This window comes from Phacochoerus africanus, chromosome 2 (assembly GCF_016906955.1).
Source record: "Phacochoerus africanus isolate WHEZ1 chromosome 2, ROS_Pafr_v1, whole genome shotgun sequence".
Taxonomy (NCBI): Eukaryota; Metazoa; Chordata; class Mammalia; order Artiodactyla; family Suidae; genus Phacochoerus; species Phacochoerus africanus.
Window position 1 is genome coordinate 182,983,422 of NC_062545.1, and position 288,358 is coordinate 183,271,779.

The following is a 288,358-nucleotide window of genomic DNA, read 5'->3' on the forward strand; positions in this document are numbered from 1 at the left end:
GGAGCCGATAATAAGTCCAAAGGAGCAGGCTGTTTGTGTATTTAATTAGGTGTTTCTGGTGTTCATGTTTGTCAAACCTTCAGAAGCTGGTCCTTCAGGTAAAGACATGGTTTAGGTTGCCTCAGTTATATATGATGTATTATGTCAGACCCAAGGTTCCCTAAACACCAATCTCAGTGAAAGAATCTGGCCCACATATTTGAAGAATTTATGAAGGTGTCTTTAGCATGTTCATATAAATTATAAGGTAGTATGACCTGAGAACTTCTTTAATGACTACAGTTCCTTTGATCCATAATAAGAAATTCCAATTCACTGGCAAGCCCTCCTTTCTTATTAGTGAGCTGAATAGATGGGCAAAAGATGAGTGCACACATTAGAGGCAGAAAAAAAGGATCTGATTTTCAGAAAATAGGGCATCTCTTGCAAATCGCTTAATCACGCCTATGAGGAAATATGGAGGATCAGAAGTTCCATTAACCTTAGCACCATGGGAGGAATAAAACATGGCTAAAGTGTTCCACTAGGTAGCAAACAGAAGAGAAGCAAATCGGGAGGGAGGTGAGCCCAATAGGGGAAGAAAAAGCATCAGGATAGGGGGCCAGCAAAGAACAGCACAGAAACGCAGAACCTGGAGGGACACGGAGCAGCAGCTCCTACCAGCTGCCTGAGGTTCTGCTCAGAGATCATAACCTGGTACATATTGTGACCCAACCAGGTTTGTTTTGCCCAGTGCAGAGCAAGGAAAATACTGAGATGCCAACGTTTCCAGCACGGCGCACAGACTACAGTGATAAATCTCAAACCCACCTCCCTACCCAAGGTAAGGGGCTGGGGGTATTTCTGGGATAATGAATAAGGATGAGGTTGGCTGAGGTGTGGGGCCTGTGGGGCATGTGGGGGGCGTGGGGAGGGGTGATTAGAAAAAGGTGTGGTAACTGCCGCTCTGCGCAGGTGTAACTAATTGAGGCCTGTGCACATTCAAAAGGTCACCTGGCGGACACTCGCGCATGCCCACTTGGAAGGAGGGGGAGGCCTATCCAGTCTTAACCAGCTCAGCTGCAGCTAGACACCCAGCTGACTCCAAATTCCTGAAAAACAACTCAGGGAAACATCTTATTAGAGTTTAGGCTATGAGCTGCTGGGAGGACAGGAAACGTCCTAAAACGACCTTGCTTTGAAGGCAGGTGAAAAGGATTTAACCCATGCTTTCAATAGGCTCTTAAGAAGTGTTTATTCTTTTAGTAAAAAAAAAAGCAAAGGCAGTTCATTTGAAAGGCTAGTAACAAGGGAGACTAAATAATGTTGTAATCATTTAAAACAATCAAATTTCTTAGCCCATCCAAGAAATGGTGAAGGAACCTGGTTAGAAAAAGTCAGTGACACTATACCTTGCAGGACACGTTTGTGGCTTTTCCAGGAGCAGGTTTGTTAAAGTAAATCTCCGATGTTTGCAGGCAGATCTTCAGGGGCAACTAACTATTAATGTTTCATACTAAGTTAAGACCCAGGGGTTCAATACAACTAGGAGACAGTGCCAGGTTCCAGAGGTGAAGCGCAGGTGCTTTTCCGAGCCCTGGGGACCTTCCAGGACACTTTGCTGATGAAATATTGCTCTGACAAAGGCGCACTATTGTCCAAAACAGGCAAAAACTACAAAATTCTAAAGAGACATAGGATGCTCTCTCATAAAAATCATTTATTGGCACACCAGAAATACCCATTTTTTTCTAGTACAGCAGCTGTATGCATCTATAATTGCAATTCTGTGTAAACTACGTGTTACCAGTCACTAGAAATCTAATTAGCAAGATGAATTTGATAAAGAACAAGAGTAACTATGAGTCTACAGCGGCCCAGCCATCGAGTCTCATTGGAGAGTAAATCAAATATGAAAATTAGTGTTGGCCTGCAACAGAGTGTTTCTGTAGCCAAGAAAAACCACGGTGGACACAAACAGGATAGCACCCATTCAATAAATTAGGTACACTGAGCTAGAAAAACACCACAGCTGATAGAAATAATCTGATTAAAGGAAGCACAAAAGTAAATTATTAGCTATTTACATATATTACTTTTTGCCAAAACTTTAGTTTGTTAGCTTTCCCATCTTAACCCTTCCCTTTTGTAACTCTTGTTTTTGTTTTTTTGTTTTTTTCATGGTGAACTTCTTGGCTCCCTGGCAAATATTTAGACAACTAACCAGAACCTCTTTCTAGGGCCTACATTTCCTAAAACTTCATGTCAAACTAAAGAACCGGAAGGGTAGCTTATGTAAATCTATCTCTGCATGGAAGTAATAAGTTTATCCTTCCGCTATCAGTGCAGCAATGACCTACAATTTCATTTTCTTCCAAACGTTATTTGAAATATTCCAGAAAGTTAGGTTGTGAATGGCAGCAGAGTAGATGGACTGTTCATTTGTAACAGGCACAGAGAGAGTCTACACCCAGACAAGCATGTTAATCCTGAGGATGTGAATGCCATGAACTACAACTTAAGATTCCCCACTGTGGAGAATGGGTCCTCCTCCTTCTGGTCACTAATTTTTTTTTTCACATTTATTTTTAAGGCTTAGTATCATTGCAGCATTAACAAATAAGAATGCTGACATATCTCCCAAAGAAATGCTCTATGATGAATGGCAGCAGCAGGTACCATAATTAAAATAGCACGGTTGAAAAGGCATTGAGTTGGTATGTTTCCGGTCCTATGGTCAAAATGTATGGATTTTTAGCATCATTCTAGAGGATCTGAAAGATCTTGCCAATGAGCTTCTCTGGCCCTTCTTCATTTCCTTTCTGGTGCTAATCACCGTTTGTAATAATTTTATTTTTGGTTTGTTCTCCTAGGACAATATAAGCTCCAGGAGGGCAGAGACAACACTTGTGTAGTCACCATTGTCTCCAGTATCTAGAACAGTGCCTGGTCCATAGCAGATTCTCAATTAAAAATTTGTATTTATTAAATGAACTGAAACATGAAGTCCCCTGGCCTGCCTCTGCTTAGAGACTTTCCAATTTCATTCAGTGACCAGGGTTTCTGGCCTGTCCTAATGACCCAGCTGTCCTATGATCCTACCCCACTGTGAACTTTTGTGTAGCCATGTAGCTGCTATTTTTGTGATTCAATAGATACCAAAAACTTTGCTTTGCTCTATTCCCTCTGCTCACCTCCCAAAGATGAGCTGTGCAGAGCTAACAATGTATGAGAGGTCACAGGGCAAGAACATTCAAGAACATTCTAAACTGCAAGCTCCCAATTCAGCTCATTCTTCCCTACCTCTCCCCACCACCTACCTTTGACAGGAAGTTTAAGAAAAAAGTTATCAGGAGAGTTTTCTCTTGGCACTGACAGTTCAGCAGGTCACCCATGATGTGATCAGAAAAGAAACAAAAGATGACTCACCTACATACAAAGTTAATGTAAATAAAAGCAAAATCTGGGCTTGGAAACGAAGTGACGCGGTGGGCTGTCTAGGTCCTCTGTTGGCTAGAATTGCTGAACATGGAGGAGAAAGCAGGTTTTACAGCAGCAGAGAGGCTGGAGGGAAAGGGGTGGGGTGTGGGGTGTGAGGATCAGTGTTTCTCTCCTCTTCCTTCCTCTCTCTCCAGCTCTGACGGAGCTCCTTGCTGTCACCCTCCAGGCAGAGGGAAGAATAGGCTGCTGGCGCCTCCACCGCACATACTTAGGCAATTGATGCTCTGCTGGAGTAGAAGTCGGGGACTGGGAGCCCGGTGTGAAGCGTGACCTGGGGGAAGAGACTGTGAGTCCTGGAAGCACTGCAGGATTTCCCCTGCCCCCCTTCCCAGGGCACAGTGGGTATGTTCCCAATTCAAAGGGACCTCTGTTCACTTTTCTGTAATATCTATTCTAGTAGACGATAAAGAGAAATCTAGTAGAATTCAGCCTGTGCTAAGAACCTGGCCACCACGCTGGGCTCCCCAATCCTGGAGACACTTGATAACATGTTTCACATCCATCTGCCTCTTCCGAGGATTCTGGGGATATTGGGTCCCTTTTGCCTGAAAATGCAGGCATTGATTGCAGGTAGCAGTACCTGTTGGCCACAATGCAGTGATCACTGCCAAATCCGTGGATAGAGAACAGATGAGCAGACAACCCTCCTTCCTATTATTTGTTCACTGGTTATTCAGTTAGGATAAACCTTTCATTTTGAAATGGCATAAATGATTGCCAGGTATGAGGAAACATGGGCACTTATACTATTTCACTGATTTCTCTTCAACCTTGTACCTCCATGAATGGCTGCACAGACCAGGCTAGAACCATTTCCTTCAGTGTTGTCATCTCTCCCTGTCTTGTCCCTGTCTTCCCCAGCCCAAGAGTCTTTCTCTAAAGACACCCAGAAAATCCTGGAAACCCTTGAAGGGCATTGAATATAATGTTCTTTGCAAAGGTAATAGCTGAAAATGTGGCACACTTTGAACGAGGGTTTTCTAAGGCACATTTCTGAGGAAATTTATGATTTTCTTTTTTCCAGAGTAAAGGCTCAACTCTGACAGATTAGATTTCAGCCTCCTAGAAAAACCCATCTAGTGCTGGAAGGGAGAAGGGCAGAGGTCACTGGGTTGCAATCACTTTACTGCACATACTGATAAACAAAACAATGGATTTCAAAAATAGGTCCCAATGGTTCTGTATAGAGCAAAAATCACTGGTAGCTTGTTGATTCTCAAGCCCTATCTATTCAGCTGTTTGTTGAATGAGGTTCACAGTGGGATAAGGAGAGTTCCAGCTCCAGGGAAAGCACATCTTCCTGAATGGGCTCTGATCTTCTCTCCCATGGCCCCCCATCAGCCATAGTCATGGTCTTCTGGTCGTTTCTTGCCTACATGAGACCCCTCCCACCTTAGAAACTTTGTTCTGGCTGCCCTCTGCCTGGAAAGCTTCACACAGCTCACTTCCTCACCCTCTTCGAGGCTCAGCCCACCTACACTGACCACCCTGCCTAAGAGGGCCACTACCCTTCCAAACCCAGCACTGTTGGTCTCTTACCCTACCCTTGGTCTTCTGTCTATTGCATGTGGCCTTCCAACATGCTACATAATTAACAGAGCCATTGTGCTTATTTCTGACTTTTGTCTCCTGTAACTAGAAGGTGAACTCTAAGAGGCCAAGATTTTTCTTTTGTTTTCACTGATAGCATTTATCATACTTCAACAGTGCCTGACACATTGAAGGCACTCAATAGATAATTACTGAACGAACGAATGAGAAGAACCTCTTATTTTTGTTTATACTAAATCATAACTAACTCACAGGCATGAACTATGTTTTCTGTCCTTGTAGCACCTAACAGAACCTGTAAGGGTGCAGAGAAGACGCCCCAAAGGTGTGCGCATCATGCCAGCATTTCAGGCTCACACCTTCACTTCTCAGGTGCTCATGGCCTTTGCGTCAGGCATTCCACGTGTTTTCAGGCCAGCCCATTCAAGAGTTTCCTTTCTATTAGCCAGGAATCTGGGGCTCAGGGGGACAATCATTAGCCAGCCATGCATAGGATCCCAGCTTCTCACCTGCTGTTCATAGACCGTATGACGCAGGGCCTGATGCAGGCTTGTCATAGTCTCACTTGCCACGTGGACCCGCCCCACGCCCCCAGTTCCCCCAGGTCTCGGTCTGGGCCTTCCACGGTCAGGGCTGAGAGAACCTGCCACGGCAGCCTCAGAAGCAGGGCCAGCAGCTCACCTGCACGTTCCTGTTCAGGCTGACTGCCGGGAAGAACAGCCCCTCCACGTTGTCAAACGCTACGGGACCTTGCTGCTCATCGTTGATAAAAAATGTCAGGGTTTTTCTATTTAAATCGAGGAGGACCCCGATTGTGGCCCCCTTTGTGATCCCTCCCTCAGTTCTGTGGGGAAAGAAAACAGTTGAGTTTCACTTGCCTGTCCTCGTTCTAGGAGCTTCCTGTTTTGTATGGTTATATACAGTATTTCTCAAACTGTATAAAAGTAAGATTCCCCACCCACTGCCACCCCAGCCTCACCTCGGGAGCCTTTTAAAACATTTTCTCCCAATCACTCCTCCACCTAACAATTTTAATACCACGGATATACTGTGTATCTGTTTACGTGCTGTATGTGTATCTGTGATTTATATTTATAAAAAAGTACAATTTTTTTTTTGCTTGCTCCCAGAAAACCAATTTTCACCCCCCTGTTGAGAATGTATAGGTCCAATGCGCTGATCTGCTGTTGCTGAAACTGAAGTCCTTCAGACTGGGTCTCTACCACTAAGTCAGGCAGAAAACAAAACATCAAAGACTAAGAGCAAAATGTAACCTCTGGGCCATCAGAGCTTTGCCTAGAGTTGTGTCAAGCACTTTGCACAAATGGTGTGAATTAAACATGATGAAATCCAAAATAATTAAATTTGAAAGCTGAACTAAAGAAGCACTTAAGCTGAACCTAAAACACACGCAAGAAAAATTGGATTTGGGTGAGGCCTTATGCTATCCATTAAATTGAAAAACTCATTCCAGAAAGATGATAATTTGGGGCATGTTGAATTTGAACTGAGAATTTGGAGGCTTTCCATAAAATGGCAACAGCAAAGAAGAGGAACCTCCTCTCTGTAAGGTGAAATCATTAATTATACTGTAAGAGTTGGAGCGACTATCATTTGACAATGAATTGTGTCATGCGTTCAATTGATGGTTTCACAAAAGCCATTAAATATGGATGATCAGACTTGTCTTTTTCCTCCTCTTGGAGCAATCACCCTTGTCTCAGCAGAGCACAGGAATCTAAGAGTGTTGTCTTCACCCGGGCATGCATGACACAGACTGCACACAGTCAGTAAAACACATAGGTATCACGTCTTGGAAATTCAGAGTTTCAGCAGTGACAGCTGGTTACATGCAGTTCACATGCAAGCAGGTGTGTTCTGCTTTAGTGTTTCTCTGCCTAGTATGACGGTTGTGTTATTACCCACTCCTTCACTCCAAAGAAGCTAAAAAGGAAAAGTAAGCGTGGTATATGGGCGATGGCATCAGGGATCCAGTAACAGACGGCTCCCCCAAATGTGAATCGCTGAAGATAATGGCTTATCTACATCTAGTAGGATTTGATATCAGGCTGAAATGGCATATGTGCTCACTTCAAGTGGTAGTTTATAATACCTACCTGAATGCAGATGTATAGAAACTATCCAAGGGTACAGGAAGTAGAGGCTCTAGGAGTCCTACTGGTTAAAAAAGGGGCGGTAATGTGCACACAGAAAAAGCTGAGACAGTGGAGTCCGCTGCCTAGCACTGCCCAACTCACTTTCCTTGTGATCTGAGTACAACTGTATTTTTGCTTTTTGTTCCCAGAGACCCCAATGAAAATGCATCCTGGGGAAATCTTTGAAAATAAAGTGTATCCACAAAAGACACTTCTCTACCTAGGAAACTGGTGAAAAATACATCTGAGGAAGAAGACACAAGCCAAATGGAAAAATGAGGTCTAGAGAAAATATCACAGAATGTGTTAAATTACAATGCTTATATTTTAGCAGTAACGAAAACCTCTGGAGGTTCCTCTGTTCTTTTTCCCCAGAAAATTGGGTGCTGAATTCATACACTAACAGGAGAGTTCTTCAAGTGTAAAACTATCCGAATTGGTATCCATAAGATTTGGCTCAATGAATGACTACTATTCTGAGCTGTGGTATTAATAATTATATTAAGAAGAACAATGGCTTCTATTTTCCGGTGCCTCTGATGGGAGGCATTTTTGCATGTCTCCATTGTGGGAACATTTCTGCAAGGAAAAATATGATTCTCCTAATTTAGTGGATTTGGAAAGTGAGGGTCAGAAAAACTAAGTATCTTTATCCCAAAATGCTTTTCTGGTAAGTTGCAAGTCTATGTTTTAGAATCCTGGAATGTTTTTCTATAACAGAGATTCACAGGGATTCTTAGTTTCCAGCCCCGGGTAGAATATAGCCATGAGGGGCCTAGGAAAGTACTCATGTCTCTGTTATTACGCAAAAAATATAAAACACCAGGTTGGACTCAGCTGAGTAGTTGAACTTAATAAAGTCGCCTGCCCGACTTCCTTCACGTTGTCTATTTAACAGGTCTCTGAATTTGGGTTCTCGTTCTCGACCAGAAGCCAACGTGAAGAAGGCTTGGTTGGGGGGCTGCAGGGTACCTGTTGGTGTGCGAGTTGTTGTGCATGAACCAGCTCCGGTTATTGTCCACATACATTGCCCATGCTTTGTCGTCCTTTCCTAACATCACATCCTTCATCACGTCGATGCGAGCCACGCCAAAGGCAGGGTCGGGGTGGTTGTCGTAGCGATCCACAGTGAGCTCCCAGTAGTGGACGCCCTTGGAGAAGCCGGTCTTCCCCAGCACCACTCGGTCATCATAGCTACTGCAGGTCACAGTCAGGTTGTCATTGGAGAAGATGATGTCAGAGTGCGCCGAGCCAGGGTCGAAAGCAAACCAGGCCACTGGGAACAACAGAAGGGAGGGCGGTTACTAAGACGGACCCAATGAGCTCAACACCATAGCTCAGTCCTGGGCAGGTGAGGAGCATCTTGTCCCATTTTCATGCTTCCATGCAGAAAGGAGGCGTCCAGGGTCAGAAAGGGCCGTGAGTGAGCAGACAGGGGCGCATCCTGGGAGCTGGTGCTCTCTGCGCCCAGAAGCAGACAGAAGGAGGACACACAACCGATTCAGCAGGGGTTACCTGGCTCAGACTGCACTCCCAACCAGGTGATCCGGGAGTGAAGTGGCATCAGTTTTGGAAGGTGCAAGTCCCTTCACCTGGTGACTGGCAGAACAGTACACCAGAGACAAAAGGGGAGAGGGATGCGCTAAGATGCCTGTGTAACCCTGAGACGGGGAGGCTAGGATCTAGAGTCCTAGATGGAGGAGGGATAAAACACACTGAGTGAAACAAGGAAATGTCCCTTTGGCAGAAGTGCTCAAATCTAGTCGTTTAACAAATTTCCTCAGTGTTAGCAAAAACTCAAAAGCTTCAAAATGATCTATCACAACAGAAACTAATTTTCATGAGTGATTGTGACTTGGATGTAAGACAGGCTGCTTCCTTCATCACTTACAAATACAGTTTGCATGTTACTCCTAAACTAACATAAAACACTTTGGATATTAGGTGCAAACTTCTTGGTATACAGTACTATGCCTGAGTTCTAAATGCCACCCACCAAGAACACACTCTGGACAGATGATACTGCTGATTTATCCAACCTGTGCACCACCTCACATGCACTTTGGTCTTTGGTATTTGTAACAGAATAAGGTTATTCCGTACCTGCCAACAGCTTTTTAATGTCAACTGTTGTCATTCCAAGTGAAAGGCATGAGAGAGAAATAGGAAGCAAAATTGACATTGATAAGAAAACATGTGATAGACTAATACCAATCTAGGGCTCAGTTTAAAACTGCATACACTACAACTGTTGGTCTGACTAGTACCTTTGCCCACAAGTGCTCTGCTTATAAAGAGTGTTTTGCATTGATGTACAAGAAAACTGGGGAAGTGGGGGGAGAATTAATCTTCTTTGAGGTATGAAATTTTAAAATACAAGGATCTTTTTCATTTTTCTAAGTATGTGAGAAGCTGCTATAATGGGATTTGAATGACAGACAATTTTTTTGACATAGAATAAGCCGTTGACATTTATTTTGTGAAGGGAATGGACATACCAAGCATATAAGTAAAAGATAACAATTACAGTAGGTATACTTGCCTAATTGAGAGTAAGGTGCAGATTGTGTCTCAAAATTGCTTCCTATAAAGAGATACTACACATCAACGCTATGAAACAACAACCAGGTTGATAAAAATTATTTGTATACATGTAAAAAGCACCAGCTGAGTGGAGTCACCAGAGGCCTGATTCATGAAAAACCAAAGCCCTTTTTATGTTAGTTCACTTGGCTGGGTAAAAAATGCTTCTCTGCTCTTTCAAAATGAATCTGATAATTATGAATAATGACATGAGTTAAATGTAGGAAAAACAAAAATGACCTTGTCTTGTCCTTAGAATGTTTTACTACATCAGTCCTTTTCACCTAATTGAGGGGAGGGAGGATGGTAGCTGATGGGGGTGGGTGCGGCATCAGAGATTTATTGGAATCACCTGTGGGGCTTTTGTAACCTCCCCCCCCAAGCCACCCCACTTCCCAAACATTCAGATACCCTTACCTACCCGATGAGAAATTTCATCAGGGTGGCTGAAGCAGTCTAGTCTTAAAATGTTCAAAGGTGTGAACAACAATATCAAGTGGTGTCAGTGACTGATGTAGGAACTGTGTTTTTGATGAGCATGAGGGTATCCTCCAGAAGGGATTGTTAATTTTTTTTCCAACTCAATAAGGATCTTATGTGCTAAATGAAGGCTAATAACACTGAATTAAAAGAATTTTAGAAGAATTAAGAAAGCAACTTAGAAAGGACTAATGATTGAATTAAAACCAAAATGACTTTACTTTTGGTTACTTCATTTGTCTCTGAGATGAATTCATATGTAAAAGAATTGTTTTCTCCAACGCATGGCTGATATTTGTTTAGTTTCTATCAATTACCACTTCAGTTCCTACTCAGAGGTTAGAACTTAGTAAGGAACACAGGGATTTTAAAAACTGAATTTCATATCCAGCTTTGGAAATAAATTTGTAGAATCTGAACAGGGCTTTTAAAATTTTTATATGAATCATGCCTTGTGCAAATCTTTTTCAAAACAAGTTTTCTGAAACGTTTTCATACTACTTTAAACACACCATCCTACATTTAAGATTCAACGATACAGCAAGAACAATGGTGTCAAACACAGCCATCAAATATCCCAAACCCCCATTTCATTTTATTCTCGAGACAATATACATTACAAAGACTATAACAATATTTTACATTCGACACAACTGAAAAGAGTTCCATAACAAAGCATGTTTAAAAGCCGGTAGTGCACAGAAAAACAGTTAAGAAACATAAAAGCACAAAGGAAAATGTCATTTTAAAGAGAGCTTGAAGTCCTTGCATCCTTTTTGCACTGTCATGCTGTGGCCTTCTTCATTCCAGGATGTGGGATGAGCAAAAAGAATAAAATAACAAATGAAAGAAACCTTTGGAAATGTGAAATGTGCATCATGTGTATCCCTGATTATAATATAGTCCTGAAGAGATCAAGTAAGTCTGCATCTTAGATATTTTAAGATTCTATTGGCTAGACAGAGTTCACTGCACAATAACACTAGTCTAGCTTCCCTGAAATCAGCCTGAAGCCCTGTCACAACCCTCTTGGCTGTGGGAAACTTCGGGGAAGCCAGATTTTCAGTGACTCCCATCTTTGGGCTTTAGGCTAGTTAAGGGTTTCTGATTCAGCTGGTGGTGGTTCCTCCCCTTTGCTTAGAAAAGAATCAGCCATGAGCCCGACTGTCAGACCAGTGAACACAGGCTTTTGCAGAAAATACTTTCATTTTCTGCTCTCTGATTTGCCCACTTTATATGATGCGTTCTCCTGTTGGCATGTTTTTTTTTATTTTTTAATGCAGATCTCTTGAGTCTATGTTTAATCAGACCACTCCAGGCTGGATGCACTGATCCAGTCTCCCAGACACAGCTGGTTTCCTGGATACAGCAGGGTTGCAAACCTCCAAACTAAGGCCACAGCCTCCACTCAGCCAGCACCTGTGCTTGCTATGCCATTGCATGTGATGACAGAGCAGGTTTCCCATGGTGGTACCAGCTTGTGCAAAAAGAACAACTTCGCTCATCACTTTCCAATGCCATTATATACATTGACCACAGCTCAAGGGTTGGTCCTCACACCACACAAACAGGAATGCCACAAAGCTCCATCATCCAAATGCTCCTCATACTGGCAGCAGGCCACAGACAGGGACTAGCTCATCGCCCTCTGCACGCACATGAACGGCAAGAACAAAACAGGTACTTCAGAGAGGCCTTCAAGGCACAGAGATCAAGAGGAAAGATCAGAGGAGCTCAGCTCACCCGGTGCATTGAGAGACTGTAAAGAGGAATGCAAGCTCAGCTGGTGGGGTGAGGATCGGAAATCAAAGTAGGATCTCCCTGGAAAGCTGGGTTGTAGATTAAGGGTAGAGGAGAAAGGACTCATTCTACGGAGCGGCAATCTTTCCGAAGGCACTGGAAAAGGGAGGGTCTGTTCTTCTGAATCTGTGTCTAAATGTAAGATCAATGCAAACTAGAGATCAGAAATCTTCCACCCGCCCATGCACAGTTCCCCAAGACCTGACTTATGAATGCATTTTCACAAAGCCTCATCCACCCCATAGGTGCTACAGACACTACTATACCAAAGCGGTCTGTGACTGGGGGTGGAATTCTCATCAGGTCAGAACCCAAGACCAGAGAACACTTCAAATACCACAGACAATTGTTTTCATTTCCCTTCAATTTTTCGTGGTAGAGAAAGTATTAGGAATTTTCTATTAATTAAAAATTTTTAGAGTTGAATTTAGAAACCTTAAAGGAAAATTTTACCCAGTGATGACCAAGAGGAGATTAATACTGTATCCTCTTCAGCTTCCTTGGATGTTACCACTTGTATAATAGCCTCTTAAAGAATTTCTATTTAGGAGATGACGATTTTGACCATTTTTTGCTGTTCCATATTTTCCCTTTTTTCTCTTAATATAGATTTTCCATTTCTAAATGGACGAGATGGTTTTTCTATACCAGCACACTTAAGACTTGCTCTTTGAATTGGAGGGATAAGATAGGGAGGAAGAAGTCATCAGGGAAGGAGACTTACCTTTGTTTCTGAATTAAGATCAGACCCTAGGATGCCCTTGAACATCTCTAGTTCTCTAATAATAATAGACCCTGGGCAGTGGTGAGGTGCATTGGTGGCAAAAATGTCTTTATATTCTGGTAGTTGGGTCTGGCATGAAGATAGCTATTATACCAGAGTAAGGACATATATGTTACTTGATATGGCTTTAGAATTTACATTAATTTAGAGGTAGTTTCTCTAAATTACTAAAATCATTTCTTTCTCTTTTGTCAAACAATAGCTGGTTGTATACAGTAGGGTGATCTGGTCAGAGACAGGTGTTCTAGCAGTTGGGGCCTTTTCAGAACTCAGTCTGATGGTAATAATTTAGGAAATACAGATGGCATGATGGTAGTATTCTATGTCTAAAACTACCAAGGAACTTTCTTCTCATTGAAAAGATGATTTTGTTTTGGTGGCCAGAGGGTGTACCTGGGAATATTTTTTTGAGTTGAGTCCATTAGCATGTTCCTCTGTGTTGAACCCACCCTCATCCTATTAAAATGCTATTCTGTGTATATTCAGTGGAGTGCGTGTGTGCGGAACAGGATCCTACCTGAAGAGCTCAGAGCAAGGGCGTTGGTGGGTTTCAATTTAATACTACCAACCCTACCTAATTCTCATTTCTGAACTTATAACATTAAAATTAAAATTAGATTTTTAGGCTTTAGGCTTATCCTTGGGAGAATTTTTTTTTCTTTCTTTTCTTTTGTACAAAAAAGCATAAACCAGATTTTCTGAGAAAGGGTATTGCTGTTTAAAGAGTTAAGGCATTGGTTTCCAATAATAATGCTTTCCAATATTCTTCTACCTAAACTTCATATGGTTTGGGTAACTTGACATGTGTGACTACTTCCTTGTTTAAAAAGGTAAATCAGAGATTTTATATATATATATATAATTATTTCAAGTGGAATCAGTCTTTTAGTTTAATGGAAAAATTTGAAAGACAATTGCACAGCACCCTGAACTGACATGAACTTCTTTTAGGGAGAGAATTTATAGTCATATTTATGTTAGTAAAATATTTTTTAACATGAATTTGCTTGGAAATGTATTTTTTACCAGGTGATAACAACTTATTCATTATACTTAAAATACTTGTTGCCCTAAAAATTAAGGGAAAGGACCTATATAGTAAAATGGATTTCAGAGTATATTGACCCCTTGAGTAATCATCTGAAAACCAGTGAAGAGCCATGTACTGAATCCAGACTCCGGGAGCATATCCAATCCCATCATACTCACCTTTTCTATTCTCAGCACCAGGAAGAAGCACTTAGAGTTGGTGATGTCACCACTCTGCAGGATGGGGCTAAGGGCAGCTATGATTATTCATGGGATTAATAACTTGACACTAAAATGGTTAGTTTTTCTGTCCTTTTATGTAGATCTGTTATTTATTGACAACCCAGTTTTCCTCGGCTCTTCTCACTCGTGAACGGTGCTCTCTATTCCGGCAAGCTTATGTAATATCCATATTATCCAATCATCCCATCTCTGTCTCTGAATGTCCCACCTATGGCCTCCCATACCCTACCAGCTGGGCTCTTTCTTCATTTTCTCTAAGAAGCTCATTAAAAGTCTCCCACCTCAGTGTCATGAGAACTGTGTAAATGAAGTACAAGAGAGAACACTTTCCACCTGACCCCAGCCAGACCCCATAGGCACATGGTGCAAATGTTGGGTCAATTGTCTAGAGGTCACCTATGCCACTTGGCATTATCTTAGGTTATAGAACTCTCAGAGGGAAGACACTTATCTCCATACCATCTGAGCAGTAATCACAACCTTTCTCTCTCTCTCTCTTTTTTTTTGTCTCTTTGAGGGCTGCACCCATAGCATATGGAGGTTCCCAGGCTAGGGGTCCAATTGGAGCTGCAGCCACCGGCCTATGCCACAGCCACAGCAACACCAGATCCGAGCCACATCTGCAACCTACACCACAGGTCATGGCGATGCTGGATCCTTAACCCACTGAGCAAGGCCAGGGATCGAACCTGCAACCCCATGGTTCCTAGCTGGGTTTGTTTCCACTGTGCCATGAAGGGAACTACAACCTTCCTCTTGAAATCCCCCTGGGTTGAGGATCTCATGGCCTCTGGACAGCTCCCTCCAGAGTGTAGTTATTGCTTCTATTGGTCTGGATACACCTCTTAGGGAGTCCTAATCCTTAGTCATAGTGTTGCTCTCTGGGTCCATGCGGAATAGATCACTAGTTCTTCAAGTATTCATGGGCCGTCCCTGGTCCCCTTTAAATCACCCCTTTTTGAGGCTAAACAGAAGCTATTTCCATCATTTCTTCTAGGGTATGGATTTCAAATCTTTACTCTCCTCATCATGCTCCTCTGGACATATTCAAAGACATGAACAAAAGTCAATAAGACGGTTTGGGAACAGTAGTGTCACACCCATGTTTAGCCAAAGCACACAACTAACACTGAGCTACCCGTGTGTGTATTCTATTATACCCATGGGGTGCAGGAAGGACATGTACCCCACTTCCTCATCTCTCCTTCAAAGCACAATACTGAGATCTGGAGAAGGCTTCTCAGCTGTTAATATTCCATTAGCTACAACAAAGAGGAATTAAGTTAATTTTTTTTTCTTTTCAGAATACATGATACAAAGCTATATTTCAGGTCATAGCTAATATCCAGGATGATTATTATTGAGTTTTAATGGATAGTTCACTAGAGAAAGACAAATAGCTCCTTAAAGGATTTTAAATTTCTTTTCATGTTTTGTCATATGCACTGATCCTGTCTGCTGAAGAGCTTTGCTGAGTTTAACAGCTTAGCAGGAAAGGGCAGTGGAAAACAGAATGCCAACTGAATACTGGTATGGCAATGCCAGGGATATCAGTAACTCTGGGATGGGGACTATGTTTATAATGGGAATGTGTCAAGACACACTTTCCCTCAACCCTGTCATTGACCAATCATTCTCTTGCCTTTGTCTGGACTGCTTTCCCTCCCACCCTGGAATTGGCTGTGTTCTAGAGTTTGGGCCTCTGCCTGAAAGAAGCAGTCGAGAGCTATCTAAGCAAAGATTGGCTGGGGACCACACTTATTATTTACTGACTTTTGGGTTTGAGGCAAAAAAAGAAAATTAAAATTAACTGGTGTACTCCTTTTTAGTTTACCATATATTCATTTTATTTGTTCATCAGCAGACACTGAATTAGAATTGAGCAATGAAGTTGGGAGGAGAGCTGATGTAAGAAAAAGAACATTTTAGAGAAAATCTGCATCTCATACTATTGATTGATTTTTACACTTCTGAGGATAGAATTCTTGACTGATTCCAACATGTACAGTGCACTAAAGATTTCTACAGATGTTGTAGAATATTCTGGAAATGTAAAGTACATTTCTTTTTAAAGTATAATCTTTGAGGGTTTTTTTTTTTTTCCCCGAAGAGGAAAAGCAAACTGACAGGGGTTCCTTATGACAATGTATGCTAACCAAGCTTCCTTTGGGCTCTGGTAGGATTCTTGATTATCTTCCTATCTGGTAGTGAAGAGCTTTGTAACTTAAGCAGCCTGTGGACACTGGTGCAAAATGATGTTTGTATTTCAGAGCACAGTAAGGCAAGATATGTCACTAAGAGCTGCTTAAGCAACATTAAAGATGAGTGCGGTTCAATTATAAACCAGCTGTAAAAGAATTTGCTTTTGTTGGGAAGACTATAAAAGAGACAAAGAAATGAATGACGGAGGCTGAATTTCCTTACATGATCTAATAAGCATCCAAAGTCACAATTATGTTCCAGTGGTACATAATTTACAACAAAAGGTGGTATTTTAATCTTCCTTCAGTGTGGCATTAATTGCAGTTGAGAAGTGAGAAACATCTGTTTTGAAAAGCTCCTTTTGAAGGAAGAAATGAAACAGCCTCTTTCCACCCTTGGGACACTTGCACGCTCTCTCACCAAGTCCTTCACTCCAATTTAGAACATCAAGGCATTATTTATAAGGAACTATCATCAGAAGAACCAAACATTCCTATATTTCAAATAGATACAAAAGATCCCAAAGGGCTAAACTGCTCCCTAGAGCGTCAACTGCAAAGTACATTCTCCAGAAGCAAAAATAGGGTCTAGGTACAATTCAGTCCTACAGAAATTCAGGAAATTCCCTGGGATATCATGCATGTTGTCAAAATGAAAAGGAATAAACTATCTCTTTTCTGGGCTCCAAAACCTATCATTATGCCTCTCACCTTGGATTTTGTAAAATCTACATGAATTTGTTCAGGTATGATTTATCTACCTTGAGGAATTTGTCCTGGAAACATATTCTTCTAACAAAATACTTTTTTGCGGGGGGTGGGGGGTGGGGAGGGGCTCTGATGCTCTGAGTCAGGAAAAGTAAAGTAGAGAAAGGGGAAAATACCTCCAGAGGACAATATACTTTTCCTTATATGATCCTTTATCAACTATTTTCTATTAGTGCTGAATTTTCAGTATCACAGGCAAACTTTAAGACCCACTAAAACCCCTGGAGGAAGCAGGAAGCAGCTATACCTGTTCATAGCATTTTATGAAATAGTTAACAGCTTTCAGCAGCAATTTTTGAAGAGCGAAGCCACAGGAGAAAACCAGTGCGTATTAGTTGTAAAGAACTCAGAGCTCATCTGCTTTAAGTCTTAGAGACAAACCGCTCCCCACCCCAAAACAAAAACAAAACCCTGAAGGCCAGAGAAATTAAGGGGCACATCTAAGTCACACTGCCAGCTGTGACGGGACAAGACAGGGGCCCAGGCAGGATCAATTACTAGTGATTAGAATTTGGGAGGCTGACAAGCCCATTGCTGCTCTTTTGTACCTTGGTATATAAAATGTAAGGTTTATGCTGCAGGCCACAGGGCACATTCCAGTGGTCTCAGGGGTGACCAAGGTTTGTGTAGATGACCTAATATCATTCTCCAAGCCTTGCATATATTTCTGATGACTCTTTCATGTCTGTGATGAGTAGCTCTGTGGGCTGTGGTGGTTAGGGATTGAAAGGGGATGTGTTACTCTCCCCTTTGGGACTCTGGCCACACAGGTGGGTGGGCTGAGATCAGATGAGGTTCCTTTTCCCCCACAAGGTTACATTTTCTCTGGGTGAGAGTTGGGGGGGGAGGATGGACACATGTCTCTGTAAGTTAAGGTTTAAGAGTACAACACATATCCTGATATAAGATCACTATAAAATATCTGCAAGGAGATTTTGAACAGATGCATCTGGGGTCATTCTGGGCCTATATTCTGCCTGCACCACTGAATATTCATTCTCTGGGTTCCTTCCTGTGATGTGTGGGAGGAGCTATCACACTGGAAAGGGCACTATGATGCTAAGAGTCTAATGGGGGAAGAAGCATTTTAATCTTTACGAATAACGCCTTCTACATCCCTTTTTAGAAAGCAGTTTCTAAGATGTAATTTCAAGAATACCAACCCTTTTGTTGTCATCAGATAAAACAATCCTAGAAAGCGTTGGGGAGACAGCTCCTGTGGAGTTCAAATAAGAGGATGCCGGAGAGCACACTTTCTCAGTGCTCTGAGCACCTGTGTGTGGGGAGTGCTGGAACTTACAGCCTTATCTGCAGCCCAACTCTCTCACCATCACTGACTATTCTCCCTGCTTTTCCTCAGAGTTGAGATCTGGAGGGGTGAGAGCTTTTGTGAATAAATAGCTCTGTGGTTTCAACCTGAGCAGGGCTCCCAGTGCCAGACCTCACTTGGTGGGGTCTTTTTCAAGGACCATGAAAATGTGGCTCTGACATTCCCTTTTCTTCCCAGGCAGTGACCCTCACTGCCAGCCAAGAGCACCTACTGGTACCAACTGGAGAAAGGTGGGGGGCTCTCCCTGGGGGGAAGGGCTCACCCTGGGTGAGGGGTGGGGAGCAGCTAGAGGAAATGCAGAGAAAAGGACAGGCCCCAAGGAGGTGCTTGGATATTATACTGGAAATGACAGCCTTTCCCAAATTGTCTTCTTAAAACAGGAGTATTATTCTTTTGAAAACATAGTAAAACAAAACAAAACTCTAACATGACTCTTTGAAAGAGTTAAAGTCCTATTTCTGCCTGGGGTTTCTTGATGAACACATGAGGCAGCTACACAGCACTGCTTCCACAAGTTATTTTCTGATATCCAGCAAACAGACTTAGGATAGTTTTCCCTCTTTTCTTCCTCCTGGTTGAGGCAAATAGCACTGTTTTAATACCAGCATCAAAGTGTACTGCTGGGCATTGGAGCTGAAAGGCCCAGGCCTGACATGTCATTCATTTAACCTCTCTGAGGCTCTGTTTTTCCATGTGTAGAGTGAGATAACGATGATGATGACGGTGATACTTTCTTCATAGAGTATAGTAATCAGAGTAATGGTCCACCAAAAAACATGCATGTCGCAATTCTCAGCATCTGTGACTATGTCACCTTAGATGCCAAAGGAACTTTGCAGATATGATTAGGTTAGGGACTTTGAGATGGGAGATTATCCTGGACTAGCAGGTGGCCTACAGTAATCAATCACAAGAATGTTTATAAAGGGAAACAGGAGAGTCAGAGTCAGGAAGAGATTGGAAGATGCTATACTACTGGCTTTGACAATGCAGGAAGGGGCCATGAACCAAGGAATGCAGATGATTTCTAGAAGATGGAAAGGAAACAGAACAGATTCTCCCCTGGAGCCACCTCCAAGGAACACAGTCCTGCTGACACCTCACTTTTAGCCCAGTGAAACCCATTTAGGATTCTGACCTCTAGAACTATAAGGTCGTACATTTGTGCATTTTAAGTGGCTAAGCCTGTAGTAATTTGATAAAGCAGCAACAGGAAACTGATACATAGCATAAATCTGGAATGTTGCAGCAACACAACAGAAGAGAGGCTTAGACACTAGCAATAGGTACAGAGGTCTTAGGGTGAACAGAAAAGAATCTTTATTTTTCCCTTAAGAACTTTAGTAAGTGGATAGCTTTTCTTTAGTTCCTCTAACTGGATTTCAGCATCCTAAAACTATTCACTGGCTTTCATGTTGCTGTCATTTTTCATGGAATCTTTTAATGGACAATGAAGGAAGTTCTTAGAAGCTCTACACAAAATGAAGTAGGGTTTATTATCATAGCATTTTTTTGGGGGGGAAATACTTATTTCATATTTTGATTCCATAAAGCCTTCTGAGACGCACTTAATACCCTGATACCAAGAGTTCCAGAATACAGATGACTTTTAAATGTATGAGGTGGAAATATTTCTAAAATGTGTGCCAATCAGAGGTCACTGTTGCCTACTTCTTGATTGTAAGATAACCATCTACATTATAGGATGGATATCTTAGCTCTGGAGAGGTGAGGAGGTATTATAGTTTTTAAGGTACTCTGTGCCAGGCGCTATGAAGTTCAGGAAAGAGGAAGATAATAAAGCCCATAAGCTCTAGGGCAGGGCCATGCTGTAGGCATCTCTGTGATCACAAAATCCATGTGCTCAATTAATGTTTTTGAATGACTGAGGCTTCCTTTTCAAGTCAGCTCAAGATATATTTTGAAGTTTTTGCCTTGCATACAGTTATTTCTTCTGTTTGGATTTCTCTCGCTTTTCTCTGAGCAGTCTTTCCTTTAGATCACCTTTCATTTTTTCTGCAGTGTGTTGTAAGTTATTTCATGTAACTATTAGGTAGAGGACAATCAGAATATTATTCTATGAAAATATAAATTAAGAAATCCGCTGTTAAAAACACTTTTACTTTTAGAAGAGGTTGCCTGCTAGTTAAAATTAAACTCTAAATAACAGAATTAGGGTGATAATAAAAAAGAAAACGGAATGGCTCATACATTTCTGGTGTAAAATCTCTATTTGGAAAGTAATTTGCCAACATAGATTAAGGGCCTTAAAAATGTGCATACTCTTTAGTCTAGTAATTCTATGTCTAAGAATATGTCCAAGGAAAGTAATCATTTCACACAAAGATTCCTATTAAAGGGTACTTTTTGCACAGAAGGTGCAAACTTCTGTGTTCTAATTCCCCTGAAAGATTGGTGAGCTGCAGCTCCACCCCTGCTGAGAAGACTCAGAGAGCTGAGGGAAGTCAGAGAAAGACCTTTTTTTTCAGTCAGATAATAGTCTGAATTATTTGAGTGCCATGAATATTATCTTTGGTTTATCTTATTTTCTCTCCAGATTTGAAAAGAAGAAAATGTGCAATCTGTTTAGATAGGTAGAAGGAACACTGGGAAAAATAAACATAAAAATTTCCTGTCCTATTCTTACTCATGTGTAAATACTTTTTTTCCTCAGGAGAATAGTCTCCCAGACACAATGAGCCCCAGAACACTATGTCTTAAGAAGCCTTTGTTACATAATGAATTTATTTATTTATTTTTTTACAAATACTCTTTTACAGATGGTTTCAGAGACTGTGACAAAGCTATCACGACAACTAAATTACTTTAAAGATATATACAATCAGGTTGTGGGCCTTATTTTAAAATTTCATTAAAATTCTTTTCTCTCTCTCTCTCTTTTTTTTTTTTTTTTTGTCTTTTTAGGGCCGTACCTGCGACATATGAAGATTTCCAGGCTAGGAGTCGAATTGGAGCTGTAACCACTGGGTTACACCACAGCCTAGCAACTCAGGATCTGAGCTGCGTCTGCAACCTACACCTCAGTTCACAGCAACCCCAGATCCTTAACCCACTGAATGAGGCCAGGGATCGAACCTGCTTCTTCATGGATGCAAATCAAATTCATTTCTGCTGAGCCATGACGGGAACTCCTCTCCCCAAATTCTTACAGTTTTTGCTTCCTCTTAAGCCAGGGTAACTTGGTTTAGATCTGCAATTGGCTTTATTCACATGGCTGTCTTAGGTATATCCCCAGGAACTTTGCTTTCAGGGAACTAACCAAACCTAAACTCATATAATAATGTGTTTCCCTTTTCTTTCTTTCTTTCTTTCTTTCTTTCTTTCTTTCTTTCTTTCTTTCTTTCTTTCTTTCTTTCTTTCTTTCTTTCTTTCTTTCTTTCTCTCCTTCCTTTTCTTTTCTTTCTTTCTTTCTTTCTTTCTTTCCTTCCTTCCTTCTTTTTGCTTTTTAGGGCCACACCTGCAGCATATGGAGGTTCCCAGGCTAGGGGTCTAATTGGATCTGCTGCTGCCAGTCTACACCACAGCCACAGCAACACCAGATCTGAGCCTTTTCTGTGACCTACACTACAGCTCACTAGCAACGCCAGATCCTTAACCCACTGAGCAAGGCCAGGGATTGAACCCGCAACCTCATGGTTCCTAGTTGGATTTGTTTCCCCTGCACCACGATGGGAACTTCTCCTTTTTTCTTTTGATAACACATTCCTCATGGTCCCCTTTCCCTCTCTCACAGTGTTTATTATAATTTGTAAACATGTAATATTTGTGTATCTGTTCCTTTAAGGCCTCTCTGCCTAGACTGTAAGCGCCCTGACAACTGGGTCAGCTCTACTCAACACTCTATCCAAGTATAGCAGATGGCGGGCACTTATCAAATATTGCCCAATAAATAGATAAACGAATCTGCTCTTCATAGAACAGTCAGAATTCACAACAATGTGGACATTTGATCTCCCCTTCATAATGTTACTTTTAGTCAGCAGAAGGTTTGGTGATAGTTCAAAGAGAATACCTGATGTGATTAAAACCTTGGACTAAATGCATATAAATACAAGTTACACTGGCTATCATATACGGAATTGTACCCTTCTGTGATACAAACTTTTTAATTTGAACCTTGGAAAGGGGTTAACCCTTGCTAAGAACACAAAAGATTTTGTTAAACTAAAAAGTCAAACCGACCATCCCATCACCTGCAATATCATCAAAGGAAAACATTTACAGAGCAAATCCTTCCAGGAATGGTGGGAAATAAGATTAATAAAATGGAAGTTCAGTTAACATATCAAAACTCTGTTAATGGCGTTTTTCTCACTGATTTCTAAAAAACAAAAAAAAAGAGGTATAATTCTTTAGTTCTATAAGCTTTCTCAATTATTACAAATTGATCAAATCTTTTTTAAAATAGGCTATTCATTATACTTTTTTCCTGCTTTCTAAAATCTTGTCTCACTGTTGGAATGAATTAGAATGAGGGAGAAACAAATAGAACAAACCAAAGTTATGGAGAAAGTATGTGTGTGAACTTTATTTTCATCATGAGAAAATCACTTCTGTGCAGTAACAGAGAATACTAGTATCTACACGATGATAGAGTTTTCTTTGTATTTAGATACATACCTTATATTTGTACACAATATATAAAATTCATGGAAGAAATTAATTTCTACAGTACAGTTTCTTTGTTGGAAGAGAACTTGTTCCGTTAGTTTCTTTTAGAAAATGACCCCCAGTTCTGTGACTGTGGTACCAAGGATCGCAGTTCCAATCCTGTAATTTATTAGACACCATAATCTTATGAACATTAATCGAAACTTAGAAACTACATCCTCCTGCAGGATGAAAAGAGAGACGTAAGTGCTCAGGCTGCTATGCTAATAACTGATTTTAGCAGAATAGTGTGATTTCCGTGATGCATTACGAACAGAAATAGTTTTCCCGTAGGTCTGGTGACACAGATTAACAGCATCTCTGCAAAGTGTCTCCCTGCTCTGATGGCATGCACTTCACTCTTCAATCAAACCGCCTTGTACGCACATGGGAAACAGGGCCATTCCCATCGAGGGTCACGTAGGAAGACTCCTGGAGGGCTTTAGCATCTAGCCTGGTGCTTTGGGAAAAGAGGTAACTGCTTTCAAGTTGATAGGTCTCTTCCCAGAGAGAGGCTGCTAAATGACTGATGCAGGGGAGGTTCAGCTACCACATCCCTATAACCCAAGGGGGGAATAGGTCATGTAGGCATTTTCCCACTACCAAATCCTTCTCTTTGAAGGGCGTCACTCACAGACTTACAAGTTCTCCCCAAGTGTGGTTTTTCACAGCTAGGGGCCTTTCAACCTTGCTGTGGGATTTGAAGTTGTGCTTGTTTTTAACCATGTGAACCATTTTAGGGGTGACTGGCACGTGCTGAGGTTTGTGGGAAGTGGGAAAAAAATACCACCACAGTTCTTTTAGCTAACATTTTGAGTTTGAACAAAACCAACATAATTAGTTCTGCAGAGGGAGGTTACGGAGAATACTGGTGGAGTGGGGGTGGCTGCTATGATTAAAATGACACCCAGAAGGTCTGAAAATGCTTTGGCACCGACCACAAATACCTCTTCATGGGTTTAATTTCATGTGTTGCAATTGTTCTTAGAGTGAAAATGTTAAGAGCCTCAGAGGTTTTAATACCTGGCCATTAAGTCCAAGCCCCTCTTCTTGCCTCTGATGACCAAAATATTTACAGTATAGCCAAGAAGCGAGCATGGTCTCAAGATGGACCTTGTGCGCAGGGCCCAGACAGCCTAACCAAGCCTGGAGGGACGGGCCAAGGTGAAAATGGCCAGGGAATGCCGACATGCTGGTCTCTTCCTGTCTGGGGCCCACAGGGAGCCTCTGTCCCGGCGTGTGCAATGGAACTGGCTGGTTAAAAGCCAGGAGTGGCCCACAGACCCTCTCAGAACAGCTCCTGCACCCCACACCTCTCAGAAACATGTTCAGTCAGATAAATCCACAGCTGGAAAGGACCTCGGCCCCACCCTCAGACACAAGCAAGCACTACAAAGCCATTTTAGAATTGTCTGGGCAAAACTGGCCAGTGATGTGTATCGTGGAGAATGGGAGCCTGCCCTAGAGCCTAGATACATTCGTCTCACACATGGCGGCACATTCAGGCCTTCACTTTTCAGCTTCTTCTGCTGCAGCTTATTTAGAGCGTTATCAAAGGAAGCCGCCGGCCCAAGCCATGGGAACTGCCGCTGTGGACTCTTTGGTTTGATCCCATCCACACACCATGGGCTCTCTAAAGGCAGGAGAGAAATCGTGGCTCTGTGCCAGAATGCAGAGCAAGTCATGGAAACACTTTCGAATGTGGGCAGTGGTGGGGTTACCTCCGGGCTTGCCAGCCATTCTAGATGCCTCGCAGTTCTCGCTCTGAGGGATACTGCTGAAGGGCCTTACCCTCGGACGTCTGGAGGACCAGGGTCTTGCTGTACTGGCTGACTCCTGTTTTGTTGAAGGCCTTGATGCGAGCATTGTATGTGCTGTTGAAGTGAAGACCATCCACGGTGCACATGGTCTCCTTCCCAACATACACTTCCTGAGGGGCAGAAAAGAACAGGCCACCTTTAAGTCCACACCCGTCTGGGGTTGTTCAGGAGGCAGTGTTGCAGGGTGGATAGGAGCAAGTGCTTTGGTGTCCACCTGATCCGGCTCTTCCCGGGAGATGCTGGGCACCAAACTGACCTCTTTCAGCCTCAGTTTCCTTCTCCGTAAAATGCAGACAAAAATGCTTACCTTAGGAAGTGGGTGTGAGGATTATATAAGGTCCTGTGTGCAAACTGACTAGCATAGTGCCTTGTATTTAGCATGGGTCTGCACGCTAAATACAGTAGGCATAGCTTACTTAACGCTAGTTATTAGCAGATGCGGCTTAAGAGATTAAAACTGGGTGCTTATAGTTAGTATTATGCTTACTATTCTTAAGTCCGAATTTATTCAGTATATTATACCCACTGAGATCTTTATTCATCAGTATGATTTGTAAAAATCAGGTTTGAAAACATGGGGGTGGTCTCCACTGATAATTGCAGGAACTGTCACAAAGATGACATTCAAAGCAATAGGAGTTTGAAAGTTTAGGAAGGGAACTCATGAGGCTTCAGATTTTCATCACAGTACAGAGGGAAGATGAAGGAAACAGGGAAGGGAGGAAGAATGACATTTCAAAAGCTTAAAATAAATCCTAGCATAATGCATCTTTAGTATAGGTTAGGCATTTGCCTCCTTCTTTAGCTGTACACGTTGCAACATTATGCTGATGTAATGAGTAAAAATAATTTGCATCCCAAGCACAGACTTAAAATGACAACTCTGCAGTGGGATACTAAGAAGCCTGGGGTCTGGGATTGCAGCAAGCCAAGAATTTTATATGAGTTACCTAAGAGGGTCTTAACAGCAAGAGTTACTATCATCCCCTTTATACAAATGAGGACCTGACAGCTCAGAGGAGAGAAATGGGCACAGTTCCCGGGCTCAGTGGTGGAGGTGGGATTTGAAAGCAGGCAGTCTGACTTCAGAGCCTGCAGCACCTTCTATATTTCCTCTGCAGAAGGGTGGGGCAGTTTCCGATTCAGGGGCTCCTCTGTCCCTCTTTGATGGGAGAGGGAGAAAGCAGGCCTCCCATGAAGGACAGGCAGACCCTGCCTGGATGGGTATGAGACTCCACGGTGGGTGCTCTGAGGGTCACTGGTTTTGGTAAGCACCTAGCAGGTGCTCCACTCACCCGGAACTGACCACCATTGCCATCATCCAGCTCCAGAATGTATCCCTCCGCGGGCACCGTAGACAGAGGCGGCTGTTTCCAAGACAGGGTGGCGCTGTTGTTGTGGGTGCAACACTCCTCCAGCTGTAGGATGGGGGTCGCTGGGACTGGAGAGGAAGCTAAACAGAAATTAGTGTAACCGTGGCTTCTGTCGAGTCGCCAACATTTCAGTATCTAGGAATGATAAACACTCCCTTATAAACAAGTGTCTACACTAAGTAGCTAGCCGAGGAGCACGGGGGTGGGGAAGGGGGAAGGGGAAGGGGGATGGTGGGAAAGAGCAGGGGGGAGGTGGGGTGGGGTAGGGGGGGGGAGCTGAACGGAATCCGGCCCAGAGTCTCCAGGAATGGGACTGGTTCCTGCCTTTTTCAAGCTCCTGGTGGCGCTTCCTACCTTAGTTGGAGAGGAGACAACTGCTCTGTTCTCACACCCTTGAGCACTTGAAGGCGTAGCCCTTAAAGGGAAATGTTTAACGTGGAGTATGGGTTTCCCAACCCGCCCTCTAAAGCCTATTTCACTCATAACATGGCTGATAAATTTATCATAGTTTATTCTGAGTCTTAAACCTCATTTAATAAAATGGGGGCTGCCTATGCCGAAATAGCTGTGAAACCACTATGTTTCTAAGGTTCTATGTTTTTTTAATTAGTGATTCTACTCAAGGTTTTGAGTACATAAGAAGCTATAACTGGATTTTTGAAAATTTGTTACCAAGTGACACAAACAGTGATTTTTCAGTTTTGAAACTTTTGAGAAATTTGACATCATTCTCCCAAGGTAGCTATGCTTTGAAAATGGCACTAGTTCAAGTTTATTCTTTCTGTAGGGGTACAGCAGTCTGCAGCACATGTATTTTCTCTTTGGTAAGGTGTGGGAACAGATGGGGTCTGGCAGGGAGGGTCAGAGTATCCTCGTGACCTTGTGAGAATCTGTCACAGCGTTACTAATCACAACACTCCCATTTTCTGGTGAGTCTTGAGTCTTGTATTACTTAAAACTGTGGATTATTTGAAGCTTGAGACATACAGACATCGAAATGTTAGGGAATGAATAATCCTAGTTCCTAACATATGAACTCAATTTATGTACCTGGGAGCAGTGTTTTTACTAACTGCTTAATATTTTTTTTTTTCAGCACCAAAACATGAATTTATTTTTATAGCACTTTAACAATGGGAGAGGACAGTTTAGACCACATCCAGGGACCTAGAGATGAACAAATGTTAACTGCTGAACACCTGGTATGCTGTACCAAAGTTGGACTTTGAGTGTCATGCACTGAATTAAATCTGCTCCTTGTCAGTCACCCCAACTAAGAAGATGGTTAATATAACAGCAGTTTAGGAAACAGGTTCTATAACCTAGAAAACAAAAGCAGGGACTATCACATGAGAGATATGAAGGTGAAGCAGGTCCATTATCTTACACTTAAGAAGGCTGATACAGTGTGGGAAAACCACACCTGAGTTATCAGATCAAATGTAATTAAATCAAAATCACAACCAGTTAAGTGGAGGTCATCAGTTTAGGAAGGGAAATCATATTTCAAGTTTCAATGTCACAGAGTCAGAGGACAATGTCTCTGAAGCCCAGAGGTCCTAAGACATCTGGATTTGGAGGAAAGGAAATCAATGCATTGCCTTGTTCAATAAGTAGGCTACAGGACTGGATGGAAAGAAGAGACAGAAAACAGAACTCTCTTGAATGAGGGAGTAACAGGTATCACCTAGGAGCTGTAATTGGGAGTTAACTTAAGGTCATTGTTCCAGTTAGGAACTTTTGTCATTTAAAGTTTTTACCATATAAGAATACATCTTAACATATTAACTGTGGACTAAAATCTGACAAGTTTAAGCCATTCCTCAAAGGGGTTCTAGAGACAGGGAATGATTCTCTCTGGGGGTATTTGATCTTAACTGTCCTTGGTGGCTACAGCCTTCAAGAAAACAATTCCTTTGACTCTGTTTCATTATCTCCTCTATCAGTCTTCATTTTCCTTTTGCTCATGTTTCAGTCAAGTCTACATTTCATCAATTTTAATATCAAAGAAAAAGATCACAAGATGGTTTCAACTTGAATTATACAAATGCTTACGATGTCTCTGATAAACTCAAATTTCCCATATAGACATAGGTATAATTAAAAGTTTAATTGAAATACATGGTGTCATGTGTAATTAAAACATGTGAACTTCATTATAAGTCCTCAGTGGATAGTCTTTAAAGCTTAAGAAGTTATAAAGTAGCCTGAACCAGTCACTAGTCTTTATATCTTGAAACTGTTCCAAATTTAAGCTTAAGCAAACAAACAAAAAAGCAAAGTAACAGAGTAAGGGGTGGGGGGAGAGATTGAGAGAGAGGTATTGAGAGAGAAAAGGAAGGAACAAGGAACCTAGAAACATTTGCATGAGTCTAAATCTATTTCTCAATGTGTCGAGAATTATTTTTACTTTTTCCTTATTTACTCCCAAAGTGATGTTGCATATAAAAGGAAAAATGTGACAAAATTACACCCTCATTAGCAAAGGCTGAGGCTGGCATTTCAGAAAAACAGATTTTCTCCTGAGTGTTACATCATTACCTTTTTAAAAAAACTTTATTAGAAATAAAATAAATGGTCTACAAGAATTCAAAGTATTTTCAAGTTGATTTGTCTCTTGTGTTTTGGAAATGGATAGTGTTACAGTTCTTGGGCTGAATTCTGAGAGAGAATTTTTTTATCTTATTAAAACTCCTGGCATGGGCTACAATAGCTATCTTAATCTTAACACCTACATGATCATTCCTGGACATCTTTATTTTTCCTAAAGATCTAGTTTCCCTTGACCTGACCAGAATTTTAGTACTCAGCATCCTTTTAGCCTGTAAAATCAAACTTCAGGCTAAAAATGCTCCTCTTATTTTTTTTTTTGTTTGTTTGTTTTTTTGTCTTTTTGCTATTTCTTTGGGCCGCTCCCGCGGCATATGGAGGTTCCCAGGCTAGGGGTCCAATCGGAGCTGTAGCCGCTGGCCTACACCAGAGCCACAGCAGTGCGGGATCCGAGCCGCGTCTGCAACCTACACCACAGCTCACAGCAACGCCGGATCCTTAACCCACTGAGCAAGGGCAGGGACCGAACCCGCAACCTCATGGTTCCTAGTCGGATTCGTTAACCACTGCGCCACGATGGGAACTCCTAAAAATGCTCCTCTTAGATACAGGAGAGTAGCTGTATTTTATTGACTTCCTTAGTGTCTGGTGGAGCGTCCTCTCAAAGTTAATTCTGCCACAGTAGCTTGTTACACCAGTTTTCAAATGTCTTACCTCTTTAAGGTCATTCTAGTTCAAATAATCTCTCATGGTTTTCATCTTTGTTTACTTTTTTCTCTGATCCTTCAGATTGTGAACACTCCCAACCATCCAGACTTCCTCCGAGAGAGTTCCCAGGGGTGTGGTGAGAACGTGTGAGAAAAGGGAGCTGGCCTCCCATCGTGTTGTGCAAACACTGCTGAGGGCCAGACTGTGGGGAGAGCCTTCCATTTGTTCCCTCACTTACTTTTCAACACAACCCCGAAAAGATATTATCTCTATTTGTAGAAAAGGAAACTGAAACACAGAAAGGGTTCACAGCTAGTCAGTGGCAGACCCGGGTTGTGATGCCCAGCAGGCTGGCTCCAGGAGCTGGACTACCTCTCCAATCTGGGGTTCAGTAATAGTGAATGAGAGGGAAGGTGCAGGCCTCATTCCAAGAGGAATGTTTCTTTTTGGTTCCTACGATGTGAACCATAAAGCCTCTCGAGAATCATTGATATAGATTAATATATTTCACCTTAAATATTTCACCTTAAGAGCTACAGTGCTGGGGAATGCAATTTTACCTGTCATCTTCTCTGAAGGCCCCTTTGTGGACTGTCATTCCTTTTTATGGTGGTTGAACAATGCAAATGGCAACTGAGGAAAGTTTAGACTTTAGAGAAATGACAGGCTGTTTCTGGAAAGTTATCACTAGTACTTTGCTAAGGATAAACTTGAACCCAGGCTTTGAGAACATGAACACCAGGCCCCCAGATCATGAACAGATTCCCTGCAAGTCCACATGTGGGATCATCTCCATCACTGCCAAACCTCTGGCAAAACTTTCTCCATGATTTATAGGAGAGTCTGTTCAGATCACACTGTCCTTGCCCATGACCTTGGTGCATACTCAGGGCTTTTAACATTCAACATGAGCTAGTGAAGATAAATGTGTCCCTATATGAGTAGAGGCATTCAAGGGATTAACAGCCATGGGTCTATGTGCTAAAAAGTCTTAATGGACTGTTAGGTCACTGTTTCATGCTGGGTCAGAATGAGCACACTGGCATTTCATTTCAGCATTGACTCATGAACTTTGGGATACCTTGTATACTTAGACAATTCTGGGCTAATATTTTTCTGAGAGAGGGTAGATATCTGAAATCTATTCTGAGCCAAACAGGAGAGCCCTTGATGGACTGGAAAAAAATATTAAAATTTCCTTCTCATGACCTGGTAAGATTTGAAAATAGCAATTTAGAATGGAGAAAAAATGTTTTTTATTACTTAGTAATAAAAAAAGAAAACAAAGTTTAATCCATTGTTTTCTACAAAAGGAAAGGCCTGATAAATCAAGCACCAGTCTTACTAGTTTGGAAAGAGGATAAGATGATTTTCTAATCAAAATGCACCTGGAAAACATGTTATTACAATTTAGGGCTGTTGATCAAAGAGGTTTCCAGCATTCTCCATTCAGATCTCAATTGCTTGAGAGTGATGTGGAATCAGAAAGGGCAGATCAGTTAAATCCTTAGAAAATAAGATAATAATTTTAGGCAATGCATTTTAGCTGAGTAGTAGCTGGCCTAAGTGGGAATATTTAAAAACCAACTATAGACTTTCTTCTTCGATGTTAAGAAAAAAGGCATTTGAGATAGAATTTCAAAACCAGGGAGATGCTTAAATTTTGAGTTTTGAAGTAAATAGATATTTTAGTTGTGAATTTGAGTCATAGCTTTAAATACACATTTCAAGTAACTCTGAAAATATTTTAACCTTTCAGTTAATCCACTTAGCGCAATTAGAAATCATATATTGAAGCTACTGTATTGTTATTCTCACAATGGTCAAAGTAAAACCATTTCAAATACTAAAATTTTGGCCAGTATATATGGATATGGGGGATACAATTTCTTGAGATATTTTTACTGACAAGCTGTGAAAGCGCAGTTTATTAAACTGACTTTGAATATCCTAAGAAAATACCCTAATGAAAAGACCAACAATATAGCAGGCATAGTTGTGTATATGCTAACAGATATCAAAAGGACCAGTAGGGAACCTAACTACCGCCAATCAAGTTCTACTGTGTCATGACCTTTTGCCTTTTTCTTTCCATCGAAAGCTTGACAAATAAAAACTATTCAGATTCTAAGGAGGACTGGGTTCTCACTGAATTAATTAAACTTAATGAGCACAAAGTAAAGCATATAAAGTAACTCTGCAGAGGGATAGTTGGCATGTGTGGTGTTCTCTGCTGTGTGTACATTTGTGTCCACACTCACTTCTGTGTGCAGCTCTAAATGGCCAAGTGAGAATGCTTTAGGAATCCGGTCTGTGATGCAACAACACATGAACCTACAGATGGCACAAGAGATAAAGGGCCAGTTCACTTCAATGCAAGAGTTACCATTGTGCCAACTGGACTGGACACTACTGTGGCAGATGGACATGACTCAGATGAATGGGGGAGGAGAGGGTGCTCCAGCTGATTAAAGAATCTGCAAGCCCTGAGGCTTCTATCCTCTACCCACCCCTCCTCCTGTCCCATCACCAAGGCTAATGGGATTGGCTCATTTTTCTTTTCTCTTCTACCCAAAGCCCTTACATTGCCCTTTTGTGACACATTTCCTCCTGTGATCTACTTGTGACATAACCTTTCAATGATACTAACCTCATTGAAGGAACTGGGTACAGAGAGAGGTGGATCAGGGGGATTTACCTCAGTCTCTATATACTACCTGGATGGTGACACTTCACAGGCTATCATGTAGGTTTTTTTTTTTTTTTTTTTTAAAGCCAGAACGCATTGCCACAACAACAACAAAAATTAAGTGTCTTAAGTTTAAGAGAAGAATTCAGTTATTCCTTGAAGAGGCCATTTAGTAAGGCACTAACTTAACAGCACAAACTAGAAGTTGTAGGTATGGGTTCTGGAATCACACTCCCTGGGTTTGAATCCCAGCCCTACCACTCAACTAGCTGGGTGAGCTCAGACAAGTAACCCAGTCTTCCTGTGCCTCAGTTGTGAGACTAAAACAAGTTAATTCACGGAAAGCACTTAGGGGTTTCTCTGGTTCAGGAGGCAGCCAGTAAATGCTAAGTATTTTTGTTACTCCAGTGAGGCATTTTTATTTACAATCTATACACTACTTACTTCAAAAATTAATTAAGGCATCCTCCCAAAGCAATACATATTAAAACAAAAAATGAGAAAACTGAAAATAAAAGAGGGCAAAAATCCATTAAAAGGATGAGAGAAGTACATGTTCCAGGGACAAGGATGAGTGTAACTGGATGATGCAAGTATAGAGCCCTAACACTCGTTGGGTTATGTGGTTCTGTCTGATAAAAGGACACATGGGGATTTTTCTTAAGAAATGAAAATTGTAAAGCACTGAATTCTAAGTTATTTATTATGTGGATGCTTCAATTGGGAGAAGCAAAGAACAAATCATTATCTTCTGTTTTAAAAAAAGATCAGAAAAGGACAAAGTTATAGAGATAGAGGACAGATCAGTTGTTGCCAGGGCCTGGGGATGGCAGAGGGGAAGATGTGGGTGTGACTAAAAGGGGCAACATGAGGGAAATCTTTGTGGTGATGGGATAGTTCTGTATCTTGACTGCAGAGGTGGTTACACATGTGACGTGATGCCAGAGACCCCCCCCCCCCCACTGTACCAATGTTAATTTCCTGCTTAGATATGATGTGACAGTTATGCCAGATGTAACTACTGATGGAAACTAGATCAAAGGTACAGGGGACCTCTCCTTACTATTGTTGCAACCTCCTGTGAATGTATAATTGTTTGAAAAGAAAAAAGTTTTAGAAAATCAGAAATATTTTTTTCAAATGGGATATACTTACACTGTCATAAAAATAGCATTTCATTGCAATGGTTGACTTGAGATTTTACTTTTCTTTGCAAGAGTTATTTTCCTTAAGACAATTTTAAGTACTTGAACTTCCCCTCAGCCACCTCAAAATCTTGCCATATCCCTTAATCACATAGACCAAAAAGTTTAAAAAGTTAAAATTCTTTATATTTTCATTTTCCTTCTGTATCCAGGCTCTCATTTTTCTTGACCAGTAGTAGGCAGGCCGACTCTGATCCCCTCAAATTCCCACTAATCCATGCTCAACTGTTTGCTACCCCCTCTATCCCTGTGGAAGCAGTTTCAATTCTGAGCTTTCTTGATTTATAACAATATATCTGGGTTCCTGTCTTTAACAAGATTTTATTTCTCTACAGTGATGCTCTCTCTTTCTTGCTCCTTTTCTATCAGCTCTTCTCTGGTGTTGAGCATGAAATCTCTAAGACTCTCAAAGTGGTGAGCATTGATTTGATCTGGATTTATCTGGCTTTCAGGTCACACGGCTATCAGGGTACATTACCATGAGATCCTAAGATAGGAGCCACTCCAGATTTTTGTAACACTAACCAGAGGGGTGTGTGTGTGTGTGTGTGTGTGTGTGTCGACTTTCCTACCTCTCAGGTGATTTATAAACCTGGAGGCTCCCATTTGTTTTCTGCAATCTGGCAAGTTGCCTTTATCCTGCTCCCAGCTCTAGGATCCACTAGGGACGTTACTATGACTGGGGGACACAGGCACGCACCTTTCATCTGCACGAAGTCCAGCTGGTGGATGGACTGCAGCAGAGGGCTGTTGTCCAGACTCAAGTCGAAGTCCGTGGTCATCCTGGGAGTGAGTGTGCCTTTGCCCCACTGATCCTCAGTCAGGTGCACCCTCCTGATGAGGGCGTCAGAAATCTATCACAACAAAGACCACAGCCTAAGAAATGCAACCCTACGGGGACACATCACTCTGCTCCTCGGCTGACTCCCTGAGAGCACCACCAACTGCCTTGGGACTCACACCCTTCCGTCTCTAGGCAGGAGTGAAGAGCTGTTATGATGAGGGTGTCCCATGATTTATTCCAAAAATCTGAACAATCCTGTGAGTCAGATGGGGGCACTATACATAATTAGCAGCTGTTAATTGCTCTAATGTATGATACACATTCTAGATATAGGATCATGCTATTTATGACTGATTAAGTAAAAGCCAGCAACATTGACTAATATGTTAGCGATTAGTTAAATCTACTAGAACCAACAACCCTAATTCTTTTCTTTTTTTTGATTAAAGAAAAAATTAATCATACCCAAAAGTAGAAAGAATAGCATAGAGAAACCCCATGTTTCCATCACCTAGCTTTAACAATTATCCAATTATCCAATTAATTTAACAATTAGCAATCTCGTTTTTTTAAATTCATTTATTTATTAATTATTATAATTATTGCTTTTTAGGGCCACACCCATGGCACATGGAAGCTCCCAGGCTAGGGGTTGAATCCTAATTGGACCTACAGCTGTTGGTCAATACCACAGACACAGCAACGTGGGATCTAAGCCACAGCTCACCGCAATGCCAGATGAATAACCCACTGAGCAAGGCCAGGGATTGAACCCACAACCTCATGGTTACTAGTTGGATTTATTTCTGCTGCGCCACAACAGTAACTCTCAATCTTGTTTTTTTAAATGAAAGTATAGTTGATTTAACTTTTAATTATAGTTGATTTACAATGTTGTGCCAATTTCTGCTATATAGCAAAGTGATGCAGTCATATATCTATATCTGTATGTACACACGTACACACACATGTTCTTTTTTATATTCTTTTCCATCGTAACAACCTTAAGTTTCTGATATGAGCTGTGGGTATCCTCTCAAAACTTAGATATAAGTTTTATTAAATAGTTTAGAGATGCTGCATATGATAATCTGTAAAATAGAATGTCTTACACTTTAAGTGCCTCATCTTCTATGATTTTATTCTTTGGTAGAGAACTTTTTCATTTCTTATATTTAGTCCCCCTCTGTAGTTCTTGGCCAGTTTGGTAGAATGTGAGTTGGAAAGAGTCTACGTGTTCCTTAATAAAAGTTCCCTTAATCATTGGGATCAAAAGTTAAATAAATTTTAGCTGACATCATAGCATGTCACCGAAACAACACTGAAGAAATATGACACATCTCAGGAGTGAAAAAACCTCAATCTACTTGGGAAGTCACTGACTTACCGGCCAGAAGTAAGTGTTAAGAAACTAGAAACTTTGTATATTTAGACATTTCTAGCTGACAAAACTGTCCATGACATCAGTAAAGTGATCCAATTATATATATATATATATATATATATTTTTTTTTTTTGGCTGCAATCTGCTGAGCCACCAGAGAACTCCAAGGGACCCAATTCTTAAGCAAGGCAATAACTCTGCTTTGGAGGAACTTACAGGGGATTCCATTTTCATGATTAAACATGAAAAAAAAAATTTTAAAAAGCCCACACACTTCTCAGTCTTGTAGCACACGGTGGCAGATACTTCTGGAGAACCAGTGAAGTTTTGTGGGCACCTATATACACACGGCAGCATGAAGGTGGGTTCTGTTGTGAGGGGCCATTAGGAGTCTGGCCTTGGCATTGTAGACTCAGTCTCATGGAACATTGAGAATCTGCAGCAGAAACTAGGTGACACTTACCTGCAAAAATCCACTAGGGTCATTTTCCTTAATCACCTCCAGGCAGTACTCCATGAGACCAGTGGTCTGGCGCAGTTTCACTGTGCAGTGAGAGATCTGATCTCGGACCACCTAGGATTGATGAGACAACAGAATGGTCCTCAACGGCAGAAGGTAGAAAAGAAGCAAATTGGGATTTTTGGAACGCTTTCTCAAACTGGAATCCAAGGGCATTATGGAATGGAACTGAATTAATGAAAATGTTTTGTGGCAGTGTCTGCTGTGGACAATGGCTCTGGAAGACAGATTGGATAATGGTTCTTACAGGGACTTGTAACAACTCGACCCATAAGAAAAGCACGAAGATGTCAGAACCCTGGGAAGCTGATTACCTTGGTGCTCTGAGGGACATCATCCACTGGGTCCCCCTCAATCCCCTCTTCTGGGAGCTACTCTAAGTGGGAGGTCATGGAGATTCTGTAAAGGAGCTGAGTAGCCTGAGGTGCTGCTGCAGTTCTGCTCTGTGATACAGTTGCCCACCTCCTCCTGCCTCCTATCTGTCCCTTCTGAAGAGCAGATGTCACCATCTGAACCCAGATCCTCTCTCATTCTTCTGGATTGGTGGCGGCGAAGAGGAGGAACTTGCTAGAGGTGGAACTTGCTGCCAGACAATGAGCTAATGACGAGTAAGCCACACACAGAAAGATGCAGAACCAAGTTATAACCTACTTAGAACCACTCACTGCCTCACCTGGGAAAGCAATTTTAAAGGCTATTTGCTGAGCTATCTATCAGTCTGCCTTAACCTCAAGAGGCATCTGTGAGCATGCAGTTTCTGCCTCTAGGAAGGTGTCTGTGCCCAGTGTCAAGCACATGACAGTCCTTGAAGTTCCCTTCCTTAGAAATGTTCACCTTCTGTGTCCTCTGCTCAGTGACCCAAATCCTGAAGCAGTCTTTGAAGCATGGAGTTAAACAAGAGTTTTCTAGGAACCTGTATTACTCATCCTCTCTATTTATATTACTTTGCAAAAGCCTCAAAAATAACCTGCATTCCAGATTTTATGGAGGATAACTAAAAGGCTTTTTTTTTTTTTTTGTCTTTTTGCTATTTCTTGGGCCGCTCCTGCCGCATATGGAGGTTCCCAGGCTAGGGGTCCAATCGGAGCTGTAGCCACCGGCCTACGCCAGGGCCACAGCAACTCGGGATCCGAGCCGCATCTGCAACCTACACCACAGCTCACGGCAACGCCGGATCCTTAACCCACTGAGCAAGGGCAGGGACCGAACCCGCAACCTCATGGTTCCTAGTCGGATTCGTTAACCACTGCGCCACGATGGGAACTCCTAAAAGGCATTTTTAATGAGAATTATTTTAAAAATTTTCCTTGTTCCTTATTTTTAGTTTTGATTATAAATTTATTTTCCATGAAATAAATGGAATGATTACATCTTCTTTCAAAAATAATAGGAAAATAGACAGAAAGGAAAAAGCAAATCACCTCACCACTCCAACGCAGATGTTTAAAGCATTTTGATATTTCCTTTAAATTTTTTTCCTTGAGCTAGATGTAGGTATAGCAGCAATTACAGTATGTGACAATTTTATCTCTTTTTCACTTAACATGATATCATAGGCATTTTCTGTGTTGCCACCATTAGTAAATGTTACTGGCCACATAAATAGCCTATTAAGTGGGTTATATCATAATTTATTTAACTTATTTTTGACATTTAAAGTTCTTAATTGTCAACAGTTCATTCAGTCATTACTGTTGATCGTCCTTTCTAATTTTTCATTGTGTTAAAATATGTATAATGTAATACTTGCCATTTTACCTATTTTTAACTGGACAATTCTGTGGCATTAAATACATTCACATTGTTGTGCAACCCTCACCACCAACCATCTCAAGAACTTTTTCTCATTCCCAGGCTGGAGCTTTGTATCCACCAAACAATAATTCTACATTCACTCCCCCCAGTCCCTGGCAACTGCCATGCTACTTTCTGTCTCTGTGATTTTGACTACTCTAGGTACCTCATATAAGTAGAATCATATAATATTTGTGCTTCAGTAACTGGCTTACTTCACTTACATAACATCTTCAAGGTTTATCCATGTTGTAGCCTGTGTCTTTTTAAAACTGAATATTATCCCATTGTATGTATATATCCCATTTTGTTTATCCATTCATCCATTGATAAACACTTAGGTTGCTCCACCTTTTGGCTGTTATGAATAAAGCTATTACAAACATGAGAATACAAATATCAGTGCAAGTCCTTATTTTCACTTTTTTTGTTGTTTATACCCTGAAGTGGTATATACACTTGGATATGACAAGTGGGTATATTGCTGGCTCATATAATGAGTCTATTTTATATATTTTAATTTTTTTATTACTCAATGAATTTATTACATTTATAGTTGTAAAATGATCATCACAATCCAATTTTATAGGATTTCCATCCCACAACCCAGCGCATCCCCCCACCCCACAAACTGTCTCCTTTGGAAACCATACGTTTTTCAAAGTCTGTGTGTCAGTATCTGTTCTGCAAAGAAGTTCATTCTGTTGTTTTTTCAGATTCCACGTCAGTGAAAACATGTGATGTTGGCGTCTCATTGTATGGCTGATTTCACTTAGCATGATAGTTTCTAGGTCCATCCATGTTGCTAAAAATACCAGTATTTCGTTCTTTTTGATGGCTGAGTAATATTCCATTGTGTATATGTACCACATCTTCTGGATCCACTCCTCTGGCGATGGACATTTAGGTTGTTTCCATGTCTTGGCTATTGTAAATAGTGCTGCAATGAACATTGGAGTACATGTGTCTTTGCGAGTCATGGTTTTCTCTGGATAGATCCCCAGGGGTGGGATTGCTGGATCAAATGGGAGTTCTATGTTTAGTTTTCTGAGGAATCTCCATATTGCTTTCCACAGTGGTTGCACCAATTGACAATCCCACCAACAGTGTACTAGGGTTCCTTTTTCTCCAAACCCTCTCCAGCACTTATTGTTTGTCGACTTTTGGATGACAGTCATCCTGGCTGGTGTAAGGTGGTACCTCATAGTGGTTTTGATGTGCATTTCTCTAATAAGGAGTGATGTTGAACATCTTTTCATGTGTTTTTTTGGCCATCTGTATGTCTTCTTTGGAGAATTGTCTGTTTAGATCATCTGCCCATTTTTTGATGGGGTGGTTTGTTTTTTTGGTATTGAGTGGTAGGAGGTGTTTATAAATTTTGGAGATTAATCCCTTGTCAGTCACTTCATTTGCAAAGATTTTCTCCCATTCTGTGGGCTGTCCTTTCATTTTGTTTAGGGTTTCCTTTGCTGTGCAGAAACTTTTAAGTTTGATTAGGTCCCATTTGTTTATTTTTCTTTTTATTGTCATTGCTCTAAGAGATGGATCTGAGAAGATATTGCTGTCGTTTATGTCAGAGAGTGTTTGGCCTATGTTTTCCTCTAAGAGTTTTATAGCGTCTGGTCTTATATCTATGTCTTTATTCCATTTTGAGTTTATTTTTGTATATGGTGTTAGGGAGTGTTCTACTTTCATTCTTTTCCATGTGGCTGTCCAGTTTTCCCAGCACCACTTACTGAACAGGCTGTCTTTTCTCCATTGTATATTCTTGCCTCCTTTGTCATAGATGTAGGTGCATGGGTTTAATTCTGGGCTTGCTATCCTGTTCCACTGATCTATATTTCTGTCTTTGTGCCAGTATCATATAGTTTTGATGATTGTTTCTTTGAAGTATAGTCTGAAGGCATGGAGCCTGATGCCTCCAGCTCCATTTTTCATTTTCATGATGTCTTTGGCTATTCTGGGTCTTTTGTGCTTCCAAACAAACGCTAAAATATTTTGTTCAAGTTCTGTGAAAAATGTCCTTGTTAATTTGATAGGGATTGCATTGAATATGTAGATTGCCTTGGGTAGTATAGTCATTTTGATAATATTGACTCTTCCAATCCAAGAGCATGGTATGTCTTTCCATCTATTTGTGTCATCTTTGATTTCTTTCATCAGTGTCTTATAGTTTTCAGAGTACAGGTCTTTTGTCTCTTTAGGTAGGTTTACTCCTAGGTATTTTATTCTAATGAGTCTATTTAAAATTTTTTTTAGAAATTGCTATACTATTTTCCATAGCCTTTGCACCATTTACATTCACACCAATAATACACAGGAGTTCCAATTTCTCTACATTCTCACATTTATTATTGTCTGTCTTTTGGAGTTCCCTGATGGCCTAGTGGTTAAGGATCAGGTGTTGTCACTGCCGTGGTTTGGGTCACTACTGTGGCATGGGTTTGATCCCTGGCCAAGGAACTTCCGCATGTCACAGGCACAATAAAAAAATATGTATTATTGTCCGCTTAAAAAAAAAAAGCCAAAGCAAAGCAAAAGTGTATCTCATTGCGGTTTTGATTTGTGTTTCTCCAATGACTAGTAATCTTGGGCATCTTTTCATGTACTCATTGGCCATTTGTATATCTTCTTTGGCAAAAAGTCTATTTGAATACTTTGCCCATTTTTAAATGGAGTTGTTCAGTTTTTTTGGTTGACTTTTGATGCATAAAATTTATAATTTTCATGAAGTCCAATTTGTCCACTTTTTCTTTTATTGCTTGTATCTGTGTTGTCATATTCAAGAAATCATTGCTAAATCCAATGTCATGAAACATTTGCCCTATATTTTCATCCAAGGGTTTTATAGTTTCAGTTCCTACATTTAAGTCTTTGATCCACTTTGAGTTAATTTTTATACATGGCTTTGGGTAATGGTCCAACTTCTTTTGCATGTGGATAGCCAGTTTCCCCAGCATCACTTGCTACAAAACTTCCTTTTTCCATTGAATGGTCTTGGAACTCTTGTCAAAAACCATTTAACCATATGTGTGAGAGTTTATTTCTGAGCTCTATTCAATTTCCAGTGGTCTTTGTGTCTCTCTTTATGCTAGTACTATATTTTGTAGCTTTGTAATACATTCTATGATCTGGAAGTGTGAGAACTCCAATTTTGCCCTTCTTTTTCAAGGTTATTTTGACTATTTGGAGTCTCCTAATATTTTGAAAGATGATTTGTTATTGCTTTTTAGCTTTCAATTTAGTTAAAATTTAAAAAAATATAAGATTTAAAACCTCTTTATTGGAGTTTGTGAAAGAAGCCAACTTTGATATAAAGATTATTTGTTTTGTGATTTTGATTGGTGGGGAGGGTCCAAATTTTAAATTCACCAGTTGATTTATTTTCTCCTGACATCTAGTATGTTTCTGTCAAACTATCACAACCATCTGCTGGTCTGGGCTCCAATACTGCAAATTATTATATTTTATTTTTAGTTTATTATTTTACTTTAAAATCAGAAAGTAAAGGAACGTTAAGTTTCTGCTTCTTGGGGGAAAAAAAAAACACCCACAAGTAAAACACTTAAAAATGCAAGACAGCTAATATGCCACTTCTCTCTGCTATATGAGGCTTGACGAAATTTTTTATTAACAGAAAATGCTTTTATATTTCAGTAGGCAGTGCATCAATGCTGCTAGGTAGGAGAAACCTCAGCAGCCCCATTCACTACTTAAATGGCATCTGCCCTAGGACTATGCAGAAGCGACTGGTACTGAAAGTCTGAATAACAAGTACAGACTGGATCTGAGTACTGTAACCCAAAGTGAGTCTGCTTTTGAGGCAGACTGAATTGTATTTACTTTCCAGAACATTCAGCTCAATGATATTCTTATGACCTAAAATGTGCTGAAATGAATACATTGCTGAGGCCTCATAAAATTCTATGTCTGCCTCTGCAAATTTGCTTCTCCAGCAAGGGTTATTTGGTGACACAGGAGCTGTGGGAGTGTCAGGGGCTCTGATTACTCTTAAAAAGCTTCATTGTTGCAGTGCCAAATGTCAGAGAGTTTCAGGGGTGTTTGCCCTTGGATTCTGTATTTCATGGTTCAGGCTTCTTGGAAGCACTCAATACCCCTGAGTTCCTGGCTCTCAACTCCCACTGTTGCTACACTTGGTCCACTCTTCCAAACATTTTAATCAACCATTTCACAGTGATCACAGTAGGCTGTGGTAAAAATTACTGTTAAAAATTAAACAGTGGGGTTCCCAGAAGCAGAATTTTTGGGTGCTTTGTAATCAACTTTTAGTTTCTCAATTAATCTAGCAAGACTTTCCATTTTATGGAAATCAGCCAGATAATTACATCTTTTAAAAGTGTAAATACTTTTTCCCCTCTGGGTGTCTCTATCAGCTTTCTTACTTGCTACCTTCTTCACTCGGTGTTATTTCTACCCCTTATTATTATTATTTATTTCTACATTATATTTTTAATGAAAAGCAGTTCTTAGGAAGCCAGGCCCATGTTGCTTTTTCTTTGATTCCATGTTTCTATGCAGTGGTGCTGATGCTCTGGAGAAATCCTTGGCACTGTGTTTGTAGCTGGCTGGATTTAAGGAGTTTCTTTTCTTCAGAAGGAAATGTACAATTTGAGGGAGTGACACAAATAGGAACTGGGAAACAATCTTCCAGTCTTCATGTGCATTAAAGCCTAAACCAGCTCTCAGGGGACAATGAATTAATCTGTGGTCCATAGTTTTAGAGAAGGCTTTCACGATTTCATCAGCAGTCACCATCTGTTCTGGATGGCAAGTCCTATTGATTGCTTGAAGAGTTCTATTTTGTTAAGTGGCAAATTTATGAAGGTCATTTCTTGGGTCAGGATATGACACTGTACCCATTTGGAAAAGGAGATTTTGAGAACAGACTGTTGTGTCCCTTTGAATGCTTAGATTTTTTTAGTAACAAAGAGCAACCCATGATAGCTTGTACAATACAAATGTAAAATTTTCTTCTGCCTATCCACAACTACATTTTCCTACCGTTTTGAACTGGCTGATCTTCTGCCACTCAACTCATGCGATACAAAGAGCAGTAAGAACTTATTAGGTTAATTGAAGAGGATTCTATTATTTTATCTAATATTGACCTTGGCACCTTTCTTCCACCTCCATTCACCTCCCCATATTACACATGGCTCTTTAAAAATATTTCTTTAGGGAGTTCCCATCGTGGCGCAGTGGTTAACGAATCCGACTAGGAACCATGAGGTTGCGGGTTCGGTCCCTGCCCTTGCTCAGTGGGTTAAGGATCCGGCGTTGCCGTGAGCTGTGGTGTAGGTTGCAGATGCGGCTCGGATCCCGCGTCGCTGTGGCTCTGGTGTAGGCCAGTGGCTACAGCTCCGATTCGACCCCTAACCTGGGAACCTCCATATGCCGCGGGAGCAGCCCAAGAAACAAGAAATAGCAACAACAACAACAACAACAAAAAGACAAAAAAAATTTCTTTAATTTTTCTTTTTAAATAAATACTTTTTCTCTTAGTGTTCTCTCTCATCCCTTCAGTCTGGAGGGATATCATTAGTGAATTTTTAGTCTAAAGACTAATATACTCTCTCTCCTATTTTAAGACATTCTTTCTTAAATATACTCTATACCTTTTCATAACCATTTAAAGCAATTTCCTCTAAGTATAAGGCAATCCTTTTTTTTTTTTTTTTTCTCTAAGGTACAAGCACTTTCAAGATGCAAGCTTGGATAAAGAAGATGTGGTACATATATACAATGGAATATTACTCAGCTATAAAAAGAATGAAATAATGTCATTTGTAGCAACATGGGTGGACCTATAAATTATCATACTAAGTGAAAGTCAGGCAGACAGAGAAAGACAAATATCATATGAGATCACTAATATATGGAATCTAGCAAAAAAAATGATACAAAAGAACTCACAAAATAGAAAGAGACCCAAAGATTTTGAAACCAAATTTATGGTTACCAAAGGGGAAATGTGGGAGGGATAAATTAGAGGGTTGGGGTGACGTATACACATTACTATATATAAAATAGGTAGGTAACAAAGACCTATAGTACATCACAGGGAACTCTACTCAGTACTGTGTAATAGGATGTGAGCTAAGGGAAAAGAATCTGAAAAGGAACAGGTATATGATTATGTATACCTGACTTACTTTGCTGTACACCTGAAGCTAACACAACTTTCTCAGTCAGCTATACTTCAACAAAATTTATCTACAAAAAAAGAAGCAATCCTGAAGAATTTATTCTTCACAGGTCCCTTTGGTCAGTAGTTTCTTCTGTGTCTCATCATGTCGTCAGGAAAGATGACCAACCGATGCTTGGACCTGACTCATTGGTGATTTATAGGTGAAGTGCTTTGAGTTAGAGTCATCTAGTAAAACAAGTAACTCTCTTGTTTTTATCCTAGAGTAAAACATTATCTCCTATATTATTACATTCACTAAAATCAGAGGCATTTAAATTCAGGAAGAGCATTTTTCACATGCCACCATTCTCTCACATGGTTTATGGAAATACGGTAAATATTTCCCCCATTCTCTTGATACCACCCTCTATACTAGTGTAATTAATTTAACTACACTGGCAACTAATCATTTCAAAGACAAGTCTAAGGCTTTGAGTTTGTAATCAAGAAAAGGATCATTTTGGAGCTCCCGTTGTGGTGCAGTGGAAACAAATCCAACCAGTATCCATGAGGATGCAGGTTTGATCCCTTGCCTCGCTCAGTGGGTCAGGGATGCAGCATTGCAGTGAGCTGTGGTGTAGGCTGCAGATGCAGCTCTGATCTCGCATTGCTGTGGCTGTGGTATAGGCCGGCGTCTACAGCTCCTATTGTACCCCTACCCTGGGAACCTCCATATTGCTGCAGGTGGGGCCCTAAAAAGACAAAACAAAACAAAACAAAACAAAAAACCCAAAAACCAAAAAAAAAACCCTCATCAAACTTGGTGCACTATTTTATGCAATGATCAATGACAAGCCACTAAACAATTTCCTAGGTTCAGAGATAATCACACCCATACATAGGCTAATTCTACAGTATGAACTATGGTAATTATGGAAAATGAGTTCTAGGAGCACTTCTGTGGGGAGTGAAACTGTATTTCCAGTCTTCCAAGGACAACAGCAATAATAAAGCTAATATTTGAGCACTTGCTAAGGGCTTTACAATGCCCTATAAATGGGACAGCTACATCTAGCCTTATCTTACACACAGGTGAAAGAAACAGAGCTGTTAGAGACCTAGGAAGTTATAAAGTGTGTCCTCACACCCCATTATTTACGCCGGAATCTGGGATCCTCACCTCTCAGCTCCATCTTGCCTCAGAACCAGAACAGTTCAATCTGCTCCAGCAATCGGTGCTTTCAGAGGGGGCCATGAGTAGGTTATAAAGACTGCCTTTATGCACACTTGCTTTCCAGCTAGCCCTTGGGAGGGCTCAAGAAGAGAAAGTTGCCAGAAAACCACACACACAACTCTCCTCTTTGTCAGAGAAAGTAGGCCCCCAGAGAGCTCTGCCAAAGGGAAGCGGAAGGCCCTAAGATTATCCCCTGACGGCCTGTGAGTGATGGGCTGGCCAACAAAGACAGAATGAAGTACTGTGCTTGGCAAGTGAAGACTATAAAAGGCCAGTCTTTTCTCACAAATCTGAGAAGCGACAGAAGTGACAAGAAAGGGAAGTGGCAGGAGGAGAAAAGCAGAGGGAGGGAGGCATGGAGGTTGGCATCAGCAGTCAAGGTGTTGGCCTCATTGACTGTTTTTAGAAGCAGTGACAGATAACCATCGACTGAAAATAGCCGAGAAACAAATCGCTCGAGATAGAAGACAGAACAGCTTTGCTGCCGTGGGGGGCAATCAGCCACCTGTCTCTCTTTGCTGGTGCCCTTGGGGATCTGGGGCAGAGACTCCACCCTGGGCAGGCAGCTGCCTCTGTTTAGCGTCCCCACACACATCGGTGTGCTCTGCAGGCCACCAGTACGATGGACCATGGCCGGACATGGAGTCCCCTCAACACATCACAGCTGTTCCTGTTCTGTCTCCATCTGTGCCCACAGCACAGCCTATAACTGATGTCCACACAGTCCCATCCTGCAGAGACAGCACTAAAGAGGGGGACAGGGGGCTTTCATGGTCCTCTGCATGTTTTTCTTCCTCTCCTTTTTTGGCATGTGCAAGTTCCTGGGCCAGGGATCAAACCCAAGCCATAGCAGCAACCAGAACTGCAGCAGTGATCACGCTGGATCCTTAACCCACTGAGTCACCAGGGAACTCCCCACTCTGAACTTTTTGATGTGGATAAATGATGTTTTCTCAATCCTTGATTCCCTCATCGGTCCAGAATGCTGCCCTTGTGTCGCTCCTGTATAGAAAACCTAGAGTTGCCGCTACAGTCACCCTATGGCTTATCAAAAACTGTTCACCATATTCTGTTCAAAGATGCCAGGAAGGTGTCTGCAATGTTTTATAAGAGATGTCCATGAAAGAAAAAGTTAAAATTGTATGGCTACATACTAAAATGGCTCATCCCCTATTAGAGGGGAAAATCCCAGCTGTGCAGCTCAGTAATGGAAAGAGCTATGTTTTATGTTAGATAATCTAGGTGGTTCAAATGACATTTTAAGTTCCTCTACAACCATGAAAGTTCTGGGGTTCTGAAGGATTCTAAAATGAAGGGCTATAATGATATTTTTAGTAATGTAGGAGCGGGTGATGGAAAACAGAAAGCATCCACTGGTCTTCGTGACTAAGTGGATGGAGCAAGACCAGGATGACTGTGCTGGTCATCCTCTTCTTCCCTCACAGCTCTGCCCATTCCTGCAGGCAAGAATGGAAACTGCCATCGATGCATACCTCCCAAGATTTGGGCTCCAAAGCCAGCTTACCCATGAGGTGCTCTGTGACCCTTTCAGTGGGAAGTGAATTTGCCCTCCTCACAACTTGTCATGACATGGGCCACCTTCTCCTGGAAACTCACTCTCTACCCGTGTTGGAGCCATTTGTGGGTGTGATGGATCTCACCCATGGGACTGTAAGCCTCACAGGGCAAGACGCATCCTGAGTCACCTTCCTGTCTCTCTCACCCTCCCCCAGGCCAGCACTCAGCTCCTGGCATGTGTGCATCAGGCTGGTGCTGGCTGGCTGGGGAAGGGATGAGTGGGGATCTACATTCTCTTTGCTATGTACTACCAGCCAGAGGCAGTAGGTGCCATGGTCCAGATTCTGGCTCTGAAGCCAGGTTGCCAGTACTGGAGTTTTGGATCCCTAGACCAGTTCTTAATATCATGGTGCCATGGTTTCCTCACCTCTAGAGTGTGGATAATAGTAATAGTGACCTTGCAGAGTTGTTGAGAGGGATAGAGGTTGATTCCTGCAACACGATTTGTATAGTGCTATCTCAAAGAAAGCATCCCTAAATGTGAGCTATTGCTGTCATGAAAACCAGGACTTGGGCACCAAGGATGCTCATTCTGTGTTGCCACCTGGGTAACTACAGAATCACATTTCACGGCACTTCTAGATTTTAATTCATATTTAAAAAAATGGTAACTCCAGAAGAATTTTTCATTCGGGCCTAACTTGACTATCTTGGATAAAATGTTTATGGACATTGGACATTTAAATCCCTGTCCCAGATTGTTGCAACTAAATGTATGAGATTAATATCCACATGGTAAAACCTTTGGAGAACTTCTTGGGTAAAAAACAGTACCTTTAATACTGCCCCCACTTGCCTCCCCCATATTCTAGAAATTACTACATAAGTTACCATGAAACAAGTCCAGCACTCCTTTATGAAATTCAAAAGCAAATAACTTGATCATAGACACTAAGGGACTGAAGCCTGGAAACTGAAGAGCTGGACAAAGTCATCTAAGTAGAACTTGCTATCATTCAGCATGCTGTGAATCATGCATGATGCAGGTGAGTGGGGCTGCCTCTCTAGGAAAGCCCAGTGCTCTCTTGATTACCTGCAGTAGGTATGAAGACATCTCCATGAGGCTGGGGTTGGTGTGGTGCCTCTTGGGAGCATGTGTTCATTCTAAGATGACCCTGAGAGGGTCTTCCGGTTAGACTTGCCCCCAGGAAACAGTGATGGTCTCCCTGGAAAGAGTGGTAAGATCCCTAGCCTTGGTTTGCTGTCCAAGCCAATGGGCTAAGGCTTTCTGAACATTCAAGCCCTGGGCACTTTTCTTTCCTAATTCCTGGCTCAGATTCCAACTTCAAGACCTACAAATTTCTTTCATCAAGGAATCTGCTGTGCCTCTCCTTGATGCAATTGCTCTGTTGAGTATTCATATCAGGAATACTCAAAGGGACATGGCCTTGATACAGCATCAGTGAGGTCAGGCTGGCCAAATTCATCTTGGGGCACAGCCCTCCCCTTCCGACTTGGACCCTGTTGTTACAGCTCAGCATCCTGCCTGCCTCCATTACAGAGGTCCCCTCAGAGTGACAGGTGGGCAAGTCACAAAGGTAGGGGAAAAAGGTTTATATTCCAGGCACATTACTGCCCTGTCTTTGGGGAGGAAGAAGCAGGTATGTGGATCTAAGTATGTTTTGAGGAGCTGCAGGTGGGTAACAAGGAGTGAACCTTAAGGAGGAAGCCAGAGTTGGGGTTAGGCTTCCCCCTGTTGCCTAGCCCCCTGTCTTCATGGTGGGTCCTGGGTGTCCTGGGTCCTGGAGTGTGGTGGGTGCAGATTAAGGACTGGTGACTCCACTGCTCAGGGTTTAGCACTGCCAGTCTCGCTACAGGTCTTGCTCAGGTCTCACGCCCCAGTTAGCAACTGATTTATTGCCTTGTTTCTAGTAACCATGAACTGGGCACTGGCCCTGCTCCAAGCTTCCTTGACACCAAGCTTTGGCCCCAATCTTGTAAGCTGTGTTCTTTAGTTCTTCATTTTGAATCTCTTCCTTGGTTCTCTTCTGGAATCCCACTCTTCTAGAAATTGGACACTTGTTCTGCATGGGCTAAAGCCTATTCTAAGCCTGCTGAGAAAATCTGCCACATCCTGGGTTCTTCACCAGCCACCAGCTCCCCCAGGACTATGTCTGCTTGCTGTTGCCCAATAGTGGAGCTCCCTGATGCTGACTGCCTGACCCCACGGAGAGTCTCACTTCTCCCTTCACCCTGATCTCAGGCCAGTAGGGCATACTACCCACCTAGGACCCACTGGTAGCCACCCTGAGGATTGCTAGCCGTCTCCTGATGGCCTACTTCCTATTTCCTTCTGCTGGGTGCCTCCGGTCTATGTCTACCCAGTCTGCTGTCATGTATTGTTGTCCTGCTCTGATGGGGAATCAGATATCTGGAGACCAGTCCTCCTGCCAATAGGGTCCCAGAGTTGGGATCAATTGACTCTGCTATGTAATGACCAAAGTCTGTATAGCTGTTCAATTGCCTCGTTTGCTTCAGAAGTTAAGACAAATCTTATTTGTTTTCTGAAAAATACAGATACCATTTCCAAATTCAAAAATACATTTGCCTCTGCATGGTCACTCTGGCCACTTTGGCTAAAATTTCAGCCCCCGTCCTGGGTATTACCCATCCTTTTTTCCTTTTTTTCTTAGCACTTTTTACTAACATACTGCATATGTTACTTACTTACCTTGCTTACTGTTTATCCCTCCTAGTAGAATATAAGCCCTGGGATTTTGATGTATTTGTTATGCCTGCACCCAGAGCAACTCTTGGCCCAGAGAAGTCACTCAATGAGTACTGGTGACATAAAGGAAGGAGTGAGTGGTAAATGGAGGGACGTGCTGCTCCTCACTGGCCAGACTAGTGGCCACCCAGGGCTGTGGGCATCCGTCTGTCCGTCACACACTGGGAGCCCGGCTGGCTGGCCTTCCATTCCCCCCAGGGCACAGCACTCACCTTTAGCTTGTGCTCGTGCTCCTTGTTGACGCGGGCAAGCAGCTGGGCTTTCCTCCTGTTGAGGGCGTCAATGAGGGCATCACATTGAGCCACCAGGCAGGCCTCAAATTCCACACTGTTCTCCTGTGTGAGAGAGCACAGCTCTCAGCTGCAAGGTGCCTGGACACCTCAGGCTGCTAGAGACAGCAGAGACCTCTACCATTTGTGGGGTGGAGGCCTCTGCTGAAGGGGAGGATGAGGAGGCCTATCCACAGAGCACATTTGCTTTTTATAAATAATGGAATAAACTTCATTCCACAGTGGTAGTGTTCACTTTAAATTTAGATCAAAGGGATAAATATTACTTAGCACGTTTACTTTTACCAAGAGGAGCTCATCTCTGCAGTTTGAATTATATCAAGTAAAATAAAGTTTTAGTAGAGTTGAACATGAATCCTTCTGAGGACAGCATATGCCCAACTGTGCATGGTGGAAGATGAAAGAGAGGCTGGTTGCAGGCGTTCTTGGCTCAGTGGGTTAAGAACTTGACATAGTGTCCTTGAGGATGCGGGTGTGATCCCTGGCCTTGCTCAGCAGGTTAAGGATCTGGCATTGCCCTGAGCTGCCATGTAGGTCACAGATGCAGCTCAGATCCTGAGTTGCTGGCGCTGTGGCATAGGATCTGTGGATTTGACCCCTAGCCCAAGAACTTCCATATGCTGTAGGTGTGGCCCTAAAAAGAAAAAAAAAAAAAAAAAAGGCTGGTTGACTGAGGAGGGTCATATTGTTGAGGTATGAAAGAAAAAGAATCATCGAATTCAGGGAGAGAAAGGAGGTAGCAAATGGTAATGGTCTTTGACATTAAACAGAAATCCAAGGACAACAGAAATTTATAAGAATAATCATGTGCAAAAGTACTTGCTCCTTTCATTAAAAAAAGCAAATAATGGAGTTCCCATTGTGGCCCAGTGGAAATAAACCCAACCAGTAACCCAGTAACTATAAGGATGCCGGTTCAATCCCTGGCCTTGTTCAGTGGGTTAAGAATCTAGTGTTGCCATGAACTGTGGTGTAGGTTGAGGACGTGGCTTGGATCTGGAGTTGGTGTGGCTGTGGCCAGCAGCTGTAGTTCGGATTTGACCCCTAGCCTGGGAACTTCCATATGCCACAGGTGTGGCCTTAAAATGCAAAAAAAAAAAAGCAAATGACAAGTGCAGGTAGGCAGTGAAGAACAATTGGCATACACAATAGACATCAGCCTGATGTAAAAATCTGACATGAACCCACAGCTTGTGAGGGAACAGGAACCTTATTCTAAATGGATTATAGTTTTCCCATCATTTTTTTTTTTTTTGGTCTTTTTTCTGGAGCAGAGGGCGCACCCTCAGCATGTGGAGGTTCCCAGGCTGGGTTAGGGGTCTAATTGGAGCCTTAGCTGCCGACTTACACTACAGCCACAGCAATGTGGGATCTGAGCTGCATCTGTGATCTACACCACAGCTCACAGCAATGCCATCTCCTTAACCCACTGAACAGGGCCAGGGATCAAACCTGAGTCCTCCTGGATACTAGTTGGATTCGTTACTGTTGAGCCACAATGGGAACTCCAAGTTTCCCATGATGTTTAAATTGAATGCTGGATCTAGATTTTTTACTTGATTTAAATCTGTACATGCTATAGACATTTCTTTTAAGCAATTCTCTCACTAAATTATAAGCATTCATTAAAGGCAATCCTTTCAATAAATTAAATATGTAATTTTGATTCTCAAACCATAATCTGAAAAACAATTGTAATTTACAGCAAATGAAAGCTGAACACACCTCACATACCTCATAATAGCATTGAAAAAATAGCACTCAGCTGAGTAAAATTTGGGGCACTTGAAAGGAAGGAAGAGCTTAGACTCTCAAATTTTAATTTATTCCCAAAGTCATCAAGAAGTGTTTCTCTTAATATAACGATCTATGGATAGGTATTAGGTCACTGTTTTCAAATGCAAGGTCTTGTTTTAAGGTGTGTTTTTGTAATTGCTTGAGCAATGACTTCTACAAATGTTAAGTTTTGGTTTTCATGACAATTGCTTTTGAGCTCTCACAGAAGCCCCCTGGAAAAGAGCACTGAAGAGGTCTCTCTGTCCCAAGCAGGGTAATACTGGGAGGAAGGGGACTCTGATTTAGAGCAGAGAGAAAGCTCTGCTCTGATGAAGAGTCGCAGTGCAGAGGCAAGCCTGGGCCTGCACATTTTATGCCAGCAAAAGCAAAGAAGAGACCAATTGATAAACTCTATTGCTTTGGAGAACAAGCAAGCGTACAACTGTGAGGTTGTTAGGGAATCAAAAGTTTTAATACAGGCCCGAATGCCAAAAAAGGGCAAAGAAATCAGTGTCAGATGCTTTGGAAGGCTGGCTTACATTTAAAAAGCCATTTCTGCTTTGACATGGGTTAAATATTAACTCAGAAAGTCAACTGACTGGAGGCTAGAGCTAAGGCGAGGCAAACCTCAAAGCATAAGAACAGTGAACAGTGCAGAAGATCATTATTTTAACATTTAATGCAACTTATGGCTTCTCCTCTTCAGCTACAATTCCATAAATTCTCAAATGCTGGCTGATCTGTTGGTTATTGTGTCCAGATAAAGCAACCTGAAATTACAGTCGACAGGGGATCATAGTTGAAAAATTTAAGTATCTAAATGGAGGAAAAGCATTATTATGGGATGGGAAGATAGGAAGGAAGGAAGAAAAAAAATGTGATCTGTTTGTTATCATCAGATAAGATATAATTGATGCCAGGAGTTTTGGGAACCTACAGAGTTTAAAAACTCACCAATAATGACTGAATTCACAAAGAAATGGGCCTCTTTCTAAATGCACAGCAGTAGAGAATTAGGAGCTCAGTGTGGAATTTAGGAACCACCTGGAAAATGTCCCTGGCTTTTTGGGAAACTGTAACCATCTCAAGAAGGGGTATATACGGAGTTGGTCTGTATGTGTATTTGTGTATATTAGAAGAGAGAGAGCAGAAAAAAAATACATAGGAAATCTCCCACAAAACTTAAAAATAAAAGAGAAGACACAGACAACCCCCATGCCCCCCCAGTACCCAGTTCCATCTTAACCTGAAGGGCCTGCTTTCTGCCTCAGGTGCAGCCCATACCTGGATCTGCTGGACCATGTTGCGCAGCTGCACCAGAAATTCCTTGGCTTCCTTGGCCCTGTCCGACAGCCCATTCAGCGCCTGGGAGAGCTGGCTCTGCAGAGACAGAAGGAAACCGTGGGGCAATTGTTGCAGGAAGCAGCAATAGGCCTCTCAAGGTGGTTTTCGCCCAAGACCCAAGAGCCCTCACCCTCCTTGACTCCTCTTGTCTGAGCTGGGCCACTTAGCCAACATCTGAGGATTCTGCTAATAATGACCCCCAGATCCCTTCCACAGACTTCTGAGCAGTGTCTCCCCTGAGGCAATGAAAACTTCTGGCTGTTACAGTCAAAGGCCCTTCCCAGTGGATATCTGCCTGAAAGTTCCTCATCTCATTAATTACTTAATTGATTCAGCAATAGTTTTATTTAATTTTAAAATTTAAAAAGTCAGATGATCTGATACTTACCAACATTATTTAGCCCAAAGTGCTAAATAATGCACTGGGCTGATCTGGGATTGGGGCAGAAAGAATGAAGAGAGTAAAGGACAGGATGATGGAAGGAAGGGTGAGAGCACAGATGACAGATGATGCTCTTGGGCCATTTAAATGTAATGACCAATACAAAGGGCAGATGATGTCCTCCTCATCAATGTCATCTTCCTTCTGCCAAGTATAGCCCTGTTGCTCTCCGCTCTAGCCTCCTAAAACAAGGCATACTCTCTTTCTGACTTTCCACTCTGCCTCATCCACATGGGGATGCAATTCTGCATGGGGACCCAGGTGTCCAGGTAAGTAAGAGTTTTCCCAGCCTCCCTGGCTGCTGGGGGACAGCTCATGGGACACTAAGTAGAAGTTAGTGGGGGGGCTGGAGGGGTCTGAGAAAGCTTCTGCACTTCTGCTAACCTGGGACCAGTGTGACTGGTGTAGACTCCTCCCTTTTTTTCCTGACTTTATGGCAGATGTCTTGTTACTCTTATGAAGAGAAGGTCAACATGGTAAGAAAGGAGGGGTTAAAAGTGCCTTTCCAATGGCATATTTGAGCATTTGAATTAGCACTTGAAGTCTTCTGCCACTAGGCCTCTTGTTAAGTGGGGAAAGTTACCTCCTAGTTAAATCTCAGTACTGGGGTTTTTCATTATTTGCAGCCATTGACACTACTATATAACAAAATTACTTCTCCTAGCAGCCTGGGAAAGATCTCTCCTGTAAATTACAAAGACAAACTCCCTTTCCCAATACATCTTTGGAATATGAAGCCCATTCTCCTCCTTGTCAACCATATGCATCATCCACTCTGCTTCAGTAAAAGGAGAGAATCTTAAAATTGTATCTTTTAGTCCTATGGATGTTTTTCACTTATACCTGCATTATTATATATGAAGCCAGGCACTGATTCTCTTTCAAAACGTGCGTGCCACATGCTAGGTGGAAGCACTGTGGGATGGCAGAAAGAGCACAGGCTTTGGAAGGGTTCAAATTCTGGCTCTGTACCTTTCTAAGCATGACCTTGAGAAAGTGACCTCTAGAGTGACGTTTTTACTCCAATACAAAAAATGGGAATAATAATACTTTGTAGTTAGAGTATTGTGGGGGTTTAATGCATTCATCACTGTGAAAGCTCCTGCTGGTAAATTACATTGGCTAGGGGAACTATTCTGAATTCATAAATGTTGCCAGTTCCTGGCTGTTCATATCTTACATGTAGTTTTACCTCATGCATAAATGAAAAGAATCCTATTCTTGGGTGCTATGGGCACTGCTTGAGATACTGTGTGTAAAGCCCAGAACCCTGCTGGCACATGGTGTGTGCTTAATAAATGTCATATGTGCCGGCTGGTATTAACTCTTACTCAGCTCTTCCTTCCTGCCCACAAACACCTGTGGACCGACTGGCAACTGGAGTGGGATTCGCAGGTAGATTCCTGGCAGGAATTCCAGGATGGAGGATGCCCTTCATCACTTGTGCTTTGATCAAGGTCCTCGGACTCTAGGAGGCTAGACCAAAGCAGTCAAGGATAAAAAGTACAAAGTGAGCCTACAATTGCTGAAAGAGATACTTAGTTACATATCATTGGGTCCCAGCTGCACTATAATTTAGGGTAAAAGTTTTCTCCTCAAGAATTTTTTCAGGGGAGTTTCCGTTGTGGCTCAGCAGGTTACCAACCTGACTAATATCCATAAGGATGTGGGTTCAATCCCTGGCCTCACTTGGTGGGTTAAGGATCTGGCATTGCCTTGAGCTGTGGTGTAGGTTGCAGATGCGGCTGGGATATGGCATTGCTGTGGCTGTGGTGTTGGGTGATAGCTGCTGCTCCAATTTGACCCCTAGCCTGGGAACTTCCATATGCCTCAGGTGTGGCCCCCAAAAGCAAAATAAAAAATAAAAGGAAAAAAAAAAAGAAAATTTTCAGGAGCCTAGGGGATGAAGGAAGGAAAGAGAGCCTCATTTGGGAGAGCAGACAATAGAATGAGAGGCGTGTTTTAAAGGAGAAATTTTGTTACTGTGGCTTAAGAACTCATATTCCCTCTTTTTCTGAATGAGTCTGAGTTTGCTGGGCTACCACAGTTTTCTGCCTCCTGTTATTGTAACTTAGGCTTTAGTAATCACATTTGGAGGTTTGAATAGAGAAGCTAAATTCCTTCGGCTATGCAGAACTGGAGCTGCCTAATTTCTTGTAGTCCAACCTTGCAATTCAGTGTGTCTGAATAATGCAAGTTAGACCTGATGCCCAATAAGAATTGTTGAGCAGGCACTGCTATATATGCAGAAAAAATTATACTCTAGTGGACAAGGAATGCTGGCCTCACCCACTCCCTGGATTTTGTATGGCAGAGCAGAGGGTAAACTGCAAAACTCAATTTATTTGCAGATTTTCTCCCTTTGTATCTATGTTAAGGCTGTCTACCTGGCTAGTGATTGTTTTTGGTATTTGAGAAACAATTGCATTATAAGATAAAGATCTAGAAGTCTTTCTCTTAAGCTTTGCCACCTTGTAGAAACTGAGCAGGAGACAATGAAAAATCCTGGAAACATTATCGCTAGAAAATGCTCTTCTTGTAAGGATTTATATGTTCATTGCTTTTATAGGACACTCTTTTGATCACATTTATAAGCCACATCTAATGTAGAACATTATTATTGATTGATTTTGTTTCCCAGAAGCATTTAAACTCCTGCTCTAGGCTAACAGTGATGTTCTATATTCAGGACCACAGGGCAGCCCTGTAAATTTACATGAGAACACCCCCCAAAAATGTAAATATTTAGTGTTTTTTCATTACAGCATCTTTGGCTGCACATGTAGTTGTTAAAAGCTGTTTATAATGCCTAAGCAATGACATTCAGATTTCTTGTTTGTTTTTGTTTTTGCTTTTTAGGGCCACTCTCAGCATATGGAGGCTCCCAGGCTAGGGGTCTAATTGGAGCTACAGTTGCCGGCCTACGCCAGAGCCACAGCAATGCCAGATCTGAGCCACATCTGTGACCTACACCACAGCTCACAGCAATGCCAGATCCTTAACCCACTGAGTGAGGCCAGGGATCGAACCCGCAACCTCATGGTTCCTAGTCGGATTCGTTTCCACTGTGCCACGACGGGAACTCCTAGATTTCTTCAATACTTGTCTTCCAATTTACTGAAAAGGTGTCATGATCAGAATGGGAGTGGGAAAATGACATAGCCAAAGATACACTGACAAATTTCCTGTCAAGAGCTCAGAGCATGCTCGGAATAACCAGGATCCCCCAAAAAGACAGCAAATAGTTCGGAGCTTGAAGGAGAGAAACAAAGGACTCCACCTCCTCCCTTCCTTCCCTCCTGCTGTCCCTGCTCCTGCTTCTACCCTGACTGGCTCCTCTAGCCTCCCAAAGGATTGTATGTTATGAGATTGGAGCTCTACCTGGGAGTTCCGGTAGAGGATGTTCCAGAACCACTATTATTTAGGCTCAGCAAACGGGTAATGAATTCAGGGCATCCACCCAGCCGCCCAGCTTTCTCAGGCAGAAAGCTGCATCTTCTTTCCTTTCTCTGCCCTGAATATTATTCATCTGTCATTTCCCCCGTCAATTTACTACGAATATTGGATGGAGCCAAATTGGGACAAATGAAAGGAAGCTTCCTGGCTGTTTGAGATTTGAAGTTACAAGCACGAGATGAGTCAAAAAGGGCCAACCAAAGAATTGGTACAAAATAGATGAGGCAGCAAACACGCAAAGGCAGCTTGATGGCCCCCAAAATGAGCTTGCCGCCTACCTGGGCAGCTCCTACACAGTGCACCCCACTCAGGACTGTAGCCCACACCACCTCTTTCCCAGGTACCAAGGTCAACACAAAACATAGGAAAAGTGAATGCAATTCTGAAGGGAAGCTCCCCTTCCCCCACTGCCCCCTCAGGAGAATAACAATTTTTCTTGAAGTACTGATTTTTGAGTCTCATGACATTATTGACCACCATATAATTAAAAATTGAAAATAAGAAATTCAAATGGTTACAATCTACTGGTCATTGCTTAAGAGCCAGGGACTCTGATGGGTGTTTTTAATAGGTGTCCTTTTTAACCGCAGCTCATGGCGACGCTGGATCCCTAACCCACTGAGCAAGGGCAGGGACTGAATCTGCAACCTCATGGTTCCTAGTCGGATTCCTTAACCACTGCGCCACGACGGGAACTCCATACTGCCCATTTTTTAATTGGGTTGTTTGTTTTTTGGATGTTGAGTTGTATGAGCTATTTACATATTTTGGTTATTAACCCCTACTGGTCATATCATTTGCAAATATTTTCTCCCATTCAATAGGAATGTCTTTTCATTTTGTCGATGATTTCCTTTACTGTGAAAAAGCTCTTACGTTTAATTAGATCCCACTTTTTATTTTTGCTTTTATTTTCTTTGCTTTAGGAGACAGACCCCAAAAAATACTGCTATGATTTATGTCAAAGAGTCCTCTGCCTATGTTTTCCTCTAGGAATTTTATGGTTTCAAGTCTTACATGTAGGTCTTTAATCCATTTTGTGGTTATGTTTGTATATAGTGTGAGAGAATGTTCTAAGTTCATTCTTTTACATGTAGCTGTCCAGTTTCCCCCACACCACCTATTGAAGAGACTGTCTTTTCTCCAAGGAATATTTTTTGCAGTGGGCTTGGGTTTAAATCCCAGCTTTTTATTAACTGTGTGGCTAAGGACATTACCTAACCCCAATGCTACTATGATGCTCTGCCTAGGTTACCTTTCAAGGCTGATGCATCCTTCTTCCAGATGGGACTATCTGCTATTGATAAGTTATACTAGGAATTGCTCTTGGCCATAGGAAACTTCATTGCTCAAGGCTATGCCCCCTTCCAGGCTAGAGACTGGCTGGGACCACCCCCACCCCTGGCCTTGATTTGAGAATAGGGCTATCCCAGTTCTAGAACTCCTTGCAGGACTGACTGACTGAGGCCCCTGCAGATTACCTCCTCTGTCTGCTCAATCCCAGCCTTCTTACTTCCTTGTAGGTGGGTCTACTGAGAGCACTGAGAAACTAACCATCCTTCTGCAACTCTCTGAATCTATGTCCAGAAACTCCATCTAAAACCAATTTTCTAGGCTTCAGTTTCCTCATCTGCAACACGGGCATAATAACTCTCTGCATCACAGGACTGCAGTGAAGATTATATGAGGAGTTCCCATTGTGGCTCAGCAGGTTACAAACCTGACTAGTATTTATAAGGATGCGGGTTTAATCTCTGGCCTTGCTCAGTGAGTTAAGGGTCCAACATTGCTGTGGCTGTGGTGTAGGCCTGCAGCTATAGTTCCTATTCAACCCCTAGCCTGGGAACTTCCATGTGCTGCCAGTGAGGCCCTAAAAGGAAAAAAAAAAAAAAAAAAAGAAAAAAAAAGAGAGAGAGAGAGAGAAAAGAAAAAAGAAAAAAAGAAAAAAATACGAAATTATCTATCTACTATGTAAAGTTTTTCTATCCAATGCCTGGCATACTGTAAGCATTTAATAAGTAGTATTACTTTTACTATAAGAATTATAGTAAAAAATATATATGTAAATCATCCAAACACTTTGTCATACCACATGTCCCAATCTGGGGTTTGGTCAATGACAATTATCCAGATAGTGGAGAACATTGATGTATTCGCAGTTTTTTTGTTCCCTCCCCCTCTCTGCCACAGGACTTGGAGGACCTCTTGTTGATGGAGCCTGTGTCCTTGCCCTGTTGTCATCCTTGGCCATGTGATTTGTTTTAGCCTAAAGAGGCATTGTGATGTTCTGCCAGCTCTTTTGCTCTTCCTCTTTGTCACACAGATCCAGGAATGTATTGATAAACTGGCTCTCAAAAACCAAAAACAACAAACAGATTTTGATTTGTAATGTTTACCAATTTCCATGGTGTAAATACATAGTTGATTTTGTGTCACCAACATGGCATCAGTGAACAGAGTTGGGGAGAGACGTGCACCATCAACTCTTTTGAGCCAGGATAGCATGCCACAGGGTGTCTCCCACACAGTGGCTATGGGCCTCAGAAAGAAGACATGGAAATGGAACTTCAGACTACTTCCAGTGATATAATATGAGCAAGAAATAAGCCTTTGGTTTATAAGCCACTGAAATTTCAAGGGTTGTTTTTCACTGCAACAAAACTGACTAATACAGATAGCGATGATCATTTTCCCTTCATGATTTATTACCCTAATTAATATTCATGGAGTTTCATCATGAACCAGGCACAGTGATTCATTCCAGGAAAACAATAATAAAGTAGACACAATCCCATCCTACAAAGAACCATCAGTGCATTAAAACTACCACCATTTCAAGCTTAATAACATCTATTTAAAAGTCCCTTCCCATAGGCTCTCTTTTGCAGCAGCAGAAGACCAGAATATTCTAACAACTAGAAACAGAAATGTATCTTCTCTACCTCTTAGGGAAAATGAAAAGTAATCTGCTTTTCTAGTAAAACATAGCCAGTTCTGGCCAGAGTTTGAATTCTAGAGATATTCTGCACAGCCTTTATCCACCAAACTTTAGATATTCTCTTAGTCAGAAAACTCTCAAATTGGACGTGCAGGTTTTTTCAGCAATGAAATAGAGGAGCCACTTTTTGCCTGAGAGGAGAGCAAAAAAAACCTGTTGCCTCACCCCAGTGTTCATAGTTTCTTAGGGGAAATTGATTTGCCACGTCTCCCTGGCTTTTGCTTAGAGTACTGGAAGCTGTGAAAGAATTCATGCAGCAACTGTTGTGACTGAAGGCATGAAACTTTAATAAAGCAGTAGGCACAGAGGCAGTATGGTCAATACCACTCTGCCCAAGGCTCTGTCAGAGAGCATGCCTTTCTATGGATATTCTAAACAATCATATGTGTGTCGTTAGGCAGTTACTAAGTATTAACAGCCAAGGATCAAACATATGCCTTCCTTGGGCTAAGCCTTTGTGTAAATATTGGATTTTACATCCCAGAGATGGACTGCAGGAGAGAACTCCTTTGTATGTATGTTGCCTTTTCTCTTAGGAGAATTCTAGGGCCCCAAACAGCAGGCTGAGTCCTGTGCCAGAAAGCTGTTTTCTCTACGGGTCCCCCAGGCTGCCTTCACATCCACTCTGATCTGTTGTATTCTTCCAGGTGGTAAAACATTCTGCTTTGTCTGCTCCTACCAGGGAACAGTTTAAAGACAAGCAAAACAGATTTAATATCAGCACATTTTCAGTTCTCTACAGTATTTTAAATGTCCCAGATAGAAATTCACAGTTCTACAACAAGGGCTTTTCACTAAATAGTTTAAAACATGCCCTTAGGAAAAAAAAATGTATATACATATATATGAAAAGGTAAGAAATCACTGAACAATTTTTCCATATAGAAATGCTTTGTGCTGGAGTTCCTGTCGTGGCGCAGTGGTTAACAAATCCGACTAGGAACCATGAGGTTGCGGGTTCGGTTCCTGCCCTTGCTCAGTGGGTTAATGATCCGGCGTTGCTGTAAGCTGTGGTGTAGGCCGGCGGCTATGGCTCCGATTCGACCCCTAGCCTGGGAACCTCCATATGCCGCGGGAACGGCCCAAGAAATGGCAAAAAGACAAAAAAAAAAAAACAAACAAACAAAAAAAGAAAGCTTTGTGCTTTTTCAGAGACTTGGGTATTAAGTGCCCCAAACAAGAATGACTTCTTACTCAACCCTTCCAATTTCCAGTGAGAAGAACTGGCAAGGGCAAGTCTTTTCATTTGTTTTAAGAAATACATTTTTCCCACCTATTTCAAAGGCAGAACATACTCATTTAAGAAAAATCAGAAAACAAAAAGATTGAGAAGAAAACTATCAGTCTCACCAGAGACACACTACCAAAAGCCTTGGTAATGAACCCTTGATGTTTATCCTTTGAAATTTTGTATACTTTTATACTTGAAATTTTGTATACTTATAGTTAAATATGTATGTCTCCATATAGTGTATATCAACAAAACCGAGTTCATGTCATATACCCACTGCAGTCTGGAAAACTGTCCTTTTCATTTAATATGCTATGAATATTTCTCCATTTGACTAAATACACTACCACATATCCAACTATATAATAGCTATATTAACACTTTGATAATGTTTACTATGTAGCAGGCACTGATTACAAAGCTTTATACATATTAACTCATTTTTTTCCCCAAAAATAAACCAGGACAAGTGGGTACTATTATTATTCATATTTTTTATAGGTGATAGAATGAAGGCAAGGGAGGTTAAGTGGTCCAAAGTCATAGAGGTGTTATGAAGCATAGCAGGTATTCAAGTCTAGGAAGTCTATGGCCAGAATCTACGCTATTCACTGGTAAACTGTAGGAAAGCCCTCTGTGTCGGTGCATCATAAGTTATTTAATTACTCTACAGTCAATGAGAGAGAGATGTGACTGTAGTAGAATGGCCAGGGAGAAGCCCCACTCCTGGCTCTGAGGTTAGCCATAAGCCAACGGATACAGGCAGCCTCTAGAAGATGAGAAAGGCAAGGAAACAGATTCTCCCCAGAGTACAGAAGGGCTCACCCTATGTGATGGACTTTTAACTTACAGAACTATAAGATAAAAAAAAAAATCCATGATAAGTCCTGAAAGTTTTGGTAATAGAAAATTAACCTGAGAAGGCAGTCAGTTTAAGAGCTGGATGCTTACTCCTTGGGCAAAAGCCAGATTTCTTCACCTTACATACTGTAAATCTATTTAGACTACGCATCTTCTGTTCTCCCTTTGACATTGGAGTAGCTTCCAATGGAAAGTAAAATGGCCACAAAGAATAAAAAGCATCTGACCCATTGAAATCTGTGGATACATTTCAAAGTTGAGTTAAGGAGTAAGAATTGGATATTCAGCTCTTCTCATACACATGTGAAGTATCTGAGGCATCTGACCTCCCAATAAACTAGAAGGCTAATCACCAAGAGTGAAGTTTCCTCAACAGGCTGGAGTCCACTACTGAATTTCAGCTATTTTAAAATAGGGACAGAGAATAAATTGTTGTTCTCTTCAGAAGAGGTGGCTATTGTTCATTTCAAAACCTAAACTGATGTGCGTTTTGGACACCAAAGCATTCCTATCCACTTAAACATGTTATGATCATCAGTTTATGGCTACCCTAAAATCTCAGCTTACTTCAACTTCTATTTATCCTAGAAAAGCTACATTTTCCAAAAGCATTGGGAGGCTGTTAATGTTAATCACAGTTATCAGAATTTCTTTTTTTTTTCTTTTTTTCTTTTTTTTGGCATCTGGATGTTCCTGGGCCAGGGATTGAACCTGAGTCAAGCAGAGACCTGAACTACTGCAGTGACAATGCTGGATCCTTAACCCACTGCACTACCAGAGAACTTCACAGTATTCGAATTTAAACTCTGATCTCAGGAGCCTACTATAATATTGAGGCAGACATGAGCACGGTGTCTTCAAAAAGCTTCTTTAGAAAAAAAGACACACAAGGAAAGACCACTACACACCCACTAGACTGACAACATGGAGTGCTGGTGGCGATGAAGAGCTTCACACATTCTAGTGAGAGTTAAAATGGCAAGACCCCTTGGGAAAACTGATGTTTTCTAGGAAAGTTAAACATACAGCTACCCTACACAACAGTATATGTCCACAAAAGACTTAGATAAAATGTTCAGAGCAGGTTTACTTATAATAGTCCCAAGATGGAAAATGCCCAAATGTCTATCAAAGGTAAAATAGATAATTCAGTATACTCATACAATAGAATACTGCCTAGGAAAGAATATGTTCACATTAATAATATTTGCAAAACATAAATGAATTTTAAAACATGTTGAGCAAAAGGACTGGGACCCAAAAAATATATATTGTATTTATGTAAAGTTCAAGAACAGGCAGAACTAATCCATGATGATGGAAGTCAGGAAAATGGTGACCTTGGTAGGTGGGGAGATTAGAAAGTGTTATGCAAAATTCTCTGTCATAGGGATACGTTCTATATAATGAACTGGGTGGTAATTACATACATATAAAATGTAAAAGTTCGTGTGTGTGTGTGTGTGTGTGTGTATTCATCAGGCTGTAAAGGTAAGATGTGTATATTTTACTATAGATACTTTATGCTTTTTAAAAATGGACATTTTTGGAGTTCCTTGTGGCTCAGCAGGTTAAGGATCTGGTGTCATTGCAGTGGTTTGGGTTGCTGCTGGGGGGGGGGGTTCAATCCTTGGCCTCAGAATTTCCACATGCTGCCACTGTGGCCAAAACAAAATGGACATTTTTTCCCCAAGGATAAATACTCCTAGTATATAATTAACCTTTGTTTACTAAAACCTCATGCTGTGGGGTAACTTTTATTTCTAAAAAAATTAGTATTTTTTTCTGATGACCTTCTTTTTTTCAACTGAATCTCTGATTTTAAATACTGTAACTACAAACGCCTCAATAATCTTCTAAGTGACTACTAGAAATATTTCACTCAATGTTTTCCTGTAATACTGGATATTGGGAGCTGTTGCTGCCTTGGACGAAGACTCATCCCTCATGCCCTTCCTCTGGCCATATTGTCACTTCTTTTCTGTTGCAGATACCCAGCAGCACCTGAAATCTGGTCACAGGGCGAACAAAACTCTGGTCTGCCTGCCCTCTCACAATGACATCATTGTTATTTAAAAGACATGTCTGGTTGAAGGTCCTTTAGAAGGAAACACATGCCTCCTCTAAAAAGTGGTAATTCCTCTTTGGGGCCATGGAGTAAGAAATGGGACAACTCCCACTACTTCTGTTGGTACTTCCACTCACCCCCAGAGATGCCCTGTTCTTTAGGAAGGCACAAATATCATAAGGCTAGAAGTACATGTGTCTTTTCTGGTCAACTCTTGATGCCGTAAGTTTCTAGGAAGGACTTATGTGTAGACATGCTTGGCCTGACTCTGAGTTTGAGATGCACGTCATCTTTTCATATTGATGATAAACTCACATATTCCTTCTCTGACAGTGTTAACATTTAACTTATAAAGCCTAAATATAAGGAAATTAAATTATCCTTAATCGTAACTCTCCTTGTCACTACCATGGCTTAAATTATTCCAAGAACAAACTAAAGCGCAATTCTGTTATTCTAATAACTGATCCTCATCATTGGCAAAAGAGAAACTCTTTGGGTTATGTTAAATAGTTTCTAAAACATACTCTGATTACCTCCCTCTCCTGTATTGAAAGGTTTGTTAGGATCCAGTATTTATAGGTCAATTTTCCATCCAAAGTAAAATTAATAGTGATCATCAATACTGTTCAGAAAAATGGAATTAAGCCATGTCTGATTTATTTTCCCCCTTTCCCCCTGCATCTGTGTCAGTCCATCTCCAGGCAAGTGAACTGCAGCTCCAGCCTAGTGAAATGGGAATGGTTTCCATAACAACAGATGTTTGCTCTGCTAGTTAGAATCTAAGATTTGCCTCCCACAGAAATAAATCTCGCCATGAGAATTGGTTGATTTTGTAAATGACTAAATAACTGTGCAATCATTTCCAAAGAAAAGCCCATCGAAAGCGTGCACGAGCAAGGGTAGGTTATGTGAGGTGACTGCAGAATCTGCTGCTGATGTCATACGCGCAGGGAAAGGCGTGCTGGGGCTGCAGCTTCTCCATCCTGCACCTGCCAAGTGTGGGCTGCAGAGCTGGGCCCTCCTGTGAATTTCAATGATGTTTTCATCCAAGGTAGAGGGAATAGATTTTTAGAGCACCTCACAGCAAGGGACAAATATTCACCCTCAAATGTCTTTCCTCTTATTTCCAGAAACTATGAGTTCCTTGAAAAGATGAGATTCCTTGAGCTGTTCTTAAGTACGATATGAATTTAGTTGTTTATTATCTGTTTCTCTGTTAAAATTAGGTGCTCCTATTGTATAAGAATACTCTCTTCTTCTTACCATCATTTCCCCTTCTTAGTAATCTGTCTTATTTTATCAATTAAAAAGCATAATTAAAATATATTATTCATTCTGTATATTAAAAATATAGAGAAGTCCCCTGTGGCACAGCAGGTTAAAGATATGGCATTGCTGCAGCTGGGGTGTAGGTTGCAGCTGTGGCTCGGGTTTCATCCCTGGCCCAGGAACTTCCACATGCCACAGGTGTGGCCAAAAAAACATTAAAAAAAAATAAAAATATATAGAAACATAAGGTTTTCAATTTTCATTTCAAAACCTAACATGACATTAGTATTTCAAATATTCTATAAACATATTTTCCTAATAACATCTATACAAATCATAATGGTTAATTCTGATTTGTAAGAAAAAAAATTGCTACAAGCTAGGCAGTATGTACTAGGTGAATTCTACTGGTTCCATTCCTAAATCCATGAAGCTACCTTTCCTTGTGGACAGTGAGACTCACTGCTGGAGTGGGAAGCATTGTGAGGTCATGTCCTCAGCAGAGATCTGAGGAGGGAATGAGTACGCAGCTTTGAATAAGGATGCAGCTTATTCAAGACTGTGAAGAGACCCTCTGCAAAGTGTGAATGTGGTAGCTAAGTCATCTCCCCCCCACCCCGCCAAGTCTGTGATGCCTTGTGCTAGGTGAGCTGGTTTTCAAATGCAATTGCAAGTATTCCGCAATAATTCCTCAGGATCCTGCCTGTGACCTCCCACCCCCCCAGCAGAGGATAATTTCCCAAATCTGGGAAAGCCTGCCTCTCCATGTTGTGCACCTTCCTTGTCCCCTCAGCCTGTCCTCTGATGACCAACTCTTCTCCTTTCTCCTCTCAAAGCTTAGGAAGGATCTGATAGCAGTCACTTAAGAATGATCGGCCAAGTACCCCACTATCCTTTCACTGACATTCATTCACGTTAAAATGTTATCTAAACCAAAGATTTCCCTCTTAAATCTTTTATTTCTAGTTGTCAGATGAAAGATTTTGTAGTTAAGGGAACTTTTAATAATACTGGGAAAAGTGGGAAGAATTTTGTTGAGGAAAGGGGACCTTGATATTACATTAGTTTTACAAGTTCGCTGGCCAAAAATTTGTAATGATCTTTTTAGGATAAAGTTTCTCTGCTCCCATCCCTCCCACTGGGCATCCTCCTCCTTGGGTAAGAGAATCCCTTGAAGACCTTTGGAAGCCTAGTCCTACTGGCAGGTGGGGGTGGAGGAACTAGTGTCATCATGAGACTTTACCAGGAATTGAGCCTAGCATGCTCTGGTGTAGACCTGCCTGCTGCTCCTTCTTCCAGACCTGTCCTCAGCCTCTCTGGATGAACACAGGGCTGGCCTCCTCTGCCACTTCTAATATATGTACATATCACACACACATTCCTGGAATAAAACATTAAGCTCACAGTTAATAATGTTAATGGCATCCAGCTTGCTTATATGAGGTCCTAAAATGCATATATTACATCTCCTATGGTTTTTCCACCCCTGAATTTCTAACTAAGAAGGTTGTTACTAGAGTGAATCAGTTTTACAGCAACTGTCCTCCCTAATGTCTTCTACCTAGAATATCATCTTCTGCCCATTTCCAGTTGCCATATTCAAAATGACAGAACTCAGGTATGCTAATGGATAAATTGATTAGAGTTAAGTATGGAGAGAGAAGAGGGGGTTGGGGAAGGAAGAAACCAGAGTATGTAGAATACATGATCTCATGGGCAGAACACAGCAGAGACATCAAGCCAGGGGGAGGGGTATCCTAGAGGGGGAGGCAGGGGGAAGCAGAGGATGGCAGGAATGATGGAAAGAAAGGTAAAGAGATGTAGAGAGAGAAGATGAAGAACAGGCTAGACTCAAATACTAGACCATCTGAGGGTAGTGATGAAATGCCTGTTGACTCATGAGCATTCTTAACCAATTCCATCTATGCAGAGTGGACTCGACAGGAGCTTACCCTGAGGGATGAGAGGGTAGCAATGTCACTGAAGTTTTATATGAAATTTGGGCAAGAAAACAAATGCCAGGATTTATAACTTAGAGAACATTTATCTGTTTTTATAGGATGTGCAGAACGAACAGAACTAGTCAGCTCACTAATTATATGACTGCTCTTCACTTCTATGCAGAATGAAACTGAGAAGTGGTGGTGGCTTTGAAATGTGTCAAGGAAGGTAGAACTACATTCTCCAGAGTTCCCTTTCCTGGACATCTCATTAGGGTGGGCCATAAGAGAGATATGAGGGAGATTTGGAGGATGAAAGGGAATTATCAGTCATTTTGTAACATACACACTGTCACTTATCTGCTGGTTCAACTGGTTCCACCTATTTGTTATAATAAAATTCACCAGAACCATCTTATCAGAACCATTCACTGTCCTCTTCCTCTTGAATATCTAAATTACTAGTTCAGACCTGTCACTTCTAATGAAGGTGTTCGAGCTAAGGCAAGTAATGCCACAACAATGACAATAACATGTCATCCATTCTGATGGAGATTAATTACGTTTTAGAAACAGAGGACAGTTTAGTGATTGACAGGAGTTAGGAATGAGGTTGGAGATAGGGCTTGGAGCAGACAGTGGGGTGGGGATAGTGAGAGAGAAGGTGTGGCTTTAAAAGGGCCTCAGGAGGGATAACTTGCAGGGTTGAATATATTGATCATCTTGAGTATGGTAAGTCTATACAAACTTACACCAGTGCTGAAATTATATAGAACTCACACACACACACACACACACAAGTAAAATTGGGAAATCTGAATAAAATTGATGGATTGTATCAAATTTAGTATCCTGTTACATTGTGATATTGTACTACAGTTTTGCAAAATTACCACTGGGAAAATGGAAAGTGTAGCAGGGATTTCTCAATATTACTTCTTACAACTGGGTATGAATCTACAATTATCTCAATTTTAAAAGAAGAAAGAAAGAGAATCTCAAGTGTGAAAAACCTGGAAAATATTCTTGGTCTTCTATTCTGTGATAGAAATTAAAAATTTTTCCACTATCTCAGAAAAAACAAACAAACAAATAAACAAAAAAACCCAAGGTGATTCTCATTAATAAAATTACTTTTAAAGCCAAGGGGGAGAAAATTTAAGCTTTGGAACCAGACTGCCTGATTGAAACCTGGCTCTCCCACTAACTATTGGTGAAACTTTGGACAAATGAAAGACTTTGAGCCTTGGTTTCTTTCTTAGTAAAATGGGGCGATAATAGAACCCACATTATTGAGCTTTTGTGAGGATTAATTGGCTCAGTATATGTGCAATGTTTACAACAGAGCTGGTACTTCTTAGTGCCTAGCAAATCATTGGTTCTTATCATATGAACACTATGGTACCAGTAATATGAAGTCTGAAAAAGGGTGATAATAGCATAGGGATGTGTACATGTAATGTAAGACAATAATCAAATACAAGAAGGTGATAAATACAAATCCAGGACAGTCACCTCTGATAATGGGGAAGGGAAAGTCCCTGAGGAAGGACACACAGGGAGCATCATTTGTCTGCAGAGTGTGCTATTTCTCAAGTCCTGTAGCTCAAACATCACCTCTTCTGAGATGCTGTCCTTGACTGCTCCACCCCAGGTGACTGCCAGTCACATTCAGATAGCACCTTCATCTATAGCTGCCTTAGCACTCCTTCTCCCATAGCTGTGTCCCCACTGGTGCTCCCTATGGTGAGGACAGGTGCACTGGGCACTGACTGACCACTGAGGAATGAACAGAATGCTTAGGGAGCCATCCTGTAGGATGATGAAATCATAAGACTGATGTTACCAGCTGTGCTGCACGAACTAAGGAAGCAAGAGAATACAGTAAACACTCCGTAGCAAGTTTTTTTATTTGTAACTAATTAAAACATTCGCAGTGCATCTAACATGCAAGGCACTGGTCTAGGCTCTGCTATATAGCAACACAAGGGACGTATGATCAAGTATAGGAAAGATGTGCATATATGATCTGTGCCTGGTAAGAAAAATGGCCAAAGAAGGGTACCAACCAAATGCTATGGGTAAATCCTGAGAGATTTGAGTTTTTTTCCCAAGTGAGAAGAATGCAACACGTTTTAGAGAACAAGAACAATGCTTTTGATCGATGTATAGAATTTTTAACAATATTTTATATGAAAATATTTTCAATGGAAATACACAACTTTTAACAAAAATTTATATTTCGTTGTAATTTTTAAAAACACATAAAAGAACAATACATTTTGAATACTTATGTTCTTATATAATTTATTCTTTTAAAACAGTCCCCTTAATAAATCTTATAATTAATTGTACAATACCTGTTTCAGGTACTGAAAGGTAATATTTTCCTTTCTGATTAATAGCTTTTTTTTTTTCTTCTTACGGCTGCACTTTCAGCATATGGAAGTTCCCAGGCCAGGGGTTGAACCACAGGCACAGCAGATCCAAATCACATCTGTGACCTATGCCACAGCTTGTAGCCATGCTAGATCCTTAATGCACTGATCAAGGCCAGGGATTGAACTTGCATCCTCATGGACACTATATTGGTTCTTAACCCGCTGAGGCACAGTGGGAACTCCTCTGATTAATAACTAGCTCCAGATGCCATTTCCTAAATTTAACACACACAAGGCTCTGTCATTAATGTTAGAACAATGAATGTCCAGCTATACAAAAGTAAATTCCCCAACTGTTGTGCAGAGGTTTTTCAGGATTAAATGGATGTCTGGCAGCCAAGGGAAGAATCATCACATGGGCTTTGCCTTGGGAGTGTTTGACTGCATGTGATGTAAAGACTGGACTCTGTCCCTGAAGGCCTATCCCTAGCGTTCTCATTGCACAGATTTCACAGACTAGAGCCACATTCAATGTGACAATCTAGGAAGAGAGCCACGAGTGCTTTTCCCCAGTGAGAATGATAGCACAGCACTGAGCAAGTCTTCCCTCGTATTTTTCAAGAGCCCTTCTCAACAGAGCACTGTTAAGAAAGCTCACACATTTGTCTATCCATCAGATCCTTCCACTGAGTATGATCTTTGTGAAAATCATTGGTTACTTAGCAGGGACACAAAGACCAACATGATCCAGGCTCTGTCCTGGAGAAGCTGCTGATCCAGGGGCGAGGACAGGCATGCAAACTAAAATTAAAAAAAAAAAAGTGTTATGGTGCCACGAGAGGTGTGTGTCAGGCTACTGTGAACTTAACAGAAGGAAGTGCCTGGCTTTACTTTGAGGCAGATGTGGGTTAAGGGAGCTTCAGAGAGGAAGTGAGACTCAAGTTTTGTAGCATTCATTCCCAGAGAGCAAAGGCATGAAGGAATAATATGGCCAGGCTGGGTCAGGAACTGTGAACCCTTTAACATGGCTGCAGCAGGGCAGTAAGGAGACACAGCTCAGGGATTTCTTTTCTTTTCTTTTCTTTTTTTTTAGGGCCGCACCCAAGGCATATGAAAGTTCCCAGGCTAGGGGTCTAATCTGAGCTACAGCTGCCAGCCTACATAACAGCCACAGCAACACGGGATCCAAGCTGCATCTGTGACCTACACCACAGCTCACGGCAATGCCAGATCCTTAACCCACTGAGCAAGGCCAGGGATCGAACCCGGCAACCTCATGGTTACTAGTTGGATTCACTTCCACTGCGCCGCAATGGGAACCCCATGGTCCAGGGATTTCTTGATGCTTTCTCTGTTTCCCATATTAAGCAGAGCCATTACTGATCAAATTGTTGCTAGATTTCTTAAAAGTATAGGTATTATTCTTGCTTTCATTCTGCTGGCTTTCAGGAAAAGTCTGAACTCTTATCTCCTTAGTAGTACAATTTACCTTGAACTCAGTGATATGCAAGACAGGTCTGCTTTAATATTCATTATACAATCCTATTTACCCTGAAGTTTTAATTCTTTGTGTATGTCATCACTAAGATAGTGCTCCACTATTTCAAAAAGCACTATTTTGCATTGGTTGACTGTGACGTCGAATTTGGCACAATCAACAAAAGCAGAACCAAAGAAATGGGTTAGGTTGGATTCTAATCCGCGATTAAAAGTCATTTCAGCAGTTTTATCATTTGCATTGATCTAGTTTAGTGTAGGCACCATGAAGGGCTTTTCTTATTTTTTTCATCAAGATTGAAGAGATTATACTGGGTCTCACTGTGACCTAGAGTTAGAAGATGTATGTGCAGGGGAGAGCTGCCCTTCCTAATTCTCCCAGACACAATTATTACCTACTGCCACCACTGGTCAGAGCAACCTGGGAATGGCCTTGAGGAAGAGGTATCACACCTTTCTTTTTTCATTCACTCATTCAACACACACGCACACAGACACAGACAAACAGATAGACACACACACCCAGTAAGCACTCACCCTGGGGAAGACACTGCTCTGTAGAACACATATTCTGCTGAGAGGCAAAAGAACAAAGACATACCTATGTCTATATCTAATATATGGCTTTATGCAGATCTCTATCTCTTTCCATCCATCCATCCATCCATCCATCCATTCACCCTTCCCTCTATCTATGATGTCAGGTAGTGGCAACTAGAGGAAGGTAAGGGGAAAGAAAGGGAGAGAGAGAAAGAAAGGGAGTGTGTGTGTAGGCATGGCAAGTAGTGAGAGGTCACAGGGAGGGCCTTTCTGGGAAGGTAACTTTTAACCAGAGTCCTAAATAAAGCAAGGAAGCAAATCATATGACTACCTGGGAGAAAACCAGTCCAGGCAAAGGGAATGAGCTTAGTATGTGTGAAAAGTAGTAAAAAGCAGTAACAAGATGTGGCTAGAGAAGGGTAAGGGTGGCCCAGACAAATAGAAAAAGGGTTCATAGTGAAAGGCTAGGTTATATAAGGCTTTGTAGGCAATGACTTTTTGGAAGTAACTGATGGAAGGCCATTGGATAAATTGATATTACCTGACTTACCAGTTACATAAAGTAGCTATAATAGGGAGATCCCATTGTGGCTCAGCAGTTATGAACCTGACTAGTATCCATGAGGATGGGGTTCAATCACTGGCATCGCTCAGTGGGTCAGGGATCCAACGTTTCTGTTAGCTGTGGTGTAGGTTGCAGACTTGCTCAGATCCTGTGTTGCTATGGCTATGACCTTAGCCTGGGAACTTTCATATGCTGCAGATGTGGCCCTTAAAGAAAAAAATTGGTTATTATAACCTTATAACCACAGGAACCCCCCCCCTCCCAGGAAGTGGTATTTTCTAAAGATGGCCATATCCAGGTATTTATCTCTCCCTAGATGTGCTTCTAACGATTTGACCCACCAAGAGAAGCAGTCTATGTTCTTTTTTCTGAAGCTGGGGAGGGGCTTGGGATTGTTCTGGTCAATGGAATATGACAGAAGTGGTCCTACATGCCTTCTAAGGCCAGGTCCTAAAGAGGATACTGCTTTCTTCTGTTTGGTTTCCAACCTCTCTCTATCCCTCCCTCCCTCCCTCTCTCCATGGACACTCACCATAGGAACCCACCTGCTAGGCTGTGAGGAAGCCCAGAGCACTTGGAGAAGCTGATGTAGGAAGAGCTGAGGCTTCCTGTGAACAGCCAGCACAACATGCCAGCCATAATGAGTGAGCCTCCTTGGAAATGGAGTCTCTCTTCCTGCACAAGCCTTCACAGGACTTTGGCCCCAGCTCACATCTGACTGCAACCTCATGAAAAACTCTGAGCCAGAATCACCAAGCCAAGCCTCTCCCCATCGCTACCCACAGTAACTGTGAGAGAGAAAGAATCATTTTTAGTCATGAGTGGTGTCAGCAAGTGCTAGATCCTGTGAGGCTTAGTAGGTCATGAAAAAGAACTTGGAGTTAATTCTAAGTATGATGGAAAATCACAGGAGATGTTTTTGTCTTTTTTTTTTTTTTGCTTTTTAGGGCCACACCTGCAGCATATGGAGGTTCCCAAGCTAGCAGTCGAATCAGAGCTACATCCTACACCACAGCCACAGCAACACCATACCTGAGCTGCGTCTGTGACCTACACCACAGCTCATGGCAATGCTGGATCCTTAATCCACTGAGCAAGGCCAGGGATCGAACCCGAGACCTCATGGTTCCTAGTCGGATTCGTTTCTGTTGCACCATGATGGGAATTCCCAGGAAAGTTTTTAGTAAGGAAATAACATGCTCTAATATACCAATTACAAAAAATATTTTTATAAGTAGATAACGACAGTCCCTAAACATTTTATTTATCTTTTGTTCTTCCTGTTATCTCTTTACCTCATCCTTCTGCCCTTGCTTTCTCTTTAATGCCCCTCTCTCCTGTTGCTCCTTTCCTTTCTCTGTTACTCTCATCTCCTCCCTCCTTGGCTTCCGCAGTGCCACTCATCAGAGCTGTGGTTTTCTGAGCCACCACTGTGGGGAAAAGACTGAAGAGGAATTTGGGGTGGGTAAGGCGAAGGCAGGCCAATCTTACCTAGCAGGCCTCTGCTACACAATGAGTTTGGGAGATGAACAATTTTACACAAAACACCCTGGAAGAGATGTATTCACATAACTTGCTAGTGTGGGTGTAATTAGCGGAGGAGTATAATGCAAATAGCTAAACTTGGACTATTAGTGAGATATAAATGTAGGCTCCCCGAAGAAAAGATGGAGCAAACAATCTACACTTAAGGTCTTTTTATATAACAGGCACAATGATCCAGCTACTAGATTCTATTAATACCTCATATGGCTTGTCATAAATTAATTCTCTCAACACATATTTTTCCAAAATCATTAATATAGTAGAGAAAGGTCCTTTAATGTTGTAGTGCAAACTACCAATGCCTTAACATTTGAGGAGACCCTTTAAAAATAACAAAAGAAGCCAAGGTCTGCTGGAATTCCTCTTCCCCAGGGAATTAAGTTTGATCATCAACAGCCTTCTCCCTTAGTATTTTGGCTATCCTTGTTATTAGTAACACTTAATTTGTGTTTAACCCCTATGGACTTGATTTTGAATGGGAAGGAGACAGAGATTCTTGTTGTCTGGAGCAGCACAAGCTGACATATCATCACTCTTTCACTAATACAAGCCCTTGATTTCAAAGTATAAGTTCTGATGTAGGCATAGAGGTTGCCAAGACTAGCTTAGCTTATACTCAGACTCTATTCTTCAGGCCTCATTTTTGACTGTAGATACAGACATCATTGGCTAAAAATCTCTAAGTGTTCAGAGTAAGGATTTGCAGATCATGTCACTTTATTGGTGCACCATATGGGGTTTCCATACCTCATTCCTGACAGTGATGGACGGAACTTGTCATTTTACTATTTTTATACTAAACAAACTCAGAATTGAAAAGAATCCTGAAAAATACCTAGCACAAAACACTCATTTCATATTTATGAAATGTTTTATTAATGATAATAAGATGAGTTTTTTTTGTTTTGTTTTGTTTTTTTTTCTTTTTAGGGCTGCACCCGTGGCATATGGAAGTTCCCTGGCTAGGAGTCAAATCAAAACTGCAGCTGCCAGCCTACGCCACAGTCACAGTAACGCCAGATCCAAGCACATCTGCAACCTATACCTACATCACAGTCTGTGACCTACACCACAGCTCATTGCAAGGCTGGATCTTTAGCCCACTGATTGAGGCCAGGGATTGAACCTGAACCCTCAGGAATACTAATTGGGTTTGTTACCACTGAGCCACAGTAGGAACTCCCTAGTTGAGCTCTTTTTAAAGGTATACTCACAGTATTTATCAGACTCTTAGGGGTCTCAAGATGAGTCAAGCTGTCAAACGCCCATTTCTTCCAAAGTCCTGGGAAAAATCTATTTATTTATTTATTCATTCATTCTTTTAAGGGCCGCAGCTGCAGCATATGGAAGTTCCCTGGGCTAGGAGTTGAATCAGAGCTGCTGCTGCTGGCTTACACCACAGCCACAGCAGCACCAGATCTGAGCACATCTGTGTCCTAATGCTGCAGCAATGCCAGATACTTAACCCACCGAGCAAGGCCACGGATTGAACCTGCATCCTCATGGATACTAGTTGGGTTCTTAACCTACTGAGCTACAACGGGAACTCCTCCCCAGTTCTTTCTTTTAAATAACTTAAGTCTTCATGGAGGTGTGGGTTGCTTATGTATGTGAAGTGAAGGCTTCATGGAGGTGGGGGTCGCTTATGTATGTGAAGTGATGCAGGGGACAGGGGAGGAGAGACTTCAATTCAAATGCAGAAAAGTTCATTCAACACTCAGTCTGTATTTCACACTTCACACTCTTTGGGACCATCTCAGACACACAGGCTCAACGGTAAAACTGATCAGAATGAAGATTTTTAGAGATCCAAAGACAAAGATTTTTAAAGTACAGGAAGTATTTATGAGCAAGGATGAATCTGCTGTCTTAAGATCTTTAATAAAAGAAGTTGTCAAATTAATCAGTTCCTTTCTCTAAAGACAGATGAATGGTCAACCTGAATTTTAAAATTCATTATCTTAAAATTTAGTAATTGAAGTTCAGGAACTATCACAAAATTAGTTAATCTTTCTTGAGAAATAAATTTGGCAACATTTTGAGAATATGATTTATGACTCACACAGTAGAGAATGGATTAGATCTTATTTGTACTCATTTGGCTTATTACTTTGAAGTTACCATAAGTTATTTCATTAAATCTAAATGCCATCAATCATAAGAAGCACCATCATTTTATGTTCCAATAAGAAAAAAAAGAATTGCCAGTTAAACTACGAAGTTATTAAAAAAAAAACCCACAATGATTGTAAGTCATATCCTGATGGCAGAAATGATAAAATGTAAAAAAAGCATGTGGTAGGCAGAATAATGGCCCTCAAACATGTCCATATCCTGATCCCCAGAACCTATGGATATATTAGGTATTCATATAGATGAATGCATGCAGATGCAATTAAGCTTGCTAATCAAATGGGGAGATTATTCTGGATTGTAATCACAAGGGTACTTGAAGTGGAAGACAGAGGCTGAAGAGTTAGAGGGAGATGAGATTACAGAAGAATGGTCAGAGAGGAGAGCAAGATTGTTGTTTTGAAGATGTAGGAAGGGGCTCAGTCCAGAGGTGTGAGTGGCCTCTAGAAGCCAGAAAAGGCAAGAAAACAGATTCTCCTTTATAAAGGAGTGGAGCCTCCATAGAGGAATGCAGCACTGATAATCCTTGATTTTAACCCAGAAAGATCTGTATTTTCTATATAGATCTATATATAGATTGGACTTCAAACCTATAGAAAGTAAAAAGTAATAAATCTATGTAGAGCCACAAAGCCTATATAGTTTTTCATGGCAGGGATAGGAAGCTAATACAATCTATACCTTAGAATCCATGAATATAACCTATACAAAATTGAAATTATAATATTAATATTTTACTAGTTATATAAATTCATGAAGCTTATTCAATTGTTACTTATAAATAAACAATTTTAGACAAGCCTGAAAAACTTTATTATGCACTTCTTTGTCATGGGGGCAAGCTTCATTAGGATGTACAAATTCAGATAAATATCCCCAGAAACCAACCTCCCTACTCAACATTCCACTTCATGTCTCTGAAGTTCTGCTCACTTCTATTTATTACAGACATGGAAAAGCAAACCTCTACAATGGGACAAAATAATGCCTATGCATTCAGAACCCCTGATAGAGCTAAAAAATTAGAATATTCCAGAGTATTAAAATCTCTCTAACCAGACCAGAGATAAGGTTTCAGTCAGTGAATCTTTATCATTCAATGGAATGAAAAATATTAATTGGTATTTATCTGGTTTCAAAATTTTCAAAATATCACATTCTTTGTGTTAGTCCTCAGTCTACCACAAAATAGATTCCTACTATACAAATGCATAGTTTGCAACTGTACTACCTAAATCCAAAGATAAATTTCTAAAAACAAAACAAAATGAACAAACTCATCTTTGAATAACCCCCAGTGCCAGATATACTACACTCCAGATCCCAGATCTCATCATCTCATGTATAAAACCTTGACATTAAACAAATGAGTCCAACATTTTTCAGGCAGTTTGCAAATGTCACCTCACATGTACACAGCGAGCTTATGCATCAGAGGGCACAGAATTCTGCATACAAAATAGATGGCCTGGGCATTGGTTTGAAGCAACAGCTCAGCAAATCATTAAAGAAAATGACTATTTTGTTATTCTTTTGCCATTAACCTTCCTTCTAATTTCAAAATTCCAGGATCTTAATTGTAGCTGGTCCAAGATCTTGACTTTTCTGGACAAGAGTTTTTCCTTTTTATTTTTGTTTCCTCTATCATTGCTGTCTTGTCAGACATAATGCAATTTGCTCAAGCATTTCCCTTTTCTCCATCAGACTGAAGGTTAGTTTTTCCAGCTTCTAGGATCAAGAAGCAAATATTTCTTAAGGTGAAATAGAGATTTAAGGCAATATTTTTTTACCTTAATATTCATCTGGCGTGGTTTAGCTTTTGTCCATCAGATTAAAAAAATGAATAAATGAACCACCTCCCATTCCTTAACAAAATCATCTGGAGATTTTTACTTTTTGGATCACTTATTGATAAGGTTCTTTGGGTAGCCAGTATAGGGCTTCAGATATAATAGATCTTCATGGCCTCTAACGCTATGCTCTAAGTCTTCTTTCATTATCCTAAGACCCCCCTATCCTTTGACAGAAATTGCTGCTCACATTTTCAATGGGAAGCAAATTGCTTGGGTGGTCTTGACAGCAAATAATTGAGCTAACGAATTATTCCATTACTGCTGTTAGCCTGATTGTTAGAATGTTGCTCATTTTACAGAATGAAAATGTTTCTGCTTTCCGAAATAACTCAAAGATATTTACAAGTATTCTTTTAGTTGTCTTCAAAAGGTTGTGAAAGTCACATTATTTACTCTTATAGATGAAGGCATTTGTTTTCTAAAAGCCATCATAATTTAATATTATTAAAACTTGAGTTCCTTATCTTTTATAGTAATATTCTATCTGCTAAAATAAAATATATTCAATTTAAAGTACTTCTTTGTCATTTAAAAATTTTTTCTTAGATTTTCATCTTTAAAATCTGCTTGTCAGTAATTCGTTTGTAACTCACTGAAAATATGACATACATGGGCAGAATAGCATTGTATATCAGCAAATTTCAGAAGACATAAAAAATCATGTTTTATTTTTGTTATAAAATCAAAGTCATGATCTTTTATTTTATTTTATTTTATTTTTTGGCAAAGATAGTTGTATTTTTAATAAGTGCCCAAGTGATTTTAATTAGGCAAGTTTGACAAACAATTCTATAATTAACTTGGCTAATCCTGTTTTGGTGGACAGGGGATTTTTTGGTAGTTTTTTTTTTTTTTCTATTTTAAGACACACTTGAATGCATATCCTTATACCTTTTTCCTTTCACAATTATGCAGTTTTATAATTGATATTCTTAGAAGTGAGATTGTAATGTGTGTTTAAAGATCTTTTGCTTACAAGTAACAAGTCCAACTTAAAGTAACTGAAGAAGGAAGAACTAATTGGCACAAATAATTAGGTTTCAACTTGGCTTTCTTCAGGTTGAATCTGGGGGCTCACATGATAATTGGCTAGGCACTGTCTCTTTCTCTCTTTCTTTTTCTGTTCTCATTCTAAAGTCATGATCTTTTAATCCGAATTTATTTATCTTTCTTCTAATAATATAGTCAGTGACTGAGAAAAATGGCCGTTTTTAAAATCCATAAATTAAAAACATTCTTTCGAGACCAAAACATTGATACCAGGCTAAACCATCTGTCCGGAATTCCATAAGAAAGAAGAGGTCGGTGGAAGAGATGTCTGGAGAGCCAAATTAATATACAAATTTATACACTAAAGATCAATACAAGATAATTTACTCAAAGGAGAGAAAGTTGGGCCCTGACTCTAAGACAATTTACTCTGATTTTAAACTGAAATTATTTAATTTCTAAGTCTACAACTCATTGAAAGTAACATTTCTATGAACAGATTACAGCAAGAGGCAACAACTGATAGCGTACCAGTAGAGATTGAAAAAACAAGTGAGAAAGGAGAAAAGTCCCATGGTAATCTAAAGGCCAAGGCTAGCACATTTCGACCTCCCTCAGTAAGGCTGAGTGGGTCCTAGCAATACAGTGCAAGAGAGTCTTGCACTGGAACTCGGAGCTGAAACTGGAGTCTAGTCCAGACATAACCAGTTATTATCTAAGCACTCTTGAGCTAGTTACCAAGGTGCTGTAAGTCTCTTATCCACAGAATGGGAAGACTTATTCCTGCCTTGCCTGTTCTAGCAATAGATGCTATTGGTTAGGAAGTCTAAATGAGATCACATATGTACTAGTTAAGTTATTGATTCAGCTACATATGAATTCTTTCCACCAGAAAAAAGACTGCATATCTTAGCCTTTCTTAAAGCTGGGAGTGGTCCTAGAACTAACTTCTGGCCATTGTGGCAGTGAGAATGCAGGTGTGTGCGGTGGTGAGCAGTCCTGGGTCATAAGGATGATGGCAACAAGACCAAAGGGGCCTAGATTCTTGAGGACCATTTCTGCAGAACAGACATACTCAGCTCAGACTTTCCTGTAAAAGAAGCAAATACCTAACATGTTTAAGTGCCTTCAACTCAGCAGCATGTGGCGTGTCTCTATCACATTAATTCAAAGTGACAAATGCCTTGAACGTTCTGGATGGGATTTGTTATGAGATGTTTGAAAAATAAGAAAAATATTGCAGATTCTAAAGCCTAAGAATTGGAGTTTCTGCCATGGCACAGTAAGTTAACAATGTGACTGCAGTGGCTTGAGCTGCTGCAGAGATGCTGGTTCGATTGATCCCCAGCTTGGAGCACTGGTTAAAGGGTCCAGCGTTATCGCAGCTGTAGCATAGGTCACAGCTGTGGTTTGGATTCAGTCCCTGGTCCAGGAACTTCCATACACAGTGGTTACAACCATAAAATTAAAAAAAAAAAAAAGAATTCTTGTGTATTCTCATGGTGATGCATTTTTCTTTGGAGACTATAGTAGGAAAGAAGGATTTGGAACCTATGGGCTGACTAGAAAATTTTCCAAGATCTAGGCAAGTCAGAATATCTTTTTAAGGAAGAACTGAAGAAACGAGGCTGAGTTGGCCAGGCCTAGGACCAGCCCAATATTAGCACAAAGCCTCCCTCCTCCCTGTAGTGTTTCTTGGGAAATCAATTCTTTCCTCCAAGGAGGGAAACGGTGGAACACAGAATATCAGAGGAAAGACAGAGATTTTCTAATTCCCCTGAACACCACTTCTACAACTTTGCTTCATATTGCCATGGTTACCACCTGACTTTTGAATTAATTTCCACAGAAAGAGCTATTCTGGACATCTATAAACACAGCATTTATCCAGGTGCCTTCATTAATAATAGGAAATACAGGCCATCTAGTCCCAGTTTCAAGATTTTTATGGCTCTTTCATTTGAAAAGAATGCCACCAAACTGGAATACAAGGATGAATTACCTCCTGCCTGGAAACCTTCAGAATTTGTAATGGGTTTTCCAGCTTTTTGTTTCCTTCTTCTATAAAGAAAATGTGACTGGAAGGATAGTCTTCAGAAAGCGTTTTTATCAGATTATTTAACTTGTCAAGAATCTAAATATTATTTTGTTTGGTCAATTCTCACTCCCTAGACTATATCGGCCAATCTTCCTGTTATCATCTCGCCAACCTCTTCACTCCTTCAGTATTTTTTAGGTCAACATCCTAACATTCTCTGCACATATCATATCATACTTATTTTTACAGAACCATACAGTATGTGTTCTTTTGTGTCAGTTGCTTTTACTTTACATGAAATTTTTGAGATTCATTCATACTGTTATATGTTCATTCCTTTGTGTTAATGAGTAGTATTCCATTATGTGGTTATTCCACAACTGTTTATCTGTTCTCCTATTCATAGACATTTGGGTTGTTTCCAGTTTTAGGTTATTATGAACATGACTTCTATGAATATTTTCATACAAGTCTTTTGTAAAAATATGTTTTCATTATTCTTGGGTAAATACCTACACGTGGTATTATTGGTTCACAGTATTATAGTGATCAATTCATTATTGATTCATGTTTAAATCTCTAAGAAATTGTAGGTTTTCCAAAAATCATCTATTTTCCCACCAGTGATAGATGAACTTTCATTCTTTGCTAGTATTTGGTATTGCCAGTCTTTTTAATTATATAAAAATTATATAAAATATAATGTAATATAAAAATAATTATAATGTACAATATAACATAAAATGGTATCTTACTGTGGTTTTAATTCACATTTACTTAATGATAAATGATGTTGAGTACTTTTTCATTTGCTTAATGTCCATTCCTCCATTTTCTTTGGTAAAGTGTCCATTCAAGTATTTTGCCATTTAAAAATTGGATTGTTTGCAGGAATTTCCATTGGGCTCAGCAGGTTAAAAACCCAGCTAGTATCCATGAGGATGCAGGTTCGATCTCTGGCCTTGCTTGGTGGGTTAAGGATCTGGCATCGCAGTGAGCTTCGGAGAAGTTTGCAGATGTGGCTCGGATCTGGCATTGCTGTGGCTGTGGTGTAGGCTGGCAGCTGCAGCTCCCATTTAACCCCAGAAACTTTCATATACTGTGGGTGCAGCCCTAAAAAAAGACAAAAAACAAAAACAAAAACAAAAACAAAACCCCAAAACTGGATTGTCTGCTTTTTATTGTAGGATAAAATAACTACATACTAGATCCTAGTTCTTTGATATATGTTTTATTTTTTTCCTAGTCTATGTCTTGATGCCTTTTGATTTGTAGAAAATTTTAAAATTTTGATGAAGTTAATTTATATATTTCTCTTCTAGGGTTAGCATTTTCTGTGGTCCCTCTAGGAAAATTTTGCTTTTTCAAAACTGAAAATATATTCTTTTATGTTTTCTTCTGGAAGCTTTATGGTTCCAACTTACACTTTTAGGTCTATGATCCAATTCAAATTAATGGGAGTATTCCCAATTCTTTCTGGAATAGTTCAGAAAATTTCATTCTTCTTTCTTATGAGGAAACTTAACACTCACTCCTGAAATAGTTGTCTTCATATTTTGTTTTATTATGTAAGAAAATTATTGAAGGGGAATAAAATAATTAGGCTTTTATAATAAACTTGTTTGATATGTCTGATCAACATGCGGCCATCCAAGGAAAATTCCCTAACATTTGAAATAGTGAACTATTCTTTATAATTATCTGTATTCTATTCTTGCCATAGAATCAGTTATGCATTAATAGATTGCACTCCCATATATAAATAAGGATTTAAAAAGTAAGGCAGCTCACACAATACATAGGAAGAATTCAATTTTTAGCGGACAAGGCTCTTAAAAAAAGACTGTAGATAAGGAACAAGGTTTTTCTTCTGAGATAATAGAAGGAAAAAAGAAGTCTTACCTCTGGAAACTTTTAAAAATTCATATTTAATATGGAATCAGAATGACTTTTTTTGAGGTTACTGAGGTTTCAACTCATTTTTTTCTTACTGACTGTTTGAATAGCTATTAATTTCATTTAAGAAAGAATTGTTCTCTTTTGAAAATGTATCTGCATCTGTACTAAGTATTTGCTGTTAAAAAGACCTTCTCCCTAACTTGCTTTATAATATTGCTAAGTGACATTATGAAACATGCACCAAATCTGACGACTTGATAGAGGGCAATGTACAGTGTAGAGAAAGCACAGGTGGCAAATCTTTTCTAATTAGCACCTCTGGCCCCCAAGGAAAAGCAACTTATTTCAGAATTAGGATTTTTTTAGTATTTGTGAGTAAAAAAATAAATAAATAAATTTAAAACACAAATGAGTAATAAGAAGGCAAACTACTTAATGGAAGATGGGCAAATTACTTAGCTGACGCCATATAAAATAGGATAGATATTAAAGTGACCAGAGGGAGTTCCCATTGTGACTAAGTGGAAAGGACTCTGACTAGGATCCATGAGGACACAAGTTTGACCCCTGGCCTCGATCAGAGAGTTAAGGATCCAGTGTTGCTGTGACCTGTGGTGTTGGTCTCAGATCTGGCATTGCTGTGGCTGTGGCGTATGTCAGTGACTACAGTTCCAATTCAACCCCTAGCCTGGGAACCTCCATATGCCATGGGTGTAGCCCTAAAAAGACCAAAAAAAAAAAAAAAAGAACATAAAAAAGACCAGAAAACATATGAAAACATTCTCAATAGCACTGGCAAGAGCAACACTGTGATACTGCTATATACCTACCAGGAAAGCTACAGTGAAAAAACAGTTGATAACAAACATTGACATGAATGAGGGGTGCTGCTGGTAGGAAAGTACTATAGCACCACCATGGGCAACACTGTTTGGCAGCATGTGCGAACATTGAGCTTATGTATAACCTGTGGCCCAGCAGCTCCCCTCCTGGGGATAGAATGAACAGAACTGCTTACGTGTGTGCACCAAAAGATGTGTACTATGATGTTCATCACTGCGATACTCATAACAGCCAAACTTGGAAACTGCCCAAATGCCTGCCAATGGTAGAATGGATAAATTGAGGAATATTTCTAAAAGGGAATACTATAAAACAATGAGAATGAATGATTTAAAACTACATGCACCAATACAAATGAATCCAACAAGCATAATGATAAGCAAAAGAAAAAAAAAAAAAGGAGTTCCCTTCGTGGTGCCGCAGAAATGAATCCAACTAGGAACCATGAGGTTTTGGGTTCGATCCCTGACCTCGATCAGTGGGTTAAGGATCCGCCGTTGCCGTGAGCTGTGGTGTAGGTCACAGACGCAGCTCGGATCCCACGTTGCTGTGGCTGTGGTGTAGGCCATCAGCTGTAGCTCCAATTCGACTCCTAGCCTAGGAATTTCCATATGCCACCAGTGTGGCCCTAAAAAGCAAAAAAAAAAAAAAAAAGACAAGCAGAAGAAGCCATGTTGGAGTGTGTGCTGTCTGATCACATTCATGTGAGATACAAAACCAGGCTCAAATCATATGCTGTTAGAAGCCAGGACACTGTTCCCTTGCTGGGGGAGGTGAGGGTGTTGACTGAGCAGGGCTTCTGGGGACTGATAGTATTGTTCCTTGATTAGGGCAAATTACACGGATGTGACCAGTTTGTGAAAATTCATAGAGTTGCACATTCATGATTTCTACACCAAAAATTTCTGTAATGTTTCCTTTTTTTTTTTTTGCAGCTGCAGGCTTAAGTAATTTTAGAAATAATTTTAGAAAACTTGCCATCTGGCACTTCCGTTGTCTGACATAAAGCAAAAGAACTAATAATGCGTGGTGGTGTGCTGGAGTTGGCTTGTTCTGAGTGTCTTCCCAAATCCAAGGTCAGCGCTTTCACATCAGGGTTGCTTGAAGTCAGTGATGGCAAATGTTGCAAATCATGGCTTTACAATTTTTCCAGGATGCACTGAATCATAGCAGTGACCACCACTACTAATACCAAATATCTAGTTCTTCTGCATAAGTAATAATCACTTGATAGTGAAGAAATGTGGCATCTGAAAAGAACAAATATGACCCACCCTTGAAGATTAGCGGCAAACTGGCTCCTGCCCTGAAATAAGGAACGCCATCCACATCAAGACGCAATCTTCAAAATCCCCATGATGGGGAAGTGAGAAGGCAAAAGCATATTTATCCATTTTGTTTTCACCTTTTACCTCTCTCAATCAAATCTTACTTCTCATTTGAGGAAGTAAATAGTCAAAACCAGTTTTTTATTCCTTTTTGACTATCCTCCTCTGCCCTGACTTTTTCTTCCCCTGAAAGGAAGCAATAATGAGTATTAGCTGTAGACAAGGTTCATTACAGACCTGTCAGTGGGCTGTTCCACCCAGGCCAGGGAAGCAGAAGTCATAGCTGGGCAGCATGTGCTCCTCTCCCCCTGTCTGGCTGCCTCTTTCCATTCTGCCCTGCACTGGCAGCTTCCCTTCACACAGCTATGGAACTCCTGGGGAACTTCCAAGGCCAGGGTAATATGAGGGGAATGGAAGATGCAGCTACCTGGTTCCTGTTCTTTTGATCCCCAAATGCTGAAGCCTCCACTGAGAAACTTGAAACAGTAGGAAAATTAAAGTGTCTCTTTACAAAGCCTCAAGCAGCAGGTAGCAGACAGTTTTATCCGAGAAACTCTTGTCAGTAACGGAGTGAGAAAAGCATCAATAAATCTACTTTTCAATTAAATCTGACACTGACAGTGACACAGGTTCTCATCTAATTTTACACCCTTATTCTATACATAAGAAGCTGGAGGTCCAGCGGAGCCAAGTGGGTTGCCCAAGGGTCAGAACAGGGACCTCTAACGCTGGGTCTCCTGCTTTTTTTTTATTATAGTTGGCCCCCACTTTTCTAATTCCTGAAGGATTCCCCTCCGCCACTCTTACTCCATGTTAATGTTGCTGAAATTGGGATGTACCTTATAGTTCTTTTAGAAATTCTTTTTCTTGTTTACTATTTTTTCTAGATAATATTTGTCTCTTATCTTTTCTGTTATTAACTTGGTGTCCTGGAATCTAGGCAATGTGGATTTACAACAAATACTCACATTTGAAAAATACATACTGAAGATTCCTTTGTAAGAAATGTCTCTAGTATATTTAAAATATGATTTTGTTTACATGAGGTTTTCAGGAACACATGCCCACTTAGGGCTGCATTTTGGGAGCACTCCTTAACAGCTTGTTGCCTGTCAACCTTTTTTCCTTTTGTGCTGTCCTTCCTGAGGTCATGGCCTGAATTCCTCACTAACACCCAGAGGTGAATGAGAGTCAGGAAGTCTTGGGGCAACCACCAGGGAAGAGCAGATGGCAATGCGGATGGCTGAGCTGCCCCAATGTTGAGCCTTTTGGGGGATGGGTCTGATTTATCAGAATTTCTCATTGCTGGAGTTCCCGCTGTGGCTCAATGGTTAACGAACCTGACTAGCTTCTATGAGGATGTGGATTTGATCCCTGGCCTTGCTCAGTGGGTTAAGGATCTGGCGTTGCCGTGAGCTGTGGTGTAGGTAGCAGATGTGGCTTGGGCCCCACATTGCTGTGGCTCTGGTGTAGGCCAGTGGCTGCAGCTCCGATTCGACCCCTAGCCTGGGAACCTCCATATGCTGCAGATGTGCCGTAAAAGACAAAAATAACAATAATTTTTCATTACTCTTGGGCAACTTCTGACTAACCCAAAGTGATGGCCAATTTTATATGTCAGCATGACTGGATCACAAATATCAGGCTACACATTATTTCTGGGTGTGTCTGTGAGGATGTTTTGGGAGAAGATGAGCATCTGAACTGGTAGACTGAGTAAAGCAGACTGCCCTTCCCAGTGTGAGCAGGCATCATCCAATCTGAGAAGGGCCTGAGTAGAACAAAAAGGCGGAGGAAGGGAGAATTTGCTCTCTCTGACTGCTTGAGGTGGCACGTTGTTCTTCCCCTGCCCTTGGGTTGGGAATTATGCCATCCTGTCCCCTTGTTTGAAGGCCTTCAGACTCAGAATGAACGGCACCACTGGCTTGTCTGTGTCAATAGCTTGCAAAGGGCAGGTCATGGGACTTAGCCTTGAACTGTGGGAGTCAATTCCTTAAAATAAGTCCTATATATATATATATGACATTATTTCTTATGCTATTTAACAGGTAATAATAGCTCACATTAATCATGCACTTATTCTGGTCAGGTTCTGTTCCAAGAGCTTTTTATCTACTATTCCTTTCATCCTCACAACAATCCTTGGAGATTGGTCTGATTATTATCTCAGCTTTACAGATGAGAACACCAAGGCACTGAGAAGTCAAGTAACTTACCCAAGGTCTCACAGCTAAATAATAGAAAATCTGGAGTTTAAACTAAGCAGTTTGTTCTTGTGCTGCCTGCATAACAGCAGACCCAGGAACAGAACTCAGTTTTTCTGGCCCTATACCAGGAAGCTGTACAATACTATGTAGGCAGTTCCACCATAGCTGTATCATGAAAATGTCTCTTCAGCTGTCTCTTTGGCCCTAACTTTCATTTTGTGCTCGCAAGAAAAGGGTTTTACCAGAGACTAGATTTCACATTCTGCCATGCTCATTCTATTTCCTGTTCCTCCTGACTATTTTGTTGTCTGTTATCTAAATTCCTGCTCTGCATCTCAGATTCTTCTAGCTTATTTATAGTGTCCAAATGTTTGTCCTCATTTGCTCTCAGCCAACAAGGCATGATGTGGCAACACCACAATGGAATACATGAGCAACTGCTTTTAGGAGCAGGGAGGATGGAATCTTATGTTTCCTGTAGGTGACGTAGTGGCTTCAGCAGGGTATTTTAAGGTTTGAGGTAAAGTGATCTGAGCTTTAGACTTAAGTCCTGGCCCTCAGTCTCAGCTTCATCATACCCAAAGCCGTCCTCACTCAATTCTAATGATGATCACTGCTAAAGAAATTGTTCATGGTTGAAAAGACACTGATATGAAATCACATCTCATAACATAGTTCACACAGCAAATCCTGTCCCAGCAACAGCTATTCCATGACCTTGGTTTCAATACATTATAAGAACCAGTTCTTCTCAGAGGTGTTTGGGAGTTAAAATGGTCATATGCCATTATCTGTGTAACCATCACCCAGTCCTCTTTCTGAGCACATAAAAGTACTTTATTTAAATGGGACCTAATCAAACTTACAAGCTTCTGCACAGCAAAGGAAATCATAGCAGAATGAAAAGAAAACCTACAGAATAGGAGAAAATATTTGCAAATAATGTGACTGACAAGGGTTTTATCTCCAAAATATACAAACAGCTTGTACAACTCAACAACAGCAAAACAATCCAATCAAAAAATGAGCAGAAACTTAAATAGACATTTCTCCAAAGAAGACATACAGATGGCAAACAGGCACATGAAAAGATGCTCAACATTTCTAATTGTTAGAGAAATGCAAATTAAAACGACAGTGAGGTGCCACCTCACACTGGTCAGAATGGCCCTCATAAAAGTCTACAAATAACAAATGCTGGAAAAGGTGAAGAGAAAAGGAAACCCTCCTGCACTGTTGGTAAGAATGTAAGTTGGTACAGCCACTATGGAGAACAGCAGGGAGGTTCTCCTAAAAGCTAAAGATAGAGTTGACATATGATCTAGTAATCCCACTCCTAGACATATATCCAGACAATACTGTAATTCAAAAAGATACATGCACTCCTATGTTCACTGCAGCACTATTCACACTAGCCAAGATGTGGAAACACCTAAATATTCATTATCAGATGAATGAATCTATCTATCTATCTATCTATCTATCTATCTCTATCTACTTACCTACCTATCACATCTTCTTTATAGAGTAATATTCTAATGTATCTATAGATATATACTACTCGGCCATAAAAAAGAATGAAATAATGCCATTTGCAGCACATGAATGGACCTAGAAATTATCATACTAAGTGAAGCAAGTCAGACAGAGAAAGACAAATACCATATGATATCACTTATATGTAGAATCTAAAATACAACACAGGTGAACCTACCTATGAAACAGAAATGGACTCACAGACATAGAGAATAGACTTGTGTTTGCCAACGGGGAGAGGGGGAGAGATGGAGTAGGAGTCTGGGGTTAGCAGATGCAAACTATTATGTGATTTAACACAACACTGCGAATCAGCTGTACTTCAATTTTTTTTTTGTCTTTTGTCTTTTTTTTTTTGTTGTTGTTGTTGTTGCTATTTCTTGGGCCGCTCCCGTGGCATATGGAGGTTCCCAGGCTAGGGGTTGAATCGGAGCTGTAGCCACCGGCCTACGCCAGAGCCACAGCAACGTGGGATCCGAGCCGCGTCTGCAACCTACACCACAGCTCACGGCAACGCCGGATCCTTAACCCACTGAGCAAGGGCAGGGACCGAACCCGCAACCTCATGGTTCCTAGTCGGATTCGTTAACCACTGCGCCACGACGGGAACTCCTGTACTTCAATTTTTTAAACGTGATATTACGGGATCAAACTGGAAATCTTATTCATTGTGTGAATCTCCCCAGTTAAGCAGCTAAATAACCCTGGAGCTCAGTGCTGGCTAAATAGACAGTCATCTCTCGCTACGGCATCAGTATCCTGAACTTGATTCAGCAACAGACAGTAAAGTCCTTCCTCAGCCCACATTGGACCTTGAGGAAGTTACAGTGAGGATGGAGCTCTGAATACAGATCATCTAAATTCCTGAACACAGTTGGGAAGATTAAAGGACAGTAGGACACAAAGGGACTAGTGGGTTTAGTAGACTGCTGATAAATACGATTTAATCCTTGAAGAAAATCATGAGAGATGAACAAATGCTAAATAAAATTAATTTTCAAATCTGCTATTTATGCAAATTTTATACAATTCCTTCAGATATGCTAATGATAGAATTTTCCTAAAAACACTGGGCAAATTTTTGATGGCTATATCTCACAATACTAACCTTTCATACATAGAGTTTTTGAAAACTTAACAATTAACACAAATTAAATAGTGTAAATTGTAAATTGGTGACTTTGTTTTCATAAAAGTAAACAGAAGACATAAGGCAGTGAAACTACACTATAACTGAAGTATTTGGCTCCACTCAAGAAGAGGGTAATTGACCAGTCTTTGGCTAGCCTCCAAATTGGGTAATAATCTTCTACCTACTAATTCATTCCTTCCCAGCTTTGCAGATGAAATTTATAAATTATTCTTTACTTCTTGCCTTCAGTGTAAGCAGCGGTTCCAGGTTCTACTAAATATCTCCCATATTTCATTTCAGTGGTGGCTATAAGTCATTGGATTCTGTGTTTGTATTTAGTTAAAACATTTTATGACATGTTTCAAAAGAAAAGTGTTATGTGAGTTCATTTTTATACAACCCAGATGTATATGTTGTAATCTTATTTTAACATTACAGGTGATCGGCCAAGTCCATTACAGTAATCTATTGCTGGGACCAGTGCCAGCCCTAAAGCTGCTACTTAAGAGGTATGAGCTGAGGAGCTGTCAGCACTGGGACCATTACTGGAAAGAAGCCAGGGCTGGGAAAGTCAGTGTCAGGCTGGAAAGAGAGGCTACACAAGCCAGATGCGCTGGGCAGAGAGACTCCCCAGCAGTTGCTGGTCAAGGATCTGGAGCTGGATGAGTAGACTGGACACACACTCATCAGAGCAAAGCATGGAGATGACCAGGAAGGAAGGTGTGTGCATAGGAACCAAAGCTAGGCTTTCAGACAGGTAGGTAGAAACCAAAAGATTCGCAGGAAACTTAGGGAGAGGGGAGGTGAGGAATACAGAGGGCTAATGGTCAGTAAAATGCCAACAAAGCTGGCAAGTAGAGCAACAGCAGGGTGAGAGGAGCAACAGGACTTTTGCTTTATTTCATAAACTTCTATCATGATTTTGGCTAAAGTAGGAGCCAATAAGGGGACAGCCATGCTGCAGCTCTTTTGTGCAAGGGACAAAGGAAAGTCTGTTGTCTACAAATTCTTCCTTTTCCAGCTGTTAATGCTGAAAGTCTAACCACTAGATTGATCCTTTGAGCACAGGCACTGTCTTTTCAAGGCCAATGTTATAAAAAACACCATCTTATTTATAAATAAGAAACATTATTCAACAATATAGATATAAATAATTTCATCTTAAAGAGAGGACAAAGTTGAGGTAAACTTTGATAGTTGTGGTCATTAATGTGGGAAAAAAAACTATGTTTGTCTGAAGACATGGGAGACCCTCCAAGAGAGAGAACAGGTGTTTCAACTGAGATTCACACACACACACAGACACACACATAAACATGGAAGCAGCTGAAAATAGGTCCTTGGATGTTCAGAATAATTAATATAAGTTCTAAGAAATCAAAGGGTGGGGTTTTTTTTGGAATAATACTGTGTGATTTTGGTAATTTACCAAAGTATTCTGGTTTGTATTTCTCTGACGTCTGAGGAGGTTGGGCAAATGACCTCAAATATCCACTATCCCAAATCTATCAATTTTTAACTTTCAAATATAGGGAAAGGGCTCACCACTTTGACACCCTGAAGTGACTTGTTTGAATACTACAGTGGTAATCCATAAGTAACAGAAACCACAGCTTCATCGGAACTTTATAATGTTATACTGAAGTGAATTCCATCACCAAAGTCAGGTAGAGTGGAACTCGAAGTTAAGGAGGAGACACAGCCAACATATTCAGGGACTTTGATAACTAAAGTATTTCCTCCTCCTGCTTTTGGATGCTCTATGTTTCCTATTTGTTATGGGCCAATCCTAGTACAGATGATTGGAGCTCTTCCTCAGAATTGGCTGGAGGAGGTTACTGAGCAAGGAAGCAGCAGTAGGTCCCGGTGGTTCAGGACCAGTGTTTTCTGACATTCGGCTCTGTGTCTGGTTGTTATTTCCTGTGTCTCTGAGAGACAGGAGGCTTATAATTCCATCCCTTCCATTCAAAAATTGAATACCAGAATATGTACTCTTACAACTCAACAATAAAAAAGTAACCCGATTTAAAAATGTGCAAAGGCTTTGAACAGACATTTCTCTAAAAAAGACATAAAGACAGCCAATAAACACACGGGAAGATGTTCAACAGCACTGATCATTAGGGAATTGCAAATCAAAACTACAATGCAATACCCCTTTACATCAACTAGGATGGCTCCAGTCAAAATGCCAGACAATGATACGTGCTGGTGAGGACAGAGACAAATTGGAACCTCATCCGTTGCTGGTAGGGATGTAAGATTATGCATCCTCTTCGGAAAACAAAAACTGATTATATTCTCAATGCTGGAAGTATTAATTTTCTCTTTGGCTTGATGGGTTTTTAAACTAATATAAAATACTTATGTGTTGATTTGCCAATTAATACCAATATTTAGTAATGTGTTTTGTACCTACATAGCAGGACCTTATTATCAATTCAGACTTTTCCACAAAACTTCTATATGCAGTGACCAGAGCAAGCATTCCCAGTTCAGGTGGAAAGGTGCCATTTTTGAATGGTAAGGGAACAGTGGCTACACACTGTACCTTTGCTTATCATGCTTGTTGTAGCCAGGCTGGAAATTCAGTGCTCATACAAGTTCCTATAGACCATATTTTTTGTTCCTCAGGGTAGAATATAGAGAAAATTTTATTTAATTCTGAATAATATTTTAGTTCCACCCATGGCAGACTTGCTTCTATATTAGCAGAAGGTAGTCAGATAACATGCATTGAATATAAATATGGAGTTTCTTCATACTGCACTGAGTGTGTGCTGAAAGCTGTTTATCATATTTCCTTGCTAAGTCTTGGCCAGATTGATTGATGGGCATTAAAATCAGTAACAACTGCTTGTAAAAAGCACCACAAATGTATCTGTGCCATGTAAGATTCATTAAATTGGATGAAAGTCCAGTTTTACGTTTGAGTTTATGTGGCTAATGCTCCTGGGATAACATTTCATAGAGATGGGTGGGGATGGCATAGTATATGCGACATCATTTCATCAAGCCCAAGAAGTGGCGGGTCTGGGTGCTGGCATAAATGTCATGAGTAGCACTGTGTAATGGGCTACACACATCTATAGTAAAACCAGGTGTTGATTATTTGCACTGATGAAAAGAAATTAACAGATGATAAAAAGTGGTAGATTATGTTATAGAGTCACTCCCCTTCGGCTTTGGGTGAGTTATAATTACAACCGAATCTGTGTATATTTGACCTTCCAAGCATATGCTCCCTACAAAATCAAAAAGCCTGCTATGAAGATCTCCCTTAAGTAGAAACTGTTTAATCCCTCATATCCACATTTACTTCTCTGCACAATCAGCTTTATTCAGAGACTAGATAATGTCTTAGACTGAAGGACAGCCCAGGTCAGAGCTGCATGGCCCTCTCGCAGGTTTTCCCCGGAGCATGGGAGACAGTGATAAGTGTTTGGTGTCAAACAGTTGCTTCTTAAAATGCAAGCTGCAAGCATAGTAAGGGTAAAGAGAGGATGAAAAAAAAAATCTCAACAAGCTGAATTGATGCTATCTTTCTGGAAAGTCAGCTTCACACAAATAAATCAGCAGTAGATGAGGATTAACCACCTACGTGTACTGGCTAATGACAGAAGCTGGCTACTCCCACCCCAAAGAACAATGTTTAGCATTCTACTTCCAAAGCAAATTCTTTAAAGAACAGTTTCCTTTTTTTTTTTTAATGATTTTTATTTTTTCCATTATAGTTGGTTTACAGTGTTCTGTCAATTTTCTACTGGGTACAGCAAGGTGACCCAGTCATACATTCTTTTCCTCACATTATTCTCTATCATGCTCCATCATAAGTGACTAGATATAGTTTCCAGTGCTACACAGCAGGATCACATTGCTTATCCATTCCAAAGGCAATAGTTTGCATCAGTTTTCTTTTTGATCAGAGCTCTTAGTATAAAACATGCAGCTCTGATGCAGTTCTATGCAAGGCTAATGAAAAACAGTTTTATTTGGCTGTGCTTTAATCCAGTCTTCAACAATAGGCTTTTCCAGGTCACATATTACTTTTTATATTTATGGTAAAAGGCAGGTCAGTCTTTTCTTGAAGAGGAATATATGTATTTTTTTTCAAACCATCTCAGCAAAAGGTATAAGAAAAAATTGAAAGTGTACATAAAGCTAATATCTGCTTACAGTTTGAACATATTTCTGTTTTCCTGAATAGACTTACAAATGTTTTAGATCCATAGAAATAAAGACACTTAAAATGCAAAAAATATATTTATTCTTTTATATCATCTCTGCCTACAAATTTTGAGATGATTATTTTGTTAGAAGAGGGACAATGAATCCATGGCTGAGCTGATAGGACCTTACTGCCCATCTGTCACTTGCTTGGTTCTGACAAGAAGGAAGAGGTAATCTGGCCTACCCAGCCCACCTCTGATGATCTGGTCTATGGAATATTTAACACACTTCTCTCTCCCTTCCCTCAACCCCATATTTCCCTCTTTAAATTTTTTTTGTCACAAGGAACTTAAGAGACAAGTGACTCAATTTCTGAGTAATTTTCACTGATGAGAACTCAAAGATCTCAGTTATTTGTTACATCATTGTACTTGTGACCGCAAAAACTCTGCTGTGCAGGTCATATATTTCATGTGATTATGAGAAAGTAGGACAGAACAGCAGTTGAACACAGGAGCTCTGGAGTTGGGATAGCCTGGATTCAAAGCTTGGCTCTGCCTCTTACAATTGGTACGGCTTTATAACCTTTCTGTGCCCTAGTTTTCTCATAGGAAGATGTGTGAATTCTGAAGATTAAATGAGAAAGTGCCTGGAAGAAGCTTAGCACAGTACCTGGCACATTGTAAGTGCCTGGCCCTTTTTCACAAAAAGTGTGAAATACAAGTTTTCAAATTAATTATTACTGTCAGGGCTCAAACGAGAAACTTAAAATTTTGGGCTATCTGCTAAGCATTAATCTTCTTACTGATTCTTTTTTTATTAAACAAACCTTTAAAAAAACCTTCTAGGGGCAGAAAGAGGGAAACAGAGGTATAAAAGAGACATAGGAAACAGTCTATGACTTTTGAGTTACTAGGATCCAGTAGAAGCTTTAAAAATATGCAATTATAACACAGTGGGAGGATGTTTAGTGTTAGAATACAGAGATAGGAGCTATGGAGGGGGCATGGATGGAAGCTCGAAGAGGGTTTGAATCACATTGTGAAAGGGAAAGGGGTTGAAATGACCAACTCTGTTTCAGACATTCAGGTATAAGCGGGAGTTGAAACTCTGGAGTAAATGGGTCTCTAAAGACAGGTGTGCTAAGGAGGACAGAAAAATCAGTGATGTTTCTTTACTCATGGCTAGAAATTGAAGACCAGTTTTCTTGCTCTTTCAGCTTAACATGAATCACTCAAAATCTTTTTTTACAGTTAAGGAAAAAACGCGTCTAGGGACCTGCTGTATAGCACGGGGAACTATATTCAATACCTTGTAATAACCTATAGTAGAAAAGAATCTGAAAAAGAATATATATATAACTGAATCACTTTGCTGGACACCTAAAACATTATAAATCAACTATACTTAATTAAAAAAGAAGTATCTATAATGAAACCCAGCTGCGGTGGGGAACTCAGAGCAGCACACAGGCTCCTGGCTGGCAGGCTGGTCTGGGGCAAGGTGTTGAGGTTAGCTCACGGGAGCTGGGCTTGCCAAGCTTAGTCAGGAGATTTGAAGGTCTAGTTTAAGAAAAGTGTGGAGGGCAGGCTTGGTGAACAGGAAGAAGGCTGGTGGAGAAGTTAGCTGGAAGATCATGAGGTCAAGAAGGAAGAGGTAACTTGGACAGGTAGATGGGACTATGATTGCATCCATGGGCAACAGCTGCGGTGTAAACAAGAAAAGTTAAAAAGATGGCAAAGCCAGGACCAAATAAAAATGAAATGAAGATTTTCTTTGACGATGATGTCAAGTGCATTCTGCTTTTTTTGGTTTTGTTTTGTGGGTTTTGTTTTTTGTTTTTTGTGTTTTTTTTTGGTCTTTTTGTCTTTTCTAGGGCCGCACTGGTGGCACATGGAGGTTCCCAGGCTAGGGGTTGAATTGGAGCTGTAGCCGCCAGCCTATGCCAGAGCCACAGCAATGCCAGATCTGAGCCTTGTCTGCGACCTACACCACAGCTCGTGGCAATGCCGGATCCTTAACCCACTGAGCGAGGCCAGGGATCAAACTTGCAACCTCATGGTTCCTAGATGGGCTCGTTTCCACTGCACCATGACGGGAACACCTGCTTGGGTTTTTCTGAGTAATCTTACGCTAAGATAGTTCTCATTTTAAGACAGGAGCTTAGTTTAGGGTTGGGGGTAAAACTGCTGTTAGAATACCCCAGGGTTTTTTGGCTTTGTGATGTCTTTTGGGGTGAATCTGACATGCTGCTGACAAAATCTAGATGGTCTCTGATAATACAGGCTTACAACATTTTTTTTTTTTTTAATGGCCGTACCTGAGGCATATGGAGTTTCCCAGGCTAGGGGTCAAATTGGAGCTATAGTCACTGGCTTAGGCCACAGCCACAGCAATGCTAGATCCAAGTTGCATCTGCAACCTACACACAGCTTACGGCAATGCCGGATCCTTAAGCCACTGAGCAAGGCCAGAGATTGAAACTTCGTCTTCATGGATACTAGTCAGATTCGTTTTTGCTGAGCCACGATGGGAACTCCCCTGGGGGCCATTTTACACTAACTCTTCTTCCAAGGTTAAAAACTGATCCTGGATGTCAATATGAAAATATTAGAAAGTCTGAGATGTAATAGGCTGGGCACTGCTCAGCTTTCACATACTGTTCTGCTCTGCTGTCACAAGAGCAGCATTAGTTTTGACCTTTTAATATTGTTCTTTTTTTGCTTTATCAAAAGGACTTTAAAACAATCTACTTTGGAGTTTCCCTGTGGTGCAACAGGGTCAGTGGTGTTTCTGCAACACCAGGATGGAGGTTCAATCCCCAGCCCAGCACAGTGGATTAAAGAATCTGGCCTTGCTGCAAGATGCGGAGTGGCCAAAAAAGGAAAAAAACAAATAATTTATTTCTATCTACCACGAATTAATGAAAAACACTATCAAACCAATCATTTGACATCATGCATACAAAGCCTAAAAAGTGTCAAAAGTAGATCAAAGCAGTTACTTTTAATTATAATACATTAGTATTACTGATGTCTAAAATAATCTTTTTTAGTTATTTACACTAGAAAGAAAAGTAACATTAAATGTATGTATATGGGTACTACAAAATTTATATTAATTGTTTTTACCCTTTTTACTTTAATATTTAAGGAATAACATAAAATTCAACTTTTACTATTTAAGAATAACATCAGATTTAGGGATAGGCTTACTAGGGAGATTTGTCCACAGGCTGGAGTTTGAGAGTCATCTATAAACACAAGAAATTAAGAACGCTGACCTCCTTTTCTGACTTCTTGGCTAATCATTGCCTACAGTGCTGTTTCTGAAACTTGCGTGGAAGCAAAAAGAGCTTCCATAACCCAAGTGTCCATCAACAGATGAACGGGTAAAGAAAATTTGGTGTATATGTAAACACACACACACACAATGGAGTGGTAGTCAGTCATAAAAAATAAATAAGGAAACCCTGCCATTTGTGACAACAGATGGACCTTGAGGGCATTATGCTAAGTGAAATAAGTCAGAGAAAGACAAATACTTTACAGGTGGAATCTAAAAAAGCTGAACTCTGGAGTTCCCGACTTAGCTCAGCAGTAACAAACTCAACTAGTATCCATGAGGACGCAGGTTTGATCTCTGGCCTTGCTCAGTGGATTAAGGACCTGGTATTGCCCTGAGCTGTGGAGTAGGTCGCAGATGTGGCTTGGATCTAGCATTGCTGTGGCTGTGGCCTAGACCAGTGGCTATAGCTCCAATTTGACCCCTAGCCTGGGAAATTCCATATACCATGGGTGCAGCCCTAAAAAGACAAAATAAAATAAAATAAAAAAGCTGAACTCAAAGAAATAGAGAGCAGAAGGGTGGTTGCAGGGGCGGGGAGTGGGGTGGTGGCAGTTGGGGGTAAGTGGAGAGATGTTGGTTAAAGGATACAAATTTCCAGCTATGGGATGAATAAATTATTGTATTCTATTGTAGAGCATGGTGACTATAATTCACAATGCTGTTTTATATACTTGCAAGTTGTTAAGAGAGTAAATCTTAAAAGTTATCACTGTAAGTAAAAAGGGTAATTATATGAGGGGATGGAAGTGTTAACTAACCTCACTGTGATAACCAGTTTATGATATATACGTGTCTCAAATCATCACATTGGACACCTTAAATTTACATATTATCAATAATGTCTCAATACAGCTGAAAAAATGAAAAAAGGAAACTAACAAACAAAAAATTATTTCCACAGTCAGATAAGTTTGGAAAATTACTAGGTTGAAGCAAGTAGATTTCTTTGCTTCAAGAGTGAGTGGTATATTGACATAATGCCCAATATGAACCACCAAGAGCATGTTTAGGGAGTCATAAACTTATTTAATTATGGAAATGAACTTTGTGGGAACACACTTTAAAAATGCCAATCTAGAGAATGGGTCAAAACAGCATGTATATCTTCAGAAGTTTCTTGCCTTTGAAAACAAACAAAATTGATTATTGGCAGAAGTTTGATTTCATAACCTCCCTGTCCGGCATATTGGCCTTAACTGTAACATCATCAAAAATGCCAAGTAATTTAGAGCTGTTTAAAAAAAAAAATTCCCTTAGGCTTCTTTGTAGGCAATCTCTCCTAAGAACAGAAGAAACTAGTCAATAAATCAGCAAAAGTTACACAGTGGTAAATGAGTAGACAGTATTAGATTAAATATTATATAATTTCAGCTTCTTGAATCATAAAGATTTTTTTTTAATCTATGGCATCAGAATGCAGTCTGCCAAGTATAATATTCTAGAGACAATACTTATAATTAATAAGAATTCGTATCTTTTGGAAACTATTATATACAGGATGGATAAACAACAAGGTCCTACCATATAATGCAGGGAATTATATTCAGTATCCTGTGATAAACCATAACGGAAAATAATGTGAAAAATAAAATATATAACTGAATCACTTTGCTGTACAGCAGAACTTAACACAGCATTGTAAATCAACTAAACTTCAATAAAAATTTTAAAAAAGAATTAGCATCTTCAAATACAAATGTTTATGTGTGTTAAATCATATGCTTTTATAAGTAAATCAGGACTTCTCAGTTGAAAGTGTCAGAAAACCAACATAAACCAGCAAAAGCAAAAAAGGAAGGGGAGGAGAGCTTACTTGCCTGCCTGCTTGCATCTCTCACAAGTGTCCTATCTTAATAAATCTATTTCTTGCCTATCAAAAAAAAAAAAAAAGGAAGGGGAGGTTTGTTAAATCATATATCTGAAAAGGCAGGATGGGATAGTCAGCCTTGGTCATGAAGGGCTTCAGGGACTCAAACGGTATTCTCAGAGTTCTGTGTTTATTAGCTCTGTATCTTACTTTCTTCTACTAATGTAGGAGGAGGAGGAAGAAGGCATGGACACAGGTACCTCCTGGCTTTTATTCCAGCTACAACAAGCCCAGAGGAAAGCAAGGCTTTTCTGTCCATGACTCATTATTTATAAACTTCAGAAAAGGACTCTAGATTGGCTTGTACTGCGTGCTCATCCTTTGAATGAATTCCTTTGGCCAGAGAGAGGGTTTGATGATGGGTCAGGCCTATGTCACATGCTCTTCTACTTGGCCAGGTAAAGTAGAGCACTGGATTGGCAGCCCCACCAGAATCGCAAGGACTGGGCAGAGGCAGGGATGTGACAGTGAGGGGAGGCACCTAATTAGTGAGAAGGGTACTGCCATTAAAGACCAAAACACTAAAACCCATGGCTACAAAACCAAAACTAAAAAACACAAAACACTAAACCCCCTGGCTACTAAAGCTCTTCTTTTCTTCTAACAAATAGACAGACTTCTTGAAATGAAACTGTATGGCTCCTCCACTCCCAACCCAATCACAGGTTGAAAGGAGGTACCAGAGTTGGTGCAAAATCATGTTTGCCATCTTCTGTCATCCTTCCTCCACTCAGCAAGTGAGGGACCACTTTGCTCTCAGTGGCCACATTGACCATGAAACATAATGGCAGTGGGAATAAGCACACAAACTACTTGGTGGTGGAGCACTACTGGAGAGAGGAAGCACAGAGCTACAGCTGTCCTTGTTCTCTGCGCTTCTCTGTCTACTTTTTCTTCATCATCAGCTGACCCAGTTTCTTCTGTTTGAAGCACCTCAAGAAATTAGTGTGGTAGTTAAAATGCAGAAGACCCAGGGAGAGCAAAAAGGCTTTCTTCTGCACTCAGATTGGCTACCTCGTAGACTGTATAAGAAGTGCTGGTCAGTGCCTCCCTCCCCCGATGCTCACAAAGGCATTCTGCCCTGGGCTTTCTTCCAGCTGAGCGGTGAAACTAGGAGCTAGATTTGTATCAAGGGTCTGTCCATCAGGGCCAGAACTAGGGTGAGAGGAATTGAGGCACTTTCTTTGGGTGCAGAATTTAAAGGGGTGCCCCAAACCTCAGTCATTGACATAAATGACATTTTAATGCAATGTTTTCATACAACAAAAATGAATACCAAAGAATCCATGATTAAAAGAACACAAGAATCCAAAGAACACAAGATCAAAATCTTAAACAAAGACAGTATCAGTATTTTCCCTTTTGACTCGGGCTCTAATATGGCTCAGCATGGCCCTATTACTGACCTTGTCTTTAATCAAAATGTTGATCTGCCATTATACATTTTTTTTTTGCATTTTTTAAAGATATTGCCTTACAATATTTTTTATCCCGATGACTGAGTTTTGGTGCCCCTTCAGTTTTCCACCCCAGGTGAACTCCTCACTTGTCTTACCCAAGTCTTCTGCATCCACCTCATTAAAGGGGCGGGCTTGTGACCTAGGTAGTTATCAGTAAACCCATGACTCAAGATGAACCACTCAGAGTGTTTCTCTACACTTGAAAATGTGGCCTAAGGAACACAGAGAAACTAGTTAGATGAGAGAGAACACTTGAACTGAAAAGTCATGCTGCATGAGGAATGGAGAAATCATGTCAGGCCTTGTGCAGGCCAAGGAAGCCCATCCACAGAGAGTTAGGCATGTGCCAGGTTGTATTATTTGCTCAAAATATTCTCTGCCCTCCTCTATAAAGCCCTCCTCTGGTGCCTCTCTGTTGGAAGAGTGAAATTCCTGCAGATTGGATGACTGTTGGCCACATGACTTGTTTTAGCCAGTGGAATATAAGCAGAAGTGACATACCATGTCTGAGTGGAAACTTCAAGTGCCAACTGAGTGGTTCTGCTTTCTTCCTTACTCTTTGACATAATGTTGCCATATTCCAAATATGCATTTTCAGCCTAAGTTCCAGAATAAGGAGGATGTGGAGAAGGGTTACAACTACTCTCTGTGGGTATTGGTGTAATAAATTATATTATAATGTTGTATTTCACTGAGATTTGGAAATTGTTTGTTACTGTAGCATAACTTAGTCCAAGGTGACTGATACACAGAGAATGAATTTAATCTCTAGCTTTACAGTTCCATTCTCCTTGCGAGTTGATTTTATTTCCCTCGAAATCCTCTAAGACCCCCAAGTGGGTTTCTTTCCTTACAATGAACCATCCCTGATAAAGGACAATATTATTCAAAGCTCTTTTATCTTTATTTATTTATTTATTTATTTTGCTTTTTAGGGCTGCGCATGAGGCATATGGAGGTTCCCAGGCTAGTGGTTGAATCAGAGCTACAGCTGCTAGCCTACACCACAGCCACAGCAACGTGGGATCCGAGCTATGTCTGCAACCTTCAGCACAATGTTAAGGCAATGTCAGATCCTAAACCCACTGAGCGAGGCCGGGATTGAACCCGCAACCTCATGGTTCCTAGCTGAGTTTGTTAACCACTGAGCCACGACGGGAACTCTGAAACTCTTTTGTCTTTAAACATTTATCATGTAATGGGTTCTAGTTTCTTCCGTGGCAAAGTTAAGTTACATGCATACACATACTTTAAAAGGTATTTAGGTAAGGAGTTCCTAGGTGAGAGAAGAGCAATGCATTGTACTCATGGTAAGGACAATTTTTACCTGTGCATTATTCTTATTACTCAAAGACAGATATTGTGAGAGTTTTCTTTTACTTTTTTTTTCAAAACTGATTTGACCTGAAATTCCAATAAATAGCATCTTTTCATGGTATATACAGGAAGAACAATTTCTGCTACTTCAAAGTGTATCTTCATTGGAGAATCTGAAAAAAACCGAGTTGCATCACTTATCATTTTAGCTTTGTAATTGAAAAACAAATTTTGTTTCTTTGGCCACACCTGCTGCATATAGAAGTTCCAAGGCCAGGGATCAAATCTGAGTTGCAGCTGTGACCTACACCACAGCTGCTGCAATGCCAGAGCCTTAACCCACTGCACTGGGCCAGGATCAAACCTGCATCTCAGCAGCAACTGAAGCTGCCGCAGAGGCAACAGCAGATCCTTAACCTGATGAGCTAGAGCGGGAACTCTCAAAATACTTTTGTGTAACATACAAATGCATCTTGTATAGTGTTCTTGTTCCTTGGGCTTAATTCAACCAGCTGTTCTCTCAGGATCCATGAGGATGTGGCTCACTTTCAGGCCACCTTCAAGAGCAGCCTCTGTACTGTATTCTGTACTCTGTAAGGAGCAAAGTATCCTAAGTTGGGAGATGAGATTTTTATGCAATAACTGTAGACTAGTGAGACAATAACTTCTGTTTTATGTGTGAAAACTTTGTTTTGCCAAACTGAAAGTAGTAAGTTATAAACATTTGAATTATTTTTTCAAAATACTTTAATAAATATAGTTTTAGCTCTTTTACATCCTATGGGTATGAAGCACAGAGAGACTATGAGGCTTGCTTAAAGTTACCAGTGAGTAAGTGGCAGCCTCAGATCTGGAACCCAAAACCTCACCTTGCTCTATCTACTTTGCCTCAGTACAAAGAGGAACAATCCATTCCTCTGTAACATTCTCCTTAATACCTGAAAGAATGTTTACACTGTACACAAAATATTCTGATTATACTAGAAGTAAATTTTTAAAAAGTTAAAAACATGGACATATGTTACTTCTTATATTTACCACAGGAATATATAGATTAGATGTATTTGCTGCTGCTCATATATATATATATAAAATTGAACATCACTTTAGTTACATTAAATAACACACTTACTACACAAATATTTGATGAGAGGCCAACATATCACAAAGCAGGTATTTTTTCCAGAATATGTTGAAGATGAAAGCATAATAACTGATGGTTGGAGTTCCCATCGTGGCGCAGTGGTTAACGAATCCGACTAGGAACCATGAGGTTGCGGGTTCGGTCCCTGCCCTTGCTCAGTGGGTTAACGATCCGGCGTGGCCGTGAGCTGTGGTTGCAGACGTGGCTCGGATCCTGCGTTGCTGTGGCTCTGGCGTAGGCCAGTGGCTACAGCTCCGGTTCAACCCCTAGCCTGGGAACCTCCATATGCCGTGGGAGCGGCCCAAGAAATAGCAACAACAACAACAAAAAAAAAAAAAACAAAAAAAACTGATGGTTTATTTTAAAATGTTTAGACTGCGAATATTTGTTTTAAAATAAGAAGGAAAGTGAGAAATAATATTTAAGACAAGATTCAAAATGAATAATCAGTGTTTAGGTTAGGAAGGAAAAGAAAATTCTTGCTCAACAGTACAAAAACAAAGGAATGGTTACAAATATATTACTGATTCAGGGATTGATAAACTATACCAGGAATTCAAAGATAATGTTAGATTTAGAAATACGAATTGCTAGAATTACAAAGTAATAATAGTGATTCCAATTGCCTATATGGAAGTGTCTACAAAAATATTTTCTTTGTGTGTGTGTAGTAATTCTTTATACCAACCTAAGTTTGATTAAGGAATAGAACAAATGCTGATATTAAATAAAAGTGTTACTAGATATTTGTCTTATAAGTCCACTTCCTGTATTATTATTTTTCATGGATTTTGAAGGCCATATATGTCTGAAAAGTGTTTTAATTTGGTCAACTGACAACTAATGAATTTCAACCAGTTGTTTTAAAACCACTTACAAGATAAACATCAGCCATTTTGTCTTGAATGTGTAAGATGTTGGCTTCCTGAGAGAAACACTTATTCACAGAGTTTTCTTTATCACTAGAAATGACTATTAACAAGAACATTCAGATCTAATGATAACCTGTGTTGATAACTACCCAACTTTGGGAGAACTACTTAGTGTAATTCTTTGTTTTCCACGTTTTGAAGGACATAGAAATTCTGGCCCATGAGCTTTTTGTGAGGATGGAAGATAAACAGACTGTATGAAAAACTGAATATTAACACGTTAACTACCTTATCAAAGAGATAAGGTGGGGGAGTAATATTTGTTGTTCATCTAACAGATGATAAGTGAAGGTTAAATCTGTCATCCTTTTGCCTTGTAATTCTTGGAGCTTAATAATCTTGATACTGACTGAACAAAAATTATTAACTACTATTTTGAAAAAAAGTGCAAAAGATCAGAGAAAAAAATAAATCAATATTCCTTTCCTAGCCTACTTATATCTTATTGTTTAGCAGATATCCAAATTTCAACTCTGCACCACAGTGTCTACTCACTACATCCATTACCAACAAAGCAAATGGTTTAACATTTCAAATCTACATGGAGCTTGACAGAGATTTAAAGGTTGCCTTTGGTCTTAATGGACAAAGTATAGGTTCTTCTGTACAGAAGAATAATGTTGTGGTTTGACCATCCTAATTAGCTTGTACCTCTAAGTTCTTCTTCTAGACAGGATGATTAATTTCTAAAATTCCAAGGATAGTCTTGTAGGGCAATTTTAACATAGGTAATAATGAACAGTTTAAGAGCGAAATCATAATATGAAGAAAAAATTGTCCACAAACAAAAGTTTTAAAATTTCAAAAATTAAATATTTAAAAATTTAAATTGAAATGTTTAAAAAATAGTGGCATGTGCCTTAGGTGGGGGCTCAAATTTGTGCTAAATTGAATCTCCATCAGTACTCATGTGGCTTAATCGGTCATAGGGGAGGCTGTAAACATGGATCACCTTCAATTAATATTGAGTTGAGCTTTCCTATTGCTGAAAATGGTGATCATTTATTTTTTCTTGCTGTAAATAAAACATTCAAGAATTAAGCCCAGGGCCTTTCTCAAAGACTAAACTTTCTAGTCTCCAAGGAATGGTGGGACACTGAGTGGGGAATAGCTGAAGCCTGAACACCATCTCTGCTGCCCTGCCTCATCCTTGGGCTTGCAGCTCAATAATGTGAAGTAAACCTCCTGAACCCCTGCTTTGCCCTTTGCACCCCCAACTAAATGGATTATTTAAAAAGTAAAAGTCAAATTCATGCACATCTTCTCAAGAGTGGTTTCCTTCTTCTAAGCAGTGTGGGCAATAACATTATAAAGATCTCTTTCCTCATGAAGTGTGTGTGTGTGTGTGTGTGTGTTGAGGGAGCAATAGATAAATACAAAAGTAACTTGATAATTAAAATATACAGCATGTTAGTTAGTGATAAGTACTATTGAGAAAAATAAAACAGGGAGAGAACTAGGGGATCAGAAGGTCTCACTGCAAGGGTGAAGTCTAAGCAATGATCTGAAGGAGGCAAGAGAGTGAACTATTCAGATACAGGGTATGGTCTCAGGCTGAAGGAATATCAGATGCAAAGGCCCTGGGGCCAGAGGGGGCCTGGTGGTGGTGGAGGAACAAGAGGGACAGGGTGGCTGAAGCAGAGGGAATGTGAGGAAACGAATTTGATGAGAACAAACGGCAGCAGATCATGTAAGGCTCTGGTGTATCATCTAAGGGCTGTCTAGGAAAAGTGGGGGACAATTGGAGGATTGTGAAAAGAGTAGTGGCATGACTTAACAAGTTGTTAAAGGCCCTGTTCTTGAAGCTAGCTTTGGCAGAGGTGACATCAAAAGAGATGAGATAAATTTGTTAACAGCAGTCTCAAAGTTACACAGACAACTACTGACAAAAGGAAAGGGTTGAATCCTGGACAAATGGGTGTGTGGGTGATCAGTAGGAGGGGGGTAGCTGGGGATTGTGAGATGCACCTGCCTAGCTTTCAGGTCGCGACCGCGCAGAAACCTCCAGTCCTGCTACTCTCACCCAGATTCCCTCTGCGAGGGTCAGGGCCACAGCCTTCAGGCCGCGTTGTCATGGCGACTACAGGATTTTTTTTTTTTTTTTTCCTTCAACCCACTCCCCACTCATATGCCTTCTGCGCGCAAAGCACCCTGACCCGCATCCTTTACAGACCGGACGCGGGGTCTCGGCCAGCGCCGAGGTATCAGTATTCTGTTCGTGGCTCTTTTCCCCACCCCCACCGCGACTCCAGGCGTCAGCCTATCCAGGAGCTCCAGCTCCCAGTGGTCTGCCTGCTCAGCCGCCCCCATCTTCTCCCTGGGGGATCACGGCTGGAGCCCCACAACCACCTCTGCCCTGGAGCGTCCCTGGCAACCCCAAGCATAGCCGCGGGTTGGCCCAGTTATGCATCGCTTTCCTGCACGCTGGTGGCGGCCTAGAGCTGCCGGTCAGCTCTGGGAGTGGGCGCCCTGCACCCGGCTCGCAGGCAGCGCGCCCCGGGAGACCCGCTCTACGCACCCCCGAAACAAGTCTCTAGAGAGGTTCCCACTCCCCTGTGCGCCGTGTAAGGTCCCTCTGCGCCTCCTGCAATGCGCAAGGCAGGGGAAAGCAGGTATTTGAGGCACCTGCATTGCGCCCCCGCTGGTATGCACTGTGCGCCAAAGGACAGTGCGAAACCAGAAGATCAGAGGCGCGGGGAGTTAGGGATGGGTTTTCTTAGGACTCACCTTGTGCAGTTTCCACATGGCCCCCAATGCCTTGACTTCGTGGCTGGAGTGCTTGCCCTCCTCTAAGCACTGGTAGCACACGGGCATCTTGCACTGCACGCAGTACATGCTGTGGTTCTCCAGCTCGTGGTCTGTACAGGTGGAGACCTTTCGCGGGCTCAGCCGCCGGCTCACGCGGCCTTGGGCCGGGGGCACCAGGCGGTGCTTGGCTAGGGGCCCCCGGGGTGGGTGGCAGCGCAGGCGGCACGGATCACAGTAGAAGACATCGCACTGTTCGCACATGACGGTGGCCTCCTTGGGCGCCTTCTCGCAGAGCTGGCACTTAAGGGCCGCCGCTTTGCTCTGCTGGTAGCGGTCAATTACCCCTTCCAGGACGCGGTTCTTGGGAAAGCCGCGGAGTCCCCGGTCATCCAGGATGAGGCTGCGGTGGCACTGGGGGCAGGTGATACAGGAGTTGCGGGGCACCGGGGCCAAGGCCGGTGACAGGTGGGTGGCCGGTGGCGGCATAGCTGGGGGAAACACTCGAACGCCGTTGGGGGACTTCTGGCACGGGGTAGTGGGGGCGCTGGCGAAACCCCCGTAGGAGCCATAGCCGCTGTCCGCCTCGCTGTACAGGCTCATCTTGTCCAGGTCCAGATAGTCATAGTCGGAGACCCCGGAGCCCGAGGCCCGTCGGCTTTGAGGGGACTCCGACTCCGGGGTCTGCACCAGGATGTTGCGGGCGCACGCCTGACATATATTGTGAGAGCAGGGCAGTATGATGGGCTCCCGGTAGAAGGAGCCACACACGGGGCATTTTAATTCTTCTTCCATCTCTTCCATGGGGACTGGGCTGGGAGCGAAGCAGCGGCGGCTGCAACCGGCGCCTGAGCTGACGAGTGGCCGACGGGCCTGTCTTGTCCAGCACCTTGGCCAGCAGCGGCGGCTGTGGCAGTGGCGCCTTTCCGCGTCGCCTAGGCGCCGACTCCTGGTGAGGCGCTCTCTCTGTGAGCCACAGAACAGCAGCGGCGCGCGCCAACCCGGGGCCGCCCCCTCCTATCCTCCTAGTCCCGCCCCAGCCTGTAAACAGCGGCCTATTGGACGGCGGGCGAGAGAGCAAAGTTCTCATTGGCCACAAGACCCGTACTTCTCTCTCCTCCGCAGGCCACAGGGGGTTTGGTGGAGGACTCTGAGGATGTGGGGAATCTTCGCTCCTGGCTTCAAGATCTCGGGAGGGGGCCGGCGCGCGGAGGCGAGGGGACCGGGAAAGAGGAATTAGGCGGGATGACTCATCTCTCGCCTCGCTTCCTTCCGACCTCCGGCGCAGTCACCCGAGAGCGGGGCGTGAGAAACCCCTCTCCGCAGCGAGGGGGCTGGCGGAGGGGCTGGTGCTTGCCGCTAGCGTCTGCATTTGGTTTGTTTGGTTTGCAGCTCTGGTCGCCGCGCCGACCTCCCCTCGGTTGGCACTGCGCCTCGCAGGGGACCCTCCTTCTTCCGCTGCTGGCACCGCCTCACCCAGGCCTAGGTTTCTGTACTGCAGCCGGGCGTTTCTCCCCCTCAGGAATCCGAGAAAGCCCGCCCCTGGCGCTGCCGCATCCCGTAGTCTGACGGCGCCGGCCGCGAGCCCCGGAGGGAGTCCTCTTCGCTTCTTTCACCCTCAGTTTTTTGCTGTCTCAAAGGTGATTTATAATATCGACTACCTAATGTTGCCATGAGATTTAAACTAGGTCATGGGTGTAAAGGTTTGGTATATTAGTTAAAAGCTTTGCCCCCTTCATTTCACGCTTTCAATTCAGGCTGGGCCCTGAGGCTGCTTACTGTTTGGTGTGAACATTTCTAGGTCCCCTGCCCCCTCTCAGTTACAACCACTCCCCACCCCCGCAGCGCCCAAATCTCAGGCAGTGCCTGGCTGAGCTTTCACAAGGCCAGCAGAACCTTTGGTTCAACTGAGGCAGAAATGGGTTGCCTGAGTGCCTACAGTTTAGAAAACTAGTTCTGGACACGAAACGTTGTGTCACTGTGAAGTCTCATGTGTCTCCAAATAGACTTATTCAATGTTATGTGGCCCGAGCATCTACCACAGCTTCCAGGATGATGGTTTCTTTCCATTTCTTCAGGGAAAGTGTGTGGCGATGATGGTGATTGGGGGGTGGGGTGGGGAACTAGTTCTAGTGTTAGTCTTCATATATTAAGCATGCTTCTCCCTCTCCCCAAACATTGCTGCCCCTTGCCGGCGGAACTGATTGGGTTTTTTTGTTTCGTTTTGTTTTTGTAATGAGATGTATTTATTTTGGTTTTCAATCATTAAAACATTTTTCCAGTTCTTGAAGATGTGTCTAATTTATCCAACAAACATACACAGTAATAACATAATGGCAACAAGAAAATTGCTTTCAGGAAGCCAGATTAGGAAAAGGGGGCCAGAATGAGAAATCAGAATTTAGAGTCCTCTAATTTTTTCTTTTAAAAAGTTTAAAAACTAGTACAATGAACACCCATATTGACACTCTTCACCTGGGTTCCACTAGTCGTTAAATATGTTATAAATACCATGTTTGCTTTATTACCAATATCTTCCTCAGGCTCAACAGATCCCAGTGTTGTCTGAGACTTTTTTTTTTTTAAGGGTCGCACACCCAGCACCTGGAAGTTCCCAGGCTAGGGATCAAATCCCAGCAGCACCTGCGACCTACACCACAGCTCAAGGCAACTTGGAATCCTTAACCCATTTGATCCTTAACCTCATGGATACTAGTCGGATTCATTTCCACTGCACCACAAAGGGAACTCCTGGGATCTTTTTGATCTTTTAAACAGCTTCATCACAATGTCCTGTCTGGACATTGCCCTGTGAAACTGTATAGCATATTATTCTCCTATCACCAGAGCTGTTGGTCTGGTATTCTCAAAGGTACTGCAGATCTGAGTGGGCTACCTGCTGTTACAACTTGGAAATGGGCCCTTTTATGGTCTAAGAAAATCACCAGAACTCAACATTAATTGAACTGGTCATTAACTTTTGTCAGATGGCCTGCAGAACTGTTGATTTGATGATGCGGGCCAAAAAAAAAAAAAAAAACCCACTCCCTCCCCCAAATTTTTAAGCGACATAGTGATACTCTGAGATAGTAACTTATTTGAAGGAGTACATGGCTGTCTTTTGCTAAACGATTCATGAAGTAAATGACAAAAATTCCTCTCAAGATCTAAGAAATCTTCCAATTTTCAGTCTTCCAAAAAAGAGATAACTTGATTATGTGCAGCTCATTGAAACGACTTTACTGCACAGGAAAAAAAAAGCCAACAGCAACAAAAAATGCAGACTTTTTTAATCCTGCCCTTAGAGAAATAGTCCAATAAACTAGGTTATCTTTCCAACACCTTCTTCAATTGCAATAAAAACAGCATGTGATCATTGTTTAGGGAAAAAAAGTTCTCATTGTTATTTAAAGTTATGCTAATCCCAAATGCTATGTGATTTATTTTTAACCTAGCTTTTAACTAGTTTTGAATATCCAAAGACATATAAGTACTGTTTACAGATACTGAACTTATTCATGTGAGTGGAACATTATCAATATCTACAGGATACATCTAATTTATAGATCTCAAGAGAATTTGCTAATAAAAGTAATTAATTTTAATAAATTGTTAGGAAGGAGTGCCAGTACCACTCATAATTTACAATACTTTAAATGACTTTTATATGCATTTGGCCAGCTGTAGTAGCCTTGGGCCAGTGCTTTGGACATTTCAAGGTGAGCAGCTGTTACTCTTTTTTTTTTTGGCTACATGTCCAGGGCATATTGAAGTTCCCAGGCCAGGGATCTAACCGGTGACACAGGAGTAACCCAAGCTGGGAACTCCAGAGCAGCTGTTAGTCTTTTATGAGTTTGAGCTTTGCTTATTACAGTATATCAACTGCTAGGGATTGAATGTGTGTCTCCAAAATTCCTATCTTGAAATCTTAACACCCAAGGTGATGGTATTAGGAGGTATGGTCCTTGGAAAAACTTTCGTGAATGGAATTAGTGCCCTTATAAAAGTGGCCCAATAAAGCTCCCTTGCCCCCTCCCATTATATGAAGTTACCATGAGAAGACCACCATTGTAAGGAAGCAGACCCTTACCAGATAACAATTTTGCCCATACCTTAATTTTGTACTTCCCAGCTTCCAGAGCTGTGACAGGCTAATTTATGTTGTTTACAATCTACCCCGTCTGTGGTATTTTGTTTCAGCAGCCTGAACAGACTAAGACATCAACTAAGAATCTGTTTATTAGCAGAAAATTTATGCTTAGCTCAAAATAAAAATAGTCTTAAGGAATGTCTGTGGTGTACTACATTACTGGTTTCACAGAAACACAACAGAATGCGGATTATAATATATCAATATATAAAGATTTGATCTATTATGAAACATATTGAGATAATTTAATTGTTAGATTTGGCTAGGAATTAGCTAAATCAATTTAATCAGGAGATTTATATGACTATCATTTATTACCAGGCAGTAATAAATTTATTTACATGCAAAACTTAGTTCAATCTCTGTAATAACAAGAGATGGGTACAATTATCCCCATTTTAAAGATAAGTAAACTGAGGATAAGCAAAGTACTGAAGGTCAAATATTGGTAAGGTTATAGGATTTCTTTCTTTCTCCATTCATTCATCATTCAACAAAATGCTGAGCTCTACTCTGTCAGGTTCTATGTGTGATAAATAGCCAAAATGATTTTTGTTAACTTTTATGCTTATTCTGCATAACTTCCCTGATTGTTTATCATTTTCTTAATTTATTTCTCTAAAATATTTTTATATTTTCCTCTCATATTGCAGTATTTGTCCATAATGTACGTTAAAGCTCTCCCAAAGGGTTGTGTTCAAAGGGAAATAAAAATCTGAGTTGATATTATAGAAACACTATAAAGAATATCTTCTCTCTTCCAGCTGGTAATCAGCCTATGCCCTGAAGCATGAAGATTGATGGCCCTGTAATTTCATCATTCCAGGGGTGACTGCAGATGTTCTCATTTGTGTAAAGTGTTTGATTATCCTCTGAAACTTACTATTCACTCAGATGATGTTCTTTAGCAATGAGCTGAGCAAATTTAAAATGCACTAACAGCTTTTCCATTTTTTTAAAAAAGACGAATGTTTTCTGATGAAAACTTAGAGGTGTTTTCCTATTTACTTTTGACTATAATGCTTGATTATTAGCACAGCAGTCTCTGACTCTAAAGAATGAACACTCAGAGAAGAAAGAATTCTCTGTCTTCTCCCCACATTCCCTTTTAGAGACACCAATCCTTCGGTACAGGGGAAAAGTCAATGGAAGAAAGGAGCTGATTATAGGCTCTGGAACTTTAAGATTGTCTGATATCTAGTTAAAAATATTCTGTATTTACTTTGTGTTAAGGATATTGCTGAATGTGGTTTATAAAAGTTGCATTACTTGAAAGTAATGGAAGTGGTATTCTATTTCAAAAGAAATTCTGGGGAAACTTTTTCTTTTTCTTTTTGTCTTTTTAGGGCTGCACCTGCAGCATATGGAAGTTCCCAGGCTAGGGGTTGAATCGGGCTGCAGCTGCCAGCTACACCACAGCCACAACAATGCAGGACCCGAGCTGTGTCTGAGACCTACACCACAGCTCAGGGCAATGCCAGATCCTTAACCCACTGAGCAAGGCCAGGGATTGAACCTGTGTCCTCATGGATACAAGTTGGATTTGGTAACACAAAGCCACAATGGCAATGCCCATTAAAAAACTTTTTTTAATGGGGTAATTTAACCCAATAATATTTAATTTTAAACTTTTGATATTTGTGCCATCTTGTAACAACTTCCACATTTATTTTCTGTTGATATTCTTTTGTCTTTTTAACTATGCAATAATTATAGTAAATTAAGAGGGTTTTGCCCATTTAGTACTACTGGAAGATGACCTTATTCAAATTTTGTAGTATTTCTAACTATTTGTAATATATGACGAATACTTTGGAAGGGGTAGACAGGAGAATCTATGAAGATGAAAGTTTAATGTATCTTATATTAAGGTAATACGGTTGCAGGATAAATCCAGGAGACTCAGCTTGTGAATAATAAGAATCCTAGAAAGAGGAAAAGGCACAGATGGAGGAAAAATCACAACTGAAAGAATAGTTTTCCTTAATCAAATAAGTATATGAGATTACAGAGTGAAAGGATTTTATTTTTTTATTTTTATTTTTTTGTCTTTTTGTTTTTTTCTAGGGCCACACCCACGGCCTATGGGAGGTTCCCAGGCTAGGGGTCTAATCAGAGCTATAGCTGCTGGCCTACACCAGAGCCACAGCAACGCCAGATCCGAGCCATGTCTGTGACCTACAACACAGCTCTAGGCAATGCAGGATCCTTAACCCACTGAGCAAGGCCAGGGATCGAACCCGCAACCTCATGGTTCCTAGTCAGATTCGTTAACCACTGAGCCACGATGGGAACTCCAGATTGAAAAGATTTTAGAATTATCTACAAAGACATTGATTTAAAAAAAGACCCAAGCACATACAGATAAAATTCTTGAACTCCAAGGAAAAAAGGAACATCTATAAGTTCCCAGTGAGAAAAATCTTAATTATAAAAAGAAAAGAATCAGATTGGCATTGGACTTCTTTTTGCAGCCTGGAAGGCAGGAAGAATGTGAAATAAAATCCTCAGCTTAATAAAGGTAAAAGAAGGCATCCTAAGTATTGTATAGGCAGCCAAGAGATCACTCGATTGTCCAGTTAAAGGAAGACTGAAAGAATTTAGGGGACATAGCACTCACATATTTCATCTAAGGAAATTACTTAAGAAAGGATTTTAAACTAAATAAATCTGAGAGTCTTCGAGATGGGGTAAGGAGCTAATGTGAAAGTAAAAGTATTCTGAAGATCTGATATCACTGAGAGAAAAACTGTGAAAGGATAGGTGAGAAATAGAATATTTTTGTTGGAGGAATTATTCATTATCTTTTATTTTTCACGTAATAGTAAATAAATTCATATATTATGAGGTCTGAAAAAGAAATATAACTATTAGCATAATGGGAAGAACAATGGAACTCACAATTAACAAACATGGGGAAAATACTATGTGAAACTTTGTGACAGCAAATTTTAAAGCCTAATGAAATGGATATTTTCCTGGCAAAGTATTCACAAAAGCTTCACAGATAAGCAAAAGCTAAGAGAATTCAGCAACACTAAACCAGCTTTAGAACAAATACTAAAGGAATTTCACTAGGCAGAAAAGAAAAGGCTGCAATAGGAAACAAAAATACCGCAAATGACGAGGCTCACCAGTAAAGGTATATATACAGTAAAGATATAAAATCATCCACATGCAATTATGCCACCAAAAGAAGAAATCATGAGAAGAGGTGGGAGATGCAAGACACTGGAGATGCACTTGCAATTAAGAGACCAACAACTTAAAACAATATCATATATATATAGACTCTTATATCAAAAATTCAGAATAACTGCAAACCAAAAGTCTACAATTGATACAAAAACAAGTAAGAAAAATCAACTAAAATACAACACTAAAGATAATCAACAACCAGAAGAGGAGAGAAGACGGGAAGAAAAAAGAGCAACAAAAACGAATCCAAAGCAACTATTAAAATGGCAATAAGAACATACATATCAATAATTACCTTAAATGTTAATGGACTAAATGCCACAACCAAACGACACAGACTGGCTGAATAAATAAAAAAACAAGATCCATACATACACTGTCTTCACTTCTAGGGACACATACAAATTGAAAGGGAGAGGATGAAAGAAAATATTCCATGCAAACGGGAATCAAAAGAAAGCTGGAGTAGCAATACACATATCAGACAAAATAGACTTTAAAGTGAAGAACATTTTAAGGGACAAGGAAGGTCACTACGTAATGATCAAAGGATCAATCCAAGAAGATGATATAACAATTTTAAATATCTACACACCCAACATAGGTTCACCACAATATATAAGGCAACTATTAACAACCTTAAGAGGACAATCAACGATAACACAATCATAGTGGGGGACTTTACAGCAATGGACAGATCATCCAGAGAGAAAATCAATAAGGAAACACAGGCCCTGAATGAAGCCAGATGGACTTAATTGATAATTATAGGGCATTCCATCCAAAAGCAACAGAATACACATTTTTCAAAAGTGCACATGGAACATTCTCTAAGATTGATCACATCCTGGGCTACAAATCCAGCCTCAGTAACTTTAAGAAAATTGAAATCATATCAAGCATCTTTTCCAACCACAACGCTATATGACTGGAAATCAACAACAAGAAAATAAATGCAAAAAACACAAACACGTGGAGACTAAATCACATGCTACTAAACAACCAATGGATCACTGAAGAAATCAAAGAGGAAATTAAAAAATACCTAGGAGCAAATGACAACAAAAATATGACACTCCAAAACCTATGGGATGCAGCAAACGCCATTCTAAGAGGAAAGTTTATAGCAATAAAAGCCTGCCTCAGGAAACAAGAAAAAGCTCAAATAAACAAGCTAACTTTACAGCTAAAACAGATCGAGAGAGAAGAACAGACAAGACCTAATGTTAGCAGAAGGAAAGAAATCATAAAGATCAGAGCAGAAATCAATGAAATAGAAACAAAGGAAATCACAGAATAGATCAATGAAATGAAAAGATAGTTCTTTGAAAAGATCAATAAAATTGATAAACCCTTAGCCAGACTTATCAAGAAAAAAAGAGAGATGACTCAAATCAATAAAATTAGAAATGAAAAAGGAGAAGTAACAACGGACATCACAGAAATACAAAGGATCATAAGAGACTACTACATGCAACTATACGCCAATAAAATGGAAAACCTAGAAGAAATGGACAAATTCTTAGAAAGGTACAATCTTCCAGGACTAAACCAAGATGAAATAGAAAAGATGAATAGAACCATCACAAGAACTGAAATTGAAACTGTAATTTAAAAACTGCCAACAAAAAAAAGTCCAGGACCAGATGGCTTCACAGGCAAATTCTATCAAACATTTAGAGAAGAGCTAAGACCTATCCTTCTGAAACTATTCCAAAAATTGCAGAGGAAGGGATACTCCCAAACTCATTCTATGAGGCCACCATCACCCTGATACCAAAACCAGACAAAAATACCACAAAAAAAAAGAAAACTACAGGCCAATTTCACTGATGAACATTGATGCAAAAATCCTCAACAAAATACTAGCAAACCGCATCCAACAATACATCAAAAGGATTGTATGTCATGATCAAGTGGGATTTATCCCAGGGATGCAAGGGTTCTTCAATATCTGCAAATCAATCAGTGTGATACACCACATTAACAAATGGAAGAATAAAAACCATATGATCCTCTCAATAGAAACAGAAAAAGCCTTTGGCAAAATCTAACACCCATTTCTGACAAAAACCCTTCAGAAAGTGGGCATAGAGGGAACCTATCTCAACATAATAGAGGCCACATACTGCAAACCCACAGCTATCATCATTCTCAATGGTGAAAAGCTGAAAGAATTCCCACTGAGATCAGGAACAAGACAAGGATGTCCGGTCTCACCACTACTATTCAACATAGTTTTGGAAGTCCTAGCCACAGCAGTCAGAGAAGTAAAAGAGATAAAAGGAATCCAAATTGGAAAGGAAGAAGTAAAACTATCACTATTTGCAGATGACATGATACTATACCTAGAGAATCCTAAAGACTCTACCAGAAAACTATTAGAGCTCATCCATGAATTTGGCAAAGTTTCAGAATACAAAATTAACACACAGAAATTGATGGCATTTCTATACACTAACAATCAAAGAGCAGAAAGAGAAATTAGGGAAGCAATCCCATTTACCATCACATCCAAAAGAATGAAATACCTAGGAGTAAACCTACCTAAAGAGACAAAAGACCTGTACTCTGAAAACTATAAGACACTGATGAAAGAAATCAAAGATGACACAAATAGATGGAAAGACATACCATGCTCTTGGATTGGAAGAGTCAATATTATCAAAATGACTATACTACCCAAGGCAATCTACATATTCAATGCAATCCCTATCAAATTAACAAGGACATTTTTCACAGAACTTGAACAAAATATTTTAACGTTTGTTTGGAAGCACAAAAGACCCAGAATAGCCAAAGACATCATGAAAATGAAAAATGGAGCTGGAGGCATCAGGCTCCATGCCTTCAGACTATACTTCAAAGAAACAATCATCAAAACTATATGATACTGGCACAAAGACAGAAATATAGATCAGTGGAACAGGATAGCAAGCCCAGAATTAAACCCATGCACCTACATCTATGACAAAGGAGGCAAGAATATACAATGGAGAAAAGACAGCCTGTTCAGTAAGTGGTGCTGGGAAAACTGGACAGCCACATGGACAAGAATGAAAGTAGAACACTCCCTAACACCATATACAAAAATAAACTCAAAATGGAATAAAGACATAGATATAAGACCAGACACTATAAAACTCTTAGAGGAAAACATAGGCCAAACACTCTCTGACTTAAACGACAGCAATATCTTCTCAGATCCATCTCTTAGAGCAATGACAATAAAAAGAAAAATAAACAAATGGGACCTAATCAAACTTAAAAGTTTCTGCACAGCAAAGGAAACCCTAAACAAAACGAAAGGACAGCCCACAGAATGGGAGAAAATCTTTGCAAATGAAGTGACTGACAAGGGATTAATCTCCAAAATTTATAAACACCTCCTACCACTCAATACCAAAAAAACAAACCACCCCATCAAAAAATGGGCAGATGATCTAAACAGACAATTCTCCAAAGAAGACATACAGATGGCCAAAAAAACACATGAAAAGATGTTCAACATCACTCCTTATTAGAGAAATGCACATCAAAACCACTATGAGGTACCACCTTACACCAGCCAGGATGACTGTCATCCAAAAGTCGACAAACAATAAGTGCTGGAGAGGGTTTGGAGAAAAAGGAACCCTAGTACACTGTTGGTGGGATTGTCAATTGGTGCAACCACTGTGGAAAGCAATATGGAGATTCCTCAGAAAACTAAACATAGAACTCCCATTTGATCCAGCAATCCCACCCCTGGGGATCTATCCAGAGAAAACCATGACTCGCAAAGACACATGTACTCCAATGTTCATTGCAGCACTATTTACAATAGCCAAGACATGGAAACAACCTAAATGTCCATCGACAGAGGAGTGGATCCAGAAGATGTGATACATATACACAACAGACTATTTTACTCAGCCATTAAAAGGAACGAAATACTGGTATTTTTAGCAACATGGATGGACCTAGAAATTATCATGCTAAGTGAAGTCAGTCATACAATGAGATACTAACATCAAATGCTTTCACTGACATGTGGAATCTGAAAAAAGAACAGAATGAACTTCTTTGCAGAACAGATACTGACTCACAGACTTTGAAAAACGTATGGTTTCCAAAGGAGACAGTTTGTGGGGTGGGGGGATGCAATGAGTTGTGGGATGGAAATCCTATAAAATTGAATTGTGATGATCATTGTACAACTATAAATGTAGTAAATTCATTGAGTAATAAAAAAATTAAGAAATAAACAAAAATCAAAAAAGAAAATAAACTGTAAAAGACAAAAAAAAAATTAAAGCGGCAAATTCCTTCCCTCTTTGCATCACATGGGAATAATCCTCCTTCCATAAATGACTAAAAAGCAGGATTAACTATAGGAATCAATTATTGTCAGAGAACGAGTATTATGGGGATACTCTGCTAGGGTATTTGCTAGGGTCTTTGACTGAACACAATTTGCACAGGTACAGGTGGGCAATAATAACTGAGGAAAGATCAATTATTGGAGTTGTAGTATAAACAATTCTCGGAGCACACTCAGAACCGGGAATCATTCATATTCTCTTCAGCAAGTATGAAGAGAATGAATTGAATATACGAAAATCAATTGTATCTACATCCATCTATCTATCTATCTACATCTGTAATGTACAATTAGCAATTGAGGTTAAAAACTATACTATTTATAACAGCATCAACAACCATGAAATTAAGAGGGGTAAATTAGAAGTTTGGGATTAGCAAAAACTACTATATATAAAATAGAAAAAATAGCACAGGGAACTATATTCAATATCTTGTAATAAACTATAATGGAAAAGGATCTGAAAAAGAATACATGTATAACTGAATATGTATATAACTGAGTCACTTTGCTGTATACCAGAAACTAACACAACATTCATTGTAAATCAACTACACTTCAATTAAAAAGACCCATGAAACTGAATTAACAACATGTGTATAAGATCAATACACTGACAACTACAAAACATTCCAGAGAAAAATTAAAAGCAAATTTAATAAATGGCGAGATATGCTATGTTCACAGATCAGTAGACTCAATATTGTTAAGATGACAATTTCTCCTAAATTGATCTTTAGATTCAGTGCAATTCCAATGAAAATTTTCAGAAGTCTTTTCTGGGAGGATAAGAGATTGACAAGTTGATTCTAAAATCTACTTGATGATGCAAAGAAGCTAGAATAGTCAAAAGTATTGAAAAAAATCTGACTTGAAAGATCGATACTAATAGTGACTTACTATAAAGCTATAGTATTTAACCTGTGCGTTAGTGGCTTAAGGATAGAAATATATATCAATGAAACATAACAGAGGCCAGAAATAGACTCACATGTCTATGGTTAACTGATTATAAATAAAGATTCTAACTAAGCTGTATGGAAACATCTATTAAAGTTAAAAACACATATTGATAAAGTTTAAAAGTTCAAAGAGTGAAGAGAGATGATTGGTTTAGTCTTTATACCCTTTGTTCTAGGTTATTTCACTTTTTATAGCAAGCATGTGTTATAAATGTGTTATAATTTGAAAAATATCTAATAAATAATTTTTAGAATAATTTTGAAATGATTTCTCAAGGAGGGTGAGTAATTTTACTTGGAATTCCCTTTCCCCTATCAAATCTTCACATGCCAGAATTAAAAGCATCTCTTAAGTTTCTGATCTTAAGTTTTGGAATTATACTTTGCATATATTAATTTGTTATAGTATTAATTTGACTTTATATTAGTTACTCTCTCCTAATTAGAAATCAGAGCTACTTTCTCCTTAAGTTTCCCAATCCAGTTTCAATGCCATTGTTCCTTATAATGTTCTCTGGAACTGTCTTCCTGGTGAATTTCTCTACATTCTGTAAGTTTTCGAATATTTTTTCCCTGCCTTTCAGAAGCAGATAATTTGTAGAAAAATCAGCCTGTTGGCAGAATTCTTTTTCTTTAGGTGTTCAATAAACATTGCCCTAGGGTCTTCTCTCATGTTTAATCCTCCAAGTCAGAAGTCAGCCTTCTTTAAATTTCCTGTTTCTTCTTTTGGTAATGCTGGAAGACCAATATAGGAGAATACAGGATATAAGGTATAGGAACTCTTCTTAGGATTTTGAAATTGGGAAACTGGAAGACAGCATGTTAACTGGGAGTGCTAAACAGAAAGATCACGAACTGTACTAGGGGGCAAATGAACCAATACAGTTACATGGGCTAAACTTTCAAGGAACATGTCTGGTGTGGCAGAGGTTATCAGTACCTAGCAACATGGAGGCATCTTTTCCTTCCAGGGCATATGTGAAAGTATGCAATCTTTTGTAGTTAGGCAAGACTTTGTGATTAGGTCTGGTCAAAAAAATATGTGCAGAAATGATGGGTGCTACTTTCAGATTGAATTAATAAAAGGCTCCTGCAAGAAGTTAGGGAAAATGCGTTGAGATTTTGTTGAACCTTAAGATCAAAGCTGCCAGGATAACTGAATCTGCACATGGAAAACAGCTATTGGAATTGTTGATTCACTGCCTGAAGAACAACTGAGGAAAACTAGCTTTTGTTGTGTTAAGCCAGAGAGGTGAGGGTTGTGTGTTACTGTAAGACACTATAGCCTATCTAACCTGATTAATACAGCAATAAAGAGAGATGAATGGAAGAGACTAGCAGAGTCAAGTCAGGACTACAGCCCTTGAAAGAGATCAAGTAGTTGTGTTGCTTCTTAACCACTTATTTGTTTTATATCTATTTCCATTAGGCCTGGCATTACTTTGGTTTCTGTACTTGTATGCCCACAAATGTATTGATATCACTATAATAAGTCAAACTTTTCTTGGTGGGCTTAAGTGTGCCCTTTTCCCTTGCAATCAAAAGCCAAAATCAAATTGTGCAGTTAGTCACATTTTAATCACTTAGATACTCAGATCTGCATTGTGGCAGATGCTGGTGGTGCCCTTAGTGTGTACCTCTTCATTCTGAAGCCCACTTAGTGTGAAAGCCTGTGAGATCTGGAGAGATTTTTCTAGCTTGAGGAATATGCTCAGCCAAGACACAGGGCAAGGATGGGGAGTTAATGCCCCAGGAGCAGTCCCAGCCAGTGATGGGACTCGGTGAGGGAGTTGATAGATCAATAACTAGGACCTTAATATCTCTTGGTTGAGATAATTTTGAGCATGTTCTCTAGTGGCATCAACTCAAGTTGCTTGAAGTAGCTGAATAATTCACCTTTAACGGCTACCTCCTTGTCTTTTTACTTCAATCCCTTAACAGCATTCCTTAGGATCAGCCCCCAAATAAAGTACTTGCTCTTAAATTCCTATCTCTATCTTCAGGTGTACTTCTAAGAAATTCAAACCAAGATAACCATTTTATGTGCATAAGCAGGGCACGAAGGGAAGCTTCATCTCAAGGAACTGTCATTTATTCCTTCATTTTTTGATGTTCTGTCTATTCTGCCTTTTATATTACCTAATTTCATCTCCAGAATTTTCAGTTGGTTCTCTTTTAGTTTCTATTTCTTTATTTATATTCTCCTTTTGTCCATGTACCATTTTCCTGATTTCATTTAGTTGTTTGTGTTCTAAGCACACTGAATTTCTTTAGGACACCAATTTTGACCTCTTTGTCAGATAATTCACAGACTCCTATTTTTTAAGTGTCAGTTTCTAAAGATTTTATTCCTTTGATTGGGCCATGTTTCCCTGTTTCTTTGTATTCTTCGTCATCTTTTTTCACCTCAGAGCTGAATATTTGAAAAAATAACCACCTTTTCTAGTCTCTATGGAAGGTACAGTTTTATGCAGGGAAAGGCCTCCACTAATCAGACTGGCCAGAGAGGCTGGGGAGCTCTCAAACCTTTCCAGGAGATGCATATTGAATATGAAGACCTGAATGGGCCCAATTCTTTCAACTTGTCTGCTCCTTGAAGAAGAAAAGCACAGATTATGGTTCTAAAATTACTTCTTAGAGTTCCTGTTATGGCTCAGCAGGTTAAGAACCTGACATAGTGTCCGTGAAGATGAGGGTTCAATCCCTGGCTTCACTCAATAGGTTAAGAATCCAGTATTGCTGCAGGCTGTGGCACAGGTTGCAGAGGCAGCTCGGATCTGGCATTGTGGTATAGGCTGTAGCTGCAGCTCCAATTCGACACCTAGCATGGGAACTTCCATAAGCTGCAGGTATGGCCATAAAAAGAAAATAAATGAATAAATAAAATTAGATCTCTCAGGATTCTATAAGCTACATGATCATATGCATGTCCTGTACCTTGTGGGTCCTAGATTTTCAAGTCTTAAGAATGCCTAGATTATTCCTTGGGTCTTTTTAAGCTCTATGGAACTCTGGCTTTAGTAGCCACATTATATTCCTGGGATGAAGGAGGAGGAAAATGAGGAGGGGATTAGAAAGAAGTAAAAGGAGGAGTATGAGGAAGAGAAGGAGGAAGAGGAGGGAGAGAAAGAAGAGCATCTGCTCTGTAGTCTTCAAGGAAACATCCGTTTCAGATCATTTTCTCTCCAGGCTAGATGAGAATGAGAATAGGCTCTGGGGGATGCAATACTTAAAGAATCCTGTATAAGTTCTTTCAATAAGTGAAAAATCAGTACCACTTGCTACATGATGACAAATGAATGGTATAAAATAGAGCTCAAACTCATTTGGGGGAGGAACATTGCTAAAATATGGCTATAGTACGGCTAGACATTTCATTATTTTTTTTTATAATTTTTTTTATTTTCCCACTGTACAGCAAGGGGGTCAGGTTATCCTTACATGTATACATTACAATTACATTTTTTCCCCCACCCTTTCTTCTGTTGCAACATGAGTATCTAGACAAAGTTCTCAATGCTATTCAGCAGGATCTCCTTGTAAATCTATTCTAAGTTGTGTCTGATAAGCCCAAGCTCCCCATCCCTCCCACTCCCTCCCCCTCCCATCAGGCAGCCACAAGTCTCTTCTCCAAGTCCATGATTTTCTTTTCTGAGGAGATGTTCATTTGTGCTGGATATTAGATTCCAGTTATAAGTGATATCATATGGTATTTGTCTTTGTCTTTCTGGCTCATTTCACTCAGTATGAGGTTCTCTAGCTCCATCCATGTTGCTGCAAATGGCATTATGTCATTCTTTTTTATGGCTGAGTAGTATTCCATTGTGTATATATACCACCTCTTCCCAATCCAATCCTCTGTCGATGGACATTTGGGTTGTTTCCACGTCCCGGCTATTGTGAATAGTGCTGCAATGAACATGCGGGTGCACGTGTCTCTTTCAAGTAGAGTTTTGTCCGGATAGATGCCCAAGAGTGGGATTGCGGGGTCATATGGAAGTTCTATGTATAGATTTCTAAGGTATCTCCAAACTGTTCTCCATAGTGGCTGTACCAGTTTACATTCCCACCAACAGTGTAGGAGGGTTCCCTTTTCTCCACAGCCCCTCCAGCACTTGTTATTTGTGGACTTCTTAATGAGGGCCATTCTGACTGGTGTGAGGTGATATCTCATGGTAGTTTTGATTTGCATTTCTCTTATAACCAGCGATGTTGAGCATTTTTTCATGTGTTTGTTGGCCATCTGTATATCTTCTTTGGAGAAATGTCTATTCAGGTCTTTTGCCCATTTTTCCATTGATTGATTGGCTTTTTTGCTGTTGGGTTGTATAAGTTGTTTATATATTCTAGAGATTAAGCCCTTGTCAGTTGCATCATTTGAAACTATTTTCTCCCATTCTGTAAGTTGTCTTTTTGTTTTCTTTTGGGTTTCCTTTGCTGTGCAAAAGCTTTTCAGTTTGATGAGGTCCCATGGGTTTATTGTTGCTCTAATTTCTATTGCTTTGGGAGACTGACCTGAGAAAATATTCATGATGTTGATGTCAGAGAGTGTTTTGCCTATGTTTTCTTCTAGGAGTTTGATGGTGTCCTGTTGTATATTTGAGTCTTTCAGCCATTTTGAGTTTATTTTTGTGCATGGTGTGAGAGTGTGTTCTAGTTTCATTGCTTTGCATGCAGCTGTCCAGGTTTCCCATCAATGCTTGCTGAATAGACTTCCTTTTTCCCATTTGATGTTCTTGCCTCCCTTGTCAAAGATTAATTGACCATAGGTGTCCGGGTTGATTTCCGGATTCTCTATTCTGTTCCATTGATCTGTCTGTCTGTTTTGATACCAGTACCACACTGTTTTGATGACTGTGGCTTTGTAGTATTTCTTGAAGTCTGGGAGAGTTATGCCTCCTGCTTGTTTTTTTTTTTTCTCAGGATTGCTTTGGCGATTCTGGGTCTTTTGTGGTTCCATATAAATGTTTGGATTGTTTGTTCTAGTTCTGTGAAAAATATCATGGGTAATTTGATAGGGATTGCATTGAATCTGTAGATTGCTTTGGGTAGTATGGCCATTTTTACAATATTGATTTTCCCAATCCAGGAACATGGAATATCTTTCCATTTCTTTCCATCTTCTTTGATTTCTTTGATTAGTTTTATAGTTCTCGGCATATAGGTCCTTTACCTCCTTGGTCAGGTGTATTCCGAGGTATTTGATTTTGTGAGGTGCAATTTTAAAAGGTATTATATTTTTGTATTCCTTTTCTAATATTTCATTGCTGGTATACAGAAATGCAACTGACTTCTGAATGTTCATCTTCTATCCTGCTACTTTGCTGAATTTGTTAATCAGTTCAAGGAGTTTTGGGGTTGAGTCCTTAGGGTTTTCTATGTATAGTATTATGTCATCTGCATACAGTGACAGTTTTATCTCTTCTCTTCCTATATGGATGCCTTTTATTTCTTTTGTTTGTCTAATTGCTGTGGCTAGGACTTCCAAAACTATGTTGAAGAGCAGTGGTGAGAGTGGGCATCCCTGTCTTGTTCCAGATTTGAGTGAGAAGGCTTTCAGGTTTTCCCCATTGAGTATTATATTTGCTGTGGGTTTATCAAAATGGCTTTGATTATATTCAGAAATGTTCCCTCTATACCCACTTTGGCAAGGGTCTTGATCATGAATGGATGTTGGACTTTGTCAAATGCTTTTTCTGCGTCTATTGAGATGATCATATGATTTTTGACTTTTTTTTGTTAATGTGGTGTATGATGCTGATTGATTTGCGTATGTTGAACCATCCTTGTGAACCTGGGATGAACCCAACCTGGTCATGGTGTATAATTTTTTTGATATGTTGTTGGATTTGGTTGGCTAAGATTTTGTTGAGAATTTTTGCATCTATATTCATCAATGATATTGGGCGATAGTTTTCTTTTTTGGTGGTATCTCTGTCTGGTTTTGGAATGAGGGTGATGGTGGCATCATAGAATGTCTTTGGGAGTATTCCTTCTTCTTCAACCTTTTGAAAGAGTTTAAGGAGGATGGGCACCAATTCCTCTTTATATGTTTGATAAAATTCACCTGTGAAGCCATCTGGTCCTGGACTTTTATTTGTAGGGAGTGATTTTATGACCTCTTCAATTTCATTTCTAGTGATTGGTCTGTTCAGTTGGTCTGTTTCTACTTGATTCAGTTTTAGCAGGCTGTAAGATTCTAGAAAATTGTCCATTTCTTCCAGATTGTCAAACTTGTTGCCGTAGAGTTGTTCATAGTATTCTCTTATGGTTTTTTGTATTTCTGCTGTATCCGTTGTGATTTCTCCTTTTTCATTTATAATTTTGGTTATTTGGGTTCTTTCTCTCCTCTTTTTAGTGAGTCTGGCCAGGGGTTTGTCAATTTTGTTCACCTTTTCAAAGAACCAGCTCTTGGCTTTATTAATTTTCTCTATTGTTTTTTGTGTCTCTATTTTATGGATTTCTTCTTTGATCTTTATAATTTCCTTCCTTCTGCTGACTTTAGGACTTTTTTGTTCTTCTTTTTCTAATTCATTTAGGTGGAGGGTTAAGTTGTCCATTTGGGATCTTTCTTCTTTTTTGAGAAAGGCCTGTATTGCTATAAATTTCCCTCTGAGCACTGCTTTCGCAGCATCCCATAGATTTTGAGCAGTTGTGTCTTCATTATCATTTGTTTCAAGGTAGTTTTTAATTTCCTTCTTGATTTCCTCATTGACCCATTGGTTTTTTAGTAGCATGTTGTTTAGTCTCCATGTAGTAGGTTTTTTCTCTTTCCTTTTCCCATGGTTGGTTTCTAATTTCATGGCATTGTGGTCAGAGAAGATACTTGAGATAATTTCTATGCTCCTAAATTTATTGAGATTAGCTTTGTGTCCCAATATGTGGTCGATTCTTGAGAATGTTCCATGAGCATTTGAGAAGAATGTGTATTCTGCTTTTTTTGGATGTAGTGTCCTGAAGATATCAATGAAGTCTAACTTTTCTATTGTTTCCTTTAGGATCTCTGTTGCTTTATTGGTTTTCTGTCTAGAGGATCTGTCCATTGATGTGAGGGGGGGTATTAAGGTCTCCTACTATGATTGTATTGTCATCAATATCTCCCTTTATGTCTGTTAATATTTGTTGTATGTATCTGGGTGCTCCTGTATTTGGGGCATATATGTTGACGATAGTAACATCCTCTCCTTGGATGGATCCCTTAATCATTAAGTAGTGTCCTTCTTTGTCTTTCTTTATGTCTTTTGTTTTAAAGTCTATTTTGTCTGATATGAGCGTTGCGACTCCTGCTTTTCTGTCGTGTCTATTGGCGTGAAATATTTTTCCCCACCCTTTCACTTTCAATCTATATGTATCTTTTGTCCTAAGGTGAGTTTCTTGTAGGCAGCATATTGAAGGTTTTTGCCTTTTTATCCCCTCAGCCAGTCTGTGTCTTTTGATTGGGGCATTCAGTCCATTGACATTTAAGGTGATAATTGATAGATGATTATTTATTTCCATTTGAACCTCGTGTTCCAGTTGATTCTATGGTTCTCCATTCTTCCTGTTATTATCTGCTTGAGTGTATTTTTTTTTCATTTTTTGCAAATGCAATATTTGGTTTTGGCTTGTGGTTGCCCTGTTTTTTAAGTATGCTAACCCCTTCCCATAATTGTGTGTTTTAGCCTGATGGTCCTGTAAGTTCAAACCCTTCATTACTATATTAAAATTAAGAAGAGAAACATACAAACAAACAAACAAAAAGGGTTATTTACTTCCTAACATCCCTTGCCCACATTTTATGGTTTTGATGACTCTTTTTAATTTTATTTTGTTTGAAGCATGTTCATGATTAAATCTGTATGCTGGCTTATTTGAGTGACTGCTCTCTGATTGTGGTTTCCTCAGTCCTAGTTCTTCCTCTTCTTCTTTTTTTTCTTTTCTTTTCTTTTCTTTTTTCTTCCCTTTCCTTCCTTTCTTTTTGGTTTAGAGAAGCCCTTTCAATATTTCCTTTAACCTGGGTTTGTGTTGCTGTATTCTTTAAGTTTTTGTTTGTTGGAAAAAATTTTTATTTCCCCTTCTATTTTAAATGATATTCTTGCTGGATAGAGTATTCTAGGTTGCATATTTTTTCCTTTTAGCACTTGAAATATCTCTTGCCATTCCCTCCTGGCCTGTAGTGTTTCTATAGAGAAATCAGCTGATATTCTTATGGGGGTTCCCTTGTAGGTAACATTCTGCTTTTCTCTTGCTGCCTTTAGGATCCTCTCTTTATCACTAACTTTTGCCATTTTTATTATGATGTGTCTTGGTGTGGGTCTGTTTGGGTTCAGTTTGTTTGGGGCCCTCTGTGCTTCTTGTATCTTGAACCCAGTATCCTTTAGATTTGGGAAGTTTCCAGCGATAATTTCTTCAAATATATTTTCCATCCCCTTATCTTTTTCTACTCCTTCTGGAATTCCTATTATGCGTAGATTGGCCCGCTTTATATTATCCCATAGGTCTCTTATATTGCTTTCCAGTTTTTTGATTCGGTTTTCTGTCTGTTGACCGGATTGAGTGATTTCCATTATTCTATCTTCCATATCACTGATTCGTTCTTCTGCATTATTCATTCTGGTTTTTACTGCCCTTAGTTCAGTTTGCATCTCTGCAAATGAATGTTTTAGTTTTTCTTGGCTCCTCCTTATATTTTCTAGTTCCTTTCTGAGGGTATCTGCATTACTGTTCATATCTTCTCTTAATTCCTTCAGTATTTTCACTATTTCTCTTTTGAACTCCAGGTCTGTCAGACTGCAGAGATCTGTTTCATTGTTGACTGTTTTAGGTGAGTTCTCCTGTTGGCTTGACTGGGGGTGGTTTCTCAGCTTCTTCATCTTGCTTGTTGTTTTCTTTCTCCTGAGGGAGTTGTACTCTCTGTGACTGGGCAGTGTTTGCCTTGTCACTGCCATGGAATTTTACCTGAGGGCTGGCATTGTTGGTCAATCTTTTTTGAGGCAGTGTGGCTTTTCTGGAGTGTTGATGGGGCTAACAGTGTTTCTTTGAAGCAAAGGAGGACTTCCTGAGGGCAGACAGGACTGGGAGGTCCACACCACGATGGTAGCAGATTTCACTTGGTCATGCAGAGCTTGCTCTGGTGTTTTTAGGCTGTGGGGTTCTTGCAGGGGGTTGGCAGTGTTGGGCAGCTGTTCCTCAGGAGAGCAGCACCCCCTGGGGGCTGAAGCATCTATCTGGGTCGCTGAGAACCTAAGAGGCTCTTCCCTAGGGCAGCCCAACTCAGAAGGACGGCCTGCGAATGTAGGCGGATCTTTTCACAGTCTGGCCAAGCTTGTTGCAGCTTTTCTGGGCTGCAGGGGGTCCTCCAGGGGGCTGGTGGTGCTGAGCAGCTATTCCACGGGAGTGGGGCACCCCCTGGGGGCTTGGGCGGGTAGCAGGGCCATTGGAACCAAAGAGGCTCCTCCCTGGGGCAGCCTGACTCAGAAAAACCATCTGAGAATTAGGCAGATCTATTCACGGCCTGGCTAGGCTTGTTCTAGCTTTTCTGGGCTGCAGGCCTTTTCTCGGGGGCTGGTGGTGTTTGGTGCTGCTCTGTGGAAGTGTAGCCCCTCCAAAGGGCAAGCAGGCCTGTGCAGGGACAGCCCCTGCGGTGGTAGGCTTCAGGCAATTGTTGAGGCCAGCCCTCCTGGATGGCAGGCAGCCCCAGTTTCGGTGAGAGTGTAGGGGGTGGTGGGGGTGGGGGGAGGGGATGCACTGGGAAGCACAGCTTTCACCTAGCTAGCGGGCCTGTAAGCTTGCTGTGGCATGGGGGGTATTCTATGGGGGACCCACCCCTTCTTCTCTCCCCTCCCCAGCACAGGCGCAGACCAGGCTCTTCTCCCAGGTTCCCTCTGATGTGGCTTTCCACTCCCCCCCCCCAGAGTATTGCTCCCTTCCTCTGCGACAGCTTTGTTTTCTAGTCTCCCAGGCAGTCTCTGCCCGGTCAAATGGTTTCTAGACCTCCCAAGCAGTTTCCGCTCCACCCTGCCCCCCCAGCCCGTTCTTGGGGACTAACCTCTGGAGCGGACGTCTTGGTGCCCAGCCCCCACCCAGGCGTCCCCCGGCCCTTTCCTGGGGACTAACCTCTGGAGCCAAGGACTTGGTGCCCAGCCCCCACCCAGGCATCTCAATTTTTGGTGACTGTGCCCATAGTTCAGATGGTCCGTTCGGTTCTTGATAGGCTTTTCCGTACTCCAACTTACTGCTACACTCTTCTCTGCATCTGGAGATTGCTCTGGTTCATTTGATCTTTCCCCGGGGAAGGTGACTTTCCAGGGTGCGGGATCCCTTTCTCCTCCGCAGTTCCCTTTCGGGAGCGCCCGTCCCGCTCGGATTCACCTTCTCTCACTCTCCTCCTTTCTCCCGTTCTGCCCAGTAATGTCACGAACTTCTTGCCCTTATTGGAGTTTAGGTTCCTCTGCCAGCGATTGGTTGCTGTTCTGTGTGAGTCATTTATTCTGTAGATGTGCTTTTTTTGTTGTGTTTGTGGGAGAGGGCGAGCGTGTCCCCCTACTCCTCCGCCATCTTGTCCTCTCTCGACATTTCATTATTAATTCCTGTTCCTTGATATGAATTTTCACTCAAATTTCAAGCAGAAATTATCTATATATGTCTTAAAATAAAATACAAGTTTAATGTAATAAACATATTGACTTAATATTTAAGCAGAGAGAAACATAATAATGCTTTTGGTAGGATACCTAATTCTTCACTAACACTTTCATGTATTAGATATCATTTAGCTTTCATAACCCTGGTGAGTAAGCGAATTTATAAACCCAGAGATTCTTAAAGGTTAAATGGTGTGCCTGGGGTCATGCAGACAGCACTGGGCTAGAATTCAGGTTACATACAGGAGTAGCCAAACCAACTTGTAAGAGAACAATTTGTTGTCATAATCTAATGGCAGCATTTTACTATGCAATGTTTTCTCAGCCTCAGTGACATTTACTGGGTAATTATCTAGTAAAATGAGATGCCAATCTTTATGAAGTGGCTAATATTTATTGCTCCATATTTTTCTCCCTTGTTGCCACAAATGGAGGCTCTATTAGAAGGCTTTTATGTAGATTTTTGGGTAGTTTCATTTATTGCTGGCTTTTGAACTCCAGATTTTCCATTTTACTGATCTACTTCTCATGAGAGCCTGAATGAACAAGATCATTTTTCTTGCCCCAAACCCATGATTCAAATCTCTATGAATTGCTTACAATTACCTTTTAATTGATTGACTATTCAATTATTTTATAACACTTCACAAATTTGGATGTTCATTTGGTTCTTCACTGCAACCTCCAATTACCCTGGAATAATTATTTGTGCAGTGTAGATGACAAATGATTATTTATGGCTGAATAAAAATCCTCTCTTACGTCCTTACAGACTCAGTAACTGTAATATGGGCTTTTAGTTGAGTGGCATGTTTCTTTGTGCTTTTGAAAATAAATAGCTGGTTCTTTAAAATGACAGTTTAAAAAAATCATAGTAGAGATTTTGGGCTTAATTTTAAAAGAACACAATTAATTAAGAAATTTATTGCTCACTTGATTATGAGAGACCAAAGGAAGACACCCCTGCCCTCTCAGAGTGAATGTTGGACAAAATCATTCAAAAAAAAAAAAAAAATCCCAATCTAAGACCCTGAATGCCAGAAAAGGATCTATAGTGTCATGAGGGTCAGAGGAGGGAGGTAGAATGTGTGAGTGACATTATGAAGCCTTCATGAGTTGGATTTCAGAAGAAAGAACTAGGGTGGGGAAGAATATTTAGTGGAGAACATAGTAAAGAGATAAAGTGGAGTTTGGGGCTTTTGGAGATAAAATTTGTAGTAAAAGTAATCAGCCCAGAGTTATTATTTCAGTGTATAGGACATGACAACATATGGATACAAGAAGGAGCTGGACTTTTCCCAAAAGGGCAGAAACATGTCCATGAGTCTTAGCATCCTCTGAAAGACCCAGAAGAATTCCTTGCTAATGAACAAAATTCTGGTAGTCTCCAGAGTCTAGACAGGAAAAAGAGAATTTAAAAATTCTTTAGTGAAAAACAATATACGTTAATTGTTTAAAAGAATTAACCACTTAGAACCAATAATTGAAATACTTTTACTTTTGGGGGTACTCTTATTTTAGAGCCAAGGCAGGGTCACATAGCATTTATTCAAGTTACTCAAATATTGTAGTCTTCTCTCTTTGAGTTTCTCCATTCCAGTCAAGTGCATGAAAAAAAAAAAAAGACCATGAATATTGTGATCAGACAGATCTGGATATAAACCCACTTACTAGCCATAAGAACACAGGCATAAATTCCATGAAGACATTATTTTTCTCATTGCTACCTATGCCTAGCATCTAGAAGAGTGCCCAGAATATGAGTGCTTGGTAAATATTTGTTGAATAAATTAATGACTCTTTTGAATCCCAATTTCCTCATTGATATAGTGGGAAACATAATACCTAACTCAAGGAGTTGTTTTGAGAAATTAAGAAAATGCTAGGGAAAGCTCTAACCTAGTACCTTTCATGTATCAGGTTGCTAAACATATGACTTTCTTTCCTTCCTCAGATAAAGATGCACTAACTGTAACCTTCATTAATGAATTCCTTTTTGATTTTTATGACTGTTCATCTGGCTTTTTAAAAATATGTGATCTAATATCTGTAAGTTCTAGAGCACCATGAAAATGTGTCTTTGTGTGGTTTGGGAAAAAAAAAAACCCAGTATTGGCTGTGATGCTTTTTGCTGGCTCAGCCAAAGCATTCGCTGGGAGAAATGGAGACAAGGTACAGAATGGCAGTAGGGTGAATCTGTGATTCTCCCCTCTGTGTCTAGCTGGGAATGCCAGTGGATTCACCCGTGTTCAATGACATGACTAATGGGTTTAGTTTTACAAGAATGAAAACAGGCCAGTTGATCTAGACATTGTCCATTAGTTCAGCTCAAGTTAGAAATAAGTCATTTCAAGGACTAGCTCCTTATAATCAATGTAGATAAAACTCCTATACTGATAATTCCATTGAAATTTACAAAAATTCAATCCAATAAAATGTGGGCCAAGAACTATGCTAAATGCTAGTGACACAAAGGCAAATAAGAAACTTCATTTTGCTTTTAGATTCAGGATAAGATTTGCAAATGATAAAGAAGAAGAAATAGTAAGGCTTTGCTTGTGGCGGTCAACTGACCTTTGAGAACAGCTTAGATATGCCCACAAGAGTAGCTACGCTTAGGCCCATGACTGAATAGGGCTCTGAGTAGTAGAGGTTGGCTCAATCTCAAAAATTAAAATCTTCAACCACTGCCATATCTTAGTTGGGCAGTCCAACCTCTGGCCCTAGAGTAGGGAAAAGTTCTTTCCCATCCTCATTGCAGGACCCACTTCCGTTCCTATTCAAAGATGATTGGCAGTGGGCTGTCCTTTCCTGTCCCTGGAGATTGACAGGGAAATATCCATTTCCTTTAGGAGTAAACAGGGTAAAAATTTCTTCTCCTACTACTAAGGGCAGAGATAGACCCAACACTTACCAAACTGAACACTGAACATCTCACTTGGAAGTACACACATTCTAGTTAATGCCGACAAGGCAGTTTTCCACCAAACAGTATGTAAATATTTGCTTACTTTGGAGATTTACACACACACAAAGAAAGGAAGAAAGAAAGAAAGAAGGAAAGATTTGATTACCACTGCTAAAGACAAGAAAATATTCCCTTTTAAATGACACTTCCCCAATTCCAGCCTCCATTACCCGTCAAAGGAGCTGATTAGGTCTGACATCTTAAGTATTGTGGATTGTCAGTGAATGAGAAGATGTGGACCCAAGTCACATTTGGTATCTTCTTCACCCTTAGTCTACTAATGAGTAACTACTAAACGCTTACAGGGAGCATTACATTTTATTTTCTGCTTTTAATTTCATTTTATTCCATTGGTTGTTATTCTAAGGAACTTACATAAGCTAGTTATAATTGTATTTTCTGGTGGGTTCTTTTGTGTTTACAATATAATAGATCTACTTGTGAGAGCATATGAAGATTTTTATCAGGTCATGCAAAAGACATGGCAGGATATTGGTGGAAGCTGTCACATCCAGTTGTTCTAATCCAAATTCCTCTATGAACCACTAAAAAAGTTCAGAAGATTAAATCATTGTAAGTTTTTGTCTTATTTCATTAGTATAGCCTAAAAGAATTAAAAAAAAATAATAATAAAAACACACTGACTGGTTGATACAATTGGCTGACAAGTTACCATGTGATGAAAAGAGAGAGACAGTCAAGTCAGACACAAACAACTGATGTGGGAAAATTACTGAATCAAAGACCATGGGTGTGGAGTTCCCACTGTGGCACAGTAGGTTAAGGATCTGGCACTGCCACAGTGTAGGCCACAGTTGCATTCTGGATTCGATCCCTGGCCTAGGAACTTCCATATGCCTTGGGTGCGGTTAAAAAAAAAAAAAAAAGACTATGAGTTTGTAAAACTAGTTTACCCATGAATCGCTAAGCTAGCCTAGGGTGTGAGGTCACCCAAAGAGTCAGAGAAGCTTCCTGGAGATTGAAGGGTGTAATGCAAAGGAAGTCAAGTGTGGTCCCATCTTCCACCCTCATGTTTCACCATGAGATTTAAATGTGGAGAGGCTGAACTGAATAAACCTATTGATTCTGCATTACTTAGGAAAAGCAGGAAAGGAATGCATCTTTACTGGGTTCAGCAATTTAGTGAACAAAAATATATATACAATAAAGTTTCACTCACAGAATTTCTAATAACCACAAGTCAGTCTTTTCTCCTCTCTTCTGCTAGACAATGGGGAGGTGTCAGGCTAACATGAGTCTAGGGAATGTGTCACTGTGGTCATCTCTGTTCTGATGGAGATGTTGAGAAATGGTTTTCTGCAAGGCTCAGGTAAAGAAACATGTACAGCAGAGAATTTCACTTCAATTAAAAGGAGGTTACTTGATCACATTCTTCTTGAAGATGTTTATAAATAAGCCTAGAAAATCAAGTCTTTCTCTATTTTTCTTTTGTTTGGCTACTTCTCCAAAAATTTTAATCTGTGTTCATTTTGGGTGAATTCTGGATTTGAAGAGATGCTGAATTATCAGGCTCATGGTCCATTCTTAACAGCCAGGCTTCAGAAGCCTGATATGAGAATGGAACCTGGTTCTCCCCTCTTCTCAGCTTCTCCACTCAGGCTTTCTTGAGTCTGTTGCACAATTTGATCAGCTGTGTTGCACAGGGAGATAGATAGATAGGTACATAGATAGATACATAGATAGATGATAGATTAAGGAGAGGCATAGTGGGCTTTAGGTACCACAGAAGAGATGGGTGTGCCTGGCAAGTGTAATGAGAAGGACAGAATAGAATATATACCTGCAGGAGGGGTAATGTTATGGATTAAAGATTAATGAGTAAAGACGTCTTGTGCTAGAGCTGGCATAAAGAGACGAGGGGACAGCTTTCTGCTGCTGAGAAGGAATGGCCAGGGGAGACTGGGCACATTGGGAACAAGACTCAGAAGAAAGGCCACATCTAGGTTTCTGTTTTGGCATTACATAATTGGCTATTTTAACCTCAGCTTTATTTTCATTTACAGATAAAAGCATAGGAAAAGCTTCAAAATATGCAGTGGATGCTAATGTGCCCCCCTCTAAAATCCCAGAACCTAGAGGTCCAAAGCAGCTCTGTTCCTGCTTCCTCGAGGGATGCAAGGCAACTGGATGTATTTATATTGACTGCGTAGATTGCCTTGTGGGAACATACTTTTGAATGATCTGTTTTGTAACCTTTTTTGTAGAGCTGTGGGGTAGGAGAAATGGTATAAGTTTTGGTGATGTCTTCCATTACCATGTAGGGAATTTTGATTGCTGGAGAAACTATTTTTTCTCTCTCTCTCTCTTTTTTTTTTTTTTTTTTTTTGCCTTTTAGGGCCACACCTTGCAGCATATGGAAGTTCCCAGGCTAGGGGTGGAATCAGAGCTACAGCTGCTGGCCTATATCAAAGCCACAGCAAAGCAGGATCTGAGTCGCATCTGCGACCTACACCACAGCTCAGGCAACACCAGATCTGTAACCCACGAGACTTCATGGTTCCTAGTCAGATTAGTTTCCTCTGCACCACGTCGGAAACTCCTGGAGAAACTGTTTATACTAAAAATAAAATAACTGTTAAAATTCAGAATGTTTATTTGAAATTTAATATGACTGACCTGAAACCATAGATTTTAGATAACTTCCTCCAAAATCAATGCATTTACCTGAAAGCTTTCTCAGAAAATTAGTTAGAAATAAGTTACTTTATTAGTATGAATGGTTTAATAAACTAGTTGTTTTAGCATAATCACTCATTGTTCCTTAAATTTTATTTCATTTGTTGGTGCAGACTCTTCTCTGCCTCTTTTACTGTAGGATGGATTTTCCTCATATTTTCCCATAATTCTTGTTTACATTTTGGAGACCAAGACCACACCTGTAGCTTCTGATGCCAATTGCACAGGAATCAAGAGCCCCTTAGAAGTGAGAACACACCAGTGCATTGTGATCCAGTGGCAGACATATATTTTTTTGATTATCTGTGGTGTAAAGAAAATCGATGGTGCAGAAGTACTGATTTCATTCATTTGTATCTAGTTGAAATTCTACTGTCAGAATTCCCATTATGGCTCAGCAGTAAAGAATCTGACTAGTATCCATGAGGACATGTGTTCGATCCCTGGCCTTGCTCATTGGGTTAAGGATCTGGTGTTACCATGAGCTGTGGTGTAGGTTGCAGATAAGGCTCAGATCCTGTGTTGCTGTGGCTGTGGCACAGGTTGGCAGCTGCAGCTCTAATCTGACCCCTAGCCTGGGAACCATGGGTGTGGCCTTAAAAGACCAAAAAAAAAAAAAAAAAAAAAGAAAAAGAAAAAAGAAATTCTACTGTAATAGTAATAATAATAGTATTTGATGAAGTGCTAAATGCTAGGTACCTCACAGACAGTACAATAATGTATATTGTATTGTGATAAAAGTATATTTTCTCATTTAATCCTGATAACCACCTCATGAAACATGCATTATCATCTCCATTTGTGGATGAGAAAACTGAAGCTCAGAGAGTTAACTGCCTGAGATCTCACAGTTCCTAAATGAAAAAGTGAGATTCTAACATAAGTTTGACCAACACCTAAGCCACTTGTATTAGTCAGGATGCCATAACAAAATACCACAGACTGAGTGGCTTTAACAACAGAAATTTATTGCCTGGAACTTCTAGATGCTAGAAGTCAAAGACCAAAGCATCAACAGGGTTGGTTTCTTCTCAGGCCTCTCTCCTTTGCCTCTGATGGCTGTCTTCTCCTCTTGTCATCACATGATTGTCCCTTGGTACCCATCTATGTCCTAATCTCTTCTCCTTGTGAGGACACCAGTCATATTGGTTAAGGTCCACCCCAATGATGTCATATGACTTTAATTACTTCTTTAGAGACTCTATCTCCGAATATAGTCACATTCTGAGTCACTGGAGATCAGGACATCAACCTATGAATTTTGGGGAAATACAATTCAGCCAATAAATCTTTAATTCATAAAGTCTATGCATTGCCTATAAGATAAAATATTAAGCCACTAGCCATTTCTACTCTGGAATGAACTAGCCTTTTTTTCAACTAATTTCCTGCAGGAAGATTTTGATGATGAAACTAATGGAGAAAGCTGGGGCATTGAGTCCTTTAAAAAAGGAAGAAAAATGAGCAATTGAAAGGGGACCTGGGGATACTAAAAAGCTGGTGTCTCCTAATTCGCTATTTTGGGTAGGGGTAGATTTAATGGAAATAAGTTAAATACAAGCATTACCTTTTATTTTTATTTCTATATTTTATCTTTCTGGCTTCTTCACATTTTTGTTCTGAAAGTGTCATTATTATCCATCCAAAGTGGCAGGCTCCTTAACTCTTGGAAAAGCTTCTCTGTCACTTCTAAAATGGTACAAACGTATGCGCATGTGCACACACCATTAATAATATGCTAGATTCTCAATCATTTAAAAATAAGTTATTAAAAATAATAGTCCTCTGTTGATATTGCTTGGAACCCAAAAGTTGTTAGGCAGTGTTTGGAATATTTTCATCTTTTTTTTTGTCTTTTAGGGTCGCACCCATGGCATATAGAGGTTCCCAGGCTAGGGGTCGAACCAGAGCTGTATCCACCAGCCTACACCACAGCCACAGCAACACCAGATCTTTAACCCACTGAGCGAGGCCCAGGATTGAACTGGTGCCCTTATGGATGGTAGTTGGGTTTGTTAACTGATGAGTCATGATGGGAACTCCTGGAATATTTAGTAAGAATTCGAAGGGAGCCAATCATGAGGGATGACTTTTTTTCCCTGGTGAACTCTCAGTTTCCACCTTCAGAGCTATTTCATTGAAAGGAATATATCAGAGAAAATCAGAGCACTGATCACATCCTGCCTTCCAATAGCCCTGATTTCTACAACCTTGTGGGAGTCAAGCCTAATGAGAGGGGGCAGGTCCTTCCCCTCTGCCCTCACCTATGAAGAGCAACTTCTATTACTCTCTCTTCTCCTATGCCAAAGAGTTTGCCCATGATGTATCCTGCTGAATTTGCCACTTTCCCAGAGGCAAAATTAACTACCCATTTGCTTTTGGACACCAAGCTCAATGTTAATAATCCCACTTGACAGCCTATTAAGAACTTCCTGAATCAGGAAGGGCTAATAAGTTTCAGTTTGCATGCCAGCTCCAAGTGATTGATTGGTAGACTGTCTAGGAGAAGGGGGTGTTATATGAAGGTTGTGAGGCCATTTTTTAAAACAAAGAATAGCATAATCAATTAGTAAGGCCTACCACGAGAGAGAGACTCATGGCACAAGTATAAATTATCTTCCAGCACAAATAAATTCAGAGCTAAATTTATTGAGAGCTTACCTTGTGCCAGACACTGGGCTCAGCCTGGTACATTCATTATCTCAGTGAATCTTCACAACTCTGCAGGATAGAGGCTCTATATCCCCTTTGTACGGCTAAGAAATTTAGGCAGAGTGGGATTAAATAACTAGCCCAAGATCACCCCAGTTAATAATAACCACAGCGGGAATTTGAACCCTGGCAGTCATGATGGAGACTCCTTAAAACAATACACCAAATGTGTGGATTAGGGTTTGAACTGAGGCTCTTACAGGCAGGGCTGTGGTGCTCCAACCACCACCAGACAATCACCACCAAGACCAGGGAGTGCTGTCCCCTTAGGTATGCCCTCTATACTGACTTTCTGGCTTGGACATTGGGGTGGAAGGGAAGAGGACTTACTTATCTTCCTATAGTTAAGTCCACACTTATTTATTTTTTTGTCTTTTGAGGGCCACACCTGAGGCGTATGGAGGTTCCCAGGCTAGGGGTCCAATTGGAGCTGTAGGCGCTGGGCTACACCACAGCCACAGCACCCCGGGAATCTGAGCCATGTCTGCAACCTACACCACAGCTCACGGCAACGCTGGATCCTTAACCCACTGAGTGAGACCAGGGATCGAACCTGCATCCTCATGGATGCTAGTCAGATTCATTTCTTCTGAGCCATGATGGGAATTCTAGTCCACACTTATTTAATGAGCACCTGCTGTGTACCAGGCATTTGGGGATGTGGCAGGATTTCCGCCTTCAAAGAGCTTATGCCCACATGGAGAGAGATAGCTGATAAACTTAAATAAAATAACTTCAGACCCTGATAAATGTGGAGCTACTTAAACAGTTTCAGGGTGGGACTGAGCAGGGGTTACTTTAGCCAGGGATGATGGCCTCTTGAGAAAATAATCTGAATGATGGGAAGGAGGCAGCTTTTAGGAAATCCGGGGATAAGCACCCCAGAGAGAAGGAGCAGCAAACGCAAAGGCTTTTGGCATATAAGGAAACTGAAGGAAAAAGGCTCAGGTATTTGCTATTACCTTGTTCAAGACTAAAGACATGGCCTTGCTACAGATATTGCCTGGTGCTTCCCCGCACAAAGTCACTTGTGGGGGAGATAGAGGCAAGTGATCTGCCTTCTCTTTTCTCCTTCTTCCTTCCCTTCTGAATGTGTTATTTTGATAAATCAGTGAGGGGTCACACATGCCAAAACCTTCAGCTTTGGGAAGGACTGAATTAATTTGCTTGGAGAAGAATATGAATAACCGCATGCCTTATAGAAAGTGTGTATTGATAATATAATACATTTATTTTTTATTAGTCCTGCTACACTAGTCACATATTTCCCACAAGGTAGACTCTCCTTGCTCTAACCACATGATCCTTTGAAACAGGTGTGGAGGGATGAACACTGTGGGTTAAGGGATTTAGTGAAATGATGCCTTTTTTTTTCTTTGAGTTTTTTCCCCCCAACACTGATTTGAAGTTGACTTACATTAACTTATGTATTACTTTAAACTAAAAGAATGTATTTCATGATCATTCTAAGAAAATTATTGGTTAAAAGCCTGATTAGCCTTTGCAAAATGGCTTAACCAAGTTTCCCCCCCCGAGATAAAACCTCGGGCATTGCTGCCCCACATACCTTTACTTATTTAATAAGTAGTTATCGAGTTCCAAATTCTATGGGAGATAAACTTACAAGCAGAGAAGCCATAGTGTCTACCCTTGAGAAACTAGCATTTTGTTGCCCACATACTTTTACTTTATTTAATAAGTAGTTATCGAGTTCCAGCTATGTACCCAGGAAGTGCCAAATTCTATGGGAGATAAACTTACAAGCAGAGAAGCCATAGTGTCTACTCTTGAGAAACTAGCATTTTGTTGGAGGAATGTTTAGAAAGGAATTGAAAGAGCAAGGAGCAAATCTAGAACAATTCAGAAAAAATAACTATGATTGCATAGCACAGTAGAGTTCCTAGATCATTTTCACATACTTTTCTCTGTTTCTCCCCCCCTCCCCACTGGTGGTCTTTTGAAACAGTTACTGATACATAGTATCTCCATTTCACAGATGAGGAAACTGAGGCTGAGAGAGATGCTCAAGACAATTGGTAAGTTGCAGAAGCAAAGCACTGTAGTAGTTAAGACCATAGGCTCTGGAATCAGACATAATCTTGGCTCTGACTCTTATTAGTTTTATAAACTTGGACGACTTCCCTATTCCTTTCTAAGTCTCAGTTTCCTCGTCTTTAAGGACAACAGTGGTATTCACTTGCTATAGGGGATGTATGCAATGAGCAATGTACTAAAGATGCTTAGCACAGGGCTGGGAGCATAGCATGCGATGAATGTAGCCTTCGCTATGAGGAGGTAGCAAGACAGGACTGAATCCCAGCAATCCCAGCCTCTCAGTACAAAGCCCTGCATGTGTGACTGTGGGCAAGTTATTAAACTGCTCTGTGTCTCTGTTTCCTTATTTGTAAAATTGGTATAATACAGTGGCTACCTCCTATGCTGATGTGAAGATGAGGTGATGTACCACACACACAGCACTTAGAACCATGCTTGGCACATAGTAAGCTCCATAATGGAATGCAGCATAAAGGCTGAAAGATGGAGGTGGGGTGAGTTTAGTTAGCAAGGCTTCTTCCAAGCAGCACTTGTCATTTCCATTCTGATGGAACAAACACCAGCAGGAACTGACATGGCTCATGCTGCTGATCATCCACCTCGCACAGTTGGGGGAGGCATCGTGGCTCGATTTGCAAACCTACCTCCACCGCCTCTCTTGCACCTGTCAAAACTGCAGGGGCTGCTCAGCAACACATGAAAAATCTAATTTGCTATAAAGTCATTTTTCCCCAAATACATCTGTCCATAGTTGAAGGTGGCAAAACACATTTGAGAATTCGAAATCCCGCATAGAGGGTATGAACTTGTCAGCTTGTTCTGTCAACACGCTTGATGTCTGAGCATTGTTGTCATCACAGAGTGGCTTGTTATCTGCCAAGCCTGATTGTTTCTCTCTCAAGTGGGAATTTGAAGTTTCTCTAATGGGAGAAGAAAGCTTTACCAAGGCCCAGATATAATTAAAAGCAACAGCCCTTGACTTTGTAAAGTGAAAGGATTGGTCTTAGTGTCCTCGGCTGCCTTGAGCTCCATGCCCTAAGGTCCCCCATCTCTGTCCTTCCCTCCACTTTTCCTTCCCTTTCTCCCCTTCTGCAGCATGTCTAATGAAAGTGGGAACTGGGTCAGCTTTCTTTGCCATTCTGAAAGTATTTTTTAATTAGGTTACTATTTACTGTACATCTATCAGGTGCTTAATACATGACCTTGTTTAGTCCTCAAAGGATTTGAACACTGACCTGCTTGATGACAGAGCCAGGAATTTAAACCATGTTGCTTGCCCCGAGTCCATGCAAAAAGCTTGCCTCTCTTGCCTAAATCAAGGAAATTTGGGGCTCTGTAAAAAGGGACTGAAGTTTAATTGTATACTTAACATTTTGGACAACTGAGATGGGTCAAATATAAGCAAGTTGTAGATTAAGTTAAAAAAGAGGAGAAAATAATCCTAGATCCAGAAATTAAATTAGGTGAACCTTGGTGGCTTCTTATAAATGCCATTTGAATAGATTTTATTAAAATCTGACTGGGTAATGATAAAGAGATAGCTCTCTGGCTTTGGAGTCAGACCCATGTAGGGTCAAATTTTGACTCCACATTGAGGTCTTGGGCAAATTATCTCATCTATTAAGAGCCTAAATTTTCTCAACTATGAAACAGAGATGATAATACCTAAGTTATAGTGTTGTTACAAAGACTAAATAAGCTAACATATATAAAGCACCTGGCTCATGGTTACTCTGAAATTAGTTTATAGTTCCCTGCATTGGACACACTTCTCTTTGGTGGATATAAAAGGCTACATTTTTCAACAACTCAAAGAATCACAACATGGATGTGATTTTATTATAAAAGTAACAATATTCTTTTGTCATGACCTGTCAGATAGGAAAAAACTACTTAAAAATGAAAACCAAGGAGACTAGTGAGGCATCCTGCCATTGAGTCAGAGTGACTTTTGGCTGTTATTACAGCCTCTTCAATTAAGTCTTTTTGTAAACCACTGCTAAAACAAACAAACAAAAAAAGAGATTAAAATAAATTAATAGAATTGTCAGCTTTTTTGGAGGAAGCTCCAATTATATACAACAGAATTGCCAGGAGAAATGAGTGTACATTTTGAACATGGGCAATGACTTTAGGAGATTCAGGTTGGAGTTAGAGAAGGCAATTTGAATTTAGGTCATTTTGCTCTGAGAGATTCTAGTTACCTGTCTAACTAATGATACTCAATGCCAAAGTTGACTATGTTGGAAAAGAAATGACGCAGATGTGAGCAACTTTTTGTTGCTTTGTTAGGTATAAAAGGGCATATGGACAAGCCTTATCAGTAAACCCAAGTGTCATAAAATGTTACTTGGGGAGTTCCCATTGTAGCTCAGTGGTAATGAACCTGAGTAGTATCCATGAGGATTTGGGTTTAATCCCTGGCCTCTCTTAGTAGGTTAAGGGTCCAGTGTGGTGGTGAGCTATGGTGTAGGCTAGCAGCTGCATCTTGGTTTCAAACCCTAGCCTGGGAACTTCAATATGCCACAGGTATATTTCTAAAAAAGAAAAAAAAAAAGTTCCTTGGGAATGTTACTTTTTCTATAGGTTGACTTTGGGAATAGTTATTTTGAAAACCACGTTCCTAAAGCTGTTTAATTGCAAGTAAAAATAATAAATGAAAATGTCAATTTCTTGGTGGAGACAATCAAATTTTAAAACAAAGATATATTTAATGAGGATTCAACAACTATTTTCCTTCTTTAGAGTTACCGTTTATCGCTTCCTCTTGGCAACTTTTGCCATATCAATTTTAGCAATAACATATGGAGAAATGATCCAGTTTCTAGTTTTTTAGACCAAATGGTTGGTGATTTTCACAAATGGAGACGTTTGGCTTGTGCTAAATGACTAATGGTACACTTTGTTTTACATTACCAAAAGAGAGTAATTGACTTGAGAGCTTGTTTGGAAAGGATTTTTGAAGAAGCACTTCATCTTCCAAGAATGGAGCACCTGAAGCATGATCGAAGGTCCTAATCAATCTTCCTTTGTTTGAGAAAATTGAAGACTGTTAAAAAAAATGAAAGAACAAAATGCAAGGAAAAGACAGAGATTCTAGAAAAGGCACTGAGCAGAATGAAAAGCTGATGGATTTACCCATGGCAATAGAAGTAAAAGCAGAAATAAACAAATGGGACTTATTCAAACTTACAAGCTTTTGCCAGCAAAGGAAACCACGAACGAAATGAAAAGACAGCCTGTGGAATGAGGGAAAATATTTGCAAATGATGAGACTGACAAGGACTTAATCTCTAAAATATACCAACAGCTCATACACTCAACGACCACAACAAAACAACCCAATTGAAAAATGGGCAGACCTAAATAGACATTTCTCCAAAGAAGACATACGGATGGCAAACAGACACATGATAAGATAGATGCCCAACATCACTAATTATTAGAGAAATGGAAATAAAAACTAAAATGAGGTACTACCTCACATTGGTCAGGATGGCCATCATTAAAAAGTCTACAAATAATAAATACTGGAAAGGGCGTGGAGAAAAGGGAACCCTCCTACTCTGTTGGTGGGAATGTAAATTGGCACAACTACTATGGAAAACAGTATGGAGGGTCCTCAGAAAACTAAATATATAACTGCCATATGACCCAGCAATCCCACTCCTGGACATATATCTGAACAAAACTATAATTCAAAAAGATACATGCATCCCTATGTTCACAATAGCCAAGGCATGGAATCAACCTACATGTCCATAGACAGATGAATGGATGAAGATGTGGTACAGATATACAATGAAATACTACTCAGCTTTAAAAAAGAACAAAATAATGCCATTTGCAGCAACATGAATGGACTAGAGATAATCACATTAAGTGAAGTAAACCAGAAAGATAAAAACAAATACCATATGATATGATTTATGACATTTACTTATAAATACATACATATTTATAACTGAATCACTTTGCTGTACAGCAGAAATTAACATTGAAAATCAACCATACTTCAATAAAAATAAATAAATAAAAGTTGGGGTTTAAAATGCTAACACTGGCATCTTCTCCTTTTGTTGGATTTATTTTCCAAAGGCTTTTAAAAGTATAAAAGTGAGGGCAGTGGGTTAAATCAATTTGTGTTATACAGCACTGTAAAACATGCTTCACATTTTTTCAATATTAAAATAAAGTCATATTCATCTCAATCTGAAAGGATCCTGCTTTTTAAAACAAAACCAAAAAAACTCCTCTTACCATAGGTAATGGATTACCAGTATACCTATTTCTCCTGGATTTGAAACCAGTTCTGTATCAACTGAGGTCCTGAGCCACTGACGAAACTAGGAGAGGATGGGAGAAAAAAAAAAGAAATCCTCAAATTGGTGACAGGATGTGGAATAACCTGAGAACTCTTCTTGAAGGAGAAGAATGAAGAAGTCCATCTTAGGTGGGAGAAAGCTATATTCTGGGAATAAATATATTTAATAGAGATAGAGTAACTTATGTTACCAATTCCCAATGGATAGACATGTAGTTTGTTCTCTGTTTCAATCAATGATGACTTATCTATGAATCTATGTATCTATCTTGCATATTTATACACAAACAATGAAAATATACTTACAAGATACATTCTTAGAAATGGAATTGCTAATTTGAATAGCTTTATAAATTTTTGGTGGATATTGTCAAATTGCCATCTGAACAGTATATAGAAATTTATATTCATACTAACAGCATATGAGACTGTTTTCCTCATGTTTCTACTGGATGTTATCAAACTTTTAAATCTATGATAATCTAATATGTGATAGATCGTAATTCACGATTTTTATTATCAGTTTTTCGGTTATAAGGAAGTCCAAGCTATAATATTTTCACATGTATAGGCCATCTGTGTTTCTTGTAAACTGTCAATTTATCTCTTCACCCATTTTAAAAAAAAATTAAGACTAGCTTTTGTAGTTCTTTGACTTTTAACTTTCAACGTAGTTTCTTTTAGCTTTTGACATTTATTTCCTTTCTACTTTGTATTATTTTCATATTAATATATTGTCTTTACTCCAAAATAGCCTCTTGAGTTTTTTCTATGTAAATTTCTTTTTCTGGAGCTCCCGTCATGGCGCAGTGGAAACAAATCTGACCAGGAACCATGAGGTTGCAGGTTTGATCCCTGGCCTCATTCAGTGTTAAGGATCCGGTGTTGCCATGACAGCTGTGGTGTAGGTTCCAGACGCAGCTTGGATCCTGCGTTGCTGTGGCTGTGGTGTAGGCCAGCAGCTCTAGCTTCGATTTGACCCCTAACCTGGGAACCTCCATATACTTGCTGCAAATGCAGCCTTAAAAAGCAAACTAATAATAATAATAATAATTTCTTTTTTTTTCTTTTTCTTTTTATGGCTGCACTTGTGGCATATGGGAGTTCCTGGGCTAGGAGTTGAATAGGAGCTGCAACTGAGGCCTGTGCTAGAGCCATAGCAACACCGGATCTGAGCTGCATCTGTGACCTATGCTGCAGGTTGCAGACCCACTGAGTAAGGCCAGGGATCCAACCTGCATCCTCACGGACACTATGTTGGGTTCTTAATGTGCTGACCCACAAAGGGAACTCCTTTCTATGTAAATTTCTTTATTTTGTTTCTTTTAATTTTAAATTCTCTTATTTTATAATTAACCTTTTGATTGCACTCTCTCATTAACCTACCACTGAACTTTACTATTTGAGCTGCAGGACAGCAGGGCAGATCTACTATTAAGGAGGCTGCCTCTGAGACTGCCCTGTCACCCCTCTTGCCCCCTTAATGAATCTCTTACCCTTTCATCTTCACCTTGGGAACCTCAGAAAACTAAACAGCTGATCTTGCTCAGGACAATTCCTATTTTCTCTCGGACAGATGGTGCCCTTGTTTTCCTAAAATGATGATAGTTTCTATAACTCACACTATCTAAAAACTATTTCCTAAGATTGCTTCTGAGGAGTAGTACTGAGGGTTTGTAAATAAGAAAGATGAGAATCTCTCCTTTGTGCTTATCTTTATCTGCACTGTTTGGAATGTTCCTATAACTATGTAGTACTTTCATATGATAAAAAAATTAAAAACAGATGAATCTTGTGTCCTTCAATAGTTAGAGACAATGGCCATGGGACAAAACATGTCACTTGCACCCTAAAGGTGGCTGAGAAGTCTGAACTCTACTCTGATGTTGGAAGAAATGTCTTGATAGAAACTCCTGGGCTGTGGCACTACTGAATGTCTGTACCAAGGTGGTGGACTGTGGTGGACAGACCGTAAAGTGGCCCTTCATGATCCTGTCTTTTGGTGCGAATGCCCTGTGTGATCCCCTCTCTTTTGGGGAGTGAGACCTGGGAGCTGCTTCTAACCAACAACATATGGCAAAGGTGAGGGGATATTACTGCCATGACTGCGTTATGTTACATCAGATCACACTCCTTGTTGTTCACTCTCACTCCTGCTCTGCAACTAGCTTTACAGAAGCAAGGAAACTATGCCTTATCCTTCACCCTCCATCCAGAATCCCTGACCCAGAATTCCTCCAAGGCTTACAAGTCACTGCTCTAATTCCAGTGACCTTTTTTTTTTTTTGGCACCACAAAATGTCCTTATTATGGCTTTGCACTTATAAGAATTTTTTTGGTATTTCAAAAACCCTTTCTAGGAGTTGCAGTGGAAGGGTTTTCAGGTTTTTTAGTCTTCCATATTGCCGAAACTGGATCAATCAAAAGTGGATTTTTGTAAAGTCCTAAGTCATACTACCTTTCAATGGGTGCCTTAAAGTTTAGTTTAGTAATGACTTCAATGCCTCAAAGTGTCTGATATTTCCCTGCAATCACCTTTTTCTGCATCTCTGTTGACCTCAAAACACAAGAATCCAGATACAACCTGTAAAGTCCCACCTCTTCCTACCCTCAGGTACGAAGTCCATACACGAACACATGCTTACACATACGCACATCTTCCTCCTCTATCCACAGAGTTTCTGAGGGATATCAATGAGCCAGAGACCAGGAAGTAAACTGTAACCATATTGAACTCTCCTTCATTCTCTAAGAGTGTCATGTTCTCTTGAATATTCTTTGAACTTACTCTTTCCTACTTGAGCTCTTGTCCTTCTTCCTACCTGGAAAACTCTTGTTCATCACTCAAACCCCAGCTCAGTTATCCCTGCTGCAAAGCTTTTTCTGCCCCTTGATTGCCTTGCATATCCTACTATTACCGGATTCATCACACTACGCTTTTACACTTAAATGTCTACCTTCCCCACTAGCCTATGTTCTCTTTATATCTCTAAAGACTGGCACATTACCTGGCTCATAGTAAGCATTCAACAAATGTTTGCTGACTTTATCAGGATTTCAGCATGACATGAGGGAAATGTACTGACAACAGGGATGGCTCTACTGACAATCTTCCCCCAGCAACTTGAAATTTGGGAAAGTAACACAAAGGTTATATCTTTTCAAAGGCATTAACAGGAAGAATTTCTTGGGAATTTAAAATGGTAAGTCAGGAGTTCCTGTTGTGGCACAGTGGTTAACAAATCCGACTAGGAACCATGAGGTTGCGGGTTCAATCCCTGCCCTTGCTCAGTGGGTTAAGGATCCGGCGTTGCTGTGAGCTGTGGTGTAGGTCACAGACGCGGCTCGGATCCCACGTTGCTATTGCTCTGGAGTAGGGTCGCGGCTACAGCTCCGATTAGACCCCTAGCCTGGTAACCTCCGTATGCCGTGGAAGCAGCCCAAGAAATGGCAAAAAGACAAAATAAATAAAATAAAATAAAATAAAATAAAATAAAATAAAATGGTAAGTCACTGTGGGAAACAATTTTATTTTTCCTCAAAAAGTTAAACACAGAATTACCATATGATCTGGTAATTCCACATCTGGTATAGACCCCAAAGAACTAATACCAGGGACTCAAATAGGTACTTACCATCAATACTCATAAGCAGCACTGTTCACAGCAGCCAAAGATATAAACAACCCAAATGTCCATCAACAGAGGAAAGGAAACATGAAATATGTTTATGTTGTATGTAAATACAATGGAATATTATTCAGCCTTAAAAAGGACGGAATTTCTGATACATGCAACAACATGGATGAACCTTGAAAACATTATACTAGGTGAAAGAAGCCAGACATAAAAGGACAAACATTATATGAGGTCTCTAGAATAGTCAAATTTATAAAGACAGAAACTAGAATAGTGGTGGCCAAGAGCTGAGGGAAGGCAGTAGTGGGGAGTTACTGTTTAGTGGGTACAGAGTTTCTATTTGGGAAGATCAAAATTCTGGAAATGGACAGTGGTGGTGGTTACACAACATTGTTAGTATACCTAAAGAATGAATTGTACACTTTAAACGGTTAAAACAGTAAAATTTAAGTTGTGAATATTTTACCACAATCAAAAAGTAATTTGGTATCCCAGGGATGGGGGAAGGGTAAAACTCATCTAGAGATGGACCCACCTCTGAGGGTCTAGTCTCTTGTCCCAGGGGAGAGTTGATATCTGCAACCAGATGCTAATTTTGCTCTTCAAACTACTTAGGAATAAAGAGAAAAAGAAATAACCCCTTGTTGCTATTTTCTGAAATGAATTTAGATTCAAAGACCATTCCCCTGTACCATGTAGATTAGCTCTAAGTATTTCTAAGTCATACTATAGTGGTTGAATCAGCTTTACTATTAGATCAATCACTCTGCAGTTAGGAACAGATAAATGTTAGAGTATACTATAGTGGTTGAATCAGCTTTACTATTAGATCAATCACTCTGCAGTTAGGAACAGATAAATGTTAGAGTATAACCAGAAATTTCAGCCAACCAGGCTAGCTTAGCTCAGCAATTGGTTTATGCTGCATTTCTTACACAAGGTGTGGAGAAAGGCTTAAGCCTTCTTTGTTGCAGACTAACTTAAAGACCCCAGACAGAGAACGCAGAGAACACTTGCCTCTACAGAATTTCACCAGATAATCAGAATGCAAACTGAGGGAGGGAGTTGGAAAACAGACTGTATCTGTCTTCATTCGGCTTGTGTTAAACACAGACAGCATGTGACTGTGTTATAAACTCTTGAGATGGACCTGCTTCTGGAAACATTTCCAGTCCTGTTGCTGCTGCCATGGCAACTGCTGGAGCTTTTGTTCTGTCTTGGCCCTTCCTCCGCACTTGACCGTGAAGCATGACTTCTGTTTAGTGCTCTAGGAAGGCCCAATTTCGTAGCCTGCTATAGTCTCTGAATATCATTAAGTGGAATTGTGTCGTCTTCTTGCTGCTCAGATCAAAGTTGCTTTTTGGGGTCTGACCCCTTTCTCTGTGGCTGCTACTCAGAGCATCTGTGTTGCTCCCTTGAGGTGGGTGCTTATATAACCTGGAGATGTGATGAGGCCTGCTCCTCTCCCACTCTGTGACTCTCCTGGTAGAAAAATAACTGCAGTCATGCTGGTGAGTTAAGTAGGGGAAAAAGGAAAGAACTGAATGATGTGTAACTATTTGCTCCTCCAGCATCATGTGACAGACAGTTCTGGGGGGAGATTCTCAAGCAGTCATGCCATTATAGTTCTTCAGGATAGAAGGAACAGCCAACACTGAAAAATATCAAGCAGCAGTTCAGAATTTTTTTTTATAGCCACACCTACAGCATGGGGAAGTTCCTGGGCCAGGGATTAAATTAGAGCCACAGCTGTGACCTATACCGCAGTTGTGGCAATGTTGGATCCTTGAACCCACTGTGCCAGGCGAGGGATCAAACCTGTATCTCCACAGTGACCTGAGCTGCTCTAGTCGGCTTCTTTTTTTTTGGCCTTTTTGCCTTTTCTAGGGCCACTTCTGTGGCATATGGAGATTCCCAGGCTAGGGGTCTAATCGGAGTCGTAGCCACCGGCCTACGCCAGAGCCACGGCAACGTGGGATCTGAGCTGCGTATGCAACCTACACCACAGCTCATAGCAACGCCGGATCCTTAACCCACTGAGCAAGGGCAGGGATCGAACCCGCAACCTCATGGTTCCTAGATGGATTTGTTAACCACTGCGCCACGACGGGAACTCCTCTAGTCGGCTTCTTAACCTATTGCACCCAGTGAGAACTCCTAGAAAATGTTGATTTCAATTTCCAATTACATTAACATGGTTTTCCAGGTTAGTGTATTAAGTACAATGCACAATCTAACAAGTGGATTTAAAACATCTTTTTAGACTTTGTTTTGATATATGACATTTACATGTCATTGTGGCATGTGATTCTGACAATTATCGATGTTGGAGGACTACTGTTCACTAAGATTTTTTGTTGTTGTTAAAGAGAAATGACTGGAGAAATTAGGAATAAATATTTATATTTAAAATGACCTTTTTCTCTAGGTTTTCATTGTTTATATAATTAAAATTCATAGGCGTACATAAAAGGCACTGGGCCTAGAAATGGTCAGATCTTAAGGTAGTAAAAAGAAATTAGTTTTCTGCATAATGACAGCTTAGCGTTTTGAAATTCATGGCCTTTATCACTTTACTGTGCTCATATTTTTGCATTGCTTATCACAGTGTATTAACGAATATTCATTAAGTCCCTGTGAACAAAATCCAGTGAGTTAAAAGACTGATAACATCACTGTCTTACCTACTTTGTCAAAGGAGAGAAATGAAGATGAATTGGGTTTGTTCTTTCCTTCCTAGGGAATATGGCTAGAATAATAATTCATCTTCCTAAAAGTAGCTGGAAAACATGGCAGGGAGGTGAAAAAGAGGCTGGAAGGGAAGAAGAAAGCATCTATATTTTAAATTTTTACACACTGGAAAGTTGAAAGCAAGGCTCTTGGCTTCATCTTGAGATCATGTGGCTTCTGCCAGTGACTATGTAAATGAATTCATAACACTCAACACATGCCAGCTCACGTGCCTCTTCTGTTTTCTTTTCACCATGTTGCAAATCTGCTTGTTTGTGTTCCCTCAGTCTCTCTGGGACATTTGCCTCAGATGCCCTAACACCAATGAGTCGTTTGATCAGAATGGTGGAGGGTGAGGCCCAGAAGCAGGTATCCAGCCTCAGGGAACTACTCAGCAGGAAGAATCCCAGAGCACCTGTTCTCAGCCCAGAGGTCACTTTACCTGCTGCAGAGTGGGTGTGTATCACGTGACCCCTGGGAGTGAAGGCTAATGCCCCCAAAGCAGTTACCATCATGCACCATGAGTTTATCAAACCCTCTAAAATCACTTTTGTTCTTCCTGCTTAGCCTTCCTCTTTGGATTCAACTTTTTGTCATTGCTTTTGTTTAGTAAACCTCTGCTTGATTCCAGTTTGTGTTTGAGTAGAGTATCTCTATTTTGAATTTTTTCCCACTTTTCTTACCACAGTCATTTACACATAAAGGATATATACAGATGCATATGCATAAGGAAGAAAACTTGCTATTTTGAGGCTTGACAGAGAAATTAAGGGGATGCAGGAAAAAGAGAAGGGAGAAAGTTCTCTTTAGACATAATGGAAAGAAGAAAATCAAGCCTGTCAGAGATGGCAGGTGACTTTAGAAACATCACAAATATATATGACTTATATATGTCATATATAAAAATTCACATGGCTCAAAAATCACAAATATATATGACATATATGTCATATATAAAAATTCACATGGCTCAAAAATAAAAAAAAGATCACCTTCCTACCCCATCCCCAATTTATCCAGACCACCTCTTCCACTCTCCCTGCCCTAGGAATAGCTTTTTTTCCTTCTTTTTAGGGCTGCACTCACAGCATATGGAGGTTCCCATGCTAGGGGTCAAATTGGAGTTGTAGCCGTCTGGCCTACGCCAGAGCTGCATCAATGCAGGATCTGAGCTGTGTCTGTGACCTACACCACAGCTCATGGCAACAATGGATCCTTAACCCACTGAGTGAGGCCAGGGATCGAACCCACAACCTCATAGTTACTAGCTGGATTCATTTCCCCTGTGCCACAATGGGAACTCAGGAACAGCTTATTTTCTCAAGAGTTTCTCTGTGCACATACAAGCAAATAGGAATAAGTCTATTGATTTATATGTTCATTCAACAAATTATCAAGTGTTCCAGGCAAAAAAACAAAAACAAAAAACAAAGATTCCTGTTCTCTCAAAAGATGACACTCCAGCCGGAAGAGACAGATGATAAGCAATAGACGCGGTAAATGTGAAAACAGTATTTTTCATTAGATTAGTGGGTCTGAGGAAGAAGAGTCAAGGAGAATCAATACTGGGAGGTGGGTTTCATTTTCAACATGGTTGTCAGATATTTAAGCAGTAACTGGAGTTGAGAAATACACATGGGGCAAGAGTTCAATCCTATTCATAATGAGAACATGGTTTTCACCTGCTTTTCCTATGTCCACAGTAGCCTTCTCAGTTACACTGGGGGCCGGCACACACTGCTGCACAGAAGGTGTCAGTCCTCCTTAGGAAAAAGATCTCTCTTTTGTGGAATCTCACCCATGTCAGTAAGGGGGCCTCACACCCATTATATGGATAATATACCATTTTCTTCTCCTTCTAGGAAGGAACTCAAAGCTGCTGCAGTTCAGCTGTGGTGAGCACATCTATGAGGGAAAGCAAAGCAAGCTCTGTTTCTTCACGTCCAGCAGCAGCGAAGGGGGCGGGGGAGGGTAACACAAAGGCCTCCCACTTATTGAGTACTTACTATCTAGCAGGCGCCCAGCTAAGCACATGACCTCATCTCGTAGTCTTGCAGGAAAGATATTTCAGTCTATTTTTAATAGATTAAATTTATTAACTTTATAGATAAAAATTTTAGACTCATATTACGGAAACTGGCCAAGGTCCTAACGATCTAATTCTGAAGTCAGAGGTTCTGGAGTGGAGTAGACTCAGGGCAGTCCTTGCTTTGCAAAGTAAATACCAGTCAGGGGAGTCATCTGCCTTCTGTCCCTCATGTTTAGAGCAGCCGGGCATTGGCTGAGTAGTATAGGTAAATATGTATGCTTTGTATCTATGCTATCATTCTGTGGCTGCTTACAGAATGCTTGATACTGGGCATTCATTTTGCCAGTTTTCCTCTTCTATCTTAAAATACATATCGAATCCACTCCTGTGAGGTCATCAGATGTCCTCACTGACTGTCTGATCTCTAAGTTTACCTGCATATTGCTAAGGAGATTTTAAAATTAATTCCAGGGTTCCCACATAAAACTCACAGAGTCATTGTCTTGTTACTATGATACAACAGTACACTTGTCCTTTAAACGTAACAGTTTTAAGAACTCATAATCTCACATAGCGTCTAGAACACTATTTGTCAGGTGACTAACTTCCTTGGTTTGTTGCTGATAGAGTTTACAGGAGAGAAACAGGTTTTTAGCTGAGTAGATCTAGTTTAGGAAAAAATTAGATCCTACTCACATTAATGCTTACATTAAAATTATATTCCTGAATTCCTGTCTCTGTCTGAATTCTATGTACTCACTAAAGTCAAGAAGGATAACATCTTTATGAGATAAAATCCATTCCCAGGCCAGTGCCAGCTGGTTTATTTGAGTTACTGGAGCTGGACTGTCAACTCTATAATTAATACATCAATAATATAATTAATACATCAATATTCAGTCCTTCAAAATGTGGCCATCTTTCTGCTATTCCTCTATCATTCTCTTTGATTCTTAGAAACAAGATCCAAAATAAACTTAAAGTTTGTAACCTCAATGAAGAACTAACCCAAATACTTCTTCCTGTCACTGAAGATGTGTTTTTGTGATTGAACTGTCAGCCTTGGAAGTATTCTTATTTTGTAGATATGAATGGTCTGAGAAATTGCTCAGTTAGGATCCTTTGATGTATGACTAATTCATTAATCAAATGCATCTGTGATTCTGAAAACATAATTCTAAGAAAATGTTTAGTTATTGTTTCTTAACATGCTGTATATTCACTTTTCATTTTTCAATGCTTCAACCATGAGTGATACTGATATAGGCATAATAGAGAAGGGACAGAGATAGAAAATGAATTTCTGACATTCTGGTGTGTTTAAATCATTATTTAGAAGAAGTATTCAGAAATATTCCCTAAACAGTTGCCAGCTTTCATCCTGCATTTTGTAGTAAACTCCAATTTGATGTCCAAAGATACCTCTTTGCAGGAGGAAAACAAAAATCATAAGTATAGAACCACTTGGCACTTTCTGGAAATTCTTCTAAGCTGCCAAATAGTCCTATCCTGTAGTGCAGACAACAAAACAACTGAAATCACTCATATAGTTAAAAAGACAAAAATAGCCTTGTCTGTTTTACTGTTATTATTATTATGATCACTAAGTCTATGAAAACTGCTTTCTATTGGCTTTAGATGTATTTTTGGTCACCTGCACATAGTAGAAGCTTGGTAATCATTTTTTTAAAATGAAAGAATGAATGAGATATCTATGTTTATGGCTGAAATGAGGAAAGAGTTGGAGGATCTTAAGTATTTCAGAGTTCTTACATGAATCAGCATTATACCACCCATGCTAAAGAGAATCTTTCAGAATTATCTTCCCCCAAGTTGCTTCCTGCCTGAATTGTTCTAAAGTTCTCTCAGAAATAGTGGGACTCCTAAATGCCTATGATGTAAATCCTCTGCAATGTGTGAATGTGTAGGAAGTGTTTTTAAGAATTTCTTTCCCAATCATATTGCTTTTTGGCAGATGACACAATTGAGGTGCAATATGTAGGTGGAAATTTTCTAAATTATAAAATACAGGAGGCTAGTGGGTGACAGCAAAGGCAATGACATTCACAAAGTAGAGAAGATAAGGTTTGAAGAGTTTGAAAAGGCACTAATTCTTTCACAATTAATAAAGGGCCATGAAATGTGATACTAATAGAAAGGATAAAGGAACCAAAAACACACCCCCAGTACTTGCAGGAAGAAGCGCTAGAAAGGCAAAGATAGTATTATTTTTGAACCCAAACTTTCTTTTTGTATGCTCTTACATTAACCTAATCTCCCATTTTCAGATTTGACACCACACCCACCCACACAAATCTACATACAAAAGTACAGTGTAAGCAAGTGTGATTTATAAAACAAAATTAAAGTATACAGTACTTTCTAAATAAAAATTGAAAAATGTCCTCTTTGTGAAGGATTCCATATGGTGACATTGAATAGTTCAGTCTCAAGTCAATGTATCAGGGAGTGTGCCACCGTGAATTTAGCATCAACAGAAGGTTGATTCTCAGCCTTGAACACTGACACTTGGCTTTGTTGTTACATCAAGAGTGGATCCATCTCCCCAGGGCTGGCTTACCAGAGGCTGATGTGTTAAATCAAAATGCCCATTTCTTTCTTCCTTCCTTCCGTCTTTCTTTGCTTCCTTCCTACTGTTCTTTCTTTCTTTCTTTCTTTCTTTTTGCTGCACCTATGGCATGTGGAAGTTCCAGGGGCCAGGAATCGAACACATGCCACAGCAGTGACCCATGCCACTGCAGTGATAACACCGGATCCTGAACTTGCTACACCAAGGAAGTATTCCCAATGCCAGATTCTTACTGTGTCGTGAACCATAAAACTGTCACAAAGGCAGGAGTCCTTATATTGACATGACCAGTTCATTTTCTCCCTGTGGAAGACCAACAAGGGAAGTCAGGCTGGGATAGGAAGATGGAGTGATGAACATGGACTCACAACACAGGCAGTGTAACTGGCTGAGCGTATTAAGCTGGGAGCAGCCAGTGCAGATGTGTCCAGGGGCCAGGGAGGTAAAAGAGCTGAGTAAAGGTGCCTGGTGAGGCCGTGGACAGCAGGAGAGCATTCTACAGGGGAAAGTTCTTACATAGTTCTAACTGATTACTGCCATGTGGGAATGTGGAATTTTTCAAGAGAAGTAATAAATGGAGAATTTTATGTAAAATATTATAATTTAAAAGTTTCCAGTTACATGTCAATTAGTATGAATGCTATGGAAAACAGTATGGAGGTACCTCAGAAAACTAAATATAGAACTACCATATGACCCAGAAATCCCACTTTTGGGCATAAATCTGGACAAAACTTTCCTTGAAAAAGATACATGCACCCATATGTTCATTGCAGCACTATTTGCAACAGCCAAGACATAAAAACAACCTAAATGTCCATCAACAGATGATTGGATTAAGAAGATGTGGTACATATACACAATGGATACTACTCAGCCATAAAAAGGAACAAAATAAGGCCATTTGTGCAACATGGATGGAACTAGAGATACTCATACTAAGTGAAGTCAGAAAGAGAAAGACAAACACCATATGATATCACATATCTGGAATCTAATATATGGCATGAATGAACCTTTCCACAGAAAAGAAACTCATGGACTTGGAGAACAGACTTGTGGTTGCCAAGGGGGAGGAGGGAGAAGGGGGATGGACTGGGAATCTGGGGTTAATAGATGCAAGCTATTGCATTTGGAATGGATAAACAATGAGATCCTGCTGTATAGCACAGGGAACTATATCTAGTCACATGTGATGCAACATGATGGAGGATAATGTGAGAAAAAAATATGTTTCTATGTATGATTGGGTCATTTTGCTGTACAGTAGAAAACTGACAGAACACTGTAAACCAAGCATATTGGAAAAAATAAAAATCATTTTTTAAAAAAGGAGAAAAAAAAGAGAGAAATCCATTACCTAAGATTGAAAAGAAAAAAGGTTCCAGTTAATTTGAATATTAAAAAAAGAACCTAAAAGGAGCCAGGCAAAACCACCTGTGGGCCAGGTTATGTCTCTAGTACTCCAGTTTTCCACCTCTGCCTTGAGATTCCATAGCTTGAGCATCTGGCTCACATTAGGGGTGATCTTGCTGTGAGACTTGGAATCATGGGGTAAGGCCCCTGTCCCCTGAACACTGTTGAGACACACACATCCAGCTTGCCTTAGTGACAGTCTTTTTCCCATATTTCTATGATGGACCAACATTACCCCCTCCCACACACTACGGGTGAACACATTCTTTAGGTATCATAATATATTCATTCTTTCACGGCCTGGTCTTGTTGACCTGAGAGCTGCTTGGTCTCTGAGCAGATTTGTATTCTCAGCTCTGATCACTATATATTGATTGCATGGCTTAACACTCAAGCCAATGTTTATTTCACTCATTTTCAAGTTCCAGGGGGACAAATCACCGTATCCTCATGAACTGACAACAAGGTCTTATCAAACGCACCTCATTTTGTCAAAATCATAATTTATTTTTAGTTCTGCCCATTTGACCAAGGGTAAATTATTTTCCCTTCCTTTTGATAAAAATGATGATCTCCCTGGTGGCTTGCTTAAAGTAGAACCCAACAAATGGGCTATCTGTATGATATCTGTATTACAGATGTAAAAAGACAGAGTAATATTTGAAAACTGTTTAGGATGAAATAAACTGCAGAAATGATTATTAATGTTCTTCTGTCTAATCACAGCTGGCTCATTAGCTATGCTATTTTAAAAATCAGCAGTATGGTCATAGAAACATTTTCTTCTCTGTTTGCCACCCCAGTAGGCACATGGTGCTGATGCCAGCATGACAAAATTGAGGCAACAAGGTCCTAAAAAAACCCCCATATTATTACGTTTTACTTTGGATGCTAACTTGAGATTGAGCAGCTGTTCAACAAGTGTGGGAGGCATTTGAGAGACAGATTTTGGGTCTGGACCTGAAATTCTGCAGAATGGAATGGAAGGTTCTGTCCTAGAAGGTACCAATCTGGGTGTCAGCTCCTAGACAGTGAATGCACTGTGATGTGTTCTGGTCTCATAGTTCCCAGCCCTTCACAGAGAGGCTGAAACATGTCTGATCTTGCTAGTCTGATCTGAAAGAAGCACTGATATTATTTTATTTTACTTGGCCATGCCTGTAGGATGTGGAAGTTCCTGGGCCAGGGATAGAACACATGCCACAGTTGCACAGGCTGCATCTTTAATCTGCTGCGCCACAAGAGAACTTCCTGTATTATTTTAAAGTAAATCTAAAATAATTCTATGTGTATCTTTAAATAATGACTCTTTTTCTAAGACACACATTAGCATTTATTATATCTAAAATTAAATGGTAATTCCTAAATATCATGAAAGATCTAGTCAATGTTCTAATTTTCCTGATTATCTCATGAATATCTTATACTTGGTTTGTTTAAATTAGGATCCAAACAAAACTACAGATTATAGTTGGTTGTTGTGTCTTCTAAAGTACCTTTATTTTAAAACAATTTATTTTATTAGAATATAAAATAAATCAACACCACTAATTATTAGAGGAATGAAAATCAAAACTGCCATGAGATACCACCTCACACCAGTTAGGATGGCCATCATTAACAAGTCAACAACAACAAATTCTGGAGAGGATGTGGAGAAAAGGGAACCTTCCTTCACTGTTGGTAGGAATGTAAATTGGTAAAACCACTATGGAAAACAGTATAAGGTTCCTCAGAAAACTAAATATAGAACTACCATATGACCCAGCAATTGCACTCCTGGGCATATATTTCAACAAAACATTCGAAAAGATACTTGCAGGAGTTCCCATTGTGGCTCAGCAGAAATGAACCCTACTGGTATAGGTTTGATCCCTGGCCTCACTCAGTGGGTTAAAGATCCAGCATTGTTGTGAGCTGTGGCACAGCCCGGCAGCTGCAGCTCTGACTTGATCCCTAGCCTGGGAAAAAAAAAAGCTGCCTTGTCAGTGAAACTCATTCCAATGATGAACACTTTCTTCCCCAATTGTGATAAAATGCTCCTGCACATTATAATTTATTCTTGCCTATTAGAAAATGTATTTTAAGTTTTAAGCTAATGAGCTCTTCCTTTTCCTTACATTTTATCTGCATCCTTTGACCTGCAGCATTTCCCCAGTTGGGATTCTGCTGATTGCACACTCATGTAATTCAGCATGTTTTCTGTCCTCTGTATTTCTTTGCAGTTTGGCAGTGGGATCAAGTTTGATCCCGTTGGCAAGGCAACGGGGTGTTGGGCACTTCTGTAGGATTGTTTCCCTTGGGGTGATGTCAGTAGCCACTGATCATTACTGCCTGTATCTACAAGTTCACTTGGTGTGCAAAATGGAGATATTCTAATTTTAATCACTTCTTTTTCATTTCTTGGTTGAAATATTGTTATAAAGAGATATTCCCTCTAATCTATTATTTGGTTACTCAGTGGTACAGTTCATATAGGAAGGTGGGATAGACTCTTTGTTGGTTTTTGTTTTTGCTGCCTCTGCAGAATGTGGAAGTTGCTGGGTCAGGGATCAAACCTGTGCCACAATGCGACCTGAGCCACAGCAGTGAGAAGGCCAGATCCTTAACCCACTGCACCACCAGGGAAATTCTAGATTCTTTATTTTCATTTAAACCATTTTTCAAGATAATGAGTTGATGCCCTATCACATTCTAAAGGTGATCAATTCTTCATGACTGAAGCTCCAGTTGGCCCATCTTTGGCCAGTGAAATATATTCAGTGGGCTGAAGTAGAGGTAATCCTAACTGCCTTTGGTAACCTCCTTGGTATTTGATAGACAAGATATTCCAGCCTCATCTTGTGATTTTTCTGCTACGGACTTTGAATCAGCTATTTTCCCCCTAAGGCACTGGTTTCTTTTAGTGAGAAATAGTATTTCAAGATCACAATTTGGGCACTAGCGGTGCTCACTGCTGATAGGTCAGTCGTTGTTTTTACTCTTAGTCTCTGTATTTGTCTACTTCTATTTATATATACATATAACTTTATACTTTTTTAAAAGTGTAAAAACACATACCTTTAAAATTATTTAAAATTTAGTTGCTAACATCATGATACCTTACCCCAAATGACACTCAGGATGATTTTCCACTCCTGTTATCATTCATAAAAATTTAACAGTGACTTGATATCATCTAACATACAGTCCACTTATCTTCAAAATGGCATTTGCAGGAGTTCCCACTGTGGTGCAGTGGAAACATATCTGACTAGTAACCATGAGGTTGTGGGTTCGATCCATGGCCTCACTCAGTGGGTTAAGGATCCGGCGTTGCCTTGAGCTGTGGTGTAGGTCGCAGATGCAGCTCGGATTCCACATTTCTGTGGCTCTGGTGTAGGCTGGCAGTTACAGCTCCGATTTGACCCCTAGCCTGGGAACTTCTATATGCTGAGGGTGCAGCCCCAAAAAGAAAAAAAAAAGGCATTTGGGTATTTTTAAAGTCCAAGATGAAATCCAGATTTACACATCATGTTTGACTGATATTTCTCCTTCATTCCCTTTAATATAGAATAGTATTGCTCTACCTTTTTTTTAAAAATTTCCTGACAGTGATGTTTTGAAGAATCTGAGCTGTTGTCTTACAGAATGTACCATAATGCTGGATTGGTCCTATGGATTAAATTTAAGTTAAACATTTTGGCAAGACTATTACACAAATTATATTGTATATTTCACCCTGTAGCTTATGAGAAAGAGGTACAAGGTATAAATTTATTCTATTATTACTGAGAAACAAGTTTGGCCACTTGCTTAAGGTATGTCTGCCAGATATCTTCACCATAAACATGTCTTTTTTTTTCCTTTTTAATTAAAAAAGAATTTGTGGGGTGATAATCAGAATAATATCTATCTTATTCTCCAACAAACTTTCACCTAATGGCTTTAGCATTCTTTATTAATCCTGAATCAAATTTTATTTTTATTTTTTAATTTGATTTTATTTATTTATCTTTTTTGTCTTTTTAGGGCCACACCTAAGGAATGTGGAAGTCTCCAGGCTAGTGGTCAAATCAGAGCTGCAGCTTAAACCACAGCCAGAGCAACTCAGGATATGAGCCGGATCTGCAACCCACGCCACAGATCACGGCAATCACAGCAATGCCAGATCTTTAAGCCACTAAGCAAGGCCAGGGATTTCACTTGAAACCTCGTGGACACTAGTCAGGTTCATTACCACTGAGCCATGATGGGAAATCCATCAAATTTTATATGAGTTGCAAAATGATGATTTCTAATGAAACCATTTCTTCTATATTTATTTTTTCCTTTTTTTTATGTTATTTTTCTAAAGATCTTTACCTCGTTTCTCTTTTTCTCTCTCTTTCTCTAAGTATCACCAGGGGAATCAGAGATTTTTAATATGATATTATTCATTGTGGCCAGTAGCAACATTTTTGAGCTGATTCCTTCAAAGAAATGTTTTGTCTACTTAGCTTTCTTGTCACAATCAGAAGGACATTTTATAAAACATATGGAAATGCAGAATGTAAGGTCACACACCATACATCAATTTCTACCACAGTGACCAACACCCTGCCACACTCAATTTGCACACTCCTGAACCATGTCCCTTCTTAGAGTGAACTTAAGTGGCAAAGAAGTTATCTAATGAAATAGAGAGGGTGGTGCAATGATTTGGGAGTCAGGCATAGCCGAGACTAAATTCTGCTTATAGCCCATTAATAGCTTAATAAACCACCAAGGTCTCAGGAAGTGGTTCAATCTCTCTGAGTTTCAGTTTACTAATCTGTTAAAAAGAGAGAGAGAGAGAGGGAGGGAGGAAGAGGGGAGAAGAATAATAAGATCTGATAGGAATGACTCTGAGTTTACAGCATTTCTGGTTTGTTGCAGGCATTCAGTAAATACAGCGATTACACAGCAACCAGAGTCTGAAAAGATTGAACATGAAAATCCAATTTAATATTCCTGTTTTTTGCTTTTTGTGCCAGATGAAAAGACTCTTCAGGGAGGGAGCCTGTTGAGGGTGCAAACTTGGTACAAATCTTTCTTGTTTTGATCTTATCCATGACTGAAAGAAGAGATTTTGATTTGTGAGTGGGATTTTGTGTGTGTGTGTGCGCGCTTACAAATAAATGCTTGTCTCCTTTCTGGGTTCTTCTTCCCTCCCCTTCCCTCCTTCTTTTTTCCTCCCTTCCTCTCTTTTGTATTAAGGCAAAATAGATGCAAGATTAAATTTACCATTTAAATCATTTTAAGGTGTACAGCTTAGTGGTATTAGGTACCTTCTAATCACCACCATCCATCTCCAGAACTCTTTTCATCTTCCAAAACTGAAACTTTACAGCCATTAAACACTAACTCCTCCCTCTCCCCTCCCTCACCTCCTGGTAACTGTCATTCTACTTTGTTTCTATGAATTTGACTACCTTAAATAACTCAATAAATGGAATCACATAATACTTGTCTTTTTGGTTTTGTTTTATAAACATCTCACACCTCATATTTCATTTAAAAATGTTTATTACAAAAGGAAAAAATATAATGCAGTGTAAGAGATTGACAGCATCATCAAGTTTCTCACACAATTTTCAACCTACTAGAACGATTAAAAAAAAATAACCATGACAGTGGGACAAGGCTTTTTGTCTGTTTGCTATCAGTAATTAAAACTAAAAATTGTATCACTGAGTAAAAAACAAAATAAAGGTGAAAAAATTCTCTGGGTTAATGGCTTTTCTGGCATTCTATATTTTTTCCCTTAAACTATCACCTTATTTGTTATCCCTACATTTAAAAAAGATACCCAGAGCCCTTATTTCAGTTAAGCACATCACTTAGAACCTGGCTGGTTGGGTGCCTTGTTCTGAAGGGGATGAAGGGATGGGGTTAGGGGATGGGGAACATGCTACAACCTGTACCTTCTATCCCAAGGGAATGTGCCTCTTCAACCCTGGGGAGACTTCCTCAGTGATTGATTAAGGGCTATGAAATGACCAGAGAACAAAGGAAGAATTCAGTCTCTCCCGGCTGAGCCAGAGGGTCTCCAGCAGCCCCACTTCTCACATGCCCCGTCTCATCTCATGTCAGAGGCAGCTGGCCCTGCAGATGCATGCAGGAGTACCAAACCTCACGGGCACTGCAGGACCGTGTTGCCTCCCCTCCTCCAGCAGTAACCACATCACTGTTTGGATGTTATGGGAAAAGCAATCCCATTCATCAACATCCACCTCACAGCCCTCAGAGGACAGAAGCTCCAGTACTGAGCCCCCTCCTCCTGTTTGCCAGTTGTCATCTCCAAGCCCAATGACAAGACCCCTGGAATTCTGCATACCTACAGCAGTCTGGGTAATAGCTGAGTTGCTGTCTAGGGGAGCAGCTTCTCCTGGATGGACCACAGACCAGCAGCTGATCCAGGTTATTAACTATGTAGGAGTCTGTGGTGTAGAAGAGTTGCAATGTGCAGAGGATGGAGCAAATGATTAGTCCAAGGGGTATGCTGAGGACGTGAGAGCCTCTGAAAAATTTTCCCACAAACTGTTGGAAGTTCCTGCCACAAAAAGTACTTAATGGAGAAAAAGTGGATGTGAGGTCACCCACCTGGCAGAACCTGTCGTAATTTGAGACAAAGTCTCAGAATGTGAATGAGTCCCAGGAGTGGAAATAGCTCCATGGGATGGCTCCCAAGATTCTAGTGATTCTGCTGATGGATGGGCCATGCTCTCAGAACCTTGTACCCTCATCCATCCAAGTGGATAAGCCCCCTAGTGTGCTGCCTGACTTCAACCCACCTCCTTCAGCCCTTCACCTGATGGGTCTGCCCCTAGCTCCAATCCATTCCTACCTACTTCAGTCCCTCCTCTTCCTTTTAGCATCCACATGGGCATCTCATGCCCCTTCATGACCTCTTTATTTAGCTGTACCTCCCCCTCGGCCATTTCACCTTCCCTTTACCTCAATCCAGCCTTCTTTCTGCCACTAAACACTACAGTGGGGCCTCTACCAGATATTTGCATGAAAGCCTTTGAAATCTCTGACCACCACAGCAGCCAAGATTTGGGCTTGAGTGAGTGAAGGTGAATTTAGAGAGATCATGAAGCAAAACAGAGTGATTTCCAACAATGCCATTTCCAAAGCAATATCTGGAACCACTGCAGGGGATTAGTGACTCGACTGAGATGCTGCTCACAGTTATTACTGTTATCAAACAGTCTCAGGTCGTCAATGCTGAGTGTTGCTGTGCCCTCATTTCCTCTCTTAAGAGCTGTCTTCATGGCACCGAAGCCAAGTCTTACAGTGTGACTGCCAGCAGGAGCTCTTCCAGAAAAAGACATCTGTTCTGGGACATATCATCTAGCTGGTCCCAAGAGAGAACCAGGAGGCACCAGGACCTGCTCCTTAATGAAGATCAGCATGATGGTTATTTCCAAGAAGGGAAACAGAAGCGTGAGAGATACCAGAACAGAGAATGGGACTGGCACCATTGAGAAATGAGTCCATTTTTTTTTCCTTTGCTTTTTAGGGCCACACCCACAGCACATGGAAGTTCCTAGACTAGGGGTTGGATCAGAGCTGTAGCTATCGGCCTATGCCACAGCCACAGCAACGTGGGATCCAAGCCACATCTGCGACCTACACCACAGCTCATGGCAACACTGGATCCTTAATCCACCTAGCAAGGCCAGGGATCAAACTCACGTCCTCATGGATCCTAGTCAGGTTTGTTACTGCTGAGCCACGGCAGGAGCTGCCAGAAATGAGTCTGTTTAGAAGCAAAAAAAAATTTTTTTTAATGGTCTTGCATCTCCTCACCTTCATCAGGCATATTTTGTGGATGTATCTGAGAATTTTGAAGCCCTGGATTCCTCTGAGGGGGAAGAAACATTTCCCTTCATCTTACTAAAGAAGGGCAGACCCCCCTTTGCCAACAGATGACACAAAAGCATCACCTGAGGCAAATGAAAGATGACATCTGTTCTTTTCAAGACTGACTTCAGGAATTCTCTTATGGTGCAGTGGGTTAGGGATTTGGCGTTGTCCCTGCAGCAGCTTGGGTTACTGCTGTAGCATGGATTTGATTCTTGGCCTGGGAACTTGCACATGCAGCAGGCCAAAAAAAAGAAAAAGACTGACTAACCTCACCTTCATCATTGTCACCAGACTTTTAAAAATTGAAGTATAATTGATTTACAATATTGTGTTAGTTTCAGGTATACAGCAAAGTGATCCAGTTATGAATATATATATACACACACACATATATATATATTCTTTTTCAGGTTCTTTTCCATTTTAGGTTATTATAAGATATTGAATTATAGTCCCCTGTGCTATACAGTTTGCTCCTTATTGTTTATCTGTTTTATTTGTAGTAGTGTGTATTTGTTAACCCCAAACTCCTAATTTATATGTCCCACAATGTCCTTTCCCCTTTGGTAACAATAAGTTTGTTTTACCATAAATTTGTTTTTTATGTCTATGAGTCTGTTTTTGTCTTGTAAAAAGTCCATTTTAATCATTTTTTTTAGATTCCACATATAAGTGATATAATATAATTTGTCTTTCTCTGTCTGAGTTACTTCACTTAGTATGATAATCTCTAGGTCCATCCGTATTGCTACAAATGGCATAAAAATTCTTTTTATATCTGAGTAATATTCCATTGTATATATGTACTACTTTTTCTTTATCCACTTATCTGCTGATGGACACTTAGGGTAATCAGATTTACCATATGATTCAGAAATCTCACTCCCAGGTACATATCTGGAAAAGATGAAAACTCAACTTGAAAAGATACATGCACCTGCAAGTTTCACAGCAGCACTATTTAGAATAGTCAAGACATGGATGCCATCAGATTTTAATAATATGGGTCAGCTTTCTTCATAACTCAATCAGTCCCTACTGCAGGAGCAGACATGTTTCTTGCTGGAAGAACTGCAGGATTTTACTAAAATGTACAGACAGGAACATGGAAACAAATGTGAGAATGGATCCCCTTAATGGCAAAGCCAGGTAAAGCTCACAATGCAATATGTGTGAACAAATAGGCAGAACCATTTTATTTCATAAAGTAAAAGCAATACAGGGACTTAAATTGTACCTGAAAGTAACTGCATTTTCTCATGTAAGCATTTTAGTGTGTCCAGGGCTCAGCCTTAATTCTCCACCCTCATGCTCCTTACTTGTTTACACTGCCGTTTGCTAAGGCCTGCCTTTTCTAAATTATTATCATTCCTGTTTATTCTGTATTTGACTTATTTTCAATCTGTAAAACATGAGATGGCTCTTTATCAGGAAAAAGAATCTTTCCTGATTTAGACCCCTGATCTTGAAAGGTTCTCTTGCTGGCAGATCCTAAGACTTACCACTTCATTTGAAAAGCTGCCAGTATATGATTTCCTCCACAGATCTTTTCTCTAGGGAGTACAATACTGCACTGACTCCAGACTTTTGAAACCTAGGATTCCTCAGAGTGCCCCTTTCCTGACTCCCACGAGAGGTCTCAGCCCCTGGAAGGCACTGAGATTCAGACTGGTTGTTCAGATGCTTCTTTGCCTTCAGTGCTGTGGTTTTTCAATTAGAAATTCCTTGACATCAAAAACAAGGTCTTCATAATTCAGTTCTTAGCACAAGGTCATGCACAGAGAAACACTTAATACAGGTTTTTTGTTTTTTTTTTTTTGGTCTTTTTGCCATTTTTTGGGCCACTCCCATGGCATATGGGAGGTTCCCAGGCTAGGGGTCGAATTGGAGCTGTAGCTGCCAGCCTAAGCCAGAGCCACAGCAACGCAGGATCCAAGCCACGTCTGCGACCTACACCACAGCTCAAGGCAACACCGGATCGTTAACCCACTGAGCAAGGGCAGAGATCGAACTCACAACCTCATGGTTCCTAGTTGGATTTGTTAACCACTGTGCCACGACGGGAACTCCTTTTTTTTTTTTTTTTTTTTAATGAAGACAGAGCCAGATGTAAATTCAGGGAACACAAAAAGAAAAATTTCAAATGTGGTATCTTAATATCTATCAAGTGAATAATATTATGCTTGGGTTAATATTAGAAGGCTCAGTGAGTAGGTTCACATAACTATAACATAGTTCTTAATACTTATAAGCCAAAAGTAATTTAAAAGCACAAATTATATGCTTTGGAGAGGAGAGAGTCACAAAGCCAACTATATTCCTAAATAAAGTTGAGTCTTCTCTATGATATAAAGACAGTAATGTAGCAATATCTTAGATTCATCATTACCACTAGTGCTCTATTGTGTTTCTACAGCCCTAAAGGGCATAAGAAAAATTATGGCACTGGGTGGGAGTTAGGTCCACTAATTGAATGTTTAAGAAATAAGAAATATGGATGGAACAACATGGATTGTCTAATTCAACTCCCTGATTTTACACTTGTGGACTCTGAGGTAAAGAGACTTGGTTTTGTGCAACAATGAGTCTCCTGCTAGCCCTGTATCTTTCTAACATGCTATATGAATGTGGGGAGTAAGTCTGGTGATTCTCCTCAAACTTTGGGCTTATCAGGAAGCCAGGAGAAATCTCTAGGGATCTATAAAAAGGAAAAAAGTCCCAAAATGTAGACCAAAGTTTTCTGAACACAGACATTCATTACAGGCTCTTCATAATAGCCAGAAAATTGGAAATCATCTGAATTCTAACAGTAAGGTAATAGTTAAGTAAGTCATAGGATAATGCACAATGGAATACTATGTAGACATTAAAAGTATTTCATGGGGAATGCATTAAATCTGTAGATTGCCTTGGGTAGCATAGTCATTTTGACAATATTGATTCTTCCAGTCTAAGAGCATGATATATTTTTCCATCTGTTTGTGTTCTCTTTGATTTCTTTCATCAATATCTTATAGTTTTCAGGGTTCAAGTCTTTTGTCTCTTTTAGTAGGTTTATTCCTAGATATTTTATTCTTTTTGGTGCAGTGGTGAATGGGATTGTTTCCTTAATTTCTCTCTCTGATCTTCAGTTGTTAGTGCATAGGAATTCAAGAGATTTCTGAGTATTAATTTTATATTCCGCTCATTGATGAACCCATTGATGGATGAGCTCTAATAGTTTTCTGGTAGCATCTTTAGGGTTTTCTATGTATAGTATCATGTCATCTGCAAATAGTGACAGTTTTACTTCTTTTTCCACTTGGACTCCTTTTATTTCTTTTTCTTCTCTGATTGCCATGGCTAGGACTTCAAAAACCATGTTGAATAGCAGCAGTGAGAGGAGACATCCTTGTCTTGTTCCTGATCTCAGTGGAAATTCCTTAAGCTTTTCACTGTTTAGAATAAAGTAATCCCACTCTTGGGCATATATCCAGAGAAAAGCATAATTAGAAAAGATACATGCACTCCAGTGTTCACTGCAGCACTATTTACAATAGCCATGACATGGAAACAACCTAAATGTCCATCAACAGAGAATTGGATAAAGAAACTGTAGTACATATTTACAATGGGACATTACTCAGCCATAAAAAAAGAATGAAATAATGCCATTTGCAGCAACATGGATGGACCTAGAGATTATCGTATTAAGTGAGATAAGCCAGGCAAAGAAAGACAAATATTATATAATAAAACTTAGATGTGGAATCTAATTTTTTTTTTTTTGGCTTTTTAAATTTTTAAATTTTTAAATTTTTTTTTGCCTTTTTTGGGGCCGCTCCAGCAGCCTATGGAGGTTCCCAGGCTAGGGGTCTAATCAGAGCTGTAGCTGCTGGCCTACGCCAGAGCAACGGCAACGTGGGATCCGAGCCGCATCTGCAACCTACACCACAGCTCACGGCAACACTGGATCCTTAACCCACTGAGCAAGGCCAGGGATCGAACCCGCAACCTCATGGTTCCTAGTCGGATTTGTTAACCACTGAGCCACGACGGGAACTCCTGGAATCTAATTTTAAAAATGACACAGAACTTGTTTGTAGGACAGAAACAGATTTAAAGATTTAGAGGTCAAACTTAGGGTTACCAAATGGGAAACTGAGGGGGGTAGGGAGGATGGGGTTGGTACATGCATACTACTATATATAGGGCAGATAACTAACAGAGACCTACTGTATAGCATAGGGAAGTCTGCTCAATGTTCTGTAATAATTTATACGGGAAAAAAGAATAGATATATGTGTATATATATATATATATAAATATATACATAACTGATTCACTTTGGTGTAAGCCTAAAGCTAATACAACATTGTAAATCAACTATGCCCCAATAAAAATTTTTTAAAAGTATTCCAAGAAAAATGAAATGGCCTGGGGAAAAGGATATTAAATTTATATAGAGAGTATTATCTCACCTATGTAGACATGAATACATGCATAGAAAAAATACAGACAAAAGCATACTAAACTGGTAATGGTGAATATCACGTATCTTTGATGCTGGGACTAGGTGGTGATTTTTATTTAAAAAAACAATGTTCTATACTTTTCATAATGATTTTCTAATGAGAAAACCTTTTAAGCAGAAACATAAAATATATGCTTTAAAACATATTAGTTAATAAAAACTATGTATTAATGTTCTAAAATATATTAGTTAATAAAAACTACAAATTAGTTAATAAAAACTATAAATTTTTACATGAAAGATAGTTTTCACTATCTCTGCACCAATTTTATTTATTTATTTATCTATTTATTTATTTATTTATCCATTTATTTATTTATCCTTCCAGGGCCACACCCACAGCATATGGAGGTTCCCAGGCTAGGGGTTGAATCAGAGCAGTAGTCGCAGGCCTATTCCACGGCACCATCATATCCAAGCCTCGTCTGCAAACTATACCACAGCTCCCAGCAACACCAGATGCTTAACCCACTGAGTGAGGCCAGGGATCAAACCTGCATCCTCACGGATCCTAGTCAGATTCATTTTTGTTAAGCCATGACTGTAACACCCTTTTTTTCCTTTTTTTCTTTTTCTTTTTTGCCTTTTGTCTTTTTAGGGCCCCACTCGTGGCATATGGAGCATGTGTCTAATCTGAGCTACAGCTGCTGGCCTACACCACAGCCACAGCAACACCAGATCTGAGCTGCGTCTGTGACCTACACCACAGCTCATGGCAATGCCGGATCCTTAACCCACTGAGCAAGGCCAGGGATTGAACCTACAACCTCATGGTTCCTAGTCGGATTTATTTCCACTGAGCCATGATGGGAACTACCTCCTTTTAAATAGTTTTCCTCATTTTTTTTTTCTTTTTTGTCTGCACCCATGGTGTATGGAAGTTCCTGGACCAAGGATCGAATCTGAGACACAGCTGCATCCTGTACCACAGGTGTGGAAATGCCAGATCCTTAACCCACTGTGCTGGGCCAGGGATCGAACCTGTGCTTCCACAGAGACAAGCCAGATCTTTAACCCACTGTACCACAGCAGGAACTCCTCTGCATCAATCTTTGAATAAGGGTACATATCAGGGGAAGCCAGACTTTTTTCTCATCGTAATATGTTGCTGTGGATATTTTTGACATGCAAAGTATGAAGGAAGTAACACTGGAAAATAACAACTGGTTTTATAGCTAATTTGTGACTCATAAGAAAACTATTAAACTTTTTTTTTTTTTTTTTTTTTTTAAACTCTAGGCCCAGCAGTTTTTCCCACTGGTAATCATGATTTTGTTTTGAGTGATAGTATAAAAACCATGATCAGTGAGTTTGGGTCCTCCAAGAACTAGATGCCAAGATCGGGTTAGCTGCGTAAGGGGAAGTAGCAACCGTGAAGGACAAAGCAGGAGAGGGCATGCGGGGAGCCGAGAAGATACAAGGAGCCGAGGAAGGGAGTTTGCCTGAACGGTGCAATTCCGAAGGTTGGCTCCTAATCAGAAAAAGAGGCCTGCCTGAACGGTGCAGTTCCAAGGACAAGCTTCTAATCAGGAAAAGGGGCCTGTCTGAACGGTACAATTCCGAGGACAGGCCCCAAAAGACAATAAGGCTCGCCTGCTGACATAGATGGAAAACTAAATTTCCCAGGAAATAATTTCCATTTTGTGTTGCTGAGTGAGGATTGTTCCATGGATAACTTAGTCTTTTCTGTTATTCACTTGCTATTCAGTTTTTCTCAGTCTTTCCTGATTATTTGCTTATTATTCTTATTTCCCATTCTTATTTTCCTGTGGTGATTTGTGATTTAACAAAATTACAACAATAATAGAATAAGAATTTCATCCTGAAGGACTTTCTCCTATTTTAATCCAACTTAGTTAAAACATAGTGTTTATCTATTAATTAGTTATACAGTAAACTTTAGAGTTAGGATTTTAATGAGGTTCATAGAAGTTAGACCAAAAGACACCTAGCTATGAGTTATAGAAGCTTTTAAGTGATATCTAGTTAAGTTGGTTTATATTTTCTTACACTGTCTCCCTGTCATAACGTTTTAAAGATAAGCACCAGTCTAAAAACAAGATTTGTGAATGCCGAATTCTTGTGCCTGTGAACTCTTCAAATTGTAAAGACTGGCTGGCCATGGGATGATTTGTACTGTCTCCTCCTTTCCATGATGTACTGTACCTAATGCCCTTAAATTGTACTCACTAAGTTTAGTTAAGATAGAGATCTTTAAACATGATGTATTGTACCTAATTGCCCCAAATTGTACCCACTAAGTTTAGTTAAAACAAAGATCTTAAAACATGATGTATGGCTGCTATACCATGTAATAGTTAACCAATGTACTTTTAACACTGTGATGTAATCTGTAGCAAAAAGCTGTCTATATAATCAACCACTTATGCCAATAAAAATTTGAGCAGTCCAGCGCCCTAAAAGAAGGGACAAAGAGGCTGTCTCCGTGTTGTACATTCGCCGACGCGCGTCCCTCTTAGATCGGGAAGTGCACGCTCCCTGGCCACCGGAGCTGGCCTCCGGCAAGGGCAGGAGAAGGCAGAAAGAGCTTTCAGATGGCAACAAAGGTCTGACTCTTGTGGAAGGAGAGAAGTAAGGATGATTGCGTAGTAAGAGTCTCGGACTGCAGTTCGACTCCCAGAGAGGTTCAGGTGATAAGCCAATGAGAAATCGTCAGACTAAGCCATTGAAGGAATCTTCATGTTTCTTAGGCATAGAACCCTTTTTATCTTCATCATGCTCAATCACCGACTGGAAGCAGCCTGTGGGAACTGTGACCCTGGCACAATGGTGGTGGTGCATTCAGAGGGGAAGATATTAGGGCCATACTCTATGCTCATCACAGTGGTTATCTGAGCAGCACAAGTTCAGGGCCACCACAGTCATTAAGATGCACTTTACAAGATGGATAGATGAACAGTTTCCTAAATCTCTGGAACACAGAATGAGTGATCTTGACCTTTTCTTAAAGTTCATATAGACGCTATATCACTATAGACGGATGTGCCAAGAGGCAATGCCTCAAGCAACTTGCAATGAAGTACGTGTGTATTTGTGGGGGCTGATAATGCACATCACTTTCTAACTGCCTCACAGATATAGAAATAGTTACTGTGTGCATATTTAAGTTCTTCAGATGAACTTTGGCTGGGGACAGATAGCTCATCTGTTCTGTTTTATTCATGGCTTTGTTTTTGCTAAATCTCTATTTCAGGTAAATGAAGATAATGATACATTGTAAATAAGACACCAATTCAGAACATTTCACAGTATTTCCTTTGGAAATATTGGCTCAACCAAGACTATAATTATTGGAAAGCAGAAATGCAGCGCTGTCATACAAACTGAAGTATTTCTACTTTATCTCTGAGGCATTTAATCAATTCAGCCAAAGTAATCAACAAAACTAGTTGTTCATTTTTATAATTCCAAAGCACCTAATGACTAACTGGTTGTCTTCAGATTTAATAGACTAGATGTTGAACTGCTGTGACAACATAAGCCAGCATATCCAAATGGTTCTTATGGTGGCAAGATGGCAGAAAATTCACTATAGCTAATATGAATGAGTAAAACTCCTTTCAATTATTTTATAATTGAAACAAACTAGTATGGCATTGTAAAATGGTCAAAAGAGCCAGCAAGTGTCTTTGCCTTTCTGGAACAGAACAGACCCTGTACACCCTGCTCATGCAATGAGTCCAATAACGAGTCCAATTTAACAAATACTTCTTGTTTTTTGTTTGTTTTGATAAGAATACTTAATTTGAGATCTAGCCTCTTAACAGGTTTTGAAGAGTACAAAACACTATATTGACTCTAGGTACAGTGTTGAACAGCAGATATCTAGAGCTTATTTATTTTGCTTAGTTAAGACTTTATGCCCATTGATTGGTAATTCCCCATTTCTCCTTCTCCCCAGTCCTTGGCAACCACCATTCTGTTCTCTGATTCTATTAATTTGACTATTTGAGATACATCATATAAGTAGATTCATGCACTATTTGTCTTCTGTGATAGGCTTATTTTACTTGGGATAATGTCCTCTAAGTTCATCCATGTTGTCATATATTGCAGAATGTCCTTTTTTTTTAAGGCTAACATTCAATTGTATGTATATACTACATTTTTTTTTTTTATCCTTTCATCTGTCCTGGACCTTTAGGTTTTTTCAATATCTTGGCTCTTGTGAATAGTGCTGCAATGAACATGGAAATGTGCTAATGGCTCTGTGAGCTCCAAATTTCAATTCTTTTGGGTAAATACCCAGAAGTGGGACTGCTGGATTATATATATGGTAGTTCTATTTTTAACTTGTTAAGTAAACTCCATAAAATGGTGGTTGTACCATTTCACATTCCCACCAACAGTGTTCAAGGATTAAAATTTCTTTATATCCTCACCAACATTTGTCTTTTGCTATTTTGATAATAGCTATTCTGACACTGTGGCTTTGTTTGTGTTTCCCTGATGTTTAGTCATTGAGTATTTTATCATATACCTGTTGGCTATTTATATGTCTTCTCTGCAGAAATATTTATTCAAGTCCTTAGCCCATTTTATAATTTGTATATTAGTATTTTTTCCATTGAGTTACGGAGTTCCTTACAGATTTTGGAGATGAACCACTTATCAGATATATGGTTTGTACATATTATCTCCCATTCCATGCACTGCCCTTTCACCCTGTTGGTTGTTTCCTTGGGTGTGCATAAGATTTTCAGTTTGATGTAGTCCCACTTGTTTATTTTTGTTTTTGTTGCCTGTGTTTTTGATGTCATATTCATGAAAACACTGCACAAACCAATGTCAGGAAGCTTTTCCTGTATGTTTTTTTTTTTTTTTTCCTGGGAGTTTTACATTTTCAGGTCTTACATTTAAGTCTTTATTTCATGTTAAGTTGATTTCTGTATGGTGGAAGATGAGTCCAGTTTCATTCTTTTGCATGTGGAAATTCAATTTTCCCAACACTATTTGTTAAAGAGACTATCTTTTCCCCATTGTGTATTCTTGGTGCTTTTGTTGAAGATCAGTTGACCATATCAGTTGACCATATATGTGCAGATTTCCAGGTTCTCTATCCTCTTCCATTGGTTTATAGGTTTGTCTTTATGTCTTTATATTGTTTTGATTATAACAGCTTTATAATATATTTTAAAAATCAGAAATTGCGATGGCTCTAATTTTGTTCTTTCTCAAGATTGATTTGTCTATTCATGATCTTTTATGATTCCATATGAGTTGCAGAATTGCTTATCTATTTATGTAAAAAAAATCCAATGAGGTTTTCATAGGGATTGCTTTGAACTTGTAGATTGCTTTCAGTAACATGAAGATTTTAACCCTATTAAGTCCTCTAATCCATGAACATGGGATGACTTTCCATTTGTGTCTTCTTTATCATCTTCTTTCTTCATTTATTTCATCAATGTTTTGTAGTTTTATTATACAAATATTTTACCTCCTTCATTATATTTATTTCTAAATATTTAATTTTTTGGTGCTACTGTAAATGGGATTTGTTCCTTAATTTCCTTCTCAGATTCTTTGTTAATATATAGAAACACAGCTGAATTTTGTACTTTGATTTTGTATCCTGAACTTTACTGAGTTAGTTTATTAGTTCTAACAGTCTTCTTGTGGAATCTTTAGGGTTTCCTATATATAAGATCAAGTCACTGCAAATAGGGAAAATTTTACTTCTTCCCAATTTGCATGTATTTTATTTATTTTTCTTGTCTAAGTTCTCTGGCTAAAACTTTTAGTACTATGTTAAATAGAAGTTCAAGACTGAACATCCTTGCCTTATTCCTGACCTTAGAGGAAAAGCTTTCAGTTTTTCATCATTAAGTATGATGTTAGATGTGGACTTTTCATATTTGGTCTTTATTTCAGTGACTACTTCTTGATTTAATTTGTATTACTCTAGAAAGAGAAAGAAGAAACAAGACCATTTCAGTCTATGATTCATTCTCAGATGTCTCCTGGACCCAGCATCATCAGCATGTACCCAGGAACTTGTTGGAAATGCAAATCCTCAAGCCCACCCCAGACCTACTGAATCTGAAACTTTGGGAGTGGGGCCAGTAATTTGTGTTCCAACAAGCCATCTGGGTGATTCCAATGCATGCTAAGAGGATGTCTGACTAATACAATTACCCATGGTGTGTTCTTCAGAAAAGTATTATGTGACATATTAACAAGTGTTATGAATAGAAGGATTCCTTATTTGAATGAGTTTGGGAAATTTGTGGCCAAAAAAGTTAAGTAGAACCCATGGGCCATGCTTCACAGAGGTCCTCCACAGGTCATTTCTCCAGATCTGCTGCTATATACAGGCACCTGTTTCCCCACTCCCACCCCCCAAATAGCATATCCCATGTTCTTTCTCCAAAAGCTTAGTTTTCAATCTCTCTCTCAGCCATTCAGAGAGCGCTCCCCTTCCTTCAGTCCAAAGCCCACCTTTTTTTTCTTCACCCCAGTATTACTGACCAGGGGGAAACTCAATGTGGTCTGATGTTCTACCCCTTCCATTGCAAGGCAATCCCAGTAATTAATGGGTAACCTATTAACCAAAGTGTAGGTTATTCAGTCCTAAATAACTATCCTTTTGGGACACATTCAGTGTAGTTCAAATATAAATTTAGAAAAGACATTTTTCTGCAAGGACAGTCTTGCTAAAGACATATCCTGTTCCTATTTCTAAACTGAATGAAAACACTTCAGTCTGAGGCATCTATATTTGTATTTTTTCAGTGACTCGGAGCTTTCCCAAGACTAATGTAGGATTATTTTCTTTACATATATTTGCAATGCAAAACCTGAAAAGGGCTTGCCTACAGAATAGATTCTGTTTCCACTTTAATATGCAGAAATTAGTTATGAACCCCCAGATAGCAGATCTTCAGTTACGGCAACTTAAAATTAAATTCTACCCCTAGCAACAAGAAGAAACTGCAGTCAGCTTAAATATACTGGCTTGTCCCTGATATAGGGACCATTTAGTAAGACTAAATGAGAGAGCCCAAATTACTTTTTCATTTATTAAAAAAATTAAAATATCCCAATGCTTTTAAATTTTAATTTGTTACACAGTTGGTTCAACATTGTAAGCCAAAGAGCAGGGGAGCAAGTATGCAAGAAAAGGGATTACTCAAGCCCTTTAAAGAAAACAATACTGCAGTTCTTGTCTGTCTTTGCATGAGTCAAGATATATCCCCCACAATGGACTACAAATGTCCAATGGTCTTGTAGGGAGAAATCTTCCAACGCTCAGACCTTGAAGAAAGCTGATAAAATCTAGGTGACACAGAACTTGGAGATCAACTAAAGCATGACTTCAGATTTAAAACCTCTTAAAGGAATACACCGAATCATGCTAAGTTGCTCACGGCAGTTGTAAATGAGAATAATTCAGTTCTGAAGGAGAAAGGGTGTTAATTTAAGGGGGGTTGGCATGGCAAACAATAGATGACGTATCATCCCTTTATATCCTATAATAAGTGCGTGTCATCCTAGCCTTTCTTCTAGTTCCTCTGACTCAAATTCATGCATTGTTAAAAACTTATTAAAATGCATTGAATCAGAGCACTGCAGACAACAAAAATAGAGTCAGTTTTTGACACCAAGCCAAATAAAATGTTGGCTTTTCTTCCCAATGTTCATGTAAACAAACTGTCAGACACCCATACATACGAATGGAAAATTACTCATAAAGGGGGATGATGACTGAGGTTCTCAGAGGAGATACAACAACAGGGAATTAATTCACTGACATGTTGTCTGTGGAAGGCTGTTCCTTCACTTAGTGTCATGTCTCATTAGCAGATATTTCATTTCACATTGTCCACCACTAAGCACAAAACTCATATGTAAATTACAATTAAAACCTAGGTCTTGGAGTTCCCGTCGTGGCGCAGTGGTTAACGAATCCGACTAGGAACCATGAGGTTGCGGGTTCGGTCCCTGCCCTTGCTCAGTGGGTTAACGATCCGGCGTTGCCGTGAGCTGTGGTGTAGGTTGCAGACGTGGCTTCGATCCTGCGTTGCTGTGGCTCTGGCGTAGGCCAGCGGCTACAGCTCCAATTCGACCCCTTGCCTGGGAACCTCCATATGCCGCGGAAGCGGCCCAAAGCAATAGCAAAAAGACAAAAAAATAAAAATAAAAAAATAAAACCTAGGTCTTTATAAGCAAAAACACTCAGTCTTCCCCATGTACTGCTTCTTCCTTCTCCAAGAAAAAACAAGAGGAAGATGTGTGGAATAACTGTCCTCTAAGTTTGGAGGTCAGAGATCATTGATAAAACAGTCACGTCTATTAAAAAAGAGGTATGGAACACCAAAATCTCCCATGGGAGTTAGAAGAACATGAACCTTGGGAGTTGATAGCAGTAAAAACATAACTGGATCTTAACTGTGCTAAATAAATATATGCTAAAGGTCTTGTTTTGACTGGATGAGGGGTTATATATTCTAATTAATCTCTGAAGCAAATTAATCAAAGTTTTAGTTGCAGCAGAGACTGCTAGATGCCTCCAATATCTATCCTCCCAATCTTCTGTAGTTATAAGACTGGTGTAGCTGGGTACCTGGCCTCCCCATTTGTCCACATATCCCAGGCTGCCTCATAAATCAGGTGTGACCTATGACAAACTTCTAATTAAAGGGATGTAGGCAGAACTGATTTGTTCATCTTTTTTTTTTTTTTTTTTTTTTTGGCTTTTTAGGGCTGCACCCAAGGCATATGGAAGTTCCCAGGCTAGGGGTCAAATTGGAGCTACAGCTGCCGGCCTACACCACAGCCACAGTCACACGGGGTCCGAGCCACATCTGTGACCTACACCACAGTTCACAGTAACACTGGATCCCTGACCCACTGAGCGAGGCCAGGAATCAGACCTAAATCCTCATGGATACTAGTTGGATTCATTTCTGCTGTGCCACGACAGGAACAACTGGTTTGTGCATCTTCACGACTATGTCCCCTAAAGAAAGGGGGAATGGCCTCTACTTCCCATTCCCCCACTCCACTGGCTGAAATGTGGATGAGGATGTAGGTACAGATGAGGGCAACACCTTAATGACAAGGACCAATGGGATAGAATCCTGCATCCCAAAACTATGATGTTGCCACAGCAGCCCTTGACTGCTCACATATAATTAGAGAAATAAACTATTTCAAATTGTACTATTTATAATATCTTTCATAGAAGTTGAATGTACATTCGAATAAATACAAGGTAGTTAATCCTCTACAACAAGGGTTAGTAAATTATGGCCACAGGCCAAATCTGGCCTTCTGCTTGTTTTGTAAACAAAGTTTTATTGAAATATAGCCATGCTCTTTCATTTGTGTATTGTTTCTGGATGACTCACACTATAACATCAGAACTGAGGAATTGTGACAGAGACCTTATGGTCTACAGAGACTAAAATATCTATTATCTGGCCATAACAGAAAAACTGTCCCTGCTATAGAGGGAAAGAAAAAGAAAACTGCCTCCAGCACAAGTCAGAAAAGAGGGAGAAACAAAAGCAAATAGGGAATCATGAAAGAGAATTTAAAATATAAAGACAGGAATGTGACTAAATAGACCGGTGGTTAAAATAAACATGAGTGGGTTAAAGTCCTCCACTAAATATGTTAACATTTCTCAGGTAAGACAATGAGTCAAGCCTGGAATTGTTAGGGAATTTGGGGCGTTGTGATAAAGGGTAGGAGAGTCTCAGAGGAGCAACAACAGAAGGGATTTGGTGTGGATGGAATCTTTCCAGGATAGGAAGAACTTTACTTTCAAGAACTGCTGTGGGAAAAATTCCAAGTAGCTGTTGGGAAGCTGACTATGAGAATCAGAAATCACTTTAGCTGAAAAGGAGGAGATGGAGGGAAAGCAGCCTCCCTTCTTCGGTGGTCCAAAGAGATCTTGGTGAAATAGCCTCAGAGCCACATACCTACAGGAGAGGTACAGGTGATGTAAAAGAAGGTTCCACCAAAGAACACAGGCCAAATTCAGTGGATTGGGATCAAGTGCTTGGAAATCCTCCATTAGTATACACTGTTTTGTTTTTTTTTTTTTTTTGGTTTTGGTGTTTTGGGTTTTTTTTTGTTTTTGTTTTTGTTTGCTTTTGTTTTTTAGGGCCACACCTGCGGCACATGGAGGTTCCCAGGCTAGGGGTTGAATCGGAGCTACAGCTGCCAACCTACACCACAGCCATGGCAATGCCAGATTTGAGTCACGTCTGCAAGCTACACCACAGCTCACAGCAGCACCGGATCCTTAACCCACGAGTGAGGCCAGGGATTGAACCAGCAATCTCATGGTTCCTAGTCGGATTCATTTCTGCTGTGCCATGACGGGAACTCCCGATTAGTATATACCATTGACTCTACCATCCGCTTATACTTAATACAAAATCACATGCTTAAGTGTTTTATGGAGCTCTTACTAGAGAAAAATGGAAAAAGACCCACGATTCCAGTGATGGGTAAAGGAGAAACTCTCATTCTCAGAAATCATAAGGAAGCCTTCTGTCTTGGAGTTTCTCAGAGCTTGTTCCATTTTTGTGCTGCCGGAAGGAACATGCTAGCATTCTGGTCACTCACTCCAGTCTTGGCCATGCCTTCTTTCAGGGGGCACTTGGCTGGATTTCCTCCTGATGCCTTGGCACCTGTTATGATGTCATCTCCCCAGTTTCAATCACTGCTACCAGAAAAGATTACACAAACTCCCCAATTATCTCTAGAGCCAAATAAGAGGATGCTAACATGAGCTGAGCAGCTGCTGGGGCAGGCGTGGTGAGGGGGATGGAAATGCAGAGACCAGACTTCGCCTCCTCATATCCTGTTAGCTAGAATAACATTCTTTATGTCTACTGCCACGGTGAATTTTTGGGGATGATAGAGGTTATACCTGAAAAATTGGTCTTATTATCAGTTCATTCAATAAATGTGTCACCTGTATGTAAGCTCTTGTGTTAGGTACTAAGGATGCCAAGATGGGGAAAAAGTGTTCTCTGCCTTGGCTGAATCTATATCTAATGGAGAGAAAAAAAACTTTAAGGATAAACGTATTTTGACTAAAATGTTGTAATGTATTACACTGGTAGCTTCACTGAGCCTTACTTTGAGAGTAACCCTACATTTTATCAAAGGTCAATATTATAAATGGTCCTGTGGGGAATGATTTTGTACGTTTTCATCAACTACTGTTGAAAAAAAGTTTAGTCTTCTGTTTCCTACATAGAAGGGTTCCTTTTAAGAATTCAGTATCAGAAAAATGCTTCTCTCCTGACAAACTGGTATCTTTTAACAGGTCATAATCATATAACGAATCATACTTTAAAAACTCATTTAACTTCAGGAAACTTGTAGTTCAATGTTTAAGCATAGTCTATATTTGGGGTATGTTTATTTTTTCTTTTCTGTGGCCTCTATACTAATGGTCTTTAGGAGAAATATATTTTTCATTATGGGCCACATCATGTTTTCCTAAGGCAAGCAGAATATAAAATATAACTTTGATTAGAAGATGTTATTCCTCCCAGAACCATATTTGCAATTCCCCAGAATCAGATGGAAGCAAATGACAACACACGGCAGTGGTAATTATGATAATCTGGGACATGATGGGTCTTAGAGGAGATTATTTTGGATGGGTGGTCTTTCAGTGTCCCCTGAATCACATTCTCAAGGCACAGCTTCTACAGGTCCACCTTCCAGCCTGGCCCAGGGGCACTCTGCCTGTTTTAACTATGTCAGGAAGCGACAGTTAGATGAAAGTCTCCTGGAAGCTTGGATAGTTGGCTTGAAAGAGCTATTCAAGATAGACATGAAAAGTATGTCACTCTATAATCCAGTCTAGCCTGCAAAGTTATGCAGGAAGACCCCATGAGTGGAGGAGGAGGATAGAGAACTTACCAACAAACTCCTCCGACATAAATATTCAAACCTAGTTTTCATTGGTCTAAATGCTATTTCTGCATCTAAAAATGATTGCCCTTCAGGAAAAAAATTAGGACAATTAGGGCATGCCTGTGAACACCTGGGACTTTATAAGAGTTCTAGTTCTAAGTAAAGGTTCTACTTCTTTTATTCACCCCCCCCCCCCGCCCCCCCGCCCGCCACCTCCCAACCTAATTCCTGGCTGGTTCCCACTTAACTAAGAAGAAAACCTGCATTTAAAAAAACACCTTCACTGCGGATCTCCTTTACATGATGTAAAATGGCCTCTTTTAGAATTTAATTCTGCACAGCTGGACAAGCAAGGGGGCGATGCAGGTTGCCACAGAAACTGCTGTTGGTGCTAGGATTCTTTATACTTTGCACCTAAAAATAAGATGTAAAATGTACCGAGGGTGTGATTAGTGCAGCACAGAAGGGAATTTCTAAAAGGAGAGCCAAGCCTCCCGCCCCCACGGGAACGGGGGTGTTCTACATAGCTGGAGGACAGGACAGAAATCTGGGAGCAGATGCTAAACCCAGTTCCTCTCTCAAAAGGTGCAGGGAAAGACAAATGGAAAAAGTGGCTTTTGAAGAAGAAAATCGTCTTCAATCAAGCATAATTCATATAAATTTCAAGGTTGAGATGTCCTGAAATTACCCGGGGAGGAAATAGAACTGTTCTCCCTAACCTACAAAAAAGCACTAGAAACTTGGTCCACAGACTGGATGAGACGTTGTCTGGTGTCTTGCCCAATAGAGGATGCTGTCACATGCGACCTTTGTCAGGTGATCCCCACCCAGCTTGGACACATTCAGTGACCTTTATTTTCTTAGGAAACATCTGACCACTGGATCTCTCTGAATATTGCTGGAGTGTGCTGTTCTGCAAATTCCACCCATTTGTTTTTGTTTACCTTCTGCAGCAATCAAGGAAAGTCAACTGCCACATTTTTTTTTTTTTGTCTTCACATGACAATTCTCTTTTTTCTTTCTTTCTTTTTTTCTTTTTGCCTTTTTAGGGCCACACCTGCAGTGTATGGAGGTTCCCAGGCTAGGGGTCCAATTGGAGCTAAAGCTGCCAGCCTACACCACAGCCACAGCAACACACAGGATACAAGCCACACCTGTGACCTACACCACAACTCATGGCAATGCCAGATCCTCAACCCACTGAGCAAGGCCAGGGATTGAACCCATGTCCTCATGGATGCTGGTCAGATTCATTTCCACTGAGCCACGGCAGGAACTCTGACAATTCTTCGTATACTATCAAATAGGGCAATTAGCCCAAGTGGTCACATACTGAAAATGCTTATGGGTTTCCAACAGTTGACATCTACTTTGTGCCAGGCACTATGCTAAGTACAAACACTATCTCAATTTATCTGTTTATATGAGGATTATCACCCACATTTTATAGAGGAAATTCAGTTTGTCTGAATGCCAGCATCCTCATGTGCAGGGTAAAGTGAAGGAAACAGACTTTGGAGTCAGAAGGGGTTGAGCTTGAACACTGGTTCCTCCAATTGCTAAACCTGTGACCTTGGATAAGTTACATAACCTCTTTAAACTGGGTTTCTCATCTCTGAAAACTGGGATAATAAAATCTCTTGAGCTAGTAAAAGTAAAGAACATTATATGCTTAAAACATCAAGCACATAGTGGGCGCCCATTGAACCCTTGCAATCTTGGAGGTCCCCTTACTGACAGCAGAGCTGTCAATCAAAAGTCACCTTAGATCTATATGCAATCAGGCCTAGAGAAGTGACCTGTATAGGTAATCAATCGTCAAGCTGAGCAAATGAACCATTAAGTGACTAAATTCTTTGTAAGCAGAATATAGTGAAATGATATGAGCTGTTAACATAAAAGAATTACCTCCCTCAAGGAGATAATAGGAAGAGCTCATAGACTATTAAAATGGAGGAAAAAATAAATATGTACATACCACTGAGGCAAAGTCTTTGTGCTAGGTCTAAAATTCCCTGCTAATTCTCATTCTTCTAACTTTCCCAGTGTTCTTTATGCCTCACCTGCTCCTTTTTTTTTTTTTTTTTTTTGCTTTTTAGGGCCGCACTCATGGCATATGGAGGTTCCCAGGCTAGGCTAGGGGTCAAATCAGAGCTATAGTTGCTGGCACTACACCACAGCCACAGCAACACAAGATCCAAACTGCATCTGCGACCTGCACCACAGCTCATGGTAACACCAGATCCTTAACCCACTGAGCGAGGCCAGGGATTGAACCCACAACCTCATGGTTCCTAGTTGGATTCATTTCCGCTGTGCCACAATGGGAACTCCTCACCATTTTTTTTAATCCTCAAAGCCCTCTGGTCCTTTTGTCCTCACTTTCTTCTTCCCCAGGTGGACCCCACGGACAACCTGTTCAGTGAAACTTAGAATCTGCTCATGATCACCTCCCTGGACCCTCAACACCACCTACTTCCTATTCCCCTGATGGCTCATTTCTGCGTTAGTAATAGAAAAAAGGGAAGCATGGGATAAAAAGACCCCCTCCTGACCTTCAAGGTTACCTAATAAATGTAAATTCTCAGGGATGACAATATCAATTAGGACCTTGTTATTTTATTTTACTTTTGACCACATCCATGGCAAATGGAAGTTCCTGGGCCAAGGACAGAATTTGAACCACAGCAATACTAGATCTTTGACCCACTGTGCCATAGCAGGAACTCCTTGGGACCTTGTTATTTTAATGTAAATGTGAAACTTGTTTAAATAACAAAGATACTTGTAATATGAAACTCATTTATCTTTCTATAGCAGACACTTTGAGTTTAAACACTAACTCTGACACTTTGAGTAAAGTCCTAGGTCAATTGCTTAATCTAAGCCTCAATGTCTTCACTTGAAAAAAAAAAATGGACCTAATACTAGTTAAATATATATAGTGCTTACTCTAAGCCAAGTACTGTTCTAAGTTCTCTATAAAATATGCATACCTAATCTTTGAAATAACTATAGTATTGGGGGTAAAAGCCGGAGTTGCTGTGATAAAGAGACCCAATGATGCAGAGGCTTAAAAAAAAATAAACATTGTGATGGCTAATTTTATGTGTTGACTGGGCTAAGGGATGCTCAGATAGCTGGTAAAACATTATTTCTGTGTGTGTCTATGAGAATGTTTCTGGAACAGATTAACATTTGAATCAGTAGCCTGGATAAAGAAAATCTGCCCCCTTCAATGGCAGCGGGCATCATCCAATCCACTGAGGGTCAAATAGATCAAAAAAGTGAAGGAAAGGCAAATTCTGGCTGTCTCTTCTTGAGCTGGGATGTCTGTCTTCTCCTGTCCTCAGAAATAGGAGCTCCTGGTTCTGAGGCCTTTGGACCTACACCAGGGTGTCCTCTCATCACCTCTCATCCTTCCAACCCCTATTCTTAGGCCTTTGGATTTGGAATGAATTACCGAAGATTAGTCCTCCAGTTTGCAGACAGGGAAACCAAGTACGCTGCAGGGCCCTCCTGGTTACAAAAGCCCCTCTGAATCTCTGTTTTTTGTTTATAGAAAAAGGCTTTACTTTTGGAACTTGCTGATACTTATTACTGGATTTTTGTAATGAAATTAAAACCTATTTCACCTATAAATAATGATAGTAGTAGTACACAAAACTATTTGTGCTCTGTAGTGTACTTCTTGGATGCCCTCTATGGTCCTTCAGTGGCAAGTCCTTTATACTATGCATATTTAGAGTCTTAACTCTTTGGGGAATCATTGTCATGCAGGATAACCTTGAACTCTTCAACTTTAGGGAGAAAAGTCTGAAAGCCACTCATATCCCATAGCCCTGCTCCTCCAGTCCTGCTAAATATTTAATAAGCAACAAATTGTTAAAAAGCCAATTAGAGGGGAAAAATGGAAAAAGAAAAAAGCTTTAGTATTCTAGGTCTTCCCTGAGTTCCAAAGAGCAGACTCAAGCAGTTACTAATTAGGGACATAAGAGAAATGCAGAAACAAAGGAAAAGCAGTCAAGCAAGTAAAACAATGATAGTTTAAAAAACAGTTCAGTGATAACTCAGAATCACAGGACCCCTAATTTCTCCTAAAGGGATATACATAAAAATCTGACACATAACTTTGAGTTGTTCTGCTGAAACTATGATCCTCATCCAGGTGGAAGATGGTGACTACATGCTGACCACAAATACATAGACTTCAGACTGGCTGGAACTAAAAGGTTGATGATTAAAATTCCTGAAATATCATCATGCTATCTCACCACCAACCAATTAGAAGAAGGTCAATGAGCTGATCCTCACCCCTAATTTTTCCTTTAAAAACCCTTCTGTGAAAGCAGTTGGGAAGTTTGGGTCTTTTGAGCATGAGATTCCCATTCTCCTTGTTTGGCATCTGCAATAAACACTGTACTTTCCTTCACCACAACCTGGTGTCAGTAGATTGGCTTTGCTTTGTGACAGACAGGCAGATGCGAGTTCATTTTTTAGCCTCCATAATTGTGTGAGCCCATTCTCATAATAAATCTCTTCTTATGTATCTATATCTATATCTACATCTACATCTATCTATCTATCCATCCTATTGGCTCTGTTTCTCTGGAGAACCCTGACTAATACAGACACTGATTTACCATACAACACAACAATGATGGTAGATGTGCTGTTCTGCTCCACAGAGTCATCCATGAACCCAGGCTAGTAGGATGGCCCATCCACAACATTAAGTTTCACCATCACCATTCACCATTTGTAATCACCATTTTCAAACAGTTGGGAGGATAGGGAAGAAAGAGTGTAAGTTTAGGATAAGGAACTTCCTTTGAACCAAGTAAAACCAGGGTAGTGCACGTTGCTGCTCTCATTCAACTGGTTAACATTTAAAGATCTAGCTGCCCTGAGTTTGTTCTAAGGTAGGCTGAAAATATAATCTTTAGTTGATTACCCATGTGCTCAGAAAGGAGAGAAAGGATGTGAGAAAAAAAAATCAGGATTCTCCCCTTGCAAAACATTATAAGATAGTGATATTATTATTCTCATTTTACAGATTAAAAAACTAAGGTATTGAGAGGTTAAGTAACTTGTCCAAGGAAACAAAGTTAACAATGTTGGGGCCATGATTTGAACTTCGGGCAGTATGTCTTCAAAGGGTTTGCTTTTACCTATAATACTCTTCTGCCTTCATAGAATCTACAGTACATTGTGGTCATTTATTTACTTATTTTCTCTCCACTGTGCTACACAAGCTGCTTGATGAAAAGATTCCATTCATCTTTAAATTTTCCACATTGTAGCTTTGCATATAAAGGGTATATAGGCTAGTTCTTAGTTGCAAGCCATAGAATTGCAAATTCTAGCTAGTTAAAGCAGAAAAGAAAATTAAGTCATTTTGGTAGCACAAAGGCTATTCTGAGGGATGAGAGAATCAGCTTTGAAGCAACCTGCAAATCTGAGCACTCACAGCCCATGGGCACTATGTCTCAAGCAGACAGATGACATGGACAGGGAAACCAAGGGACAGAAGCAATAGACTGCTCTCCAGTATCTCCAATGACTCACTTGGGGACTTCATGCTTCCCATTTCTCACAACTTCTGGCCCTGTGGGTCTAAAAGTCCTGGTTCACATAAGGGGGAGTGTTTCCAATAGGTGGTGCAACAAGATATCTAATGAACTTATTTCTATGGCTGCCATGTGGTCACTTAAGGCTCCTTGTGCCAGGAGACAGGCAAGCACACAAAGGCGTTCCCATACCACCAGATGGAGTTGACCCTGACCATTATGAGGAGGTAAGTCTGATATGAAATAGGAGCAGGAGGAATATATTTGGCACTCAGGTGGTCTATTGAGGCATCCTGTGGTTTTCCCATCCCCAAATTTAACTGTAAATGGGCAAGTATAGCAACCATAGACTGATAAGAAACAGTAAAGTGTAGCCCAGAACCTTCAGTGATGTGGGTCTAGGTCACCCCACCAGGAGAACCACTTTGACCAGAAGTACTTGCCAAGGATGAGGGCAATCTAGAACAGGTGGTAAAGGAAGGTGGTCATGAGCATCAGTTACAGCTTTGGGACCAACTGCCACAGCAGAAATCTACCTCCTTCCTCTAACCTTCCTTTTGCAAGCTTCCCCAGAAATTGTGACCAGCTAGAATTTGAGAGAAGTTATATCTAGATGGAGTGAACTTAATGTGGGGAGCCAGTGAACCTGAACCTGTGCACTGCACAGGATGGACTGCAGTGGATGTTGCTGGTACTCCACTCCCATAACCAGACCTCTCTATCTTCTTTTTTCTTCCAGTCCCCTACCTAGGATGCTTGGGAGGTTATATACCCCCACTTCCTGGGGATAGAAAATGAGAGTCTATTATAGGCAAGATGACTCTGCATTGTGATTTTTGCCCCAGAACCCACCTTGACCACCTGTGCACAGGCACACATTCTCTTCTCCAGTGGGTCAGGCCAAGGCTGGACCACTGAGATCTCATCCTTATTCAGCTCCTTCCTCTTTCTCTCCTGCCTCTCTCATCCCTAAAGGTTTCTTCTAAAAAGCATTTCCTCAATAAAACACTCCAAATCCCTACTGCAAGATGAGCTTCTAGGGAATCTAACCTAAGACTGTGCCCTCTCTGATTCTAGGAGGCAGGAACAATGTTGAAGTTGACTTAAACCAACTGGAAGACTGATTCAACAGTGTGTAGATTTCAGAAGGGTGAAGAATCCCATGGTCTAATCTGGGAAACTTTAAAAAAAAGAAAACTCTTCCAATAGAAATTTAAGACACATAAGTATAGATTAAGCCTAAACACTGGAGAAAAAAGAACTGTGAACAGTGGATCTCAAAAGCCAAAGATTAATTAGCAATGGCAGCGCTGTTGTTTAAATATTGTTAAAAACAGCTATATTAAAGCAATTTAATGTCTGAAGAGCTAAGAATTGTCTTCCATTATTTTTTTGAAATGGTCAGACTCTTAATAAAATAGTGTGTCCCATTTGATAACATAGAGTGTGGAGAAACTAGAGACCGTGTAGCAACACAACTGATTAAAGTGCACATAGTAGGTTCTGCATGTGTGGAGATCTTTTGGGGGGAGAGGAGTGTTTTTTTTCAGGGAGAAGATGTTATCACTGACATTGTTTAGAATTGTCAATGATTAAATGGTGAATGATGATAACAAAAAGCATGCTGATTTTTACTCAGTTTTATGATTGTTTAAAAATTGTCTACAGGAGTTCCCGTCGTGGCACAGTGGTTAACGAATCCGACTAGGAACCATGAGGTTATGGCTTCGGTCCCTGCCCTTGCTCAGTGGGTTAAGGATCCGGTGTTGCCATGAGCTGTGGTGTAGGTTGCAGACGCGGCTTGGATCCCAAGTTGCTGTGGCTCTGGCGTAGGCCAGCGACTACAGCTCCAATTTGACCCCTAGCCTGGGAACCTCCATATGCCATGGAAGCGGCCCAAAGAAATAGCAAAAAGACAAAAAAAAAAAATTGTCTACAGACAATAAAACTCCCCATTGCCTGCACCCAAGGTGGTATACTCTCACTTCCTTGTTCTTGGCATGACAATGATAGGACATTGTATAGGACAAAACCCTGAGGTAAAGTAATGAGAATGTTTGAGAATAGTGCCATGCAAGTAATGCATGGGCTATGTACTGAGGCTTATTTGTTACAAGGTATGTATAGAAATTGAGAGTTAAGTCTTTTTTTTTTTTTTGTCTTTTTGTCTTTTTGAGGGCCGCACCCACGGCACATGGAGGTTCCCAGGCTAGGGGTCTAACTGGAGCTGTAGCCTCTGGCCTACAACCAGAGCCACAGCAACACCAGATCCAAGCCCCATCTGCAACCTACACCACAGCTCACAGCAAATGCTGGATCCTTAACACACTGAGTGAGGCCAGGGATCAAACCTGCAAGCTCATGGTTCCTAGTTGGATTCGTTTCCACTGTGCCATGATGGGCACTCTGAGAGTCAAGTCCTAGTTAGATGTCTTTAATAGCAATTTGATTTTGCCAATATAAGGTATCATTTTTCTAGTAACTCATTTTCATTGTATTTTACAAAATGATGGTCTGTGACAATGAGGAATTAAAAAAGAAAATCATCCTTTGGGTTCTCTTATGGTGCAGTAGGTTAAGAATCTGGCGTTGTCGGAGTTCCCGTCGTGGAGCAGTGGTTAACGAATCCAACTAAGAACCATGAGGTTGTAGGTTCGGTCTCTGCCCTTGCTCAGTGGGTTAACGATCCGATGTTGCCCTGAGCTGTGGTGTAGGTTGCAGACGCGGCTCGGATCCCGCGTTGCTGTGGCTCTGGCGTAGGCCAGTGGCTCCAGCTCCGATTCGATCCCTAGCCTGGGAACCTCCATGTGCCACGGGACCGGCCCAAAGAAATAGCAAAAAGACAAAAAAAAAAAGAAAGAATCTGGCGTTGTCACTGCAGCATCTTAGGTCACTGCTGTAGTGCAGGTTTATTCCCTGGCCCCAGAACTTTCATATGCTGTGGGTGCAGCCGGAAAAAAAAAAAAATCAACCTTCATCACAGATACTCTGAGAAACACCAGTTTACAAGTCTCCTGTTGAATTGCAGAATATACTCTAAAGATCTTGATTAAACAAGATGGTGAATGAATGGATGAATCTAAACACCTACCAAATGGCTGGGCCTCAGGAAAGAATGAACTAGAAGTTACCAAAGCCTATTATACTGGAACATAGGATGTTATGTTAGAGGAATTTTAAATATCAGATTCTTACATAGAACAAACTTAACATAGTTCTCCAGGTACAAAGCTTATTAGCAGGAAGAAAATCAAGATGTATTTAGATGGCTGATTTCATTACTTACCTGAGGTAACAGACTGGAACCAGGTAACTCCTTGGGAACAATGCTCACCTCGAATTCTTTCAAGAGGCAGAATATAGGTAATTGGAAGGCCACCAGGAATAAAAACAGTAATATATGAATGGCTGTGCCCACAGCATATGGAAATTCTGCTGTGTGCAAAAAAAGGTAGGAGCGACTCAGTGTTCAATCCCAGAGCAGTGATAACCGGGATGATGAAGGCAGTGTATAATGGAAGACATTTCTGACTGAAATAATTAGAAGATGAATGAAAGCATCAATCTTTAAGTGACAGGGATTTCTTTCTACCCTAGTTTTAGTTCTGATTCTCTCTTGATTCTTCCATCATATGACATCTTAACAGTTTGCCATTTCCTTTTAAAAAATAACAAAAGTCATGACTCAAGGAGCCACTTAACTCCAAAATATTAACTTTCTCTACGTTAGGACCCAGAGTAGAAAGAGAGAATATCCCATAGGGGATTTTAAATCTCTGACTTTTATAATTTCTACTGTATATATTTTAGGTATAATTATTAGTTATCTCCATTTCATTATTCATCTATTCATTTCACACTTTGTGGTATACTAGAATAAGCCTTTGGCAAATGAATGTACTAGATGAATAGGAAATAGATTAGAATAAATATAAGTCTGAGGAATGCAAGATATTCTTGCCTATGGGGAAAAGGAGTTTTTTTTTTTTTTTCCCTTTTGAATCTATTATGCTTGGAAAAGTCTGAGAAACCCACTGTTCCATATATTCTAGCAGACAGTGGGCCAAAGAATGTAGGTACATCAGGGTCTGAATGCTTTATGCTTAGACTATTTATTAGGAACATGGGCATGTTTTACTGGCTTTTGAAAAAGAGAAATCAGAGATCATTCTTACATAATCATAGGCACCACAGAAAACATTTTTGAACTCATAACCCATTATCCAGTGTTCTGCATGACGGAAAATTGCTACTATGTCATGAAACAGACTATCATATTTTTAATAAAAGTTATATATTTTTTAAGTTATATTTTTAGAAAACATTTTCATTAGATAGCTAGCTCAAGACTTTGTTCAACATCCAGTTCCAATATATAATAAATATTACCTCCTTGAAATTCTATGCATGTCTAGCCTGAATTTTTCCAGTAATCACTGAATCCCTCTTTCTATTGCTTCTTTCAAGAACTACTTTGGTAAAACACAGCCATAGAACAATGTATGAAACTCATATTCACAACTATTTGATAGTTTTCTGATTGAACTTGAAACTTGTTGGATTTTTCCTACCTATCCACATGCCAGGAAGCAAAGCAGAACTCTTTCTCTCCTGAGGGAAGCAATGAAGAACCTGAGGGAAGAGACAGAAAGAAAGAAATAAAGATGGTGGAGGCAGCTGTGTCTCCTGAGAGTTCAAGCCTCATGGAGCTTTAAATCTCCAAGGCTTCTCATCTGTACAATACTTTCCTGTGGCTAAGAATTTCTGACTATTTATCACATATTATTTCAAGGTAGAACACTGCTCTTTAACAATAAATACCACGCCATACTTAACGAAAGACCCAGTTAAAATGGCAAATGGGTGAATGTAGAACTTATTAACTACCCGCGGTGAGGTGTGGTGTGAATGAACTAAACAAAGCTTTTCAAAATTAAATTTCAAATGATTGCTAGACCTCCACTTACTCTGTCAACACAAACTCAGTGTGTTATTTTCCTTGATCATACTTAGGGAATTTTAAGAAAAAGCTTTAAAAAGTATGCAGCATAATCTACTGAACATAAAATACAAGCCCCCTTCTTCCCATTAACTTACAGCTCTTTCATGTACAAAACCTTAATAAAGTATTCTAATTTGGTGGTATTAAATGGCACAATAAGCTATTATACAATTTTCCTTCTCCCCACAAAAGATATTGAATTCTAAGGTATACCAATATTATTAGTAATTGTCATAAGTTAACTATTGTTTGAGGCTCCATAAATAGAATTATGTGGGATTTCTCCCCATATACTTCAAGAAAAAATACATAGGTTCAAACATTAATGAAGAAAAAAGGTTGATTTTTGGCTTTTGTGAACAGGGACTCTGGAATTCCCAAATAACCTCACTTAATTTGCATACGTAAAATCTTATTTAATCTTTATTTTCTTTTACTTCTTTGTTTGCTTAATTTTTGTTTTTGAAAATTCAGCATTTAAGTGAGTCGTGATTTCTCCCTACACACATGAATTGAAAGCAGTATGTAAATATCTTACAAAGTATCTCACTAAAGGATGAGTACCACACTTACATTTTAGATTAATTTAACCATTGTCTGTCACCACTGTTATTTTTTAGTACTTACATATAGAAATATTTTTAGTACACATTTTATTTATAGAAAATGGTACCATTTCTATTAGAAACTTTGAATATTTTAATAAAATGCATTTATAAACTATGAAATAAATTTCATTTCTTTATGAAAATTCCAAACAGAAAGGTTAATGAAAACTAAGTTAAATCTGGATAATTCGATTTGTGCAATATTTAATATTCAATAAAGTTGGATAACGTGAAAAAATCTGGATAAATTTCCTGTCATTTAAGAAAAATTAATCATTGCATGCATACATCACACTTGAAGGCTAGTCCTTTTTTTTTATAATCAGAAGGAAATAGTACTCACTTTTCTTGGCTAAACATTTTGTATACAGCATTCCTTTTTTAAAAAAAAAAAAAAACCATAAATGCTGGACTCTTGGGCATGGCAAGCCCAGTGGGGGTCAGCTGATAGCTAGCTGTGTGTTCCCTGGTTTCAGCGGCACTTGAGCTCAGCATCCCCCCTCAGTGGAAATGTGGAAGAGTAAAGACCTCTCTCTTAAAGCCACGGAGTGAACAATGTACACCTCTCCTGGGATGAATGCCTCCTTGCATCTAGTACATGACAGAGGGCTGGGAGCACAGAGCCACCTGCTGCCCTGGTCCAGCCAGTCTCCTTCAGAAGGAACCTTGCCAAGGGCGGGTCAAGAGTAGGGGCAGACCCTATGGCAAAGAGCAGCTTTGTCCCCATTCCTATTCAGCTTTGTCTTCCTTCTTATTCTTTGCTGCTTTTAGAATCATGTTAACATATGCTGCGCCAGTAGCCAAATGGGCTGGTGGTGGCGGAGAAGGCTAAGATAAGAGATGAGGGAAGTGGTGAAGGATCACATGTCAAATTTGCCAGGAAATGTGTCACAGGGCTCTCCTCAAAAAACAGGGATGGGCTCTGCATTTCCCATGTTAAACACCTGACCTGATATCATACAGACACAGCTCTTGTGCTGTCCCAGAAGTGAATTCCAATAGATGTCACCTCCTTGATCTTAGAATCCAGCCTCCGGATTAACAAAAGTTACCATAACCTTGAACATCAATTCAGATGACTCAAAGTTTCTAGATTTGAAGGTTCTAAGGGGCTAAGAGACCTCCATTTAGTGGGTGCTTTTTTTGGAGATTTTTTTATTATTTCTCTTAAATATATTGAAAACATATGAAGACAAAATCACAATAAGTTTAGGCCACTGGCGGAATTTATATATGTTGGGAAAATAAAAGGGTTGTGTCTTACTTAGATATGGTCATTTGAATACAAAGAGTCTGAGATTAGTATCAACCTTAAGGTATCTCACCTATTCATCTTATGCTAATGTTTCATTTTATATGGGTCTGGTTCCTGAATTTTAATAGTCACCATTTATAGCTGTTTCATTGATCATCTCTCATTTGTTTTCCAGAAAGCATGTTTTCTTCAAAAGCACCTCATAAATCACTTTTTTCCATTCTCTGGGCAGGATATGTTCTTTTCTAACCATAGATGCTGTGGTACCATTTTGTTCTCTTCAAATAATATAAAATTGGCTGTGAGCTGGTGCTCAAATTTCTATTTTTATATCTGCCCCTGTTTTTGTAAAAGGTATCTCCTTCAAACACAGATCAGATTTCTGTTCTCCTTAATTGATGCATGCAACATCTTAATTTTTTGTTCTTCTTAGAAGTATTTTTAGTTTATCTAACTTTCATAGTTTTTGCATTTTATCTGGATGAACCAGAGTATCTATAGAGTCATATTACCTAACAAAGAAGCAGCTAACAAATCCTTAACATGTTATTTTACTTCTTATGAATGATAATTATCTTAAAATGTTGATTGTCTTCATAGGCCAATGCTGCAAAAGGAAGCTCACAATTCACTGGCAGATTGTTGCACTTTATAAAGATGAGCAGGTTGGAGTTCCCATTGTGGCTCAGCAGTAGCAAACCCAACTAGTATCCATGAGGATGCGGGTTCAATCCCTGGCTAAGGATCCGGTGTTGCCCTGAGCTGTGGTGTAGTTCTCAGACGTGACTCAGATCTCTCATTGATGTGGCTATGGCTGTGGCTGGTGGCTACAGCTCCAATTCAACCCCTAGCCTGGGAACTTCTATATGCCTCCAGTGTGGCCCTAAAAAGTGGAAAAAAAAAAAAAGATGAACAGGTCTTTAGTTTGGGAATTTGGGTTTTAATTGATGAAGGGAGTCACTAATGTGCCAGCGTCTGTTCTGTAGACTTGGAGTAAATAGTGCCCCCTCTGGCCTGACTGCAAGAACTCCCTTTCCCTCCGTCCAGGATGTGGATGGACTCTTCCCATGGACAGTGGCTGCTTGACCCATGCTACATGTCCCCTTCTCCTTTCCCCTCCTCTCTCTCCATCCCAGATGCTGCCCCCAGAAAGTCCAGACTGATCAGACTGGAGCCCGAAAAGTGTTAAACAGATGGGCAAAGTACTCTTCTCAATTTGCCAGAGCCTCAGGGGAATGATCCCAGCTCCTGTGTCTTTAGGTAGAGGGAGAAGGAAAGCTATGACTATGACTTAAGTTTTGAGATGGAACTTGCAATAAACATTCACAAACCAACAATATTACCAGTGATGCTTCTGTTGTCTAGGGCTATTAGCACATTATTACAATTTACCTGCATAATTCCTATGAGAACTGGAGATAGCTGACAAAAGGAAACAGAAAACCATGCTCTGTTCTCACATAAGACTTTCATTACAGATGAATTTCTAATTTCACTGAGGGTTACCAAAACTATCAATGTATTATAGATCCAGTTGCTCCTAAACTCAGTTAATATTTCCTAGCCTATTTTCTATGTCTAAATGGGACTTCTCCCTTTGGAAAGGAAAATTATAATCCAAGTGTGAGATTTTCCCCAGTAGTTGTAAAGTGTTTCCTTCATTTTCTGTCAACTGTATTTCAAGATGGAGAGAGCTACTAGTAATTTGCTAGCCTGTCTGAAAGATGCAAGTGTACTAGACAGATCACTCAGATAACACATGACATACTTCAAAAGCTAAATAATGGCTGCAAATGGTTCTACACCTACTCCCTTCAAAAACATGAACAAGAACTTCTATGAGACAGAAATGTCACTCAGGAAGTCAAGACAAGTAACACACTTTGGATGTATTCTACATTCATGAAAAAAAAATTAAATTCTGGTAATACTCTAAAAAATTCTGGATTAGGAAGAAGAATCTTTTACTAAAGAGATAGTCTTATCTTTGGAAGATACGTTTTTGAGTAGAATATTGGTTGACTGCATTATGTCTTATAGAGGAGGATATTTACATTGAAAGATTAATGTCATTGGACTTTATTGGTAGAAAAGAAGTAACAGGTTGTACAGCTTTACTAAGCAAGTGAATGGAAAGGTTACTATACTCCCAAATATGATATACTTTAAATCTCACATTAAGCCACACCAAGCAGAACAAACAAGTTATGGATCTATTATTTTAATTTCAGCTTCTCACCACACCGGGCATCATTTCCTTCAACCATGGTGTTAACATATTTCACGTAATGTATTAATCTGTGACACCCTGGTATCTCAGGCAGCCAGCTACACCCAGCAGGTTCCCACTGCCTAGCAGATGGCCCACTATTCAAACACATGGCAACACCTATTCTTTAGGGGGCTCCTAACCCAGGCCTTCTCCTTAAACACAAAGAAATTTTTTTCAGCACTTGTAGATGTCATTCCATTATCTTTTATTATACAAAAAGACAGTTTATATTTTGGATCTCTATTGGGGTTGGGGAGGCAGAGAAGGAAGACAATGTTTTTGAGCCCCCAGTAGAGAGACAAAGAGAGGGTGTTGTGGCCTGTAAGTAGATGAATTCACGAGTGGACTCCCACAGCTGCCCTCCACTCACTGTACCATCTGCTTTGCAGCTGGGACAATACTAGTGGCTGGTTAGACAATAAACTTACCCTTGCAGAAGGCTGCCTTTAACCTCAAGAGCAATGATTACATTGCCCCAGGTGGTGGATTAATACCAAGCCATGGTCTATTTAAGATGATTTGGGCAACAAAACCTTGAGATAGAGTGTTTAATTGATTAAAAAAAAACTTTTAAGGGAATAGGTCATTAAAAGAAAGGCCTTATCTTAGAATTTTATTTTCTTATCTACAATTATTTGAAGATAAGAATGTACATATTTAGATAAATTACACCCACAGGAATAGATAAAAGAGCCAGTTACAGATCCCTGAACTATTTTGATCATAAAGAGCACTAAGAAGATCACTGGGAATTGTGGCAAAAGTCAGGCATAAAACTCCCCTGGATAGGTCTCTAAATTTGAGAATCTATAAATGACCGTTAACTACAAGTATAATTATAGGTAGTTATCCCATAGAAAATCGGTATTTTTATATGTTCAGTTGCAACTCAACTCAAAATTCAAGTGTTACTGGTAGTTTGAATTAGGGAAAAATGGTAACCTATAATTTAAAATAGAATGCAGCCAAGACGTGGTAAAACAAAATCTCAAAGTTCTTCATTAAAACGCAAATTAATGAAAACTGAATTAGGCCATGGGACAGAGGGATATCCAACTGTAAAATGAACTAAAGCAGGTCATTAAACTGCCAAACAGGATGAATATCTGGTTCTCAAAACCAGAGCCAACTTGACAACAAGCACTACATAGGAAAGCTCTTGATTAGTCACAGAAAAACAGAGGAGGAAAAGCAAAGATGAAGAGTTTCCAAAATTGGGGACAAATGAAAACCTTAGAAAGTCACATTGCATACCTCTTCACAGAACAGTCTGCTGCTGTTCACAGCTCTTTGGGATCATTTAATCAAATACACTCTCTAGAACATTTTCTAAAATGCTTCTAGTGAATCTTGGCAGTGATCTGGGGAGGGCAACAGTGTTGAAAAACAGCAGTTCCTAATTGTAGCTTTGAATGTCTAGAGCCAAAAGGGTCATGAGAGCAGCAGGAAGACTGCAAATATGTCCTGTGTAGCTTCTGCAACATTCTCCCTGCCTGCCTTCAGGTGAATCTACAGAGCAGGGATCATTTGAGGGCTGCTACAAGGTAGGCTTACTGCTTGGTGCTGGGCATCTGGTGTTAGGTCAGATGTGCATAGTCAGTGATCTGGCTGGGGATGGGTCTTAAAGCCAACTCAATAGAGGTGAAAGGGAAGGAAAAGGGAACCAGAATGGTTTCCACTTACCGTCATATCTCCCCATACCCACTGCTTTGGATTTGGGGGTGGGGAAGGGAAAGTGGGAAGAGGAAAATAATTAGAACTCAAGGAGAAAGGAAGGAAAGAACAGAGAGGCAAAAACTGAAATAAATTCAACTCAGAAATACTAATAGCTAACATATTTTGAGAATGTACAGTGCCAACCATGCTATTTCGTTTTTATGTCTAGGTACACACATTTTAACATATTTGCATGTTAATATGTAATATAACTTTAACATTTTTATTTAGGATGATAAATCCTAAAAATAATATGAACAGTGACATACTGGTATACTGATAAATGTTCAAGAACAACTCTTAAAACAAAAACAAAACCCAAACCCACCAAAATTTGATTTGTAGTGTTTGCCTATTTCCATGTGTAAATAGCCAACCATGGCTAATCTCAACTACCAATCCGATGTCACTGAACATGGGACTTGGGCAGCAATTCACAGCAGCCCTTATGTACTATTTGCACAATACAGATATAATAGATGTAAATAATCTCAAAAACATAGACAATATTAAAATGTAGTAAAATACTATTACAATGCAGTAAAATAATTACACCACTGCTTATCTATGTGTATGTGTTTTAATAAAACTTTATGAAGAACAGACAGTGGATTGGATTTGGCCTGTGAATGTAGGAAATATATTTTTGTTGATTGTTATGTCCCAAACATCTAACACATCCCCTAAGACACAATAAGGGATCCACAAACATTTGTTTAACAAATAAAGGACAATCAACTATAACAAAAAATATACATATTTTTTAAAAAGGGCAACGTGGTAAACCTTGCCAAGAAAATGGTGTTAGTGTGATCATGAAAAAGTTGTGCAATTTAATTTATGTGTATTCTTTCAAAAAAGTCCTCAGTCCTTTCAATCTTTTCTTCTTTGCTCCTGTCTAAAACTGGCATCCATTTTAAAGTTCTGACTCAGTTTTCCTAACTTATCCTGTATGGTGAGGCAGTTAATACACAGACACCCAAGGGCTGCTGCTTAATCTATGAATTTCTAGCCATGACCAGGAGTCACAGATATTGCTTTCTCTTCACATGCAATTGAGATGGAGTTGTCCCTGATATTGAATTTGTCACACCACTTATGAAATAAGTACTCTTATTATCTCCATTTTATGTTAATAGGAAAATGAAGAAGAGAGAAGTTTAGTAATTTGCCCAAGTCGCTATAATTTGTGAATGGCTGAGCTGAGGTAACAAGCGCAGGCTTCAAAGCTTTTCTACTTTTCTGATGGGGAAGTGTAGACAAAACAGCCCCAGTGACCCCCAATTCATCTCTATTTACATTCTTTTTTTTTAATGGCTGCAATGGCAACATATGGAAGTTCCTGGGTCAAGGACTGAACTTGGATCCTTTAACCCAGCGCGCTGAGCCAGAAATCAAACCTTCACAGCCACCAGAGCCACTGCAGCCAGATTCTTAACTCACTGCACCACAGTGGGAACTCCTTTACATTTTTTTTTCTTTTGCTTTGTGGGGCCACATGTGCAGCATATGGAAGTTCCCAGTACAGGGATCAATTCAGAGTTGCAGCTGCCAGCCTATGTCACAGCCACAGCAACGCCAGATCCAAGCCGTGTCTGTGACCTAAACCACAGCTCATGGCAACACCAGATTCTTAACCCTCTGACAGGGGCTAGGGATTGAACCTTCATCTTCATGGATACTACTCGGTTCTGCTGAGCCACAATGGGAACTCTATCTACATTCTAATTACTGGTTGTGGGAAAAGCTATTCAGTAGGATCTTTAGTCTGGAGGGTAGTTTAGGAAGGGGTAGAGGAGGAATCCCTATTGTGGCTCAGCGGTAATGAACCTGGCTATTATCCATGAGGACATGGGTTCGATCCCTGGCCTTGCTCCGTGGGTTAAGGATCCTGTATTGCCTGTGAGCTGTGGTGTAGGTTGCAGATGTGGCCGGATCTGGTGTTTCTGCGGCTACAGCTTTTATTAGACCCCTGGCCTGGGAACTTCCATATGCCTACGATGCAGCCCTAAAAAGACAAAAAAAAAAAAAGAGAGAGAGAAGAAGCAGGGGTAGATTCTCCAGCATGGATGGTTAGAAGGCTGGTGAGCCAAAAGGAGGCTGCATCTGAACTTGCTGATATGCAAAATCTTGTTGAATGTTCTTTGTGCAGAAGAGCAAAGTAAACATACTTTTCTTCTTAAATTAACGTAAACATAAGATGGCATTTTTGGCTAAGATGAATAAATTTATAGAATTATAACTGTCATCTGGGCTAAATCTGTATTTCTCTAGAATTCTCACAGAGATTTCTGAGTGGGTCAAATTCTCAATGAGAAAGACAATGTTGAGGGGGGTGGGGGAAATATCATTTGAGCAAAGAGTTTGTTCAGAGAATTAACTAAATATTGCTGGTCATAACAATTACTAACACCAAAATGACAACAGCAAATTACTTTCGGTCATGACTTTTGGTTATCATTTTATGTATATAGTTTGAAATAATAATTACTAATAACTAAACCAAAATTTAACAGGATAATATATATCCTATAGAATGCTAGGTAATTTAGAATAGAATATTAATATTAAGCTTGATATTATGTATAAGATTTTTCATTATAATTGCACATTTTAATGATCTGTAGCTGATAAAAGCAATTTATACCATTAAATTGCTTTTTTGTTGTGACATTTTATGATGAACTAATTAATAATCTCAGACTCATAAAATGAATATTGCAATGAATTTTATATTTATAACCTATGAGCCTAGGCTGAATATTTATGAAACTAAGCAAGTGAAAAAAAATCCATATTAATTTTTGACAAAATGCAAATCAAACATTGCTTGAAGTGAATAAATGTATAAAAACATTTATTGCTTGGAGGCTAATTCATTTGCATTATGAATTTATGAAGACTGTGTCTCCTGTGGTCTCCATGGTAACAACAATAAAATAAGTTAACAGATGAGGTTTCTTTTAATCTCTGTAAAAGGGGTTAAGGCCCTTTTACAACATATTCAAATTTAAACCATCAAATCAAATTTACATACAGTCAGTTTCAAAGATTAAAAAGGTGATCAATACAAATGAATGTAATTTTCGATAACCAAATAACCCAGTTATCAAAATCAATGCTAGACACAAGTGTCCTTCACAGTATAAGGATAAACACAATATTATAAACTATTTCAAATATCACTCAACTACCCACTAATGCATTTGCTTCATGAACCAATAACCTGATTAATTCTCTTATTCAGTTTTCATTCTATTAATGGATATTGGCCATAATGATCATGAGTTCTCTGGCTGCCAGAGGTGGTAGCCAGGTCATGGAAAAGGCAATGGAAAGTGAATTCATGGAAACTGATACAACATTGTAAATCAACTATACTTAAATTAAAAAAATTTTAAAAAAAGAAAGTGAATTCAGAGGAGAGCTATAAAGATGGCAGTAGGACTCTCATTCTGGCATTTGGACAGTGCCCTCAGCAGACTCAGGTAAATCTGTGTCCCTGCTTTGGCTACTGTACGTGTATTTTTCCTCTTTCATGCTCATCCATAACCAGTCTGCTCTAAAGCCTTCCAGAGCCATATAATATCTAAGACCTCTCAGCAACAGAATTCACTATAGTCAGCTCTAAAGATTCAAGGACTAGGCATGGTAGCAGAGCAGGCACGTGGCTTGAAAATCCTGCAGCCCCAAACTTAAATTGCTTCTGTTTAAGGAAGACGTAACAGAGTTGCTAAAAAACTTCACTGATAGGATTACTAACATGGGCTAGGCAAGACTGCTACATGTTCCACAAAACCTGTTCCTTTACCTCCTGATCACACAACTAAACAATAGTTCCCAGCCTCCCTTACTCATGACTGAGTTAGGGCTAATGAATCAAGGACAAAAACCATGTTGACCATTTCCAGGCCTGTCATGCAAACTTCCTATGTGATCCTCCATATCTTCTTAGTCCCTATGTGCTAGCTGGATGCAGAGGATCCAGCAGAGAAGTCTGAGATCCTAGCACATTAGACCCATACGGGGTAAGGAGACCCTGACTGACCTCGTGGAAGGCTGTTCGCCAACCCATAACACCCTCCTTAGACTTTACAGGAATGCAAAACCCTGAGAGATTTGACTGTCCCAGAAGCTTGCCTTATTTACCCTAGTACGGTGGGGAAGGGGAAGCAATATTACACAATATGAAATTTTTTATCCTTGATGCCTTTGCCAAGGCTGCCCCCTTTCTGTTAAAACTACCCTATTATTTTCAGTGGAGTGATGTCCCTTGATGCTTATTAGATAACCACAAATAGCTGTTTTTAGTAGGAAAGCAAAAAGTGTTATAAAGGTTCAGAGAAGGGGAGAAAGGTACAGACAAATATATAACACATCTGACTTTTACTGATTTTATTACATTACAATACATACACAAATCATGCAAAACATAAAAATACAGGCAGTAATTTCTTCCTAAATAATAAATGGATAAAATAGAACATTAACCAACAGCTAGAGGAAGTAAGTAGGCTAAAATAATATTATAGAGGACAATTACTTTCTAAATGCACAGCATTTTAAATGATAAAGTGAGAAGAGATATCTTTTTTAAAAAAAGAAATCTCTCATAATTATTATAGGTAAATGTAAAACTTTCTTTAAAAATAGAAAAAAAAGCCAGTAAACTACTGTAAAAATCAATTAATCAATAAAGTGACAGTAAACATCCTTTAGCCCTTAATCCCTAACATATTTGTTTATTTCTTTAGCTTAATGAAATAATAATATTAAAAAGTTGCTTGTCAGTAAAATTTACAATTAGTGTGATAGCAACCCTTCCCTCAAAGTCTTAAGAAACAGGATTTTCCTTATTTATTTTATTTTTAGAAAACTTTCAAATTATATACATGCAGAACTTATTGACACATTAAAAACATACAGCCATATTAGACATTTAAGTTTGACCAAATAAAGTTTGAATATTTAAAAGGAAGCCAAATAAAGGATTATTATCTTTTATTTTTCATTTCGTCTACTATAATTTGAAGACCTTCAAAATGAAAAATAAAAACACTACAAGCTAGTTTAAATACTAATACAAATATGTATCACATTTAACAGCCAAGAAACTATCAATATCTACTACCATTCTAATCTGTCCACTTCTCTCCTTTCTCTATTTTAAAAGATAAGATCGTTTTTGAAAGCACCTTCTCGAATGCGAAGCATTATGTGAATGTAATGTAATATGTCGTCATTCATTCTAGATGATTTGAGGACAACATCTTAACAAGAAAGACATGATAGGAGTTCCCACCATGGCTCAGTGGTTAAGGAACCCAACTAGTATTCACGAGAACGAGGGTATGATCCCTGGCCTCGATCAGTGGGTTAAAGATCTGGCATTGCCCTGAGCTGTGCTGTAGGTTGCAGATGCTGTTTGGATCCAGTGTGGCTGTGGCTGTGGCTGTGGCACAGGTGGCAGCTAGAGTTCGGATTTGATCCCTAGCCTGGGAACCTCCATATGCTGCAGGTAAGGCCCTAAAATGACAAAAGACAAAAAAAAAAAAAAAGATAGACATGATATTTAAGCTTCCTCCTATTAGTCTGCACTCCCACCTTCACATCTAGGAACATGAAGATTTGGAGACACTCTTTCATTCAATTAACATCTGTGTAGGTATAGGTTATCATCTCCACTCCCCTCACTCCCAGACCTTTTTATCCCCAAGGAAACAGAAAGGAAACACAAGTAAAAAGACACTAAGTAAAACTTTACCAATTAGAAGGAGGACCAGCCCTAGGAGATTTCCTGTGAGTGACATAGCCCAACGAAATTTTTGTATGATCACAGCCACATTTCAGATTTATAAAAGTCACACACTGACACAAACTTAACATTAACTAATATTGTCTCCATAGTCTCTCAGTTTTCCCATATCTTTAAGACTGTTATTAACTGTCATGTGGGAAATAAATAAGTACACCTCTTTGCCAAGAGGCTGCCTTCTACTAGTTTGAGGCTTTAGAATACGGTGTAGTTTTCTGAAGATAAGCACACTGAATTGCAAAAAACTAATTTTTTAATGATTGTCATTTGATTTCACTTTATTTTCTACATGTGTACATTGACACCATTATAATACTGTTGTCTTTGACACTGTTGGAAGGAACCTAAAAATTTTTGACTACAGAAATATCTACAAAACACTGGGGAAAATTTGGCTTTCATTCATAAATTGCCTTTTCTTGACAGAGAAGCATAATGGAAAGGAGGTTTTGAGGGAATGGATTAAACATGATGGTTATGAATTGGGCTCAAATGTTCATTAAATGGTGAAAGAGGTAAGAAGTTGAACCTACACACTTGTTAAGTCCTTCATAAACTATTTTATAAGGCCTTTAAGGATTAAGCTCACAGATATTAACATGACATCTAAAATGCTAGAAAATACCTGAAGTCAATATGTGCCTAATACTAATTATATGATAGAGTGCTTAATCCTTCCCCCCCAAATTAAATATTCCCCCAGTTCTGAGAGTCTGTGAAGTTGTTAATCCCCTAGAGTCTAAAATCCAACAGGCCTGGTTTGAATCTGGCTTCTGCTACTTATCAGTGTTTTAGGCATATTGTTTATTCTCAAGACTCATCTTTCTATTCTGCAAGAAGGAGATTAACAGTGTTTACTTCTTCTGGCTGCTGTGAAAATTAAACAGCATAAGATCTGGACACTTCTTCATCTGGTGCCTGGTACAGAGTAATCATTCAATAAATGATGGTGGCTTTGATATTATTGTTGTCATTACTACAATATAGGCAATAAGCCAATATTGTTAACTGCAGGGCCATGGGATACTAATGCCAACACACTGACCTATGAAGGGTGATGTTTTTTATGTTTTCGAAAACCTGTTTCCAGCTGAAAATATTTTTGTTTTCTCCTTGTAATCAAAAGAAGCATCTTCTGCCACCTAGTGGCTCCTTATGACCAGTGAAGAAAAACATTAAAAGACACCCCCAAAGTCCCCTGAAAACCACTGTATTAATTTAAAACAAAGGAATCATGCTGTAGATTTTCAAAAGAAACAGTATATGGTAGAAAAAAACTGCTTAAATTTAAATATTTTTTTTCTTCATAATATTCTATTAATCAAATTCTATTTCACCACTTAATTGCTAACAGCATTTCTGCAGAGTGACTGGGAGCCTTTATGGTTTTTTCTTAATTTTTTTTGTTTTTTTAGGGCTGCACCCTCAGCATATGGAGGTTCCCAGGCAAGGGGTTGAATTGGAACTACAGCTACCGTCTACACCACGGCTCATGGCAACACTGAATCCTTAACCCACTGAGCGAGGTCATGGTAACCAGTTGGATTTGTTTCCTCTGCACCACAATGGGAACTCCACCCTTAATGGCTTTTAGGCCACAATTAAGTTCCCTGGTTTCTCCGTGGTAGAGGTGGTACATAAATGTAAGGATTTCATCTTCTATGTTTTTAAAATACAAACATCACAAATGCCGAATTTTTTTTTTTTTTTTTTTAATGTGGAATGCTCAGGTGCCTTCTATTTCTATTTCTTAACCTGGGGACAAGAATTTTTTAATTATTATTCTTTAAACTAAATATATATGTTTACATAAGATTAACAGTTCATTGGCAAAAGAAGCATGAAGGGTCATCTAAACAGAGGGGATATTGGAAGCAAAGGCAGCGTATGTGTGATTGCCGGTTTTGGAAACTACATGTAGTTCCATGTGTTTGGATTCTAAGCTTCAAGGGGAAAGGAGTGGGTAGAAAGGTAGGTGGAGCCAGATTATGTGATGTATCTGGATTATCACTTGCTGGGTATTTGAAGCCATCACAGATCTATACAGTGGAAATTAGATGATAACAGAAAATACTGATAAGGCAAAAGCTATCATTGAATAATTACTTTCTGTGGAAAGGTGCTGAAGCCTCCTACCAGTCAGCACCAACTCGTTAGCATGTGAGAGCCAGTGAGGTCTGGATCCTCCAGCATGAGTGAAACCTTTGGATGACTATACCATGATCAACATCTTGTCAAAAATCTCATAACAGACTCTCAGCCAGAACCACCAGGAACTAAGCCACTTCTAAACTCATGATACACAGAGGCCTTGAAAAATCATGATTATTGTTTTAAGTTGCTAAGCTTGAGGTAATTTGAGGCAGCAATAGATAACAAAGGTATTAGGCTTTTGTGAAAACAGCCCTTATGATACTGGGTCCAAGTAATATTTAGAATGGAAATATTAAAAACCCAAAGCGTATTGACTTGTTGCCCTTAATCTTTTCAAATGACTGTTCTAGTCTATTCAGGCTGCTATAACAAAACACCACAGATCTGGTGGGGTTAACAACATGCATTTATTTCTGCTTATGTCTGCTTAAACACAGACATTGGTTTCTCACACTTCCAGAGGCTGGGAAGTTTAAGATTGAGGTATCAGCAGGTTGAGTTCTTGGTGAGGGTCCTCCCTCTGGTTTGCAGATAGCTGCCTTCTTGCTGTTATCTTCAAATGCAAAGAAAACAAGCTCTGGTCTCTCTTCCTCTCCTTGCAAGGGCACTAATCCCATCATGGGGGTTCCAGCCCCATGACCTCATCTAAACCTAATTACTGGAGTTCCCGTCTGGCGCAGTGGTTAACGAATCCGACTAGGAACCATGAGGTTGAGGGTTCGGTCCCTGCCCTTGCTCAGCGGGTTAAGGATCCGGCGTTGCCGTGAGCTGTGGTATAGGTTGCAGATGCGGCTTGGATCCAGTGTTGCTGTGGCTCCGGCGTAGGCTGGTGGCTACAGCTCCGATTAGACCCCTAGCCTGGGAACCTCCATATGCCGTGGGAGCGGCCCAAGAAATGGCAAAAAGACAAAAAAAAAATAATAATAATAAACCTAATTACTTCACAAAGGTCTCACCACTTAATACCATTGCATGGGACATTGTGTGTGTGTGTGTGTGTGTGTGTGTGTGTGTGTGTGTTCTTTAGGATTTCAACAAACTTTAGGGAGACACACTCAGGCCACAACAACAATTTAGTGGTCATTTTCCATAATTATTGAATTTCAGAGAGATATTTACATGTAAGTATGGTATATCAGTGTACATTTATAAAATTTGATACTTAACTTACTATATTTAATATAATAGGTTAAAAATAAGTTAAGATGCAATGTTGTTCTCTATTGACTGCCTATTCTCATGGGCAGGGCAACTGAGACCCACGGTTGCTCAGATAACCATCTCCGCCATGGTTCAGTGTAAGCGTTTCTTCTCCTGACTCTGCATCATTTATGATCCCTTCTGCACCTTCAGCCATCTGTGTGAGAAGAACTGCTACTTGTGTCAAAGATTTTAATGCTAAATAAACACATTTCTCCTTCTCCTCCTAAAATTGGCCAGACATCAGAATTTAAGTCTAGTGTCTATAGCTTTAGCTTTCTTTGTGCCTTTTGGACCATTGCTGTAACATTTATTAATCTAACCTTGAACTACAAATACCCTATAACTTGCCAAGGACTTATGTCAGTGATTAGTAATCCTTCAGATGGCCAACTCTTCATTTGCTAACTCTAATTTAGGGTTTCATATGATAGTATCCCTTTGAAAAGCTAGAATTTTCTCCAGCTAGGTTTGAACATTTTATGCACGAAGAACATTATAAAAAATTTAATAGGCTTCTTTAAAGTTAAATTTTAAAGCCAACCTCATAAATTTAGAATGATCCTTACTTTTGCCCTTCTGTATCCAGATGGGAGAGGAGAATAATTAATCTTCCTAATCTTGGCTTAAGAGCTGAGAGACCATCTGAGGATATTTTCTCACAGAGAGTGTAGCTGTCGGAGAGTTTAGCTAAGCTACTCTATAATATTGTTGCTTCCCCATCCATTTTGTGTGACCCAGCAGCCTGCAGCAGCCTTGAACTAACACCAGTCCCTCCTGTGAGTGTCTGTCCTTGATAACAGCCTGCAGGGTCGCAAGTAAATATAAGCTTCTGATAAGACTCCTTCGGTGGCTCTTGGGATAAACAGCCACCCCTTGTCTTCTCAGTACCTTCACATTGTGCACCCTTTAGATTGTGCTCTGTGAAACTTACCAAAAAATACTCTTTTTGGTTTGAATTGCCCACGAATCCAAGGCGCTCCACTCACTGACCCTAATAAAAGGCATGTACCCCATGTCCTGCTCCTCTCTGCCTGTGCCCTGCCTCACCCTCCCTGCCTGGGCCCTCAAGGAATGCTGTATACTTCCTTCATGACATATGAGTAATAAAATTCTCTATTTTTTAAAAACTATAAACATGCTTTTTATTTTGAAGTTACTTTCAAACTTGAGTTACAAGAATACCTCAAAGAACCTGGATTTCCCAGTTTTTACCACTTTACAACACTGGCTTTCCCTCTGTGTGTGTAAGCTGGGTAAACTAGAGACATGTCTTACTGCTCCTAATAATAGGTCTGTGTGTAGTTTTTGAAAACAAGGACACTCTTCTACAAAATCACAGTACTAATATCCAAATCAGGAAATTAACTTTTATGTAATATGCTATTCAAATCTATAGATCCTTTCAAAAATTTCCAGTTGTCGCAATAATATGCTTTAGAAAAAAAAAATAAAGCATCTTCTCCTTTGGAACAGAATCCAACCTGAGATCATATGCTGCATTTGGCTGTTGTGTGTCTTTGGTCTTCATCAGTCTGGAACAGTTCCTCATTTTCCTTTTTCTATCATTTTTGAAGATATTTTTTAATAATGATTTTTATTTTTTACCATTATAGCTGGTTTATGCGTTCTGTCAATTTTCTACTGTACAGCAAGGTGACCTAGTCACACATCCATGTATACATTCCTTTTTCTAACATTATCATGTTCCATTCTAGTTCCCAGTGCTATACAGCAGGATCTCATTGCTTAGCCATTCCAAAGGCAATAGTTTGCATCTACTAAACCCAAATTCCTGGTCCATCCCCTTGCCTCCCCCTCCCTCTCAGTAACCACAAGTCTGTTCTCCATGTCCATGATTTTCTTTTCTGTGGAAAGGTTCATTTGTGCTGTGTATTAGATTCCAGATATAAGTGATATCATATGGTATTTGTCTTTCTCTCTGACTTACTTCACTTAGTATGAGAGTCTCTAGTTCTATCCATGTTGCTGCAAATGGCATTATTTTGTTCTTTTTTATGGCTGAGTAGTATTTCATTGTGTATATGTACCCCATCTTCTTAATCCAATCATCTGTCCTTGGACATTTAGGTTGTTTGCATGTCTTAGCTATTGTGAATAGTGCTGCAATGTGTTTTTTTCAAGAAAAGTTTTGTCTGGATATATGCCCAAGAGTGGGATTGCTGGGTCATATGGTAGTTCTATGTGTAGTTTTCTAAGGTACCTCCATACTTTTTTCCACAGTAATTGTACAAATTTAATTCCCACCAACAGGGTAGGAGCGTTCCCTTTTCTCCACACCCTCTCCAGCATTCATTATTTGTGGACTTATTAATGATGGCCGTTCTGACTAGTGTGAGATGGTACCTCATAGTAGTTTTGATTTGCATTTCTCTAATAATCAGTGATGTTGAGCATTTTTTCATGTAAAATTCTCTATTTCAATTTCCTTTGTGGTCTTTTGTGGAATGGCAGCTATATATCTGATATCCCAGGGCTCTAATAACAAGCATTACTTTAACAAAATCACACCAAGTGGCTCTATTAATGTCAGATGAAACATTATAAAACAAAAATGTTACTAGATATAAAGAGGGAAGATTTATAATAATAAGAGTCAATCCATCAGAAATATATAAGAATTATTAAGATATATATAAAAGAGCCCCCAAACACATGAAATACAAACTGTTAGAACTGAAGAGAGAAAAAGACAATTCAGCAATAGCTGGAGACTTCAATATTCCACTTTCAGTAATAGAAAGAACACTTGGGCAGAAGGTCAGCAAGGAATTAAAAGGCTTGTCTAACACTATACACCAGCTAGACTTAATAGACATCTATAGAGCACTCTGTGTAACAGAAAAATGCAAATTCTTCTCAAGGACTGGAGTGGATCATATGCTGGGCCACAAACCAAGTGTCAATAAATTAGAAAGAACTGAAATAGCACAAAGTGTGCTCTTTGATCACAAGAGTGAAATTAGAAATTAGTAACAGAAAGAAATTTAGGAAATACACAAATATATGGAAGTGAATGTCAAACTTGTAAATAAACAACAGACAAAGAGGATATCAAAAGGGATACTAGTAAACACTTTGATATAGATGAAACAATGACACAACATAAAAAAGTTATGGGATATAGCTAAAGAAGTGTTCAGGGAAAACTCAGAGGTCTGAAGCCTACATTAGGAAAAGAAGAGGAGATCCTGTTGTGGCTCAGTGGGTTAAGAACCAGACTGGTATCCATAAGGATGCAGGTTTGATCCCTGGCCTCACTCAGTGGATTAAGGATCTGGCATAGCTGCAGCTGCAGTGCAGGTTGCAGATGAGGCTTGGATCTGGTGTTGCTGTGGTTGTGGTATAGGGCAGCAGCTGCAGCTCTGATTCGACCCCTAGTCTGGGAACTTCTATATGCCACAGGTGCAACCCTAAAAAAAATAAATAAATAAAAATAAAAAAGAAGAAACGTCTCAAATCAATAACCTAGTCTTATACTTTAAAATACTTCAGGGAGAGAGGGAAAGTAAAGTAAATTCAAAGAATTCAAAAAGAAAGAAATAATGAAATAGTGAATAAAAAATAGAGAAAACCAACAAAACTAAAAGTTGGTTCTTTGAAAAGATCAAGAAAATTGACAAACCTTTAGCTAAACTGACCAAGAAAAAAAAAGAGAAGACTGACATTAGACAAACCTTTAGCTAAACTGACCAAGAAAAAAAAAAAAAAAAAAAAGAGAAGACTCACACAACTAAAATTTGGTATAAAAGAAGAGACATTAATATTGACTTTAGAGATATAAAAAAGATTATAAGGGAATATGAACAATTGTAGGCCAACAAATTAGATAACTTAGATGAAACAGACATATTCTTAGAAAGACAGAAACTACTGAAACTGACTCAAGAAGAAATAGAAAATCTGAAAAAATTTATGAGATTGGATACTCACAAAGAATATCCCAGCCTCAGATGACACTGCTGCTGAATTCCACCAAACATTTAAAGCAGACTTAATAGAAATTCTTCACAAATACTTCCAAAAGATAGAAAAGGAGGGAACACGTTTCACCTCATTCTATGAGGCTAGTATTATCCTGGTAACAAAATGAGATAAAGACGTCACAAGAAAAGAAAACTACAGAATAGTATCTCTCATGAATACAGACATAAAAATCCTCAATAAAATACCAGCTAACAGAATCTAGCAATGCATTAAAAAAAACCCCTAAATACCATAATTGTAACAGGGAGAAAAAATCTAATTCCACATTGGATCTGTTTCTTTTACTTTAACCTTTGTATTTTTTTGCTTTTGCTACAAGTTAATAAGTAAAGGGTGCTGCCCATCTCCAGGAACCCTGCCTCTCATGCCTGAGTGTACATGAAAACACCTTTGTTTAAGCTCATCTGTGAATGGCTGTAGGAAAGCAGTAATTAACACATCTCCTCTGGAATCTGGCTGGAACCAGGAAATATCTGCAAGAACTTATTGTGCATTTTTTTTTAACTTTACTTCTCCCCCCTGTCCTTTGTTCTAAAAAAGAAATTGGTACCCTAACCCAGGCAAGATGATTCTTTGGGACATTAGCCCACCATATTCTCGGTCTGCTGGCTTTCCAAATAAAATCGCTATTCCTTGCCCCAACAACTCATCTCTAGATTTATCGGCCTTTTAATATGAGCAGTATGAGCTTGGATTCGGTAACATAACCAACTGGGATTTATATCAGAAATGCAAAGTTAGTTTAACATTCAAAAATCAATTAATAAGCCATAGAATAAAGGACAGAAACCACATGATCATCTCAATATGTGCAGAAAAAGTATATGATAAAATTCAACATTCCTTCAGGATAAAAATACACAATCACCTAGCAATAGAAGGAAACTTCCTCAACCTTATAAAGGGCATCTATGAAAAACCCATACTCACATCACACTTAATGATAAAATACTAAATGTTTTCCCTGAGAACAGGAACAAGACAAGGATATCTACTCTTGCCATTTCTATTCAACATTTTAGCCAGGTCTAACCAGGGAAATTAGGTAAGAAAATTAAACAGAAGTAATCCAAATTAAAAGACAGAAGTAAAACTATCTCTACTTGTAGATCACATAATTTTATATAAAAAAATCCTAAGTAACCCACTAAAACCTATCAGAACTAATAAACACATTCAGCAAAGTTGCAGCATACAGATAAGTACCAAATTCCATTGTATTTCTATACAGCAGCAATAAACAAAACAAAAATGAAATTGAGAAAACAATCCCATGCACATTAGCATCAAAAAGAATACTTAAAAGTAAATATCATAATAAAAGAAGTGCCCAATGTATAATCTGAAAATGATAAAACATTGCTGAAAAAAATTACAAAGATTGAAATAAACAAAAAGACTTCCCATGTTCATGGGCTGGAAGGCTTAATATTTTTAAAAAGATAATACTTCTCAATTTGTTCTATAGATTGAATGTAGTCTCTTACAAAATCCAGGCATGCTCTTTAATAGAAACTGTTAAGCTGATTTTAAAATTTATATGAAAATTCAAGCATCCCAGAACAGGTAAAACAATCTTGAAAAAGAACGTAACTCGAAGAGTCATACTTCCCAATTTTAAAACCACAGTAATGAAAACAGTGAGCTATTGGCATCAAGAGAGACACACAGATCAATGGTATAGAAGTGAAAATTCAGGGGAAACGACCCCCCCCCCCCCGAAATCTATGGCCAGTTGATTTTTGACAAGGGTGCCAAGACCATTCAATGGTGAAAGAATAGTCTTTTCAACAAATGGAACTGGGACAGCTGAGTAGTCACAGGAGATAGAATGAAGCTGGATCCCCTATCCCACAACATACCTAAAAATTGACTCAAAATGGATCAAAGACACAAATGTATGCACTAAAATGATAAAACTCTTAGATGAAAACATAGGTTATCCTGGATTAGGCAAGAGTTGGTTTCTTAGATATCACACCACAGCATTTCCACTTCCAGGTGTGTGTCCACAAGAAATGAGAATATTATGTCCATTCAAAAACTTGTATGTGAATGATCATAGGAGCATAACTGACAATAGCCAAAGAAAAGAACAAATCAAATGTCCATTAACTGATGAATGGATAAACAAATACATTAATAAAATGGAATGTTTTTCAGCAATAAACAGAAATGAAGTATTGATAGATGCTTCAACTTGTATGAACTTTGAATACCTTGTGCTAAATAAAGAAATTAGTGGAGTTCCTGTGTGGCACAACGGAACCGAGTCCAACTAGAAACCATGAAGTTGTTGGAGTTCCTATTGTGGCGCAGTGGTTAGGAACTGTGAGGTTGCGGGTTTGATCCCTGCCCTTGCTCAGTGGGTTAAGGATCCGGCGTTGCCATGAGCTATGGTGTAGGTTGCAGATGTGGCTCGGATTCTGTGGTGCTGTGGCTCTGGTGTAGGCTGGTGACTACAGCTCCGATTAGACCCCTAGCCTGGGAACCTCCATACGCCGCGGGAGTGGCCCAAGAAATGGCAAAAAGACAAAAAAGAAACCATGAAGTTGCGGGTTCGATCCCTGGCCTTCCTCAGTGGGTTAAGTATCTGGCGTTGCCGACAGCCATGGTGTAGGTTGCAGATGTGGCTGGGATCCCACATTGCTGCGGCTCTGGCTTGCAGCTGTAGCTCTGATTCAGCCCCCAGCCTGGGAACCTCCATATGCCACGGGTGTGGCTCCAAAATACAAAAACAAAAAAAGAAAGAAATTAGTCATCATGGACCAGATATTATAATATTCCATTTATATGATATGAAATATTCAGAGTACCCAAAACCATAGAGGCAGAAAGTAAGTTGGTGGTTGCTTATCACTGGGGAAAGGGATAGTTGGGTGGAAATGGTGAGTGATTGCTAATGAATACGGGGTTTCTGTTTGGGGTGATGAAAATGTTCTAAATTTGATTTGGTTACACAACTCTGTGAATATACTAAAAAACCATCAAATTGTACATTTTAAGTAGGTATACTGTATGCTATGTGACATATATCAATAATACTGTTATAAAAAAATAAAGAAGACTCCAAAAAAAAAAAAAAGGTAATGGCATATACCAAAGCCGTAACAGTGGGATGAAGGGACAGATTTGAGATATGTCTAGGAGTTAACATGTAAAAGGGCTGGATGACTTGGTTGATGAGTAAAGAGGGTTAATCTGGTTTTAGTAACTCAAATTTAATCGTATTTCCTTGAGAGTTTTTAATGGTAAGATGGAGCAGTGAAACTAGAACATCAACAGCTCTTCCCCCAAACCTAATGAAATAAACCCAAACAGTGAAAAACTAGTTGGCAGAAGAAGAGAAAGACAAAGTCCAGGACAGTTATTTGGTTACACTGTGATTATAAAGCAGCACTAGCTATTAAAATATTGAAATATTTCCATGATGGTTGGTGAAGAGCTGCTGCCTGGAGTCACCTACTTCCTCCCTCTACTTTCCTTTCTGCCATCAACCTCCACAAAGCTCCCAGCTACTGCAGCCAGCCTGGCTTCTCTCCCCTGTTCTCTACCCTTCCTCTTAAGAACCTCCTCAGCAGCTAAAGGGTTAGTTAACTGTTAGCTGGCACAGGGGCCAAGTGAACATTGCTGGAGCATTATGTCCTATACTTTTTCTAATTGGTGATGTTTTGAAAAGAGGAAGCACAAGAGAAAACTACCCATGGTCAGCTAGTCAAGGGTGGAAGTGGGTTTTACCCCAGACAGGCTAACCACTATGCTATCCTTCCTCTCCTTTCTAGAATTTATTGAGCCTTTCTCTGTAGTCTTCTATAAGTTAATTTTAGTAAAAGTTCTCTGAGTAACTGAAAAGAAAGTATATTCTCTTTGTTATCAAAATTTAGAGTTTGATATTGGGCTATTAGATTGATGTTTTTCAGTTACATTATTCGAACACTATTAAAATTTAGAGTTTGATATTGGGCTATTAGATTGATGTTTTTCAATTACATTATTCAAACACTATTAAAAGTAACTTGAATTTTTTCTTTGAAAAATATGGCCATAAGAAAATTTAAAATTATGCATGTGAGTTTCATTGTATTTCTATTCAATAGAATTGACCTATATGCTCATGTCTCATTATTTATTTATCAACACTTAGTAGTATTTGCTATGTGCCAAGCCCTGTGTGGCCCGAAAATGCACTACTCAGATCGCCTTCAAGAAGTCTGCTGATCCTCAGCTGCTGCCACTGTGAATGCTGAGACCATGTTCCCTTCCCTGCCCCTCTAACTACTGCTCCCAGCCAATATACCAGTGCCAGCCTTTTCTGACTGATGTGGGATTCCTCTACTAGGCAATTTTGGCAGAACTCCCTATTGATCTGGCCAAGCCTTTCTTAGAACCGTACTGGGATTGGTCTGAGGCTCTTCCCAGCCCTTCCCAATCCTCCTTCTCCTTGCCCTTTCACAGGGGTCAGACCTATAGTGCAGTGTGAAAGTTCTTCCACCTGCTCCTGCTCCTCTTCCCCATATCCTTCACAGACCTTTCCCCCAATAAGCCCCTATATGTCTAATTCCTTTTTAGCCTCTGTTTCTTGGAGGATATGAACTAATTCTGTTTTAATCACTTTATAAATGTTAACTCTTCTAATCCTCATAACAACTCTAAGAGGTAGGACAATCATTATTCCCTCTTCTAAACACAGGAACCAAAGGGGTTAAGCAACTTGACAAAGATTGAGGGGCACCTGAGTGGTAAATGCAGGATTTGAACCCAGTCTAGACCCAGAGTCTATTTATTTAATCACTACACTAAACTGCCTTTGACATTTCGTGAGGTGGCACTGGTTTCAGAAAACACTCATGATGTACAGTAACCTGTATTTTGGTTGATACAGAGATGAACTATAGTATGCTAAATAAAGCTCAGTGGTTAAGAGTACACATGGTCTGGTCTGCATACAAGCTTTAACTGACTGACAGAATAAGGTAGCATTCAGAGCATGAAAAAAATGGTATTAATAATTCAATAATATATTAAATATTATAAAATGTAAAGATAATGATATTTAATTTATAATATCATTTAATTATATTAGTTACATTTAAATCAATGGTTAATAATTATTAATAAATTATTAATACCATGATATTATATGGAGATTTTCATATATTTCTTGATATTCAGACAAATAGTTTTGAGACCACATTAGAACTCTTTTACATTGATATGTATGTTTTGTTAAGTGATAAAAATTGACTAGGAATTTAAATATGACCTCATTAGTGTGTGTGTGTGGTTTTTCTTTTTCTTTTCGTCTTTTTTTTTTTTTTTTATGGTGGCACAGGCAGCATATGGAAGTTCCCAGGATAGGGGTCTAATTGGAGCTGCAGCTGCTGGTCTACAGCATAAGCCACAGCAATGCCAGATCCGAGCCACGTCTGCAACCTACACCACAGCTCAGGGCAAGGCCAGAATCCTTAACCCACTGAGCAGGGCCAGGCACCAAATTTGCGTCCTCATGGATACTAGTCGGATTTGTTACCACTGGGCCACAACAGAAACTCTGGTGTGTGTTTTTTAAAGAGTAGTCTATGTGCATAGCAAAGTTCTGAAATCACACAAAAGAAAATATTAATAGCTGTTGCCTAAGGGGTACAAATTCTGACAGGAGATAGGAAGAAAATTTAGAAGATATTTCTTCTCACTTTCCAATCTTTTATACTTTGTGCATTTTAGTCATAAGACTGCATTTCTTTTGTAATATAAATGAAATATTAAAAAATTAATAACAAATTTATCATGAATGATTTAGTTTAAAAAGAATATTTATGAACATAATTAATTTTATCTTTTTACCAACTCTGTGAGGTATAGATGGCAAATATTATCTCTATATTTCATATAATAATATATTTACACTCTTTTAATCAGTGCAGCCCATATATTATGATAAAAGCACAGCATATGTATAATGATGTTTTCCTCATTAACTCATTCATTTAACAAATACTGAATTATTGAGCATTTACTATGTGCTAGGTTCTAATAGTGGCTTGGTACTAAACTGTGGAGATTATAGTAGCGAACAAAATTGAGAAGTTTCCACTATCATGAAACTTCCATTCTTATTAGGTGAGGAAAGAAATAAGATAATAAACAAATACGCATATCAGTTTAATATTTTGAAGAGAATTAGCATGGAGGAATATGATGGATAATATGAGCTATTGATATGACCATGAGGGCTCCTTAGATGAGGTGGTCAGGAAATAAATGCCTTTTTGAGGTAACTTTTGAGATCAATGACACAAAGGAATGATGTGAGGATGAGTGGAGAAGTCTAGACAGAAGGAACAGCTAGTGCCAAATCTCTAGTGTGAGACTAGTTTGACATATTTAGGGATCTCCTGAGATGTAGCAGGTAGGGAGGAGGAGAGCCAGCACTACATTAGGTAGCAGTTAGGCAGATGTCAGATCCTGTAGGACTTTTTAAGCCACCGTAATGATTTTAAGGAGTTTGGATTTAATATCAAGTACAGTGGGAACCACCTGGAGTGTTTTAAGGAGAAATTGCTAGATCTTATTTAGAGAAGCAAGAGAGGACACAGAGCGGTCAGTTAGCAATCTATTATTGCAGGTGAGGCAAGAAATGATAGAAACTTGGATCAAGGTCTTGGATGTAGAGATGGAAATTGGTGGAGGTAGAGTTTATGCGACTTGCTGATGGAGTACATGAAGAGACGGTGAAGAAAGAGAACAATATTAAAGAATTAAAATGTAAACTTTTGTCTTGAGCAATCAGATGGACCTCAAGGCTCTTTATTTATTTATTTATTTATTTATTTTTGTCTTTTTGTCCTTTCAGGGCCGCACCCACGGCATATGGAGGTTCCCAGGCTAGGGGTCTAATCGGAGCTGTAGCTACCAGCCTACGCCAGAGCCACAGCAACACTGGATCCCAGCTGCATCTGCGACCTACACCACAGCTCACGGCAGCGCCAGATCCTTAACCCACTGAGAGAGGCCAGGGATTGAACCTGCAACCTCATGGTTCCTAGTTGGATTTGTTAACTATCCCACTGAGCCATGATGGGAACTCCTATTTTTATTTTTTATTAAAATATAGTTGATTTACAACCTTGAGGCTCTTAATTGAGAAGACCTGAAGAGGGAGAATCGAAACTTTTTTTGATCCTGTTATGTTTAAGCTCCCTATTAGATATCCAAGAGATGTCCAGCAAAGAGTTTAATGTTGTTAAAAAATGGAATCATTTGCTTCCCATGACAGCAAACAGAGATTTAAAGAAGAGGAATCTATACCGATAAAGCCCTTGCCAGTGCCCTTCCCCTCAAAAGTCCTAAAAAATAATCCTTTCTTTTCTCTCGCCAAGAACTCCTTTGCCTCACCCTTCTTCCTATAAAAGCCTTCCATTGTATAACCTCTTGGAGAGCCCTTCTAGTTGCCAGATGGAATGGTGCCTGACTTATGACAAATAGATCTTTAAATTTACTGGGTTGAATTTTGTTGTTTTTAAAACAAGATACAGGTCTGAAGTTCCCAGAAAGTTCAGGGCTGGAAATGACAGTCATATGCTTTTTAAAGCCAGAAGTGAGGTCACCTGGAGAAGTCTGAGATTAAGAGGAGGGGGGCCAGTACAGCATCCAGGGGCCAGCCAATGTCTGGAAATTAGTAGAGGAGAACCAGCTAAGACGTTTCAGAAAGAGCAGCTAGTGAGGAAGGAGGAAAAACAAACAAAACAAATGAGACACCACATAACCCATTTCAAGGAGGGTGTGGTGACAGAATGCTTGCTGGCAGTCAAGTAAGATGAGTGTTAACATGCAAATTACTACTGTCCTAGAAAAGGCCTTTCAGGGAAGGGTGGGGATTGGGAGGAATCAGTCAATTGGATTGAGTTTAGGAGAGAATATGAGGTGAGGAGGTGTAAATGCAATTATTTTCATTTGACTGATTAATACCAAACTCAGTGCACATTTTGATTTGTATTTACAGATGCTTAAGGAAAAAATCTGAAATATCTGTTACAAGCAGCCTCTGTGTCTTGCTCCATTTTGAATTTCTGATCTATCCTCTCTGTAACTACTGCATTAAAAAGAAAAACCCAAAACCAAGAAAAAAAAAAAAAAGAGGGACAACATATACCCTAAAGTGCATAAAGTGCACTAAACTTTCTGACTAATACAAACATCCATTAACTGTCCTACAAAATTTTTCAAAAGGAAAAAAAAAAGAAAACCCTGACAGGCAGTTAGCCGGAAACTGCTTTAGCATAGACTTACCAATCGCCTTAAGTTAGTATAAACACCAATCTTTTGGCGCCAAAATCCTGCCGCAGACTTTGAAGCGGTTCTCTCCGAAGTCCCACCCCACTTTCTACACCACGCCCTCCGCCTCTCTTCCGACACCATATTCGGGAAAAGCAGAAAGGAAGGGAATGCTTTTTTGTCATGCGCACTAGGGAATAGGCGCGCTCCTTCGCTGCTAAACCAACCCACTGAGACCTGGTCTCGTCATGCGCATTGAGAGTCCTCAAGGCGCGCGCGCGAGCCTCGCCGCGCTCATGCGCACGAGCAGATGAGCTCGCGCGGACGGAAGTGAGGAGAGGTTACGCGGAGGTGGGGGCCGCAGCGCTTGCTGTGGGGAGGGCGAGCGGCGGACATGGCGCCCTCCGAGAGTCCTAGGGTCCCCTTGGCGGTGTTGCTGCTGTTGCTGTGGGAGGCTCCCTGGACCCACGGGCGGCGGAGCGACGTGCGCATCATCACCGACGAGAACTGGAGAGAGTTGCTGGAAGGAGAGTGGATGATAGAATTGTGAGTGCGGGACGGTGGTCTCGGGGCCCCTCTGTGGGCCGGGGTACTGGATCCTAGTCTGGAGCCCCGACTTCATTCTCCTTTCTCTCCCGAGCGTCCTAGGCTCTTCGGCGCTGCGGCTCTGAGCCGCGGCACGGGAGCCCCCGACTGCTCGGAATCCCCTAACTCTTGGGATCTTCGGCTGCTTTCGTCCCACCCCTTCGTTTGCGACCGGGTAATACTTTTAAGTTTTTTTTCTGAAGTGTGCACCCTAGTTTGGTTGCTAGGGCTGCGGTGTATGTAAGAGGCTGCTTTCAGCTTTGAATTCTCTCAACTTTTCTTCAAGGTTTTTGGGGATGGGGAGGTTAGTCTGACTAGTTGCTATACATTGATTTTCTTGTGAGTCTTACAGACTTCCAGACTTGTTTTTACCAAACTGCAGAAGAGGAAATTGAGTTGCAGCTTTTACTCTCCTTTTGTCTAATTGTCCTTAAAAAGTAGTCCACTTAGAATGTTAGAATTTGAGGTCTTTTTAGTTTATTTTAAATTTTATGAATCGGGCGTGTGTGTGTTCGCTTTTCTTTTTGCCCACATCTCATTTTTCCTTTGGGTGTGTGTTTTTGCAAAGTACTGAATGTCCTAGGTTGTTACTCTTATGTCTCTCTAAGTGGTATTGCATTTAAAAAAGAAAGTTAATTGTGAGTGATTATAAACTCTTAAAAGAGTGTCAGGTCGTCATTTATTGTTTGAATAAAATCATGTGTCTGGTGATTCCATTATGATCATGTCCCTTCTGCATTGGTAGGTAGTAAACTATCTGCCTTTGCTTTAGTCACTAAATTGGTAATGGTGGTGACAGTATTATTGATACTAATGGTATTAATGATATTAGTGAAAACACCATTATTGAGTGTTAACTGTGTACTAGACACCTGTAAACACGTCATATGCCTTGTCATACTTAAATTCTTTACAAATTCTACAAGATACGTGTTATTTCCTACACTTGACAGGTAGGAAAATCTGTACCTAAAAAGCTTTAATTATGTTGATGTTGTAGAACAGCCCCCTTATTTAACTGGGTTCAGGTGGGTGTTTTCTTCTGTGATTGGGTTGCTAGTTAAGGAGGAAGGTGAAAGTATACATCCCAGAAGGCCAAATCAGTAACTCTTCAGTCATTAAATCAAGCATAGATCATTTATGTGAAGGACAAAATAGGAGAAATGTTTATGTAGTATGCATATAGTTTGTAACTCAGTAAAATGAATTTTCAGGCACCCTTGGAGCTACAGAGGAGAGGAAACATAACCAGGGACAGCATTTGGTTTCATTGTCCTCAGTAACTTGTTTTAGCTTGTCTCCATAAAATGTTCACAGTTTCATAAATAATGTGTTAAGCAATAGTGATTATGAACTAATGTGCAAAATACATTCGAGTGTTACTCAAGAAGATTTTTATTTTTTTTAATTTTTTTTTGTCCTTTTGCCTTTTCTAGGGCTGCTCCTGCGGCATATGGAGGTTCCCAGGCTAGGGGTCTAATCGGAGCTGTAGATGCCGGCCTACTCCAGAGCCACAGCAACTCGGGATCCGAGCAGCATCTGCAACCTACACCACAGCTCACGGCAGCGCCAGATCCTTAACCCACTGAGCAAGGCCAGGGATTGAACCCGCAGCGTCATCGTTCCTAGTTGGATTTGTTAACCACTGCGCCACAACGGGAACTCCTCAAGGAGATTTTTATTAACTCACTGGATCGAACTCTATCAATATAGTAATCAAAAGTGAAGTAGTAGGGTTTTTGAATTAGAATATCTGTATGAAATTAGATTATACCATAGTATTTTTTTCTTTTCTTTCCTCATCATGTCCATAATTTATATGAGGTTAAATATTTTAAAAGCACCTAAGAAACAAAAGGAACATGAAAAAGGGTCAAGGATTTCTAATGATGTCTGTTCTTACTACAAGTTAAATTGTCTACGTTAAATCCCTCCTGATCAGGAGTTTTTTTTTACAGAGATATTTGTTTGTAATACATTTTTTTAGAGATTTTGCCTTTTGTGGACAGTACTAGTCTTGTTCCACATTGCCTATAACTTTTGGGAGTTTTATTTCCATAAAATAAGTGAAGAAAGTATAATGAACTACAGAAACTGTACTCATATTTTTAACAGGCGTAGGTTCCTGGTTCCAAAAAAAAGCCTCGTTCCATTAAATTATGAGATAATTATAAAACGAGAAAAATCAAATCCTAGGAAAGATTCAGGGCCTCTAAAGACTAAGTACTAAAAGAGTAAATAAAAAACTAATATGTTTGGCCATAGATTTGTAAATCTGAGGTTGACCAAGTTCTGGCCTAAGAATTTTTTTTGGCCTGCCTAGTGTTTGTGTCTGGGTTAGGTTCTGGGTAACATTTTTACATAAAAATGATTTTTTTCAGCTCCTTTTAATTTGGACTGGGCCAGTAGTTCCCTGTTGACTGTCATTTTCCTTTGTAGGAGGGGGCATGTGTTTCCTATTTACCACAGCCCTGGGTGTTTCCTATTTTTCTCCTATTAGCACGTTGCATTTGTGACTCCTGCACATAAAATTATTAAAACTGATGAACTCCAGATTTGACTTGGAGCTTTCTGGTCACAGTTTCATAGAGAAATCCAAAGGTTTTTTTTAATTTCTTTATTCTTAATCCAAAGTTTTTTTTTAATTTCTTTTTTCTTTTCTTTCTTTTTTTTCTTTTTGCTTTTTAGGTTGCACTTAACGGCATATGGAAGTTCCTCGGCTGGGGGGTCTAATCAGAGCTACAGCTGCCAGCCTACGCCACAGCCACGTGGGATCTGAGCTGCGTCTGCGACCTACACCACAGCTCACAGCAACGCTGGATCCTTAACCCACTGAGCGAGGCCAGGGATCTAATCTGAATCCTTAGAGATCCTAGTCAGGTTCATTAACCACTGAGCCACAAAGGGAACTCCATAAATCCAAAGGTTCTTAAGGAGCTGTTTTGCATGTGAAAAAGTCCTTGTGTCTTAATTCTCAGAATTACTTTTCTGTGATTAGCATTATCAGTTCATAATTCTTGATTTCCAGAGAGTTAGACCTGCACTTAAAACCTTTTCATCTTTATAAAATTAGCCACTTTGCTATCTTGTTTTTAGTAAATATTCTTTATAAGTTAAGCATATTAGCATTTTTATCCCAATATTATTAGAATGTTTAAAAAAAATTATGTTTTTTAGTTATGCTCCATGGTGTCCTGCTTGTCAGAACCTTCAACCAGAATGGGAAAGTTTTGCTGAATGGGGAGAAGATCTCGAGGTTAATGTTGCAAAAGTAGATGTCACAGAGCAGCCAGGTACTGTAAGTCTGGTTAGTTGTTTTTTTTTTTTTTTTTGCAATTCGAGATGATCTGTTTTTCCTTTTTCCACATTAAACGGTCTTAACTCTTAACTTTCACTAGTTTTGTTTTTTTTTCATTCAGGGCCGTGGGTGAAGCATATGGAAGTTTCCAGGCTGGGGGTCAAATTGGAGCTGTACCTGCTGGCCTACACCACAGCCACAGCAACGCAGGATCCGAGCCGAATCTATGACCTACACCACAGCTCACAGCAGTACCGGATTTTTAACCCACTGATCGAGGCCAGGGATTGAACCTGAGTACTCCTGGATACCAGTCAGGTTCGTTTCTGCTGAGCCACAGCAGGCATGGATCACTCTAAGCGACCTTGGGGGCATCTTCCTCCCTCCATTCTTCCCCACGTAACTGCCTCTGATCTTTTCCCCTTTGCATCCCCAGCCCCAGACTAGTACATAAGATGTCTCTGAGAAGCCATGGGACATTGTGGTCCAGATGGACATTGGTCAACCGAACATTTACATCTATAGCAAACTTCAGAATAAGGATCATGTGGTTGAGGTTCTCTGTAGAGCCAGGGTAAAATTCCCTGACAAGGGAGGTGAATCTCTGTAATTGGGTTCCACATGTAATCATTAACTGATTTGTCATCATGAGCTCTTAATTACAAAGTCCCCTGGACAAGTAGCAGGCCCTGCCCTTATGGCTACTTCTTTCTTAGACCAACCTCATCTTACCTGTTCTTGGTCACAGTAAACCTGGATTCTTGACTGCCCTTATCCCAAATGGTAATAATTGCTAATACTTGGTGAGCACTTATTAGAGGTACTGCTCCAAATGTTTTGCATTAATAGTTCTTACCTTGTGGGAGAGGTAATATCCTCATTTGACATAAGAAAACTGAGGCATAAATTATTCCTTAGTTATTTTAGTGTTTAACACATGGTGAATAATGCTAGGGTTAATAATGACATTGCCAACCTAATGAAAGATTCATAATAGTTTCCACTTCATTTTTTCTTGATTATCAAATTCAATTTCATATGATTTTAGACTTAAAACTCATTATATTGTGCTATCTTGTGACTCCTTACAGTAATCTTATGGTAGTATACTTGATCAAATGTTTATATATACATTCACAAATGTGTTCGATATTCAGACTCTACATACTTTTTATTATTATTATTATTTGGTTTTTAGCGCCGCTCCTGTGGCATATGGAGTTTCCCAGGCTAGGGATATAGTCAGAGCTTCAGCTGCTGGCCTACACCATACCGATAGCAACGCCAGGTCCAACCTATGCCACAGCTCACGGCAACACCAAATCCTTAACCCACTGAGCAAGGCCAGAGATCGAACCTGCAACCTCATGGTTCCTAGTTGGATTCATTTCCACTGCGCCATGGGAACTCCAGACTTTACATACTTTTAAATTGAGATAATGTTTAGTAGATTTTGTTGCTTTAAGTACATAATTGGAATTTCTTTCATTGTTTATGTTATAAAACTCAACTATTTTTAGGTATAATTTCATATTCTTTGCCTATTAGTATCTAAATTATATAGAATCAACTTTAAATAGTAAGTAATTGTCCCATATAAAACCTGTTGTGTGTTATTTCTTGTATTTATTTCTAGTCTTTCTTTGTCATTTGTAGGACTAAGTGGACGATTTATCATAACTGCTCTTCCTACTATTTATCAGTAAGTATTTGAAGATTCTGTAGTTATGGAGAAAGATGCATCATACTTTAATCAGAATAGTAGGCCTCTGTTCTGGATTGTGTTTAAAGAGCATTATATTCAGTAAGTTTATTGGAAGGCTTATTTCCTTAGGTCCCTTTAGATGAATGATGTATGAACAGTCGGTGATTTCAGAGATTGTAATTGTTTTAGAAGATGATGTGTGTGAGAAATGGTGTGATACCATTCAGCACGGTAAATGAATGTGAGCCCAGAGTTGTGATAAGTACTGTAGGAAATTTGGTAAGGGGAAAAAAATCACTACGCTGGACTGGTTCCTAGAAAATACAGAGTTTAAACTCACCCTTGGAGGTAGAATTTTCAGGAGTGCTGAGTAAGCATTCCATCCTAAGGACAGTCTCAGTCATAAATAGCATGGTATGTTCAAATATTAGCGAAGAAGGTGCTGTGGCTCAACTTTGGGAACAGTGGTAGGTGAAATGGTTAAATCAGAATGAATACGATCATGTAGTCTTCAGTGTCAGGTTTTTTAGTTTGTCTTTATCTTCCCAAGTGGTCATGAGAAACCTTAAATCTCTATATCTGCCCTGAACCTTAGTGTTCACCTAGCTGTTGGCTAAATGCCAGCCAGCACTTCTCTTATTTAAAGTTATGAAGACAAGAAGTTGGCAATTCTGTGTGTAGGTATCTTGATTTTCTTTATCATCATTTTTTCATCTTTGTATGCTTCCCTGTGCCTTTTTAGTCACCCCTACTCCCTTTGTATCTATATAAATGTCTATTCTCTCTCTATAAGTACTTCTTTCCTTTTTCACCAAGTCCTTTTTTCCACATGTCTGGGTAACTGGCTATTTTCTAATCACTGCCTGAAATTTTCTGGAATTTGTTGCCCTTTTCTTTTAGTCATGTTGTTTATCATGCCAATTCCCCTAATTTCTGCCTCTTGAGATCTTACCTCTTGAGATCTCACGTGCCCTTTTCTCTGCAAAACTTTGGAGTTTTGAGTGGACCCTTCCTTGTCGTCTTTGACTCTGGGTGGATTAGGGCCCTCTAACCTTACTGTGAGTAGTGAGGAGCTATGGAAAATATTTGTACCTAAGTGATAAAAATAGCAGTGTTAATTAAGTAGGATTAGACTGGCAGTATTATTTAAGGTAGTTTGGAAATGGTGGAGATGTGGGAACAGGGAGAGCAGTTATGATCCTATACCAGTTCCATACGTTGGGAACGGAAAAGGAGGGGGTGGGTGTCAGGAAGAACGCAAAGCAGACTGTAAAATAGAATCACTGTTTAAAGCATGATGGCAGAGGTGATGTGATTATGACTGAAAATGCCAGAACAAGGCCTCAAATTTTTAACCTCTCATTTAACAAGAGTTAATAATAAATGCTACATATGATTCTAACCATTTTTCATGAAGTCATTGCTTTAACATGTATATTGTGGCTTAAAAGTGATTTTTCTGAGATTTATCTACTTACTGCTTATCTTTTTTCCCCCAGGTTTTTAATGAGATAGAATTGACATGTAACTTATTATATTGTGTTTCATAGTTTCATTGTTTGGAAGAGTAACAACAGCAGTCTTAAGACTTAACATTGTTTAAAAATATAACCTTAATATTTAATTAAATTTGGGTCTCAGTGCATTGCCGATGTTTTTGAATATTAGGATTGCTTGTAAAAATGAGGTTAGAGGAATAGCAAAACAAATACAAAGTTTATTTATTTGGTACTGATTAATATTTACTTATGATATTCTTTAGTTGTAAAGACGGTGAATTTAGGCGCTATCAAGGCCCGAGGACTAAGAAGGACTTCATAAACTTTATAAGTGAAAAAGAGTGGAAGAGTATTGAACCCATTTCCTCATGGTTTGGTCCAGGTTCTATTTTGTAAGTATGAGGAGTTTTTTTCTTATTTATTTCAGAATTAAGTGAAACACATAATTAATATTTTGTTTAAATAAAGCATTTGTACTTAGTTTTAATTCTAGAACTCTTAGGGTATGTTCTGATTTACTATGTGATGTTTAGTTTGACTTTACCTTCTTAGTCTAACAGATACTTTGATCTTGTTAAGCTAGAAGCAGACATTTCTATAGAATTAAGCTGAAACCTTTTTTAGGAGTATTTCAGCACTATAGATGTGGTCATTTGTATCACCAAAAACTAAATCCTCCTAAGAATGTGAGCAGTGTAATGGGTAAAGCTATCGTTTGAGCTTAACATTTGAATGAAATCGTCCAACATACTCATGCTGCCTTTAGGTTTCAGTACTTGATTTAATGAGATTGAATTATTCCACCTGTCTGATAACTTTATATGAATAGTATGGATGAACAATGATTCTAATGGCCTGACTAGTTACTGAGCTTTATGTGTAGTTAGAAGGTATATTTCTCCATAGCAGCTCACTGTGGAACAGTAGGGACCGACCATAGCAAGAGTTTTTTCTGGTACTGTTTTTGGGAGCAGCACCTCACGAGTCATTTCAGAGACCTCTGGGAGTATTGAGTTTTGCTGAGGCCATCCTGGTGTGGCTAGACTATATCTTTCCTCTAGCACACTTGCCCTTGGAGACTGGAGAGTTGGGATAATGGATTCTGGTAGTGGGAGTAAGATCAGCCCTAAGAAATGTTTTGTTTTGTTTGGGCTTGTTTTTGTCTTTTTAGGGCTGCACCTGCAGCATATGGAAGTTCCCAGGCTAGGGGTTGAATCAGAGCTGTAGCTGAAGGCCTGCACCACAGCCACAGCAACTTGGGATCAGAGCTGCATCTGCGATCTACACCACAGCTCACGGCATTGCCAGATCCTTAACCTACTGAGTGAGGCCAGGAATCAAACCTGCATCCTCATGGATCTAGTTGGGTTTGTTATGCTGAGCCATAACGGGAACTCCCCCAAGAAATATTTTGAAATAGAGCTTTATCTTTAGCACCTTTCCTTACACCTCTGAATTGAATTGTCCTTTTGCTCTCAGAATCCCCCCCCTGAACCACAGTGCCCAGCCCAATTAAGGCATCTAGTACTCCTGGCAGCATCTAAGTAGCACAGACTACAGGGAGGCTACATAGTATTTATGTTTCACTTCCTTATTCCTATTCCTGTTTTGTGTTTTAAACAACAGAAGTGACATGATTAAAGTACCTTTCTATGTTGAACTGAAAATATAACTGATTTTTGTTTGAAATCTCATGTTGTAAACGATTCTTACCCTCTCTGGTAGAAGGGGATTGCATGTGACATCTCTGTTGACTCTCCAGGGCAGCACTCCTTTTTGTTTTTATTGGTAGACTGACTGGGGGTGCTCCCAGGTTCACCATGGCAGGTTTACCCACTCAGCGATTAGGGACTGGATTAGGCCATTCTGCATACAGGAGTTCTGGCTTATGTGTGAATTGTGTTGGTGGACCCTCTTATGTTAGAGAGAACTCACAAACCTAGTTATTGCAGTATGGTTTTTCCTAACTGCCCATGTAAACTACTGGGGTTTAATTATGTGAAAATAATAGTTTTACTTATATGGTGATGAAGTATTTATTTCTTGTATAATTATTTTGTGTATCATTATGCTATATGAAGCTAATGCTATTGTGAGTTTTATTTAACTTTAATACAAAAGGAGGGTTATTCTTAGGTTGGAAGGGTCAGTTCAAATGCTCCCAGTTTTTCTTCAGGCTTCCTTTTCTGCTCGTCCTTTGGAGGACTTTAAGGGTGAATAAGAGTTGCCATTTGCCTACCTACAGTGTACCTAACATCAAACCAACTGGTTTCATAGAGCTTGTAACCTGTACTCTAGTATATTGGAGAAATCATCAGATGAAAGGTGAAAGGTTAAAGTCAAACAATAGGAAGGAGAAAAGGAAAAAAAAATTATCATGTGTTTTGTTTATGAGGACATCATAGAGTGGCAAAAATTCAGAAACTGTTGATTTTCATTAACAGTCCTTACTATGGGCTTGAAATCAGTGATGTATCACTAATCTTGAGTTACACCAGCAGTGAAATCGGTTGTGTTTGTGAAAGTATAGAGCAAAAAGTAGAAGCTAGAGATAATACACATGTATTCTACTTCAAAGCTATTTATCTGATTGTTTTTCATTCATCTCTCTTATTTTAGGATGAGTAGTATGTCAGCACTCTTTCAGCTATCTATGTGCATCAGGGTATGGGCTGAAATTTTATTTCTATTTTAATTATTTTTGGTACTGTCACTTTTTTAAAAAAGATCATGTTTTTAGGTTTTTTTTTTCTTTTGATTTTAGACTTGCCATAACTATTTTATTGAAGATCTTGGATTACCGGTCTGGGGATCATATACAGTGTTTGCTTTAGCAACTCTGCTTTCGGGACTCTTATTAGGACTCGTAAGTAGTTAATTTTCATAGGAAGAAAAGTACTAGAACTTGGTAATTTAATATAGTTGCACTGGCTTTGTATTGTACATTCATATGATGTTTATTTTTACAGTGCATGATATTTGTGGCAGATTGCCTTTGTCCTTCAAAAAGGCGTAGACCACAGCCATATCCTACCAGTAAGTATATTTTTAAAATGTTTCTTTTATTCACTGTAATCTCGTTCATTTCTGTAAGTCTGTGTTGCCTTTGTAGCTTAGGTTTCTAAATATGGAGTGGTGGGGGAAGGAGTATATATATTTAATGTAAGAATGACAGCCCAGTGGATTTAGGAACATGGTTATTGGTTTTTATATTGTGGAGAATTTTAACACTGTGTATAAGTTATGCAGTGTTTGATACCATTGATCTGACATCAGTTTATTTGAAAACACCATTGGGGAGTTCCTGTTGTGGCTCAGTGGATTAAAAACCTGACTAGTATCCATGAGGATGCAAGTTTGATTCCTGGCCTTGCTATGTGGGTTAATGATCTGGAGTTGCTGTAAGTTGTGGTGTAAGTCACAGATGCGGCTCAGCTCTGGTGTTGCTGTGGCACAGGCTGGCAGCTGAAGCACTGATTCAACCCCTAGCCTATGAATTTCCATATGCCGCAGGTGTGGCCCTGAAAATAAAAAAGATAATATCATGAAATTCATGGATCCATTTGAATATACTTGGGTCCAAAAAATTGAATGTATTCCACTCTTGAAGTCATTCATCAGTTTGTGACCACAGTTGAAGATTTTTTCTTTGTATGCTGGTCAATTCTGTTTTCTCATAGAATGTTGGGAAAAGCAATTCCTGTAGTCACTTCAGGATTGTCATTTGACACTTTGTTTTACTACAAGATGGGTTTATATAATTAGAATAACTGATAGGGTTTTAAAAAAATTTTTATTAGGTAGTTGCATCAATACTTGAAGAGTTCCCGTCATGGCTCAGCAGTAAGCAAACTCAACTAGCATCCATGAGGACTCAGGTTCGATCCCTGGCCTTGCTCAGTGAGTTAAGGATCTGGCATTGCCGTGAGCTATGGTGAAGGTTGCAGATGCAGCTTGGATCCCGCATTGCTGTGGCTCTGGTGTAGGCTGATGCCTATAGTTCTGATTGGACCCTTAGCCTGGGAACCTCCATATACTGCTGGTGTGGCCCTAAAAGACAAAAACCAGAAGAAAAAAATACTTAAAGAACACATGGAGGGAATAATTTTATCCATCAGGGGCCACTGACCTGTAGGAAAAAAATATACTCAGCACAGATTACTTAAGAGTCAGTGAATGTACGTTTTATATTTATCTCACTTCAGAAACCTTAACCTCACAACAGATTTCTTTTAAGTAACCTGTGACACAGCTGGTAATGTGATGTTGCCCATTCTATAGTGGCTGTATGGTTTGAGTTGTTTCCCATTATGTGTGTTTGGTTTAGGTTTTGAGTTGCTGGAGGAAGACCAAGCTGAGTCAGGCTTTAAGCAGAATAGGAATTTATTCATGTAGTGAGGAAGCCTGAGGGCAGAGTTGACTAGATCCTGGGTCTTAGATGTTAAGATGTTAAGTTTCTGAATTGCTCAGTTGTCTGTGACTTTGCTTGCTCCTTTTTTGGCTCTTTGCAGTTCTTAGCATAAAATGACTATAGAAAGTTCTAGCTCATCATCCCAGAGTAAGAAGAAAATAGACTTCTCTCTACACTCTATCTTTTGGAAAAATTCTGCCGTACGCCACTTGTATAAAGGACGTACTTTTTGGAAGTCACTGTAAATCAGGGTGTCTCAACCATGACACTGCATGACACTGTTGGCCTTTTGGGCTGTATAATTCTATTTTTTTTTTTTTCTTTTTATGGCCACACCTGTGGCATGTGGAAGTTTCCAGGCCAGGGTTTGAATGGGAGCTGCAGCTGAGGCCTATGCCACAGCCATAGCAACACCGTATCCAAGCGGCATCTGAAGCCTACACCACAACTTTCAGCAACACTGGATCCTTAATCTACTGACTGATGCCACAGATTGAACCTGCATCATCACAGCAACTCTGTCAGGTCCTTAACCCCCTGAGCCTCAATGGGAACTCCAAGGGCTGGGCAATTTTTTTTTCCTTTTTAAGGCCACACCTGTGGCATATGGACCTACCCAGGCTAGGGGTGGAGTTGGATCAGTAGCTGCTGGCCTTCACCACAGTTTGCAGCAATGCCAGATCTTTAACCCACTGAGTGAGGCCAGGGATTGAACCTACATCCTCATGGATACTAGTCAAGGTTCGTTTCTGCTGAGCTGCTATGGGGACTCCAAGGGCTTAATAATTCTTTTTTTTTTTGCCTTTTTTTGCCATTTCTTGGGCTGCTCCTATGGCATATGGAGGTTCCCAGGCTAGGGGTTGAATCAGAGCTGTGGCCGCCGGCCTACACCAGAGCCTCTGCATCGCGGGATCCGAGCCGGGTCTGCAACCTACGCCACAGCTCATAGCAACGCCGGATTCTTTACCCACTGAGCAAGGCCGGGGATCAAACCTGCAACCCCATGGTTCCTAGTCGGATTTGTTAACCACTGAGCCACGACAGGAACTCCGAGGATAATTCTTAATTGTGACAAAATTGTGACAAACTGTCTTTTATACATTATTGACTATTCGGCAGCATGCCCCTCCTTGTCAGTAGCACTACCCTTCTTAGTTTGTAACAACCAAAAGTATCTCCAGGTATTGCCAAGTGTTCCTTAGGGGGCAAAATCACCCTGGTGGAAAACCACTGCTCTAAACCATTGAGCTCACCACAACCACATGGAATGTGGTGTAGGGAAGGGGTTATTAACGCAACAGAAAGAGGGATGCCAAACAGACCAGATTGTCCACTATAGTGATTCCTTCACGGAGTTTCTTCTACCTTATACCCCGTGTTCTTCCCCCTCCGTTCTGGATGCTTGGGATTAGACACAGTCTCAGATCACCGAACAGAGAAAAGCTCATTGGCCAGATTCTGTGTTTTGTGTCTTAGTAACATGGTGTGTTTTAAAGATTAAGTTACCTAGCAACAGACCCTATTGAAAAGGGGGCATTTATACATGTGTGTATATGTATTAAAAAATTCATTGAGCTGTACAATTATGATTTGTATATTGTTTATAATTATACATTAATAAAAATTATGTGGGGAAAAAAGCACATTTATGAAATCATTTTAAAAAAGAAGAAAAAAACATGCTAGGGAAAATAGCCTTTAGCTATAAGTGTCTGATTCTTGATTGTCTAGGAACTGAAATAAGGGTAGTGTTGAAGTTTATTTCAGTGTACTTATTAACTAGAAGACTTAATAGCAAATGAATATAAGATAGTTGTATTTAATGCAGCCTGTTTTCTTACAACATCCATATTCGTAGCATTTTTCTGGTTCATTAATTTCAGTTCAGTTTATGAATAGGTAGGTAAAATGATGGTTAAGTAACATATATCTTCCAAATGAATTATTTTTACAGTATCATTTATTCTTAAAGATAACTTTTTCCTTTTGGAAATCTAAAAGTGATTGATAAATAAATGCCAAAGCAGTTTATGGGCATATGAGTTGTATCTTGACTGTACTTTACCACAGCTCTAATACATTAACCAAAAACCTTTGTTCTTTATCCTTAAGAAAAATTATTACCAGAATCTTCTCAACCTTTGAAAAAAGTGGAGGAGGAACAAGAGGCTGATGAAGAAGATGTTTCAGAAGAAGAATCTGAAAGCAAAGAAGGAACAAACAAAGACTTTGCACAGAATGCCATAAGACAACGTTCCGTAGGTCCTTCATTGGCCACAGATAAATCCTAGTTAACTTTTACAAATATTTTGTATGATTTTGACATGAACAGAAGATTGATCATTTCTTTTGGTTTGAAGTGAACTGTGACTTGCTTATATATTGCAGGGTTCAGTCTAGATTGCATTAGAGTCAATAGTCTACCTTCAGAAAAGTAGCATTCTGTGAAAAAGTTTGAAATAGGATTTGAGAACAGCATGGTGGTTCAAACAGCTCTTTAATTTTTGAAAAATCTGTGCCAAGCAATAAGATTTCTTTGTGTTTCTTAATAACCTTTTCAAGTCTGAGTTGAAAAATTAACATTTCCAAAGTATTGCATTAATGAGGTATTTAAGGAGATTAGAGAAAAAGATTTCTCGTTTGTTAACAATTTTTCTCCGTTTCACTGTGTGAAGAAAAGAGTGTATTTCCCATAAATGGGAACTTTGCCCATTGTCTCAAGGAATGTGTATTTCAGTGACAACTCTGTGGTTCTTTTAGAGATAAGGTCCAAAATTTCATCATACATTTAGATTATTCAACTAATAAAAACTACACTGTTTTTTCTTTATACTTTTCTGCACATAGCAGAGAATATGTTTAGGAAGTTTTTATGAGTCCATTGTGTTGCTTTGATTTCTATAAAGATTGGTTGCTGCCTTTGTTCTGTTTTTAGTGTATGATTTATATTTTTCTTACCATGGGTTACATTTTTCATTTTCCATGTTGGATACTCTCCTGAAAATGTTTTTCATGCTTTAATAGTCCTTTTAATTTATTGTTTCAAACTGAACTTTACTGTGGAATTCTTAAAATTGAAGAGCTGTCTACTTGGCCACTTGTTTTAAGATTTTACATTACTCTTGCTGAACATCTACTTGAACTTTTTTTTGGATATGAAGGTGAACATTCCTAATTTTTATTTGATTTTGTGGAAAAGCCTTTGGTATTTTACGTTTTGAAAATTCATAGAAGCTTAATTTGATACAAAAGTTAACATTCTACTCAGGAAAAAGCATCTTGGAGTGTATGTTTTCAATGTAAATTTGTCTTCACATAGAAAGTTCTTAATTGCTTTTACAAAGTCGGTGTATGCTTCTTATGTTTTTGGAAGACAAACTGTATTCTACTATACTTTCTATTGTGTGGTATTTCACAGGTTAGAATCAGCAGGATAGAACATTTAATATATTTTTACTCCTTAAAGAGTTAGAACAGAGCTTTTCACCTTACAGCAAAAGGTGGGGTGGGGTGAGTGTCTGGAGTGGCAATAAAGAACTTTTTAAGCCACAAAGAGGGGAAAAACCATCAATATTCAGAATGGATCGCCTCTCCATTATGATAATGATTTCTGTGATGTCCCCTCTTGTCTAGATTCTGCTGTGTGAATCCATTAGATTTACAGTATCATAATGTACAAGTTGTCTTTAAAGTCTTCTTTAGAATATTAAATATTCTACCATTGAGTTTGGTTGTGTAATAACTTTTTGGTGCTTTAGAAGAATATTCTAAGCACAAAATAAACTTTTCTAAGCACTTGACTGAAGCTGAAGACAGGTGTGATTTCTAGTTTCATATTTAGAAATGCTTAACTCCTTTGTATTTGACAATGTTGAATAGTTGTGTCACCATATATGTATTTGATAAGTGTAATCAAAAGGCTGGAGTCATACACATCTTCTGTTACTTGAGATGATAGAGAAAAATACTCAATTAATTGTTCTATTTTCTAGTGTTATAGTATACATGACATTATCAAGTTTAAGTTTTTAATGATTAGAAAATATATATACAGAAAATTAAAGTAGACTGAATATGTAGAGACTTGGTATTTCAGAAAAGAGATGATATTGTATTTCTTTAGGATTGTCAATGTAGATGTCTGAATAATCAATTTTCTGTCACATCAGAGGCTTACAGGAATTACATTGGGGTCATTTTACCTTTAATAGAACCTTTTTGTTTCTACATTGATGTAAAGGGGCTCAACATGGTGGCTTAGCTAGCAAATTGTTGAGGAGGGAATAAGGTATATCAGCATCCTGGAGAACCTTGCCCCCTTGGCCCTCCCTCCTCTATCACTCTAATAGAAAGTGCAGTTTATGCCACATACTGCCTAAATACTTAAATGAGCAAGACTGACAGAAAATTAAATGCAGATCCCATAGCTAACATTTTTCATTCATTGAGTACTGGATCCGTGCTATTTTCTGGTAATAATTCATTTAGTCTAACTATAGTATGTGATAACTGAACTTTACCTATCATTCAGGTGAATAGGCTCAGAGAGCTATGGAAGAAATTTGAATCTGCAAAATTTAAAATCTTGTGCCTATCTTCAGTATAAGAAGTGAAAATTTACTAATCTAAATGCGAAATTACAATATAAATTCAAATTTTAGGGAGTTTCCATTGTGATTCTGGTAATGAACTTGACTACTATCCATGAGGTTGTGATTTGATCCCTGGCCTCTCTCAGTGGCTTAAGTATCTGGCCTTGCCTCCAGCTGTGGTGTAGGTTGCAGATGTGGCTCAGATCCTGTGTGGCTGTTGTGTAGGTTGGCAGCTGTAGCTGTGATTCTGCCCCTAGCCTGGGAACCTCCATATGCCACACGTGTGGCCCTTAAAAAAAAAACAACACTACACTAAAATTTAAAAGATTTTTACTCCTATCAGAATACTGTAACAAATGCTCGTCAGAAATACAAGAATTTAGTATTTGCAGTCTTGTACACATTGGAGGAGTCAAGGTTATTACTGTAAGCGGTGCTTTTGAAAGCAGTTTTCTCAAGTCATTTGTGTCCTTATTGAGCCCAGCGCATAAAATGGCTTAGTTCTGAACTTGTGATAAACATTTTTGAGTGAACATTTTAATTCAAAGTATTCTGATTCATCACAGTAGTTTAAGTTAAAATTCTTTCAATAAATTCTTTTCCCTAGGTTTATTAAGGTATGATTGACAAAACATTACTTCTGATATGGATCTCTTATTAATCAGAAAATTGTTTGGGATTGGAATTTGTGTGGTCCTACTGAGTCTAATTGTATAATTTTAAAAGTAAATTTTACACTGAACATCCTATTTATAGATTTAGTTATGTTGGTATTGCATATCCAGCAACTTTTGGACTTATTTTAAAACCATTAAAACTAGGAAAACAAATTAAAATTAGAACATTAATATATAAGATTGAAGTACATATTTGAACTAAACATTTAAAATGTTCCTTCTCTTTAATGATTGCTTATTTCGATTAACTCATACAAATGGAGACAATATCAGTACTGTATTGTGGCCATTAATGAAATCAGCTGTCCTTCCTGTCGACCCATTTGGCTCTGTGACATTATTTATAAGCCTGTTTTCATTGTAGTATCACAACTCAGACTGGTTGTATCCTGAAAATGAAAATATAAGTCAGTTTACCAAATAGAGGTTTGATTTATCTGAAACTTCTTTTAAACCTAAGCATAATTAAGAGTCATAGTTTTAAATTCATTGAAAAATATACTTCATTTTGAAGAATAACTTAGTATTTTTAAAACTGTCCAAGCTTCACTGTTTTAATAAAGTATGTAATAGAAAGAAGGTTAGTAGTAGGTTAGAATATATCAATGCAAGTAAGTACTTAAGAAGTTTGAAAATATCACTACCAAGGCATTCCTAAGAAACTTTCTCTAAATTTTATTCTTTTTGTTTCCACAGAATCAAGTATATACTTGGTTGGAAATTTTAAGTGCTCTGAACTCTGTCTCCACCACCCAAACCCAACTAATACTTCTCAAACTGCATTAACAAATGAACTGTTTGCTCTACTGTGCCTCATTCCATCTGTTTGTTCAAGAGTCGGCTCAAATCCTTTGAGTCCTTTTTGGCCCACAGTTGTGTATTTCATAAATAAACTGTTTTGTGTTTTTGCCATTCTCTGGCAGTTAAATCACATACTATCTTGTCATATTTCTTCTCTTGCATTTATTATACCAGTTAACTGAGTGACATTGAACAAATCACAGTACATCTTGAGGCTTTGATTTGTGAATAAAGTGACTTCTGAGATTCTCTACCTTTAATAAGGTAATCATTGCTCTCATCTGTTGGCTCAAAAACCTGACTGTCTACTCTTTGGGGCCTGAAACTCATTGTTACTTTGAGACAAAGTATAGTGTAGGGAGACTTCTGGGCAGAGGTCAAGGAACCTGGCTTCAAAACTTTTCCCAGCTGCTAACTAGGAGTGTGACTGCCGCCTCTGAAGATTGATTTTTCATATTTGTGAAATGAGGGTAAGTTGATTAGTATAGTGTTGAGATACGTGAGGAAGTTCTTGAAACAAGCAGTAAGGTTATTTGTAACTTTAGCTTCCTGGGCAGTTTTCCTAGATCATAAATGCCATGTGAATGAAGACAGTCAAATAGTAAAGCTGTTAATGTTGACTGGTATGTGAGTGTCACAAGGAACTAACTTTGGTCCTCAGTCTACTGAGATGGGGGAGCAAGAAAAGAAAAAGGCTCTCCTGCCTTTACTCATAATGAATACTGGTGTTTGTTCTAACCTTCACATCCTTCACCTCAGAACCCAGATTTTAGTTCTCCATTGCACTGCAGCCCTGTGCTTCAGGTGAAGCCGACTCCATCCTCACTAGGGGTGAGTTTAAATCCTTTTTGGATTTTATTTTGTTTAGTGAGCAAATTCTTGGGTCATTTTTGAGGGTTGAGTTTACTGAGAGTGGGAGCAATGTAAATTGAAAGTGTTAAGAGAGAATTAACACTTTCAATGTTAATTTGTACCCTTTGAGGAGGAGGAAATAAAGGATGAGATATATTTATGTCTTCTGAAATATGTGGGGTTTTTAAAGTTTATTTTTTGTTTGTTGTCAGGAATAAATGAGATTAATGTATATGAAAATTCCAGTCATAATTTAGCATATGCAAGTAACTCAATATGAAATGTTTCTTAACTGATGTATTTTAAAGGGGATTCCAGTTGAATAACCCCTACTGTTTAATAGACTGTATATTTTTAAAGTGTTTTTTGGTTTTTTTGGTTTTATTTTTTGCAAACCTGCAAGGAGTATGATGACTTTTGATGCAATTTTGGAGCTCCTTATCAATGGATGCTTTGATACATCACTGGGGAAGCCGCACTTCTTGATAGCTTTCAGTTAGATACTGCATGTAAAATGTCTAGTGTTTATGAGTTCAGATTATTATTGGCCTTAGCCTTCAGGCTGATTTTTAATCTTAGAATACACAAATTGCACAAAATGATATTACAGAGAAGTGGTAGTAGATAATGACGGGAAACTGTGGGGCTTTTTTTGTTTTGTTTTGCTTTTTAGGGCTGCACCTGTGGCATATGGAAGTTCCCCAGCTAGGGGTTGAATCAGAGCTGTAGCTGCCAGCCTACACCATAACCACAGCAACATGGGAAAGAAAGCCGCATCTGTAACCTACACCACAGTTCATGGCAACTCTGGATCCTTAACCCACTGAGCAGGGCCAGGAATCTAACCCGCATCCTCATGGATACTAGTTGGATTCCTTTCTGCTGAGCCACTACGGGAACTCCAGGTTTTTGTTTTTTAATTAAAGGGCTCCTTTATCCCGAGTTATATTCTTGCACTGAATGTCTTTAAAATAAAAATGCTAGATTAAAAAAAAAAACAAAAAAACCTTAAAGTTCAGTGTTGACTATCCCTTGTTAGTATTCTAAGTTTGGAGAATTTAATGAACCATGAAAATTTGAAGTCTGGCAACCATTCTTCTAGTCTGAAATGAGTAAATATGCTCACTAGACAGCTCATAAGATGCAGTACAAAGTATGGATTCAGGTCTTCTCACATCAGTTGATTTCTTCCTACTTAATAAAGTTTTCTCTTGAGTGGGGTTTTTGGAAGCTGTGCCATGTTTTACCACTGTGAGCTAAAATGCCCTATTCATGTTAAATAGAAACCATGTCTTTGATCAGAAAGGACTCTTGGCTTTTGACTCTATGACTGTGCTGCTTAGGCCTGTAGTAATCTCATTTTTCCATGTGTCTGTGTTGGAAAGACAGAATCAAGGTGAATGATTATCTTTGAGTTTTAGTTGCATTAGTAAGTAACATTTCTACCTCTTCATATAGGGAGATAAGATTGAATATGATGCTTGGTACTAAGGAACAGTAAAGACCAGTTGGGTACACTGAAATTCTGTATTGGTTTTTGTTTTTCCAGTTGAAGCATTATGAAAAAGTAACAAGAGAAGTGCCCAAGTTAAGTTCATATGGATCACATTCATGTCTTGGCATTTTGACAGCTTACTGTTTGCTAAATGTATTCATTCTGCAACACTTGCCACTGATCTTGAGGTAGACCTCCAAAGAAAGCTCTGATGGTGTTAGTTATCCAACTTTACCCAGTACAACTTTTGTTACAGTATTTTCCGTGCTGTGTCGTGTGATCCCTATTGATTCACTTTACTTCTAATATGAGGTATTGTTAAAAACACTTTATTACTGTGTTGCTTTGGAATTTACAAAGGCTTTTGTAAGTTTTATCTCATTTTACTCTCACAGCAACCTTCTTAATAAGTGAATTGGGCAGGTATTATTATTACTGTTATTTTACATATAAGAAAATTGAAACTTGGGGAGGCCAAGAGACTTGCTTGAGGTTTCACAACTAGTAAGTATTGGAATTAAGACTCGAACCTAGGATTGCTGGCTTTAGTACAGAGGTAAATGTTTCTCAGACTATCTTTTGTAGAACACTGGTCCACAAGATGTTTTATAAAGAAGAACTTTATGGTGAAATGAGTTTGGGAAAGCCTATGTATATACTCTTCCTCCTGGATGTTCATAGTATATTCGTTCCTGTACCAACAAGACCAGTTTAGCTTTGTTCAACATGTTATCTCCTAGATTTTGAGTTTAGATTTTAGTATTCCTTAAAGTACATTTTTAGGGGGATATTAGTGTAGTAACTTACTTCTCCATGCTATCCTAATCTTATATGAGATTTATTGTATGGTACCTTATAATTTAAGCTTCTTAATCTATTGTTAAGTGCTAGCTTCCTAAAAATACACTGAAATCATTCTAGTGATAAAGCTGAGTTTATTGTTTATGATACATGGTAAGGACAATCACTGCATTGCCAGAGTCTTAGTAGTGTCTTAGATAGGAGAGCAAACTCCTGTCTAAGATACTAAATGACACTGAGGAAATTCTTGAATGATAAGGCTATTTGCAACTTAAGCTTCCTGGGCAAGTGTCCTAGACTATTAATGCCATGTGAATAAAGACATTCAAATAATAAGGTTATTTGACTATAAGCTGTGTGGGTGCAAATGGTTTCAGTTCTCAGTGTTGCCCCCTTTATTGCCTTATTTTGGGCTGAATTGAAGGATTTGCATGGGTATTGATCTCATGATCTAGATTGCATAGCTTCACTACTGTTTATGGCATCATGATCAAGTTTCTTGGATAGTTGTTTCAATATCTTTAAGTGTTAGATTTCTCTGTTCTTTTAGTGGGTCCTTTTTAAAATCATGTAATGGGACAACAGCTGCATGGTGGCTATAAAACTTGTCACCCACCTGAGCCCCTGTGTAACATACAAATACCAAGAGAAGGGTTTGTAGAGTTCTAAAGCAGAGCCAAAAGTGCCCAAATTAAGCTGGAAGGACAGATTTCATTTCCAATGTATTAAGTTTGCAGTAGCAAATATGGGATTATTAGCCAAATTGCCTGTTTGTGATTAGCTTACCAGATCTCTGTGGTAATAAAAATGCCAGTTAGGTTTGTGAATGTAAGATCCTCACACACCTCCCCCCTTCCTTCCTAAAATGACACATGCTCTGGTACACCAGTATTATATTTATTGGGCTCTTATTCCATTCATTTTCCTGAACCTCTTGGATGGGGAGTTCCTTGGTGTGACTTGATAGCTTTGTTGGCTTTGTCTAGCTCCTGCTTTCCTCTGAACCATAGTGTGTAAGATGGCACCCTACTTCTGGGCCTCTTATAGGATGAGCTAAAGCATCTACAAGAGGAAAGAAAGCAATTCGTAATTCCCTAGGTCTCAGTTCTCAGATTAGGACCCAGTTTTTCTCTTCACTAAGTTATCTAATCTCTTTCTAAGAGGGAAATTGATGAGTCAAAATGGACCCTGAATGATGTCAGACTATCCTGAGGGCAGGTATGGCTGTTTACCAAGGTGATAATGCCTGTCCAGTTTGCAGGTAGTAGCTGATAGGCTTTTGTGTTTGAGATGTAATTGTATTGCACATCCAGTTTTGTGTTGGTGGCCATCTAGTCATATGTATTTGGTCAAAATACCCCTTGGGTTGTTGAATAACTTTTTTTTTTTTAAATTGGCACCATTTATGAAGAGTAGTCTGGCTCTAGATGATGAAATTTATAGTGTCAAGATCATTAATTAGGCAAGATCTAAAGTGAAAGAGAGAAACAGTATGTTTTACCTGTGAAATTGGATAAAGTGAGACACCTTCCATATCTGCGAAAGTGAGCTCCCACAAAAGGTCCCAAGAACTAGTTTTGGCGGAGACAATTTTTTTTTTTTCTAAATATGATGATAGGGGATTTTAGATTTCTGGCTATGATGCCTTGTGTTTGCCATCTAAAACGTCACTTAATAAATTGTCAGTTACCCAGAAAATCACCTGATTTCATTACAAGGAAATGGAACCAAGGAAAGGTGGGTGCTCTTCCCAGTGGAAAATGTGTACAGCCCCAACAGTTGTTGCTTTAACCAGTTCATGAGAAAAACTGTCTCTTCCTGAAGACCAAATCTTTGGTTTTAGTTGTGCAAGTTTTAGGAAGGTTTTGAGGAAAGGCTGCTTATACTTGATAATAAGACTTGATATATTACATAAGCCCCTTGCAATATCTGGTAATGTCTACTTGCTAAGAGTATGTGTAGTCTAGGATCAGATGGAATATTCCTAGATGTCTAGAATCATAAGCCAAGGGTTGATGAACTTCAGAGGAATGATTAAAGCCGGGAATATCAGACCACAAAACTTTGAGAGTCTCTGAGAGCTTTGCTAAATTGAGTTTCAGAATTCCATTTGTTCTTTCTAGTTTTTCTGGAAATTGGGGCCAATATGGACACAGGCATACCTTGTTTTATTGTGCTTTGCTTTATTGCTCTTTGCAAACACTGTTTTTTACAAGTTGAAGATGTATGGCAGCCCTGTGTCAGCACCATTTTTTCAACAGCATTTGCTCACTTCGTGTCTGTGTCGCATTTTGATAACTCTTTCAATGTTTCAGACTTTTTCACTTTTATTTGTTATGGTGATCAGTGATTGGTGGTCTTGGATGTTACTATTGTAGTTGTTTTGGGGTGCCACGAACCGTGTCCCAATAAGATGGTAACCTTAATAAATGTGTGTGTCCTGACTGCTCTGTTGACCAGCCATTCTCCCATCTTTCTTCCTCTCCTTAGCCCCCCCCCCCACTTCCCTTAGAAACAACAATACTGAAATTAGAGCAGTGAATAACCCTATAGTGACTTCTAAGTATTTCAGTGAAAGGAAGAGTTGCACATTTCACTTTAAATCAAAAGCTAAAAATGATTAAATTTAGTGAGGAAGATGTGTTGAAAGGCTGAAAGCTAGGCCTCTTGTGCCAGTTGGCCCAGTTATGAGTGCAAAGGAGAAGTTCTTAAAATGAAAAGTGCTACATGAATGAAAAGAAAGCAAAAGAGCTCTCTTGCTGATAAGGAGAAAGTTTGAGTGGTCTGGATAGAAAATCAAACCAGCCACAATATTTCCTTAAGCCCAAGCTTAATCCAGAGCAAGGCACTAACTCTTCAATTTTATGAAGGCTAAGAGAAGTAAGAAAGCTGCAGAAGAAAAAATTGAAGCTAGCAGAGGTTAGTTCATGAGGTTTAAGGAAAGAAGCCATATCTATAATCTAGAAGTGCAAGGTGAGGTAGCAAGTGCTAATGTACAAGTTGCATCAGTTTTTTTCAGAAAAATCTAAGATCAATAATGAAAGTGGCTACACTAAACTAATTTTCAATGTAGACTAAATAGACATATTAGAAGACACCATCTAGGATTTTAATAGCTAGAGAGAAGTCATGCCTGGTTTCAGAGCTTCAAATGATAGGCTGACTCTTTTTAGTGACTAATGAAGCTGGTGACTTTATGTTGAAGCCATTTGCCATTCTGAAAATCCGAGTGACCTTAAGAATTATGCTAAATTGACTTTGCTTGTGCTCTGTAAATGCAACAACAAAGCCTGGAAGTCAGTGTGTCTGTTTACAACATAGTGTACTGAATATTTTAATCCCACTGTTGAGGGCTGCTATTGAGAAAAAAAATAATCCTTTCAAAATATTAGTTAATATTATGAAATTGATAATGCATCTGGTCACCCAGGAGCTCTGATAGAGATGTACGATGAGATTTATGTTGTTTTTATCCCTGGTGACACAACAGCCATTCTGCAGCCCATGGATCAAGGAGTCATTTTGACTTTGAAATCTCACTGTTTAAGAAATAAATTTCTGGGAAGGAATGGAGATGGTGGAGTAGTAGGACACGGAACTCACCTCCTCCCACAAGTACATCAAATGTACATCTACAAGTGGAGCAATTCTCACAGAACACCTCCTGAACACTATCAGAAGACCTCAAATGCCTGAAAGGACAAGAAAGATCTCCACATAACTAGATAGGATGGAAAGGAAAAAAAAAGAAAAAGAAAAAGGAAGTGGGATGGGACTTTCACTCCTGGGAGGGAGCTGAGAAAGAGGAAAGACTTCCTGCACCCTGAGAAGCTCTTCACCTGCAGGGAAATCACCGGGACAGAAGGGGAGCTTCAGAGGCAAGCCCAACAACTGGTCTATGGCAGACAAAACAGACCTACACAGATGGTCATGCCACTGCCCTGCTTGCCTTAGCCTGAAATGTGAGTCTGCTGGTACAGGCAGTGGCTGGGTGCTGGAACTTGGGGTTTAGAGGGCAGATTTGGGGAGAGGACTGGTGGCTATGTGGAGAGAGTCTGAAGGTGCTGGAGTGTTTGGTATGGGATGGCTGTAACTGGAGTGTTTGTGGAAAAAGCCTGAGTCTACCATAGAAGTGAAGCAGCATTGTTAAGTGGCTTGTGAAGAGTAGGGCTGCCACATTAGCTTCTTTCTCCATGCTTCAGCCTGCCTCTGTGGGCCTCGGGAGAGCATGCCCTTGCTGCACACCAACTGCCGCCTTGGCAGGTTCCCAACTGCAGAGATGTGGCTGTAACCACAGCTGAGCTGCAGGGGCTGTGTGACTTAGGATGCAGGGCTGAAATCTTTCCCAATGGCTCTTGTAGTGGCTGTGCTGATGGCTTTGTAAATTCAGTGCCTACAGGACATCCAAAAAGACAGCGGGTGCTCCCACAGCTAGGATAGGTCTGGCCTTAGCAGCTGAGAACTTTGTGGGCATGTGCATGCAGGGGTTGGGCTGGGCTGTGCCAGGACCTGAGCTGCCTCCACAGCTCCTACAGTGGGTCCAGTTGCATGGCTCATGCAATCCTGGCACCTGACTTCAGTGAATCTGCACTGGTGGCATTGTGAAAATAATGCCTTAGAGACACTGGGGCCAGTTGCTGGTATTCACATGGTTGAGGTGGCGCTAAGGGCAGTGCCAACAATAGTGTACTTTGGGGCCCACACAACTGGTGACAGGTGACACAACAGAGTATCTCTGGCAGAGGAATATTCAGTGGATCCTCTCCCAGTGGAAGTGCTCCAGTCCTACCTTGCACTGCAGCTCAGGAATGCAGCTCAGAAATGGATCTGGAAGCTTCTGCTTCAACAACTAGGGAGAAGTCCCTGTCCCTGATAGGGCAGAGCAAAGAGGAGGCCCCATTCAATATCCACTGAAGGCTCTGGTCACCACAACGTAAGTCACATCTCCTATCAAGGGGAAAAAGGTGGCAGGCATTCATACCAAAAACAGCCCTCATACGAAAAATACCAAACTCATGCAGGCTACACAAGGATGTTCCCACATAAAAATACTGAGACCACAGAAGATAATTGTTTCTCCTAAATTCATAGAGTGAGAGAAATGTAAGTAAAATGAAGAGGCAGAGGAACAACTCTGAATAGAAAGATCAAGAAAATAACCCCGGAAGAACAATGAACCAGACCTCTTCAGTCTAATAGACACTGAGTTCAAAAAGGAGATAATGAAAATACTAAAGAAATTAAGACAGTCTGTTAACAGACAGATCACTGTAAAAGGAACTAGAAACTATAAGGAGGAGCCAAGAAAATTAGAAAATTCATTTATAGAGATGAAAGCTCAACTAAAGGCAATGAATAGATGAATGAATAATGCAGAAGAACAAATAAATGATCTGGGAGATAGAATACTGGAAATCATACAATAAGAACAGCAGACAGAAACCCAAATTAAAAAAAGAAAACTGTGTAAGAAACCTATGGGATAATATAAAGCATGTCAATTTACACATAGTGGGGATCCCAAAAGGAGAAGAAAAAGAAGAGGGGATTGAAAATGAATTTGATGAAATTATGGCTGAAAACTTCCCAAACCTAAGGAAGGAAACATTCAATTACAAGAAGCACAGAGGGTCCCCAACAAGAAAAACTCAGGTAGACCTACACCAAACATAGTATAATTAAAAATAGCAAACATTAAAGAGAGGATGCTAAAGGCAGAGAGAGAAAAATGAAGAATTAATTACAAGGGACCCCCCCCCCCATAAGTTTAGCAGCTGATTTTTCTACAGAAACATTGCAGGTGAGAAGGGACCGACAAGTTATATTCAAAGTCCTCAAAGGGAAAAAGCAACACTAAACCTATCTATCCTAAAAGAAATACTGAGAGGTCTTCTCTAAATAAAAAAGAAGTAAGAATCTGTAGGAAAGAGAAAATCACAGAAAATAAATCACTTAAGCCACTATACAGATTTTTTTTAAATCAAAATTCTGTGCAAGTGATGATAATCACAATGAACAGCAAAAGGATGAACATGAAGATGTAAAAGAGACATCCCAAAATCATAAAATGTGGGGGAGGAGAGTAAGAATTTTTTTTTTTTTTTCCTAGAATGTGTTTGGGCCTGTATGACTACTAGTCTAAAGCAAGTAGATAGAGAAAGGGGCTAACATACTTGAATAACAGAACAACCACAAATCAAAAACCTAGGATAGAATCACAAAAACTGAAAAGAGAACATAAGTATAATACAAAAGAAAATCATCAAGCCACAAGAGGAAATAAAAAAGAGACAAAGAAGAAAAGAAAAATCAATGGGAAAACAATGCTTAAAGAGGCAAAGTTTAAAAGGGCAATAAATACTTATCCATCAATAATAACCTTAGATATTAATGAACTAAATACTCCAACCAAAAGACACAGAGTGGTAGACTGGATGAAAAAAAAACAAGAGCCTACGATATGTTGCCTACAAGAGATACACTTTAGGGCAAAGTACACACATAGATTCAAAGTGAAGGGATGGAGGAATTTCCCTTTTGGCACAGTGGGTTAAGGATCTGGGGTTGCCACACCTGTGACAGAGGCTGCAACTGTGGTGTGGGTTTAGTCTCTGACCTGGGAACTTCCATATACCATGGACATGGTCAAAAACAAACAAACAAAAAAACATGAGAGAACATAAAAAGATATTTCATGCAAATGGAAATGACCGGAAATCGAGGGTCGCAATACTCATATCAGCCAAAGTAGGCTTTAAAACAGTGTCTATAAAGAAAGATAAAGGACACTATATAATGCTAAAAAGATCAATTCAAGGAGATGATATTATACCCATATGTGCCCAATATGTGAGCATCCAAATACATAAATACTACCAGACATAAAGGGAGAAATTGACAGGAATACAATAATAATAGGAGACTAACACCACACATCAGTAGACAGATCTTTGAGACAAAATCAGTAAGGCAACAGATCTAAATGATATGACAGAACAGACTTAATTTGTATTTTCAGGATATTACATCCAAAAAAAAGCAGAATATACATACTTTTCAAAAAGCAGAATATACATACTTTTCAAAAGCAGAATATACATACTTTTCATACGGCTAAAGCTGCTGTAGGTAGTGATTTCTCTGATGAATCTAGGCAAAGTAAATTGAAAATCTGGAAAGATTTTCATACTAGATGCCATTAAGTATATCCATAGTTCATAGGAAGAGGTCAGACTACCAACAGGCATTTGGAAGAAGTTGATTTCAGCCCTCATGGATGACTTTAAGGAGTCAATACTTCAGTGGAGGAAATGATTGCATGTGTGGTGGAAACAGCAAGAGAACTAGAATTAGAAGTGGAGCCTAAAGATGTGACTGAATTGCTACAGTCTCAAGATAAAACTTGAGTGGATGAGGACTGTTTCTTATGGATGAGCATAGAAACTGGTTTCTTGAGATGGGGTCTACTTCTGTTGAAAACGTTGTGAAGATTATTGAAATGAGAATAAAGGATTTAAAATATTATATACTTAATTGGTGAAACAGTACCAGGGTTTGAGAGGATTGACTCCAAATTTGAAAGAAGTTCTGTGGATAAAATGCTATGAAACAGCATTGCAGACTACAGAGAAGTTGTTCATGAATGGAAGAGTCAATTGATGTGGCAAACTTCACGTCTGTCTTATTTTAAGAAATTGCCACAGACACCCCAACCTTCAGCAACCATCACACTGATCAGTCAGGAGCCAGCAACCTAGAGGCAGGACCGTCCACCAGCAAAAAGATAATGATTCACTGAAGGATCAGATGATGGTTAGCATTTTTTAGCAATAAAGTGTTTTTAGGTTAAGGTATGTACATTTTAAAACACACCATGCTATTGCACATTTAATAGACTATAATGTAAACAGCTTTTGTATGCAATGGGAAACTGAAAAATTTGTGTGACTTGCCCTGTTGCAGTGTTTGCTTTATTTCAGTGGTCTAGAACTAAGCCTGAAGTATCTCCAAGGTTTGCCTGTAGAGAATTTAAGCTCTTTAGTAACACTCCCAGAAAAATTGGTGCTCCCGTCACTAGAGAGAGATATTTTCTCATTGTTTCTGTAGTTCTTATGTGTTATTTTCTTCTTTTAGATTCTTCCCTTTTGGTTTGATGATTTTCTTTGTGTGTGTGTTTCTGTTTTCTCTAACCTTTTGGACATTTTATAGATTTTTGACTCATGGATATCATGGAATTCATATGTGTTGATCTACTTGTTTTAAGCTGATAGACATTTAAGTTCTAACATATTTTAAAAGCTGTACCTTTTTTTGCTACCCCCCCATGTTGTGTTTTTGATGTCATACTTAAATGTTATAGTTGACTCTACAATTTTTGTCTTTTAGCTTTCATACTAGCTTATTTAAGTGGTTAATTTAGAGCCTTTACTACATATTTGCTATTAGCAGGGGATATTTCCTTTCCTGTAATTTCTTATTTCTTATTGTAGGCTTTTCCTTTTCACTTAAAAAGGACTCTTTAATGTGTCTTATAAGGTCACTTTATTGTAGGGGGCTCATCTTCCTGGTGTCAGGTCCCAGGGCTGTGTGCCTAATATGTGGCTCAAACCTCTCACCCCCGAGGGAGGATCTCTGAGCTTATATTTCCCTCCTCTTCTCTGTCCCCAACTAGGGGTACAGATACCAACCATATCACTTCTCCCTTCTTACCAGACTCCTTGTGGGTCTTTCTTACAGCCTTGGGTATAGAAAAGCTGTCCTGCTAGTTCTCAGGTTGATTTCAGCAGGAGTCACTCTAAGTAGTTGTTGTTCTGAGGGGAGGGGAGCTCAGCATCTTCCTACTCTGCCATTTTGATCTGTCTCCTATATCTGTATTTATTCTATTGGTTCTTTTTCTCTGGAGAACCCTAATACATAAGCTGATGTTGATTCAGTACAGTGGCCAGTTTTTCCTTGCTGGGGTGAGTACTTTCATGTAAACTTTACAACATTCCATGCTGAAAAGGCCAGAGATTATCCTTCTGCGATCTGCATCCAGATTTCTCCCAGCACCTCTTTTTGACTCTGGATCTAATTTCCTGGCATTTTATAGTAGCCTCTTAGATCCTCTCCAAAGGATCAGTCTTTTGACATTTCGTGGATGCTAGGATCTTAGTAAGGGATGCCTGTCTCACACACAGATCAGCCAGGGTATTTTGTGGAGTGTTACCCATTTGGGGAATGAGTTCTGATCTTTTAAATAACTAACACCTTAGGAAGTATTAGATCACTTAAAAAGTTATTTTTATTTTGCTAACTTACCTTAAATGGATTCCCTGCTGAGACCAGGGACCCGGTTGTATCCAGAGCATATCTGCTATCAGTTTATATATCAATTCTTTTGTCTTTATTTTTTGTCTTTTTAGGGCCGTACCCGAGGCATATGGAGGTTCCTGGTCTAGAGGTCGAATTGGAGCTGTAGCCGCCGGCCTACACCAACCACAGCCACAGCAACTTGAGCTGCCAGCCACATCTGCAACCTACACCACAGCTCACGGCAATGCCAGATCCTTAACCAATGAGAGAGGCCAGGGATTGAACCTGCGTCCTCATGGACTTTTGTCTTTGTGTAACCAACAAGCTCTGGTGAGTGTAATGAATCTTTTCATCTAGGCAAAATTTGCCTTTTGCAAAGGGTCATATTCTAGAGGTGAAGTGAGATCTGTTATGGTGTCTCTCTCCTGATATTTTTCTAAGTCTTAAGATATGATCCATCAACAAAGACTTTTAAGTCTGGATTTTATAATAAATCAATTTGGCATATAGATTGCTCGTACACATGGGTTAAATAGAGTTCTTCTATTACCATTTCCAGGTAATAGAAGAAGAGTAACATTATTTAAAATACTCTGACAATGAATGGAAAGTATGAAAGAGGAAATAATAGGATTTCATGGAGAGTAAGCCCACTTGCTCAGAAATGTGTATTTCCAGCAAGCGACAAAGATTGTACAGGATGACACATATCAAGTTAAAGGAGACCCTAAAACAAAATCTGTAGAAGTCTTTACTAGGTTAGGTGCTGTAGCTATTGCCCTTACCAGGTCAGTAGGTTTTGCTACTAGGTCAAGAGAAAATTTGTAAGTCAGTCTTTGGCCTCTACTGATTCCCATGTAATTAAGTTAGAACATTAAAAGCTTGTCCAGATTGCTCTTGTACAAATACGCAGAGAGATTTATGGTATTTAGGAAAGTCAGAGTGAGACATTGTTGAAGAATTCAACTTTACTCTTGTAGCACAAGAACAGCCTTGAACACCTGTTTATCAATGAGTGCAGCTATGTTCCAATAACTTTATCTATAAATAGGTGGTGAGATATGGATCTTTTACTGATTTAGTCCTTTACTATTTATTGTGGTGAGTGATATAGTTGGAGTTCTTCCTACCACCTTATTTTGTGCTTTTTAAGTGTTCTGACTTTTTTTCTTTTTTGGCCGCCAACGGGCATATGGAGTTCACTGGACAGGCATCAGATCTGAGCCACAGTTGCAACCTATGCTGCAGCTATCTATGCCAGATCCTTTAACTCACCATGCTGGGCTGGGGGTGAACTTGCATACTGGTTTCAGAGACTCTGCTGATCCCATTGCACCACAGTGGGAACTCCAAAGAATTGTGGTTTTGTTTTGTTTTTCCCGGCTGCCCCAAGGCATATGGAGTTCCCAGGCCAGGGATCAGATCTGAGCTACAGCTACCAGATCCTTAACGCACATGCTGGGCCAGGTATGGAACATGCATCCCAGTACTCCAGAGACACCACCAATCCTGTTGTGCCGCAGAGGAAACTCCGTAAGTATCTTATTTCTATATACATATATTCTGCTTTTTTTTGGATTGATGGAGATTTAACAAATTTTAAAAAATTCCATCTTTCCCTTCATTGAAAATGATGCTATTTTAATTTTTTTGTTGTTCTAACAAGTATGTTTAACTTAACAAATTCAAACTGTAGTCACTAATTTTTGCCCATCTCCCAAATAACATGTAAGCTATTATTATTATTATTATTATTATTTTGTCTTTTTTGTTGTTGTTGTTGTTGTTGCTATTTCTTGGGCCGCTCCCGCGGCATATGGAGGTTCCCAGGCTAGGGGTTGAATCGGAGCTGTAGCCACCAGCCTACGCCAGAGCCACAGCAACGCGGGATCCGAGCCGCGTCTGCAACCTACACCACAGCTCACGGCAACGCCGGATCGTTAACCCACTGAGCAAGGGCAGGGACCGAACCCGCAACCTCATGGTTCCTAGTCGGATTCGTTAACCACTGCGCCACGACGGGAACTCCTATTATTTTTAGTTCTCTATATTTGACTCCATAATTTAGATATTACTATTATTGTTGATGCCTTATACAGTAGTTGATTGAAAAAAAAAAGCACAATATGAGAGTTGTGAATTAAGTTTTATTTGGGGCTAAATGAAGACTATAGCCTGTGAGACAGCATTTCAGATAGTTTTGAGAAACTGTTCCAGAGAGGTAGGGGGAGAGGTCAGTATTACACATGATTTTAGTGAAGGGTGGGTGGGGGATGTGTAGGCAAGCACACAGTTTGGCTGAGGCTTGCTGCTAGTCACGAGGAGCAGATGTCACCATTAATGATTTTAGCTTTTTTCTACATGTGAGGCAATGCAAGAATTGTGATCATAAAATCTCCTGAAAATAATCTATCTGAAAGCATGTTCTGCCAGTTTTCCCAGAGCACAGAGTGCCTCATCCTGATCTCCACCCTGAACTCCTTCCAAGGGCGTGTTGAAAGTCACAGGCTGTAGTGGCTAGTGACTTAATCCTTATAGAGGCAAATGGCAGGGGCCAATTTTTAGTTGACACAGTCAATGTTAATTTAGATTTTCCATTTATTTTGGTCACTATTGTTTTTGTATCATGTACCATGATTTCAGGCACATTCTACTTCTCCCTGGAGTAGGTCCTCTGAGTTTTAGAAGCTAGTTACTACATTGATTTTTTTTAAAGGTAGCCTGTCTTTTTTCCTCTGACTACATTTATGATATGCCTTTTGCTCTTCTGTAGTGTCTAGGTGTGACTATATTTATTTAAACTTTTTAGGATTAATCTGGATTCTTTTTTTTTTGTCTTTTCTAGGATGGCACCTGCAGTATATGGAAGTTCCCAGGTTAGGGGTCTAATCGGAGCTATTGCTGCCGGCCTACACCACAGCCACAGCAACACCAGATCCGAGCCACATCTGCAACCTACACCACAGCTCACGGCAACACTGGATCCTTAACCTACTGAGTGAGGCCAGGGATGGAACCTGCAACCTCATGGCTCCTAGTTGGATTCGTTAACCACTGAGCCACGATGGGAACTCCCCTGATCTGGATTCTTGAATCTGATAAAATCTGTGTTTTATCATTTTGGGAGAATTTTTTAGCTAGTATGACTTTGAATATTCCCTCATCCTTGTACTATCTATTAGCTCCTTCTGACAGTCTTACTAGAGATATGTTAAACATTCTCCCTCTGTTCTTAATATCTATTAAATGCTATTTTTTTTTGTCTTTTTGCCTTTTCTAGGGCCACTTCCCGTGGCATATGGAGGTTCCCGGGCTAGGGGTCGAATCGGAGCTATAGCCGCCGGCCCATGCCAGAGCCATAGCAGCGCAGGATCCAAGCCGCATCTGCAACTTACACCACAGCTCACGGCAACGCCGGGTCCTTAACCCACTGAGCAAGGGCAGGGATCAAACCCGCAACCTTATGGTTCCTAGTCAGATTCGTTAACCACTGCGCCATGACGGGAACACCTAAATTCCATTTTAAATGTTTTATCTCTTTATTATTCTTTCCCTCATTCTGAGTAATTTGTTCAGAACTCACATAGTAATTCTTTCTTCAGTAAGATCTAATCTATTTTATGTCATCATTGAGTTTCTAAATTCAGTTACATATTTCTAATTTCTAGACACTCTACTTATGAAGTCTACCTGTTCATATTTTAAGTATTATCTTTTTATACTTAAATATATGTAATGTAATTATTTCCAGTCATTGCGAGTCTAATGTGGTTGTCTTCTGTTGAGACTTAGTCATGTACGCTAATTTGTTTCCTCCTGTACCTAAAGATTTTTGATTGTAAGGTCATATTTACTTTATTAAATCCTTGGAGGCCTCACTTTAGGGTTTGTTCCTCTAGGATTTGTATTTCTTTCTTTTTTTTTTATTGTTATTTCTCCAATACAATTTTTTTTTCTCCTGTACAGCACGGTGACCCAGTTGTACATACATGTATACATTCTTTTTTCTCAGATTATCATGCTCCATCATAAGTGACGAGACATAGTTCCTAGTGCTACACAGCAGGATCTCATTGCTAATCCATTCCAAAAGCAATAGTTTGCATCTATTAACCCCAAGCTCCCAATCCATCCCACTTCCTCCACCTCCCCCTTGGCAACCACAATTCTATTCTCCAAGTCCATGATTTTTCTTTTCTGTGGAAAGATTCATTTGTACCATATATTAGATTCCAGATATAAGGGATATCATATGGTATTTGTCTTTCTCTTTCTGACTTACTTCACTCAGTATGAGAGTCTCTAGTTCCATCCATGTTGATGCAGATGGCATTATTTTGTTCTTTTTTATGGCTCAGTAGTGTTCCATTGTGTATATATACACCACAGCTTCCTAATCCAGTCATCTGTCAATGGACATTTGGGTTGTTTCCATGGCTTGACTATTGTGAATAGTGCTTTTTTTTTTTTAATTGTTGGATTGGCATTTATTTCTGCCTGTCACTTGGGGTGTTTTAAGTTAAATTCTCACTATGGAGTTTTTCACACTTAGGGTACAATAGATTTTTGTCTTTATGTGCAGGGTCAGCTTGTGGATAGAAATTTCCAGAAAAGAGCTTTCCCTTCGCCCAGAGCTATGGTGAGTAAAATAGGCAGGTTTTCCTATTGTGTCCTCTGTTCATCTTATCTCTGAGGGAATTAGTTATTGTCAAGTCTCCTCTCATATGAACTGTCATTCTTGGCTTTTTTTTTCTGATGCCCCTGTTTTTATAAAGACCAAAAAGCTGGAAATCAAATCTAATGATCAGCAATAGCTGTTAGCTGTCTCACTTGATTCAAGATTTTGCTTCATTTTTGGCCTATGGAGAGTTTCTCCTTAAATGCCTAGCCATGAATTTAAAGAGACTTAAAAAACCATTTTATCCAGAACTTTTAGATGGCTGTCTTAGGAGTTTTTCTCAAATTATCCACTCCACTAATTTGCCTAAACAGAAGTATCTTCTATTCTTTTTAATATTGTGGGTTTACACTAAAAAAACCCCTCTTTACTCTTACTTTAGTAGTGTTTTGAGAAAACTAAGGATTAACAAAAATGTTTTATCATGGAAGATCATTTAACTATTACATTGAGGCTTTTTTTATGCTAAGGCATAAGAGTGATGATGTGACAAACACAGAATTGAGTTTGAATTTATAGGTGCATCCTGAAGTTGTGCGATGTTTTCTTCCTCTCTTTTATTGTCATTTTTTTTTTATTAAGTCATTTGGGTTTAAAAGATAAATGTATGTATCTAAGGCTATGTTCCTGTGTCATTTCACTCAGGTTATGCTGAGTAATACTTTCCAATGATAAAGTCTACTCATTTTAGTGAAACTTTAAAATGATACAAAGCAGATATCATGAAGTTATAAATGTGACTTTTACTTCTGGCTACACTTTCCATTATGTTAGCTCTTTATTAAATTTATAAAGGCCAGAGAGTGACCTTTCATGGGGCAGAAGAGAAATTGTGGAGCAAATACTTGAGCATTATTGTGTTAAGATCTTATCTAGATAAAAATCTGTTTTGTAGCAGAGGACAAAATAGTTAATTAATTTAGTAAAAACAGGTTTTCTTTTTCCTTAAAGAAGGCACATTTGTGATTAGTTTTATGTCTGAGGTACGATTGACTCAGCAACAGATTGTCAATCATTATTGTAAAATATCAACCTCATTTATTTGGATGGAGATGAATAGATCAGGGGGTTTTGAACTTGTGATCTGGGCTTCAGAGGGTTTGGGATCCCCTGAAAATTATGTACAGTTTTGCATATATATATTTATATTCATGCATTTTCTTGGGGCCAGCCAACCCCCTCCTTGGTCCTTACAACCCCTTGGCATATTTGTGCAGTGCACAAGATGTATAACTGTATGTGGTAGTTAGATTTCCTAAAAGCTTGAATCCATCTTTTGAAACCCTGAAAAAGGCAAAATGAAAGCACATGATTTGATATATTGAGGAAAACTTACCTCATGGCCATGGGATTTAGAAACTTAACAAGTCATCCTCAGCAGATGTGTTAAATATGGAGGTAATAGGAGTGAACTCTGAGTCAAACATTTTTTATTCATTTACACTAAACTCCTTTGTGTGTGTTTCCCACACTTGGAAGGAGTCATTCATCCCAGAAGAAGCAGCTCTCTTGCAAATCTTCAAAACCTTGCTGGATTTCTGGACCAGATTTAGATTGCATTATGTTTAAAGGTTGATTATTTTTCCAGCTGAAATTTCAGACTGGCAAGGGACTTGGGTACAGGCTAACCACAGTCTTCATTCATAGTTCCTATTTTTTGCTCTTCAGGGAAGTGGCTAATACATCTTTCAAAGAAAACAAACAAATATATTACCATAAAGAAAGGAAACAGGGTGAGAAGGGTACAAAAGTTTTGTGTGCCACTTAATAAAATTATGTGATTGTGGTTGACATGAATTTTTAGGTAGCTGTTTTACTAAAAATTAAGTTTCAATAGGGCTGAATTTATTTTTATTAACAACCTGAGTGGAAATCTTGCTACACTGTATTTCTTTTAGGCTCCCCTGCCTTTTTTGTTCCTTTCTTAAGTAAACCAAATATTTCCTATCTGGTATTTCACAGAAGGAATTTCTCCCTTAAAAAAAATAGGACTTACATTTCATATAAACAAGGCTCAAATACATATTTTTCCTTTCCAGATCAAAATGCTTTCATTTTTCATCTTTGCTGGCTAATGATGGATTTCTTTAAGAGCTCATGTACATAACAAGTCCTTGAGGAGTGCTGATGCAGTCTTTTGACAGTCTTCATTTCCATGTGACAAGAAACCCCATCTTGATCTTGTTCCTGAGTCGTCCCTTCATGGATAAGGAATGCCCTCTGTTTAGTCTGTCACTCTCTCAAACAGTTATTACTCCTTCAGGGCTCATTTCACAATCTACCTACATCTGGAACAGATTGTTCGCTGGATAGAATTCTCATTCATGGACATCTTTATGACTATTTTATGCACTTGGTAATATACTCCCACTGATTATTATCTATTTCATATTCATGTAAAGACAAGCCTATATCTTTTTCTTAGCTTGGGTCTCTGCCATCCCTCCCCTATGCTCCCTCTGACCCTGCTCCCCATCCTTGAAAAGCAGAGCCCAGGACAAAGGCTGGTGAGCAAGTAGTTTGGAAGTGATCCCATTGAGCAAAGATCAGGAATCAGGGAAATTGAACAGGGAGGGAAGGAAAACTAATATAGTGATACATTATTAACTTGTCCATTCCTATGGGTGACTGATACTCAGTCTTGATGGGATATTCTTTTAAATGTGTCCCAGGACAGTTTACCTGGAGAACAAAATCGGGAAGCATTTATCCATTGGTTTCTGCCTCCTGTTGGCTAAGGCTGGCCATGCAAGTGTTAACTTCAAGAAGTGGGACCAAAAGTATTTACAGCAAGTACATAAGAGGTATCTATTAAAATTTTGCAAACTTAATAGGCTCCAGCTTAATTCTCAGCACATACTATGCATCTAGTGACTATTTTGTTATATTTCTGAAACTAGAAATAGCACAAATATTAATTTTTATGCTTATTCATTATTATGCCTATTTCCCCAAATCTGCTAAATAGAGAAACAGACTGGAGTTCCCCTTGTGGCCTAGTGGAAATGAATCTCACTAGTATCCATGAGGCCGCAGGTTTGACCCTAGCCTCACTCAGTGGGTTAAGGATCCAGTGTTGCCATGAGCTGTGGTGTAGGTTGCAGATGCAGCTCGGAACTGGCGTTGCTATGGCTGTGACTCAGGCTGGTGGCTACAGCTCTAATTTGACCCCTAGCCTGGGAACATCCATGTGCCACGAGTGCGGCTCTAAAAAGATAAAAAATAAATAAATAAATAAAAATAGGCTTAGGTTGTATTTTACTTTATGTTATGATTTTTACATAAAGTATTGTTCTGCTAAAGTTTTTTTCTGGTGTCCAACATTCTTCCTACAGAATTTACACATCTGCAGAGCAATTTAAGCTCAGTAATTATAAGACAGCATTATACATGTAATACCCTTCAGAAATGTGCCACATGGACATGTTTTCATTTCACAGAACCACTTCTTCATCCTTTAAAAATCTTTCCATCTTGAAATAAGCAAGACAAGACTTGCAAAAATAAAATAGAGTTCCCATATACCCTTCACCCACCTTTCTCTCATGTTTACACTTATTGAATAGAATAATAAGGAAATTTACATTGATAATCTACCATAAGCTAATCTGTAAACTTTATTCAAATTCAACATTTTCCTACTAATATTGAAGAAATTCTTCTGCTCCTGGATCCTAGTCCAGGATCACGTGTTGCATTTAGCGGTATGTCTCTGTAAGCTCTCTAATAGTCTTTGTCTTTCATGACCTTGACACTTTTGGGGAGTACCGGTCAATTATTTTGTAGAATATCCCTCAATTTGAGTTTGATGATTTCTCATGATTAGACTGAGCTGATGCATTTTTGGTAAGAATACTAGAGGAGTTCTGTGTGTCCTTCTCAGTGCGTCCCATCAGGGGTACCTTGTGTTGCCATGTCTCATTACTGGTGATGTTCACTTTGGTCACTTAATTAGGGTATTGTATGCCAGGTTTCTGCACTGTAAGGTGACTGTTTCCCCCCTTTAAAATCTCTAAGTGTCTTGCAGGGAGCTACTTTGAGACTGTCCTATGTCCAATAATAATTTGCCTAGTAATTTTATTTATTTATTTATTTATTTATTTATTTATTTAGTCTTTTTAGGGCTGCACCTGTGGCACATGGAGATTCCCAGGCTAGGGGTCCAGTTGGAGCTGTAGCTACCTGCCTACACCACAGCCACAGCCACAGCCACAGCCACATGGGGTCTGAGCCACATCTGCAATCTACACCACAGCTCATGGCAACGCTGGATCCTTAACCCACTGAGCAAGGCCAGGGATTGAACCCATGTATTCATGGATGCTAGTCAGATTCACTAACTGCTGAACCATGACGGGAAATACTGCCTACTAATTTTACCATCCACTGATGGCTCATTCTCTGCAATTATGGTGTTTGCCTCACTCTGATTTTCTATTTCCATTATTCCTTCCACATTTATTAATTGGAATACTGATTTATTTTATCAATTTGTACTCATGGATCTAATCCATCACTATCATTGTGTATATTGAGCTCAAGTGTCAAAACATGTGCTGTTCCTACCTTGGCTCCTTCCACTTCGCTCCTGTGTCCTTTCAGCATGCCCCTGTCATTTTTTAAGCACCAGAAGATGTTCCAGGTACATATTCTGTTTCCTGCCCCAGGCTTGGAATCAGCCATTTCTCCAAGGAGGTTTGGTCCCAGTTACTGAGAATGGTATTTGGAAACAAAGATCTTAGAGTGAGATGTGCTCATTGGCTCTAGGCCCTCTCAGAGGATGGAGCTAGGAAATATGTGCATGAACATTAATCCATGCATTGGAGTTCCCATTGTGGCTCAGCAGGTTAAGAACCCGACTAGTATTCATTAGGATGCGGGTTTGATCCTTTGCCTCACTCAGTGGGTTAAGGATCTTGCATTGCTGTGGCTGTGGTGTAGACCAGCAGCTGCAGCTACAATTCAACCCCTAGCCTGGGTACTTCCATATGCCTCAGATGCGGCCCTAAAAAAAATAAAAAATAACCTATATATATACACACACATTTTTATCTATTTCTTTAGATATCCATACAAATATTAGTCTAATACCATAGGCTTCATTCCAGCACCTCACCACCTCTTCCTTATTTATAATGTCTTCCTTTGATAGAGAGAAACCTAGCTCCCATTAATCAAAAAATATATACTTGTTTGTTCATAACCAGTATTCACAAATTTGCTGAGTATAATATTTGTGTACATTTCTTTCTGTCTTTGCTTCTTTTTGTACTAGATCATCAAAATAACTGGTTCTTAGGATAGCTCTTTTTTTTCCCACCTCCTTCTTGTGGGTACATTATTCATCTGTAATCCAGTTAAGTTCATTTGTTACTGCTTATTCCATCTTGGGTTCTCGCCACCTCCTAGTTTTGTTTTATTTTATTTTATTTTATTTTATTTTATTTTATTTTATTTTATTTTATTTTATTTTATTTTATTTTTTGCTTCTCAGGGCTGCACCTATGGCATATGGAAGTTCCCAAGCTAGGGGTCTAATCAGAGCTACAGCTGCCGGCCTACACCATAGCCACAGCAATGTGGGATCCAAGCCATGTCTGTGACCTACACCACAGCTCATGGCAACGCCAAATCCTTAACTCACTGAGTGAGGCCAGGGATCGAACCCGCAACCTCATGGTTCCTAGTCGGATTTGTTTCTGCTGTGCCACAATGGGAACTCCCTCCTAGTTTATTTTAATCGTTTATTTATTTTGGGTGTATGTGAAACATTATTGTTTTAAGTATCAGAGTTATTTTTTTACCCACATTATTTTAAAATTGTGGTATAATATATATAACATAAAATTTACTATTTTAACTTTTTAAATATACAGTTTTAGTGGCATTAAATACATTCACACTGTTGTAGTCATTAAGTATCAGAGTTATTTAAAACAAGTATACTCAGAATATTTCCTCTCCCTCCCTTAACTACTCTGTTTCTCTTTCCCCATTTTTTTCTGCCCTGTTCCCACTCACTGCAGATAACCAATCTCATTAATTTAGGGTTGGTCCTTGTGGCATTTCATTTGTATACAAATGCATTCATTCATTTGTATAAAAATGAGTATAAATGAATATATAGATTACATATGAATATTCAATATATATATTCACATACTCTTCTGTCTTGTATGAAAGTTAACATAGTATAGATACTCTTGCATTTTTCTTTTTAAATTTAATGTGTCCTGGAAAAAAATCACTCCATATAAATTCATGGAGATCTTTGTCCTTTTTAATAGCTGTTTTGTACTCCAGTGTGTGGATGTGTCATGGTTTATCCACGAGAGAGTTTAACCCCTATCCTATCTATGTATGGCATTGAGCTATGTTGCTTCTAATATTTTGCAACTACAATGTTGCAATGAATAATCTTGTCAATACTCATTTTGTAATGTTGGGGATTTATCTTCGGAGTAGATTCCTAAAAATGGGATTTCTGAGACAAAAGTTAAGGGCATCTATAGTTTTTATTAAGTATTGTCCAATTTTCTTATAGAAGGGTTATACTAGCCTTCATTCCCACCAGTAATAAGCCTTGTCAACAGGATGTATTATCATGTTTTCTAATTATTGCCAGTCTCATAAATAAGAAACGGTCTTGCAATATTGTTTTTAGTTTCCCTAACTATAAAGGCCATTTTTAGATTTTTTAGGTGAATTGTCTCTTTGTAGTTTTTTCCCCTTTTTCTACTGGGAGTTTGGGCCTTTCTCCCTTAATTTTTAAGAGTTTGTTATATATTAGAGATATGTCTTTTGCAAATACTTTCTCCCATTTTTTTACTTGTCTTTTATTTGTTTATGGTGGGTTTTTGTTTGTTTTGCCATGTTTTGTATTTATTTTCATGTGGTCAGATTATCTTTGCTTTTATTGCCTCTGTATTTTAAGTCTTTGTTTCTACACTGAGATTGAAGAGGAATTTGCTCATTTTTTTCTAGTCCCTGTATAGTTTTATTTTTTGCACTTAGGTATCTGATATATTTAGAGTTCATTCTTTTCTGTGGCATGAAATACGGATTTAACTTTGCTGGGTTTTTTGATAAATAGCTACCCATTTGTCCTGACACCATTGATTAAAAAGTTGATCTTTCCCTCAGTGAATTGAGATGTCACTTCTATTATATAATAAATTGCTTGCAATCACCTTTAAAAATTCATTTCTGTTTCTTTTTGTACTTTGTCATGGTGTGGCTTGTCTTATGCTGTTTTTTCATCGCCTGTGGCCACAAATAGCATTCCAGATAGGTGTTTGTTCTTCTGAAAGAATAGTTAATTATTGCATCAATAATCTTGAAAGCTGGAGAAATATACCTTCTGGCTATGTATTTATAAAACACTCCTACCCAAATTGAACCCAAAGCTATGAGACATTGCTCTTACATCCAAATATTATCAATTATATTGTAAAATTATTATTCTGAAATGAAGTTTTCTAAAATTACTCTCAGTGCTACTTTCAATATCTTGAAACCTTGAAGAATAGCCTCATGAGCACTGTCTTTATTAAGGTTCATTGTCTTTGGCTCCTTGGCTTTCTTCTTTATCATCTGCTGGATCTATGTAGACAAATAATATGGTGATTACTGCCAGAATAGAGTCATTAGAATTATGAGGTCATTTAACTTTTGCATGCACCTGCATCTGGAGCTCAAAGTTGCCTGGCAGTGATGATATCCTTGTCAAAATATAGAAAACCTAGAACAAAGTCTAGACATTATCCTTCCAGAATGACTTTAATATTGGTGTGAGGAGGAATACTATCCTACAGACTCCTCCTGTTTTCAAAATAAACAACGAGCAGTCTGGAGAAATACATTAGTGTAGGCTGGTGCAATATTATACCTTTTTCCCATCTTATAAGGCCTGTCTTAGTTACTTGGTTAGTCTGTAAGTCTGGCTTTGCTTACAAAGCACCCCAAATTCTTGGGCTTCAAATTTCAGAGTATGTGGAAAGTGCCCAAAGGCCAGAAGAATTTTAATGTCTTTGTTTGTCCTTTTATTTTAATATTGACTTATTTTAAAGTGAAGAAGAAGGATGCTGTGAAAAATGAAGCCTTGGCTTCTAGTACAATGATTTTTTTTTTTCTTTTACAGACATGTTATTCATGACCTTGACCTCCAGAGGGAGCAAGAGTGTTACAGTTAAGTAGTAGTCCTGAAAAAGAACTCTTCTGTTTCCTATCTTCTCCTTCCCTCCCCTCCTTTCTCTCTCTTCTCATTTCTCTTTCTCTTCCACCCTCCATTTTGAAGAATCACATCCTCTTTTCCATCTTCTGTTTTCCTGATTCCTTTATGTGACGTGCACATAGGTTTCCCTAAACCCTTATTTTTAATTTTTTAATTTTTATTGATGTAGTTGATTTACTGTGTTAATTTCTGCTGTACAGTGAAGCGATTCAGATACACACACACACACACACACACACACACACGCACACACACACACATATATATACATAAAAAGAGTATATATAATACACTCTTTAAAAAATGTTCTTTTCCCTTCTGGTTTATCATAGGACATTGAATATATTTTTCTGCTCTACAGTAGGACCTTGTTGTTTATCCCCTCCGTGTATAATAGCTTACGTCTGGTCTGCTAACCACAACCTCCCACTCCAACCCTCCCCCAACTCTCCCCTCCTTGTCTCTAAAGCCTTATTGAGTGTGTCTGTCTTCTGCTTGTCAGCCTCCCATTCCCCTTATGGTGGAAGAGATCTCTTATAGTTTCAGAAGGGTGATTCTAAAGGAACCCAGATGGAAATGAGTTTCAGAGGGTGGGGCTATTTTTTTTGGAAAGAGTATTAGTCCTTTCACTCTAATGCCCCACTCTGCCCCCTCCCTTTATTTAGTTAGAAGGCTCTATGCATTCTTTCCCCCTTGTTCCTATCTAACCACAAAAATGTCTGAGTATATGTGAAAAGCTAGACCACAGTCCTTTTGAATAAATTAGAGAGCCCAGCCTCCAGGTGGCTTCTGGCTGACAAGGTGGTCCATTACCACCTCCTTTTAGAAAAGAATTAGGAGGGAGCACTTTCTTTCTTGTTGGTCTCCTGCTTGCATAGGCATTTGCTCCATGATGACAGGTCGCAAATAATTATTTGCTACTTTCTCTGGGATAAAAGTCTGTACGAAAATGGATGACCTAGTTCCAACAAATGCATGTTCTCTCTCTGTGGCTATCACTAAAATCAAATGGGTTTGTGGTGCCTGCATCAGGACCTTAAATGTTAACTGCCTCTGAGAACTTGTGTTGAGGTGGGCTTGAATTGGGTCAGGATTTTCCCCCTTGTCCTGACATGGCTTGGCCTATAGAAGTTTCCAGGTCTGGTACTACAGTTATGCATGGCTCGAGCCTTTCTTCATCAGAGTTTGGGGCTTTAGGCATCATCTGTATGCTGCTGACGCCCAGATTTTTGTCGTTACCTGTGACCTCCCTTCTGAGTGGCATTATCACTTGGATGACTAATTGGAACTGAGCAGCCCTTCTCCCACAGCCCTGAAACTGACAAGGTTCACATGAGACCATCATTCCTTTCTCTTGCCCCTTAGGCTTCAGCGTGGTGGTGACTGCCTCCTGCTGTTTCCGGTTTCTGGTTGTTTTTCTATTCCCTTAACCATGCGCAGACCATTTGTGAAACACGATTATTATGCTAAAACTGCTCAGCCTCTACCCACTCCACACCCCGCCTTTTTGCGCTGGGCTAGGAGTTTCAAAGATACAACCTTCTTTGCTGCAGTTCCCTGCTAGTTCTGCACATGCGAGATGCGACAGGGCCTGGGGGGGGGGGGCGGTGTGTGTGTGTGTGTGTGTGTGTGTGTGTGTGTGAGAGAGAGAGAGAGAGAGAGAGAGAGAGAGAGAGAGAGAGATGGCCTTCCCGAAGCTGCTCTTCTGTTCAATTCCTCACAAAAGCCTACCTGCCAGGCAGCAGGATCCAGGCTATTGACCCCACTCTCAAGGAAGGGCTGTTTAAGAGCCCCAAGCTCTTTCCTTGGTTCCCTGGTCCCAGGAGAGCTCTCTCCTTTTTTAGCTACTCTTCTGTGTTACCTCACTGAGCCCTTTCACATATTCAGATCTCCAGCCCTTTTTTCTTTTTATTGTGGTAAAAAGAACCCCAAACAACAACAAACACATAACATAAACTGTATTAAACATTTGTACTTGTCGAGTTCAGTGGTGTTAGGTACACTCACATTGTTGCGAAACAGAACTCTAGACCTTCCTGACCTTGCAAAACTGAAACTCTGTACCCATAAAATAACCACTCCACAACCACCTTTCCACTTTCTGTCCCTATGAATTTGACCATCTTAGATACTTCATGTAAAGACCTCTGATTCTTTTAAGCAAATTCTTGTTATTAAAATAATTGGCATAGTTTCTATTTTCCTAATCGGACTCTGACATATTTCTGTAAATAGTTCCTTCTTTAAATAATTTTCACTTCAATTCCTTAAATGTGCCCTTGATTCCTGCTGCGATCCCTACTGATACATTATCTTAGAGGGATATTGCTAAAATAACAGTAAAGGTGAAAGCCCCTTTTAAACCAAAAAGTGCTGTGTCTTGTTACTATTAGTACTAGTAGTACCAGTAATATTCCGAATGAAACTTCCTCTGTGGTTTCCCTTGAGGCACCAGCATCCAGAGTAGAAGGATGATAAGCATTATGAAATGATTATAGTGTCAGGGTTTTGACTGGCACTTTGTGGCTCTAACCCTGAAGGTCAGGATGAAAAGCCAGGACAGGAAATCTGTCCCCTTTCTTAAGAGAGGGTGTGGAGAACATAGTAGAAATCTCATATTTATATTCACAAGTAAATGTGGGGAAGAAGCCGGAGTGTCTGTGTCCTTAAGTGATACGGAGGCTCTGGCTCCTGTCAAGACAAGGCTCTGATCCCAGATGTCAGTCCCCAGCGATTCAGTGACACTTCAACATCCGGACTTAAAATGAACAATCTGGTTGCTTTTCCAGAGCAGTAAATGACTGGAAAATCCCCAAACACAAGCCAACTCAACAAAGGCCAGAAACCTCTTGCAGCCATAGCCCTGGCCAGAGATTTCCCTATAGGGTGGGGTTCCCCAGCCTCTTTAAGAAGAGCCCTCCTTTCTGCTCGGGTCGTATGGTAAAAAGAGGCTTCAGCAGGTCTCCCAGGGGCTGGAAAGGAGTGAGGGTGCCTGGGGGCAGGAGGTGTTGTGGGCAAGTCCACTGAGGAGAGTCTCAGCTTCCCTGTGGCTCTGGCTGTCTCCACATTCTGGAGAATACAGGCAATCCCCGCCAGGAAAGAAGGCCTCAAAACACCAAGTCTGAGGGAGAGGAATAAGGCATTTCTGGAGCAGCTGTTAATCAAGAAAACCTGGGCAAAAATGGCAGGCTCTTGCTTTCTTCTGAAACTGTTTGCCTGGCTTGGTGTCTTTGTATTTGGATAGGGGTAACCGTGAGAAAAAGTTCATCTATGTGGGTTTTGTGGCTAGATGTTAGTCATACACACGAGTGACTTCTCCAATGCCCAGGAGCTCTGTAAACCCCAAGAAATTATTTGTAAAACCATGTGTGTGCATGGAAAGTTTTCCGGAGCCTGTAAATGTCATCTGATTCACAAAAGGGTCAGTGTCCCCTCCCTGCCTCTCTCCCCATCTCCAAATTGAGAACAGCTCTCAATTATGAGTCACTGGAGGGCAGGACCATGACTTTCATCCTTGAAGCTCCAACAGCATCCTGCCCGATGTGATTTTTGCATAGTCTTTTAATGAGTATTTACTAAATTGAACAGGTAAAAGTAAAAAGTAGACTTCCAACTTCTAAGGAATCCACAATAAATCCTTTTCACCCTGAACATGAGAGACATTTTCCAGGATCTCATTAACAGCTTCTTCTATTTCTGGAGTCTGGAGTTTCCTCTTACAGGAATCCTGACATCAGAGGACACAAGAACTAATGTGGAAGCCTGAGGGCAGGTTCCCCCACCAGCACTCCATGCTTTTGTGCTTTGTACCCTACTTTCATCATTTGGAAAATCATAGTCTCTTCCTGTATCTATTACTTAATGACATTTTTATGGAGAAGCATAATAAAAATAAGAGGAAGGAATTTTTTTTATAAACTAGAAGTCATGGTACTAGCACTGATGGATGACATAGGAGTCAGGTACTCTCACTTCCAGGTTATTAGAGGGGGGAAAAAGAGACAAATTGAGGTAGGAACAAGAGATGTAGTGAGATACTGTTATTATGATCATTACAAATTGACCAGACATAGTGTAGGTGATGAGGGAAGAAAGGTAGCTTTGAGTCCCTCACTTCAAGACAGAACAATGGAAATGAATCAGAAGAGTGGAATGAGTCAGAATAGTGAAAAGACTATATTAATTTTTTTAACCACTACCTTCATCTTAGCTGGGATTATTTTTCTCTTAGTTATGACTCCTAGTCTACTAGGGATGTTAAAATGGGGGGACTGGGGTAGGAAATGGGCACCATATTTCATTGATTCTGGAATGCACATTTTCTACGTTCCAGCATCTCTGGCGTTTACTTGGGAGTGTCAGCTATGCTCAGCAGAGATGCCATTGTAAATAGTGCTTCAAACCTGGACATAGTTGTTCATATTGCCATCACTTTGGTTGAATTAAATGCACTGAATTTAGTGCAGCTGTTGGGGTGAGTTCCTCTTTGAAAGACCCTCAGAAAGATTACACTATTACTTGGCACTGAAATGAAAAAATTATTGTGTGCAAAATGGTGCGGAAACAGAGCAACAGGGCTTTGATATTGGTGGAGCAGATATACATGGTTGGGGGAATGAACACAAATTCATATGTTTTGCAAAGCAACAACAGAGTGCTTTCTAGAAGCTAAGAGAGGAAGAGCCATCCCTAAAGTAGAAGAAAGTGTTACTAAGCTCCACGATAGGGTTGCCATCACAAGCCCAGCTGAGTGACAGGAGAAAATGCCAATTCTTCCTGAATGAAAGAGACGTCAAAGCAAGGAGAGGCTTGCATGACCATGGAGCCTGTGGTTAGGGAATTGTATCCTAGTTGAATGGACTGTGTTTTTCCTTAGTACTTAAAGAAAGGTGTGTTTTAGAATCATTTGAAAATAGTACAAATGCGGGCTTATTGCATTTCAGGGAACCACTCTCATTTTACAGAAAAGGAAGAGAGAAGGAGTTCCCTGGTGGTCTAGTGGTTAGGACTCAGTGCTTTCACTGCTGCAGCCCAGGGTCAATCCCTGGTCTGGGAACTGAGATCCCACATTAAGCTGCTACACCTGGCCAAAAAAAAAAGAGGAAAAGAAAGACGGACTCAGTGCCTTTTGCTGGTGGGCTTACTCTTATGAGATTTGGCATACAGTTGGCAGGCAGTTGCCCTGGTCCTGTGGGAGCAGGACCGTCTTTATGCAGATGATACCCAAATGACTAACAAACAGGAGGCAGAACAAATTTCAAGTATCCCCCCCCCTTCTCTTAGACACATGAACTTGAGATGGACAAAGGACTTTTTTTTTTTTTTGTAAGTATGGTTTTTTGTTTAAAGAAATGTTTACAGTTCTAGGGGTACTTCTTATAAAATAGTAAAGATTAAACCTAAATTCTTCAACAGTGTTTCATACCCCACCACAAACATAAAACATTCTAAAGTCAATTTCACTAGTAAATATTTAATTGTCTTGAAGATTATACTTTTAAATTTATTAAGCTTGATTATTGATAAACATATTAAATTCTATATAATAAAATTTTAATGTATTTAATATGACAAAATCACTTCAGATTAATAAAAGCACCAGAAAATTAATTACTGCATATAGCCACATTTCTGCCAAATTTCTCTTAACAAACAGACCATGAATAAGAACAATACAGAAAACTTGTTTCCTTATCCATCCCAGCCCATCCCCATCTTGACGTTCCTCATGTGTGGATAAAAAAGCCTAGACATTTCCATTTCTTAATCCTCCATCATGTTTATAATAATTCTAAATCTAGGGCTCAGTGTTAGAGGTCCACAGATGGGCTCCCATGAGCTTGTGCACCTCCGAAATGATATGAAGAGTTCTGGGTATTATGTGCTTTTTGGTGGTGTTGGGGAGAGGGATTCTGGTCATCACTGATTTCTCAAAAAAAGTCTATTTCAAAAGAATAGAAATGTCTATAAGATCAGCAGACTTGTAGTTGCCAAGCGGGAGGGGTAGGGAGTGGGATGGACTGGGAGTTCAGGGTTAATGATGCAAACTATTGCCTTTAGAATGGATAGACAATGAAGTCCTGTTGTATAGCACAGGGAACTATGTCCAATCACCTGTGATGGAACATGATGAAAGACAACATAAGAAAGAGTGTGGCTAGATGTATGACTGGGTCCCTCTGCTGTACAGCAGAAATTGACAGACAATGTAAATCAACTCTAATAAAAAAAATTAAAAAAAAAAAGAAATGTCCATGAGGCACTAGTCAGCCTTGTGAGTCAGTTATAATTTGGCCCTGGTCCCCTCCCGACCATGGGCACTTTGGCAGGAGTTTTGCCTCAGTGGGGGGCTGAGTGAGACCCCCTGCAACATGTGAGGGGTGACTCCTGCGAGACAAAACACCTGGGAGATGGGTTTTGCAATTATGTCTTGCTTTGGGGATTTGGCTGCCCAGATATCCCTGGTCTTCCTCAAAATAAACAAAGACCAAGCCACTGCATTCCCGTGCCATCTAGGTTTAATGTTGCACTTTGAACTGTTTTTAAGTGACAAAAACCAGGTCCTAATCCTTTAGTTTTCCTCTCCTTCTGGCAGGTCAGAGATACCCTGACTGTGATAAGAAGAAATTTTGGGGAGCAAAAGGGCAGTGATCCAAGCCACTTGCCAGGGGTGGAGACTTTCTGCTCTAAGTTGAAAGTGTAAGAAGGCTCATTTGGGATTGGGTGGCTTTGCATTGAGTTCCATGGAATTCCTCTGTCTCCCAGGCCTGCTGGCTTAAATTGATGCTCAGCCTCTGAAAGTCCTCAGCTAAGAAGGGAATTGAGAGCTAAGACTCTCCCACATTTAAAGCAACATCACAATTTGTTGGAGAGCTTGTTAAAAACACAGATTCTTTTTTTTTTTAATTTAAAAAATTAAAGCAATGGTTGATTTACCATGTTGTACCAATTTCTGCTATATAGCAAAGTGACCCAGTTATACATATATATACATTCCCTTTCTTATATTATCTTCCAGCATGTTTATCCCAGGAGAGTGGATATTATTTCCTATGCTGCACAGCAGGACCTCATGGCTTATCCATTCTAAATGTAATAGTTTATATCCACTCTCCCCAAACTCCCCTCCATCCCATTCCTTCCCCCTTCCTGCTTGGAAACCACAAGTCTGTTCTCTATGTCTGAGAAACAAAGATTCTTGAATCACCCCCAGAGATTTTTTAGTAGGTCTAGGGTGGCATCCTGGAAAGATACTTGTTTTTTTAAGTTAGTATCTCCAAAGGATTTTGAGAAAGGGCCCTAAAGAGTTTCATTCTTTCAAATGGTGAGAGCTGTGATAAAGAGAGCATCTGGGCCCTCAAACATTCTGTCCTTCTTGAGTTGGTTCTTCTGGGTCTGGGAGCTCTCTGTCTTGTCTTCAGAGAATGGCTTGAGAGGGGTGCCTGGGACCTGTTTCCCACCTCCTCTCAGATGTGATGTGAAGGCCAAGATGTCATGGTCCTGGAGCCATGGCTCCTTCAGGCTTGGCAGCTAGAAGCCCCTGCCTGGCCCTGCCATCTCCAGCATTTCTCCCCAGAAAGAGAATGTATCTCCCCTGAAACACACTGAGTATGCATGAAACGTGTTGGCTAAATCCATAATCAAGACTTGTCTGTCATGGGCTGTGCTTTTCCCAACCTCGGATCCCACCAAAGACTGAAGAGGGGAGTGTCCCAAGCAGTGATTTCTGTAGTTTCTACCTTGGAGGAGGCAGAGGGGTAGTGAAAAAACACCAATCCGGGAGTTCTAAGTCATTCATTCATTCATTCATTTATTCAACAAATACTCGATTGCTTACCACGTGCTAAGCATTGTGTCAGGTGCTGGAATTCAAGGATGGACAAGATACAGTCCACACCCTCAGGGAATGCTTACTCCAGCAGAGCAATAGAGTTCTAAAGTTTCTACAGGGGAAGGAAGCAGGGGCTTCAATCTGATTTTAAGAGAGAAAGAGAGTGGCATAGAGATTTGCCTTGAAGGTGATTTTGCATTGCAGAATGATTGGTCTCCTCTCATATTATCTGCTTATTTAGGGTAGATGGTAAGGAAAAGCTGATAGGGATTGTCAAGTGACCCCCTCCCCCGAAAGGACACCCCTTGGTGCCAACCTCAGAGAGTAAACAAAGTTGTCTGATTTATTTAATCAATCTTTCAGTCAATCAATTGATTAGTTAATGAGAGTTGCAAGTGCTAAGAAGGGTACAGCATTGTGGGAGTTCTTAAAAGGATACTTACGCTGGGGTAGGATGTGAGGGAAAGATTTCTTAAACATGTAACTTTTAACCTGAGACCAGAAATAAGAAATATGAAATGGAATGGGTGGGGCGGTGTGTTGGGGACCTAGCAAGAGTGGATGAAACTGAGGACATTGGAGGAGAAAGTGTCACAATGGCATTTGTTTTAGAGAGAAACTGGGTAAGACCCTACAGGGGCTTGTGGAGTTTTTTCTTTCTACTTGAGATTTTTTTTTTTTGGTCTTTTTAGGGCATATGGAGGGTCCCAGGCCAGGGGTCAAATTGGAGCTGTAGCTGCTGGCCTATACCACAGCCACAGCAACAGCAACTTGGGATCCAAGCTGTGTCTGCAACCTACACCACAGCTCATGGCAACGACGGATCCTTAACCAACTAAGCAAGGCCAGGGACCCAACCTGCATCCTCATGGATGCTAGTCAGGTTCATTTCCACTGAGTCCATGATGGGAACTCTCCTTTACTTGTGATCTTGAGTAAGCTCCCTAATTTCTCATCTGTAAAATGGGGGACAGAACCAACCTGACAAGGCTGCTGCAAGGCTGGAAAGTTGCCTTATAAGAGGAGCTTTACAAAAACAAAATGATTGTGAGTACTGGTATCTGATAACTCATTTTACTCACTGAAATGTGATAGACCATTTGGGCAGGAACCCAGATGGGACCCTCCTTATGCCAAAAGCCTTACTGTGCTGAGGAAGGAAGTGAGCCTGCCCTGTCCCCTCAACTCTGGTCATGCCTCTTCTGAATCCTCTCTGGGCTCAACCAGAGGTGGCATTTCCTCCCAGAGGCTGTCCAGCTTCTGGAAGTTTTCCTTGTTTCTGGTTACACCATCAATTTCATTTACTCTTGTGATTTCTCTGACAATAAATTCTACCTCATTCATTTTGTTGAGTTTTAAAAAGTATGTTCAGGAACAGCAACCTGTAGTTAGACAAGTATCATTTTTTATAATTTAGTCAAACCATATTAATTGAATCTGTGGACATTGAAGAATCAATGTGACATTTGGTGGTGGACTCACAGAACAGGAATTGGACCTAGCATTTATTTAAGTTTTATATATCAAGGACCACCTGGTACACAAATCATCAGCAGAAATTTTTTGATAAGATGAAGGTCTGTCTGCTTTTTACCCACTCCTCTCTTCATTGCTTTTTTTTTTTTTTCTTTGTCTTTTTAGGGCCGAACCTGTGGCATATGGAGGTTGCCAGGCTAGGGATCAAATCAGAGCTGTAGCTGCTGGCCTACGTCACAGCCACAGCAATGAGCCGTGTCTGCATCCCACATCACATCTCATGGCAATGCTAGATCCTTAACCCACTGAACAAGGCCAAGGATCTAACCTGCATCCTCATGGATACTAGTCAGATTCACTTCCACTGAGCCCTGACAGGAACTCCTACTAAATTAATTTTTTAAATTAAAGTATAGTTTATTTACAAAGTCTCTTCAATTTCTATTGTACAGCAAAGTGACCCAATCACACACAGGTCCCTGTGCTGTATAGTAGGGTCCCCTTGCCCATCCATTCCAAATATAACAGTTTGCATTCAAAAGCCCCAAACTGCCTGTCCATCCCACTCCCTCCCCCATTCCCCTGGGAACCATATGTCTGCTCTCCTTAACAGTGATCTGTTTCTGTTTTGTATATAGGATCATCTGTGCCATATTTTTGGTTCCACAAATAAGTAATATACAGTATTTATCTTTTTCTTTCCCGCTTACTTTACTTAGTATGAGAATCTCTAGTTGCTGCTGTGTTGCTTAAATTGCATTAACTGGTCTTTTTTATTGCTGAGTCATGTTCCACTGTGTATACATACCATATCTTCTTAATCCATTCATCTGTCAACGGACATTTAGGTTTTTTCCATATCTTGGCTATTGTAAATAGTGCTGCAATGAACATACAGGGGCATGTATCTTTTTGAATGAATGTTTTGTCAGGATATATGCTGAGGAGTGGGATTGCTGGATCATATGGTAGTTCTATATTTGGTTTTCTGAGGTACCTCCATACTATTTTCCATAATAGTTGTACCAATTTACATTCCTACCAACAGTGAAGGAGGGTCCACTTTTCTCCACACCTCTCCAGCATTTGTAATTTGTTGACTTGTTAATGATGACCATTCTGACAGGTGTGAGATGATACCTCACAGTAGTTTTGATTTGCATTTTTCTAATAATTTGTGATGTTGAACATTTTTTTCATGGGCCTGTTGGCCATCATTGTCTCTCTTTTTAAAGGTTGGGTAAACACACACATGCAGAATCACTGATTATCTGCCATGAAGATCTTATCAACTTTACAGGAGTTTGTGGCTTTATTGTCACAAGATGCCCATCCCAAATCCAGACTCCACGCTACTCAAGCAGAATGAACAGGGAATGATGATACATCTTCATCAGGCTTACATTCCCTAGAAACCCTCCCAGTAGATGCCACTGGTCAGAACTGTCAGGTAGCTATCAGCTGCCGGGGAGACTGGGAAAATATTAGTTTTTCACCTTGTAAATTGGAAAGTAGCAAAGGATGTGGGGACTGGAAATGCCTATTGGATCAGTCAAGGGGAAGCACCTTCCCTGGTGCCCTTGGACAATTTATGTTGTTTTGGACATCCATTTCCTCAACTCTGTAATGAGGTGGTTTAACCAAGTTCCGGGTGGTCTCTGGGGCTCCTTTGAGTTCAGAAGGAGGAATTCTCGGAGTTCCCGTCGTGGCGCAGTGGTTAACGAATCCGACTAGGAACCATGAGGTTGCGGGTTCGGTCCCTGCCCTTGCTCAGTGGGTTAATGATCCGGCGTTGCCATGAGCTGTGGTGTAGGTTGCAGACGCGGCTCGGATCCTGTGTTGCTGTGGCTCTGGTGTAGGCCGGAGGCGACAGCTCCGATTCGACCCCTAGTCTGGGAACCTCCATATGCCGCGGGAGCGGCCCTAGAAATGGCAAAAGGACAAAAAAAAAAAAGAAGGAGGAATTCTCAAACTTAATATGCATACAGATCACCTGGAGATCTTGCTAAAACTCAGGTTCCAGTGCTGGGAGTGGGGCGGTTGTAGGCATAGACTGTCTGAGTCTACATTTCTAACAGGCTCTCTGTCAGGTGATGGGAATATGGCTGGACCACCTTTTGATTTGCAAGGTTCTAAAGGTTGTGATAATATATCTAAAGGTCTTTAGATATCTTTCTGCTTTTCTCAGTAGACCACAAACTTAAGGCACAGACCCAACATGTCTTAAATTGCCTAGAATGAATTTTCAGTACTGTGTGTGCACAGCACATTTGTACTGTTTTGTTTTTGTTTGTTAGCATTTCTAGATACAGGAGTATAAGAGCTTTTTTTTTTTTTTGCTGTTGTTGTTTTTTAGGGCTGCACTCTTGACATATGGGAATTACCAGGCTAGGCCACAGCCACAGCAACATGGGATCTGGGGCTCATCTTCAACCTACACCGCAGTTCATGGCAATCCTGGATCCCTGGCCCACTGAGCAGAGCCAGGGATCGAACCCATGTCCTCATGGATACTAGTCAGGTTCTTTACTGCTGAGCCATGATGGGAACTTCTAGAGCCTCAGTCTTAAGGACAATATAAGTAGTTAGAGAATAGGGCAGGTGGAAGAACTTTGCTAATTGAATTCTCACAAAAACATTGGGAGCCTCTCTCCTCTCACCTCACACACTCTCAGAGACTCAGGGTAAATTACTTTCTTAAGGTCATGCAGCTGGTTTAGATTGCATGCTGCAGGTCTCTGACTTCCGAGCCCATGCTTTTCCATTTCACCACACTGATTCCTGATTCCTACAGAGGCCCATGTGGGAGGGACAACAAGGATGAATACAAGAAAGCCCCCAAATGAGTGATGATTAGCTTGTTTCAAACCTGTCCATGGTCCAGGCTGATTGGACTCCACGTGCCCCGGTTTCCACCCCACTCTCCCATCTATCCTCCTCAATGCTCTGCGTTCCCCGGGAAACTGACCTCTGCCCACACTCTGGCCTCCAGGCACCTCCAAGAGCCTGTGGAATAAAGAGACAGAGGTTGAGCTATTTATTCACTTCGTGGTTTGGTACTTGCTCCTTCTCAACTTTAAGGCAACAACTTGGCTGCGATTTCTATGCCTCTCAATGGTTCCAGGTAAGTGCTCCCCTCCTAGAATCCTTACGCCTCGGGGGGAACTGCTCCCCCCACCCCCTGCCACGGTCCCTGGGGGCGTCACTGTCCCTTTGTGTTTTGCCTACATCTCTGTAAAGTGACCCTTAGATTGCGTTTTGGAGGTGCTGCCTGTTTTCTGAAGAGGCCATGACTCACTCTTATTCCATAAAACTCTCCAGGGAGCAGCAGGCCCCGGCAAACTCTGCAGAAGCTAGCAGGGGATTGGGGAGCAGCAGGCCCCGGCAAACTCTGCAGAAGCTAGCAGGGGATTGGGGAGCAGCAGCAGGCAGACCTTGGGAAGAAGGTAGGGCTATAGCCAGGTTGTGACAGGTGGGGAGGATTTGTAGAGACAATGGAGACAGAATATTTGAGAAGAGCATCAGGTAAAGACAAGGATTAAAGAGGCACAGGGGTCTGCCCGAGTTTGAGAGTCAATAGTAAATTTGCCTGGGGTGAAACCAAATAAGTTCACTGGGATGGGTTATAGTGATAATGCCAGCCTTAAGCAAAGCTATGTGTCACTGTGTTCTAAGTGCTTTACTTGAATTCACTCATCATCTTCATGAGCTCCTTATTTTTAGAGAGGAGGCAGAAATGAGGCACAGAGGGGTTAATAAGTAGTCCCAGGTGACCCAGCTCCAGGATTTGACCCTTGGCAGTCTCGCTTCAAACCACCATGCTGACGAGGCTCAGATGCCATTGAGTGCTTTGTAGCATCTGAGAGAGGGGTCAGGCTGTGCAGGGCAGATGGTATGCCACGTGCTGGGAGAGAGAAATCTGCTGGCTCTCCCCTCCCTCTCCTCCTGCCTCTCCTCCTCCCACTCCCCTCCCCTACCCTCCCCCTCCATCTCCCTCCCCCTCCCCACAGAGCCTTCAGTGTGGTGTACTCCCCACTACCTTGACATACCCAAAAAACTGGCTGTGGGTCCCATGCAGTAGTCAATCAAGTTGGTTTAAGGTTTTCATCCTGCCATTTTTGGGATGTGATGGCAGAAGTCTGCCTCTGCTTTTCACATGCCCCAGGTCAGAGTCCCTTTTCCTTTATCTTGGTGGATAAAGGGAAATGAAAGGGCCTGGAGGAAGAGGACGCCCCAGTCCTGGCAGAGCCTGTGGGTCTGCTTTGTGGAGGATTTAGAGACAGCCCATTAGGTATTACCACAATTGATTTTGTTTTCAATCCTCTTGGAGATAAAATTCCTTTAGCAGCCAAAATAGCTCCCATTGGCCAAATGTGTTCTTTTTCTAGTTTCCCTGTGGAAGAGTATGTTTGACCTGTTCTAATTTTCTTGGTCTGTAAAATGATGGCAGTAACACCTTCTTGCTGTGTCACGCGGGTGCGTGAAGGGTGCAAGTCGAAGAGACTACCCCAAAGGAGGAGTTCCCAGACATTAGCAGCAACTTCTCCCTTCTCCTAATCCACCTTCCTTCCCCCCACCTAGTTGTTATGAAGTGATACTAAAAGGGTGTTGGAGGGCAGTTTTTCTCCCTTCCTTCCATCTCTCCTTCCCTGACACTTCTTATTGTGAAAACTTCCAAATATATCTAAAAATAAGGAGATGGTGAAACGTACCTTCCTTCTCCTCTAAATTTAATAGTGTTCAACAGTTTGCCATATTTGCTTATCTATCATCTTTGCTAAAATATTTTGAAAACAGCCTCAAATGTCATAAATTTCTCTTCGAATACATCAGTGTGCATGTCTTAAAAAAAAGAATATTTTCTTCACACAATGCCATTAACATACATAACACAATGAGCAATAACTCCTTAATAGCAAGTTATACCCAGACCGTATTCAAATATCTCTGATTCTCTTGCTGTAGATGAATTGACTGAATGAAGATCCCAACAAAGTGGAGTAGATGACACAGGGCCCTGTTTACAGTTCTGAGAGTTTAGGAATGTCTTTGCCTTATACACAATGCTTCAGTGTTGCCAATAAAGTAAACCCCGACATTTGTGGTTTTGACTGTCTGGAAACAACTGCAGATGTCCATGGCACTTAGCAATGTCTGTCCAGACACAAGTGTGAATCCTGGACTCTTCTTGGAATTGTCCAGCCATAGTGCACCTAGGTGGCCGCTGGCATTTTTTTTTTTTTTTTTTTAAGGGCCACACCTGCAGCATATGGAAGTTCCCTAAGGGGTTGAATCCGAGCTGCAGCTTCTGGCTTACAGCACAGCCACAGCAACCTCAGGATCTGAATCATGTCTGCAACCTACACCACAGCTCATGGCAACACCAGATCCTTAACCCACTGAGCAGGGGCAGGGATTGAACCCTAGTCCTCATGGATACTAGTCAGGTTCCTTACCTCTGAGCCACGATGGGAACTCCCAGCACTTGGCTTTTCAATAATGCTTTGTTGTTCTGTCTTCTTGTGCTTTCCTGATTTAGGATATCACAGATGGGTACAGTTGAAAATAAATTGGAGTCATACCGAGGATTATTGCCTTTTTATTTTGCCAAGTAAGGACATTAAAAACTATGTCCTATCACCATTATTTCATAAAAGGAAGGACATTTGACTACTAAAAGGGCAGGACTGATGTTATCTCAGAATAAAGAGGCATTTTCTCCGGGAAATGAGAATTGGCCATTGGATGTTGGTATACGTGTTCCATGTTCTGGTTTTCTCATTTTGCCATGAACTGGTGAGCCCTTTATCATAGTTTGGTATTTGGGAAACATTCTTTTACTAAAAATTGTTTCATTAGTAAAAACTGTAAAGTCATAAAAATGTCATTCTTAGAGTTCCCATTGTAGCTCAGCAGGTTAAAGACATGAGGTTATTTCTGTGAGAATATGGATTCCATCCCTGGCCTCACTCAGTGGGTTAAGGGTCCTGTGCTACAGTGGCCTTGGTGTAGGCCAGCAGCTGTGGCTCCTATTTGACTCCTAGCCTGGGAATTTCCATATGCCACAGATGTGGCCATAAAAAGAAAAAAAAATGTCATTCTTTTTTGAAAAAATAATCATTGAGCAGGAGATAAATCTTCAGTAAAAGCTGAATAGGAAGGTAGCCTGTGATGTGGGATAGGCACTGGAAAGATTCCTTTTTTTTGTAACTATGATTTGGGGGCATGTTGTAGGCAGGTATGAACATTTCCATGTTCTATAGGTCAGGGGTTAGATCAAGAGCTGCCAGGAATTATTTTCTTAAAACCTTAGACTTCTTCCTTTTAGCTCACAAAAATTCTTGTTGATCATGATTATGTTTTCCAAGCCCACATTTCCATCCATGTCCTGAACCATGGACTCCTTAGCCCTTGAGTGAGACCGCAGCCGTTTTACAGGGCCTTACACCTCTCCTACAGCCTAACGCCCCTGCTAAGTGCATGAACTGCATGTTTGTATCTCTCACCTACTCTGCTCTGGGGAGCTTCAAACCATTAATTCTACTCACCCTTTATCTCAACCCAGAGCTCCTACTTGGCTTTCTCGGTTTGGCTTCTCCACTGACAAAGTAGTTTCTTTAGCCAGAAGCTAGGGGTTCTCCCTGACACATCCTTCATCCCCACATCCACCCTATTACCTAGTCCTGAAGAATTTACTTCCAAAGATTTTCCCATTCAATTTACTTCTGCTGTGACCACAGCTACCACCTTGATCTTGGTCACTGTCACCTCTTGTCTGGCTTATTGCAACAGTTCCTCTTAATCTTTGTCTTTACCCTAACCCCATCCATCCACCGTTCAACATCATAGCCCAAGAGACTTTCTAAAAATGGAATTGTGTCATGATGTGCCCCCTGTACAAAACTCTGAGGACACTTGAGACAAAATGAGAAACAAGTTCTTAACAGGAGCTACAAGCTCCAGGTGGTCTCCCTGTTACCCAACTTGAACCTCAAACCACTTTCCTTTCCATTTACTAAATTTGATTAACACATGCTGGACTTCCATTGCCTTGAGCACTCAAAGCCGTTTCTTGCTTCAGGATAGGGAACACCTAGTGTTTTTCTGCTTAGAAAGCCCCTCCCACTTCCCCTTTCTCCGCTATTCTCCCTCTACACTGTATGCTTCCTGAGGACCCTTGACTGTTTGTTCCTCTCACTGATGAAGAGCCAACACCTAAGCAGAAAGTACTTCATAAATCTCTGCTGAGTGAGTGAATGGCTGTTCCGATTAATGTCAAAATTCTTCCCTCCCTATAAAAGTACGGAAAGGAGATGCTGAAGATATTTTTAAAAGAAGAAAAGGGGCCATATTTTTGCGAGATCAGGCAAACTGGTATTGGGCCTTGACTATTCAGGCCAGCATTTATTTTTATAGTTATAATAATAGACTCTTCTGTAAAATAAAGGAAATCATATTTTAAGTGGTGCTAAGACCAGCTGCATTTTAGTAGTATTCCCCAAATTGCCAAGGTTCCTCTAAAACTCCTGTAAAGGATGACCTGTCTGTCTTTAATGGAGTGCTGAATCTCTCGATTTCTGAGGGACAGAGACCTATAATACATCCCTTCAAAAAAATACAAAGTGCCTTATGAGTACTAGCTATTGGAAAGGCTAAAATCAAATATACTTTAATATATACCTGTAACTTAAGTTCACACATTTATACCTGTAACTTAAGTTCACACATTTATTAGTTTTAAAAGAGATTATTCAACATATTTGTAGAAACATTTTCTAGAATATATTTCAATAAGTTACGTAAAGTTTTCTTTCAACAGAAACAAGATGTTTTCTGAGAACTATAAGTCCACCTTGAACACTCTTTTTCAATTCCCCTTGAATTTGCAAATTTGCTGATTCTCTCTAGCTGCCAATTTTCACTACATGCTACTTTAGGCCTTATGTTTATTTTGTAGATATGATTTATCTGCTCAACTATACTAAAGGCTTCCTGTAAATAAGAGTTGTTATGTCCTTCTACTTCTGCATCATTGGGATAACACTCAGGGCAGCCTAGGTCATATAGCAGTAACAAAATATCCCAAATCTTCTGGGCTTTATTTCCTCCTCCACCTGAACATCTAATGTGGGCCAGCATGGGGCTTCTGATCATCTGGGTCATGTGTCTCTCAGGGACCCAGGCTCATGAAAGTCTTCATCTTAATACTGCTTCCCTGATGAAGACAACAATGGCTGGTGGGTAGAAAACATAACAAACCACACAGCTGGATTTTAAAGCTTCTGCTGGGGTGTAAGGCATATCATTCCACATGCATGTCATTGGCTAAAGCAAGTCACGTGGCCATGGCTAACTTGAGAAGGGTGTGCAGATGGAACCCTATTGGAAAGAGGAGAGAGGGGGACACCTGAGTAGATGCAGTTTTGAGTCTCACGTGGTGCTGGCAGAGCCTTGCTCAGTTCCAGGCCCATGGTAGGAATTCCCCCCATCACACATGTTTGACTGAAGTTTGAAAACACCTGAAGAAATATATGTGGGTACAGGTAAAGGAGAAGGCAGTTTCTGGTTGAAAATGAAGAAAGTATTGCTTCAGTGTATTTGTACTCTCCTAAAATTGGGAAAACTTGCCTGCCTTAAATTGAGAAATAGGAAAAGTCCTGGAGAGTATCTCAAAATAATGGACCCATGTGAATACCTGTCTATATGTGGCCAGTAGTCATGCCTTGGTGGATGTATGGTCTTTCTCCTGACCTGGTACTCATTTCTGCCAATGATTTGCGGGATTGCAGATGTTGATGCACAGAAAACACTTGCCAACTACACAAACCTGGGAGGGGAGTGAGGAATTTGGGTGAGAGGATTATGATCCAAAGCTAGAATCATGGGTGGAATAATGGGTTCATTCTAAGTGATCATGGTGTAGTGCTTGGATCTAAAGCCCAGTTGCCTAACTATAGGATGGCAGAGTGTGAACAACAGCATGTGTGAGAAATCTCTCCTGCTGCTGCTTTCTGTTGATGTGAATCATACTGTTACAGTGTGGGATGTGATGGCCAAATGAGCCAGTGGAATGTCAGTTTGTCAGCATGGAATCCTGATGCCCAGGAAAACGGAGGCGGGCTCAAGGATTTTGCTCAGGCAGAGTGTGGAGGCTTGAGCTCAACTGGGGCAGTCGCTTGGTAGGAGGGACTGTGACAGATGAGCCTGCCTGAGGAGAGGAATGGGGTTACCAACAGAACAGGAACACTCCAGAAGTGGATGGAAGAACTGGGTCAATTTAACTTAGAAAATAGACTGGATTGAGGAACTATGGGATGGGAGAGGGTACTCGGGGCTACCAGGTAGAAGAGGGAATAAACTTTGTTTTACTGCCAAAGACACAATCAGGGTAGGTTATAGGAACACTGATTTGACTCATGATTGGGAAAAGAGCTTGAAAAGGTCAAGTCTCTTGGAGGTTATATCCTTGAGGGGATTTATGTGTCCAAAGAAGAGAGTTTGCCTAAGACCGAGATTTTCATTGTTAAAAATCAGAACAATCCCTTTGCAACCTGGATGAAGGGGTCCCCTTACCAAAGAAGATTACCCTTAATGTCATCTCAGGTCTCTTTCAACTTAGAGATTCTGTGATTTCGGAGATAGGTACTATTTTATTTTCCCAGAAAAATGTCAGGCAAAGCAATGATTCTTATACAGTATTTTTGGTTTCTAACCCCAGCTTAACTTAACATGTAGGACTTTGTCTTGAACAATTGCCCCACACCTGTCTCTAAGATTTAACCACTGCTTCTAGATTCATGCCCTAAAATTGTATCACATAATCAGGTGAACATTTCCCTGCAAATTCAAAGTCATTCATTACACAAATGAGCATTTTAGAAACAAAGAACTGAACCTTTTTTAAGAAATCACAATGAATAATCTCTTGATTATTTGAATTGCTATTATTCTTAGATAACAGCAGGAAGTTAAATATAATGAAATTTTACTTAGATTATGCACAATGAAAGAGCTGTGTATATTCAACACATTCATGTAGAAACTTTATCCTTTTCATCATTTACTGTGTTGGTGGTTCTAGAGTAAGTTTATTAAATCATATTGCAACCTGGCAGGTTTGTTTAGTGTTTGTGCATTTAGGACCAAGACCTCTAACAAGAAGTTTGTAGTTTTCTTGTGGCATTCTTCTTGGTGATGCGCTCATTATAACTGTTTAATAAAACCATAAGAGATAATTACTGAGGTTGGCCAACTTTCCTAAGCCTTTTACCTTATAACTTGCTTGATAAAACTGTAAATAGAACACTTTGAGAAGAGTAACTGGTGAATGGGCTCTATTTTTGTCTATTTAGTGATTTATAGAGAAGGGAAGGGGTCTTTCCAATTTCCTGGCTTTGCCCCCAGTCCCAAGAATAGATATCCACGGAGGTGAGATAATCCTGGGGACACTCTTGATGTGGCTTCAGGGAAGTGGCAATTAAAAGAAGTTCTGAGTGAGAGGGGAGTAGTGGGGACCAGCTGCTCGTGGAAACCTGCCCACCACATGCTCCCTCCTGCTTGCGTTTGGCAGCGGGCCTTCTGGGAATTTTCCTTGGCTATGCACCTGACTTTCCTTGCCTCTCAAACAGAAATCACTCTCTGTCCTTAGACCTGTACTATTCACTGCCATTTTCAGTGATAGACTTACTCCAGGCCCAGGAAAAAAAATTATGTCATTGATGGTAATAAATCCAGTTCTGGTGGGTATGGTCTCGGACATTCTACTCCTTCAGTTGTCATTCATGCGAAAGAGGTAGGCAAACTGGTATCAAAGCAGAACTGTTCATGGACAGCCAAACTGTTTTTCCTTTACTGTACTTGCTTTTTAAAAGCTCCATAAAATAAGAACATGCAGAGTTTACATTTATAAATTTTAATTATTCTAGGAGAAACTTCCTCCAAGTTATTGTTTGGTTTATAACTTTTCCCCTTATAAGCTCATCAGATTCTAGAAGTAAATAGCTAACAACCGTACACTGTTTATTTTCTATGTGGCTTTTGTCTTTCTTCCCTTTATAATTCTCAAGCACTTAAAACAAATTCTTGCTCCATCTGACCCTTTCTGAACCCACAAAATCACTGCAGATGATGTTTTCTCTTGTACCTAGAATTTCAAGTGAGATATTCGGTTCAATGTCTTAGGCAATCAACACAACTGTGATGCTTCCTTTAAAAAAAATAACTCCTACAGATTGCACAAAGGTAGACTTGTCATCTCATTTGTATTTATCATTACATGCAAAGGTTTTGTGGAGACAATAAGGTTTGCTTAACCTTGTCATTTTGGTTCAAAGAATGTGTGTGTGTGTGTCTTTTAACATAAAGAGAAAAAATAGCATTGAGAAGAGAAATTTTTCAACAGAATTAATTAGAAGGTAATAAATTGGTATAGTTCCTTAACATAAATCCAGACTCCTCTGTTGTGCTATTCCTTCCACATTCTAAGATGGCCATGTTGTAAACTGGGATTATGGTATATTGATTTCGTTATCACTGTTAGAGTCTTATAGCAAAATCATTATCCTGATAATTAGCATTCCCTCTATATGTTTGTGAATTACAACTTTAATGCTGGATATATTTCTCCTTAGACAAATTACTTTTTTTTTCCCACTGTACAGCAAAGGGATCAAGTTATCCTTACATGTATACATTACAATTACATTTTTTCCCCACCCTTTGTTTTGTTGCAACATGAGTATCTAGACAAAGTTCTCAATGCTATTCAGCAGGATCTCCTTGTACACCTATTCTAAGTTGTGTCTGATAAGCCCAAGTTCCCGATCCCTCCCACTCCCTCCCCCTCCCCCTCCCATCAGGCAGCCACAAGTCTTTTCTCCAAGTCCATGATTTTCTTTTCTGAGGAGATGTTCATACAAATTACTTTCTAGTTTACAGAAGAATTCCTTTGGCTCTGTCTTAAAAATCGGTTTCTGCCTTCACTTTTCTTTTTAACCAGCAAATACTTGTTGAGCATCCTATTGAAATACAGTGGGAGGGAAGGGACCCCTGTCTCTAAGAAACTTATTATCTAGTGGGAGAATCTAAAACCCCTAGTTTGTGGTGTGTTCATTGGGTTTCCACATCAGCTCATATATGGTTTAGAAGCATGAATATGAGATTATTAAAAAGAGACATTTTAAAGCCTCTCAATGAAATATTTCTGCTTCCTGTGAACAAGGACAAAAACACTGCTGATTAAGATGCTAAAGGGATGCATATTTAGTTAGGTGAAGGTCATATGAAAGGTTAGGTTGTGCATATCTCGTAAAACACGTGTGTGTGTGTGCGTGTGCATACACAGACACACATATACACACACTTATTGAGCTCAGTGGTTTTCAGATGTATTTTTTCCTCCAAAGTGGTAAAGACTGACTGAAGTGAGTGGGAAGCAAGAAGCTTAGCCATTTGCCTGTTTATGCCACCTTTTATCTTCATGCAGTAGCTTCAGAGCTTATACTAAAAAGCCCTTGTTTGGATTATTAGACATACAAAAATTTATCTCAAAACATTAAATTATTATGACTGCAGTCAGTTTACACAAAGATGATTCAATACACAGAATTGGAATATTATTATTTATTTATTTACTTATTTGTTAAAATTATAGTTGATTTACCATGTGATTTACATTTCTGCTGTATAGCACAGCAACCAGTCACACATATATATATACATTCCCTTTCCATCATGGTCTATCCCAAAGGACTGGATATAGTTCCCTGTATTATATGGTAGGACCTCATTGCTTATCCATTTTAAATGTAATAGTTTGCATCTACTAACCCAGACTTGAAATATTCCTAGTGGTTGATTGCCATGTTGCTTAAGTAATCTTGTTTCTAACATATTTGCTGCTCCTTCCTAATACAAGCCTTCTGCTTAATTCCACCTATTTATTTGCTCTTTGAATTCTGCTGTCTTTTGACAATCGCTGTTTTGAGAGCACAGCAGCGATGATGCTTTGATACCCAAATAGCTATTAACATCTATTGTAACCTACTCTTACCTCTTTGATTTTTGCCCTTCCCCCACTCATTTTCTTAAACTTGAAAAAATAATTTAAACTTTTGCCTGAAACCAAAAATATTTACTGTCAGAAATAAGATTCTTAAAATGGGCATAGAGGCAACATAACTAAACATAGTAAAAGCCATGTATGACAAGCCCACAGCAAATATAATACTCAATGGAGAAAAGCTGAAAGACTTCCCACTAAAATCTGGAACAAGACAAGGATGCCCACTCTCACCATTTTATTCAACATAGTGTTGGAAGTACTAGCCACAGCAATCAGACAAACAAAAGAAATAAAAGCTATCCAAACTGGAAAAAAAGCAGATTCATGGGTTCAAGATGATATAACCAAGGACTGTGTAACTGGTGAAGTGGCTGGGATTTTCAAGGCCAGACACTCAACCAGTGCTTAAAAAAAAGAATGAAGAATTTGAGCAGAAGAAGCTGATTTGGAAACGGGTTTGGAATCCAGAACAGAAGTGTCTCCTCCATAGAATTTCTGTGGCCAGCAGTAGGGGAATTCAGATAATCGTAAGATAAACAAGCTTATAAAAATGCTGATCCTGGGTCCAGAGAGAAAACACAGCTTTCTTCTCTGGTGGCTAAAAATTATGGCCCAAAATGTGGCAAGATGGTAAACTTGTCTAGGGGTAAAAAAAGGACTCTAAGGAATGGCATCTAAAGTAGGGCACTCAGACTAGAAATTCAGGGAGCTGGAAGAGGGGAGTAATTATTTGATTCCCATAATTTATCACCCAAATTGGGATGATCTTGAAAGCAAAGGGGTGCGGTACTGTTAATAAATGTACCAAGACAACCAATGAAATCTAGGGTTATCCCAGACCAACAGGACATGTAGTTACCTTACATACCTATTTTGTCAGTTAAGTACCCCAACTATGTACAGTTTATAGCTTCACTATAGAAATTTTCTATAACCAAATTTGCTGTTGGACGATGCATATCTACTTTATTTTCCTAACAAATAACTGTACTTAGTTTAGGATCTCATCCTTTTTCTTCAGAATTATTAGGAGAACCTCCAAACTGGCTTTCCATTCTCCAAATTGATATCTAAGCCATTCCACTTTGTCACCAGAGAGCTATTTCTAAATGATTGGCCATTTCTTGTTCCTCTCTGCTTAAACTTTAGTGCCTTGTGAGGTCCTGGGGATGAAGTTCAAACTTCTTAGCATGGCATACCAGTTCAGCCCAGTTCAGTGTATTCAATCTCAGTTGACTTCAGAAATATTCAGAGAATTAAGGAATGATGCTAGAGACTGAGTCCTTTCTCTACCCTGATTCCTACATGTGTGGACGGATGTTTTCCAGCCTTCCTGCCTTGGTACTAGCTATTCTCTCTGCCTGGACCAGACTTCCACACTTGACTCGTTCTACTTTTTTTTTTTTTTTAAACTCAGCTTCTGTTTCATTTCTTTTTAGAATCATTTCCTTATTGTTCCCAGACTAAGAGCACTTCCTGTGTTCCCCTTCTCCACTCAAATAGGTGCCAGCACATATTTTTCTTAGAATGCTATTATACTGATTGGTAATAATTTTCTATCTTCCTTCACAGAAATGTATTTCTTTGACCAGGGCTATATCCTATTCACTTTTCCCCCCTGTATTGAATTATCTAGCAAGATGACTCCTCCATATATATATATTTTTAATGTGAACTTGAACCTATCTCACTATTAATCTCTGAAGGAATCCCTTTGTTATTGGCTGAATGTTTGTGTCCCTACAAAATTCATATGTTGATACTTGAATCCCCCATACGATGTTGGAGATGGGGACTTTGGGAGGTGATCCAGGTTAGATGAAGCCATAAGGGCTGAGCTGCTGTGATGGGAAAAGAATAGACACCAGAGAGAGGTTCTCCATGAGCACTGACCCAGGAAAGGCCATGTGAGCAGATGGGGAGAGAGTAGCTGTCTGCGAATGGGGGAGAGGCTTCACCAGAACTCACGATGTTGACACCCTGATCTTACACCTAAACTTCTGTTGTTTAATCTCTAAGTTATTTTGTTATGGAAACTGAGCAGACTGATACACCTTCAGAGGAAGAATTGCCTGTTTATCACCTTGTTCAATGTCTCATGGTTGGAAACATTTCCTTCAGTTCCATGATAACTCAACCCCCCCTTTTTTGTTGTTGTTGTTGCTTTTTAGGGCCACAGGTGCAGCATATGGAAATTCCAAGGCTAGGGGTCAAATTGGAGATATAGCTGCTGGGCACAGCCACAGCAATGGAGATATGAGCTGTGTCTGCAAACTACACCACAGCTTACAGCAACACTGGATTCCAGACCCACTGAGCAAGGCCAGGGACTGAACCTGTGTCCTTATAGATACTAGTTGGGTCATTACCACTGAGCCACAATGGGATCTCTGATAACTCAACATTTTAAAACTTTTTTCCCTTAATTAAAAAAGTAGTATATGCTCAATATGCAAGATTGTGAATACACACACACACCCTCAAGAAAGAAAAAATTACCCAGAATCCAGCACACAGAATAACTGTTAATATTTTGGTGTTTCATGAAATTCCTAAAGGAAAACATAGGAACAAATGTTGGTCTTGGTAATGATTTGGGGGATATGGCACCCAAAACACAATCAACAAAATAAAAAACAAATACAACTACCTCAAACTAAAAAGCTTCTGCACAACAAAACAAACCAACAACGTAAAAAGACAACCTAGGAGTTCCTGTCGTGGCTCAGGGGTTAACAAATCCAACTAGGAACCATGAGGTTGGTTTCGCTCAGTGGTTAAGGATCTGGTATTGCCATGAGCTGTGATGTAGGTCGCAGATGCAGCTCAGATCCTGCGTTGCTGTGGCTCTGGCACAGGTGGGTGGCTACAGCTCCGATTCCACCCCTAACCTGGGAATCTCCATATGTCGGGGGTGCGGCCCTAGAAAAAAACAAAAAGACAAAAAGATAAAAAGATTAAAAAAAAAAGACAACCTAAAGAATGGGAAAAAATATGCAACCCATAAATCTGATAGGAGGTTTATATCCCAAACATATAAAGAAATCATAAAATTCAGTGGCAAAAACCAAATAACATAATTAAAAATGGGCAAATGATCTGAATAGACATTTTCCCAAAGAAGATATATGAAAGGTCAACAGGTACATGTAAAGATGCTCAGTATTACTTGCCATTAGGGAAATGCAGTTGATGCCACAAGATATATCTCACACCTCCTAGAATGGCCATCCTCCAAATGATGAGATAACAAGTGCCAGCCAGCGAGAATGTGGAGAAAAGGGAACATTTGTGCATTTTTGGTGAGATTATAAAATGGTGCAGCCACTGTGGAAAATAGTGTGGAGTATCATCAGAAACTTAAAAATATAACTACCACATAATTGGACAGTTACACTTCTGAGAATATATCCAAAGACAACAAAACACTAACTGGAAAAGGTCTATGCGCCCCAATGTTCATTTCATCATTGTTTACAATGCCCAAGATGTGGAAACCACCTAAGTGTCCATTGATGGGTGAATGGATAAAGAAGTTGTGATATATATATATATACACACACAATGGAATATTAACTGATAAAAAATGAGGAAATCCTACCATTTGTAACAGCATGGATGGAACTTGATGACATTATATTTAGTGAAATAAGAGACAGATATTGTATGATCCTCCTTAAACATGAAATCTAAAACAATAACAGT

General features: G+C 39.8%; 2 protein-coding genes, 1 long non-coding RNA gene and 1 pseudogene across 9 annotated transcripts; 3 read left to right on the top strand and 1 right to left on the bottom strand.

Annotated features, from left to right (window-relative positions):
* Positions 1–226: 226 nt before the first annotated feature.
* LOC125119816 (uncharacterized) lies at positions 227–8,064 on the top strand. The gene is made up of 3 exons (XR_007133180.1): positions 227–823; positions 3,615–3,822; positions 7,337–8,064. It is a non-coding gene; the product is annotated as an uncharacterized LOC125119816 (long non-coding RNA).
* TRIM9 (tripartite motif containing 9) lies at positions 2,833–108,069 on the bottom strand. 7 transcript variants are annotated; one of them, XM_047767317.1, is made up of 14 exons: positions 106,722–108,069; positions 52,942–53,037; positions 49,804–49,926; positions 36,053–36,163; positions 34,122–34,275; positions 26,192–26,349; positions 24,863–25,006; positions 15,749–15,776; positions 11,994–12,182; positions 9,730–9,771; positions 9,291–9,314; positions 8,214–8,463; positions 5,713–5,875; positions 2,833–3,751 (listed from the first exon to the last, which is right to left on the bottom strand). In XM_047767317.1, the coding sequence occupies exons 1-14, from the start codon at positions 107,541–107,543 to the stop codon at positions 3,689–3,691; spliced, it is 2,367 nt and encodes a 788-aa protein (XP_047623273.1). In that variant the 5' UTR covers positions 107,544–108,069; the 3' UTR covers positions 2,833–3,688. The 7 variants fall into 7 exon arrangements, with proteins under 7 accessions (XP_047623273.1, XP_047623271.1, XP_047623272.1 ...); XM_047767315.1 differs by having other exon boundaries at positions 8,160–8,463; XM_047767316.1 differs by lacking the exons at positions 9,291–9,314; positions 9,730–9,771; positions 15,749–15,776 and having other exon boundaries at positions 8,160–8,463; positions 24,868–25,006; positions 26,192–26,337.
* Positions 108,070–164,109: 56,040 nt separating this feature from the next.
* LOC125120794 (cleavage and polyadenylation specificity factor subunit 7-like) lies at positions 164,110–164,683 on the top strand (annotated as a pseudogene).
* Positions 164,684–219,649: 54,966 nt separating this feature from the next.
* TMX1 (thioredoxin related transmembrane protein 1) lies at positions 219,650–234,660 on the top strand. The gene is made up of 8 exons (XM_047767318.1): positions 219,650–219,908; positions 223,125–223,240; positions 224,902–224,947; positions 226,713–226,841; positions 229,069–229,114; positions 229,214–229,315; positions 229,419–229,485; positions 232,973–234,660. The coding sequence occupies exons 1-8, from the start codon at positions 219,757–219,759 to the stop codon at positions 233,149–233,151; spliced, it is 837 nt and encodes a 278-aa protein (XP_047623274.1). The 5' UTR covers positions 219,650–219,756; the 3' UTR covers positions 233,152–234,660.
* The last annotated feature ends 53,698 nt before the right edge of the window (positions 234,661–288,358 follow it).

Coding starts and splice junctions, on each gene's coding strand:
- TRIM9 (XM_047767315.1), bottom strand. CDS start 107,543: ATGGAAGAGATGGAAGAAGAATTAAAATGCCCCGTGTGTGGCTCCTTC. Junction 15,777..24,862: donor TCCAGACGTCCGAGGGTAAG/GCCCTTCAGCAG, acceptor AGCCAATTCCAG/GGTGGGAGGGAAAGCAGTCC. Junction 3,752..5,712: donor GCCTGAACAGGAACGTGCAG/GTGAGCTGCTGG, acceptor CTCTTCCCCCAG/GTCACGCTTCACACCGGGCT.
- TMX1 (XM_047767318.1), top strand. CDS start 219,757: ATGGCGCCCTCCGAGAGTCCTAGGGTCCCCTTGGCGGTGTTGCTGCTG. Junction 224,948..226,712: donor GCTCTTCCTACTATTTATCA/GTAAGTATTTGA, acceptor GATATTCTTTAG/TTGTAAAGACGGTGAATTTA. Junction 229,486..232,972: donor ACCACAGCCATATCCTACCA/GTAAGTATATTT, acceptor TTTATCCTTAAG/AAAAATTATTACCAGAATCT.